The sequence below is a fragment of the Plutella xylostella genome, chromosome Z (assembly GCF_932276165.1).
Source record: "Plutella xylostella chromosome Z, ilPluXylo3.1, whole genome shotgun sequence".
Lineage (NCBI taxonomy): Eukaryota > Metazoa > Arthropoda > Insecta > Lepidoptera > Plutellidae > Plutella > Plutella xylostella.
Window position 1 is genome coordinate 14,088,181 of NC_064012.1, and position 219,084 is coordinate 14,307,264.

The 219,084-nt window shown below is 37.8% G+C and overlaps 6 protein-coding genes across 8 annotated transcripts; 4 read left to right on the forward strand and 2 right to left on the reverse strand.

Annotated features, from left to right (window-relative positions):
• Positions 1–846: 846 nt before the first annotated feature.
• On the forward strand, positions 847–146,343 carry LOC105386472 (neurocalcin homolog). Of its 2 annotated transcripts, none has more exons than XM_011557031.3 (5): positions 847–1,031; positions 144,325–144,476; positions 144,710–144,828; positions 145,312–145,500; positions 145,911–146,343. In XM_011557031.3, the coding sequence occupies exons 2-5, from the start codon at positions 144,407–144,409 to the stop codon at positions 146,103–146,105; spliced, it is 573 nt and encodes a 190-aa protein (XP_011555333.1). In that variant the 5' UTR covers positions 847–1,031; positions 144,325–144,406; the 3' UTR covers positions 146,106–146,343. The 2 variants fall into 2 exon arrangements, with proteins under 2 accessions (XP_011555333.1, XP_037977807.1); XM_038121879.2 differs by lacking the exon at positions 847–1,031 and adding an exon at positions 144,115–144,248.
• Positions 1,038–144,122, forward strand: LOC105386471 (neuronal calcium sensor 2). Of its 2 annotated transcripts, none has more exons than XM_038121880.2 (5): positions 1,038–1,494; positions 122,945–123,063; positions 126,351–126,494; positions 126,958–127,086; positions 137,195–144,122. In XM_038121880.2, exons 2-5 carry the CDS (start codon positions 122,953–122,955, stop codon positions 137,369–137,371), a joined length of 561 nt encoding a protein of 186 aa, XP_037977808.1. In that variant the 5' UTR covers positions 1,038–1,494; positions 122,945–122,952; the 3' UTR covers positions 137,372–144,122. The 2 variants fall into 2 exon arrangements, with proteins under 2 accessions (XP_037977808.1, XP_011555332.1); XM_011557030.3 differs by lacking the exon at positions 1,038–1,494 and adding an exon at positions 63,489–64,431.
• LOC125491311 lies at positions 75,912–76,751 on the reverse strand. The gene has a single exon (XM_048632936.1). It carries the CDS (start codon positions 76,749–76,751, stop codon positions 75,912–75,914), a length of 840 nt encoding a protein of 279 aa, XP_048488893.1.
• A 23,354-nt stretch (positions 146,344–169,697) lies between the features above and the next one.
• On the forward strand, positions 169,698–176,643 carry LOC105386490. The gene has a single exon (XM_038122027.2). It carries the CDS (start codon positions 170,212–170,214, stop codon positions 173,227–173,229), a length of 3,018 nt encoding a protein of 1,005 aa, XP_037977955.2. The 5' UTR covers positions 169,698–170,211; the 3' UTR covers positions 173,230–176,643.
• Positions 176,644–189,203: 12,560 nt separating this feature from the next.
• Positions 189,204–198,658, forward strand: LOC119694877. Its single transcript, XM_038122312.2, has 3 exons — positions 189,204–189,246; positions 197,215–197,401; positions 197,600–198,658. Exons 2-3 carry the CDS (start codon positions 197,229–197,231, stop codon positions 198,459–198,461), a joined length of 1,035 nt encoding a protein of 344 aa, XP_037978240.2. The 5' UTR covers positions 189,204–189,246; positions 197,215–197,228; the 3' UTR covers positions 198,462–198,658.
• An 11,535-nt stretch (positions 198,659–210,193) lies between these two features.
• On the reverse strand, positions 210,194–214,502 carry LOC119692129. The gene is made up of 2 exons (XM_048632938.1): positions 213,613–214,502; positions 210,194–210,302 (listed from the first exon to the last, which is right to left on the reverse strand). Exons 1-2 carry the CDS (start codon positions 214,500–214,502, stop codon positions 210,290–210,292), a joined length of 903 nt encoding a protein of 300 aa, XP_048488895.1. The 3' UTR covers positions 210,194–210,289.
• Positions 214,503–219,084: the final 4,582 nt, after the last annotated feature.

Consider the following 219,084-nt stretch of genomic DNA (forward strand, 5'->3'; position numbering starts at 1 on the left):
TCATTTAAATCCGTTCAGTAGTTTTGGCGTGAAAGAGTAACAGACAGGCACACAGACAGACAGACAGACACAGTTACTTTCGCATTTATAATATTAGTTAGGATTAGTTAGGATAGTTAGGATATATGTAAGTTATTTATTTTGAAGAAATAAATAACGTTACATCTCAACAATCAAATATCTAAAAATAAAATATTTAAGCTGGCCACTGTTAGTCTCTTTATATACCTATGTGCTTGCGCGTTTTATTTAGGCCTTAAGTAGGTAAGGTAGGTACCACTAGGTACTATTTGTTTTAGTACCTTTTCGTTAGAATCTGCTGCTTGGTTAGTCCTCGTTAGAGAAAAGTACCTATTTACTTATGTCCCTAACGATGTCATAATATTATTATTAAGAGGCTTTTCAAAGAAGCTAATGAAGATTGAAAATACTTTTCCTCTTGAGTCGTGCCCAACTGCCTAGCATGGCAAGTTTTCAAGCGGGCATCATTATTTTAAGTAATAAGATGTCACGTCAGTGTCAAATGTTATCTGTGGTACAGAGAAGTCAAACATGACAGCTTATGTCATCCGTCATTATCCAGTGTTACCATCTGATGATGCTATGAAATATATGGTAGAAAAAAATCGTCCTCTAACTAACTTACTAACTAAGTTATCATAAGTAGAAGGTATCTAATGAGTGTTTCTATGGTACTGTTTTGCTTTAAATAATCTAAACAAAAATATTAAAATTATGGAAAATATAATAAGTATCTTTAAGGGTCAAAATCAAAAGACGAGCATTTTAGGCGTGAAATTTTAGTTTTGGTAGAAGTAGAAAGTTTGTACGAGACCAAGCCACACTTTATTCGACTGCTTTGATTGCAAATATGGCGATAGGTTACTATTACAAGATGCAGTGGGGAATAATTTGTTGTGTGTTTGAATTTTGACTCTAATTTATAAAAGACATGTTCAGAGTCTGAGACTTTCCATTCATAAAATAGTGAATTTATAAAGGTTTAAAGTCAAATGTGAATTTTACGCAATGTAGGTATCATTTTTTGAGCCATAAAGTGCAAAGTATTCGTACCTCCTGACTACTTTTTCCCAAGTGTTATTGCAGTATGAGATATTTACCTTGTTTAATTAACTAGTCTGGTATTTCTGAAGCTATGATATTTTACTATCCAAATATAGGAATTCTGATCATTCAGGTTTAAATGATACGAATTTGGTTAAGTTACAAGAGGGTTTTAAAATGTTTGTAAAGGTACAAAACTTGTATTATTATTAAGTTCTTATTAGAATAACAAATACTTTTAGTGGGACTATAATGATTTATAGACTTTATAGTAAATAATATTTATAAGGTAGGGGTTAGTGGATTTTTAATGGTGTTGGTAGTTATTGTTTTGTGATAGTTAAGTTTTAAAAGTTTGTTGGGACTATAAAGTTTGAAGATGAAGCTTCCTGAGTTTTCCTGTTGGGCTTGGAGGCAGAACACATTCAGGTGAGTACTTTTCACTCATTTTAATAACTTTTTTACATGATTTAAAATTTACTGCATTTTATTACTAGGTATCTGTGTCTGACTGCAACTTTTTCGCAAATTTTAATTGTGTGCAGCTGCTTGCGTTTTATGAAGTACACTGTAAATATGGGGCAGATTTTGGTGTCTTAAATTTATATCAAGGTACTTAAAAATAAAAAATAAATATAAAAAGATTATCTATGCTGTTGTTACATAAATTATGGGTATTATTTGCTACTCCTCAATCATTAACTTAAACAACTCAATTAAATGGTATCTACATACACTTTATTGTCTATTATTAGTATTATTACAAAGTAATTGGTGTATTGGTAATGACTTTCTCAAATTAGTATTATTATCAAGTAATTTTGAATACCAAACAATTTGTGATTGAATAATTAACTAGTAACTTTAAATGATATACCAGATATCATTTATTTACAACCACAGGTGTAATTATATAGCTTTAGTTCAATAAATTGATTGTATAATTTTATAACTAAATCTATAACTAATACCATAGCAAACTTTTAATTATAACTATTATAAGTAAGTAATTTACATCTTCTGAACTCAAATTCTAATGAAATTTAAAAATTTACTGAGTGAAACAATCAAGTTAACTAAGGATTAAACCTATGTGTCTTACTATCATTAGCCTAACCTAAAAAGCTTAGTAGATAGTGTTCAAGTTTATGTTAATTGCGGTAAAATCTGTCAAATACCACTCTTAACACTTAATAATATGATTATACACTAATGAATATCATTAATTTAAGAAGACACATTTCCAGAATATATTTTGTAACATAGAACTTTGCAGAAAAAAATACAATAATTTATAAAATAATAATGAAAAATTTGACAACCTTTTGTGCATAAAAATTTAAAAACATTATCAACTAATATTTATTGAATAAAAAGTGTAACTAAACTATGTCCAAAACAACCATAATAGTCCAAAAACTCAAATGTTAAGCCAAATAAAAATGGGAGTCTTTAAAAAAAATATGAGAAAAATCTCATATCAGGAATTATCCGATCCCCAACCTTATTCTAAATTACCATACTCCGATAGCACGTTTGCCGAAAGCACAGTTTGTGTTTGATGACTACGCCGACGGTTCGTTTAAATGAACGAAAGATTTCTAACCCTGGACATTGCATTATTTTGCGCCTTCGACATGCCACATTATTTTATCTCGTATTCTAAAGTGAAATATTGTATGTAAAACTCGAGATATGCAATGTTTACCTGCTAGAGCTTAATTCCGGAGAAAATAATGTCTTCGTTTAAAATCTCCCGAAAGAGCGTTTGTCCACCGCCGCCGCCACCGTCACGTCACCGAGAACGAGATGACGGCGTCGCGTCGGAGTAGCGATACATAGGTACATTATACTTAGCCGCGTGTCCGCCGCACATCCGTCACGTCGTCGTCAAGTTTTAACATGACCGCCTCAAATCTCCAATTTAACGTCAAACTTATAGAAATTTTGTCGATTGACGTTTTACGAGATCACCAAAATAGCACTTCCATTTTGACTAGAGGTGACGTTGGTCATCTCGGCGAAATCTCGGCATTTGAGATGATATTCGCAACTAAAGAATCGGTACTATGGTTCGGTTCCGCGGGTTGACAAAAGCACAGTTTGACGACGTAACGATTAACCAAATAATAACTCTGGATGCCTAAGCCAGACTCACGACGAGAAGTCTCGGCGAGAGGTTCGTGGAGACTTCTCGCGTTCTCGGTAAACCATCCACACTCACGGTGTGGTCTCACTTGTGTTCTCGTCGCTATTCGGTATGGACGGTGCAGCTGCTATATCATTGTGTGAGTGATAATTGATTGAGAGTGTGATGACATTCTCTTTCTCGCCCGAGAAGTCACTTTGTCTCGGGCCAAAAGACTAGAGAACGAGAAGGCGAGAAACTCATCACACTCTCGCGTCTCGAGTGTTCTCGGGTCTTCTCGCGAGAGTCTGGATGAGGCATCCGATAGCATGCACCCGGTCTGTCAAAAGCTCTAATCGACAATGTTTGACGAACCTAAATAACAAAAGTCCAACGAACGAAAGACTATGCGCATTGCATTTACTGATTATTTATCATTAGGTACTTTGTAAAGTGTTACTACACAATGCAAAACATTTAAAAAATAAGTAACTATTAAAAAGGCTTGTTATTTAATCTTTGGTTAAAACCATAAGCGTCAATTCACACGTACCACAAACACACCACGTCGCAGCGACATAATATGGTCAAGCTGTGGTTACGTGTGAATAGTGTGACAGCGGCTTTTTGCAGTTGCGTAGTGGGAGCGACAAAATGTCGATGTGGTTGTGTTGTCGCTGTCGTTGCGATGTGGTAACCACGTGGTCGTATGCATTTAATACGCAGAGGAGGTGGCCGCGGTGCCGCCGCGATGTGGTCGTATTACACAGGTGGTCGATGACAACGGCAAAATGTGGCACGTGTGAATTGGATTATTCATTTTCAATACAAAATATCAGCCCGACCACACGGCGTGGTTGTGGCTGTGGTGTGGTTGTGGTTGTGGTACGTCTGAATTGACCCTTAAAAAAATAAATAAATAAATAAAGCCATTTATTTCCAAATGTTTACAATGTAGTTTACACTTGATTTAAACTAAATAAAACATAAATTTCAAATAATCAATTCACTAATGGTAATAGTAATATAACAATGAGATTAAATAATTATTATCTAATAAAATGTTCTATTAATAATAACTAATTAGATAACATGCATTCTTACATAAATAAATAATGTCCGTGAAAATTGTATTGTGCATGCATAATATAATATCAAATAAAATGAGTGTATAATTAAACTAATGATTATTTTTCATTTGGGCACCCAAAATTGGGTAAAGGCCTCCTCCATGTCAAGCCATTCTTTTCGGTTTTGTGCAAGTCTTGTCCATGTGTGGCCGGCTACAGAGACGATGTCGTCATGCCAGCGTCTCCTTGGGCGACCAGGCATCCTGTGTCCGTCTCTTGGGTACCAGTGTAAGACTCGTTCGCTCCATCTCCCATCAGTTACCCTTGCGATGTGACCGGCCCATTTCCATTTAAGTTTACAGAGCATACCTACTGCATCCGTCACTTTTGTAAACTCTCTAATGTCTGAGTTTTTAACCCTGTCTCTTAGTTTCAGCCCCAGCATGGATCTTTGAATTGACCCTTACTGAATCTTTTACCAATAATACTTAAGTAAATCAATTTAAAATATCATAGAAATGGTTGAGTTTCGGATTAGTCATATAAATTTAAAGGATTACGAATTTCCAATCAACCTGTACATACAGAATAATCATAACTGTGCAGTTCAATATGTGACACAAAATAATAAAAAAATAATCTGAATAGCAACATTTCGAAATCCTATGACAAAAGTGTGCTGCATAAATGCATAATTTGATGCTGGCGTCTCTATTGATTGACATATTTCTATGAATTATACAGACAAACCAATGAATTGTAAATTGAAGTTTCTCAATCTAATCCTAGGCTTTGCAGATGTTGATCTGGATCCATCATATTTATTAACCAACCCATAAATTTTCTAGTAAACTGATTTAATCATGACAGTTTACAGAAATGAACTTATCATATTTTAAATTGTTTTCCAAATATGTTTTTGCTTAGTGTCACAGATTCTTATGCGAATGTTCATTATTGATGCATTATTGCATTACATATAACATACATTTACGCTGGTGGTCGTCTGGACTGGTCCATTAGACTAATATCATATCATGTCATTTCTAAGAGCTTCATCTAGTCTTCTGTATGTAGACAGCGGATGGATACCGTGTCGGTACTGGGTACGCGATATAGAATAGTCGTGATCTATATCGCGTTCGAATGACTAGCACGGGATCGGTACCGCAACAACAGCGACATGTCCACGCGGATTTAAAGCGGTAGAGTAAAATTAAATCACGGTTAGATAAAACTAGCAAACAGTTTACCTACTGGGGACACATACTAATTCTGTAAAATATTCGTCGTCAAGTTACATTACATGAAATTGACTTATTTAAAAAACAACATGACCAATAATCGCCATTGCAGAATTACCTAGTAGGTTCCGTTGCCGACTCCGACTGGCAAAACCAGCCCTTACGACAAATCATTGTCGCTCAGGCGACACGACAAAACCTCTAGTTCCTGGAGGGTCACTATTTACTGACGAAAAACTGACGAACGAGAGTCGTCGTGCGGCACGTTTTATTCAACGAGATAGAGTAATGGCTCCCTCGAAACTTTGTTTTTCGTCTTGGAGAGTGACCCCCCTTGATTCGTTTACGCAACAAAATGCGCAGGCGTCGCGTCGCTCGTTTACTTTGTGTGAGTGACTTCCGACTACGGTTTCCACTTAACTCCATCATTGTGTCAAGTAAGAGGGAAACGAAACAACAACTTGTCCCAGAAGCAACGGTTGTGGATGATTTTGCTCGGCAACAGCAAAGTATACAAAAAAGTAGTAAAATCTACAAATAAATGTGAATGTGACCGCATAACAACCTACTCTCATGAATCAAGATACACAAAATAAAACCCAAAGTGTAAAAAGCCAAGAAATCGTCGGAAAAGCTATTAAGTTGCTGGAGATCATACATGAAACTAGTATGCCGGCACGTATTTTGGCTTAACGTAAGACCCGTCGTGATTGAACAAATATTTGGAGTAAGAGACGAAAAACACAATCGAATAATGAAATAGACATTTTCTTTTCACCAGGGAAAAATAGATAATACCTCTATAAAAGGAGAACAACGAAATAGGCACATAGAGCAGCATTAAAAAACTGCAAAGATAAAACATTTTAATTATCATCCTGACAGCCGCTGGATACAGTGAATAACAGATCGCACCAATAGCTGGAAAGACTCTTTTGTCCACCAATTGAATAGACTATTGATTGTGTGTACAATTGTACAAGGGTAGTTATCTCTTTCAACTCGCAAGGCTGGCGCCAGAACATAATTCACTTATCTATCGAATTATCCCTACATGCGGCTAATTTAACTATTCATATTGTCGTATTACTTGGCCCATGTTTTCATTTAGTTACCAATAGGTAATAGTGAATAATGATGATGGCATTGATATTGTATACATACAGGGGCTATCGAATAATCATTTCGATAGTAAGTGCTGTTCGTGTAATAGATATCCATCTAATGGCATTGACTTTGAATCGAATAAAAAGCATTGACTTTGACTTTGTTTATACATCGTGTCCTCACTTTATGTGTTACACTAATTAGTTTTTTTTGTGTTACCTACTGGAGTTGAAACCATTGAGTTGGAAAATTAGAATCTATGTTCCGTTAGTATTATCGTCATCATTCATTTCATCAGTCAATAATCAACAGATTAAGTAACGTGTCAGACACCTAAACAGTCCACGTTACCGAGGCAGCTCTGTTGTCAAGACGAGGCCATGAATATGCATATAAATAAGTTGAGATCCATGGAACATGACCCATTAGGACTGTAAGGAAAAAAAACATATTAAAATATCAAGAAAGAATTACTCATTGCAGAAGCAATAAAGAATGTTCAAGCGATGCGCAGGCGCTGCCTCTGCGAAGCTCTCAAACTGGCGTTTACCACAAAAACATACGTTTGTCAGCAGGTATCGCTTTATAATTATATTGCTTTATCGTGGGACTCATGGGGTGAAAGCATCTCACAAAATCATATTTTGTACGAATACACGTGTGTCAAAAGTGTTGCGACCGAAATGTAATGTAATAAGTATAAAATAAAGGCATTGAATACTGTAGGTGTTTTCATCTCAAATTAAAAGACTTTGATATTATACTCTTTTTAATCAAATCAAGATACTTAGTCCGAAAAAACCTTTTCTATGGCTTGTATTTTTATTAAGTTGATTGAAATGAAGGACCCCATTTTCCTTTGTAAGCGCCTTAACAATGATTTCAGGGCTTACTTATTTCATTGGAAGGATCTCAGGTACGATACCAGATTTGTTCAGAACTTTTCATAAACGTTTCCACCCGCATTTATGTACTCTCATCAGGGGTAAGAAAATGTGCATTGCTGACATTTCGGATACGCTAGATCTGAATAAGTCTGAGGTCGGAACAGAGCTTAACATTATATGAAAACTTTTTCAAACATAGGTATTGTTTAGGCCTGTGTAAAAAAAATGACGACGATGGTCCATATTATCGGCACTTAATGTTACAGACAAATAGGCTGGGTGTTGCGAGGAAGGGCGCAGTAAAGTGAACTTTACTCTACACTTTCATTGGAAAATTCACAAAGCTGAACCACACGAAATCACATTATGACGCGGAAGCGTGTGATGCATGTAGAAGCAGCCCGCTCACAGAGTAAAGGGTGGCAAAGGCCAGCGACGTAACAAGATCAGCCTTTGTTGGGAAAATAAAGCCGTTTCTGAACTGATTTCTTTCACAAAATTATGCAACAATTTTGTATCTCGTTTTTTCTCTCGCTGCACAGACACTTTTGATAAATAAGGGGATATTTTTGACACGACTGCACCGATTGTCATGCTTTGAATGGCTTTGTAGCTCCGCAAAAAGCTAGTTTTGGTTTGATAGGTGACTTGTTCAGGAGAATCAGGAGTGTTGTAGATCTATTTGATTTGAATCGATTCAGCGGTTGCCAAAATTCACCAGTTTCCTACAGGCACACATGCACTCGTCAACATTATTAACGTTATCCCGGTGAAGATTAAAAAGTATAAAAATCTCTTGACATTTGCCATTTACAGATGCTCATAAGCCAGGCTAGTACACGAGATAACTTAGTGCGAGTATGTGTTAATGAAGTTGCGAACTAATTCAGAAACTGGAGGTAATTAGGGGCTGTCGCAGTCAAACGGCACTGCCATGTAATACGTACAGTCTTGTGGACACTAACACGATTTCTCGGAAAAGCATGAAATTGTGCCGGCTGCAACTGAGGGAGTTTCTACGTATTCATTAGCTCAATATACAAAGTTATATCAAACTTTAATAAACACGGTTATAGTTTTAGAGTTAAATTACCTTTCCGCAATATTACCTATGTGTGTTGTGTACATATGCCATTTGGTGGCAAATAAAATAATCCGTTTTGAATTTATTTGCCCTTTTGCGAATGAATGTGAATCCTCAAAACTGTTCGAAACGCACGTTCAAAACATTTCGACAGCAGCCAGTCCAAATTCACTTGATTTTATAAGTATTCGTTCTGTACAAAATAAAGTTTTTTTTTATGTTATTGTTTATTCTTCGGTCCTAGTTTGATTGAGTTTAATTCTAGTTTTGCGAAATTTTGGCGCACGACCTTATACGACATAGCATGTACCCCGTACAGCCTGAATTCTGTGTTCGACATGGTTTGTTTTGGCGACACAATAGGACATCGTTAGCACGGTATGGATAACTTCGCAATGGAATAGGCATTTTAGTACTGGACTGTTAGGGTGCGAAGTTTGGTCCGTGTTGTTATGGTTAGATAGGGATGCACCAAATGTTTGCTGTGGCGCAGCGGGTGTTAATCCTGCCTGACCTAGAGGGTGGGGGCGAAGGGGGGAGCTGTTAAATGCTGGAAATCCGGTCAAGAGCAAGTTGTTCTCTCACTCAAATCAATTACAAACTTTATCGGTGGGTTTCAATATCCCCGATATCCCATTACAGAGGGGAATGAAGACGCGTCCTACTTACCTATATTGAAGATCGGGAATTGTAAGCACTCAAAGGAAACTACACTTTTATTATGGCACCGCAATAATGGCTGCGGATTTTTCATTCCAGCTTACGCCGGGCGCTTCCGAGAAAATATATCTCGAGCAGTGATTTTAAAATAGTATTGATACTCGTGTCAAAGGGAAAATTCAATAATATATTTATTGGTAGTTATTGGTATCCCTCTGTCGTAGAAACCGCAAAGAAATGAAGTAAAAGATAGTGATGGCTAGTTCAGAAGACTACGTGAATTGTAAAGTAATAAAGTAAAAAAAACATTTATTACCAAAAAAATTGTTGTATAAGAAATTAGTACAAGTCCCACACTAGGCCAACGTGCATCGTGGAACTAAGATAGCAGTTAGCACTTATATCTATATAAAATAAACACAAAATAAAGGCAACCTTGAACTTTAGGATTCAGAGATCAGATAGCTAATAAAACTAAATGGATCTAGACTCTAGAGTCCCGCTTAAAAGGCATTTAGCTTGAATAGGTGCTGCTCCACGACATTTGGGATTTAGGTCAGTCAGGTAAATATCTTTGTGTGAATTTCTTTGGATAATTACGTCCGTTTCGGGAACGTTTTGTCTGATAGGGCCCCGAGGCCATGACCCTCGCAAAAGCGCTGCAATTAAGTACAGTAAATTTGTTAAGAGAATGTGCATCAACTCCATATTCATATTCCATTAAGCAACCGAAATTATAACTATCTCGTATATTGCACACGGCCTGATCATATTTAATAAACCTATTAACTGTTAACTAAGTAGGTGTGAAAAGTTAAATCATTTTCCTGTTTGAAATAAAACAGCTACACATTTCCACCCCAGAATTACTTCAGTCATAATTAAAAAGTGTTTGAGGTTGGCGTTGTAACGTACCTTTTGCTATTTGTAAGATGAAAATGTGGTGCAGAATAGAAAAATCCAGATTTTATTTTATTTCTCGGAAAGGCTTTTCAGGTTTGATATATTTTCTGAAAAGAGAATTTTAGATGTTAAATGCGAAAGAGGATTGCCACTGCCACTCATGTTACTAGCAACTCCCGGTTGTAAAATAGTACCTATATATACTTCATCACGACCTATCACGTCCCCACTGCTGGAGCACGGGTCATCCTCCTATGAAGGAAGGGTTTAAGGCCTAGTTCACCACGCTGGCCTAGTGCGGGTTGGTGGACCTATGAACTTACATAAATGATATTATGTGCAATATGTGTTGGAGATGTCTCACGTGTAGTTTAAGTTACATCGTTCGAAATACAAATAATGAATGCTGTGGCCGACTCTCGACTACACGACTGCTGTTAATTGTATTGTACCCGAGTCCGCGTTGTTCTATGTATTACACACTCACGCCTTGTACTAATGTACTCCCTTGCGGGGTAGGCAGAGGTGCATTGCTGCACCCACTTTTCGCCAGAGTGTTATGTTAGTCCCAATGTAATAGGGGGCGGGCCTGTTGCCATTTTACGGGCACATCCACAATTTATGAATATTGATAAAAAAATATACGTCACTAAAGTCGAACGATTGAGAATGGGCATACAAGTAAGTCGGTTGTTAGTAAAGTGATATAGTGACCATTTTGCTAAAAAATACATACACGATACAGGTGCGTTCCAGAATGGAGCTCTGTCTGTACTATTATTTGTGGGGAAATAATCCTTGCACCTGGTTGCGTCGAATGGAACCTTTGTGCACAATAGTGCACACATATATACCCAAGCCCCTGGTCTTTCTACGCTTTCACAGTTCTTTACAAGGCTTTTCGACTGCGGGTTGGATTGAAACATCGATATATATTTTTTTAGATGTGCAGGCTTCTGATTTTTTATCAACGTACCGGTGACTATGTAATTCATTGCAACGTACACTCACGAGCAATGAAAAAGTTCCAACTGCAAAATTTCGACAGCATGTGACTCCAATTTACGAGTAATTTAGAATTTGAACACAACATTTAGGTACGTTTTTAAGGGTTATTATTCTGATGTAATGTATTCTCTGTTATTGTATTTCAATATTGAAGACGGTGTCCTTACGCTCGTCCTCTCCGTGTAGGATTAATTTTGGTGCTATTGGAACTTTTTCATTGCTCGCGAGTGTTGTAGCATATCTCTTGTGGAAAATCACCCTCACCCATTGATATGCAACCGCCGTGTTTACGCATATGTTATTCGTGCAATTTTGTTATGATAATCATGAATAATAATATAATCCATCTCGCCATGTGATAGATTTTAATTAAGTGAATTAGGGTGTATATTAACTCCATGATTAATTTGAGCCACGCAAATACCTAACAGGATTAATGAGAGAGAATGTTAGATAATATAATATGATTAAATTAACACCAAATTAAACGTAAAGGGAAGAGTTTATTTGCATAGGTATTACTATAAATGTATATTTTGCAAAATATATAAAGCGTATACTGAACTGAAAACTTTACGTGTATTGAATTTACCTTAGATTATCTGTTCATTATTTATATTTATAGGTACTCTTTTTAGTTTAGGTTAATTAGTGTCACATTTTCTGTTTTAGTTAATAATAAATAATAAAATGTTGGTAATTATTTCAAAATTTATGATTAATTTATTTATTTTTTATTATTGTACTTTTATAGAATATTGGTATTTTGTTTATGTTTCGTGTTTATTGGATGTTATGGCATTGTTCTCTATTATCCGGCCCGCATTGCGCTGTGGCTTCATATCTTCGTTTTCGCCCCCAGTTCTCATAAAACGCCACTAACACTATATTTTTGTACTACGTTTTGTACAACAGCTCTTCTGGATTGGTAAGATTTCACTTCAAAAAATAAGACCTAAACATAATATGGGGCTTATACACTCACGAGCAAAGAAACAGGCACCAAATAGTCCCAATTTTTTAAAACATTTTAAGGGAAATTAGAACAAAATGTTTACATTTTTGTTGGTAATATTCTGATGCGCTGTTAAATGCACCTAAATATTGCAAAAGGCGTCATGATTATTTTTTCCATTTATTTATTTAACTCTTGTTAAGAGTATTTTGGTGTTTTTCTCAATAGAACTTGTTCATTGCCTGTGATTGTAGTGGTTGGGGTTACTTTTGGGGAATTCCTTTATGGTCTTTTTCCTTGTACACATGTGTTGATCATGGAACATGATCATAGAGTGATAGAGCATATTAATGATGAATGGGGTGCAATAAAGAAACCTCCTTAACTCATGTATCTTTAATAAGTCCAGCGTATGGGGCAGTCGACGACTGACGAGTGTTAACTGGTTAGCTACTCCTCAAGAAGAAAAAATTGCTGATGTACCTTAAAAATGCATTGAAGTGTAAAGCATACTAAAAACGAAATACATTAGCCATTACTCTAAATTAAAGTGTCTTTCTCCATCTAATTTATTAAAGGCGTGTACAAAAACCGACCTCAAAGTTGAAAAGAAATAGCGAAGATAAACCCCTTTCTACCTATACAACAAACAGAACCCAATCACTATTGATCCAATTCATTTGATATCTTACCCGTTCCGAGATCCCGCTTGTAATATCGAAGTGATAGAGCTGCGCTTCGATCTCGAATAATATTGACACTTCTCGAATATCCAATTCGATAAACACCGGCTTTTGTAACAGATCTTGATTAGCGCTTCTGACGGTAATCTCTGAAATGGTGAACCATCTATCGAATTACCTATCTACAAGTGTCGAAATCATTCGGGCGGGACAGCAGAGGTGCGATCACAGGATTCGATTCTATTTTCGAAACTACACTAAGGGTCACTTTTACCAAACGCTAAACGTATATAAAATAGTAATTAAATTTAAAAAAAAAATTAAATTAATTTTCTACTAACTGACAGACGTATGACAGGCTACTAAAAGGAAAAAACAAATGTCACTTTGGAACTAACAAATGACAATGGTCGTTTTGGGACCTATGTCCAATAAAGATGAGACATAAGTACATCGTTGGATAGCTCTTTTCAAGTGAGCAAAAAATATTATGACGACAAATCCGTATAGGTTGTCCATTTTGAAATATATTCGTCAGAAGGAAGTATTTTTCTATTGCATTGCACTCTCTCTCCTGATGACAGTTAGGGCGTAATAAGAAAGAAAGAAAGAAAGAAAGAAAATTTATTTATTTGTAACACACACAGAAACAACACATACATTTACAAGAAAAAGGTTATAAAGTAAATAAAAATAAGCAGGTAATTAAAAGAATGTTGCTTCTCGGTGCTGAAATGGGTTCTAGTTCAGCTTGATGCTATGGCAGGTACTAAACCACACCATAGCGCTGGTTTTCAACTAGAACCCCTGGGTGAAGTCACGGACTGACTTGACACACAAAAAAAAAAAACATAACACAAATACACGTAAACACGTATTATTAAAATGGGAGAAATTACTTTCAAACTGGTTTTATTGACTGAGATAATAAAAAAATATAATATTATAATGAATGATGATCATTTTGTTATAAAAATTAATAATGAATGTGAAAAAATAACAAAAACATTAAAATTACAGAAATAAAATATAAAAACTTTCAAGGTACAATTATTCTAATTGGACAGTAGATCAGGACTGGCGCGTTCGTTATTCATATTCTGCAAAAAATACCTTTTCAACGACGTATCACTCATTTCTATTGGAGATGGTCCCAGCTTCCATACATTGGTGCCCATCATCATTTGCCTTACATTTTGACAGTGAAGGTTGACGATACGCAACGTAAACTGAGGTTTCGAATCTTATAATCGATGCACTGTAGTGGAAAGTTATGATGAAGCGCTAGTGCTGTTCAAGTCTCGGAAAACTCACATAGCCAATTTGATCTATCACTTTATCATTAGTCGGGACCCTGTGATTGGCAGAATGATTGGTGTAGGAGTTTAAGCGCGTCTTTCTAAGTGGACTGCCGTATGGTAGTCAAGCCTGGTTGCTAGGTTAGTTGAATAGTGTTTGCATATTTTTTTTAATCTATCATACATATCCCCCAATTTACGCCTCTACTTAACACTCGTGAAATGAAATGAAAGTTCCCGCAAGCTTCGCTTCGCCTTAAAAAGTTTCCCCGTGGGAATACCGCGATAAAAAGTTGCCTATGATCTTTCTTAGGGTCTAAACTATCTGTATACCAAATTTCATTCAAATCAGTTCAGTAGTTTTGGCGTGAAAGAGTAACAGACAGACAGACAGACATACAGACACCGTTACTTTCGCATTTTTAATAATTGGTTAGGATTAAGATTATAACGCGCGCGGTAGTAATTCCATGAGGATATGCAGACTCGCGTGATATAGCCATAGTGAATCGGTCCCACCCAGCGATGGATTGCTTTCAGGTGTGCTAGCAATACCGAATCTGTGTTGCTCTTGTTTTTAAGTGATATTAGGAAGAAAGCCGTACACCGCACTCAGGAACAATATTAGCTTTTTCGATTAAAAGTGCAGCATTGCTAGCAATCTTCAAATGCGGGCTGGGTATCCATTTTTTTTAAAGCAAATGGTAGTTTGTAGTTTCTGACTAAAATAGGTAGAGTTATATGGAATAAATACACTGACGGCCAATGAAAAAGTTCCATTGAGAAAATCACCAATTTACTTCTAAACGAAAAAAAACTAACTTATGACAACTTTTGCAATATTTAAGTACATGGGACGGTGCATCAGAATATTAACAACTAAAAATGTAAATAATTTGTTATGATTTTCCATTATATGATTAAAAAAATTGGGATTTTTTGGTGTCTGCTTTTTGTAAGTGGAACTGTTTCTTTGCACGTCAGTGTATATTGTTTCATAAATAATCGAATAATTCGCATCTGTATGATACGGTGTAAATCTTTGACGATTAGGAGAAATTAACTACAAAAATGTTATTAAATAGTGGTTTAATTTTGAATATTTAAAAAAATAAAATGAATTTGACAGACCAAAGGACTTATGCAGAAGAAAGAAACGGATCCGCCGTTTCTGTTTTACCTTTTGATATAAACAAAAAAGAAACTGACTAAAAAGTTGTCAAATTGGGATGGACGATCTTCGATGTGGAACATAGAGTTTTGAACGAGATTTCATTAAAAAAATATGCCAGTTTTAAGGTCGTTGTGAGCTTTAATCGAATTTGAATTTAGATATTCGAGCGGAGAGCTTTTGAAAACTATCTCGCTTCAGTATTATAAAGTTAACTTCTGCTCTCAAAATTTAAAATTTTCATGTGGGAAAGTCTCGCAGCTGGCATTATGAGAACTTTTAAATTTTAATGGCACTAAATGGAAAATATTTCTCTTTAGATGCAGCACTTTTCCTGCCTTGTGTATAAAAATGTATTTCAGCACGCTTACTAATAATAAAAACTTTAAATATCAAAGATTAGAACTATATATAAATCTTGAAAGTTATAACTTAAAGGTATCCAAAACTGAATAATTAATGAAAGTATAAAAATATCGAATTCTTACAACATACATAAATTGCAATGTAATGTAAGCAACAGAGGAGGGGGAAGCAATAAATAATTGAATACGGTTAAATTAAAGCAGGAGATGGTTTACTGTTGTAAAAGCAATCAAGGATTCAGTTACCGATACTGGTGAGCTATTCTTCATATCGTGGTACAGAGAGAAGGGAGAGATATCGAATATTTCAGGACACTTAAAGTTATTAGATTATTGACCATGGTGGTTAACCTCATTGAGATAAGTCATCTGCGCAGGAGCAGATTATAGAGAACAAGTTAGTTGGTAACCCTTGGAAGGAGACCCGTGCCTCAGCAGTGGGGATGTGATGGGTTGTGATGATAATGATGAGTTAATGTGTGTATAAAACATACATACTAGAACAATATGGGTCACATGAATTGAAACGACTGCAAAGTGTAGACTCAGGAGAGCTACTCGTTTTGCTTAGCAAAGAACCTCCTCCTTTTTTCGAAGTCGGTTAATTACGAAGTTTTATAGCGCTGCTGCTGCCTGCTGTACAGACTTTATATTAAACATACAGATTGCATCACAGCTCTGAAATTTCGCATCTTCATCTTTCGCTCTGCATCTGAATTTTCGTATTTTGTGTACCAAAAGTACCATGGGTCATTTCATTTGTGTCATGGGTTAGAACATAGAGGGAATAACTGGTTATTTAACTTGATTGAAATGTGATGATTTATTGTTTTGGAAACGCCGAAGCGTCATGAATACGGCGTCTGTATACGGTACACGAGAGCCGTGTCGCGGTCAGGATCGTTTGAAGTTTGAACCCTGCAGCGTGGTATATTGCTCACGTACACGCTTTCATTACATTTGGCTCAGCCTGTTATCCTGGGTTTCAATCCAGTTAAGTCTTACCGCAGCATAAAGGATCGATATCGGATCGGATATCGGAAATTTCTACCGCCGCGTCTCAATTGAGCCAATTATACGGTAGCTAAGGTGCCGTGAAACGGCGTGAACGGGAATAGTGAGGTAATTTGGATCAACAATATGCATTTCCCAAACGTTATTGTTGGTGTAATTTTGAATTTGTCCTTTCAGTGAAGTAGACCGTTTGCTACTTATCCAGTTAACTTGTCGTTCAGATTTGAATTCTTTATGAGATAGAAGCAATCTTCTCATTACATGTAGAGTTGTAGACTGTACATGAAAAATAAAGGTTGTTGTTCAGTCATTTACATTGTAAATGATATACAGAAGGGTGACACGTGACATGAAAAATACAAGCTATAGATATTGTTTGTCTGTATCGATAAAATATGATTTGATTCATTTATTTTCCACCGGTGAATCTCAGGATCAAACTGTTTGCAAACTGAGGTGACACACATATATCTTTTGCTAACAGTTAGTTCTGATATTTAGATTGTTTAGATCTTTTTTCCTACCCAACGCTATCCACGTGTATCATTTTTCCTCCATCTCATACTACTCTTTACTCTGATAATACATAGAAGACAATCAAATTGATGGTTGGTCCCATCTGGGACATAGCATCAGATAGAGTACTCGATCATGTCTCTGGCCGTTGCGGGTAAGAAACGAATGCAATATTCTGTATCGTAAAAATACGTAACATGTTTTTATAGTTGCCATAAATGGTGAATCACCAAATAAACGTTAAAATTAGAGAAGAGAAGTGACCACGCCAAATAGTGATTAAATTCTTAATAAGAATAAAATTCTATTCAAGATTAACTTTTAATTGAAACAGAACAATATTTTTACTTTATACTCGGGTTTTTGTTTGGTTGTAAGACTGAAAGTGAATTGGTTTTTGCGTATGTATACACATTACACGTTGCACCTACGATAGCAATTCTCACTGGGACCGAAAAAGGTAACACAGTCGTATGCTTTATCTAATTTGATCATTTTTGTGTTTGATGGAGGGGTACGTTAGCCGTAAAAGTTTTCTTATTCTATTCTCTGGGGGGGTGGTGTCTGTATGCACATGGTTCTCTCTCCCTCACCTTTGTATTGTTTGGGCATGTAGCAGTCGGTCTTGCGACTAGCTCTCTCCAGTCGTGTCGGTCAATCCGTCCCATTGGGCTATGAGAGTGATGGAACAGAGAGTGCTCCTGTGCACTGCGCACACACTTGGGCACTATAATCTACTCCTGCGTAGATGGCTGATCTCAATTGAGATTGGCCGCCGTGGTCGGAATTCGGCTAGGAGGACATTATTATTGTGAATATCCCCAAATTTTATGCTGCCTTCTTGGTGGGCTCACACATTAAGATGTGCTAAATCTAGATGTGCGTTTCTTCTCGTTCTCTTAACATAAGAGCACGTTTCCTTTAGTGTAAACCCGTCTTTCTAAAGAATTCATCGGTAAATGGATATTTAGGATTTGAAGCCACGGCCTCGCGAATTAGAGGACGAGATCTTATCTGCTACTCCACCACGACTCTAGCCTTTTACTTATTTATTAATGGCTTTTAACTTCATTTAACCCCTCAGCACAAGTGCACAAGCATACCTACGTTGCAGCGAAGGTTTCTTTCCCCCAAGTTCAAGACCGCAGTTACACCCCCTCGCTAACCTTTACCTTCAAAGGTTATTGATGTGAACGTTTAAAATCGTTTACAGTCATTTGTGTTTGTGGCACACTTCCCACGCCGCCTTTGAACCGTACCGATGCATTTTAAATATGGAAAGGATCGCTTTCAGGGTAATGGGTAATGGTGTATTGTAGCCACCAGGACATAAAAAATGTAAGTAATGCTTTCTTGTTTTCCGAGAGTAGGTATGCAGCTATTGCTTATAGATAAAAGAAAGTAAGTGATCGTTGTTTACAGCTACGAAATTTAACAACGATATCTTAACCTTCAGCAAGATATCGGGCATTCGCGGCCCAAATCCATTTTCATGTCAATTTATGCTGTCTAAACAAAAAGTATTCAATCAATCAATCAATCTCTTTGAAGAAAGCTATTGAACCAAATAAAGTTAAGAGTTTTGGATAGAGGTGTAGTTTATATTAAAACATGTGTCGATTTACCTCAAACATACCTACCTAACTGTTATTATTGTTCAACATCCAGTCCACTCCTCTACGGAGTAGTCACTATACGTCATCACCACCGACAGGATGAAAACCTTTGCCTTCAGACTTAGAGGAATGGCCGATAGGAGTATGTCAAACAAAACTTCCCGTATGCAGCATTACCCGTTCTTATATGCTATGATACGTAGACTACCTAGAATTCCCACATTTCAGTTGGTTCGAGTAATCCTCGATGGCGCGTGACATAATGAAATAGAGCAAATATTTTTCACGACCACTGCGAGCTTTACAAAATGCCGACAAACATTCGCACAATTGACCACCGAAAACGCTTCGTGACATCTGCGGCCACGAATGGCTTTGTCCATTTCCGATATTGAATTTTCAATTCTGATCATTGCACTCGGAAATTGATGGGGTTAACGGTTTCCTGAGAAGGACCACATCAGGTTTGTGGTAATTCGAGGGAACTCAGTTTACTGGTTATAACAGTACTAGCGTTGTCAATAGTATTGCTATTTACCATTGAAATCGATGCTAACAATACACAATTAGGCTCAGTAGGTCTAGTACAGGTTTGATAGATTGACGAAAACTATAAGTTTCAGTTTTCTCGCATACAAAGTGGCGCCTTTAGCGGAAACTATCATGAAACTTTTGGCAGATAATGTATACAGGGTTATTGGTAAGTAGACCGGATCCTTTCAGGAGGTGATAGAGGAAGGCATTTCCAGTCGATTGAACCCAATAATGCATTATCCTAAACTTAACCATTTTTGAGATATTTAATATTTAAGGTTTTTTTAATTTTTTGCCAAAATTTTATGCTCAAAATCGAAAATAAAAAAAACTAGCCACATTTCAATATTTTTTTTTGGTTGTTTTGCATAAGTAACACCTTAATAAACTAATTAAAATAATCAAATGTGCATTATTCGACTTAAATTAGACATAATACCTCAAAATAGTTAAATTTCGATTAAGGTATCACCAAGATATGAACAAAACAACCAGAGAAAGCGGAGAAAACTGAGCAGGGGTTTCCATACTAAAGTTAACAGGACTGAAAACAATCACACTTTTTACCTTTAAATTGGGCTAATTTTGTTAGTTTTCCTGTTGAATTTTGTCCGTCTGTGCTGGTTGTTTTGGCCATATCTTGGTGATACCTTAATCGATTTGGTATTGAATCATCTTGTTTGAAAGCTTATTAGTTGACCATGTTTTTAAGCTAAAGTGCACAAAAAAATGTCATATGAAAATCTTTTTTAATTTAATTTATTTGTTTTTGCGTTTTGAATATTTTTTCTAAATGTTTAACTATTTTGAGGTATTATGTCTAATTTAAGTCGAATAATGCACATTTGATTATTTGAATTAGTTTATTAAGGTGTTACTTATGCAAAACAACCAAAAAAATTATTGAAATGTGGCTAGTTTTTTTTATTTTCGATTTTGAGCATAAAATTTTGGCAAAAAATTAAAAAAACCTTAAATATTAAATATCTCAAAAATGGTTAAGTTTAGGATAATGCATTATTGGGTTCAATCGACTGGAAATGCCTTCCTCTATCACCTCCTGAAAGGATCCGGTCTACTTACCAATAACCCTGTATACAGGTGACAGAAGAAAAACAAAACTTGTAAATTGCAAAACCGAAGTTACCATTACACTTTAATTAGAGGATGTCCTTTCGGTGTACTGCATCACTTTTGCATTGCAACGCCATGTATTTTCAATTCCGATGATTGCACTGCCGAACAGCATTCGTCCCGCGTTTGTCGATGTAATTAAATACTAATGGTGGCGTCGGTTAGTACGGAATGTATGAGCCTAATCGGAACTTATTAATCCAAACACGTGTGCTTCTTGGAACTAACGGGTGTGCTGGCAAGTGCGACCGTTTGATAAAGAAGGCGGTTTTGATACTCATACACTTACGGGCAATGAAAAAGTTCCACTCACAAAATTCCGACGGCAAACGACCCCAAGCCTGAAGCGTCCGTAGTCGAGCGGGCTTCAGTGATCGTAACTGATCACTGAGGTTAAGCAACAACTGGCACGGTCAGCCATTGGATGGGTGACCGATCTCAAGTGGTTCTTTTCTGGACGCTTCCGTGCTTCGGACTGTACGTTAAGCCGTGGGTCCCGGTTGCTGCTTCGGCAGCAGTCGTTAAGCCTAGTCAGAGGCGTTCGGGCGGCTTGAAAACATCTGACAGTCGGGTGGCCCACTTACCCGACAACTCTCTCAGCACAAGCTTGCTTGTGTTGGGGTCCACCAACCCGCAATTGGCCAGAGTGGTGGACTAGGCCTAAACCCCTTCCTTCATTGGAAGGAGACCCGTGCCCTAGCAGTGGGGACGTAATGGGTCGTGATGATCCTGATGCTCTGTTAAATGTACTTCAATGCTGCAAAGGCGTTATTAAGCTAGCCTTTTCCGTTTAGGAGTAATTTGGTGCTTTTCCCAGTGGAACCTTTTCATTGCCCGTGAGTGTAGTATCTGAGTACTTGAGTACTTTAAAGCTAGGATAGGTCTATGAGCAGCAGTAGACGATTTTTGACCGTCGGTAATGGTAATCAGCTTTTAACAATAATTGATAAAAGTGTTTTTTAAATATTTGTAAGTTTATTTTTAACTGGATTCATTTTTAAATAAATATGTAAAGAATAACTACAAAAACGAGTTACTGAAGAAAACTTTCAATTGTTGTTCCGCTGCAATAAAATTGTCCGTTCAATTTGTGGGGACACAGGGAAATAGTTTTCCAAACACACAGTGGTTCTATCTGTATACAGCCAACGGGACTTAGTGAGGCTAAATATTAATAATAATAGTTTATTTATTACACAAAAAAGTTTATAGTAAACTAAATCTAACTTATATAACAAATATTAACAACTACATAATATATATTTTTTATATCCTATCTTATCTATAACTAAAACCATATAAGTTATAAATTCTATACCTGAGTAGAAATCACAAGTACTTTGGCTAGAATTATCAGATTAGAGTTAGGGAATTATTTATTGCCCAGTAAAGAAGTAGAAACTGAAACAATTTCGTTACATCACTCGTTTCGCAATGTTTGGATTAAAATTTGTGTGTGTGATAAAAATCATGCAGACCCTTCTCGTCAATTATGATCTCAGAAATTATGTTTTGGTTACCTTTATCACACATTTTTTTTTACAAAAAACATTTTGAAAATAAAGATAAAATACAAAAAATCGTGTCTAGCGCCAAAAACCAAAAGAACACTTCTTCTTCTATCGTGTAAATGCACTAAGCTAACTTCCTCCAGTGTTTTGCTACTCTTATTGCGAGATCATTGGGCTTAAGAAAGAAACACTTATACCTACTTATATAAAAAAAAAGTTATTTAAATTGAACGCCCCTAAGTCCCGTCCGTTGCAAGGATCGGCCCACTGTGCGGCGTCCGCCTTGAAGCCTGCGGTTGTAGTATTAATTTGTTGGACTTGAGAATGAAGTCGTACGGTGTCCAAGTTAACTTGGAATAGTGGTTGGAATTTAATTCAACTCGTGTTCCTGGAACTGCTAATCAAGGCTTTCATTGGCCTTATTTAGATATCCTTAATTGTTTTTGTAAAGATGGTATAATCCTAACTGTGTCTGTCTGTCTGTTATTCTTTCACGCCAAAACTACTGAACGGATTTGAACGAAATTTGGTATACATATGGTCTAGACCTTGAGAAAGAACATAGGCTACTTTGTATTCCGGAATTCCCACGGGAAAACTTTTTAAGGCGAAGCGAAGCCCGCGGGAACAACTAGTATGGTTATACATCTGGAACTTGACCTTACGCATTTTTAATTTTGGAAATATGACTTGTGTCTGTTACAAATTTTTAAAAGAATATAAAAAAATATTTACGAATGCAGTGTTTGTTGTTGTTTGGGATTTTATTGACAGTGGTTTTTTTTCAATTAAAAGTTGCCGGCGGTTTTGGTACTCCACTTCCGTTCTGTAACGAATATATATACGGAAAGCCCAACATTGGGCCACTTACCACTTGAGCGAGTGGACTGTGGATTAGTGCAAGTGATAATTTAAATAAACACTCACGGGCAATGAAAAGGTTCCACTGAAAAAAGCACCAAATTACTCCTAAATGGAAAAGGCTAGGTTAATGACGCCTTTTGCTACATTGAAGAACATTTAACAGAGCATCGGGATATTACCAACAAAATACGGTAATATTTTGTACAAATTTTTAATTAAATGTTTGAAAAAATTGGGGTCGTGTGGTGTCATTTTGTAAGTGGAACTATTTCAATGCCCGTGAGTGTATATGTTAGTAGCTGATCCCGCAAGCTTCGCTTCGCCTTAAAAAGTTTTCCCGCGGGAATTCCGGGATAAAAGTAGACTATGTTCTTTCTCAGGGCCTAGACCATATGTGTACCAAATTTCATTCAAATCCGTTCAGTAGTTTTGGCGTGAAAGAGTAACAGAGAGACAGACTCAGTTACTTTCGCATTTATAATATTAGTTCGGATTAGGATGATAAGACTTAAAAATGCTACAAACAATCCCATCGAAATACATGAACTTTAATATAAGCTAAGCTACTGAGCCCGTGTAAACTCTACATAATTCTTTACATATCCGTAAGAATGTATTTATTTATACTTTTATTGCACATAATACTACAAAAGCAGATGTACAATCCGGTGAACTTAATGCTAAGAGCATTCACTACCAGTCAACCTGCAGGAGGTTCAGGAATTAGTTTTTTTCTCTTCCAAATTTCCCTCCAATTGCCTTTAATCAGAATCATCATCATCGGTAGGCATATACGTCGGTTGCAGACAATTCATTAACTATCTGTCTGACTGAGCCTCTCATTCTGATGGCTGTGAAGCCCTATTCGCCGGCCCTATTAATTACGTTTGAATGTAATAAGAGAAGTCAATGGTTGAAAGAAATGTTTTCTGTAATTCATAAATTCCTACTCATATTGAAATGCTATTTGGTATGGATTCCTAGAATGGCTTAGCGATATTTTTTGATAAATTAAATTAAAGGTGCCTAATTAACTGTTAAAAGAAATATTTTTTTACCGACTATGGCTGCGTGTTTAGTTATTTTATGTAGTATGTGCTGATAAAATTCACTTATCAAGTCAACAGGTATACTAGACTACTCAGCGTTGCTATAGCGATTCAAATACTTACCCTTTATTTAAAATATACAAATATAGATACATAACACGGGAATTGTAATCGGAGGCCTTGTCGGTGCTAAAAGCAATATATTTCAGACAACCATAACATCGGAAAACACTTAAAAGTAGAAAAAAGTAACGTGTTAAAACAAAAAGACATAGTATGAGGTGAATAGGCAATGCATTTCTGCGAGGCAAAGTTGAGAAATGATATAAGTATCTACTAAGAGTCTCTCTATATCGGTTTGAAGTTTCCACGAAGTGGCAGTGAGTTGGAGTTCCCGAAGTGTTTTATTTTAATTAGTTTCAACGGTACGGTTGCTTAAATAACTTAAATCTCTTTCCGTGCAATTTGTTTCGTAGAAAAGATGATGAAAGAATGAACATTGGGAAAAAATCAAGGTCATAAGTACAATGTAAGAGACAAAAATACTGCTTGGTATGGGTAGGATTATCATCGATTCATCAATTATATTTGCTGCAATGTGTACATGTATATATATAGATCGATTAGTACTTACAATACATCGTACATATTGGTGGATTAGGGACTTATTGCTGTTTTTATTTATCTGGACGGCTCTCAAATAGCAATCAAACCGTCTTTTTACAGATAAATGCTTATTTATTACAAATTTGATTGCCCATTACCGACGTCCGTGCCTCTGGCCGCACTCATCGCTAAAAGTGTTGCTGCTGCGAACAGGAAGCGCGAATGATTTATTGATTGTATCTATCTCGCGGCGCACGAGACAAATCGCACTCATTCAGGCGCCCGCTTGCCAGAAATCAGACGCGCATTATTCTACAGGTCCTGTTACCGTCACTCAAACGCGACCCATATATCAAACGGACAACGTGCTTGTTATTCACCTACTGATTTAACTTTAATATAGGGAAACGACAACCCATACATCGGCATAAATATTTTATGGACGAAGAAAGTTATAAATTCGTATGACACGGGCGGCGCGACGTCACGCGGCATGATGTCATGACGTCGATCATGGAGCGCGACATTAGCCACTACATAGGTGGGTCACGTTCGTGCCCCTCGAAATGGCGGTGTTTTATGAGTGCACGCGATGCGCGTACAACGCACACACGCGCGAAGCCCCACGCCGCGCGGGAATGCGCAGCACCGGCCGGGAGTCGATCCCGCTATCGGTTCCGGGATAATCATAGTCAATAGCTGCGTGCCCCGGCTGGCCCGCCGCCAGCGGCTCAGACGACGCTGGATGTGACTCGATTGTGACGCCGCATATTTTAACGAAGCAGACACTCTCCCAAGTGCCAAATGTAAAGTTCGCTAACATAGTTTTGGCAAGGGCCGCTGTTTTCGCGACGTGTCTACGATTCGCACTAAGACGCGCCGCATACGTACCGGCCACGTTTTGGAAATACCTATAGATAGCAGCTGACACAGTGGAGCGGCGCGAGAGCGTCCCGTGACACGCGCTCCGGTCATCGTAAATTACTCCCAAGCTAAAACCAGGCCGCCCGCCGTTTGATCGCCATAGCTCAAGCGTCATTGTCCCGTGCACCTGTTGTCGTGTCAATCAACCCGTATTCAAATCCCCGCATATTATTCAACTCGTACAACATGTACATAATTTGTAACTCATTTTTACAGCTGAATCAAAGCACTTTTTGATGTGCCATTTTATTGTGTCTTTGTCTTCTTATCCCGGTTGGTTTAATTGTGAATTCTAGGTGGCAAACCTAGCGCGGCTTTACAATTACTTCGCCTATTATCTCAGCAAACAGAATATTCAGTAAATATCGCTGCGCAAACAGCTACTTCAGCCACGTTGCATAATGGCATTGTTTTCGTATTAGCGAGCGGAGAAGTTGGCTGGTTGTCCAGGGGGGTCACTCTCTAAGATGAAAAACTAAGTTTCGGACTCTATCTCGTTGTTTTAAACATGCCGATTGTAAGGCAGCTCTCGTTGGTTAGTTTTTCGTCAATATAGAGGAACCCGGTGGGCCGGGGGCGCTGGCGTCGGCCTGACTCTCGGCTCATCTGCATGGGGCATTGTCGCCGCGTGATCGCTCGTCATCTGTCCTGCCATTGTTTACATTGCTATAATGTACCACCGCTGTGCTATCGATCTTCCTCTATTGATATTACATTCTAAGCCATGCACATCTGCATCCTAATATTAGGTAGGTCTAAACGGGAAAGTTGGTATGGATGTTGGTCCTCTTTCACGGAAACTCCTCATATTTATATTAAATTTACCATGTAGCAAGCTGACAGCCTGGGTGGCAGGACACATTGGCAACTTTTTATCCCGGAAAACCTTTTAAAGCGAAGTGAAGCTCGCGGAAAAAGCTAGTAGAAAACAATATATTGAACGATTAAAAGCTGGTTTGTCGCACGCTAAATGACGAGCCCACATTTGTTTCAGCGTGTGATTAGTCCTGAAGTGAATGCGGCACACAGTTCGGTATGGACGTTTGATTTATTCTAATCAGTGGTGCTATTTCTGTACGCATCGGGACTCGGTTAAAGGTTATCTAGGGCTGAACCGCCGAGTTACAGCCGTGAAAGTTATTCTCTTCCCGCTTTATTAAATGTACTAATTGATGTTTTCAAGTTGTTTGTAGTAATTGAATCGCGAGACTGAGCCGCCATTTCGTCGGCGCCATTATATTCCGTAGTAATTAATCCCTCTGCATAATGAATGTTTTGATATAATATGTTATGTTTGTTTGTCTACAGGTAAACACTGATGGCCTTTCGCGATTTAATGCGCGATGAAAGGAGTTTGTATCGTGTTTTAACATGTGAGCTGAGCTAAGTTTTGATTAGTTGCTGTGAACTATGATTGAGGTTGAAGGTAGGTTGGAGGAATTGAATTCAAGTTTGATAGAGTTGGTAGACCGGTGCAGGCATGTGACGTTGTATGTTTGCGCTGGTGCAATTTGCTAGTGCATTTTAAACTGGTTCCGGACGGACGGATTGGAACACGGGAAACACACAATAAAAGCAAATTAAAATAAAAAAAAATGTTGCCAATACAGCAAAGGGCTTTATCATTAAAATGTCCACTTCGCACCGTGTTATCTTTTAGCTAAAAGCCTAAAACATAGATAATAGCCATGGAGTTTAAGGACACGGATATACGCATTACCCAACCATTTATTTAGATCTACTTATATAACTATATACATAATTATTTTTGATTATCTTCATAGTTCCTGAAAATCCTGAAGGTTGGCGTACAGACCGTTAAGTGTACCTTTTTTTACACCTACCCACTATATTTAAAAAGCATTTTTCCCAAGATACTACACGATCCCTGAAAATCTCAGTTGAAAAGCGAGCTTATATTTGTTTTGTAAAAACCGTTGCTCTTCTGTGCAAGGGGCATACTAACAAAGTTTCCCATAATATAATACCAGAGTATGGATTGAGTTAACATCGCCTTTGATGCTCAGGTCGTGTGTACGTTAGCAACAGCCGTGGATTCCATAATTTTATCTATACCGTAATCATGTTCAGCGGGGTTACTCTATACTGACGAAAAACGAACGAACGAGAACTTTCGTGCAATCGACACGACTAATACAACGAGATAGAGTCGTTGGTCGCGCAGCAGCGCTTCGGACTTAGTTTTTCGCCATATAGAGTGACCCCCCCGTTTCCAAGCAGGCATGTTTCTGTTAAACCGTGTAAGCGTGCCTGAAAGTGCAGGCAATCGGATTATGTGGACGAAACGCCGCCGGAAATGCACTCCGTCTAGGCTTCGAAGGGAAAATCAATTGGAAAGTCTTTTCCGGAAAGTCTAGACCTATTTCCTGCATTCTTGGAAGCGGTTTTGAAGTTTAAAAAACTTATTGCACAGTCTTCGTCATCAGCCAATCGTCGTGCATGGATAAAAATAGATCTCTTTTGATTGGTCGGTTTTCTTAACAACACTCGACCTGCCCCGTCCAACCACTACCAAATAACCACGTTGGGGGGACTGAAGGGTAACGCATACTATCCACAATATATCCGGTATTTATAACGTGGATATCATCTAGTGTGCACATATTATTCACTGCACATAAAGGAATGATTGCACGATGTCATTTAATAATATCAATGTTGCGCCGTCCTTGATTGTAGTCAAGTTCAATAGGAGACTAATGACGTTGTTATAGCTCTGTGTTAGATTTTACTGTACAACTTCTCATATCGCTGGAAAGGAATACACTATTAGCGGCTGTAGGCCTACAAGCTCTACTAGCCTTTGAAAGTTTTCCCCCGGGAATTCCGAGATAAAAAGTATCCTTTGTAGTCCTGGTTTCTAACTACCTCCCTACGAATTTTCAGCCAAATCGGTTTAGCCGATGTTGAGTTATAAATATATCAAATAGATTGGTTTCTCATTCTGAGGAAAGGTATCAACTTTTCCACCGCAGAGTAGTTAACCGTTAATGGGCATGGCTACTGAAGTTATTTCATTGGTTTTTGCCCATTACTCAAGAAGTTAAAGTTTAAAACAAGGCGGTGAAAAAACTGCCATGCCAGGTCATCCATTCATCTCTTAACGCAATCTTACCCTAAAGAAAAACAGATTAGATCGGTCTATCTCTTTCGGAGATAACCCAGACAGATACACGAACACGACGCACGCATAACACCTTTGTTTTTCGCTACGGGTGGATTGTTAAGGCTTATGATTGGCTTTCATAAAGCGTATTTCAGCGGGCTGTCTCTTCGATTACACACGATTCATGCGATCATGAATATTCATGTTTAGGTAACTAACGTGTTACTGATATTGAATTATGTCGTTATTGAGTGGAGGCTACTAACAGGCGAGAATATAGGTGGTTGTAATATAACTATTTATAGGGATAATATGGTAGTTTTCATGAAAGGATACGTTAACATTATTTTTGATATCGACGAAAATGGGTGTTTCAAGTGGTGTTAATGGTTTTTTTTGGGACATAGGTAATGTTACTTCCTATGTTCTTAGCCATATTTGATCAAAATCGGCTTAAACGTTCAAAAGTTATGCCACTTTTTGTGTTGAACGGCGGTGTTTTTAACGTGGGCTCGGTTACGTTAGTAGTCCGGAATCTAAAACCCATTTTTTCAAAATCTACTTCTAGCATCGAAGAAGAGTTGGGTGGCTTTTTATGATTTTTACCAAATCCTTACTCCTTACTAATATTATAAATGTGAAAGTAACTGTGTCTGTATGTCTGTCTGTCTGTCTGTTACTCTTTCACGCAAAAACTACTGAACGGACTTGAATGAAATTTGGTATACAGATCGTCTAGACCCTGAGAAAGAACATAGGATACTGTTTATCGCGAAATTCCGACAGGAAAACTTTTTGAGGCGAAGCGAAGCTCGCGGGAACCGCTAGTGTAATATAAACCATATACCTATGTATTAGTTGTACCTAAATATATTATAGTTAAGATGGAGATACGTTTCATTAGGCGATATTGATTATATCATAGATAGCATAAGTAGACGGTTCGTAACTACGTGAAATACAAGGTGGGTACTTGAGTTCACGTATTAATATAATGTTGCTACGCTGAAATCTTCGTTTATTAATTTGTATTTGTACTTATGATGTTTACGGGTTCTCAAATATTCCACCCTGTCTCAATTTTATGTACCTAGTAGATATTTAAAAATACTGCCTCACGTGTCAACACAAGAAAAAGGCATGCTGTTAGGGGTATTTTTAAATTGGTACAATCTTAAGCAGTTTATTAAAGAGCCAAATTCACAAATAAATATTTAACCTGTTGCAGACGTAATGGAGGAAATGCCAGTTTATGTTTATGCGGGAAATGTGTTCACCACAATATGACACTCGTGTATTTTCACGTACAAATACTTAATTGACCACGTACAGTCGACGACGGCTGTACAATTATCCGTTTCCATTAATCATCGTAATCAGGGTTTTCCATCTAAGTGTACTATTGGATAATATGTATCCATGTTTGTACGCCTGTTGTATGTCCTGGAAATGTTGTACAGCTGTCCTATAGAGATAGATTATATCAATGACAAATTGTTTTCCGACAAACCGAAAGTGTGACAAATATAGTTTAGTGAATGAATATTTTATTTTTGTTGGTGTTTATTTTCGTAGCACTCCGCAGGTGTCTACCATTTTCATAATATAATGTTTGTGTACAGTAAAATGTTTTTGAGGGCCGTACGGTGCAATGGTTTATATAGTGACAAGAGCGCTGAAGGCCTCAAGTTAGATTCTCGGTCAGGACTCATATATGTATATTTGTTCCCGGTTGCGTGACAGTGCAAGATAAATGGAAAAAGCCCACTCACCTCCTACCTATACCTACATAACTAAACAGTACGTAAAATGTTTGTTGCACACACATAGTAGAAAAAGGCGAGACTAATAAATAAATACATATTTCATGATATCAGCCATTTGTAACTACAACTCCAATCTTCGATGTCCCAGACAAAATGAAAACTAATAACTCAGCGACATGTAACTTATGATGCCCATGTGTTACCCATCCATACGGATGACGGCCGCAGTTACATAGACAGTACCCGAGACCTTCACAGTAGCTGTTGACGTCACAAGCGCACAAGTTCACAACCTGACTAATAGTCATCAATTGCTTTCCACTAGCCATCGATTTGTCCAGTGTCCTGAGGACACGGCTACTACACTCTCTCTGTAATAGTTACGTCACTTTGTACGAGAATTAGGGTTAGGACTTGAAGCCTTAGTGCGAAAAGTAGGCTTTTGGTACAGATTTGTGGGTGTGTCTGTGCTACGGTCTTTTTGTGTATCTAGCTGATATAAAGGGATTGGTCCCAATCCGATATTGATCAAGAGAGCTTTTTACAATCGGTCCGGCACTTTGTTTTTCAATTTAGCGTTTGAGATGTCTAATTATAAACAATCGCGTAAATAGTGCCTGTCAGGGCATGTGGAATGCAGAGGTCAATCGAGTGGGGAAGGTCGTACACTCAGCCCGTTGGTCGTGTCAAGAGTCCAACACCACTCTGTCCTTGGCCTTCGTCATCTTCTTACGGCTACCACCCACTGTCTAGCCTTTTATCTGAAGTTCACGCAAGGGGCGTCCCCAAGTGACGTACATATAGTATCAACTGTTGGTACCTTATATCATAATCACAAATCACAACCCATCACGTCCTCACTGTTGAGGCACGGGTCGACTTCCAATGAAGGAAGGGTATAGGGTATAGGCCTAGTCCACCACGCTCTGGCGTAGTGCGGATTGGTGGATCCCAGCACAAGGAAACTTGTGCTTGAGAGTTGTCGGGTTACCACTTAGGGTAGCCCATCAGATGTTTCAGGCTGTCCGAAGGCATTTGACTAGGCTTTCCAAAACAGCAATCGGGTCCCATGGCTTAACGTACTGTCCCAAGCAAGCAACCTTATATGCGTGACGGGAACCCTGGGCACTCAGCGATAGCGATCTGACTGGCTAATCCTTTCACCATGGTGACAAACTATTGGTCAGCTCTAGTATTTGTAACCGACACGCTAATCATAAGATGAATTGGGCCAATATAGCGCATATCTTTTATCGGACCGTATTTTCACGATAATAATGTAAAATGAATATTCCGTAAATGCAAGCCACAATTTTCTATTCAGCCACTGTTATTATGTATCGGTGTACGTATTATTAATGGATGGGAATTTGCACTAGATTACATACATGAAGTAGACAGTTAAATCGATCACGCTTTAATAAAGTGCTAGAATTGCTCTTTATTGTAGCTATTGATTTCTGACCGTTTAATGGTAATACAATGTTGCAAAAATGCTGTAACGGTGTTGTTTAGTTATCGAATAAAACTCTGCAAAACTTTTTTTTTGCATCAATAAGATCCAAAAAAAATTTGGCTTCGGATAGACGACGGATTGGGGAGAAACTTCAGTTTTCCGTTCGAAATTGCCTGGTTACATGACTTATTTTTTCCTGAATACATCGAATGGGAGGTTTACAGTTAAGTCAACTGAGCCTACGGAAGAGCAAAATAAATATTTTTCAGTATTTCTTTTCAGTTTGAAATAGCTTGTTGGTGACAAACGCTTTAAAAATTATTATTATTATTATTAAATACTTTATTGCACAATAATAAATTTATTAGGCGAACTTAATGCTTGTTGAAAATTACCGTAGTTTTACCCCTTTTGCAAGAAGCTGTTAAGCATTGGTGCTTTCACTCGTTTATATTTTAACACAAAAAGACATTAAGAAACCCTTGTTTATAAATATTACTAAATTTCGTCTATTTATTCATTGATAAGTCAATTCTATTACTCGTATAAGTTATTCTGCATTTCTCTCCACGACTGTAGGTGTTATTCTCGTCATTTATTATGCAACGACCATGTTCCGACAAAGAAGGGTTGTTCCGTACCTATAATTTTCCTTGCCTTTAGCTGTCTTATGACGGGATCATTTTTATATTGCGACCGTGAACTTGAGCTCTTGCTAAGTTTTTAATAAAAAGTGGAAATTGCATTTTCTTTTCTCAACCCCTTTTCTATTAATAGCAACACTAATTAATTCAATCGTTAGAACGTCCAAGGCTAATGTTACCGTCACATCAATGTTTTTAGTGCAAAATTATACAGTCATTCCTATTGTTCTAATTAATTGACGCAATCTCGTAGGCATGTCAACACGCAAGATACACATTATACATTTTAATTTATAACTCGCATTTCGCGCCATTTCAACTTATTATGCAGTAACTCTCGAAATCCACCCTGAAAAGTCTGAAAACCCGCAAGCACTAGATACGATATTGGAGTGTGAAAAACAATTGAAGCGGTACGGCCGGAACAATGGGAATTGAAGAGGTGGACTATTGTTTTAAAAAGTTCAAAGTGAACTGGAGCTGGCATATTTGAGAACGCCCGTGAAAAAAATACGTTCTAATTCCGTTTGTGTTCGGAGGTGAAATAAAAATGCTCTTATTAGGCGTAATTTGGCTGAAAAATTTACGTACACGCTCGCGGCCCGTATACAAGCGATTGTAATCACACAACATTATTACAATTTTCTTAAAGCGAGGTCGCCCACGGCTCTTTACCCCTGTTTACGCTAGCCCTTCTAGTTTTGCGCCTCGCAGCGCCATCTAGGTGAAAAGTTAGGAACTACGAGTTTACTACTTGGTTCACGGAGTATACGATAGATGGCGCTACCCGTCTCTTTCAGGCATCATGCAGTGGTTTTAAAGATTCTGCGTTTTTTGCCGTTTTATAGGTTGGGTTTACACTACACCTTGTATTGGTAATATACATTTATTTACGTATAATAGCAATTCATTCTAAATTTATTTTTCTATGATTTCATAATTATATGACACTGTTCAGGTTATGGATATGGGTTGCATTAGATGTGCCGGTTTCGCGATATTTAATAGCTAAGGAGCATCAAAAGTATACCTACTATGAAATCCAGAAACAACATAATTTATTTAGATACTATGCTATATTATTATTGCTACTATTAAATTAAAATAACCAGCAATTCCAATTATTTAGAAACCTCAAAAAAATCAAATCGCCTTGAAATGGCTACAATGTGTATGTGTACCACACTTCTAGTACCAAACTATATATAACGCCATCTATGACTCAGCCTCCGTACCTTCACCATACGTTAGCAATGAACCATCCTAGGAAGTAACGACGTCAAACTAGCGCCGCCAATTAAAAAAAAACTAATAAATAGCGTTTTTAGGGTTCCGTAGCCAAAATGGCAAAAACGGAACCCTTATAGTTTCGTCATGTCCGTCTGTCCGTCTGTCCGTCTGTCACAGCCGATTTACTCGGAAACTATAAGTACTACAGTGATGAAATTTGATGGGAATATGTGTTGTATGAACCGCTACAAAAATATGACACTAAATAGTAAAAAAAAGAATTGGGGGTGGGGCCCCCCATACATGTAACTGAGGGATGAAATTTTTTTTTTCGATGTACATACCCGTGTGGGGTATCAATGGAAAGGTCTTTTAAAATGATATAAAGTTTTCTAAAAATCATTTTTCTTAAGGTGAACGGTTTTTGAGATATCAGCTCTCAAAGTCGTAAAAAGTATGTCCCCCCCCCTCTATTTTTATAACTACGGGGTATAAAATTCTAAAAAAAATAGAGGTGATGCATGCTAATTAACTCTTTCAACGATTTTTGGTTTGATCAAAGTATCTCTTATAGTTTTTGAGATAGGTTGATTTAACTGTAATTTTGGTTAAGTTATTGTGCTACGGAACCCTTTGTGCGCGAGCCCGACTCGCACTTGGCCGGTTTTTTTATTTTAAACTGCTTTTGCAAATCTGTTTTAGATTGTTTTAGGACCTGACTATCCAATACCTAGTACCGGAAGTCTGCCTGGAAGTGAAATTTAAAAACGCTAATATATCCGTTCCTAGCTGTCAAAACTGACAGAATTTGTTTGGATCTGACATATGCGGGTTTTGCAGATAAGCAATGCTGCGTGTTGTAGACTTTAATGTGCCGGTGGCGCTAAGGCAGCAGTTTCTTTTTATAAACTCTCAGAAAATTTCCCATTGAAAATAATACATAGCTAAAGTTAAATCAGAACTACTACTTTTGAAAGCGGTTCTCCAATACTTACAGGCTTCCAATTGACAGCGCTATTTATCGCAACATGTTTTAGCCCAGGCATTAAGAGGAGAGTATAGCTTCGCGATCCTAGCGAAATAGGTATTTAGGAAAAGTATTGCTGTCGCTCGTGCAGTCGCCCGCGCCGGGCACCGCACACACACATGCAAGTAGCGTCACGCACACATCGATGCACGCTGCCGCGCCGCCACCGCGCCGCCCCGCGCCGGTTGGCGAGAAATTGCGACCAAACACGGAGTGTCTTCGTCTTACCTTCATATTATTATTTATTTATTTATTTATTTATACTTTTATTGCACATTATTTCTGTGTTGTGCTTGTGAGTTGTGACTTGTGAGCGAAACTTGAAATTATTGAAGATAAATAGAAAGAAGTATAAGTAATTAGTGATAATTTCATGTGAGTAAGTATTTTATTATGTAGGTAATTACCTACCTAGTAACGAGTTAGTAGGTAAGTACATAAAATGGATTTTTGATTATTGGAAAATAGACCTTTTGCCGGTACTTGGACTATAATTTTGTATGTAAGGTTATTTACATCTATACAGTGAATCTAAAAAACATTATGATAGTTTTGTAAAAATATAAGTTTATGTACCTACTAACAAAGTTTCGGGGCTGTTTATAAATCTTGAGTTGTCTTAGTATTTATTTCTTTTAGCATGAGAAGCAAAAGCAAGCAGTCTAAACTTTCAAGCGAGACACTCGAGCTTATGAGGCAGAGACGCGAATTTCCGTCGGCAGGTGACACTTCGTCAGAACTACGGGTACTCAACAAGCGTATAAAGAAGCTGATACGAAGAGATCTCCGTCGCTCCAACACACGCGCCATAGAAGCAGCAATTGAGCAAAATCGGGGGTCAAAAGTCTTCGTTCAGCAACTTGGGAGAGGCCACTTGACGAAGTTGAGGTCTGCAGATGGTAATATCGTTGCCTCTAAGCCGGAGGTTCTTGCCGAAATCGAAGGTTTTTACGGACAACTTTATGCTTCACAAGCGCAGAAGTCTGTGGCTCAGCTCACCGATTCCAGAGCGCCACTAATACGCCACTACACTGACGACATCCCTGACGTCGACATAGGCGAGATTATGATAGCCCTTGAGCAGCTTCAAAACAACAAGGCTCCGGGTGAAGACGGAATTACTACAGAGCTTCTGAAAGCTGGAGGTATTGCAATCCTCGAACAGCTCCAGAGGCTCTTCAATTCGGTTCTTCACAATGGCATTACACCGGAGGCATGGTCTGAGAGCGTCGTGGTATTGTTCTTTAAGAAGGGTGACAAAACCCTTCTGAAGAACTATAGACCGATCTCGCTTTTAAGCCATGTGTATACAAGCTGTTCTCAAGGGTTATCACGAACCGTCTTGCCCAAAAGTTAGACGAGTTTCAGTTTCGAAAAGGCTTTAGTACAATAGACCACATCCACACAGTAAGGCAGATTATACAGAAGACCGAAGAGTATAATCAGCCTTTGTGGACTATGAAAAAGCCTTCGACTCCATCGAGACCTGGGCAGTTTTGGAATCCTTGCAGAGATGCCAAATCGATTGGCGCTATATCGAGGTGTTGAGATGTCTGTACAACGCCGCTACTATGACTGTCCAAGTACAGGACCACAAGACAAGACCTATCCAACTGCAACGTGGAGTGAGACAGGGGGATGTGATATCTCCGAAACTGTTCACCAATGCATTGGAAGATGTCTTTAAGACGTTGGACTGGAAAGGACATGGCAAATGTATAAATGGCGAGTACATGTCACACCTCCGCTTCGCGGACGACATCGTTATTATGGCAGAATCTATGCAGGAACTCAGCTGGATGCTAAGTGGCCTAAATGCTGATTCCCGACGGGTAGGCCTCGGTATGAACTTGGACAAGACGAAAGTCATGTACAATGCTCACATCAAACCGGAGCCGGTCGCCGTTGGTGAGGCAACAATCGAAGTTGTGCAAGAATATGTCTACCTCGGGCAGACTATTCGGCTAGGCAGAAGTAACTTCGACAAGGAGGCTGCAAGGCGCATCCAACTGGGTTGGGCTGCATTCGGGAAACTTCGTCACATATTCTCCTCGGCCATTCCTCAGAGCCTGAAGACAAAAGTCTTCAACCAGTGCGTCCTGCCAGTGATGACGTATGGTGCAGAGACGTGGACACTGACGGTAGGACTGGTCCACCGATTTAAAGTCGCTCAGCGTGCTATGGAGAGAGCTATGCTTGGGGTTTTATTTATTTATTTATTTATTTAACTCTTTATTGCACAAATATTACAAATAAAAGTACAAAGGGTGGACTTAATGCTAAGAGCATTTTCTGCCAGTCAACCCGCAGGAGGTACAAAGATAAAAAGTACGGGTGTGCAAAAACGGAAAAAAAAAGATCAGTATGATTGTGAAGTGCCTAAATAAAAATAATACCTAACCCTAAAACTAAGTAAATAAATATATATGACCCTATACCTAGTAATACTAAAATACTACCTATACAAAATATATATATAAATATATACATATAAATATACATATATATATATATATATACAAATATATATTAAATATATAAAAACAGGGGGTACAAGAAAAACTGCCTAATTAATCTGTCCCAAATTGCTGAGGTAGTGAGCACGAACCATAGACTTGAAGAGGGTTTCTCTGATGGATCGTATCAGAAATGAGGTTTTCCGTCAGAGGACTAAGGTTACCGACATAGCTGTCAAAATATGCAAGCTGAAGTGGCAGTGGGCTGGTCATATCTGCCGAAGAACCGATAACCGTTGGGGTAGACGAGTTCTCGAGTGGAGACCACGAACAGGCAAACGCAGCGTGGGACGCCCTCCTGCTCGCTGGACTGACGACCTTAGGCGGGTGGCGGGTAGTGGTTGGATGAGGAAGGCCGAGGACCGAGTGTTGTGGCACTCCTTGGGAGAGGCCTATGTCCAGCAGTTGATGATTATTGGCTGATGATGTCTTAGTATACTTACCTAAGTAATTATATCATAAAATACATTTTATAATTCGCTTTTGTGGCCTCAAGTCAATTTATAGTAAGTAAGTAAGTATTATATTTTTATGTAAGTAACTATGTTAGTTTAGATGTAAGTAAATAAAATTTCCTAAGTAACCTAATCCATGTTGAGTGAGGATTAAATATAATAATAGTCACTAGTCATTTTTTTGCTTGAAAACCTACTAGTACTTTAAACTTTTCCTATTCACATCTTTTTATATACAGGGTGTCCCAAATTAAAGTGCACATAAAAATTATAGTGACTTAATTTGTTATTCTAAACAACTTTTGTTTTACGACTTTTGTAAATTCGTGAAAAAAAATCTACTGTCTATAGTAAAAAATCTCATAGCCAACAAAGTTTCTATGAATTAGCAAAAATAAAATTCGCAAAAAATCAAAAGTCTTAAAACAAAAGATGTTTAGAATGACGAGTTGTGTCACTATGATTCGGATGTGCAATTTAACATGGGACACCTGTGTATATCTATAGATATCGATAACGCAGGTGGGATCCCATCTCTACTATCGACTTCACTATGGACATCCCTATCGTACGTGTGCTTTGCTTCCCCCCCCGACCCTCAATCGTGCGATAGAGAGCACTGCAGCTCGCGACTGACAATAGGTACTTTTCTTGATGAAATTCTGGTTTTGGGAGAAAACGTTTTACACTAACTAAATATCAACCAATCTCTTTGATTTTAGTGTCAATCGCTTCAGCTTAATATATTCTAGGTTTATAGGTTTCGCTTTTTTAAAAAAAATACGTTGTTATTGATCTACAAACGGCTTAATTCAACAAAGTCGCAATCACAAAAAAAACATTATTTGAGGTGCCTATAAGTTTGAATCTATAAAAAATTTTGAAAAAAGGAAAACCTATAAACCTAGTTATTCCTTGTGTCAATAACATATTAAAAAATCATGGAGATTGGATAATATTTAGGAGTAGTAAAACGTTTTCTCTTTTTGTATGGACGAGCAAGTGCTATACTCTACTCTTAAAAATAAGTTATCGGGTGGCAAAACTATTTCTCAGTCGTCGTTCGCTTACACGACACGCTGTTGATTCATAAAAGTAAGGGTCCACCTACCAGTAGGGGAGCGGGGGGCTAGTTGTAACAGGGGTAAGTAGTAACAAGCATTTTTTACCTACATAATAGAAGAATATTAATTAAATTTTCAATCCAATGTACTACTTAATACGCAATGTATCATTTAAGCGTGGTAAGTATCCCGTAGGCCGGCGCAGGAAGCGGTGCTGTGCAGGCGCTCCGAAAAAGCCAGGTTTCGGACTTTTTTTTGTTTATACGAAATTGACTAGCATAAAATTCATATTGTTTAGCAGTTTTTGTTTAACAAAAATACATTTAGAATTTGTTTAGTTTCATTATAATTAATTTTAATTTTATAACAATTAAGCGGTTTATTTTTTAAAAATGATATTTTAAAAACTTGTCCTATGGGGTATGTTGTAACAGTTTTACGGGGCTAGTTGTAACATGTTATAACTTACCCCCTTATGTATTGATTATTTATGAAATTTCGCGTCCGTACTTAAATTTATTCTTTTAGTATTTTGAATACTTCTTCGTTTAACTTCCTTAATTTTTATTTTAGAATGAGACACTACTAATGAAAATCTACACGTGCTACCCAAAGTCAAGATGTTTACGAATTGGCCTCTGATGAAGTCTTAGAAAACAAAATCAGTGTACGAAAAGCCGCAAAAACTTTTAATTTATGTCATGCATTGTTATATAGATATGTGAAAAAGAAGAAAAGTAACAATTCTTTATCAATCGGCTATATCAAACCCAGATTGGTTTTTCAAGAGGAAGAAGAAGCTAAAATATCTTAGTACTTGCTTACTTGCTTTAACATTTACTTGGATTGCTTGATTACTTCAACATTTAAAACCGGTTAAGTGTCTGAAGTATTTTTATGTCAAATAAATCTTTAAAAAATGTAAAACTGGTATTCAATTCCTAATGTTACAATTTGCCCCCAGCTCGTTACAACTAGCCCCAATCACGGGGTAAGTTGTAACACCCGCCACTTTTTTTTCAAAAACGTTTTTACAAGAAGCCTTGACCGTTTTGATTATAATTTTCTTTGAAATTGATAGATGCATAATTGTTTATTGGAATAGTATTGCAAGATTTCCTGAATACTAAACAAGTAAGTTTTCATAGCCAAGAAACCAAAAAATGTTACAACTAGCCCCCCGCTCCCCTACCGTACGTATCGGACCAAACGGATCTTACACAAATGGCGGCAATGCTGATGAATATTCGCACTTGTGTGAATTTCTATACAAAGAATACTGAATGCTATGCGTTCGTTGTCGAATGGTGTACGCTTACATTTAGTAGCTATACAATTTAGTACCTTATGAAATTAATAATCCCGGTGTTCATCCAATTGACGGTGTGTTAATTTGACAAGTAACAAAAAAGTATTGCTACTGAAAAGTGACCGTACCGTCATATTGTCCCGTACTGACCGTGATAAATGTTACACCCTGTATTATACAACAAATACAGATACTGACTTGGTAACTGAAAGCCTATTCACATTCTATTAATAAATATAATCAATAGAGTGGGTGTCTGTAGGCAGTCGTCAAAACATGCTGTCAGAAGTACAGGACAGATGAAATTAAATTAAATTTATGTAGGCGGCGTTTCCCAGTAGGTAAACTGTTCGCCTGTTGGTTACTAAGCGCGCATAACGACCTGTTACCTTAGGGTGGCCTCTGGGAAACGTATATCTGTTAATACAGATACAGATACAGTGTGGTCCAAACAACTTGATAGGTCAAACTAACCAACCGTCAATTATTGAAATAATTAATAAGCAGTTTGTTATTTAAACAATGTTATATACAAATTAAATAGGTACAATAAAAACATGGAAAGATTTGAACTTAACTAGAATACAAGGGCGGACTTATCGCCTAAACGCGTCAGTGAACCCTGTTAGTTTGACAAGGTACAAAAGTGAATTCGCCAACTTCAGAACCGTCAAGTTGTTTGAATGGAACGGTACGCCGCGGCCGGTCGCCTGTGAACAGTTAGCCTACTGGAAACACAGCCCTACTCCTTACCTCCTTGCCAGCTCTCCCTGCTTATGTGTACGGTGATCTTCCACCGCTCCCGGCATAGGGGGCACCCACCTGGGCCCATGGTCACGGCACGACTGAATACAGAACAAAACGTCTGAAACGTCGAGAGATATTGTGAAAAGTTGCCCGGATTACTTAAATGATTTACAAAACAAATTCCTACGCATTTTCCGACTCATTAGAGAAATAAAGTTGAAGATTAAGATTGTTTTGTGATTAACGGAATATTTACGTGTTTTTAGAAAAACATGGTAGCTTATTGTAAGACTTTAAAAGCGATCGTGATCGCTTTGATTGTAGTGAGCCTACTACACCTGTGGGCTTACCACCACCGACCGTTATGTGTAAGTGGTGGTTCGGTAGCTGTTACTACTCGGTAGGAGCCCATGACCGCTTCCGGCGATGCAGTATCGGCTGCCCAATTCTGGGTACCAACGTACAGTCACATGAAAGACACCAGACCCCTCAAAGAATTGTTAAGAGAATTTCAACCCGCTAAGAAGCAGTCAGATCAGATAATTTTTCGGAATAGCCTCTTTTTCCCCGAGACTCACTTAAAACACTAGGTACATAGGTTTGTCACATTGATTATCTTGAAGCCTTTTTTATAAAATATCTATCGTGATCAAGTTTAAGATATCAGTATTGAATTTCATAAAATCTTCCTTATGTTTGGTTCATTAAGTGCCATTTTGCCATGATAACTCCCATTATATTGAATGTAATAGATGTAAATACGTGGGTGAGCCCACTCATTCAAATAAATCTAGATAATAAATGTAATAAAGCCTTAAATTGAGGAGGCTTCGTGAAAATGGATGCTAAAAATTATAGCCCGAAATTAATTTACTAAACCCCTGCCTTGTTTGTCAGCAACGATCAGATAATCTCATTTGATCTAACCTCAAATTGAAACTTATCTATTAGAGATTCAAAGAATTACCTACCTATTTAAGTTTATAGACATTATAAATAATATCATGTAATCTCGTTTCTAATCATGGGGTTAAGTTGTTATTCTAAACACTGCTCTTATTCTGATACATAATGCAAAATGCTTGGATAATAATATTAATAATTGAACTGCCAAAACTAGCTGCCCTTAAAATTATCAAATTTTCACAGGTGTGATGAAAAACACACAAACACATTTTAGATTTTAAGGTGGCAGGCAGGACATAAAATACACATACACACCTTTCTTAGGTCAGGGAGTTTAACCATATTTTAGAATTCAAGTCGAGGAAAAGAACTTCATCAATTTATTTAAGTTTTTCGTGTATGCTGTGGTCAAGTATATCCATAATTGGATGAGATAGGGTGACTAGAGTGTTTTATCGTCCAAATTAGTTTGACCAATCAAAACATATTGTCTCATAACTGCCCGTGCAAAAGTATGTAAAAAAATATATATGCTACTGTTAAAGTTAGAAAATGTCCCTTCCACTTTACGCTGAGAACTTACCCGTAGCGGCGCAATACTGAATGCAACGAATATGGAATTATTATTATTAAATACTTTATTGCACAATAATAAAATTATGTACATAGGCGAACTTAATGCTAACAGCATTCTCTTCCAGCTAGGCACTCCAGGAATTCAACTAGGCACGCGGGACTGTGCCGTAAATCGCTCTGTAGGGTAATGTCGAGTGAGTTCTTACGTTATTACCCACTGATGGTGGCGCTTGAAAACTGCTAGAGTGCTCGTATGATGTGTGTGACTGTGTGAGTGAGCACATGTGTACATTGTACCCATGGGGAAATCCATGCTGGCTCCATTTTAAAACATTATCCCGTGCGTACGTGTGCGGAATTACTGATGCGGTCTCCCTCACACGCCGACGTTTGGCGTGTAGATGTAGTGAGCATCGTGACGCGGCCTACGGCGTGACGCTGGACGCGACCTACGGGGTAAATAGGAGACCCAGGCCTAACATGCCAGATGAAAACGCAGACATCTGTCAGTGTATGTTTATATAATTTACACAATGAATATTTGTGTAAATGATTAAAAACATACACTCCAGACACAGAAATAGGTAGTCGGTAAAGTTGCAGTAGTTACTTATCCGATAAAACATGAAGTCTCAATAAAATACTACAATACTCCTTGTGTAGGATATACTTAAAATAATATATTGCATGAGGATTCATACGAGTAAAAATAGAGTCGCCAAAGTGTAAATTTAAGACCAGTCCAATACAATCTATTGCATGATGATTCATACAAATAGAGTCGCCAAAGTGTAAATTTAAGTCCAGACCACTATCGTTGTGGAAACGCTAACTTATCCTAAATAGGCCTCAATAGGAGGGTAAACTTTTGAAGATCAGTATCCTAAACCAGCGCCTTTGCTTAGACCAATGAAAGGGAATTAAGATAAGAAAGCGCTTTGAATTACAGTTAAATGTTTTCCTCATTTTAAACCATCCGACACGTGTAAGCAAACAATCAAATCCAGATCCATTTGTGTATTCAACATCGCTGGCGCTACGAATCTATGTAATCAAGCGAGTTCAATGGAAGTGTATCTATTAGTTGATTACCAATTTCGGCCGTTCATGCAGTATGGAGTTCCAGGAAGCTGGGATGACGTGGGGGGGGGGATTCTGGCAGCTGTCGACAGATGGGGGTGGATAACTGTTGTCTTCATCGCGACATGGTGGTTTATGACAGTAAATTGAAGACCATATTTCAAAGGTTTAGAAAATCTTTTGATTGCCGCAGTATCGTTATCGTGCCCAGAACAGGAAGCTTAAATCCTACTTTAATCTAACCTATACACGCTAAGTAGAAGAACCTGGGAATAAATTGAATAAACTTGCTTATCTTCGAATTCGGACTCCCTATTTTTGGACTACCTTATATAATTTTTTCTCCGATTTAGATAAGTTTTTGATTATAAAATAACTATTTCGGAAATCCGACGACATTTGTGAGTGTGTGTATGTGCACAAACAACATTAGTATCATGCACAAAGTAGAGCTGTTTATCTTCTGTAATGAACGTCCCTTTTCAATTTCAAATGAACTTTTCTGTAGCACATTTCGTTAGTAACTTTTTGCGAAAAACGTATTTCGCTTAAAACTCGTCGCAAACGGTTTCTGTATTATTTACATCGTACAGAGAAATGTTGTTTTTAGTTAGTAGTTGTGTGTGTGTGTGTATCCTAGCATACGGTAAAAGAGTCGTTTGAAAACTTATTTGACATTATTTGCAAAGCCGAGCCTCAGAGGATTCATATGTAAAAATGTAATTGCAGATTTAATATTCTAGGAAGGGACGTATAGGGATAGTAACACAAATATACCAAAAAATATAGCTCAATGTTCCATTTATTACTTTGTAAAAGGTCCACTGAGATTGCAAAGCATAAAGTCAAGTAAATGCCGTCGTAAAATGAAACTATTATTAATTTGCCAACAAAGTAGGAAACTTTGTCATCATCAGCCAATAGTTATCCTTTGTTTGACATATGATTCTTCTAAGAAATGCCTCGTCCACTTTTTGGCATCGTACGCAACGGACGCATCACATTCATTATTATTTGTAATAATTTGTATAGAATTCAGAAAAGTGCGTCCGCTTCATCTGCATTGCTGACGCCGTTCCGCCATACATTTATGAGAATCCGTTTGGTCCTATATGTAGTTAAGATACCGATGGCTGGACGCTTAGCTCAAGGCGTCACAATACTGTGTCGTCTCCCGCGCCCTCCTCACCCAATCATCTCTACTGACTTCCCGTCGGCCCAGCGAACCGAAGGACGTCCCACGCTACGCTTGCTTGATGCTCAATACTGTTGCAATTGTTTCGGGAATCGATCACGACCACTGAATAGCTTCCCATTCATGTGAAACACGTTTGATCAACGCTCTATCATTAATTAAATGGGTAACGAGTCTGCTGATCCAATACAATAATACTGTGCCACGGCAGCAATAATAGAGTTACTAAAATAATGAAGGACGGTTTAAGGGTGCATTTGTATAGGATATAGAGTAAATAAAAATAAACGCTTTTAAAACTCTTACGTATAATATTATAATATACGCACGTGATAGGTCGCGACCCGTATCGGCGATTTTGAATGAGTAAAATGCACTTGACGACAAATCCAGAATCTAGGTTTCCTCACCAGGTTTTCCTTCATCCGACTTCATCGTAAAAGCATGTCCTATAAATTGTGCTTAAATTCATTAGTGCATGCCACGTGATAATACTGATAATATAAATAATGAATAGCGGTTAAATGTTAATTCACCGTTGCTGGTATGCATAGCAATGCTAAGTTCATTACGTAGTAATTGGGCAGATTGCACTACTGCCTGCTAACATCATAAAGGGCCGTGAATACCCTGATCAAAATAATTAGCGGACACCAAATTCGATTTTGGTTATCGGACTAACCGTACGTGATAGGTTGGCTGCCTACTATACATTTACCTATCAGTGTTTAAAATGAAAACATTAGTACCTACATGCCCGGGGGGGTCATAGGACGCCGAGAAGAAGAAGAAGTACCTACATTGTGATTGGAATGCCATCGGGCTGGAAGAGGAAGGCCGAGGACAGAGTGTTATGGTGCTCTCTCCCTGGCCTTCCTCATCCATCCACTGCTGGACATGGGGAGAGATCAATGTTAAGCAGTGGACGATTAAAGGCTGATGTCATCATTAGCCTTAGCGTGATAGAATAGTTATACGACATTGGCACTAGCATGTAATGTAACGACATTTGAAAATCACCATGAGAAAACAGTAAAAAAACACGCAAAATTTTACAAATACCGGCCTACCCACATTGCGTTGGTTGACATTCATTTTTTTCCAAATATTTTTCCAGCAGGCTGACCTTTTGCGAGCTTTCCAAAAATAATCATAAAGCACTGGAATTTTTATAAAAATAAACTTTTGAATCGTAGTAAACCAAATATCCTTTCATATTTTCGTATCAACTGTTTCACAGTTTTTTATCCAAACAAGACGCCCACCAATACACTTTTGTGTAAAAAATAGTAATAATTTATTTCATCTACGTACGAATTTTGAGCGAAATATTCGTTCAGATTAATTTATCGATGTATTTTAAATTAATATTGAATTCGTGTAATTCTACCACAAACGAAGCTTAATTAATATTTTAAAACCTCGATGGTTTAACGCATTTTTCTGCTACTGACAGTGACCACGTAGAGTGTTAAGTAAATTACAGGTGGTTTTCTGTACACCATAGCGATATCATCGTATAAGAATCTTTATAAGTTATACAATATAATATAACTTTATTGAAAAAAACACACACCATACCTACATTAAATAACAAAAGGAGTAAGCACAATAGGCGGCCTTATCGCTAAAAGAGATCTCTTCCAGGCAACGTTTGGGTGAATGAGAGACTTATTGAGTAAAAGATGAATATTATATTTATTGAGTAAAATAGTAATAAAATAACATAACTTTGTGAGAACTCATTCAGTTGTAATGAAAGCTCAGATTAGATTCCCAGATGGGACCAACAATTTGCGATTCTGAATTGAAATTTCAAGATTTGATCATAACATAAAAGGATGGAAGTGATTACTATGATCAAAGCTGTCGAATGAGCATGTCAAACAGTAGGTCCGGGAGGGTTTCTCTATACTGACAAAAAACAAACGAACGTAAGCTGTCGTGCAATCGGCACGTTTAATACAACGAGATAAAGTCGAGTAATACGAGTCGTATTTCGCGCAAACTCTCTGAAACTTAGTTTTTCGTTTTAGAGAGTGCCCCCCTGGACCCTGGTAGACGATTTTCATCTATCACCTTTCGCCTAGTCAGAATTCATTGCAAAATGAAATGGTTACTATTTTTACCACTGACAAGCTTCTTTAAAAGCGAGAATTCCCCGGCTGTATACCTACATAAAGTGCTCCTGTATGTGCAATAAAGTTGTGCACACACTTGGGCACTATAATCGTCTTCTCCGCAGTTGTCTGATCTCATTGGGGTGAAATAAGTACAAATCTTTGTACGAGAATAAGAAAATACTTTATTGCAAATTTGTATATAGGTACTTACCTCTGGTGTTGCAAAAGTATTAAGGCGAAAGGAAGTGACTCAAGGGATTACACTGGTAGAATTTGTTTCAGATAAAAAAAACGGGAAAAAATATCTTCTCTCCATATTAATAATAAATCCTAACTAATATTATAAATGCGAAAGTAACTGTGTCTGTCTGTCTGTCTGTCTGTCTGTTACTCTTTCACGCCAAAACTACTGAACGGATTTTAATGAAATTTGGTATACATACGATGTAGACCCTGGGAAAGAATATAGGCTACTTTTTATCCCGGAATTCCCACGGGAAAACTTTTTAAGGCGAAGCGAAGCGCGCGGGAACAGCTATAATTAATAATTTACGTGACTTTTTTTACACGTATTCCCAAAAGTCCTGTGTCCCGAGTCCCTTTTGACGTACCCACTATACAACTTAGCCATAACCTGTATAAATGTGAATGAACTGAATTTGACGGGAGTTCCTGTAATTTGTGTAAATCTCACGGGCTTCTGAATACATTAGCGGGTACTTCTAGTTGTGAAACTGTCGTCAAATACCCTCGTTTGTAACTTTTCAGTGCTTACTTTTACAATTTACGATAGTTTGAGGAATTAGTTTAGCAAATGCAGCTCGTAAACTACTAATTTTGATGTGGAAGCAATGTGCTTTTCAATAATATCATAATATAATTAATTTAGGTATTTGCTTTGTGATAGTATGTATGAATTTTACTACAACCTTCGGGCTCGGCTACAAATCTCGGCTACTTCACAATTGGTTTACTTCTCATTTTGCCTCCATCTCGGATATGCCAGGATACTAGCGTCGTTTAAAGGCACCTATCGACATCGGGTGCAACGGACGAATCGCGTTTTGTATTCTTTGTATAGAAATTCACACAAGTGCGTCCACTTCATCGGTAATGCCGACGCCGTTTCTGCATACATTTATATTACAATCCGTTTTGGATGATACGTACGATGTCGATAGTTGGACGCTTACCTTAAGTGAATGATAATAATTGATAGATTATTCTAACTCCACCGCGCAAGTTCGGTAACTCGTATATCATACGGCTTCGGCAATTCCCAAACTTCCGGCTTAATGAATGAGTGAGAAGTTTCTAAATCGTGACCGCCGGTTCCGAATGTCGAGTTCAATAAATAAGAGTCGACTCCGTGTCCAGCTTGGATTAACAATATACGGATAAGATGGTGTGTCAAATACAAAACAAAGAAAAAAACTGCCGCATTTTGTTAACTGTCAATCTGTTTTAATTTCAACCTAATCACAACCATTGTATCTACTAATAAAGTCCCTATTCTTCTAACCTAACAAGTTTAAAATAAGAGCTCCGTGGCAGAAGTGGGGTGTTATTTGCGTTTCTTTTGCACTGACACTCCATCTAGTTCGTAATGTAATTTCGTTGGTGTCCAACGCTCGCCGGCGCGCCCAAATTGACTCACTTCCACCTGGCTCACACCAGTTTAACACAACTTCACTTTATTGGCTTTTAGGGATGTGAAAATTCACGTCTGGTAATGGAACCTTACATTGAGTAGAGGGTAAATAGTTGCAGCCTTATCTTTGGTGTATTATGGATACAATTCAGAAGCAATAGGTTCTTTTACATACTTATGTAGGTACCTATTTTATGAATCTACATACATATAGGTATAGTGTATTAGAAATTTGGAATAATTAATGATTGTAAAACAGCGCTCCATTTGTAGAGAATGTATGAATATTGAGTTTATTAATAATAGTTCAATAAGAACTTTAGTTTTGTCAAGTATAGCTCTATAGGTAATAAATTCCTAGTTTTATATACTCACAAGCAATGAATAAGTTTCACGCACAAAATTCCGACACCAAACAAATCATATTTTTCGAACATTTTATTTAAATAATTACAAAATATTTACGGTTTTAGTTGGTAATATTCTGATGCCCTGTTTAATTTAAGCTAGTCGTTTCTGTTTAGGAGTAATTTGGTGCTATTGTCTCTGGAACTTTTTCACTGGTGGTGAATGTACGAGTATAATGCACAGTTTTATCACTCAACTCGTGTTTGTCTAATGAAGGTGGTCAAACTTGGCGAAACAAAGGTGGCGCCCGGAACAAGTTCGTGTATTTCCCATTCTCGTCTCACAACTTGTTTGCTTGTTCTTGTTTAATTACTAATCGGAATCAGAACACTAATCACTGACACAACTTACACCTGAGAACTTACATGATTGCGGTGAATGATGATCTAGTCACTAATTATAACGTATTTAAAGTATTATACCTATAGATATTATTGTAGATGTTCTATTTCTATGGAAAGGTGAATTACCGGGCACGCCAACATGCTTCTGTGCTTTCAAAATGTCCATTGCGCGGTTATTGGTCAGTTCACTGTTTAGTGCCCATTTCTGTTTTTGCCCTTTCTCCGAATAACTCTACTTTTTATTCGATTTTGGCCAGATCTTGACCCACGTAATGAACGCAATGTTCTATAAGGTTATTTACTAAAACTGATGAAACCATTGATAACGTTCAGGTCAAGTCTGCCAAATTTTATAGATGTCAATAGGAAGACAATTGGATTTAAATATGTACGGGAAAATTACATATTTGAGTACCATATAAACTGTCAAATATGAAATTTCCGATGCATGTAACAACACTAACAACAATATGCATCCTATAAATTTTTGCAGACTTCGGGCCCTGTAACTAATGTTTGTCTTCAACTCACTGATTAGTTGGTTGGTTTCCTGACTTGGACTATCGTTTACATCCCTATGTGAGTGTTCCGATCGCTCAAGTGGCGCCAATAGTCGCCGTCATCTACCCACTTGTTGATTAATTGTGCAACGCGTCCGCCGACCAATCGGATTGCCTTCCTTTTTCAGAATCACTGAGAATTGAGCAAAGGTTTCAACGGATTAACTAGACTTTTTTTTATTGAATGAGGTCAGGCTTTTAGAGCTTAAAAATTAAAATGTTCTTTTTATGCCACTCCCCTCTCCTAATGGGGACAAAGTTATATCCTCTTATACGAGGTAAGTCAGAGGTCTGCATTTAGTATATTACACAGGCGATTTTATACAGTGGTTATTTTTGTTAGTTTCATTATTTTACGTCCAGAGTAGGTTGAGACTTGAGAGGCTTTGCAGAGAGTTTCTAAATCGAAGGAAAGACCGAGGAAAAAATGCTACCAGTAATAAAAAATAAATTGTTTTTGGATCAGAATAAATTCAATAGCATCGAGTTCACCGAGAATAGAGTTATTTGCGATATTACAGCGCTGAGGAGTTTATCAATATGGATAGTGATTGGAATTCCGAATGATTTTTTTAAGGTAAAACAAGCATTTTAGTTAAAAGATAATAAAATAATAATTAAAAAAATTAAAAAACCGACTTCAAAAAACCACTAAAATGTAAGAAATAATTTAAGGTTTACACAAATTCTACTCGTATGTGACAGTACAAATATACCTAAGCAGGAACTGTTCTTTTTTGATGTTGGTGCGGTGACAAAATATTCTGAAGAAATATGGCATCAACTTCAAAAAATAACAGTTAGTTTATTTGCAATAATTTTCAATCAAAAGTAAGGTGCAAATGATACCAAAAAGTCCTACTAATCAATACGAATCATTCAAGCCTAAACACGAAGTAGTTGCTATATACCGTTGAGGAGTTCCCCTGACTGCCTTCCGTTTCCATCATCAGATCAGCTCAAGGTCACCATCATATTTTTTGTTATAAGAACTATATTTACGTTCTTAATTTCATTAGAATCGGTTAATAGGTGCCCAAAATGGAAATTCATACCCTGTTTTACCCCTTTAAAAATGGGACCACCTGGAAAAAAAAATGGGACCACCTGGGAGCTCAACCCAATACAACAAAAAAAGAATTTTCAAAATCGGTTCATAAACGGCGGAGTAATCGGTGAACATACATAAAAAATATAAAAAAAAGATCCCGACAAATTGAGAACCTCCTCCTTTTTTTGAAGTCGGTTAAAAAATATAAAGATAAATATTCATTTATTGTAAACATGGGTAGATAAAATGTTGTTACATAAATATTAGTTCTCCATGCTTTGCACTATACAGTACCTACGAACATTTTTTTTGATTATCTACACTATATAATTCATGCAAATTTATATTAATTAAGTTCAAACTGAGATAACACAATAATAGAAATATAATAATCAAATATTCATACAAGAATAGTCATTCATTTATATTATATTAGTTCAGCGGTAAGAAGGTTACAAATCACGGAATATATAATCAGTGAAGTTGCCAAAACCACAATAAAACTCCACATTGCTCCTGGGAATTTTATCACGTGAGCTGTTAGTCCATTAAACATTACCTAAGTTCTCAAACGTGCACTCACATCTCTGGTTTATCCCTTTTAAATTTAAAAGAGTTTAAGTGAAACAAATACGATGTTTTATTCGTCTGAGTCTCGTCTGAATCCCCGATGGCGAGAGGGAGGAGAGTGGTGGTCGCTGATTTCTGTGTAAACGTTAGTCCCTATTTGATGCGAGCATCGCCGTAGCACCAGCCAGGGACTAAGTGGAACAGACAAAGAGCTTTTTTCCTTGTAATCCCGGCCCGTAGCTGCGCGATAAATTAAATTATAAGGAACAAAATGTAGAAGATAGCCGCCTTACCTTTGTTATAGCGGCTACTGTGATGTAGTTGTACGTGTGCATCAGTGGATAGAGTTGTCTCGGACACTTTAATAAAGTCTAAGTGTGCGATATTGCATTTTCCTCGCGCTTTTACCGACGGAGCGTTTTTCGAATTAGTGGTGGTGGCGCTTCACATTCCGAGGCTTTTCTGACGCTATAATAATGTTGGAAGCGATGCAAAATAAAAGGAGTTAATAAGGAAGGTGAAAAGATTGTGGTCGGTTACTTATGTAGGTATATTCTGTCCGAGGGTTTTTGTGTATTTTAATGTCGGTGTTTTTATTTTTGAGTCGTTTTATTTTTAATTTAGATGGTTGAGTTTGTAGTTTTCCAGAAGGGGTAAATTTTTGCAACTAACTTTTCTAAAATAAAACAGTATGCCAGCACACTAACACAATTTTCTAAAGGTTAAAATTGAAACTGCTGTCAAAACGTTCAGTTTTTTCAAGGATTTATCGGAATTTTGGTGCGCAACGTTGCGACTACGAAAATTGAATTGTGTCAGCGTCTACTTTTTTTTGTCGTAACGTCAGGTTAGCGCCTGTCAGTTTAATAACGGGGGCACATTTTTTGCAGTTTTCATGAAAAATTACTTTCACATTTGGCGGTTGTACAGGCTACTTTTTGTATATTTAATAGACTACATACACAGTAATAATAATAGCTCACGACTGTAACCCCTGAAAAGGGTAGTCACAGGTAACTCGCAAGCGAGCCACCCGCTTTCGCTAAACATTTGTATACTCTCGTAAAACAACAAAATATAAAACAACAAAAACGTCACTGCTGCACTTGCAACTTAAAATATAAGAGTTACTTTCAATTTTGAAAATGTTTTTGTTGTACAAGTATCAATCAATATTTCCAATATAGGTACAAAAACAATATTAAATAAAGCGAATCAAATCCAATTAGGAAAAACATAATATTTTCTCTATCAGGCGTATTAAATATCCGGAACTTAAAGAGGATACCTTTGAGTGCCAGTCATCATCGTCATCAGCCTACCTTCACATAAGCCTTAATTTTTCATTCCCACGCCATAATATTCTGATCTAGGCTTTCCCTGTGCAACCACTACCGAACTACCTACCATTATAATATTATTACTATTACCCACGTAAAACAATGCATACAGATTATTCGGAAACCCGTGTTTTTCCGGGATACGCCATAAATTATGACACAAGAGTGACGGAGGATAGCGGGTATCGCGTCATTTACGTCGGTAGCAGGGCGCTTGGTTACGTTATAAAGGCTAGGCCTCGTCCTGCGATCTAAACTACACCAGTTTACACATAACACTTTCCATTTCATCATCCATTTTGTTTTTTTTTTCATAAAATGAAGCTTATTCATTTTCTTCATTTGGGAACGATATTTTTTCAGCTTATCGGTGAAAATTACTATAGCTGTAAGAGGGTAGGTCTGCGACAGTGGTAAAATGATTGGCCAGTCAGATTAGCGTCGGTGACTGACTGTACAGGGTGAGAATAGACTCTCAGGTGCTACGACGATGAGGGTCCTGTAGTCTGCAGAGCAATAGTGCACCCCATTAGAAAACATTATTATTTAATGCAAATACACTAGACAGGATGCACTCCCGTGCGTAGACAGTCCAGCTTACGTGTGGTCCGGGTATTAGTCCATATTCCATTAGACATAATCCTTGCACTCGTCTCTCTGGTTCCGTATGGAGGGTGGACCGTTGACGCTGTGTACATAGGGTGTTATACAGAGTGTTTCTGCTTAAAGTACACACCCGAATTATAGTTACACAACTCGTCATGAACCAAACACAAATGCTATCTCTGTCCAAAATATGTTTTAGTGAGTTACCCTTCATGAAGTTATTATTACACTAGCTGTTCCCGCGCGCTTCGCTTCGCCTTAAAAAGTTTTCCCGTGGGAATTCCGGGATAAAAAGTAGCCTATGTTCTTTCCCAGGGTCTAGACCGTATGTATACCAAATTTTATTTAAATTCGTTCAGTAGTTATGGAGTGAAAGAGTAACAGACAGACAGACAGACAGACACAGTTACTTTCGCATTTATAATATTAGTTAGGATACACCTAGTCATGTAGTTATTTGTTCTTAGACCAAATTCCATACGTTTTCCGTTTATTCTATCTTATTGTTAAAAACACACAACATACCTACATTAAATAACAAAAGGAGTAAGCACAATAGGCGGCCTTATAGCTAAAAGCGATCTCTTCCAGGCAACCTTTGGGTGAATGAGAGGCTTATTGAGTAAAAGAGGAATATTATATTTATTGAGTAAAATAACTTTGTGAGAACTGATTCAGTTGTAATGAAAGCTCAGATTAGATTCCCAGATGGGACCAACAATTTGCGATTCTGAATTGAAATTTCAAAATTTGATCACAATAACATAAAAGGATGGAAGTGATTACTATGATCAAAGCTGTCGAATGAGCTTGTCAAACAGTCTGTCCGGGAGGGTTACTCTATACTGACGAAAAACTAACGAACGTAAGCTGTCGTGCAATCGGCACGTTTAATACAACGAGATAAAGTCATCACCAAAGGTTAACTGGTAGAGAATGCTACTAGCATTAAGTTCGCCATTGTACAATGTTTTTTTTATGTGCAATAAAGAATTTATAATATCCTAACTAATATTATAAATGCGAAAGTAACTGTGTCTGTCTGTCTGTCTGTCTGTCTGTTACTCTTTCACGCCAAAACTACTGAACGGATTTGAATGAAATTTGGTATACATACGGTCTAGACCCTGGGACAGAATATAGGCTACTTTTTATCCCGGAATTCCCACGGGAAAACTTTTTAAGGCGAAGCGAAGCGCGCGGGAACAGCTAGTTTATAATATAAATAATAAGGTCGAGTTATACGAGTCGTATTTCGCGCAAACTCTCCGAACCTTAGTTTTTCGTTTTAGAGAGTGCCCCTCTGGATCCTGGTAGACGATTTTCATCTATCACCTTTCGTCTAGTCAGAATTCATTGCAAAATGAAATGGTCACTATTTTTACCACTGACAGGCTTCTTTAAAAGCGAGAATTCCCCGGCTGTATACCTACATAAAGTGCTCCTGTGTGTGCAATAAAGTTGTACACACACTTGGGCACTATAATAGTCTTCTCCGCAGTTGCCTGATCTCATTGGGGTGAAATAAGTACAAATCTTTGTACGAGATTAAGAAAATACTTATTGCAAATATTTATATGTATGCAGGGTGTTGCAAAAAGGGTATACTAAGCAGAAACCAGCATGTGTAGCATATTTACTCTCCATAGTAAATAGTCACGTGACCAACTAAGTTTCTATAGGAAATTAATATTTTTTTTCGCGAATTTTGAAATTCTGTTTTCAGTTGCGGGCTTAGATATAACATGCTGCACATGCTGGTATCCGCTTATTATGCCCTTTTTGCAACACCCTGTATAGGTAAGTACTTACCACTGGTGTTGCAATAGTAGGTATTAAGCCGAAAGGAAGTGACTCAAGGGATTACACTGGTCAAATTTGTTTCACATAAAAAAACGTGATAAAAATATCTTCTCTCCGTATTAATAATAAATAATTAATTATTTACGTAACTTACAAAGTTTTCATGGAGACGAATCCCAAAAGTCCTGTGTCCTGACTCCCTTTTGACGTACCCACTACACAACTTAGCCATAACCTGTATAAATGTGAATGAACTGAATTTGACGGGAGTTCCTGTAATTTGTGTAAATCTCACGGGCTTCTGAATACATTAGCGGGTACTTCTAGTTGTGAAACTGTCGTCAAATACCCTCGTTTGTAACTTTTCAGTGCTTACTTTTACAATTTACGATAGTTTGAGGAATTAGTTTAGCAAATGCAGCTCGTAAACTACTAATTTTGATGTGGAAGCAATGTGATTTTCAATAATATCGTAATATAATTAATTTAGGTATTTGCTTTGTGATAGTATGTATGAATTTTACTACAACCTTCGGGCTCGGCTACAAATCTCGGCTACTTCACAATTGGTTTACTTCTCATTTTGCCTCCATCTCGGATATGCCAGGATACTAGCGTCGTTTAAAGGCACCTATCGACATCGGGTGCAACGGACGAATCGCGTTTTGTATTCTTTGTATAGAAATTCACACAAGTGCGTCCACTTCATTGGTATTGCCGACGCCGTTTCTGCATACATTTATATTACAATCCGTTTTGGCTGATACGTACGATTTCGATAGTTGGACGCTTACCTTAAGTGAATGATAATAATTGATAGATTATTCTAACTCCACCGCGCAAGTTCAGTAACTCGTTTATCATACGGTTTCGGCAATTCCCAAACTTCCGGCTTAATGAATGAGTGAGAATTTCCTAAATCGTGACCGCCGGTTCCGAATGTGGAGTTCAATAAATAAGAGTCGACTCCGTGTCCAGCTTGGATTAACAATATACGGATAAGATTGTGTGTCAAATACAAAACAAAGAAAAAACTGCCGCATTTTGTTTACTGTCAATCTGTTTTAATTTCAACCTAATCACAACCATTGTATCAACTAATAAAGTCACTAATCTTCTAACCTAACATGTTTAAAATAAGAGCTCAGTGGTAGAAGTGGGGTGTTATTTGCGTTTCTTTTGCACTGACACTCCATCTAGTTCGTAATGTAATATCGTTGGTGTCCAACGCTCGCCGGCGCGCCCAAATTGACTCACTTCCACCTGGCTCACACCAGTTTAACACAACTTCACTTTATTGGCTTTTAGGGATGTGAAAATTCACGTCTGGTAATGGAACCTTACATTGAGTAGAGGGTAAATAGTTGCAGCCTTATCTTTGGTGTATTATGGATACAATTCAGAAGCAATAGGTTCTTTTACATACTTATGTAGGTACCTATTTTATGAATCTACATATAGGTATAGTGTATTAGAAAATTGGAATAATTAATGATTGTAAAACAGCGCTCCATTTGTAGAGAATGAATGAATATTGAGTTTAATAATAATAGTTCAATAAGAACTTTAGTTTTGTCAAGTATAGTATACCTAGCTCTATAGGTAATAAATTAGTTTTATATACTCACAAGCAATGAATAAGTTTCACGCACAAAATTCCGACACCAAACAAATCATATTTTTCGAACATTTTATTTAAATAATTACAAAAAATTTACGGTTTTAGTTGGTAATATTCTGATGCCCTGTTTAATTTAAGCTAGTCGTTTCTGTTTAGGAGTAATTAGGTGCTATTGTCACTGGAACTTTTTCACTGGTGGTGAATGTATAATGCACAGTTTTATCACTCAACTCGTGTTTGTCTAATGAAGGTGGTCAAACTTGGCGAAACAAAGGTGGCGCCCGGAACAAGTTCGTGTATTTCCCATTCTCGTCTCACAACTTGTTTGCTTGTTCTTGTTTAATTACTAATCGGAATCAGAACACTAATCACTGACACAACTTACACCTGAGAACTTACATGATTTCGGTGAATGAAGATCTAGTCACTAATTATAACGTATTTAAAGTATTATACCTATAGATATTATTGTAGATGTTCTATTTCTATGGAAAGGTGAATTACCGGGCACGCCAACATGCTTGTGTGCTTTCAAAATGTCCATTACGCGGTTATTGGTCAGTTCACTGTTTAGTGCCCATTTCTGTTTTTGCCCCTTCTCCGAATAACTCTACTTTTTATTCGATTTTGGCCAGATCTTGACCCACGTAATGAACGCAATGTTCTGTAAGGTTATTTACTAAAACTGATGAAACCATTGATATCGTTCAGGTCAAGTCTGCCAAATTTTATAGATGTCAATAGGAAGACAATTCGGTATGTTAAGTAAAAATTTTTGATGCTAATTCCAAAACCGTTTCGAGATATTATCTTCTTAATAAGTGTCTCATTCTTAAAAATATAAAATATTCAAGGATTCCGATTATTTTATCAAAAATGAAAATATAATTTGTCCTTCAAGACGCTGCGCAAGGTTAAAGTTTCAACCAAAGAGAATATAAATGTTCAATTGTTAAATGTCACTTCTGTCAATCTAAAGTGTAAATATTCACAGAGTTACGATATTATCTTGATGACGTCAGCGGCTGCATGGTAGCGAATGACCTCATAAAATCGTCGAAGAGCCGATCTTTAATTATTTTTTATTAAATTAACGAGAGCAGTAAAATAAAAAATATTCAAATTAGTGTCTCAAATTCCAACATACTTCAATTTAAAATTATAAAAACAATCACCATAAAATTACTTAACATACCGAATTGGATTTAAATATGTACGGGAAAATTACATATTTGAGTACCATATAAACTGTCAAATATGAAATTTCCGATGCATGTAACAACACTAACAACAATATGCATCCCATAAATTTTTGCAGACTTCGGGCCCTGTAACTAATGTTTGTCTTCAACTCACTGATTAGTTGGTTGGTTTCCTGACTTGGACTATCGTTTACATCCCTATGTGAGTGTTCCGATCGCTCAAGTGGCGCCAATAGTCGCCGTCATCTACCCACTTGTTGATTAATTGTGCAACGCGTCCGCAGACCAATCGGATTGCCTTCCTTTTTCAAAATCACTGAGAATTGATTAAACATTTCAACGGATTAACTGGTCTTTTACCTTTGAACCTTAGGTCTCAACGGATTAACTAGACTTTTTTTTATTGAATGAGGTCAGGTTTTTAGAGCTTAAAAATTAACATGTTCTTTTTGTGTCACTCCCATCTCCTAATGGGGACAAAGTTATATCCTCCTATACGAGGTAAGTCAGAGGTCTGCATTTGGTATATTACACAGGCGATTTTATACAGTGGTTATTTTTGTTAGTTTCATTATTTTACGTCCAGAGTAGGTTGAGACTTGAGAGGCTTTGCAGAGAGTTTCTAAATCGAAGGAAAGACCGAGGAAAAAATGCTACCAGTAATAAAAAATAAATTGTTTTTGGATCAGAATAAATTCAATAGCATCGAGTTCACCGAGAATAGAGTTATTTGCGATATTACAGCGCTGAGGAGTTTATCAATATGGATAGTGATTGGAATTCCGAATTGATTTTTTTAAGGTAAAACAAGCATTTTAGTTAAAAGATAATAAAATAATAATTTAAAAAATTAAAAAAACGACTTCAAAAAACCACTAAAATGTAAGAAATAATTTAATGTGGTTTTTTGAAGTCGGTTTTTGATTTTTTTAAATTATTATTTTATTTTATAGTTTTTAGTTTATTTGCAATAATTTTCCATCAAAAGTAAGGTGCAAATGATACCAAAAAGTCCTACTAATCAATACGAATCATTCAAGCCTAAACACGAAGTAGTTGCTATACACCGTTGAGAAGTTCCCCTGACTGCCTTCCGTTTCCATCATCAGGTCAGCTCAAGGTCACCATCATATTTTTTTGTTATACGAACTATATTTACGTTCTTTGTTTCATTAGAATCGGTTAATATGTGCCCAAAATGGAAATTCATACCCTTTTTTTACCCCTTTAGCCACACTTGGGAGTGAGACAAAATTCTAAAAAAAATGGGACCACCTGGGAGCTCAACCCAATACAACAAAAAAAGAATTTTCAAAATCGGTTCATAAACGGCGGAGTTATCGATGAACATACATAAAAAAATAAAAAAAAAGATCCCGACGAATTAAGAACCTCCTCCTTTTTTTGAAGTCGGTAAAAAAATATAAAGATAAAAATTCATTTATTGTAAACATGGGTAGATTAAATGTTGTTACATAAATATTAGTTCTCCATGCTTTGCACTATACAGTCCTACGTACAATTTTTTTGATTATCTACACTATATAATTTATGCAAATTTATATAAATTAAGTTCAAACTGAGATAACACAATAATAGAAATATAATAATCAAATATTCATACAAGAATAGTCATTCATTTATATTATATTAGTTCAGCGGTAAGAAGGTTACAAATCAAGGAATATATAATCAGTGAAGTTGCCAAAACCACAATAAAACTCCACATTGCTCCTGGGAATTTTATCACGTGAGCTGTTAGTCCATTAAACATTACCTAAGTTCTCAAACGTGCACTCACATCTCTGGTTTATCCCTTTTAAATTTAAAAGAGTTTAAGTGAAACAAATACGATGTTTTATTCGTCTGCGTCTCGCCTGGATCCCCGATGGCCAGAGGGAGGAGAGTGGTGGTCGCTGATTTCTGTGTAAACGTTAGTCCCTATTTGATGCGAGCATCGCCGTAGCCCCAGCCAGGGACTAAGTGGAACAGACAAAGAGCTTTTTTCCTTGTAATCCCGGCCCGTAGCTGCGCGATAAATTAAATTATAAGGAACAAAATGTAGAAGATAGCCGCCTTACCTTTGTTATAGCGGCTACTGTGATGTAGTTGTACGTGTGCATCAGTGGATAGAGTTGTCTCGGACACTTTAATAAAGTCTAAGTGTGCGATATTGCATTTTCCTCGCGCTTTTACCGACGGAGCGTTTTTCGAATTAGTGGTGGTGGCGCTTCACATTCCGAGGCTTTTCTGACGCTATAATAATGTTGGAAGCGATGCTAAACAAAAGGAGTTATAAAGGAAGGTGAAAAGATTGTGGTCGGTTACTTATGTAGGTATATTCTGTCCGAGGGTTTTTGTGTATTTTAATGTCGGTGTTTTTATTTTTTTGTCGTTTTATTTTTAATTTAGGGGTAAATTGTTGTAGCTAGCGTAACTTTTCTAAAATAAAACAGTATGCCACACTAACACAATTTTCTAAAGGTTAAAATTGAAACTGCTGTCAAAACGTTCAGTTTTTTCAAGGATTTATCGGAATTTTGGTGCGCAACGTTGCGACTACGAAAATTGAATTGTGTCAGCGTCTACTTTTTTTTGTCGTAACGTCAGGTTAGCGCCTGTCAGTTTAATAACGGGGGCACATTTTTTGCAGTTTTCATTTAAAAATCACTTTCACATTTGGCGGTTATACAGGCTACTTTTTGTATATTTAATAGACTACATACACAGTAATAATAATAGCTCACGACTGTAACCCCCGAAAAGGGTAGTCAGAGGTAACTAACAACAAAAACGTCACTGCTGCACTTGCAACTTAAAATATAAGAGTTACTTTCAATTTTGAAAATGTTTTTGTTGTACAAGTATCAATCAATATTTCCAATATAGGTACAAAAAAAATATTAAATAAAGCCAATCAAATCCAATTAGGAAAAACATAATATTTTCTCTATCAGGCGTATTAAATATCCGGAACTTAAAGAGGATACCTTTGAGTGCCAGTCATCATCGTCATCAGCCTACCTCCACATAAGCCTTAATTTTTCATTACCGCGCCATAATATTCTGATCTAGGCTTTCCCTGTGCAACCACTACCGAACTACCTACCATTATAATATTATTACTATTACCCACGTAAAACAATGCATACAGATTATTCGGAAACCCGTGTTTTTCCGGGATACGCCATAAATTATGACACAAGAGTGACGGAGGATAGCGGGTATCGCGTCATTTACGTCGGTAGCAGGGCGCTTGGTTACGTTACAAAGGCTAGGCTTCGTCCTGCGATCTAAACTACACCAGTTTACATATAACACTTTCCATTTCACCATCCATTTTGTTTTTTTTTTTTTCATAAAATGAAGCTTATTCATTTTCTTCATTTGGGAACGATATTTTTTTCAGCTTATCGTTGAAAATTACTATAGCTGTAAGAGGGTAGGTCTGCCACAGTGGTAAAATGATTGGCCAGTCAGATTAGCGTCGGTCACTGACTGTACAGGGTGAGAAGACTCTCAGGTGCTACGACGATGAGGGTCCTGTAGTCTGCAGAGCAATAGTGCACCCCATTAGAAAACATTATTATTTAATGCAAATACACTAGACAGGATGCACTCCCGTGCGTAGACAGTCCAGCTTACGTGTGGTCCGGGTATTAGTCCATATTCCATTAGACATAATCCTTGCACTCGTCTCTCTGGTTCCGTATGGAGGGTGCACCGTTGACGCTGTGTACATAGGGTGTTATACAGGGTGTTTCTGCTTAAAGTACACACCTGAATTATAGTTACACAACTCGTCATGAACCAAACACAAATGCTATCTCTGTCCAAAATATGTTTTAGTGAGTTACCCTTCATGAAGTTATTATTACACTAGCTGTTCCCGCGCGCTTCGCTTCGCCTTAAAAAGTTTTCCCGTGGGAATTCCGGGATAAAAAGTAGCCTATGTTCTTTCCCAGGGTCTAGACCGTATGTATACCAAATTTTATTTAAATCCGTTCAGTAGTTTTGGAGTGAAAGAGTAACAGACAGACAGACTCAGTTACTTTCGCATTTATAATATTAGTTAGGATACACCTAGTCATGTAGTTATTTGTTCTTAGACCAAATTCCATACGTTTTCCGTTTATTCTATCTTATTGTTTGATACAATTCCATGTCAATGATCCTTAGGTTGGTAGGTAGTCAGGGGAGAAACCTGACCCCTCTCAGAAGCATTGTTACTATGAGAGGCGGGTCAGGTTTCTCTGCCCCCGACAATACTGATAACGCCTTTACTGTATAAAATAAATACCTACCTATATTATAGGTAGGTACATTTTGAAAATTTATTGTATTAAAATTTAAATATTGAATTAACGTCGGAATGAACTCCATTTTTCAACAAAACTTATCAGCATTACCTTACAACACTCGACCACCCGTAAATATGAATGAGTTGTCCAGTCGTTGCAGAGTCATCCATGGGGCCATCCATCATTGATATGAATTATAACAGAATTAAAAACGTATGAAAATATTAACATCTGTCGTACTATAAATAAATGACCCGTAAATTCATCACTTCAGGACATCCATAATATTATTATGGGCCGCTGGACTAGACTGGAGGTTTATTGACACTACTGTATCAACTGTTAATAACGTGCTGAAACAGGGCAATGCTAAGTACCTAGATTATGAAATTCGCCAGAACCTCTCCACTCAATCCTATGTAAGCCTAGATATGTGTGTAGGTTCTAAACCTATTATTATTGATCGAAATTAATAGAGGCTTTGAGGGTGAGGGAAAACATTATACAACTATACATTGCTAATACAAAATATAGCATTTCAAAAGGGTTTGATTGAGGCTATTGTTAATGACCCCTCTGTATTTGTCGAATCTAGATCGAAGTGCTTAGGCTAAGCTTTAACGTTCGACTCTCAGTTTTATGCGTGTTTCCTAAGAGTTTAGTTTGGATTGCTTGTTAGATTTGTTTAGTAATTAAGGGTGCCTGTTGTATTACAAATTAGATCTTATACTTCATTTAATACAGACATGTTTGTCGTTAATATTTTTTATGTCGAGAGTTTCTCGTATATTTTTTAGTTTCCAATACTTAAACCGTAATAACTTTATTTGACAACTTTAAGAGTGACTTGCACCAAACATTTATACGTATTGTTTAATCTATTGCTCGCTTGCTTATACTTGCACTATAGTTTCAGAGCAAGCCAGCATTATTTTTTAAAATAAACCTATTTAAATGGTGTTGAGCATGTCAGCCTAAATGACACTTTATGATTTAGGCTGAAGCTCTCGGTCGAGTGTACACTTAAAGTTGACCGTTTCAAGACATTTCTCGTAAGTTGTGAACCTACCGGCGGAACATGTGCCATTACAGAGCAATTCTATTTCCCCGGCCAGCCCGGGTGGGATCTAAAAATTGGATTTCAGATGGGTAATATTTTCCGGGGGCAACTAAATTCTTCACTCCTTTGTACAGTGTCGTGCGAAGGGGTCATATTCTTCAGAGAAGAGAAGAAATTATGAGTATTATAAAGGTTTGTGTTTTAGTGAGCTTTTCACTTGTCCGAAAATAAATTGTGTATCTCATAAGTTGGACTAACGCGAAGGAGGCTCATAACGTCACCGTTGTGAGCCTCCTTCGAGTGCTCTGTTGCATCATATTCGGTTCAGCCGTAAAATTGTATGATGTAATTATTTAAAATAATGCGAACGTTTTAGCAAGTATTTTTTAATATTTACCAACGCTAACTCATTTCACAAAAATTTGCTTTGTAATTTACTTTGAACTGACGAAAACCCAAAACCATATTCAAAGAAGATAATCCGTTCAAACAACGACGTCAGAAAATGGCTAACGAGCCTGTCGTATCGACACCATTGTTCGTTCAATCACAGGTCCTAATGGCTGAAAGTTGAAAGAATTCCGAGAAACTCGTGCGAATATTAATTAAATTCCGCAGCTACACGGATTCTTGCCAACTCGGAGTAAAATGTTCAGCTACAGCGGGACAAAACTTGTCAGGTAAACAGATTACAAGTTCTAGAAGCTAGACAACCTATCAAGACAATCTGCAATCTATAATGCAAACTACACAGACGCTTTCAATCCGGCAACAATGCCGCCGTAAGCCGGCAGCTTCGCAGCTAATCCTGAAACTTAATAATCGTGTAAGAGTGTGACGTCTCGCCGGCAATCGATACGCAAAGTAGGTTTTCGGCAATGTAGCAAATATTGTAGATGTCGGTCGCGAGGTGGGCCCGCGTGAGGCGTGCGTGAGACGGCGAGCGGCTTGTTCCCGCCCTCCGCGCATGCCCGCGCACCCTCCGCGTCATCATTTAAAATAATACTGGCTGCATCGGAGGCTCCACTCGGACGTATCGTTGTCATTGTCGCGGTATCGGTGGACGCGTCCAGTCCTGGGCAGCAGCCAGTAGCGAGCTCGATAGTGGGAGCGCGGTATCGATCGCGCCGAGGCGTGCGGGTGGGTATTCTCGTGTCGGTCCCCGGCGGCGCCGCCAGTGCCCCGCGTCGCTCCGCCATGCTCGCCGCCCGCTGAGCCACTCCGAGCCGCACTACGTCGCCGCCGCTCGCGCTTCACTGAACGCTCTCCGATCGATCCCGAACACGCAAACTTTCAGGTGAGCCGATGTCCCACTCTCGCTTTCACTATTTTCTTCCTGCCTCGTTTGTTGCGGGCCCCGTTCGAGACTTCTGTTCCTGTTTTTTTTTTGGCGCTTTTAAATTGCGGCGGATGTTTTTTTTATTTTTTCATCTTCTTGTATTTTTTCTTTGGTGTTTGTACTTTAACTGTGATATTTCAGATGTAGCTTGGTTCTTTTACAAGATTTACCTGTGTCGGCCGTGTTCCGTATATAAGCGCAACTGATTCCATATTTCCATTGGGAACGCCAGCCAGCCATCTGGTTTATATATTTCTAAAGTTAGATTGTACTCGTAAAATCGTAAACCGTAAGGAATCATCGCGATCGGTATTTATGGGCGACGTCTCTCTTTATCCCGGGTGAGACTATCCGTGTTTCTTGCGGTTTCGCCCAAAACCTTTTTTATCTTTATCCGTGTGGTTTTAATGCGGTATAATTAGGGGCTTAAGGGCTTTTGTGGCACGTGTGAAGTGACGGGGTTCTGCGCATGTCTTGCTCTGTCCGCGAGCTTCACTTGGGGGCTGAAATCGGTAACTGTTGATTCGAGCCTCGAAAGAAATGGAAAACTAATGTATGCATAAATTGCTGACCGAAGCTCGCCCGAGGGGATTATGCCATCCGCATCCGGGACCGGGACATTGCAGGGAAATACGAGTATTTTATTGGAGCGCATATTTTATGTATTTGTTGTCTGAGGTCAACCGTCAACCGATCGTTGGCGACCTGACGACAGGGCGACGGGGAGACATAATGATGTGTGTCGTTTGTTTGCCGTCGGTTAGTTGTCGACACTGCGGTCCATTCTGCTTGCTCACGGCAAATAAATCATTACAAATAAAAGCACTTACAGCTCTGAAAAGAGTTAAATTATAGTATACATTATCTTTGAAATGTTATATTAAGCGCTGAGCGTGAAAAGCGACTGTAATCGAAATATTCAACTCAAATCAGGTGCAAATCGTATTGTGCAAAAAATATGCGTTTTCTCTCACGGCATTGCTTTGAATTGGGGCGTATATTTTTAGCTTCTGCACATCTGCATTGCTTAAAAGTACGCTCGATCTTTCTGTTTATTTACCTAATTTGTGTCTTATGAATCGAATTTATAAATAATCTTGCAAAAATTTATACTGTGACCGCATCTTTTAAACCGCTGGACAATCTGTTCAGGTGGTACGTATTCAGAATTATTCCATGAATATCCAGCCGGCCATTCGCTAGAGCTTCTTATCAGAAAATAGAAAAACCTACATAAAATTACGTTTATCACGAACGGCCCGCAATAAATATGCAATGGAAAAAAGTTAATTTCGGTAAAAGAAAGAAAAGAGTGTTTAGTAAGCTACGGTAGCCTTGAAACTGTAGTTTTGACCTATAAAAAGCGTAGTGGAAAAAGCGACCTAGAAAGGCTGAATATTATAGTAATGTAAGGTCTATTTTCCGAGTCTCTGCAGCTAAAATTTTGATACTCAAATAGCTGTTTCACTAAATGTACATAAATGTGGCCGCGCGCACGGTTCAGGTGGAGGCCACTGTGCGAATTTCTCTACATTTCGACTACTCCTGTGCTACATAATTTATAATATTCCCTCCCCGTTATTGCGCAACGTATTTTATAGTATTTCATTGTCAGAATATTTAAAGCGAATCAAATTTGAACATGGGATTTCACCTTACTGTGTGGCTGAAGTTTCGATGTGGTTGATTTATGAGCTTTAATTATCTTGACCTCAGAAAAATAGGCGGTTGTGACTGAATGAGGAAGGCCGAGGACACATTCTTTCTGATCTACTTGGTAGAAGCCCTTGTAAAGCAGTAGACGATGGTTGGTTTTGATCACTTTTGCTGCATGATCAATTATGCTAATGATCAAAAGTGTGCCTTGTAATCGTTAACAAGTTAAAATAGTTATTTAAAAACATTTTCATCAGCTATTATGGGTACATATACGTTCAATGATTGACACGAACCTCTCTGAAGGAGAAAAAATGCATATATTTAAATAAAATATCGTACACTCCAATATTCCTCGAAGGAAAGATTTTTCTTAGTTAAATAAGCCGTGCCTTCGGAAGACCTAGAATCTAGATGCTCTTAATTACTTTAGATATGGGAGCAGTCAGTAAAGCCTCACTTTATGAGTTCCGTGAATAGAAGCCTATCATCATCATAAAACTCTTTGATCTAGGAAGAAATTGTTTTAACGGTCACAGATTCGAAACAATACATATTTATTACGAACTATATTTTTCTTCAATAGGTATACAAGTGACTTGTGCTATAAATATAACTGCCTAAGTATAAGTGCCTAGACTCCAGCTGCTTATATGCTCTGAAATAAATTAACAATTATTACACGTCGCCATTTTATTTTTAACTTAATACTTTAATAAATATTATTTTTCGGTGGCGAATAAAGTATCGAGAGGCGGCGGTGGAAACGTATCTTCTCACGGGCCGAGGCAGTTGATAGATGCCTTCATTTTATCATCTCCCCTTCTTACATTTATAATCTTTGTAACATAAAAACTGTTTCTAAACAATTGCAACATTTCTCAAATGTAATTGGGGGTGAATTAATTTTGATGAATTGGGTACGCGACAGCCATAAATAGGTGTACAAGTGGAACTGGGATCAGAGGATCAAATAGGAAAATTATGTAATAGGATTACGGAAGGGGCGGAACCCCAATTTTGAGCCCTAATCGTTCAATTTTAATATTTCCTTTGGGTTTATAGTTTGAACCCTAAACAAATTGCTTCGAGATTAGCTCCTGTATGATTCTATAGGTGCTGTATAGAAGTATTGTGTTTCGTATCAACGTAAGTATAGTATACCTGCACTAAAATTGCAATTCAATCGACTTCCGAAGCGTAGTGTGAAATTTTATATATAGATAAATTATTATTATTAGGTAAGTGTATTATTCGCTTTGACCACTCGCTGCGAAATGTAATTTATTCTTGCGTCGGTGAAATTAACTGGACGGATGAAAATTTCAGCCCGACACAGAGCGCTTTGTCGAACGATATTTTAGAACAATACCGCCCGCCCGCCGTGGAAACGATTTTCATTTATATTTCAGGTATTGTGAAATTTAATTTGTTGGAATTCACAAGTATATTTATGGATACCAACATTTCCCACGACATTTATGTAGTTTTCTCGGGAAATAATTGGATCTAAATTCGTAGCTCTTCTATCTACCTACATACGAGTTTTAAGACTATTAAGTATCATACTTTTATCTATGCATATGAAAGAAGTCTCCGCGAGTAACATACCTATTAACTGTACGTACGGCTATGTTATCGACTACGATAAACTCGTGTAACCGCCAAGCTAAATAAATATGTGGGGACATCTCACACACGGCCATCCGACCCCAAGCTAGGCAGAACCTGTGTTATGGGTGTCGGACTGCTGATACACAAATACATAGATAGATATATATTAAATATATAAACGACAACCAGACACAAGGGAAACACCAATGCTCATCCCACAAATGTTTGCCCTGAGCGGGATTCGAACCCGCGGCCCCCAGCTTCGGAAGCAGCTTCACTACCGCCTTAGCCTAGCGCCGTATTTACGGCGAAGTGCGAAATCGTTACGTTTATCTACGTCGATAACAAAACCGTGCAGCGAGTGGCAACTGGGCATTCAGGGACTGAAAATACTGACTCCTTTCACCACCATGACAACTCTAGTTCCGCTCTGGTGAATGTATCGTAATCCGCTGTCAAACAAAAATGTAATGTATATATGCCTGTTTTTATAAATAAATAAATAGTAATAAGAATGCATTGAGCATATATTCTCTCGAATGTAATACTTGAAGAGGTAATCAGAGGTTAACCCGCTTTTCGCAGTACATTTGTAGGTACTTACGTGATTTTATCTCTTAGATATATTAATGTACTTACAGATATAGAGAAGTGGCTGAATATTGTAACGGAATAACAGATTCCAAAGTTAAAGTTTAGCTAACTTAATAAAATCTCTGTCGCCAGCCTATAATTTTATTATGTCAGTCGTCTGGATATAGACCTGACCGAAGTCACACCCCTGAATGTGATGTCATGGTTTCCACAACCGACTCCTAGAAGGCAGTTTTTGGAAACAGGCCAATTAGTGTAAAAGCTGTATAAACACAAATTGAAGCCGGCATTATACATCATTAGGAAAAGCTTTGTTTGTTTGTACCGAGGAGCTAAGCCCCAATTAATTCATAAAAAATACCTGATGAAAATTATGAAAGAAAACAATATAATGAGATTTTATTCCTGTACTGTATTCCGCTCGCTTCCAATCGATCAAAATGTTATTCTGGTCTCGCGCGAGAGTACTTTTGTATTCCCGAAGATTGCCTCTAATGCGCGGCCGTGTTCTAGGAAACGGGGAAAATTATGAAATCACCAGATTTACCTCTAGATATGAAAAATTTAAATAAATGTCAGCTCTAGAAATTATTAGAATATCCATTTCTAGCAGGTTGACGTCTATATTTTGATAATCAAAGTTTTTTGATGATGATGGTGATGATTATGATAGCGAACACATATCAATCAAACCGAAGAAATTCAGTTAAATGTTGCATTAATAATTACGAATCGAGTTTCAGTGGAAGTTCCGAAATATCGACTCTTATACGACCGCGATTGCGGGCATTTTCGCCTCGTTACTGGGGGGTCACTGCACCTTCCGAAAACGGACCGCTGCTGTGCTAACCACGACTCTTATCACGTTGAGTTAAACGTATCGTTCGCGAGACAGTTCTCGTTTCTTCCATGTCTAGAGTAACCCTCCAGCTGCCGAGTGTGTGTTTATAATTTAGTGTAAGTCTTTATGACGCGGCGGTTCCCACGCATCACTATACCGCAAAGCTATTTAAAGACAAAGCTCGGCTTCCATTCGTAGAGGAATTAAGCTCTCCTGGACAAGTGCCTTTCAATAGCCCTCCAATTAGTACAGGCTCGTTGCCGCGCGGTATTCGGACATCATTAACGGACTCATTCAACCCTACCACGACGATGGCGGCGTCCCCAACAACTATTCACTTCCCCAATAATTCTGTATTCCGAGCGCTAACAGTGAGAAACTTCCATCTCCTGATTATGCCGCGCAAATGAATAATGTAGAAGGTTTAAATATTCCACGGAGACTTGCTAGGACTCGCAGGTCCTTCTTGGGGTGTTTCTAGAACAGTTGTAACACGCTTAGTCAGTGGGGTAAGTGCGTGTCGAATGCCCGGTGATCGGTGAGCCCTAAGGTCTATTAATTGCTTCGCTTGCGGAGGTCTCGGCGACTTGGCCGCAAATTGTTGGCTGTAGTTGGAGTAATCCCATGAGTTTGTGAAGGTCATCCAAGAGCTATGTGGTTCTTGAGGATCCGAGTTAATAGGCGACTGAATAACACAAAATAAAGCGCCGTTCAACATTTTTCACTGCGTTCATTTTGTATTTTTTTATGAAATCGGTTTAAAGTTTAGCCGCAGCGGGGTTAGAAATTCAATGTTGGATTTAAGCCGCTTTAAAATATCGAGTCTGCCAGCAGTGGAAGCGTCCAGTTCCTGTGTAAAGTTTGCTCGTAACAATAGGACTAAAAGTCTATATGTAAGAGCTGGCTTCGCCGTGGCTACATGATATATTTTCCGTCGTCCCGCCCCATTTTCGCACGGCACTCGACCTAAAGTTTTAATGGTTTAGTGTGACAATGGCGTTAAAGTTGTATGTCATTATAAGTGCTGGGAAGTCTGTCGCACTCATTTAGGACTTTCGCGCCGTTATAGACCTCCCCGTGGACTGTGAAAGCTGTAGATTTCAAACAGAATACATTAAAACCTTCTTAAAATTTTGCTTTACGATGTCGCCGCAAAGAGCTCCTCATACGAAACACGAAGCCCTTAGTAACCCGTGTACTTCTCAGAATTATATACCTGAGTATTAATATTAATAATAATAAACTACGCCTGAATAAAACAAAAGCCTTTTAGCAATTGAAAAATGAAAGTTGAATGAATCGTGGGTTTAGTTTATCAGCAAATCGTAATGTTTCAAGAAAAGCCTTTTTTGTAAAACTGCTATAGTAACTACAAGTGGTTTATACTTCAAACTTGAACATTACTTTTTTGAGTGATTAATTCATTTAGACTTCGGAAGTCCGGAAATCTACGCGAAAACATAGCTAATAACATATAGCATTATATAACGTACACAAGTACTGTGTTACTCCAAATAAAAACTTGTTTAATGGGCATTTGACAGCCAACTGACAGCGTTCAGCATGTGTCTATGTTTTGATGGTAAGGCCCACATTATTCCTACATAAGTCCTTGCCGGTACACCACATTGACGTTGACCGACAGACGTTCTAATCCACGTCTGAATACAGCATAATATATGATGTTATCCCGAGTCACCTCTGACGGCCCTCTCGAGTATTAGCTCCGTACATTATTGAATGGCTACTGCATAAATAAATGATGGTCTCTCCGCTGACCGAATACAGAGGCCCGGCTGATAAATTACTTCATTTAACAGGCTGTAAAGCGGGACAGTTTAGCACTGAGCCAGTGACAGTACGATTATGAATCGGTGTTTAGTTTTCGTCTCAATGTCTACGTGTATAGGTGTATGTAGGTACTTAGATTAACAATATGCAGTGTGTCAGTGGCAAAAGAAACTTGCATAAACCAGAACTATCTTCTGTTCGTCTTCGTTTTATAAGAGGGAATGAATCTATTTTTTGTATTTTATCGCTAATTATGTTAAGTGCGATCCCATTTAACTTGCAATACAGAGATTAATATCAAATTAATATCTATATCAAACTTTGTAACTTTATAGCTATCTAACTAGATTCACAAAAATGCCTTCAGATTTTGCAATTATTATCCCAAATTCTAACGGCACAAGGGTAAAAATAAAAAACCAACTGCGGGATAAACCGATGCAGCCCGGATTGTCTGAGCATTTCACTTATCAGATAAAAGTCTGCAGCCGATATTGCTTTTGTCCGCAACGGAAATCGAACCCAGACGTTTGAAGTGAACCGCTCAGCAAATATGCTACAAAACCGTATTTTAATATCCAAACTTTCAACATTATAATTGACGGCTTCAGAGAGAAAGCGAGCTTTATAAATTCTGACTTTGGGCAGGTATATTTTTTTTTGGGTGTGGGTGGGTGGGTATTTTGTGGAGGGTGAATAAGAAAATAAATAATACCTACTAGCTTTTCCAGCAAGATCTGCTTTTTTCTTTAAAAGTTTTATCGTGAGGGTTCCGGGATAAAAGTTTTTTATAGTGTCTTAATACTGTGGCAGCTTTGATATCAAATATAATTTTCATTTAATCATTCATTTACCAAGCGTAAATATCATAGGCATTTGAAACCTATTCATTTCACTCATCAATAATATTAATTAATTTAATTTATAATGAGAGTGGATCTGACCGCAAGTACGATGTGAAAGTGCCCACATTTCACATCATTATAATAAATAATATTATTCGCACAATCATGACCCATTTATTGTGATTTGAGTACACAGTTTAATTTTCATATAATTGTATTAGTATAGTGGATTGGCGACGACTTGATTGTTTATTTATCCATACACATATCAAGTTCACAAAAAACACATGATGTTAAAACTTAAGACATGTAGATAACTATTAAACTATTTCTATGAACATCCGTCGAACTTAAGTTTAATAATTATTTATGCCACTTCATTAGTCGAGCCTTATAATTTACGGCGCCCTCTGCCACCACAACCCAGCATCATTACACCATAAAATCAATTGACTGTAACAAAACATGAATGATGGCCAAATCTGGACATCCAAACTTAGCCAAAACTACAAAGTGCATTGCACGAGTAAAATAATACAAAACATTGGGCATATTCAAATCGCCAAAGTTAGATTTGGATGTATGTTGAAAATGAGCTCACTAAAACTGTCAATGAATTCACTTTGGAATAGAAAGCAAAATAAACGGTAAACAAACGCCAGCCATTTTTGTCCCTGTAGTAAAACGTCAAAAACCCATTTCCGAAGCTATAAGTGGTAGCTTGCTAAAAATGTAACTTCAAACTTCGTAATATTGAAACGTTGGGAAACTTTTAACGAAGCTTAATCGGAACTGTAGTAGGTAGAGTGAAAAAAATAGAGCAGATTAAACGGTTACGTAACCCGGGTTGTACCATAGAAATTAATTTAAAAAAATTCTGGAGGTAGTCAAAAAATATCTCAGAAAAAAACGATAACTAGAAAATTTTCTAACTCGCGAATACAGTCGAATTTCGAACAAAGAATTTAAGGTTTTGACAGTAGTATTTTATTTGTAATTACTTTGACCTGGTTAGTAAAGTGCTTTAACTAGGGGATATCCATGCCATGTATTATAATCCCAGTATTGAATACGTATTAATTGCGTTAGAAACGTATTTTTATGCATATAAATTTCATTATTAAGACGCCATTCTTTAAAGCGGTAATTAGGTGTACTGAAATAAAGTTATATAATGTAATCACGAAGGGCTAATGTAATTAACCAGATATTGTAGAACGTGATAGGTTACTAGTTCAAACATTTTAAAAATAGGTGGTTGTTTTATGTAGTACTGGGATAAAAAGTAGCCTAAGTTCCTTCACAGGGTCTAGACCATATGTATACCAAATTTCATTCAAATCCATTCAGTAGTTTTGGCCTGAAAGAGTAACAGACAGACAGACAGACAGACAGACACAGTTACTTTCGCATTTATATTATTAGTTAGGATACCTAGTTCAACGTTGTTTTATTACAATAACTCCCTACACGTGTCTAGGAAACTTATCATATATGGAATAAAAGTTGTTATTACTTTTAAGGACTGTCTTTTCTAATAATACACTTACAATACGTGTCGGTTGTGGTGGACTATATTTTTTCAGTTCCACTTCTACCTACTACAGTAGTTATGAAGTTGTGATTAAGTGCCAATAAAAAAAACTACTTACTTATTTTTAAATAATTGAAACGGCTATAAAGATTGCAATAAATATGAACAATTATTATTGAACAAAGTTAAGGCACATATGATGAGATCTAACTTTGGTAGGTATATCGCGGCCGGCGATGGGTGAATCATGATGGCTCAAATTGGGCCCTCAATTAATTATGATTAAAAGTGCTTTCACGCGTTTAAATATTGCGTATCCTTTTATGACGGAATCTGATCCAATCTTTGGCAAATTAATGGAATAACGGCTTTATTAATGTTTTTTTTTATTATTTATATTCAAAGAAGAGCGAAGTCCTTTCCCTGGAATCAAAACTTGTACTTTCATTCAATGTCATTATTGGGTGTCAAAATTATATAGGTACATATGTAGATAACCGTAATAGTTAACTTCTGTTTATGATACCCACACGAGCAATGAAAAAATTCCACCAGTCACTTTCCAGTCATTGCCGTTCCATATTTCACTGGAACTTCTTAATTGCTTGTGAGTGTATTTTGTCTGGTGTTTCAGTAATGGATCTTACAGGAGCTCCAGGAACTTGTAAATGAAATCAATACTCTTTGTGTCAATAAAGTTAGTTTCCGAAGAACAATCCCAACACATAAATAGCTGAAGAATACACAAGAACAAGCTTTCAAAGTACTCGTAAAGGAAAACTACCCCGAATAAGACAGTTCTAAGAAACTCTTCCCGCTCTGCAACGGTGTTGGAAACAATACAGAACGAATTTTCCTCCATTCAAACTACATTACATATTCCTTGAATTTTATTGACAGTACTTCAAGTGAGGGGCAAATATTGGATTGCATGTAAATCGCCTCCTTGTTTGAAACCTCGTGCCCTCTTTTTTGCATTTTAAAATAGGAACGCTTGAATGTCGATAATGGCTTCATGCATGCAATGCTTTTAAAAAATACTGGCCAGTAACAATCGTTAGTGGCGGCATTAGCTTTTTTTGTTGGGTGCTCTTGTGTAGGTAATGGAAAAAACACCTTTTTGGTTTTTATAGCTGTGTATTCGCGAACAGAAACTACGTACAGGCAAGCGTAGCTTATCATAGTCCAACTGTTAATTTATGGATTCCAACCGTATTATTTTAATTCCAAACCTCATTATCTCCGAAAGAAAGGCTACTGCGCTTCGCGGTTCAACACAAAGGCTCCAATCACTAAAGTTTTTTTTCTTTTCACAGGTAAGTCGTTCGGGAGAGTACATCGGGTGGTGGCTAGCTGCGCAGTAAGTACAATCAACGGCGAAGTTTAACACTGTCAAAACTTGAAATTGGGATGTAGAAATTTAGATTTAAACATATCCAATCATGGCGGTTTTTTTTTTAAGGTTTTGAGAGTGTTAAATTTAAATTTTGTGTCTTCTTTGAGTTTCTACTGATGAGTGACTTTGAATTTTCTAGGAGGTACTTTAATTACTGAAACTTCTGTTCTTCAAAAGCGAAGAGCTTTTTCATCCATCCATCATCATAAGGTTTTAAAATCTGTCAACTGGCCATAGCAATTGATGAGTTTGACAATAGATAAAGGTCAGTAGCATAGTTTATCTGTTAAACATTTTTTCATAAAACTAATATTTTATGAAAATGGATAAAAACAGTTATACCTACATTAAAACTTCAGGTAAAATCTTACATAAATATATGTTACATGAAACAATTCTTGTAGGAAGTTCGTGGGCGTTTGTAAAACTTGAGTTCCAGAAACCTACACACGGTACAACTTGCGCGGAAAAGAACATTTCCAAGAAAAATGCTTTTATCTGCCACCTTTTGTGATCTTTTGTGTAGGTTCACTATTTTCATCAGCATTTCACTCTGGGTATTGGAAGAACTGAGTAATTTTTAAACCACTATTTTCGAAGTTCCGAAACGTTTCATCAGCATTTCACTATGGGTATTGGAAGAACTATGAGTAATTTTTAAACCACTATTTTCGAAGTTCCGAAACCTTTCATCAGCATTTCACTATGGGTATTGGAAGAACTGAGTAATTTTTTCTCCAATGTTGTAGCACAATGTGTACGTAACCTAAAGTTCCGAGATTCAGTCTTGGCCAATTATCTGTTTTGTTTGCGTACACTTGGAAATGGCGGGCGGAGGAGAGTTTCCAGAACTTACCAACTCCAACACGAAACATTTTTGAAACAATGTAGACATTGCTTTGTTCATGTTTATTATAATCCGTAAGTACTCGTGTGTAGGTATGTTTGTGGATGTGAGTTTGGGAAAAAAAAAGTATTAATATGTCGTTATTATGTTGATGCTTCTTCTTCTATCGTGTAAATGCACTAAGCTAACTTCCTCCAGTGTTTTGCTACTCTTATTGCGAAATAATTGGCCCGGCATGTTGATGCTGATGTCGTTATAGCATTTGATGTGACATCGATAAGAAAAGTATCATCATCATCATCAGGTCCTGGGATCCCTAATCAGGGACATAGGGCTCGAAGTGTAGATTTCCACTTTGACCGGTCCTGTGCCACGCCTTCGACTTCGTGCCAGCTCATGCCGAGGGCGGCTGCCTCCTGCACGACAGTGCGACGCCACGTGGTTTTTGGCCGTCCCCTCTTTCGCTTGCCAGATGCAGCCCACTTTGTCAGGGCGATTTTGGGTGGATGGTCTTCGGATCTCCGCAGCGTATGGCCAATCCAGCTCCACTTCTTAAGCCGGATTTCCGAGTCAATTCTCCTCTGGTTGGTCAGTCTCCATAACTCCGTATTCGAGATGGTTCGCGGCCAGAATACCTTTAGTATCTGTCTCAGGCATTTGTTGACAAACACTTGTAGCCTTCTTGTTAGGTCATCTCTTACGAACCACGTTTCGCAACCATATAAGAGTACTGACTTGACGTTTGACTCGAAAATCCGAACTTTAGTGCGGCGAGCGATGACGGAGGAGTCCCAGACGGGCTTGAGCTGCGCAAAGGCTGAACGGGCCTTGTTGATGCGGGCGTCGATGTCGGCCTCGGTTCCGCCGTGTGGGTCCACGACGCTGCCGAGGTACGTGAATTTGTTCACTCTCTCCACGGCCTCCCCGTTTACATGCACGGCGCAATCATCCGACGTGTTGAGACGCATCTCTTTAGTTTTGGAGCAGTTTATGCGTAGTCCATCCTTTTCTGCTTCTCTGGCGAGGTCGTCAATTTTGGACTGCAGGTGTTGGCGTTTAGTCGATAGCAGACAAAGATCGTCTGCAAAGTCGATGTCCTCTAATTGCTGTTCCTGTGTCCATGGCAGACCTCTCTGCGATTCGCATGTGGCTCTACGCATTACGTCGTCTAGAACCGTTATAAAGAGGAGGGGTGATAGTAAACAGCCTTGTTTGACGCCCGCGGTGACAGGTATAGGTTCAGTGAGCTCGCCACAGTGCAGAACTCTGCATGAGGAACCTGTGTATAGGCATCGTATCATCGATATGATTTTCTCCGGGATACCTTTCCTCTTTAAGATTTTCCAGATGCTAGACCACCTCACTCTGTCGAACGCTTTTTCAAAGTCTACGAAGAGAGTAAACACTTCGCACTGCATTTCGCTGCACTGTTCCAGAACTGTACGTAACAGGTTTATTTGGTCAGTACACGATCGACCTGCCCTGAAACCAGCTTGCTCCTTGCGCAGTCCTTAGATCTCCCACTCGGTCCTCCCCAAACTCCTTTTTTCTCGCTTCCGATATACCCAATATGTCTAGCCCATATTTGTCCATGTATTGTGCAACTTGGTTAACTCGGCTGTCTTCACGCATGGTTCGCACGTTCCAACAGCCTATCAATGTCCGTGTTTTCGCGCCAAAGGTCGTTTTTCTTTGATCGGTCCGTTTTGCTATACTTCGAGTTTCTGTAATAGTTTTTGTTTCAAGCATACAGGTTATTAGCCCATAGTACCCTAGTCTGATGGTAGGGCTGCTACCAAAACGTTCAGACACGCCGGTTTAGTCTCAGAGTGCCTTCTCCTTTCAATCCTTTCTAGGGATATTTAGTCCCTAAGGCTGTTGAGAGCCTCTTCTAGCCGAAGCTAGGTGTATGGTTATCCCGCCATCGCTCGGGCGCCAGAGCCTCGTCAGTTGTCTAGCAGGGAGCACCACGGCTGTGCAGCGTGAGCTACAGAGCCGCCGCCGGCTATTCGTACGAACCACCGGCGCGTGCAGGTGAGGGTGACTGTAGGGTCGGCTAGATGTTGTTACCGTTCTCCCCTTACTCCCCATCAGGATAAGAAAAGTATACTTACTTGTATCCATTATAGTACATATACCTCGTGGACACATTAACTTATGACACGATTGCTCTCATGGTGGTAGCTCCGCTATGAAAATGTTACTGTATGGATGCGCCGGCGCCCCAGTCCATCTCAGAGGGCTACACGTCACGCCATTGGTGCGTTTAATGCTAGATAGAGTTGTAGTTACCGCATCAGGGCTCCCAAAAACCCTGCAGGTCTCGTTTCGTGATGGTTCGGTGGACGCCGATGGCTGAAGAACCGCGGCCGATTGATAAATAGCGAAGTTTTTGCCTGGAGTGTGTGTACTTGTGTAGACACTGAAATAAAATATATATGTAGGTATATTAATATTTTGTCTCCAAGTTTGTTACAACTATTACTATTGCAAACATTGCGATCTCGCGTGTGCACTATCGATCGGCTGATGCTTTCCCCCGTGGCGTTATAATACTCTTTCAATATAAAACACTCAAGTGGTCGCTCGGTTGATTGTAAAAGTGGTAATTGCGTCTCTAGGGAGGAAAATAACGTATAGTCGATATATTAGTACGTATGATACCGCGATAAGATATAAAACCGTTATTTCGATCATTACTAAAATAATGGCGTCACACCCAAATATATGATGTTCAGAGGACTCTGATTGGAGAATACAACAGTATAAGACGCAATATGGATCTAATAACTATTATGACGGCATAATACAGTTATAATATTTCGTTAATATACATTTTACCAATAAGTAGGAAAACAACGTCCATAGATTTTCATGGTAATACTTTATGGGAATATTACAATTCGCCATAGCAACGAAATACTCACAATGCGTTACAAATTTCTCATTTTCACTTTTTTAACCCTAGAAACTTGATTAAAAATAGGGAAAGAAGTATTAAATCATTTTAGACGGACACAACCAAAAACCTTTTTGCTTTATTCATAAAATAGTGAGCATTATCTGGATTTCTCCCGACAACTTCCCAACGAACAAAAGATTTTAAATAAGGTGCCGTATTACGCTGACAGAATCTGTAGAAGCAGCTTTAGTTTCAGTAAACGGCTTTACTTGTTCCCCAAGGTACCAGGGTACCATAGATACAGAGGCAAGTGGCATTCTATTTTCCTTTCTATCTCGATTTCCACAATCACTACGGCCGTGTAAGCCTATGTTTGATGTAGTACTGTTTATCAATACACTGGCCAATCTTGGTAGTGCTTTGTGGATCGGTTTGATATTAGTATGCATATGCATAAGGTACATTGAGAACATTTCATCTAACTATCGAATTGAATCATATGCAAACATCTGTTATTTCTTTATTATGATTCGATGTAGTCCTTTTAGTTATAAAAAGTATATTAATAATTTAATGTGGTAAGCGCTAATACATTAAATGTTGTTAAAAATATGTGTTACATTATGATTTGGCAAATCCAAAAAGGTTTAAGCGGTTACAGAAAAACTATTATGGTATACTCCATGATTGTTCGTAAAACAGGGAACATTTTCTAGAATTAATCAGAAGGTATTTCGCTTGAACAATGGAGACGAGAGCCGTGTCGTCTTAAAAGTAGCTTTCGAACGTAGCTGTAAAGCAGCTTATGCAAAGCGCCGAATTCAGTTCAAGTTATTTGCTCTAGTTACTAGGGAGACCTGTGCTGTATAAGACCTGAGATGCGGCTAGCTAGACCTAGAACATACATACATATGCTCACGACTGTAATCCCCGAAGGGGTAGTCGAGGATGACTCGCAATCTAGAACAAACAGCGCCTTGAGTTGGTCTTGGGCCTGTTACATATTATTGAAATTGCTTGCACCAGGTGAAGCGATTAAATGCCTTCTGCTGTTGAAGTTTCATATTTTTTTAATGTAGGCAAACAAGGCTGTGTTAAAGATTTAAAGTACACTTTTAGGTATTTATTTAAAAAAAAAATAACTGTACCTAACTTGTAAATTTGATACTTCGTCGACGAACACTAGAAACTAAACTATTAGGTACCAACCTTTATCTATTTTATAAAATATTAAACAGATTTTACTCAGGTAATTTGAAAATATCCCTCTGCTTTCGGAAAGTTATGTATCTGCCTATGTAGGAACATATTATTTTGAAGCCCCTTATTTATTGAATTATACTGAACTACAAATAATAATAATATGAACCAAAATCTTACAGTAAATAAGTAGCTTTATTTCGTAGAAATAGTCATTTATCATATTATAAAGAATAGAGGGAAAATATATTTCGTGGTATTATACTTTAAGCTTCTGTGAAAATGTTACAAAGGAGTCTTTATAACACGCTTATATCACTAGTTTTCCCAAGGGACATTATTTCTCAGCGCAAATAGTGAAAAGTAATGCAGAATATATTTTTCTGTTTCCTTTCAATTAATGAGAAGTTATAAACATAAAAAGTAAGAAATAGGAGCATACTTAACAATTTTATGTGTAGTTTATATACCTACTTAATAATATTATAAGAATATAATTATAAAATATTGTATGAATAGATATATACCTACATATATTTTAAGCAGACAGAAGATGAACATCTTCTCGGTTTTCAATTTCCGTTAGTAGATTCACTACTGTATCTGTAGCCATCACAAGTTTATAAAATTCAAATCCTTCCGTGTATCCTGATTCCCGCGATGTAATCTCCTGTTTACTTCCAAAGTCGAAGAGCCAAATACAAATAGAGTAAGTTTTTTTACAATAAATAAACAAATCACATATTTTGGTACTTACTCTAATATAGGCACTATAGGTAATAGATACATACACAATTACACATGCTCACGACTGTTATCCCCGAAGTAAGAAATGACTCGCGAGTGAGTCATAGGGAATAGGCATATTATATATAATTTAAATAAATGAGTAACTATAACTATAAGAAAATAAGTACTCAAGAAGTGAATCGATAAATTATACCACAAAATAAAATTCAACGCTTGAGATCTATAAAATAAAAACCTATACAACAGTAAAACGATGGAAATATATTTTCGTTGAATCCACCGCTGCGTACCCAGATATCCTATCTGGAAATATTTATCGGATACGCAGCTGTAGCCCCTTAGCTGTTTAGTAGGGGGAAGCCAGGTGAAAGAAAATCCACCAATAGAGACGCTTCCTTTTGGAGCCTCCGTGCAACGCCTTGATTTTATTGGCAGATGTGTCGACAGGAATAGACAGAAATAGGAATAGCTGATTTAAGGTGTAGCTCTAGCATGAAATAGACCTTTGAGGCTCTATCCTACGACAATCCTTGGGGGCTCTACCGTAAATTTCTTAAAAAATAAATTAAATTAGTTTTTTTGGAGGCTATATTAAGTTAAATTAGTTAGAGACGTGAAGAAAAATATTCAACGATTTTAAAAACATGATTTTATATGCTATTTTTGATTTGTTTAAAAAAAAATTAAGACAAATTAATTAGATATAATTAAAATAGTCCTTGATACACCTCATTATTTCTTCCAAACGTAATTATTTTCAGATCGAACACCCACTTGGTAGGAAAAAGATTCGTTACCATTTCAAATACAAAACATTTTCGTTTAATGATTAGTTTAAATAACAGCCTAATGAAGCTTGGATGGAAAAAACAACTAATTCTTTTAGTATCTATGTAATTACGTGATATTTTTAAACTTTTGAATAAGTAATTAATTAATTCGACTGAATTATTTCGGATAATTAGCAGTATAAGATAAATAATCAAATGTCAAATAAAAATAACATGATTAAAAAAAAAATACGTACCGATGCTTATTTTTGTAGAATCCTTTTTTTAAGGTTCCTTAAAAAATTGGCCTCATCATGATAGGCTTATCTTATTCAGCTAGGTACTCTTTCTTTCCTTAAATGCATCTCAGCACAAATAGTGGCTATTAAACGACCATACCAGTTGCATAATATAAAGCTATAGCACTCAGTCAGGCCACCTATCTACTCATACGTACATAATTACAGTACACGCTTTGATGTTAACTGGATATACTGAAACAATTCGAACCCGTGTTATTATGTTATGGAAAGCAGACATTTACATGTCAATCTTGCTTCTAATCAAAGTGCCTTTGTTGGGCTTTGAATACACCTAAACATGTAATTTATCGAATGTCTCTGTAATTTTTCCATTATCACCATTATAACTCACGTAATTGTGTTGTATTTTCTTCTTTCATTAGCAAAGTGCATGTTTTTTGTTTTCTGTTGTGAATTATGTACTGAGTAATTAAATTATGCCCACTCTTCAGACAATTTTGTGCCTTATGTATTTAGGGCAGATTTTTCTACAGTCAAAAAATAATTATTTGAGTAATTATTTTGTTCGTGCCTTTTTTTAACACAAATATTCATACGTGACAGTATCAGAACTATTCGGGAGGAAACTTTTACCCGACCATTAAAAAAAATCCGCCCTTTGTATATTCCCGATTATATACTCCGGATTCACTTCACATAAGTCACATCACTTATGTGAAGTGAATCCGGGGGGCTTGTCGCTCACGTCCGTAGGTACAAACCCTAGTTACCCTACACGTGCCCCCTGGGTGGTGCTAACGAGTGACAACGCCGAATGTCGGGCGGCGGTAAATCGACCCGACCTCCTCTCCTAGCAGAGGCGGCGATCTCCCGCCGTAAAAAAGGAGAATCACCAACACGCCTGCCAAGCGCGGTGATTATGGCAAATACACCTCCTAATGATGGAAAAAACAAAGCCCCGGCCCCCAGTCCCCGGCAGCCCCGCTATCCCGGACTCCGGTAGCGGTCACGGTAACGGCGGGGCAGGGGGTGCGAAGAATCTCCGGCAGAGAGTCGGCTACCAGCCCAACCGACCCTTGCACCTGGCAACATATAACGCACGGACACTGAGGGAAGACGTGAAGATAGAGGAGCTGGAAGAGGAAATCAGCAAGTTAAAATGGGACATTATAGGGTTATCCGAAGTCCGACGAGAGGGAGAGGATACGGAAATTCTCCAGTCCGGAAACTTGCTGTACCACCGGGAGGGCGACCAACTGTCCCAAGGGGGTGTCGGGTTCATCGTCAACAAGTCCCTCGTCAACAACATCGTTGAAATCGGAAGTGTGTCGACACGGGTTGCGTACCTCATCCTGAGAATATCTAAACGATACTCAATGAAGGTCATACAGGTTTACGCACCCACATCTAAGCACACCGATGATGAGGTCGAACTTGCGTATGAAGACGTATCGTCTGCCCTGCGTAAGTTCACTACTCATTTCACGGTGGTGATGGGAGACTTTAACGCGAAACTCGGAAAACAAGAAGGCGGCGAGACGAAAGTGGGGTCACATGGATTTGGAGTCAGGAACCATCGTGGGCAAATGCTGGCTGACTTCTTGGAGAAGGAGGGCCTCTATATGATGAACTCCTTCTACAAGAAGAAGCCACAAAGGAAGTGGACGTGGATTAGCCCCGATGGGAAGACTAAAAACGAGATCGACTTCATATTGACGGATAAGAAGCACATATTCAATGATGTCTCAGTGATCAGTAGGGTTAAGACCGGCAGCGATCACCGACTCGTAAGAGGCACTTTGAATATAAACTGCAAAATAGAACGCTCCCGTCTAATGAAGTCCACGCTCCGTCCTACTCCTGCTCAAATCCAGGATCCCGAAAGCTTTCAGTCTGAGCTTTGCGACCGCCTGATATGTTTAGAGAATTGCGTTACAGTTGACGATTTAAATAATAGGTTTGTGGAAACTGTCCGAGAGGTAGGATCGAAATATTTTTCGTCCCGAACCAACCGAGGACCTCAAAAACTCTCAGATGGGACTCTGAGTCTCATAAGAGAACGGAGAGAAATGAGGTTGCAGTCTTCAGTTGATATGGTCGAATACAGACGTCTAAACAGACAGTTAGCCAAAGCAAGACGTTGCGATATGAGACGCTACAATTGCAAGCGCATTCAAGACGCAATAGAGCAAAACAAGGGCTCCAAAGTCTTTGCTAGAGATCGATCTGTTCGGCAGACTCTGTTGACCCAACTGAAGACCGACACTGGCAACACCGTTTCATCAGTGCCCGAAATTCTGGGAGAAATTGAGAGATTCTACGGACAGTTATACACCACAACACAAAACCCTATTACCAGCGGTGCTCACGACAGCCGAGCGCCACTCACCCGACACTATACCGAAGATATTCCGGACGTCAGTCTAGACGAGATTAGTATAGCTCTCAAACAGCTAAAAAACAACAAAGCTCCGGGAGATGATGGAATAACGACAGAACTTCTGAAAGCCGGCGGTAGACCGATTTTAATAGCACTTCGGAGGCTGTTTAATTCCGTCATACTCGAAGGCACAAGCCCGGAGGCATGGAGCAGAAGTGTAGTGACTTTGTTCTTCAAGAAAGGCAACAAAGCCCTATTGAAGAATTATAGACCCATTGCACTTCTGAGCCATGTGTACAAGCTGTTTTCGAGAGTTATTACGAATCGTCTCGAGCAAAGACTCGACGACTTCCAGCCACCCGAACAAGCCGGGTTCCGAAAAGGCTATAGTACCATAGATCACATACACACGCTTCGGCAGGTTATACAGAAGACCGAGGAGTATAATCTACCTTTATGTCTAGCGTTTGTGGACTATGAGAAAGCCTTTGATTCTATTGAGCTCTGGGCGATGCTTCAATCCCTTCAGCGGTGCCATATAGACTATCGCTATATCGAGGTGTTGAGATGTATGTACAATGCTGCCACAATGTCAGTTCGATTACACGAACATAGCACAAAACCGATCCAGTTGCAAAGGGGCGTGAGACAGGGAGATGTTATTTCTCCGAAACTGTTCACCTGTGCACTGGAAGATGTTTTTAAGCTTGTAGAGTGGAAAAGACTGGGCATTAACGTCAATGGCGAATATATCTCTCATCTACGATTTGCTGATGACATAGTTATTATGGCGGAAACGCTGGAGGAGTTAGGCGAAATGCTCACAGACCTCAATGATGCCTCTAAACAAGTTGGGCTGAAAATGAACATGGACAAGACAAAGGTCATGTCGAACGAACATGTTTCATCATCGCCCGTAACTGTAGGAGGTGTCACCATCGAAGTTGTTGATCAGTATCCCTACCTAGGACAAGTGATCCGATTAGGAAAATCCAACTTCGATAAAGAGGTAGCTCGTAGAATCCAACTCGGATGGGCAGCGTTCGGGAAATTACGACACATCTTCACTGAAAACATACCTCAGTGTCTGAAAACAAAAGTTTTCAATCAGTGCGTGTTGCCAGTGATGACTTACGGAGCCGAGACGTGGTGCTTCACCAAAGGGCTTATCCACAAGCTCAGAGTTGCTCAGCGTGCTATGGAAAGGGCTATGTTAGGCGTGTCCCTGCGAGATAGGATTCGTAATGAAGAAATCCGCAGGAGAACTAAAGTTACCGACATAGCCAAAAGGATTAGCACGCTGAAGTGGCAATGGGCTGGCCACGTAGCCCGCAGAGCCGACGACCGCTGGAGTAGAAAGGTTCTGGAGTGGAGACCCCGTGTCGGCAAACGGCGTGTCGGTCGCCCCCCAACCCGTTGGTCTGATGATCTGCGGAAGGTAGCGGGAAGCCGCTGGATGCAGATGGCGGGTGACCGTTTGGGGTGGCGATCGTTAGGAGAGGCCTATGTCCAACAGTGGACTACGGAAGGCTGAGAGAGAGAAGTCACATCAGAATCACACTCACATATCTTGTTATACGATTTACAATAGTCGTATAACGAGACCCGTCATTGGCAAGTTCACGCAACACTACTTATTCACAGCAATTGCAAGGCAAAAGTTTCATGAAAAGGTAATAGGGATTTATGACGAGGCGTTGAGTACAGTGCAAGGCAGGTTGTTAGACGCAACTATGATTTATAAAATGTGTTCGTCTCATTTTTGTAATTAATAACTACGTTCTACAGTTTTCTATTCGGATTGTTTTAATAGCTATCTTAATAGATTCCTTCTTTTACCCACATTTCCCCGAAAACACTCTCACCTTAAATTTCTACCTAAGGCAACGATTTACATTTTCTACAAGATACATATCTGTGCAGGTTGCTTAGTTACATCAAAATATCTAACGCCTTATTTTTTCTAAAATAAACCTCAATCAAGGTTTAAAATTGAATGATGAATACTGTGAAGCTCCGGAAATCCTAACCGAGAGCGCGACACATCTCTGTGCGTACTCAACGTTGATTACACTGACACAGTTGGCGGCTACTCACAGTACTCACGTTGCATGCACTCAAGTGTGACGCCGATTCCGATCGACTTTGCGCCTCTACTCAGCCGAGGCGCGGCGAAAAGTTTCTTGATAAATCGAGTGCAAATGTGGCCTCTTTGGTATGTTCTCGATGGAGGTAGGTATGTTTAAGAAGAAAAAGATTCCGAATTCGAAATATAAAGTTTTATAACTTTTGAAGAGCGCAACACGATCAAGAGAGCTGTTACCATGTTACCTTTGATCGGAACTCATAAAATACTGTGTATATTTTTCACCCGAAACGGCTGAATTCTATATTTTAATTTGTATCCGTTTATCGAATGTTATTATCATGAATTCTCCAACATTCGAACTAAAAATAAAGCCGTAGCCATCGGCCTTAATTGTTGATTTAATATTTCATCGCTCATTTGTTTGTTTGTTCATTTCGTGAATGCCAATGTATTTGATTAAACGTATAATGATATTGTTTTCACGGCTCACGGCATTCACCATAATTCACTGGTCATGTGGAGGGTATAGGTTAAACGGTGTATCTAGGAAGATACAAAACTACAACTATTCGTCACATCTGTCGAAGAACCGATGACCGATGGGGTAAACGTGTTCTGGAGTGGAGGCCGCGACTAGGCAAACGTAGTGTGGGACGCCCCCCGGATAGATGGGGTGACGACTTGCGAAACGTGGCTGGTTATGATTGGATGCGGAAAGCTAAAAATCGCGTGCTTTGGGAGAGGCCTACGTCCAGAAGTGGACTGCTATAGGCTAATGATGATAATGATGATGAACTATTCGTAGGTAGGTAACTACTTACTGGTGATTCCACTATGATCCGTGGGTGGGTGGTGATGACTCACAAGTGGCTCAACACATCACCAGAACGTTGATAATCGTTGGCCAACCGTTTCCCTGAAATATTCATACTCACGTGAAAGGTAGAGAACATAAGTAGGTACTATGCATGTATGTTGTTAACAATAATTGGCTAGGCACTTGCTTTTTAGTATGAGCCGTTGTTTTTATGGCACGTTTCCAAAACTTGTTCAAAGTTGTAAACGTAGTACGACTTTTATTCGATTGCAGTATCTATATTTTGGGAGTATTCTCTCCAACACATACGTATTTTATAAGATACTTACTTAAAAATAAATGTAGGTATCAGTTGTGTATTTAAAATATTTCAATATGAGGATGCCGTGGCTTTTTCAATTTTATTTTCCCTTTGAAAATACATAAAAAGCAATAATAATCATATTGTTTTCAGTGAACGATGATATGTGATGTGGAGCACGAAATCGTTTTAAAATATACCGCACGCATTTTTACTAATGTGGTAGAATGGCTGCCTTTTATGTTGTTTTATTGAGGTAAATTATATTTTTAATGCGACAATTTGAGTTGTAATGGTTGTAGTGATGACTTGTGACTGTCATGTTTGTACAGAGTCGTACAGGGTTTTAAAAAATAATACATTTTTAAATAGCTTCCCATTTAAAGTTTTTTGTTATTTACTCTTAATTTGAAGTATACGTTTTGTTATTCTGATGTTAAGTGTATCATATATATCATAAACGAGAGAACCATTCTATTCCGCCGTAAACCTGCGTGGTAGGCAAAAACAATAATAGAGTATGTTATTATCGACACAAAAAGTTTCATAAAGCAAGTATTCCGCTTATACAGAATTTCATTAAGCTGATCCAAAAATGTCTCTTCATCGGATAAACTCGAGCCGTTTTTACCGAAGTTATTCTTGGTTCCAAATTGAATCGGCCCGGTCTTTTGTCAACTCATACAATTACGTTGTCGTAGGTCAGGGGTCGGGCGCACCATTCAGCTGACTCGACTCTGAACAGCGACGTCAATATAAAACATGCTTGTCAAGAAACAAGTATCGAACCCCTCGTGCTCACGCTCGGAAATCCCACGGGACGGAAAGCGCTTCCGTTTTTCTCGGATATTCATCGATAAACAGCGACTGTTGAACAATGGCGCGGTAATGGAAATGTCGTGCTACGGCACAATGCTCCGCCGTGGCAACTACGCATTCTCAAATTAACAGCAGCGGTGCACGCGAGCCTTTGTGCTACCCACCCGAGGGCTCGCGAGAGGGGGACGCATTACCGCAACTGTCGCTTTGAGCGAACAGGATGCAGGATGCAGGTTCGTGAAATGTCAGGGCACAATCAGGGTTGCTTGCGCTTCAGCAGCGCCGTCTGTCACGGCTCGCTAGCCACGTATTTCGGTCGTCTTCAAACCCGTGTACGTATTGATTCGAACACGTCGCGTCTGCGGCGGGCCTAACTTTTTAACTGTTTCGTTTGTCTCGCGGGCGGCAGACGCGAGCATCACTGGTATTGTTCGGATGCCGGCACATTTTTCTGATTGAAATTTCTCGGGCGGACTGCCGAGATTTATGTAATCCTGGTATATTTTTGTAGCAGCATGTTTTTATTCTCTTTAACGATCGTTTCCGTACTTGATGCATACAGCAAACATAAGTTCAATTGCGATTGACAGAATCAATCAGTCGATTGGATTAGTGTTAGCAACCGTTGGCTCCTAACTACACCATGATACGATTTACGATCCGATCGGATTATCAGTGCACAACTGCACAGTTACTGATCTTCCGCATTCAGGCACGAACTCCACAACCGATCTCGGCGCATCCGTTTCTAACCTGCGATATAGCAAATAACAACACACGAAACTTGCAACTTGTTAACATTTAAAAACAGAAACATGTACATGTACCATATACGAGCTTCTGTCGACGAACAGTCCTGGTTTCTCAGTGCATATTAATTTAAGTACGTAGGTAGCTTAGAACAAGTTCAATGGGGGCATGAGGGCTCTTTGAAGGCGGCAAGCTCAGTTCGAGGGAATGTGTGCGCAATGAAACGTGGCTCACATGTGAATATTCGCTGGAGAGGGCGGTGTAATATTCTCCGAGGGAGCGTTGAGCAGCCACATAGATGCATTGATTGAGTAGCTTCTGAGGTATATGGAGTTTTGAGGGACGGGTTCAGTTTTTGTCGCTTAAAAATGTGTTTGTGATATCTGAAGTAATGTAATTATGTACGAGTATTTGAATTTTACAGTAGGTACCTATGTGATACATTACGGTAATAAATTGACTATATTTTTGGACGACTTCGAAGAAGCAAGAGTATAACCGGTATATGTATGCGTTTGTATATTCAGATGTTCAAATGATGGAAAGTATTTGATCCTTTAACTTCTATTTCTAACCAAATTGCCAATTCGCTATAAAGCGAATGAATAAATAAATAAAACCTGGCAAGTACGAACTTACTACTTACATACATAAAATCTTCTATACTACGACGCGGTGCTAAGACGTAAAGCTATCGATACAATGGTTGTAGTTAGTAAGCACTATAATTAACTATATTGGACGGAACTAACCTAAAACACCGTCCACCGATTTGACAATAAACTACCTATGAAGTTTCGCCAAATATTCATGTTGCAAATGCCCCAGTATTGAAACTGAGCTGTCTGAACTTGCACTCCAATAAATCCAGTATAGCCCCAAAATAACCACTTCCTAAAAGGGTGGTCATATCCGCGGCATCAAACGCTGTGCTTCCGACTAACTTGTATTCGGTTGTCCGGAAGCGATGTTGCAATGAAAGGTTTATTTCTGAATTTTATTTGAGTGAACCAGAAATACATGATGTTTAAAAAGGCTAAGCCAAAAGGGGGACTCGGGCGTCACTCAGCCTGGCCTAACAGTTTATTTTACTCTACGACGTAGTTTTTTTTAACCAAAATTTGATCACAATGACTTTTTATTTCATGTAATTTTGCACAAAACACAACTTTTACAACAGCCTGTAAGTTACCTAGAAAAGCTGAAGTAACGTGTAATTTGAATAACGACCCATTGTACAACATCTAAGATAATAGCTAATACCTACTCGCAATTTTACACTCAAGTGAGATGTTTATAGCCCGTATAAACGTGGGCAATATGAGTGTGGAAGTGAATTTTATGTAAATTGTTCTGTGTAATATTTTAAAAGGGTTCAAGGAAATTTCATTTCCATAAGTACTCGTCTCTTAGGAGTATCTGGGTAGGTAGGTACATGATTTGAATAAGTTTATAAGGACTGATTTTTTGTATGATAAGTAACAGTGATTGGCGGGGTGTCGTTAAAATATGATAGTCAACATTTCATTTCACAACAGTTTTGGTAGGTAGGTAGTTTGCCAATATTTTTCCAAATTTTTGTAGTTTTTTTTACAATGACCTCTTGATGAACTCTTTATGATATATTGATGTTTCTAAACTTTGGGAAACAAATATATCTCTGGAGAAAAACAGAGTTGACAACGAAAGAGCATATTATTAAGTAATCTGTGACATAGTTTGTTTTTAAAACTGTGTGTGTAACACCAACACACGCAAGATCTATATCAGTAACAAATATTCAATATTTTGCTGCGCGTATTTTAGTAAATTGCTATTTAAATCGGCCATCAGCTAAGTCTGTTATTTTGTGCGCTTTGTTATAAATTTCTATTCTAATTTAGCATTATATGGCTTCCTATTTGAATTGTGGTCGAAATAGAAACTCTTTGATGCGGATAAATGCACCAATAATACAATTATAATATCATGTGTTCGATATTTGATTTCGTATGTAACATTTTCCGACAATATGCAGGAAATCTAATATTGCAATAACTGATCGAATATAACTATATTTCTCCTTATTGGTATAATATATGCTGCTCGTTTATAACTAGGATCGGTATCGCAACAAATCAAATTTCGGAGTACCTAATTGAAATTGCAAATTTTACACGGAAGTGCGCTGCCTCGCAGCCGTGAAGAACACAAAGAAGACCCACGAATTAGGTAATTGGCTTATATAGGTTGTTGCAAAAAGGGTATACTAAGTACTTTTTGCAACAATCTGTTTAATAAGACGTGCCAAGCACCAGAAGCGGTCGCCTGCAGCAGGACTGGAAACTTGCCTTCAGCTGTCCCGCAAACTTCATATTCATGTAAGTTGCCGGCTGCCGTGCCAAACAACTTCAATGCGACAAGGCTCTCATACTCATAAATGCTAGGATGGATCGTTTCCGGCCCGTTTTAATAAAAAGGCTTTCACTGCTCGTGCCTAAAACGTATTTTTATTACGGCCTTTATTATTTTAATACGCGTACAGTCAACAAAAGGAATAAGTATCCGTCGCGGGGGTAAACACTTCGTAATAAGATCCACTGACAAGTGATAGATGACACGAAGAATACTTCATCAATATGTGTGTGTGTTGATTTAATATTCTTCAATCTTGTATTCACTTTGACTGTTGCGATCGAACTGTTTGCATTGGGGGTGGATACTTATTTCCTTTGCTGTCCGTATGTATGTACCTAATTAAGTAAATTACAGTTGTTTGTTTTTGTAATAAAAAATGAGAAAAACTTTAATGAGGTAGGTCCTGTAGGTACTTTTGTAACTACCTATCTCGTAAAAATCCTTACTAATATTATAAATGCGAAAGTAACTGTGTCTGTCTGTCTGTCTGTTACTCTTTCACGCAAAAACTACTGAACGGATTTGAATGAAATTTGGTATTCATATGGTATAGACCCTGGGAAAGAACATGGGCTACTTTTTATCCCGGAATTCCCACGGGAAAACTTTTTAAGGCGAAGCGAAGCTCGCGGGGACAGCTAGTAACTTATATATTTAAATGTTGCCTCAATTCCAAGCTTAAAAGCTTTAAAGCAACCACTTTCTCGACATCACCAAAGGTTAACTGGTAGAGAATGCTACTAGCATTAAGTTCGCCTTTGTACAATGTTTTTATGTGCAATAAAGAATTTATAATAATAATAAAAGCTATAAATAAATAAATAAAAGCTGTTATAATCTTCTATAGCATCAAAAGTAACACATATTAAATAATATATACGTATTTTATCTTAACTTTGAGTGCTAAACACTTTATTATTCACGATGTACGAAGTTCTGATAAAATTAAATAATATTGTAAATTTATTTTAGAAATTTTTCATTATTTTTCAATGTTTGATATAATTGTGTAATAAATAAATAAATAAAATTGTGGGTATGTACGATCCTGAAGCTTTCATTCTACACGAGAGAGAAACTTGGAAATTCTACCGTGGATATCGTTACCGAAACTAGTTATTTTCGGCAGGTACTGTAACTTTTAATTAGAGACCTACTTTTCGCCATATTATGACGGGAACTTTTACATGTAAAGTTCATTAAGTTCTTAATTAATGCAATGTTAATTATCTAAGTTTCGCACTTGACTTGACATTTTTGGAAAGTGACTAAGCTACGCTACGGTGGTAATAAAGTCACCGGTAGGAATACAAGGCTGTTTTTCTTTATTTTCAATTATGAGTATTCAGTCTATAGAAAGTAAATTGAGGTTTTTGTTGTTGTAGGTATGTGTACTATTATTTTTTGATGTTGCTGCGGTGAAAATCTTATCCAAAGCATTATGACACCAACAAAAAAAGAATAGTTTCTGCTCAGGTATTTTGTGCTGTCACATAGAATTGGTCTCAAAATTAAATTATTTATTACTTTTTAGTGGTTCCGATTTTATGAAGTTCGTTTATTTTTATTATACTGTAGCCATAACTAAAATAAAAAATAAATTACTGTAGCAGTAGACCACCAGCACTTTCAATTAAACTGAAACTGAAGTCGTTATAATTGAAAGTAAATGAAAAAAGATTAAAATATTATAACCAAGGTTCCGTTGTCCGAGTGAGAAGTCACGCTCCTAACTAATAACTAAGTCTTGGTATAATTGAAATTAAATTGAAATGCATTAAAGTTGCAATCTTTCAGAGCAAGAAACGAACCAGTAAGCGACTTGTAATGTTTACTGGTTTTGTTCGAGTTTTTATTTTTGCCGCATAACTAATTGTTTAATAACTTATATACTAACTTGTTTTACTAAGCCCTATCAATGCGTATTGGAAAATTATGACTAAAAGCAATTAAAGTTTAAGTCGGGGAAATATTAGATGATGCTCATGATTACAATTAAACAGTATCACCTACTACTAGTTGTCTACAATTATAAAAGTACTTCATTAAACCACGTTAGCCATAGATCAGACGGGGCGTCCCAAAACGCGAAGAGGTCGAACTTCTCCCAAGACTGAAAAAAATTCTTACAGTTTCATCGACCCACGGGCTAAGGTCGCGTAGCACCCGACCATCAACTCCGACCTCAGTTGTGAATTAAAACAACCTTTATGCTTAACACCGCAGAGCTTATAGCGCTGTTTCAAGTGTCTTGGTGTGCTGGTTCCACCGTCTTACAGAATCTGCAAACGCTGGCCGAAATATAAATAAAAGTGTGTGTACATGTGTGTGTGTGTGTGTGTGTGTGTGTGAGGGTGCCGGGAGTAAGTCGCAGAGGCACACGCGGCGGTTTCGTGACTCATTCGCGCATTTTGTAGTCTGTTCTGCGGCCCTTTACTCTTGTTTAAATAGATAAATTGTAACCCCCAAATTCATAGAACTTTTTGACACTTTACAATAGGCTTAAAATTGAATACGAATCTGAAAACTCGTGTGTTTCAAAGTCAATTTTAACCTTGCTGTAAATTTACAATACGTTCTATGAATTTGAGGGTAAGAATAATTGTCTTCTTCATCATCAGTACTGTTACATTTGGTCTTTTTTTTGCAAGCAAATTTTTACAGAGTATTTAGGCTAAATACTGTATCTAATTATAGTAGGTACCATTGTATTTTAAAGTAGTGTAGTTTAGTTCGCACCCTCGTTAAATCTCAGAACGTAATAGAAATGAACGTATTTGAAAGTAATAAGCATTTATTAGCGTTACTTGCCGTGTGTGGAAAGAGCTTTTCAACAGAACAGCTCGTGTTTAATAGATTAAATACATTATTGAACCGGGGATTTCCCGACATTCTAAACACATTTCAGCACGACGGTCTGTGTTCAATTGGAAAAAAGGAAGCAATTACACAGGTATTTAGCAAATTGCTAGTGTCGCCCCCTATACCTCGTTGTCAGCGATAGCCGTGCCATGCAATTGCGACTGTGCACTATAATTTAATAAATTACTCAAAATGTTCTTTCCAATAATTTAAAGTCGTTATTGGGTAGTTACTGTAACAATATCATTATTGGAAAAGTGGCGGCGATCAGTATTCATACTATTCATGAAAGATTGGGTTCAATAGAGTGTAGTGTTGCGACATAGCAATATGCCTTTATTAGGTTGCACGTGTAATGTCCGTCACGTTATGCTTAGTGAGTAAGTTATACTTGTAGTACTTTTATTCAGTTTTTGGTTATTCAATAAACGACCACCAACAATCAAGCATGTCTTTGACTTGACTTCTCGCCTTCCAACCTGATCACCAACACCACACACTTCATGGCGACCTTGCAGTAAGAACCCAAAGAAGACCCCGCTGCCTATCAGAAAATAAACCAATGAAGACCCGGCGACCTGCACTAAAATGAAGACCAGCAGCTAATTATTCAAGGAGACTTCGGCTACCAAAATGAAAAAGATGACCCCAGCGACCAAATCATGAACATAGAAACGAACACGGTAATGAAACAAGTGTGATCACGTTTGATCAAAATTGAATATCTTCGTTCTACCTATAGGTCATATGATTAAAATAAAAAGAGAGAAATAAGAGTTTATGGGCTGTTTAGATACATATAATATGTATATGATAGCTTTTATATACTTACTCGGACCGGTCAGTTGGGAATCGTTCTTGAAAGTGGTTCACGTGTCACAAAATGTTGTCTCCTGTCGATCTAGAAATCTAGATCTACACTAACGTTTGGTCCTGTTTATTGGTATTCAACACATTACTAGCTTTAATAGGCATAAGATATGTCGTTTGAGAAATATCCAACGTGTTTTATTACTGATATTAAAACGTGATACATAAATAAGTAATTTTTCTTATGTGCAGTAAAGTTACGATAAAAATATGTGCTTAACTATAAAATGCTATTTTATTTACCGTACCTGATATTTCGAAAGCTGCACAAACAAAATACCTAACCAAGTCAATTGGCACGTTCAATAACTAACATAGTTTAGTGAGTATTGGGTACGCGTCTGCTTAGTGACGCCTTGTCGGGACGCCACACACAATGGACGCTCGTCTCCTTGACAGGTTTTGTTCTCACTAACTTGGACACCTAAAGCGTAGTAGATCGTACGCCTATGAAGTGTTTGTTCCACTAAATTCCCAACCATACTATTGGCATATATTCGCCGACCAATCAGCTTCGAGCTTGTAACAGCGAAATTAGACCACACAGTGCCGGCCAATAGATGTTACAAACTAACTTATATTAGCCAATCACGTCGCAGTTCGCTGCTGTTATTGAAAGCTCTTGTGTGATTGGTCCAGCGTAGCAGCAGACGATTAGTTTCAGTTTGAGCTTGATGATCATTGGGTGGTTGAACTGGGGAATAAGTCCAGTAAAAAAGCTGCGAAGCAATGCAAATTGTTTTATTGGGATGTGGGATGTCGGGCGTGACTGTCCGAAATTGGAATAATTCGGAAATTTTATTTTGACTTGTACCGTCGAGTCGGATATTGGATTGCGGATGGCGGGTGCACAACTGATAGCCGATATACGAGTTGCTTAATACTATTAAATCCACATTAAGCCACTAACAATTCCAACGAACACACATTTATTTAAATTTAAAGTTGTCTAACAATATTTTATTACACCGCGCACTGTTATTAAGACTCCGTCTCCACACACCCCGGGAGCGTTCGTCATTCCTTCTAGTCTATCTTTAAATTCGCCCCCTCTAATTTTCAGTGGCGCGCATAATTGTATGAATTTCTCTAAACCTCACACAATATACATAAGTACCATAACCGTATCTAGGTTCGTATGGGAATGTGCATAACGACGCAGTTTGCCACATCAAAGGGGCAGGATCCGCCGGGGACAGGACCTCGGGAATTCCAAAGACATTAATGAGCAGCCATTTATGCTTTCCTGGTACGCGAAAGCCTCAAAGGCATTAAATCAGGTCGCGAACTGTGCAATTCCTCTAATAACACGTCTTCTATCGGCAACCTTAATTGGATATAAGACACCAACGGTAATTAATGAAAACATGATTTATGATATTCAACGATTGAGCATATTTGATTACAAAATTACTGTCTAGTATCCCGTTTCGTTGTAATAACCGGATACGTTACACTCGGTGTTGGCTTGTGATGATAATTACGGTTCTTACAGCAAGTGTGAGTGTGAAATTGTTATAATTTTACAATAACGTTAACAATACTGTACCTCTATGTATACCTTTTATGTCGGGATATCCATTTCACCCAATCCGGGCGTACCTGTTTCCCCGTGGCCTAACTCCTAAGTCCCTCTTATTTGGGGATTACACCCCCTTCAGGTTCCATGCTCGGAGCTTGACATTGGCTGCTTTACATCCGGCCCCTTTCAAAGTTCGACGCAGAATAACTGAACTGTACACATCGAACGCCTGTCTTTGCTCGAGTATTGATTAATGTATTATGGATAGGTAAGGTTTTAGCCTTTGAAGGAAATATTAACCCTTCGTAAAGGATTTCATAGGGTAATTTATTGAATCATGTCATGGAGGCTAGACGCCGCCACCGCCGCCGACGCCGCCGCCCGCCCGAGAAATTATAGCTAACCGACCCGACTGTGACACGGCTAGGAAACTCGACTAGAAAATAAGATTTACTATTTCATAAATCCCCTCACTTATTGTTTCCAGCGTCCGTTTAAACGATGCCCAAAGGGATCGGACTTTTATTGGACGCTTTAAAGTTATATTGGACAAGATATTTTTTCACAGTTTACTCATGTTTCCGCGCCACCTCCGGTCGCCGTTCCAAATTGCGGAGTCCTCCGCGTTTCGCTCTTACGACTCTTGTTGTAGAGCTGCTTCTCGTTTGGCAGAAGGTTTAATAGGCGACAAGCTGCGAATTTTAACGAATAGTAGGCTGGGGCGGATCTCATTATACAAACAATCAGGCTGTGTGCCGACACGGCTGCCGAGTGTGAGGTGCGAGCATGTGTTGGGGGGGTTACTCTAGGCTGTCGAAAAAGCTGTCGCACGTTTAATACAACGAGATAGAGTCATGGCTCGCATAGAAACTTAGTTTTTCGTTATATAGATTGACCCCGCAGTGTCGCCGTGGCGCCCAGCTCAAGTGCCGTATTCAATGTTGCGTCGACACTCCTTGTCGTGTCAATCATGGCGCCTCATTATGCCGTGATGGGGTCAAGTAGATTCTATTTTACATATATGTTGGTACATGGCTTATTAGTTTCATTAGGTACTACATGCTATATGGTATAATCTAAGGGAAGCGTCAAGATTGTGCTCCAGTTCTATGTCTGACGAACTGAGAATGTGGTTGAATATCCTGCAAAAATAACGTCAATACAGTTCACGACGAAAGCAATAAAAATGGAAGCCATAGCTAAATTGATACAATAAAATACACGCAGCCTATTGATGAAATATTAATGCTGTCTTGTCCTACCTATAAACTAATCTATATTGTCGTATTTTATAAAGGTTGTTTCAAAAAGGGTATCATAAGCCGGAACGGGGTCGCACTACTCGCCATTTTGATAGCCTTTTTTATTACACCTGTTCGACGTTCGTGATAAAGAAGAACTTCGCATTAAAATCACATGGCCTAAAATCTTTGTATAAAACATTTAATACAAATAGATATAATGTATTTCAGAAAACGATAGTTGTTCAGAATGACGGGTCTGGTGACCCGCTAACAATCTAATGTTTCCATCAGCCTGTATAAAGGTACATAATATAATACAGCAGTATTTGCCCGTGACCTATATAAATGAGTACTGTTACGAATGATACGCGGAGAGAACGGGAAACGTGTGTGTGTGCGCGTTAGCGATAGACGTCTGTGTCTACACCCCTACTGGGGGTTACTCTATATCACGAAAAACGAAGTCTCTAAGCGCTGCTGTGCGAGCCACATTTTATGTCTCTGTATGAAACGTGCCGATTGCAAGAGAGCTCTCGTTCGTCCGTTTTTCGTCAGTACAGATAGATAGAGTAACCCCCAGCCTCCATTATTTGCACATCTCGGGACTTCTACCCCGTTTATTTGCCGGGAGTATTCTTGCATTTCTCTCGCTAAATATGCATAGATCGGCGAGCTCGGTGCGGTCCATTATTGTGTCTAAGTGTATCGCACGAGGCGAACTAAAGTGGGGTGAGATGCGAGTGAAATTATGGAATATGGGTATAAAAAATGCCTCTAATATTCTCAGAAATTGGGAAGTTGGAAGATATGACAAGGATTGGAAAATTTGAATCTGATGAAATGGACTTGACATACTGTACCTACCTAAAAATACTAAATACTACGCGGTATTTTAACCGGAACGTATACATGCGAATTTTTTTAAATAATAATGAACGTTTCCTCCTCTGCGCAAAAACGATATATGCCAATCATTTTGGAGCCTGTGAGGAATATATTTACAAATAATCGACATTATATTTCATAGACAGACAAATTCAGATGCCATAAACGTAGGTAGATATTATTCTGTTTTATTAAATTTTAAATAAACCAGGCGTGTCGGTTGCACGCGAATGAATTCTAAACTTGGTATTAAATTCCCCGTGCGGAAAATCAATCTTGTGTTCTCATTCTCAACAAATAATCCTAGTTATTATAAGTTTTAATATGACAAGAAGTTCATTTTTCCTTTGTGAGTTTCTGCATGAATTGTAATTTCAATCGAAGTTTAATCGAAGCTATTCAGTGATCGGCTGCGCGATTTGCACCTGCCATTTGTAAGGGAAATAATAAATGAATATTGATTTAAATTGTGAATAATGACTATCTAGGAAATAAAAAAGCACGTATTCGTCATCGGTTTTACTTGAGCTTTAAAGCTGAACCTTTGTAAAAAAGTTTGAAACAGCATATGATTCACCATGTTGGGATTCGTCCGTTCTCCAAACGATCTGTGGACGGTTCGACGATACGACGATTCATTTATCATCATGTCCGTATCCTAATAATATATGTGGACATCTCACACACGACCATCCGACCCCAAGCTAGGCAGAGCCTGAACATATGATCGACAGAATCTTTCTCAGTCCTTATAGAACTTTTCGTCGATACAATAATTCGTTTGTTATTATCATAGGTATGTGTTTTGACAAAAACTTTCATCTGCGGACAATACTTTTCGTCGGTACAATGATTCGTTTCTTATTATCATAAGGTATTTTGACAAAAACTTTAATCTGCGGACAATACAACGAGACATGTTTTACTCTTTTAAAGACGTTCGTTCCATGTTACGGCAAAAAAATTAAAACCAATAAAATAAATCTAAGTGTTCCATCAGTGTTGGAACACGGGCAGTGGATGGATAGCAAAGTATAGTAATAGGAATAGGGTCCCGTTTTAGACATTTTAATAACTTTATAAATTGAAACGTCCAAGTTCCCGTTTACCCGCCCGCTTAGCTCTGAAACGCGGACTGATTGAAATCAGTTTTTTTCTAATATTTGAGAGGGGATTTGCCATTTTAACAATATCCAGATATTGTCAAAATAATTTCGTGTTTAACAATGGTAATTTACCAAACCGCCGCCCTGTTAATGATGGTTTGGCCAGAGCTGTTAATGTTTACTGTAGTTATAATGTCATGTGGTCTGAGGTCTGGTCACTGGGCGTGTCGGCCGATGTCCGTGGTTTGTGCATCGGCTGCGGTGCGTGTGGTGAGTGTGTGACTAATGTTGGTTGGGAGCTTGACGTGGAAGACACGTCGGAATCCAAGTTCTTGACAGACGTGTGGATATCATTTTCTTAGATGTTCGGCCAACTCTAGAGACATACCTGAAATCTAGTCCAACAGGTTGTAATTTAAAAAAATATATATTTAATGTTTTTTTTTAATCACTTACCGCAAGGGATATTTAAAAAAAAAATCTAGTGATCCTTGAAACCTGAAAAAAATTACCTTCATTTATATTAAAATAAATACTGTACTAAAATATGTATCAATGAATACTACCTCACCTACTTATGGTTATTATACCGTATGTATGTATTATTGTATTTGTATTTATTTTGAAGCACCTGCATCTTTCCTAAAAACGTAAATGAAAACCAAAAACTGATATAAATAATCTGCCTACTCCCTATTCACCTATTATGCCCGCATCCTGCAATCATCCGTTCGCTGAAAAACAGGCAAAAATAAAAAATTGCCGTCGGCTCACAAAGACACGGTTACCTGAAAATTGCACGCACAGCCTTTGTGCCGACCCCTTGCCCCTGAAATGTCACTTAAATATCCAAAGAGACTAAGCGCTGTGTTCCTAATCCGGGGTTCGGTCGCTTTATTTTCTCTTCCCTTCTAATTTAAAACTGTCCCTGGATGCGCGGCGCTTTCCACCGCCAATTTAACATGAGCCGCAACACGGCGGCACTTCGGCTTTACGACTACTGTATTTCCACGTGAAATTCGACTCTGCCGCGGACACAGGTAGCCGTGGCAGCGCTCAGATGGACAGCATTTGCGGAGCCGCAGTAACCCCCCCGGGTTTTGCGTGTTTTGTAAGCGACTTGTGCCAAGCGAAATCTGTGTGCTTTTTTTCCGAACACAATGGGTTGGAGTTTTGTAAAGTAAAGTAGCATTTTGTTAATAGTTGACAATGATGGCTGCCCGCCGCTTTGTGATTTGTGCTCGGTGGAAAAAGATAAAAGTTCCGTTTTTGGCTTGTTTTCGTTCAATTTTACTAAGAAGTGACGGCGGACGAGAGTTTGGTTGTTGCATTTTTAGTAGTGTTTTTTATATTTACAGAAACTCTTAAGTTTTTAATTTAATTCCTTTTTGCGCATTATCCTCGTGTTTAGTATTATTAAATTTAATAACGCTTGTCATTTTGCGTGTTCAAAATTTAGGACCAAGTTAAGTAATGCTAAAATTGCTGTTAGATTTTACTCAGAGATATGACTATACCAGTCTGCTACACTGTTTTTAGTACCGATTCCATTTTCGATATTTTCCATTCATACCTACAAATAATAGAGGTAAAGTTGCGAAGCGATGAAAAACATAATTCTGGAATAGCAATTTATTTTATCAATTCCACCAAGCACGCTCTATTAACTTCCTTGATTTTAAAGAACAGTAAAGGTTTGTATTTTGATATTTGAGATTTTTACGCCGATACACCCTTTTCCGTAAAAAAATGGCGGTCTACAGAATTTTACTGGCGTGGAGCATAGATTCGTAAATTAAAAACACCGCCGGTTCTATAACAAGAACACCAACAGTAACATAAAGTTACATCGTCATCGTTGATAATCTCATCAAAATTCTGTATCCACTCCGGGAAAGGTCTTTTTATAAATAAATATGCCGCCGCTGCCTCACGGTTCACCGCTGACCTCATCCAATTTTCGCTGGCCACTTTCCTCATTACATACCCTTGGATGTCATGATTAGATCTACGCAGGACACAGTCCCCAGGAGATGCTAAGAAGCACATTTTAAAGACAATAAATTGTGAGCCTCTTATGTCGTTACCTAGTGCATTGGTTGGGAAAATGTATATCGGATTTCTTTGTGGCACTTCTTTCCAATCTTTGGCGTAGTGTCAGTAGTAAGGTTTTCTCGGAATAAAAGTATCTTTCGCATATTTCATGTGGCATATTCCATGCATTCCTTTGAGGCAGGGGATTGGGTCTCCTCAAAGAGATGGCACGAGGCTGCTATCTGCTTGCATATTGACAGTAATGCTAGTAATGCTGCCGTTATACAAGTGGGGAATAAGTTCAAGATTTGTGCCAAATCTATATAACTAGTTTTAGGTGTAGAAATAGGCTGGTTTATATCATTATTCATTGACAGGGTATTACAACAAACGCAAAATGTTAGAGCCGATTCTTCTTCTTCTTCTAGTGCCTCTCCACTACTGGAGGTTGGCGGTCAGCTCTGCATACTCCTCTCTATTCTTCGCCAAGCGCATCAGCTGTTCCACGCTGGCCACTCCCGTCCATTCTCTTATATTGCAGAGCCACGACTTTCTCCTTCTGCCCACACGTCTTTTCCCCTCTACCTTGCCCATCATAATGACCTAGAGCCCATTGGTCAGTTTTAAAGTTTTATAAGGGAAAGGTACCCTCAGAAAGTTAATAATACAAAATTTACGGCTCGAAAGAATGTCTTCACAGTAGTGCCTAGGTACTTGTGCATCCAACTGTTTTTTTTTTCTCTCCGTTTTCGGGGATCGGAATGAAATAATAAAGGAGGCAGAACGCGTATTTTTACTGCCACTTTGACTATTCGCTCGAATATTGGCCGTTATGTGAATTCGTACCTTTGACTCGACATTCACTGTTTCAACAGTCTGTCTGTGGACATACGGCTCACTGCACGTGCACACACACACACATGTTTTATACTCGTCTACCTATACATGTAAATATTGTCATTGAAAACCAATTTCACATTTTCACGACTGTAGTGAAGACTCTATTTTAGCCGTGATTATGATCACACAGTCCAACGTTGTACGGAGTTATGAATTATAAGTTGTGATAATGAAATCCATTTTTTCACTACATTTAATATTTTACAATTTACATAATTATGACACAGATTAAGTTCCTATTACTTTCCGCCTGTTACAGTAGGTACACATTTTATAAGTTACTGAGAAAAAATTCGCTGCTGTCTACAGGTTGCGGCATATTATATGGTATATTAAGCCAAAAGGGGGTGATACAGGGAGTCATTCTTATCAACTTTAGTTGTAAAAATCATTGTAATCAGTCAACCCCTTTCGGCACACCACTTTTGCAACACCCTGTATAATCAACTCCCATTGGTGGTTGCAGCGACGCCCTTGATTTTGTGCTGGTTCTAGACTTCTAGACTCTCATCTCATTAGTACTAAACTGGGGGCGCTAACTCACTAACTACGAAGCAGCTCGGCCCAACTTTGACAACTTTTAGATTAGAGGCGGGATTGGATATCAGACCTCTGGAGCTACCTGCTAGTACTAGTAGGTACTAGTACACTTAATGTTGCTTAGGTAGAGATGATCCTGCGATAAAAAAAATCTTTATTCATAGTAAAAGTAGCAAAGTGTGCAAAAGTAGTGTAAGCTGAAAATGGGTGACTAAGAGGGTCATTCTGAGGTAGCGTTGGTTCTACGACTTTTTACAATTGCGAAAAAAAAATCTTCTGACACAACTCACAGAAACTTTGTCGATCGTGCAATTTTTACTCGGAGTAGGTACTTAGATTTAGTCTTTTTAAAACACTTTTCAATAATAAGTTTAAATTATAAAGCTGTGTAGATTATTGAATAAATAGTAGATTAACTATTAAATCTTACCTTCTCTGAAACTGTCTGTGAAAGTCTTTGTCTGCTAATAGAGTGAGTGCTACTTAATAAAATGAGCAGCCCGTGTTATATTCAATTAATTCGGCTCTCTACCTCAGTGAAGCTGGGTAATAAACAACGATATTTTAATACCAACTAGATGGAGTGTCAGTGCAAAAGAAACGTCTTGACTAATAACACCCCACTTCTGCCACTGAGCTCTTATTTTGAACTATGTAGTTCGGTTAGAAGAAAAAAAAACACGCACTCCCACCTTGTACTAATATACTCCCTTGCGGGGTAGGCAGAGGTGCATTGCTGCACCCACTTTTCGCCAGAGTGTTATGTTAGTCCCAATGTAATAGGGGGCGGGGCTATTGCCATTTTACGGGCACATCCAAGACCCGAGAACAAATATCTGCCCCAGCCGGGAATCGAACCCGGGACCATCGGCTCAGTAGTCAGGGTCACTAACCACTACGCCATTCGGTTAGAAGATTTGTCACTTTATTCGTTAGTACAATGGTCGTCATTTGGTTGAACCTAAAAAGGTTTGACTGCAAACAAAATGAGGAAAAGTTTTGCTTTGTTTCTCTATGTGACACACCATCTTGTTATACATTGTTAATCTACGGTAATAAGAATGATCTACACAGTACGTACAACTACACATGTTCTAGTTCAGTGAACTAACTGAACTAATGAGCTTCGCCGCCGGCCTTGCATTTAGTGATGCAATTGATTGACAATCCGGTCACGTCTGCCTTTGCCTTGCTTGGCGCAGTGGCCGCTACATTACGCGCTAATCGGAATACTCAAATGGGGTAATTTCTCGGAAATATATTATTTCTTGGGGACAAAGTCCGCTTGTTTCTGTATAAAACGATTTTTTACATAACGATGGGTTTTAGACTCACAGTCTAAAACTTTTGATGTAAGCAAAAATATAGTTAAGTTTTGAAAACCACCATAGGTTCGGTCACTAAACTGCAACTGAAAAATAGATAGACAGATAGCAATTTTATGATTTTGACAATGCTAAATTTAAATTCATGTCTACAGCTTCGCTACCCATTATCTAGGCATGTTCAAAAGTGTATTGCCAGTAACTTAACTTACAAAGGTTTCGTATTAGAGATTCAGGTGAGTGATGTTGGTTGTTTGTGTTATAACTTTGTGTTAGCGCTAAAACTGCTATTAACCTTAACCTAACATGGAGGTGACTCTTGTTATGTACTGAATTATTAGTTATGGGTTGCCAGGAGAAATATCGATTCACCTTGATTGCAATAAGAATGTTAAATGGATATTTTTGACGAAATAACGAGAGAATATTTATTTAACTCTTTACTGCACAACTATCGGATATAAGTGTAAGTACAAAAAGGTGGGCTTAGTGATAAAAGCATTTTCTACCAGCCAACCTACTGGCGGTGCAGAAAAACTAGTAAAATTGCTATAAAAAAGGAATACTTCTCACGGTACTTTCTTAACCAAGTAGGTATAACCCTGCATAGAATCAGGTGACGCAGTAGAACACAGTGTGAATGTGTGATTGTATGTCCATGTCCATCTACTATAGAAACAAGATGTCTATTCGCGATTGGCTGCTCAAGTTTGCACGGGGACTGAGCTGGCTGAGCTGAGAACAAGGGTTGCCCTCGAAGGATCCACATACAGGAACTTAACCGCCTCCCAGAATACATATAATAGAAAAGTCTGTAGTTGTAGGCAACGAATTTTTGTCACCATTGTCGGTCGTTGAATATCGATCAACAGAAGCGATAGAGGTCAGTGTTTGTATTGTGTTAGCGAGACGAGTGGCCGTGGCAGTGTACCTCTAGTGTAGGTGTGCCCGGGAAAGAGTGCTTTCCACAGTTTGCAGTATTGTTGCTTCGGTGGACTTGTTACCGATTTTGAAGGCAACTATTTTTAATTTTGCGCTGTTGTTAACGAATTTTGGTTTCGAAATTTGACTGTGATATTAATGACTGGGTAATTCTTAGTGGCTGTTCCCACTCGACAGTATATCATCATCATTATCACAACCTTTGTATCATGTTCTCACTGCTGGCAGGGGTCTCCTTCCAATGAAGGAAGGGTTTAGGCCTTGTCCACCACGTGGGACCAGTGCGGATTGGTGGACAAGTATATCAGCCATAAATGAAATCATTCTACCCGAAAACCCTTACTCTCACATTAAAAGCCACTCGTATAATGCTTATATTATCACGACGACAAATCGTTATAATTAAGTGGAACAAACACGTAACAGCTTTCCCAATAATCTATGTTTCTCCGCAAGTTGCCAACTCAGCCGGAACATATGCTCAAACAATGTAAATTATTGTACAAACTTGTTTAATACCAGTTCGCGGTATCCCGGAGGATATCTGTGAGTTTGCAATGGAGCATGCAGGCTTTACTCTGACATCGACCGGGGCTGGAGTAATACACTGGACTCTGTGTTGTAAGCTTGTGTAATCTGTATACGTAATATATCTGTTCGATTTGTTGAAATATGTCGCTGAGCGTGTGTGGTAGTTGGTTTGGTAGTAGCGTGTTAAATTCTTTTTTATTATAAAACTAATTCACAATCGTAGATTTTGTTTCTAATAGCTGGATAAACTATTTGCTTGTTTCAATCAAGCAGAATCGGTTCCACTCGTGGGAAAGAGGAAATGGTTCATGCCTGCGTGAAAGCGAAAATAAATAAAAGGCAATATTATTTCATTCGCATTTTAAACGCTAGTGTAAATTTTCATATTCAATTTGAATAAATACATTGATTGCCACTCTCGCTATTTGCATTGATTTCCAGAAATCCTCTCGTATTCCAATTGGCTGCGCTCGTATCCTGATACTTTTTCCTAAATTGATTAAAGAGTTATTGGAAAAATTTAATATTTTCCAGCTGGATGGCGACCTGGACGGAATAAATTGAAGTTTTTTTTTTATTGAATCATTGATATTGCCGCGATGTCACGATAGTTATAGTTACAATAGTAAGCTAGAACGCTGCATTAAATTCAATGAGGCTACACGTGTGTTGGTGCAAGATTATTTCTATAAACTTCTTTTTTTGTTTCAAAAGTAACATTAGTTTATTAACAAGTTTCATTAAAAAACTGACCGAGACGAATATTTAACAGAAATGTGAACATTACCTGCATTACGAGGCGGCTCATTCGTTGCAAATTGCATGCAGTAGCTTGCTAATATGTATATTTTGCTCAAGGAAAAATTTTGTCCTTCAGAGCCGTGTAATTTGAACTACTTTTTTATGGTTACTGGATATTAATCTAAGCAGGGATATTAGGTAGTAAAGAGTAGCTCGAATAGCTTACCCTTAACATTATTGCACTCGCTCAGCAAATGTTAGTTCCCACTTGCTTTGAGGTTAAGAAAATACGCAATTGAATTTAAAATTTATATAATTTCCCAGCACAATTCTTTTATTTACTTCTAGCTACGGTTTCTTGTTATTTTCCCGCCGCGTTGTGTGTTTTGGTGTCGCAATTGGAAATATAGAAGCAGTGGGTTTTATAAGTGGATTGTGCTTTCAAGGACGGCAGTGCCTTTACCTTGAAGTCTAGAGCTTGCGAGAGCTTTGTGCTTAGACGTAACTAAATTGGCTTGACTTTTTCTACCGCATTTTGTAAAGTGAAAAGTGGATCTTCCTCGGTCGTCCGCGTGTAAAAAGAACAGCTTTAGGTTTAATTTTTAACCTTGAGATGAAAAACTCTGTTCTTTTCTAGGTTCAAAAGGCGGATGGGGTGTTACGTATTATTAAATGCGGTTCTCTCTAGATACATAGTAGATATTTGATAAAAATCTATGTCAGCTTTTCAAAAGTTAACTTTTATATTGAATTCAAATTCAAATTCAAATTCAATTCGGAATAATTATTTATTCATCGTAAAATTTTACAATTATTTGTTATCGTTACAAATAATTGTTATTATTACAACCATTTAACAAAAGCTCGGTCAGTAAGGAAAACAAATGGAGAAAAAAAGAAACTCTACGAAAATCTTTTTCCTTATCACAGTACAATTTAAATATTTCCAATAGCGTTACTAAAATATGTATTTTAACATTGATTTAACATCACTCAAAACTTTCCCATGTTACAATATTGTTGTTTTCCAGTTGTAACGTTTTCGTAGCAAATATGTGCATAAACACACATCGTTTTAGCAATTAACAATCTGTACGCTGCAGCGCTCCCAATCTGTCAAATATCTGCCTGAACCATGCAGAGTTTTGTCAGATATCGTTCGGCGATTGCCACTATTCGATGGCGGCATGATATTAAGTTCAACGTATCGCCCTCCCATTTTACTTGCGTTGGTTTGCTATTCTAGAGGCAATAGGGTAAAACAAATGATCAAAAGTAAACTCAAGATAATATTCTCAAGACGCATTATTAATAAAAAGTATAATATTTTTGTTTATGTTTGTCTTGCATTAGCGGCGAGTCGGAGCCACTGCAGACTCGCATTAAGAGTCTGATTACGGTTCGTCGTTTTAATGCCACTCTGTATGCAAGAGAAAGGAAAACACAATTTTCTAGCTTCAACTATTTGCATTTCACGACGTTATTTCAATCACCGTTGAAATTGTTCACTGTAGCTGTCTTTTATGGCTCAATCTTGGCTAGTGGGCAGAGAACCCACCCAGACACTTCATTCGCTGTTTTCTCAAATAAAAGAGTAATTTATTTCGGGCCATTTCATGTCCAGAATGTATAATGAAGCGTTTGCCGTATTGTTAATGGGTTTTGGAGAGAATTTTTATTTTTCTCTCGTAAAACAGTAAAACAAAAGTAATCAAGCACAGTCTTACAATTTTAACCAGTTGCCCGGTGTTTTTCAGCAATTTTTCTGTTTATTTAATTGTTAATGTTTAATAAGCCGATCCGGAAAAACAGAGGTTAGAATATTTATTTTAAAAAAAGTTTATTAGCTTGGGTTGATAAGTTTATTTTCATTGACTTTTGAAGAAACAAAGAATATAAGTATACAAATTAATTATAAAAAATATTCCTCTAACTTATACTCTTACAACTAAAGCCGTTGATGATTCCGTCCTGATCATGACGATTATAACGGCTTGACAATTTTGATGAAAATAATGCACCACTTTGCTAAACAATTTTTCGTGTAAAAGCGAGAACCGGCTCCAGGGTCACAGAATATCAATCGAGTGAACGTGCCAGCGTGAAAGTGAAGTATCAGGGTCGACACTCGCACAGCAAAGGGTAAAAGAGTGGCCTTTGTCCACAAGCCAGGGGTTCACTCTAGATTACGACAAATGGAGATTCGGAGCCCTGCCTTCTATGCTATGGGGCCGTCTCCAGATCGGAGACCACTCCGCTCTTCTATTGACACGTAGTCTCCACGGTTGAGCGATGATACCGCCAAGGTATTGAATTGCAACGTACCTACATATATCTGTGCAGCGATTATAAGATTCGAAACCTCCGTTTACTTTGCGTATCGTCAACTGTCACTGTCAAAATGTAAGGCAAATTTGTTAGTTCCAAAAGTGACATTAGTGTAGTTTCGAAAATAGTATCGAATCCTGGTGATCGCACCTCAGTGCAGCGAGCACAGAATTAGATACTATATTCGAATCTACACGAAGGGTCACTTTTACCAAACGCTAAACGTATTTAAATCTAATTTTAAATACATTTTGTACTAACTGACAGACGTATGACAGGCTACTAAATACGTTTAGCGTTTGGTGAAATGCCACCTAACATATGGAAAAAACAAATGTCACTTTTAGAACTAACTTTGCCTTACATTTTGACAGTGACAGTTGACGATACGCAACGTTAACAGAGGATCGAAACTTGTGCTCACGACTTTGTTTTGTCCCCTTCTACGAAACTTACCGATTTGGTTCGTTCTTCATCTGTTAAACTATGAAAGCTAATGCTTGTAGCATTAAGTCCACCCTTTGTACACTTATTTTTATATTTGTGCAATAAAGGATTAAATAAATAAATAAATAAATAAACTAGATTAACCCCCCTAAGCCTACACGGCATCCGGTGGCGGCTTTAATAAAAATGAAATGTTTAGTTCAAACACCAACGGCTTTCAGACCACATTTCTACTCTCCGTTTTACTTTCTCGCTCAGATAAATATTTTACTGCAAACACTCGGTTTGATTTATTATTTTTTATTTGTGGCCTGCAGTGATCTTGCCTATTTGCGAATGGAAAATATCAATATGAAAACTAACGAAGCGTTTGCTTCCATCGTTTATATTGTAAATATTGAACTAATAATTTATTACAGCTATTATAATATGAATATGCAGCAGGTTTAGATGTGCGAACTTAAGCAAAATTAAAGTTAAAAGTGCCAATTGTCAACAATGTCTGATATTTCGGTTCGTGGTACTTCATTTCGCGCAAGATTCATTGTTTATGGCGGCTCCACCTTAACATTAATTATGAAAGTTTATGCCACAGTCGTAATTTGCAATTAACGGTGGCATCACGTGGTGCGCTGCACTCTGGAATGGAAACTAGTTGCAGTTCCTAGCGCAAGTAAGCCCCAACCTAATTAAATTGCGGGATCGTTGACGGAAACTCGCCTTTGTTGCGGCCCGCCTTTGCCACGGAGCTCCAAGAAGAGTTGTCTTGTCATTATGACCTGTTTTAGCATTCATAGTTCATAGAAGCTTCTAGATTGACATTTGACAATCTACCAGGCATGCAATGCGGCGCAAGGATTGGCCGCTTTTGAACTGACTTCGAGAAAAGGAGGTTCTCAATTCGTCTTGTGTATGTATTTTGTGTATTTTTGGGTTAACATGTTATAAAAGTTACACCTAATTTAAAAAAAAAAATCTATCACGAGTTTCCTTAGGACATGCATAAATCACTTCACCTTATTCTAAGCTTTAGAGGTAAAAGATAAGTCCAAGATGAACCCACGACCGTGGCATCGCTACCCCTACTGCGCCGCAATAGAGTCTCGCTTAGAGTAACCTTGACCCGGCTGGAGGTGTGTAAATCGGGAGTGCGCCCCAGATCCGGGTCTCACCTCGCCCGGGCCGAGAATGTACTGGGGGCCACTCTCTAAGAGAAAAACGAATGAGCGGGAATTGTCACGAAATCGGCAAGTTTAACTAGCTAACTAAATAATCTAAACGGTTCGTATGCTTATATAATTAATAAGCAGTACATGGAGTGTACCTACTCATATTTGTATAACATATGAATTTACATGTATACACGAATAAAAAAATGGTTTTGAGTACCCACTTATTGCTACTGATCCTTTAAAACAACACAAGTGTCAAAAAATGTTATATAAATATAGGTTTACTGACAAGTAGTTTAAATTAATATTTCATTGGCTGTTTTTGCATTTTTTATTTTTCTCGTAATAAGTGGCGCAACGAATTAAAGTCGTGGTAGGCGCTTCAGTTTCGTTTTTCCGAAGCTTCGGAGCGCTGCGCGAGTCACCGTGCCATTTGCGTGAAAATTTTGTTTCATTCGTTCGTCGATTTAGAGAGTGACCCCACTGCACTGGGTCAGTCACAGGGAGTGAATAATTAAATATACCAAGTGCACAGTCAATACTGGTCGTTTGTAATTAATCGATGCAGGCCACAGTTTTCACGGACGAGGCCAGTAGCAGGCCGCTAGTTGGAGGTTGTTGCTCGTGGTCGTTATACACTCAATGAAAAAGTTCCAGCGAGAAAATTACCAAATTAATTACTCCTAAACGGAAAAAACCTAAGTTAATGGCGCCTCCTGCAATATTTAAGTACATAAAAAATTAATATTTTGTTAAAATTTCCGATTACATTTTTTTTAAATGGGTTCATTTAGTGTCTGCATTTTGTATATTTATCAGTTGAATTTTTAGCGTAATAATTGTCTTACGTGAGCTTTGAAATTGAAATTATTATAGGGTAATAATAATAATAATACCTTCAATATATTGGGGCATCTCACACACGGCTATACGCCCCCAAGCTAGGCAGTGCCAGTAATATGGGTATCAGACAGCTGATATGTTTACACAGATACATATTAATGCCCATGACTCGAGGGCATTATCTATCATTAAATGAATATCTGCCCCACTCGAGGGCATTATCTATCATTAAATGAATATCTGCCCCAGCCGACAATGTGAAATTATAATTTAGGAACAAGGTTAGCTAGGTTTCAACCCATACATAACAAAATATACCTAGTTAGACTACATATTATTTAGAAAAACGAAAACCAGACAAAAACACAAGTGCTCACCACACGAATTTTTGCCCTGGGTGGGATTCGAACCCGCGGTCCAAAGCTTCGGAAGCAGGGTCACTACTGCAATAGCTAAGGTGCCGATAATTATAGCTGTTATAATTTCTGCACGTGTGCTTGTTTGTGTAAATTATTCACCCAAAGTTGGGTCAGGTCAGGGCAACAGGTTTGACACTGGACTGGACGCAGCAAAAATACCAAACTACGACTCTGTAACGAGCACCGAAATATACCTGGTAACAGGTGTTTGCATCAGCACAGTAAACATTTGAATTGAGCTTATAAACGAAATCCTTCAAATAACTAAAGAAGATCGTAGAATTCCGTCTATCCGTGTAATATGACGACTCATACAGAACTACAAAACCCGTTCATTGTACCTCTTTTTTGGTCAGAAATAAGACAAAGTACGGATGGAATGATAACGTTAAAGTATGTTAATTTCGAAGCCCCCGTCCGGAGTATAATTCCAAAACACATGAAGTAAGGCGCGGCAAGTGCGAAAGACATAAACACACCATAATTTGTCGCCAAGTAACTACTCACATAAATTGCCCGGTTTTCCTACCCCGCTGCTTGCACAGTGGAAGTGGAATATGTGTATTTGAAATTGACAACAGTCTCTGACGAAGAATGGAGTTTGGATAGTCTACTTGACCGGGCGGCGCAATTGTTTGGATATCGGAATTTCTTGGCGTAGAATATCCCGGGATAAGAGAGCGATTTTAAACATGGTCTGTTGGTTTTATTTATTGGAAAACATAGAACAACGTACACTTGAGTGAACGAGTACCACCATTCCACGGGTCTGTCTTTCTTTCTCAATGTTGGAAAACAATATCTTTGTTTTTAAATATGAATAAGAGTGTGTGTTAGCTGTGTGTGTATGTCTTTGCCATGAAGCATTAAAAAAAGAAGCTGAAGTAACTGATTCGGTCTAAAGAACCAGTTTTGTAACTATATAGGAGAACGTAGCGTGGGACGCCCTAACTTGGTACACGCTGTAGGATCTCTGTTTCTTTTTATATAGCCTTCTTGTTTTTCCACTGCTGGGCAAAGGCCTCCCCTTTTAGAATAGAATTAAGAATAGAATAGAATTCATTTATTCACCAGAAACAAGGTATACAGTAGTTCTTAAAGTACAGTTTATAGAGACAATCATGTTTCACCGAGCAGACGGTATGTGAAATACAATTTTAATGTAATTATAGGTACAATTTTAATTCATGCAATTTATTTATATTGATTTAATATGCTATTAAGTCAACAACAATAATAATTTATAATACTTTATGTCTATTTATAAAAGCTTAAAATACAATTTATATAATTTAATTTCATTCTCATTTCTACTAATTAATAATACAATTTAATAACACTTAATATTAGTTAATAACTATTATCAAAAAAATCTTTAATTGCATAAAACATTTTTTCAGTCAACCACTGTTTTAGTTTTTGCTTAAAATGATTGAGTGGCAACTGCTTTATATCGTTTGGAATACGATTATAAATCTTTATGGTCATGATATGACAGTTTTTGCTGTATAATGCACTTTTATTTTTAGGTAACACAAGTCGTTCTTGGTTCCTGGTGTTAAAATTTACAACATTACCTACTTTTGTATAAAGGTTTGGGTTACTTTTGACATGTATGCCAACCTCTAGTATGTACATACAAACAAGTGTTTTATCTTCCACACCTTTCGATCCTGTGTACAGCTGAGTAAAGTGCATAGTTTAAATGTATACAAATTAATCTGAATTTATGCCGCTGCTCATTAGCTTGTTATTAAATTTAAATAATTATATTAACATTTTCTTATGAAACGAATGCGCTAGCAAAGTTTTTCGTTTTCTAGTAAACATTGCGGGCGCTTGATAAATAAACCGCAAGTATAAAATAAATAATAAAAACCCTTTCCATTAGTTGTGTTCTGCGAAATGGAAGTTAAAAATAAATCGTTTAATTGAAGTTTCTAGTTAAATTGAGTAAAGTATTTTCTATATTTTTCTTCACCATTGAATTCATGATAAATGTTTCATTGAAAAATGATTTTATTTTAAAGGCGTGTTTTATAAAACATGTGGGCAGAGCTACATAAAGCAATTACGATGTTACGATGAATTTGGTAATACTTACATGCCTTCTATCGACTTAATAATATATTTTTTTATGTACAAACTTCTGTTTCTTTTAGTTGAGCCCCTATAATTACTAAGGGAGCGAACTATACCTACATAAAATTATGTACATAATGATGTTCTTGCTTTACTTAAAATTCTCAAACGAGAAATCGATTTTAACTCCCACAGGTTAGCAATGGATGAAATTCACCTCTAGAATGATGAATAATTCATTAATACTTACATTGTACACACATGCGCACTGTTGGTTATTTTAATTTAATGTTAATTTAATTACAATAATGATGTTGCTGTAGAACGTAGAACTACGTCGTACAATCACAACCTTTTTGCTTGGCTTTTGTTAATTAAAATTTGTTAGTTTTGATTAATTAATTAATAATTATTATTATTTCATTGGGATTTTTTCTTACATCTTTTGTCTATCTTCTGATCTGTATCGTCTAAGTTTCTTTTTATTTCAGTAATCTACCTAAACTTGTACATTGTACAGCGACAATGCAGCGAAACGTAGCGCCTCATTCCATAATTATGTAAGTTAAGTTTAACTTGCCATTCTCAAGTGTGAAACAAAGCATTATCATCATAACGTTTTCGTTTGCGGCAATCACATATACAGAGAGATTATAGAGGTTCAGTTCTCTATCAAGTTATCATTCACCGAAGTGCTAGCCAGTCAGTTTGCGGTGTAATAGTCACTGTGTTGGACACTGTCCGTTTGTGGTGTAGACCCATCTTGCGAGTAATTCCTTAACGGGTCCGACAGAGGACTTCGTACAATCGAGATCTAATCGCAGCCCGACACTCTCATTGGCTGGTCAAACCTCTGTGGCTGACTGAGCCCAAATGGATTCAGACGCATCATAATGTATTAGTGTTCCTGTCCTGTTGTCGACGTGTGTATTGTTATGTCCCAGTGTCCCTTTCAATATTACTTGCTAGTTAGTACATAGGTACATGCACATTACATAGTGATTATAAGACAACTTACGTGATTAAGAGCTGATTTTTATCATACAGTAAAAAGTATTTACTATTTAGGGGTTATAGGGTTACAGCCCTAATGAACAGCAGTAGATGTTATGTTGGGTCAGAATTAAAAATAATTTCACCAAAATGGTCAAAGAATTTGAAAGAAGACTTTGAACTGCCGAGCTTAGCTATGTTATTTCACATGAGTTCTAGTGTATTTGATGTTCCATGAAGTATCATAAAATTTCTTGGTGTACAAATAAAGAGTACTCTATCTATCTATCTATATTGTTACTTTTACCTTTTCACTACTAACTTCGCATCGCCTTTTAAGTAAAAGTAGTCAAAGGGTTTCAATCGGGTTTCCAGTAAAATTATATATAGAGGTATATTTAAAACCGATAATAATAATAAAATCTTTCTTATTTATAAGAAAAATGTTGTTTCAGACCAATTTCAATAACATCGTAGATATCCTATTCTACATCAGCAGTGTGGATGAAGAAGCAGAATTTAGGAACTGAAGTCCGTGCGACTGACCAACGAGCAACTTGTTAGAATCTTATCTGATGCTAATTCATACAAAAGGCAAGAAGCTTTAAACGGTATGTCACTGACACGGAAGGGGCAGAACTTTTCTATTTAGTATGTGCATTAATTTGCAAACGTTTACAATAACTTTATCCTATGCAACATGTTTGTAAACTCTGTACGCTAACTGAAAACAAACTGAAACAAACACAAGCCAGTGCGGGAAAGTTTAACAAAAATACCAGCTTACATTATTAAATTGACACCAAAAGGAAACAGTTTACCGTGAAATGCATTCAATATTTCAATTAATTTTCGTTCAAGCAAAGTGACAAAGTTTTAAATGTTTTGTAAATTGGATTGACTAAAATGGAGCGTTCGAATTAAGTGATTGTTTTTATTTGTTATGCGTCGTGATTGCAATTTGGGATATTACCTTTTGGAATGGACTGGGCTTTTCTGGCATTTCGTCTATTTTTCATTATAAAATCGCTGATGTAGTGGGATTAACAAAAGTAAATTTAATTAAAGTCTGTATTTTATCAGAAAAAGGTTTTAGCTATTATTAGTTTTATATTCTTTTGTTAACATGATCTTTGACATGGCGGTTTCCACGAATTTCTCTTTGAAAGAGAGCTTATCGTCCATTTGCAAAAGAAATCCGCTGAAGTTTTATTTGAAACTACTTTCCCTTTCACTCTCTTTCCGTCTCCCTCTCACTCATGATCACTATAATATGTAGTATAAAGCAAAGTCGCTTTAGGTATCCGTCTGTACATATGTATGTATGAAAGCCGGAAATGAAATCAGAATTTCAAAATAAAAAAAACTAAAAAGTTATTATTTTCCATAGAAACTTTGTTGGTCACGTGACTTTTTTACTATGGAGAATGTCATATTTTTTCGCGAATTCTGAAATTCTGATGACATTTTCGGGCTTCGTAATACCATGCTGCATATGTAAGTTTAGGCTTAGTATACCCTTTTTGCAACACCTGTATAAGAGGATGGTTAATGTTATGTATTTAGGAATTCCCACGGGAAACCTTTTAACGCATAGCCAAGCTCGTGGGAAAAAGTGACAGCAACAATTTTATTCTTCAGATAACACTTATCTGACCATTGAAAAATCAGCCCTTAATTGAATGAATATGCGGTTTGTAAAGGTACAAAAGTGTACCTACCTATGTATGTATCTGAAATTATAAGTTAAATATGTACCTATCTATGTGGGTGGTTCTCAAAGTATGTATTATGTTACTCAGAATGTATCAAACACGTAAATTCTAACTTAAATCAAAGGCTATAAATACCGGCCTGTGTACCGATCGCGTAACAACTTAATACACTCACGGGCAAGGAAATAGTTCCACTCACAAAATGCCGACACCAAACGACCCTAATTTTTTCAAACATTTGATTTAAAATATGTACTTACAAAATAATACCGTATTTTTGGTAATATCGTGATGCTCTCTTAAATGTTCTTCAATATTGCAGAAGGCATCATTAAGCTAGCCTTTTCCGTTTAGGAGTAATTTGGTCATTTTCTCAGTGGAACCTTTTCATTGCCCGTGAGTGTATTTATGTCTTTCCTATTCCGTTCGTCTTGAGGACCAACTTGGCTTGTCTTCAGAAGCTTGAAACTCATATGAAATTTCTCTGCAAATAATACCGAGGGTTGATGTACTCCGAAACAGTTTCTTGCTCCATTCACTTGTGTTCAGAGGAATTTGAGTCTTATTGACTGTACTCAAATAAAATGAACGTATTTTATTTTTGTAACTTCACGCTTACTGTTTGCGTATTTTCCTTCTGCTTTGGATCTTTTTCTTTCTTAACATATTAGTTGAGTTCATTCGTTCCGTCAGTAATACAAGGAACTTATACGTTATTCAATACTATTAGGGTGAGGCGCATTGGTGCGTTGCATCGCATCGACTCAAAGAGACAATCATAAAGAAAATTGGCAGTAACGACGACGCTGCGATATCGTAACGCGCCAATAAAACCTCCACCTTACGTACTGCGTAACTTACCACGTACCTTACGGCTGGCGGCCCTTAACGCGAAGTCAAAACGAAGTAACAATTTCGAAGTAATTAGTGTCAAATTCAATACTATTTGAATCCGAAAATCATTGTCAAAACAAGTTTGCGATAGGTACACATGATCGTTTTGATATTCGAACATTCGCTCAAGTTCATCGAGGGCAAACAACATCGCTTATTTACCGTGCACCGACTGTTTGTGACTTTGACACACAGAATACCAATCAGATCGACATGATCGCCTGTCGGAGGCGCACCCCGAACGTTCCAATCATAGCACATAATTAAACGGTTGAAATTTTGCCCAGAGCCTGTGTTTGCGTCAACCCCTCTATCAATTTTACAACCCTTTGACATTTACGGGATTACGGGTGATCCTGTATTTTCATATATCCATGAGAGCTCTACATTATCTGTGTGTATTTGCATGCGTTTATTGTAACCGCATAAGTGTAGCCTAAGCCGTAATAGAGTGTTTACCCGATAAGATTATGTTATTATTAGGAGTAAGATATACGAATTAATTATATAAGTGCTCGATTAGTTTTCGAGTGAAAATTTAAGAAGCAAACGGTTCAGACTTAGGTAAGTATAGAATACTTTAGTGCTTTGATAATTGTATAGATATAGATAGTTAGATAACTGAACACTTGGCTACGTCGTACAATTTAATCATTTATCTATCTAGCATTCAGGCAGTGCATTGTGAAACATAGAGGCACATCGCCGCATAGAAACTGTGGCACTTCTTGACAATTATCTCCTAGAAATGCTTATGTAATCAGTGAAATAGTTAAACACGCGAGTGTAATGAAAAAGTTTCAGTGACAATAGCAACACATTACTCCAAAACGGAAAAATAGCACATTTAACAGTGCATGGCTATACTCGTATTACCAACTCATAACTGAAACACTGTACCTATACAAATTTTAATTAAATGTTTTAATAAATTGAGGCTATTTGGTTTCTGGCATTTTACTTATGTTATCAGTGAAATAGTCAAATGCAATGAAGCAAGTGATAATAACCAGTGTGTCTCTACATGTTATACAACATAGATAATGGTGAAGCTGGACTTGGTTGAAAGCGTTCAATTTCGAAGTAAACTATTTCGATAAAAGGTACGTTACAACACGCCAGTCCAGTAGCCCGATCCGGAAAAAACAGAGGTAACGTTTAGAATCGTTTCGAATCGTTTACATCGCTGGTTTCTATCGGATCGCGAATAAAACTGGACAGTCAATGACATGTGTTTACTGTGCGGACATTATTGAGACGTTTTATGTTCGTAGCATTTTATTTCCCGGAATACGACGATATTGGCTTTGTGGTTTAAACCAGCGTAGGTACATCTGTCGATGCAGAGGTGGCTACCACAGACTGAGGTATCTGTTTTGTGGCTGGACATACATGTTAGGTAGTGTATGTATAGGTTTCTTCAGATCGGGCGCGGTGCAGTGGTTATAGGAGTCTGCCTGAAGTGGCGAAGATCCCAGGTTTGCAGCTCGGGATATTTGTTGAGAATACACAATTATTGATTATCGTGGTTGTTTTTGTAAATGAAAATAGTCTTGTATATTATCATTAAAACCAATAATACATATACATAGTGTTGTTTTACAAAGACGATAAATTATGGAGTAGGTATGTTAAACATATTTAGACTTAATAGCGCATTCTGTGATTTTCCACCCAAAAATCATTTCTTAAACCTTTGTAAGTACTACTCTAATCTCATGCTTTGTTTATTTAAGAGCCGTAGTATGCTAGAGTATTATCTCGGCGCAGTAAATCTACTTCGCATTCGTCAGTCGTACAAACATACATACAGCTATCTTACACTCGTATATATTCTCCTTGTTAGTGTACCTTGAGATAATTGGCTGTGGCCACAGTGCACATCGTTTGCAGTAGCAGAGCTCGGGCTAGACTGTTATATTTTACTGCTATGTATCGGAATAATCGAATACAATAGCAAGAAAAGATATGAAGGGAGCTTGGTAATATGGAGTTCCTCGTATAAAATAAATTATAGAGGTTTTATAAAATATTTAATTCATAAACTACATAGTTAATACGCATATATTTAATTTAAATAGAATAATAGTTTCCTACTTCTAAACGAATACTTACTACGTTAAACTCTGGCCCGTCCGGTTGTCACATTGGTGAACTAGTTAGCTGGGCAACTGTAGGACCGTAGTTAACACGAAGGAAGGAAAGGACATTCAACGAAACTTTGACAAGTGAGATTACAGCACTCGTGTAACACGGCCTCGTTTCCAAGTTTCATCTCTACACTGTTACGTAACTGTTACGAGTCGAGACCAAGTTGTTGTATTCACTAGGGTGAAAATACCCAGGTTACAGCTCTTTCTAAAAAGGATTTTGTTAACGTCCATGTCTTTGTATTATTATTTTTTTTTGTAAATAATAATTCGTATTGTCGTTAGTTCCTATTTTGAAATATCTGCATATGGGTATGTTACTCGGGCTTGACTTCACCACATTGTCATATTATTATTATGAGAACTTATTATGATGGTGACGATGTTTACAGTCACACATTAGTTTTAATTGGACTATAACACATTTTTGCACTTTCACGGTAAGCTATTCCGCTTATTTATAGCATTAGCATAGCTCACGTCGTACTGGTCTATTCTATAACTTTTATTTTTAATTAATAAAGTCAGTCACTGAGTGAAGTCAAATGAGTCTTGGATATTGGCAATCTTGACTAGAAACATAGACACATTGCTACATCTGTGATCTTTGTATTCAAAAAAACAAAGTAAGATTCGATGCCAAAAATATTTTAATAATACTAAATGCTCCCGTTTGTGTTTTTATTAGTGTAAGGGCAGATTTTTCAATAGTCAGATAAAAGTTCTCTGCGGAATAATTCTGATGCTGACGCATCTGAATGTTTGCATTAGACAATGACAGCAACAATTTGCTTCCTCAGATAACATTTATCAGACCATTGATAAATCAGCCCTAAATATGAGCAAGCAATATAATTTACGGATCATATTCAATACATAATAATTTTCACTAAATAGTTTAACTAAAATCCTCAATTCATTGAGTACGTTAACAAAACTTTTCCGGTCGCGGTTTTGTTTGAAATTGAATCCACATGAAAATTTAACTCGTAAGGTAAATACCTATACTCATATTTAAGCTCTTTACATAACAATTTCAGATTAAATACAGTTTCGTATTAAAATTTGCAATGCAAATATAATATTTTGTTCATATAATTTTGTAACTGAATACTGTAGAGAGTATACAGGATGGAATGTTATCAGCGAAGTTCCCGTTTTGAGCAACTTTTATAACACGGTATCTGGCAAAGGAAACATGACTGATGAAGTTCCACCTGTAGAGACTACCTTTACCTACATGCATACATACGCTCATTAAGACTAGAATGTACTTGTAAGAAAATTTACGTTTTGGGTCACCGAAACCAAAAAAAAGTTGCTTTATGTACGTGAAAATCCTCGAGATATTTCTCTAATATACAACATCCTTTAACTATACAAACACGCGCGCGTTGGCGTAGAGTTTAATAAAATATTACTTTATTTATTTACCTTTTCATGATAAACGATCATGAAAAGGTAAATAAATAAAGTAATATTTTATGCAAATTGAGGCGTGAGTCGTGAGCACCTTTTGTCGCGAAATTAATGGTGACGTCTCCCCCTCGTGCTTTGAACATTTCACGTCTAATCATGTGGGTTGGTGCTAAGGACGTTTATAGATCTAGACTAGTACTCACCTTGACACTCGTCTGTCTGTGTGGCTACAGTCGACAAAAGCAAAAGGTTTTCTGGTAGAGATTGCTATTAGCAATAACGTTGCCTCTTTGTGCTGTTAAGTTTTTGTTATTTGATATTTGTTCTTGGTGCAAATAAAGAGTATTACGTATTGTAAAAGCAACCCTTTATTTATAATTTGAATGTAAATAATATACCAATTTGCTTGCGGAAAATTATGTATTTGATTTGTAACGTTTGCTCATTGTATGCTCGTTTGCGGTGTACATGAATGTTTGTTTTCATATTTGAAACAAATGGCCGCTTTTAAAGTACGTAAAAATTCAGTGGTCAGTGAAAGTATAAAAAACATATACCTTATATGTATTATGGAAACCCGAAAATTATGTACAACAATGACCTTCGTCCAACCAGCAGGCTTGTGGCAATGTCTTGGCGTGAGGCTGTCATTTGAACAAGTTGACACAGTTTACTTATCTCCTTTGTCAACTGTACCCACCTATAGTTAACTATATAGCCTACACCTATATACTGTGGTGTAGATAGGACGCAACGGCTGCTCCCGTTCATTATATCGAGAGCAGACGTCGATAAGACACTTTATCTTTATACCGGCAGTGTCCGTGACATTTGACGGCCGTTCCTTGTCCCGTCCGCTACGTCGATACATTCTCGTATATACTGTCGAGGTTGTCTTTTATTAGTTTAGCGCTGAAGGGCTTTTTTATGGTAATATTGTTGTGTTCCTTTACGGTATAGAGGTGTCTAGTTTGTTTGTAGCTCAGAATCAAAGGGGAATGTTTGGGGTGTTTCTATAAAGAAAGCTAGCCGTAAACTAAACTTTTCCTTTAAACTGCATAGCGTTGAAATAAAACATGGTTTATAAAATCGTCTCGATTTAGCAACAAACAACATTCGATTCGTCACACCTATACCTGAGCCGTGTGATCACTGATCAACCCGTAAACTCTAATCTAAAACACCCCTTATTTGTTCGTTTAGGACTTTAAAAGTCTAGTATTTATAATAAAAGAGCTATATCGGGATACACAGACATGTAAATTCGTCGATTATATCACTACGCCGATCGTAAAATAGAACACTCTAAATGCTCTCACATTTTTATCAGTTTTGCGAGTCAGTTACGTCAGTAAAGGGCAAGCTGCTCTCAAACGAGACCTATTCTTAACAAACCAGGCGTTGCAAAGTTTCCGTATTCTAGAGTTTGGGGCGCGGGCGGCGCTCTAGAGTTTGCATAATCTTTAGGCGAAGTTTAATGAAAATGAATCTTGATCGGCTCTCTGCTCGCCGAAGCACCGGATTGTATTTGTGTACAGAATGAGTTCTCTGATGAATGTATGTAAGGGAATGTTAGAGAGAAGTATGAAAGTGAGTCATTGTATGTTATTGTAACGATTTGGATTTTTATGTACCTGTTATGTGACAATGTTTGTTATAATCCTACTAACATTATAAACGCGAAAGTTTTAGAGTATGTGTATATGTTGTCAAAACGGCTGTACCGGTTTTAACGAAATTTGGCATGGAGTTAGCTGACACCATGGATTAACACATAGGCTACTTTTAATCGCTGTTTTCCCACTGGAAAACTTTTTAAGGCGAACCAAAGCTCGCGGGAACTGCTTGTATGTTATAATTATTGTAACGATTGGAGTTTTTGTGTACCTGCTATGTGACAATGTGTCTGTATAATAAACAAATAAATGAATGATCTTTTCTATTGTTGCAGTCGACAAAATGGGCTGCTTCGTGAGCAAGGACAAGCTCACCAAGGAGGACATGGACTTCCTGAAGACGAACACCTCGTACGACGAAACCACCATCAAGGAGTGGTACAAGGGGTTCAAGGTGAGCGCCTATTTCTATTCTATTCTCTGTGGGGGCGTAAGTACCAGTGCAGCGATCACAGGATTCGACACTATTTTCGAATCTACATGTCACTTTTGGAACTGACAAATTCGCCTTACATTTTTGACAGTGACAGTTGACTATAATCTTCTTTTTCCATATGTTTGTGTAGATACGAATATAGTATCGAATCCTGTGATCATGCTTCTGCACCTGGCTCAGAGAGGTAGGTACATAGATTTAATAGCGTGCGGATTAAATTTCGCACGCGGGATTACCCCGTACGGCGCACACGTGACACCCGCAAGTGTTCCTTTCGCCACAACACAAGGGCCAGCTGAAAACCAGCGCTGTGGCCTCACTGTCCATAGCATATGCTGAGCTGGTGCCGTTTTGACACTCTGGACAGTAACCTTTATTTGTTTTGTTTGTTCTATATTAAGTTTTCTTTTTATTTTGTTGTTGTTTCTTTTTATTTATTTTTTGTCTTATTATTCTGTCTCAGTGTGTCAAATAAATGTATCTTTCTTTCTTTCTTTTCTTTCTTTCTTTCGTACAAGTATTTATTGTAATGCGTGGAAAATGCACGCGGGTCGCGGGAAAATGGCGCGTGTTTTCTGCGTGCGGGATCAAATCCGCACGCTATTAAAATACTCTATGTACCTGGCTATTACTGGTGAGTGAGAGGTGAGTGCCTTCTAGTAGCAACAATGTAGCAGCCAGAGTTATTGTCATAATTTCCAGTCATCGCTCTCGTAATGAATCTGACTGGAGTTTATTTATTTATTCTTTCATTGCACAATATACACAAGAAATTATGTACAATCAGGTGAACTTAATGCTAAAAGCATTTTCTACCAGTCAACCTGCAAGAGGTACAGGAGTTGTCGATTTTATTTTAGTGAAACGAATTAACAAATTATAACCTCTGTTATAATAAACGTGATTTTCTCATAATGAGTAAAAGAAAACATTCAGTCAGCTCGATTTGATTCTATAACGGTTCAACAAGAAGTGCCGTTCCGTGTCTTTTCATTGAATTGTCACTTCATTTTTAAATATAGCATTTATCGGTATATTTGAAACTCCATTTGCGGACAAAGGTTCTGTTGGTTCTGTTTCGATGTTGATCGTTTACAACTGCAACAAATAGCACACATAGAGAAGTTAGAGTTGACAATTCGGACGCTTCAGTAGGGTTACTTTATGCTGACGAAAAACGGAATAACAAGAGCTGTCGTGCAATCGGCACGTTTAATACAACGAGATAGATTCGTGACTCGCGCAATTAAGTTTTTCGCCGTATAGAGTGACCCCCCCCCCTGTACTGAAACGACAAAAGTTGAAATTTTAAATTGGATGGTTGAAAAGCGGGTGGGGCGTGCTATCATTTTTCAACTTTATAGCGCAGCATTAAAAATAAACGTATGAGTTAACAGCTTCCAAAAATATTCATTCCTTTTGTAGCTGAACAGTACATCGACGAGTTTGGAACAAATAAATCCATTCGGTTTTAATTTACCTACCGTTTATAACTTTAATTGGTATGGTAAATAAATCTATTAACGTGAAATGTGCAAAATTTTGTAGTGAGATGTAATTATATCAATGTGATGCAGTTATATAGTCAGTGTAACGGGCATCGAATTTACTTTATATATAAAGCCGTATTTGGATGATTAATTTGACTATAAAATATTTAGTACAATATTTTCCAATTCATCTGTAAATAATGCAACCAACATTGGCGGGTCCATAATAAAGCACATTATAAACAAATTGTCCCTTTTACGTGTTATTAAATGCCACTATTCAGTCATTTTGTAGCGGTAAATACTTGATAATGTGCCATTTGTGCCATAATATGTGAACTACGGCGACAGACACCGGTAGTTTGTCGCGACGACCGACTACATATCGATCGGTACGGGGGGTTACCCTATACTGACGAAAAACGAACGAACGAGAGCTGTGCAGCTTAAGTTGTGTATCGCAACAATAAATTGAGGCTATTTTGTGTCTGGCATTTTACTTATGTTATCAGTGAAATAGTCAAATGCGATGAAGCAAGTGATGATAACTAGTGTGGCTCTACATGTTATACAACATAGACAATGGTGAAGCTGGACTTGGTCGAAAGCGTTAAATTTCGAAGTGAACTATTTCGATAAAAAGTACGTTACAACACGCCAGTCCAGAGCCGCGAGCACAGGATTCGAAACCTCCGTTTACGTTGCGTATCGTCAACTGTCACTGTCACAATGTAAGGCAAAATTGTTAGTTCCAAAAGTGACTACGTTGACGCTGTTCTTTTTCCATAAGTTTGTGTAGTATCGAAAGTAGTATCGAATTGACACGTTAGCCCGTGATAGGCCGTCTGTCGTGCAATCGTCCCGTTAAATACAACGAGATGTATTCGCGGCACCCGCAGCAGCGATCCGTAATTAAATTTTTGTCATATAGAGTGGCCCTCCAGCCACGACTAAAATTCCTTTGATTAATCATTCATTTATAGGTATGTCCAGATACGTTAATTCCGTTCCCCACCCCTGTACTCGTGTGTACCTACGGGCCGCGTCACCCCTGTAATTATCACGGTATGCCGTGATTGCCCGACTCTATGACGACTGGCTCAGCCTCTAATGTGCGAAACAATCCAATTTCCGCACCCATTTTTCATATCCTGCCACTGTGAGGGTGGTATGACTGCATCCTTGTTGGCTGTTCACTATGTGTTATTCAGTGGCCGCACCGCAAAGATTTTGATTTGTCATTATGTCAATAAAAAACTATGATTTTGCTGAATCATAGGGCGAAGTAACTTGTGCTTCCGCACTTAGGTAACCTTACTGGCGTACAAACGCTTCAGCTACTGTATCTCCACTGATACATTAGCAATCGAGAATTCTTGAGCAGCATCGCTTATCTGTCAAACATCTGTCCGATACATACAAGTTACTATAGATTTAACAGATGGGTAATGCTGCTGAAAAGAGCGTCCACAGCTGATGTTCGCTGGTGGTAACTGGTAATCTCGCCGTGCCGCGACTTTAGACAAAACTAGCTATTCGCGCGAGCTTCGCTTCCCGTCAAAAAGTTTTCCCGTGGGAATTTCGCGTTAAAAAGTAGCCAATATGTTAGTCCAGGGTGTCAGCTAACCCCATACCAAATTTCATTCAAATAGCTTCAGCCGTTTAGACGTGAAGAGGTAACAATCATACACAAACTTTCGCCTTTATAATATTATAGTAGTATTTAGAATTAACATTCCCCGTTTCCGTCCACAGCAAGACTGCCCCAACGGGCGTCTCACCCCGGCCAAGTTCGTCGACATGTACAAGATGTTCTTCCCGTCCGGGAACGCCGTCGAGTTCTGCGACCACGTGTTCCGCACCTTCGACATGGACAAGAACGGATACATTGACTTCAAGGTATCATTGACATGCTAGGGTTGTCACATCGATAGTTTTACTAATGATATAAACTGGGTTTTTAATGAATTGGTTGGTGATTTGTTAATACCCTGATGTCTCTGCCGAGGTGAAGAGACAGTATCCTCGGCCAATGAACGGCTAGCAATTGCGGCTGATGCTACTGTCTCGTCCAATCTACTCGGAAGGTGTTATCAGGGTATAACGGTAGTAGTAAAACTGTCGGTGGTTGTGCTCGTAAAGATTGCTGTTTTTAAAGATATTTATAATCCACTATCGAATTTTAATGTCTGTTTTAATATGTATATGTATACTATGCGATTGTTATATTTGCCGCGACGTATTTAAGCTTGGCGCGATCTCGGCGAGTTCCCAAATGCTTGCGTCTTCAACGTAGCGTTTTGACGTTCAACAGATCAGTGTCTAGGGCTGTGTATCCGAAGTTCCGTTTGAATTGTTGTAGGAGTTTCTACAGGCGATTCATGTGACGTCTAGCGGAACCCCAGAAGAGAAGCTCAAGTGGGCGTTCCGTATGTACGATGTGGACGGCAACGGGGTCATTGACATCCAGGAGATGACCAAGATTGTGCAGGTTTGTTCACTTGTTTTGTTGTTCTTTTGTTTTTCTTGCGAAAGGAGCCACGAGTGACGTGTCAACTGTACCTTATGTATGGCCATTCCTGGGCAGTTACCGACTGACTAGCTAATCCTATAACTATGGTGACATATCCTGGCTCAGCTCAGAAGGTTTACATGGACACTCTGAAAAAGAAAAGAAGGTACCTAGCTCTTTAATGGTGTCCGAATTGGTTCTGTTGCTATGTTGTATAGTTTTCTTTAGCACGGAACTAATGGGAACTAACCTTTTTTGTGTCTATGATAGCTGATAAATGATGGATCGTATTAAGAATGAGGTCAGCAGTCTGAGAACTGGGTCGGTCATACTTGTGTTGTATCGAACCGGCAGGGTACACGGGTTCTCGAGTGGAGACCGCGAGACAGTCTTATAGGCATTAAACAATGGCCGATATTTACTGAATAAATATGGGCCAGGAAAGAGCTTAAATGCGTGCGCAAAATGATTATAATGTTGTAATGTCAGTAGCGAAAACTCAAACTTTCGTATTGCTACCTAAATATTTATATTTTTATGAACTTCAATATGCTACTTAGCGTGTGCACAGGAAAGAAACTCGTAAGCCGTATATGTATTTGCAAAATATAACTTAAAATTAGTTTCGTAAGTTACCAATGTGATCAACTGGCTCAATTAAAATAGTCTGGACACGCTGATTTGGTTATCTGGTTTATAACCGAGTTACCGTCGTGTCCAGTACCTACCGCGTGACAAACAATAGAGGCTGGCCGAACAAGTGAACTCTAACAAGAGTTGCAAATTCAAGTTCTCTTATTGCAGTGTTGTGAGTTATGCGACACGCGCCCTTCGCTAGTCACCCTAGACCAATGGTTCTCAATGTGTTCTGTGAAACCCAGGGGTTCCGTCCGAGGCCCTCAGGGGTTGTTCTGAAACTCTAGAGACAGAAATCGAGCAGTTCTAGCTCAATCACTTTACGGTTATAGCCCCAAGCTAGCCGACAAAAACAGCCAAACAAAAAAGAGTTCCATAGCGAATAGTGTTTGGGAACCGCTGTTCTCTAGACCAATGACAGGCGCGCTCGGCAGCTAATTTGAATATGGAATTCACGATATAGGGACGGGCCACCGGTAATCGAGTTAGTCCCGTCGGAGCGTGTAAATTCGCATTTGTAGGACTAGTGGACTGCGAATCTGTTTTGCTTGTAATTGGACAGAATGAGGGGATTGCGGGATTGATAACTCTGTATGCAAGTCGCGTGTGGAATTCATTAGACGGAGTGCGTTGGTGCATGCGTTTCGTTCGGCCATGTTTTTGTTAGGTTACCGAATAGGCGGTGAAAACCATTTTACGGTCAAAGATTATTCGTTCGTTCTAAGCTTGACAGCGTAAATTTCCTACTACTTCTATAATGCCCGTACGCGTTGAAGTATCAAAAGGTGTCTTCATCAAAAAAATAGTTAAATACCTACCTTCGTACTTCGGCCCTGCCTGAGTTTATAGGGTCATGTATGCAATGTACTTCAATCGTTAGAATATTAACTAAAATTTATTGCTATAATAACAATCTCTGGTTAGCGGATACCTGTAACATAAAATACATGCTGTCACTCTCTGTTATAATTTTTTTGACAGTGACAGCATGTATTTCACCTCACAGGTAGCCACTAACCAGACATTGTGAAACAGGACCTAATTCTAATAATCAGCCGATAAAGCGCCAGTTTCCCTCATACCTGTCCATCGCGGTACTCACATTCCCGCTCACGCTTAACAAACACGTTCTCTGTCGGAGCATAATGGTCTGTGTACATTCCGCCTGCATATTGCACCGGTGTAAACTGGACATCATACAACACCTGAGGTTTATTCGTTTCGGTAGCCCGATCACAACGAAAAGCGGCACTTTCGGTTCGATACTCGATCCGCTACAATTTGTCTTTTTTTCGAAAGCTTGAACAAGCACGTCGTTGTATTTATAATGGTCACCGCACATATAAGCGTAACGTAAAGGGATCGCTTCTTTTTCTTCTCTCAACCAGTAGAACGCGGGATAGCGAACGCCTGGTTGACCGAAAAAATGGCGATCCGTTTAAGTTACGCTTATATGTGCTGAGACCATAAAACGTACATACGAATTCAAGCTAAACCTCGTTCAGCTGAGATGATTCCTGCAGTGACGTTATGGAGACGTTTTGAGTTTTATGGTTTTAGATATTATTATTTATGAGGTAATGAATTTCTATAGATTTTCTTTATGGACGATTTCCGAATAGCGTAATTCAGAAAATTTCGAACTGTCACAGGAATTATCTTAGCTGAAACGATGTATAGAGTACCCTGATGTACTTGTCTTTATGCCATTTAGAGGAGAAAGGAGACACGTGCACTTTAAAAGCCACATATATATCCACATAATATTGTGGTTGTATTGTGACACCGTAAACGAGGTCTGACAAGGAATAAACTTGACAGTGCCACTGCGTGTAGTAAGTGGTAGCAACGAATACAGTTTATGTTTTCATCTTACATCAGGCTCCATATTGCGAACTTCTATTCTATTCTCATTGGGGGTGTATGTAAGTACCTGCACCTATCTCGATGTTGTTTTGACAATGATTTTCGGATTCAAATGTTTTTGGATTTGACACTAATTACTTCGTAAATGTTACTTGGCTTTGACTTGGTGATAGGGCCCCAGCAGTCTAGTGTTTCTTGTTTGACTACAATACTTTTGTAAAGTTAACAATAAATACAATAGGTAGATTATTTGGTTATGATTGTAGATGCATAATAATGAAATAAAAATATATTCTTATTCTTATTCTTTATTCATCAAAATTACAATTCAAAATGAATCGCACCAGTAGGAACCTACATTCGTCTAGTTTTATTTATAAAATTAAACCTATTATGGTATATATAACAGTGGATTTCTCCTTTCCATCTAAAGCCAACTTTAACATTTTCATTGCTTTTAAGCTTTCGTTTGTTTGCATAAAGTTTCTTACTAAACTTAATATTTTTACCTTAATTTTCTTTTTTTCGAAGAACAACAAATTATAAATAAATTACAACAAATTCGTTAGCAACAGCTTGATATAGGATGTTTAAAATAAACTAAAAACGAAAAGAGGTGGCTCAGCTTATTACGCAAGGTCGAATAATGAAATCGCGACTCAAGTTGCCAAAATTTGCAACATTCTATAAAGTTTTTGTGAAACCAATGTTTCTGTTGCTATAAAAACTAGAAAGTTTTGAAAAACTAAGTAAAATTTAAAATAGTATACAAGTTTAGGCAGATTGTAAGATAAATTTGATAAATTAATTAAAGTAAAATAAAATCATTTTCTAGGGATTAATTCCTAAATCCTACCACTCATGATATCAATAAATAAATAATATAAGAAAACATGAACTGTAAACTTAGTTGTTAAACTGAAAAGTTTTCCCCAAGAAACATACAGTCGATGCCTTTTAAAGAACTCTACAATAATTGTTATCAAAGTTTTAATGGGATATGAAAAAAAACTTCTAGCTTTTTAGTTGTCGGGTAAAGTTTACTTTAACAAGTTATTTACGTCGAGTTCCGAAGCAGACGTGCATTAGAAATAATATTTATTTTACACTCAATAATATCTCAGACAGTTCCAGTCACAAATGCTCGAGTAATATAATAAGTTGTTCGTATCGAGACATAAAGGTTTGCTTTTACCTCCAGCAGTACGTGTGACAGGAGTCATTCGAGCAAAATGCGCGCCGCTTTTATAACTGCTTCGACTTGGCTAAATAATTATTGAAGCGAGGAAGTTGCTGGGAAATTTAATAGCGGAAAATGAGAAAGACGAGCTGTCTCGTTTGCTTATTTAATATTTATCTATTCTAGATACAGTTACGGTCACTTTTACAAAACGCTTAACGTACTTTGTACTCTGACAGACGTTTAGCAGGCGACTAGTTGAATACATTTAGACCCAATTTCGCCATACTCGGTTAGAGCATAACCTTTTGGCTTTTGACACATCTGTCAAGAATTTAATATGTGTAAATATAATTGATGAAATAATCCCTGATTATGATCTAACCGATTATGGCAAAATTAGGACTTAGCGTTTGGTGAAATTCCACCTTAGAGGACTCCTGTCATTTGATGTATCTTAAACTTCTTCTTTTCTTACCGAATGTCAATTTATGACATAGACAGGTCTAGCTTCGCTAGCAGCATAGCCCCTCTATCGGAAGTAAGAGAATCTATTTTTTCTCTCTACAAATGTCATCCTGAAAAGACCTAATTAAAAAGCATGTGAATAGACAATGGGAAGTCCTATAAACTTAAATATGTTAGGTTTCTATACAATTTTCAAGTCAGTTTAGTGTGGTTTGTGAATGTTTTACCTACACGAAATAAATAACACAATATAACAAACATAAGTGATTAGTTATGTGTAGATAGTTCGACCACAATATCTGCGATTCGAGGATATTTGAAAAAGTTAGATAATTTACTTTTCTTATTTACGAAATTATTCGTTTTCTGTGTCGACCAGTCTGGTAGAATCTTGATCTAACAAATTTTGTTCCTTCCTCTTCTCGTTGCAAACTTAAATAATATTATCTGATTTGATAAACTTCAGAGTGCCACGGCAACGACTGACTCAATTTATTTTTTAGATCTTAAAAGGTTTTTTTTTCAATGTCTACAATAACAAATGGAATTTTTACTTTTGTAGATATTCTAATTTAATATTAATTCGCTGTGCCATTCGATTAGGTAAAAATACCATTACCGATTTGTGATCGTGAAAAGGCCATCAGCAAAAATTCTATTATTGGTAAAGAAATTACGCAAAGAACTATTACTTCTCTAATAATTACTTATGTAGGTAATAAGAAGTACATATGTACCTACTCCTATCTCTTAGGAATGTGTTTTATCGCCTATATATGCTTGACAAGTACCCAAACTTTTTACCGTTTACAAATCTACGTATGCGAATATTTATGTAATAAAGGTTTTCCTAAAAATAAAACTTTTGATAAAGTTCATAATGTCACGTTTACTTGGAGAATTACAACGAGAAAAGTATAATTTCCAAAGAGATTGGCGAAAGTTATTGAAAAATTCTTACGGAAAAATGTATCCATAACAAAAATTATATAATTTTTCCCTATTACAAGATTCTTAGTGGTACTTGTTACCAACTTTTATATACGGAGACGGCTTTAATATAACGTAGCTATCTACCTACAGGTATTTAAAAAAATCACTATTGAAAGATTCTTACGGAAAAATGTATCCATAACAAAAGTTATATAATTTTTCCCTTTTACAAGATTCTTATTGGTACTTGTTACCAACTTTTATATACAGAGACGGCTTTAATATAACGTAGCTATCTACCTACTGATATTTAAAAAAAAATCACTTTGGCCTGACATATTATTATCACGTGCTTAATTCTGAAATTCAAAATTGTGAGCATAAAACCAACTGTGCGATTTATATAAGCTCAGCTAATAATATTCAATAACAATTGTTTATCATATTTTTAAAAAACATCATGAAGGTACATTAGATACATTCCCTGCACGCACTTGAAAAAAGATCTCGAAACGTTTTAGGGATAATCATCATCACGACCCATTACGTCCCCACTGCTGGGGCACGGGCCTCCTTCCAATGAAGGAAGGGTTTAGGCCTAGTCCACCACGCTGGCCAAGTGCGGTGGTTTAGGGATAAGATTCACTTAAATTCTACTTGCTCACGAAATAGTTAGCTTCACAAAGTGCCTACTATTTAAGTTGCAAAGCGAGCAATAGAAACGCTCGTGCTAGGAATTCCTCTCAGTGATTGACTTCGTACCCAATAGTGATTCCCACCGACAGAGCTACTGACTAGACTCAGCTCGGGGCTCGAAGTCTGCTAAATTTTATACATGTCACACCAGGAAATTACATATTTCATTTTATTTATTCACACTGAAACACAACTAGACACGACATAATATTCAAAATAAATAATTAAATTAATAACTGTCAGTTATTTGGTAGAAAAACATGTTATTTTAATTTCCTCGTATTTAAATTAAAATCCTATTGCCCTGCTATAGATATCAATAAAATTTAGCAGACTCTGGACTCACTGAGTTTGCTGAAATGGCAGTGGGGCGGCCACTTCTGTTGAAATCCGGTATCTGTAAACTATCTATTGCTTTACCTCCGCTCTCTACCGTTTAGCTTGTTTGAGGATTGCACAGTTCTGTTCTGAATAACGTTCGAACTAGAGATACGTTACGAAAGCTTTGAAAATACTTTTTAATAGTTTGTTTGTAAACTTTTTTCAGGAAGCTCGCAAACTCTGTGACACTAGATTTTTCTGTGTTTACAAAAGGAAATGTGTACTGTTTTATTTTCATTGTGTAGCGTTTAGCTTGTTTTCAAACCAACCTCTCGGATACCTTAAAAATGAAATACGTTCATGTATCATCATCAAAAGTTCGGAAAATAATGAAAATAAATTGTGGTTGTTAGTATGAATGCACGATACCTATAACCTTAGAAATAACCTTTCTATTCAATACAATTCGGATTCGCTGTTAAATGTACCTCGATATTGCAGACGGCGTCATTAAGCTAGTTTTTTTCTAGGAGTAATTTCGTGCTAGTGTCACTGGAACTTTTTCATTGATAAGTCATAAGTCATAAGTCATTGCTCGCGATCCTATAATTGGTAGTTCATGCACCAACTCTTCGCAGGTGTTCTATGAAAATGTCGGTGAAACTTTCAGGTGACATACCGGCGAAAACTTTTCATAACAGCAAGCAAAACTAGGAAAACTCTGAGGTCGAAATTAACTTGAACGAAATACCTAATTTATAACGAGATTGCTCAGGAACTTCTTGCTCCGTCTTTTCTCCATCAGGAATATAATATTGGAGAGAAAAGGAAGTTTAGTAAAATAAGCCGCCTTTACAACCAATAATATCGCCAATTTTTTAAAATGCTACCTAGAATCTACAGTCCAACTTTAAAGTCATGACAATAAGGATTGCGATTTTGCTAAGAATTTTTATCATTATCAGTCATTTACTTACATTTACATTTTAAAAATAAAATACCGTTTGAGTATAGCTCTTTAACGGATTTGTCCTTTAATAAATATAATACATCGATTATATACGGTCTGTAACAATTAGTTAGAATCCACTTCCGTTTTCAGGACTTTATAATTTTACTAAAGCGCTGCACAAAATCGGTGTCAAACCAAAATCTATTAACTTGTTGATGCGTCATCAATAATGAATAATACCCCCGGATAAAAGAAAAGGGGTTACAAAACCTTGCCCTTTAATCATCCTTATTTAAAAAAACCGTATAGGTACATTACTTATTATGTGAGGTGAACTGTACCACACTGTAACTAGTCCTAATAGATAATAATGAATGAGACATCATAACGACACGACATCTATAAATTAACACCTATCAACTGGTCGACAGTTTGTCATTTGACTCGGGTAAATTGCACCATTCATTATTATGCTGTATGCTCTCTAATATTACTAACTTTCGAAGCACGAGTTATGAGGGCTGACGTCATAGTTATACGCTTTCAATTTAATTTGTAGCCAGGGTTGTACACTCTACTTTTTCAATAGAATCTTAGATTAAAAATATACGAATAAGATGTTAGAGAAAATTAAAGCTAAATACTATTTGCGACTGTCAAACAGAGATAATAGTTTTAAGTTAAACCTAATGACAACCATTTTACCTATGAATAAAGTCACAACCTAACTGATTCAAAATAAGAGCTGGCTTGAAAAGTGAGGTGTTCTTTGTCGAGACGTTTTTTACTCACCGACATTCCAGTTTGCTCGTATTGTTTATCAAACGATAGTTTCATCTAAATAAAGTTTGTTTGCGGCAAAATGACAACTTTAAGGACGTTACAATGCGTTTTTAAAAGTTTTATTTCCTACCCCAGTTTTGGTCTAGAAATTAATTTTATAACGTCAATTTCGGTAATTTTCTTGTGAAAAGAAATTATGTTTTAGATGTAATGTACTAGGTATTTTTAGAAAAGTTTCTAAAATTGGAATTAACATGACGAACAAAATAAGTTACTTTTTTATTGCCTGCGCTATTTTCCCTTGTTACAGGCTTAACAGACTGTAGTATAACCCTCCTACCGGTACTAAAGTGTATACATACTTATTTAAAACATACACACGTATACATCCTCACATGTTGCAGTCTTGCAGTGACATGTGACTACAAAGCGGGCTTGCCAGGGATGCGACTACTCAACGTCACGTCGCTCGCTCGGCAGAATTCTGATATTGAGGGCGCCCTGATAGGTTGATGAATGTGCGCCATTACTTGGATCCAAGTGGCTCCCGTATATCACAGGTTTCTGTGCAACAAGGTGATGCAATGGTTCGTTGCAGCGTGTAGGTACAGACGTTATTAACGTGTTATACTCGCTGGCCCTGTAGCACAGGGCGCTATTAAGACGTGACAAGAGTTCTCCGTCACGCTCGCTCTTGAGGCTGCGCGATGTGAGTGAGAGCGATGCAAAACTCTTGTCACGTCATAAATGCGCCCCGTACTAGCCCTTCTGAATTGCACAAATAAACTTTAAGCTAATGTCGACTGTGATAATGATTAAATGTGTGTATGCCTTGCTTGGCCAGTTTACGGACAGAAAGAGACTTAGATTTAATGCCGATCTTAGCTTAAGCTTCTTTGTGCAACTCACCAATACTTCTCTAACTTTTCAAAGTATATATTAGGTAGTTTTACCCATATGTACATGCTCTGGTACACAATGTAGAAGAAGTTGTGACTAATAAATCGAGCGATTATGTGCTGATCATGATAGTTAAGACACCTAACTTAAGTGAAACTATAATTTTTGAATTGTAAAATTTTACGTCGAATAAAAAATAATTCATTTCATTACTAAAAGTACGTCCCCGGCTACGGCTGTATCTGCGACGGTGGCGGTAATAAATAATAAGTAAACAGCGGATCGCACACTCTGTTGACAATTTGACAGCATTGAAAACAATGCTTTCAAAACACACATGTTGAAAACTCATTTGTAAACCTAGGGTGGCAAATGCAATCAGATCAGAAATACAATTAAAACTATCCTTTACACGTGACGCGCAAAGTCTAATTTCGTTTGTATTCAGTTCAAAAACTATAAATCATTTTCATAGAGTATGGGGTGGACAGCATGGTTCATTTTAGTGTTAATGTTTGAGGACTAATTCGTGTAATTTGTATGGAAATAAGTATACGTAACATTGTGGAACTTCGGACTTAATACTAGGACACGTATTTGCAACACAACGGCAGAGCTTTATTTATTCAACGGCCGTGATTATAACTTTCAGTTACAGTATGCTAGTATTATCGCGGTATTACACGGTAGGGTGTACCGTGTAATGATCACCTGCTATGTCCGATGCCTTATAATTACCACCGCAATTAAAGTGCTGTTATTTGCGGTGCGATACATGTTAAACAATCGTACAACGCCATCTGTGTAACAATAGATGAAGCTGGTGATCCGTTAAGCCGCCACACGTGCCTCGGACGCTATCGAGGTCCGATGCAGCAATATTTGCTACTGTGTTTGTCTTCATTTGTTTCTGTACACGGAAAGAATTGCCAATACGGTTCCACACTGCACGTATGCATGCAAATGTAGCGCAGGATATATTACCGGTCACTGATGGTAGATGGCGAGAGACTAGGTATATAAGAACATGGCATAGCTATAGCTACATGCTTATAGGGATTCGATAGTGTATTATTTGCTTTCTCCACTCGACAACTCATCTGCGACTCTCTAACATGACATAGCTATAGCTACAGACTTATAGTGAACCGATTGAGTCTTGTTTGCGGTCTCCAATCCCAACTCTAGTGCCCCTGGCCATCCCTGGTTCTATCGATTAGATCCATCCATTCAACACCGTGTTTCTTTTCTGGGGCTGACACCAGGCGCTTCCATCCTTCTCTGTCGCTGGCCAGGAAGTTGAGCTCTTGCAAGCAACACCGTCAACTAATGTGATTGGTTGTTTATTCCAGGCGATCTACGACATGCTGGGCGCTTGCTCGAGCAACCGGCCCGCCGACTCGGCCGAGGAGCGAGCCAAGAACATCTTCGCCAAGATGGACGAGAACAATGACGGCCAGCTCACGCAGGACGAGTTCCTCAAGGGATGTCTCCAGGACGAGGAGTTGTCCAAGATGCTCGCACCCTAAGCTGGGGAAACCCACTTTCAACCCCCACACCCACACCCCCCCGTAACTCAAACAAACGTGCTCGCGGCTTTTGGTAACTCGTAATGTGTGTCACTAGTGCACCCCTCCGCACTGTGACACGGCTTAGTGTCGACTAGAAACAATGTTCTCCTGTTCTGTATCTGCATTCCTCCTGTGTAATCCTACTCGTTCGTGTTAGTGAGAGACTGAATGTTTGTTGTTGTTGTTGAACATCTGGGTAATGCTGTGAACGGTTCTCAACGAGCGGAATATTTGGTTTGTATCGCTTGAGATTTCTAGTTGAGACTCGCTTCGGGCGTCTCGGCACACGTGTTGGGTATGTTTGGATTGTTGTCGGATTTGGCCGCTTACACACTTGGGTGTAGCGATGTGTGTGTGAACACTCGGGGTAGGTCGCACGGAGCACGCCGCGAGCTCGCTTGCTCAGCCACATTCACCCACAGGAAGACACGGTAACTTACAGAGCTCCCCCCTTCTCATTTTAAATCGTTTTGTACAAATAAATATTATGTATAAGTGATTATGATTATATTTATCGGTGTAACGAACTTAGGCCTCGATAACTTTCTCTGAAATGTTCATTCCTATTTAAGAAATTTTCTCATGCCTTTGAACAATTAAGTCCGTACCATCCGCAACTTTTAGATAACTCTATTATATTATTATATATTTATGGATATTGACTAGTCTGTCTCACTCGTCCCCCCAGCCACTATTGGACTGTTTCAGCACGACATTAAGTCAATCTTTATATTTTAGTGTAAGGTAGCTTTTAAGGGTAGAAATTGTATCAAATAGATCAGATTTAACTGAGCACGCAGCCCTCTCCGGGTCAGCCTTTGTAACGCGATAGTAGCTGAGCGTCTCCATTTGAAGCCATCAAAGCTAGACATTGAGATGCTACGAATATTCGCTTGAAGAAAGATGAGTTACCATGAATAGGGTGCCTAGCTTTTCACATATAGTTGGCGCATTCGCGTCTCGCTTTGAGTCCACCGGTCAGCACGGCGCGACGCATGACTGGCTTCATATAATTCACTCCAATTGCCTCTCAATGGGAATTGCTACCAACTAATCAATTCCAGTGGACAATTCCATCAAGTGGCGAGAATCTGATCCATTCGGTTCAACTTAAGTCAAACTATAGCGTCACAAACTTATCTGGCCGCTGACAGCTACCGTGGTCGTATACATTCCTGTCAGGCTTGTCTACCACCCGATAGTTGTCAGGCGGTCAGAAATGTTTCTGGAACTATGTACCTTTAAGTCATAAACAGTCATTACACGATAGTTTACTAGTTCTTAGTTAGAATATCTAAGCATACTTTGGGAGTGGTCAATTTTATTTTTACTCTTAGACAGGGATCTTATAGAATTTGGCGATACCCTATCCCGGTATGGGGTTGTTCACACTAGCGAATCATTTTGCTAATACACTTCGGTAACAAACTTAGGGCGGTTTTAACAGATCATTTGTGGTTGATCACATGCAGTACCCTTATTATCCAGTGATCAGATAAAATAACAAACCTTTATATCCACTTATGGCCCTGTGAAGTGTTGTAGATTTGGCACTCAGTCCCTTTCTAACACACTCTAGAAAGATCATCCAAAATCAATACAAAGGTCAACAGTTGGGGCCACTTTGGCCTTACGCAGTATTCGTAGGATTAAAGTTCCCTGGGTTCTTTGACTAATCAGCTACTTTGGCTTGTTGTTTTTGCAGAAGGGAGGAGGTTGCCAAGCCAAAGGGCTCAGTAGCTTCAGAGGACTCCGACTTTTCTATAATTTTGGGTTATATATCCATCTTTACCTTACTTTGTGTGTCAGAAAGAGAATATCGGGAAGTCGGCCATTACCGAAAGCCTGAATTTAGAAGTTTCCGACCAGGACGTCCTACCGGCTTATCGTATGGTCCCAAAACGTTGAAACTGACAGCTGAACTAGCCCATCGATTTAAAGGGATAAGTTAACTTATAGTTGGTACCTCATCAGAAATCAGTTCACCCATCTTAAAACTAAGATAACCGATAGAGCTGTCAAAGTTGCCTTTGTGGTCCGGTTATATCAGTCAACGAACTGATGACCGCTAAGATAGATGAAGACCAAGGTCCTCCACAAACAGCCAAGCGTGGGACACCCTTTGAGCAGGACGACGACTTGCCACAGGATTTCTTCACTAGTGTGGACAACCCCTTACATTATGTATCTATTTATTCTTGCATTTCATTTAAGCTATCAGATTTTTACTACTTCTCTATCATCCCCTACCTTTTACTACTTACTGTGCCTTCTAATCTGTATGTACATAAATCATTTCATTATGTTACATCCTCTTTCTGCTGTTAGGAGTGTGCAGCAAAGCTGGTCTTTTATTTTATATATTTTGGTCGAATTGGCAGTCTTTATTCCAAATTACGCTTGGCCCAATAGAATCTTGATACGTTCAAGTCCTTCTTACATACCCTAGAAAATTTACCCGATATTTATACAATTGTATTTGGGGGCATTTTGGGTCTGTACATTCGTAGGATTAAAATGCCCCCTGGGTTCTTTGTCTAATCAGCTACTTTGGCTTGTTGTTTTTGCAGAAGGGAGGAGGTTCCAAGTCAAAGGGCTCAGTAGCATAAGAGGACTCATACTTCTATAAATTGGGGGAAATTCGAATCTTATCATCTTTGTCTAACTGTATATGTAAGAAGGAATAGAGATGTTGATACAAGTCTATTGGGAGAAGTATTTAAGAAATTGGCATTTAAATCATGTTATTTTAAAATTTATCTGCGTATACGTTTTTGGCGCTGTATTAGAACTAATTTCATTTGGAAACGATGATGTTAAGCCTATGTAGGTGCCATGTTAGATTAAGCGGACGAACGCAGAAGTTAAAATTTAAATTACAATTAGATTTTATTTTAAACCAAATGCACAAACTATGCACAATTTCGAAGGAACCAACGCTTATAGTTTAGAGTTTTGTGTATTTATAAATTGAAGAGCTGTTGTGACGTCGATCATTGAAGACTGCGTAAAATCATCATTTTAATAGACCCTATTTAAATTTTATCAAAATTTCGTTTCGACTCATCAAAGCGTATACATTGGAAATAGAACCTTAATACTCATGACAGACAAATACATTCCACATTAAGTATTCTTAAATTAAGTTTGTTAATTTGTATACTCACATAGCTTATCTAATTTCGCGCATTGTTTTAATTAACTCGGTTAGAATTTAGTCTATTAAACGCATTACGAAAGTACGGTCATAGTCACAGCAAGACGCAGCCATAATAAATGTAATTTTGAAACAATTATTGTAAAGAAAGTCCAAGTTTACCAGAGTGATTGACTGAATTTTAAATATAATAACTTTTCGCTTAGGGAACAGGGATCAAAGTGATGTACTTCGGAGTTATCATGTCGCTATCGATTGACCGTGGACAGGGTCTCTAGGAAACATATCACATCACATAAACGATACAAAACTGTAGAAACATTTAATTTTAAAATCAAAAGTCTAAAGACTTGAAGCTTATTTTAAAATATAAAATCTATGGTATAAGTGCATCGCAACAGGGTGTTAAGGTAAGAGCGGTCTAGTCGGTTGGAAATATACGAAAACAAAAGTGAGAAAGTAAATTTATAGTAGGTGCGAGTACTTATTCCATTGATGCACAGATTCGATTCAAAACTTGAAAAATACAGCTGCGCAAACCTACTTTTTGTTTACGTAAATGTGAAAAAATCGTCTGCGGAAACGCTAACGAATAGGGAAGCGATCGGCGGACATTTAGAAAGTTTTGGCAAATGTAATGATGGATATTATATTTACATTAATCCATTATACTTTCAGAGTGATTTTGCATCTCCGATACGACATGGATACCAGACTAGTGCAGTATCATTATGAGTAAAGTAAAATGATAAAATTCATTTATATTTTACTTGTTTTGAAATCGCAATCGGGTGCGTTATCGATGTCTTATCAAGCGATGTATAAACACTCATACTCCTTGGACCTTCACAAAACGGCGTCAATTAAATTTTAAAAATATACAATGCTTCATCTACGCTAATAATTTATTCTGATAGTTATCTTTTCCACACTGATTTTTCTTCCTATCTGTATTTCCATAGAAATTAGAGTCTAATTAATTTTTACAAAAATCTGACACTCCCTTCAATCAAACAGCATACAGAAGATTTATATAAAATCGGAGGTAGGCTCGGGCAGGTTTACACTCATCTGTGACAACGCCAATGGGCGTCAAGGGCGCCCAGAGGCCTATGGCGGCCGTAGTTCGAAATTGGTTGCTCAAAAAATATTCGGTAACCTGTGACGGGCATTGTCCTGGCGAATCTTGACGACGTACTTTTGTAGCATAATTCATCATTAAAATATCTGTTGTGATAATTACATCAATGAGAAAATGTATATGATATACAAGAAAAAGAAGTTCTATTAATCAGGGAATGATAAATTATGCGAATAAATCGCTGTTGTTATATTCTCCTGGAGACAACAAGTATTCGTCAATTAACATCACCCAATCCCACGCCAGCATTTTACAGTCAAAACTCTAAAAGCTGCCGTATGATTGGTCCACCGGCGCATACGCTGTTGTAGTTGCAACTGTCACAGGCGGTTAATCAGCATGCGAACGCTGGTAAACCTTGTGCAGGAAGCATCTCGGAGTTTATAAGCTATGCGTCGTGCGCAAGCTAGCCAGTTGCGTGATCGTCGTCGGACGCCGGCGGTGACCGCGGCCGCCGTCCGGAAGCGTGTAAGCCCGCCCTAAGCTGCGTCCACTTGCCTGCTACTCAGTAGGCAATGGCATTTGCCGCGTCAGCCTAATAAATGTTTTCCGGCTTGGATAAGCCGGAGCCACTTCTATATCTAGTGATTGTATGTTCGCGATGAATGTTATATTATATTTAAAGTAATATTGACGGAGGGGAGTGTTACGGGTTTTCCTCGACGCTTGTGTGTGGACATGCACAATTGAGCACTAGTTTTAGGTATATTTATATGTGTTATAGGGAATAGTTTGAGCTGGTATAGGCTGTATATGTTGTGTTGCTTTTTCTGTAAAAAAGCGCTACTACTGTGTTGATGTATGTGCCATAAGGTTTGTCACTCACTTGGATTCGTTCGTTTCGGTTGCTAGTCCAATTTCCACATCTACCTACGCTGATTTGAAATCTGACTCTTTATTTCGAAATCTATCTCTCACCCTTTGTCATAGGTGTTGTACGGAGGAGTTTGTAGTAGAATCACGAATCTAAATGTTAGTGTTAGTATAAAGTCCCTAGTATTAATGTCCGCTTTTGAAATAATGTATTTACCTAATGCATTGTAACTTTTTGTAATCTTTTTTAACGTTGGAAACGTTATCTATTTGGCGTAAACTGTGCTAATGAAGTGTAGATTATTATGATTGATTCTCGTGTGATATTCAAACAAATGATATTCTGATGTGTTACGAAGATTCAAATTTAAATTTATGAAACATAAAAAATTATTCATTGGAATTGTAAACGTTACTTTACCATACCTGTGTACCAAATACATAATAGATACTAAATTCATACGTAACTGCAAACAGTGGTAGATAACGCTGTTTGAATAGGCGAAGATGACCTAATTCTAATGCGTCATGAAAATTTAATATATTTTGAAACTTTTGTCCTGTCCATGTTCGCTCTTCATCTCATTATAATGATTATGTATTGGTATTGCAAACATTTGTATAAAAGTAACGTAAGTTTTATTTTAAACGTTTCCAACGTGCTTAGTTTACGGCAAATTGCCACATTTTGTATTTATGACAAGTATTATATTATACTACAAGACCTGTTAGCTAGTCGACCGTTTTGTTTGTTTTAAACCTAGTTTGTAAAATTATAAAAGTGATAGTTCGTTAATTTTTATTTCTTTAAAAAAGATATTTATGAAACAGATTACTAGTAAAGTCTTTTACGTTGCGGTTCGAAAATGGTGCATATATTTTCTCTTTCTCGTAATCGTATTTGCTATGGACAGTTCGATATTACCAAAGAGCCATTAAATGGCAAAGGTAAAAACATGCGCCATTTACTTATCTCAATTATAACGATTTTATTAGCACTTATTATGGATGTACTTATTGAGAAGTTGTTTGTGATAATTTTTAGTTACCAATTGTATTGTATTGTCGGTCGACTCATGTATGTATTTAGCTGCATTGAAGCACAATTATTAGATGTAGCTGATTCTATTGAATGTCTAGATATTAACACATTCTATATGTTTACTAAAACGAAGTATGTAATGTATTTGTCAGGCGTATGTACATTGTACCTATGTATCCGTTTCCTCAACACATTTTGGCATAGTTATAAGTACATAGTTAATCGATAATTTATTGGCATTTAAAGCATTTTAAAACGAGGTCTCTGTCAAAGAACTAATTCAGTTTTAGCAAAACTGTTATGTGTATTTTAACCATTTCACTTTTGGAGAATCTTTAAGTCTGAATGTATTCAAAAGGCATTTATTAAACGTATTATTTACCGGAATCTAAAGTAAATTTTATCCTCAATTCTGATTGTGTTGATAAATTAAACATACCCTGGTCCTATTGTACTAGGGACATTGTAATTCTGTCATATTATAAGAGTACGTATTTTTAATGATTCACTTTTGCCTATTCATGTATGATATACAAAATACAAAAATAGTTCTTAATTAGTCTCTTCATTTAAAGTATCCTCTCTGGATAAGGAATATCATTGCTTCCAGACTTACTGCGTAATTTCAATTATAACCACCGATCATTTTAAATATTTAGCTAGTTATTAGATTAGAAACAAGGTAAATTCATGCTTTTTAACATTTTCTAGTCGGAAATGTATGTAATGTGTATTTCACCGTGTGTATTTTCTTCTAGGGGTCAAAATCACTAAAGTGAACTACCTGATTGTGGTTTGATATAATTGTTTACGGAGGAATATAATAACAATACAACAAAAATGGGTAAACAGAATAGTAAACTGAAACCAGAGGTCCTGGAGGATCTGAAGCAGAACACGGAATTTTCAGGTACGTATCTTGGGTAATACAGTAATTTCAGTGGACCGAAAATCTCAATTATACTAGTACCGTTATGAAGAGAAAAAAATATCTTACACTATACACACTATACAGTCAAGAACGATTTTTTACATTTTGGACTAGACTAAAACAGGACTATATTAAAACCCGAAACAGGATTATTTATTGGTATAAAAAACCCAATAATATGTTTAGTAATGGATTCATCCTGTAATTTTCAGACGCCGAGATTCAAGAGTGGTACAAGGGATTCCTGAAAGACTGCCCGAGTGGTCATCTTTCAGTTGAGGAGTTCAAGAAAATATATGGAAATTTCTTTCCATACGGGGATGCTAGTAAGGTAAATATCCAAACAAGTTAAGGATATTCGTAAATGTTGTAGTCCATATAATTTTTGGCAAATCAGACTTAGCAAAGTTTTTTCATTTGAATACAAATGGCGACATAATATTGTATAGCACACGGAGTTTTACGGCGCTCCACTTAATTATTTTTTTTTCCAGTTAAAAAGCACTCCTTGTATTCATTCCAACAGCACGTCTTTATTATTGAAAAATGTACAAAATAGTCGCTTATGAAAAATTTACCCGGAAAAGTGCTAAGTTATTTGAATCGAGATCAAGATCAAGCTATTTACTCTTCATAGACACCTCTAGTTTATGAAAGCGTTCAAAAACCTACAACACTTGCCTCAAACTCCAAACTCCAATTTACAAACTGCGTTCATAAACCCCCACCTCTCCCCCAGTTCTAACAAACTGCCTATATAAGAATGTGATGTAATATGATTTTAGTGAAATAAATAAATTCTTATTATTATTAGTTCGCCGAGCACGTGTTCCGAACGTTCGACGCGAACGGTGACGGCACCATCGACTTCCGGGAGTTCCTGTGCGCTCTCAGTGTGACGTCACGCGGCAAGCTCGAGCAGAAGCTCAAGTGGGCCTTCTCCATGTACGACCTGGACGGCAACGGATATATATCGCGCCAGGAGATGCTGGAGATTGTCACGGTGAGTGGTGCACGGAGAAAAACGGTCATTGCCCTTTATTGTCCTTATGAAGCGCGCCCAGAAATAGTGACCTCACGCTGGCACAGTGACCTTGTGTCAGTGCTTAGCGACCGTGCTTTAGAAAGGAAGGCATTGATAAACTCGTAGAGCAAAAGATGTTCAGAATTACCCCCTGAGTCCTACTTTCGGTTTACTATAGCACTTTTGCAACACCCTGTACAATTTGGCCACTCTATTCTATCCTCCGCGGTGTGTTATTGCCTGCACCTGGCTCAATCAGAACCTCCGTGAATATCCTGTTAAGGTCATTGATTTGGGAAAGTTCAGCATCACAACCCTCATTACATGCGCAATAACCCACTTCCAATATACCTACGCTTTATCTTACAAGAACTTTTCCATCGTTCCAGGCCATATACAAGATGGTCGGGTCAGTCATGAAGATGCCAGAAGACGAGTCCACTCCGGAGAAACGGACCGACAAGATATTCCGCCAAATGGACCGAAACAAGGACGGGAAACTTTCCCTGGAAGAGTTCATAGAGGGCGCCAAAAGCGACCCCTCGATCGTCAGGCTTCTGCAGTGCGATCCACAGTCCCAGTAGGGCATCAATTACCTTCTCTTGTCCCATAAATGTCCCCCCCTTTTTGTAAAAAGTCACCCCCTATATTTCCCGCTTGTTGAAGCTAGTGCGCGGTGCTGACCGCTTATGCACACCTTGTGGCCGAATGTTTGGATGATTGCGTTTGTTTTTGGAAATGTTGAAATTTATGTGAAATCAGCTAAGATGTTTATGTTCCCCCCCTTAACGCAATCACTATGATATGAAGATGCTTAGGCGAATAATTCGGTATGTTAAGTAAAAATTTTTGATGCTAATTCCAAAACCGTTTCGAGATATTATCTTCTTAATAAGTGCCTCATTCTTAAAAATATAAAATATTCAAGGATTCCGATTATTTTATCAAAAATGAAAATATAATTTGTCCTTCAAGACGCTGCGCAAGGTTAAAGTTTCAACCAAAGAGAATAAAAATTTTCAATTGTTAAATGTTTTCTATCAATTCTTCTGTCAATCTAAAGTGTAAATATTCACAGAGTTACGATCTTGATGACGTCAGCGGCTGCATGGTAGCGAATGACGTCATCAAATCTTCAAAGAGCCGATCTTTAATTATTTTTTATTAAATTAACGAGAGCAGTAAAATAAAAAATATTCAAATTAGTGTCTCAAATTCCAAGATACTTCAATTTAAAATTATAAAAACAATCACCATAAAATTACTTAACATACCGAATTATACATTTCTATAACTGAGTCATAAATAGATAGATTTTATGCGACCAATGCCCAGGTGTCCCCATTGGAGGAGCGGGTGCAATGTGTCAAAATCGCGCAACGTCATTGGTGCGCTCTATACCCGCTCGGCCGCTATTCGTCCATTGATGACGTTATCATAAAAGTCTCTCATCATTCTTCCAGAAATGGAACAGACGCAATATTGTATAAAATACACGAAATTGAAACATTTCTAAATTAATGACACAAATATGAAAATATCCCATCTTATCCTTCAACATTTAGGATTGTGGTTATTTTAAACTTTGAAAGTGAGATAACAAACGCAGCATCGAAACATAAGGACAAAACTAACAATTCATTAAGTATAGAGTTCTTTTTTTAATCTCCCTTAAATATTAATTACGATATAGGACTGTTTTCTAATTGAAATACTGTCGTGTGACACTCACAACATAAAATTAGTTTATTTGTGAATATTTACAAAACGATCTATCACAACATAACTGTTGCTTCAGTAACTTAAAGGTGGCAATTGGCTGCCTGCGACATAAGGTGCTGCAGGCGACTTTTCGCAATGTCGCTACTGGTTTGTTTGTATTTCTATTGGTGTGTCGTTGAGTTAAATGTCGCAGCGCAATAAATCTCATAGAAATTCGTAGAAACCACAAGGCCTAGCACAGGGCGCAAGACGCGCAAGCCAAGACGTGTCATAAGTTTGGTGTCGCGCCAACTCAAATCGCGCGAGATCGAGAGCGAGTGCGACGGAACACATTTCTCATGTCTTGTTGAGCGCGTCTTGCGCCCCGTGCTAAGACTCGAGTAGGGACAAACTGACACGTCGCCTGCAGCCAATTGGCCCCTTTAAGCGAAAATTATGTGCATCATTAGCGATACTCGTGGCTATAAGTAACTCAACTATCTACTTTATTTGGTGGACTTACTTTGGCTTTCTATTTATTGGACAGAATTGAAAAAAAACATAAAAAATATTCGCACAAATTGAAGACACGCAACATATTAAGTAATATCGACTTACTTTTACTTTAATTAAGGTTTAGTTTTAATTGCGTGAAATTCCTGAGTCAGCCTAAGTATTATTGTAATTTGATTGTGTTGCTATATGACGTTAGATATATGTTTGTATATTATATATAAAATATAGATAGTGTAGTGTTAAAAATTAACGCTTTTGGTAATGTCTAATATCAGCAAATAGATATGGTTTATTTTGGTAATATCAAATGTAATCATAGTTGAAATTATACCTATAAGTTTAAAATATGTTTTCGCTAACATACCTAAATTAAAATAATACCCTCAGACCTGTTATGGCCAGGATATATTATGAAAAACATTCTAAATTATTGTATAATTAAAATTATGGCTTTTAGTATTCTAAAACGTAACTAATAACAAAAAAATATACAAATAGTAAAATATAACATCACATGCAAGTAATAAATGGAAATTATGTTACATTATTATGATATAAGCACATTATTAAATGTAATAATTTGATCTTGATGTTCTAGTGCAAAAATAAACAATAAAAATTCAAAAAAGTATTTAGAAATGTTTCACAGCAATGTCTGGTTACAAGTTATCTGTGTGATAAATTTCATGGTGTCACTGTGTAAAACATGATATGATTTTTAAAGAAATATAAATTTTTGAATAAAAAATCACAATGCAATATAATACTTACCGAGAAGTAATACGGTGCACAATAGAAGTCGCATCGATAGCTAAAATGTTAAAAATAAGAAACCAATATACACTTTAATATTTTGCTTTGAGAAAACTAAGCATGAATAATTAATCATTATTTGGGGTTTTAGAAATTGATGTGTAGACAAATAATTACTACGCTGTGTTTTTTGTATTTGAATATAAGTAAATGTAATTATTATACCAACTTAAATTTAGAACAAACACAACATGTAACATAATATTATTATCATATCTGATAGTCATATAGAATTATTTTACAAATAACAAAACAGTTACAAGTACCTAATGGTTAAACTATAAGCAATAGATCTTATCGTAGTGGATTCAGGGCTGTGCTTTATCATTGCGACTTCTAATATGACTCGTGATGGCAACAAATTTATTTATTGACAATAAAATATATTATATTATCATCGTATTAACCGTGCCTAGAAATATTATACCGAGTGTAACATCGGTCCGTATGGGACAGAGTCAAAATATAGGACATTTAGATCTATATGCTGAGAACAGATGTTCATATTCTGACATATATACCTGTATTCTAGGTATCCTACGGGCAACTTACACCAAAATCTTTAATCTAGATTTAGTGTTAAGTTCTGTTTCTTAAATCCAGATTACGCACTAAATCTAGATTAAAGATTTTGGTGCAAGTCGCCCTAGTTTCAGGTTCTCCCATATTGACGTTACACCCTGTATATTCCAATTAGTACAAATGGAAACTTGTTCTTCGCAAACCACTTTGTTAATTAAAGCACTGTGTGTGGTAACATTGGTAAAATATTCTAAATATTAATGGTAAATTTATAGTATGTATGCACTAGATGTGTATTCGGAAAAAATAAAAAAATGCTAATAATCATTGACAAAATCAAGTACGGCTTTAAAAGATTTTTTTTTTCAATTTACCCATAATTTTTCCTGCTACGTACCAAATAGTGGAACAAAAACATAAATCAGCATAGAAAAATAAATAATAAACGAACCTTAATGAATATTTTTTTTAATAAAAACAAAAGTATTTCAGAAACATATTATGCATTATATTGACACGATAATTTGAGGCTAAAGGTGCAAAGTGGCGTATTTTTTTAGACAAATGAACTTCAAATGAAAAATAACTCTTAAAAAAATGTGAGCCCTTCATATTATTATGAATTTTAAAATACTTTTATAGAATAATAATTATTAGCCTTCATACATTCTTTCATCATGATAAAGCTAATTAGTACAGCTTATTTACAATGTGACTCTTTGACTTGCATGTTTTGTGTGAACAATAAATCTGATTATAACTTGCTTTAATTATTTGTCCCCGAAACTCGACAATCCAATATATTTTACATTCAAACCTTAATGATTTCTCCCTACTATTTACATGCCTATAACGTGACACAAGGTTTAAATAAAGATTACCTACATAATAACTGAATGAGTGGTGGACAGTCACGACATCTACACACAAACATCATGCAACAACCCAGTTTTTAACACTGCTATAAAGTGGCCGTCCTGTATATGAAATTTGATTTAGTTTATAATACACATACATATTTTTAGACAATATAATGATATACATAGATACAATAATATTTTATTCATCCAGACAATAGTTTATTAGAATAATTAAAATCAGTGTTCATGGTATTTGTATAACAAAACATATAAGTAGTTATGAAAAATAATTTCTATAATATTAGTCATTCAAACTGGATATGAATAATTTGTTTGTAGCATGAAATTTAAGCACAAGTTCTTTATCTTAGCTTCGAGGTGCCTCCCTACCAACAAAATGTTAGGCTAATATGTAATTGCACTAATAACGAGCTAAAATAAATGCGTCAAGGAGTTATAACAGGCTCAAATGGCGGCCATAGACAGTATACCACGCAGATGTGGGAATAGACCTATGCAGATTTTTGAACCTGCGCAGGCGACCGGCGCAGAATCTAAAATCAATTACTTAGGGCCACTTGCAGAAATTGACGTTTCTTAAATCGAGATTTAACACTAAATCTAGATTTAATATGTTGGTGCAAGTGGCCCTTAACATTTTGGTTGAACCCTTAGTGCCTGTTACTACCAGAGGCCTTATACACGCCTATTTGCCTGGCAGACCTCTTCGCTAAACTATAGCGTGTATGACCTACTTAATGCTATACTCCTAGATTGTGCTATTCTTATGATCTTTGGTTCTACTATGGTGATATACCTAGTAGATTACAGAATGCCTGTAAGACAGAAATATGTGAGGTACAAAAACGGAAACGAAACTCTTTTGTTCCCACAAACTGTAGGTAGTTGCTGCTACATATTGGGCGTATTAGGTAAGCCATAATATAGTTGCTACCGTAATGTTTGTTGGGGTGTGGTGTACCTAAAACATCACATATTAAACCATATAACGGGGCAAAGAGAACAAACATACCTACATACCTTATTAACCAACTATGTATTCCATACATATCGTAAAGTGCCAGACATTATTTTATCTGTAACTAAAAACGTAACAGGATTTTTGTCTCCGACGGCATATGATTGTGCTAGCCGTGAAGCGTAGAAAATGAAATGGAAGGAAAGAAAATGGCCATGCCTTTCTTAGGAAATATAGGTACTTACCTACTCTACCGATACGTAATCCTTGTTTCTGAGTACTTATGCCTATATTTAATATTTTTTTATTATGTTGGCTAGTAGGTAGATACTTTGAAAATACAAACGGGCGTAGGGTAACGTAACGTACCTTGGGACGCTTGTACCTCGGGACATTGATTGTATTTTAAAAACCGGCTAAATAAACACATTAAAATTCTACCCTAGGCATAGTATTTTACTCGCTTGGCAAAACTAGTGAGTCTCGTGATCATATCAGCATCGAGTGTGTGGTGAAGACAATATAAAGTTTTTTGGAGTCAAAAGTAGCTTCTGTATAGTTTTTTGTGTTGCTTTATCTCATTGAGGCATGCTCAAAATAAAGATATGGATGTCACGTATAACTTTTCAGTTATTTAATTTTATGACATGGCAATTATCTGAAAGATTTCTATTAATTAAAAATAAAGATATTTAAATTTTGGTTAAATATTGCTTTTTTGTACCTTGGGACACGATTAAATTTGTACCTTGGGACACTGTTTTCTATGGATTTGTACTATGGAAAATGCAAACATCTACATAACGCCTTATATCTCTGTTCTTATTAGTGCCAGAGTGAAACTAGACAGAAGAGAGATGCAGTAAATCAATAAGAACAGAGATATAAGGCGTTATTTAGAAGTTTGCATTTTCCATAGTACAAAGCTAAAGGAAACAGTGTCCCAAGGTACAAACGTGTAACGTACCTTGGGTCAAAACAAGCATTTTTACTTTTATCTTAATTAAATAAAATCTGGCAACACTAAAGCTTTAGCACAAATACTAGTGATAATAGATTATATATCCTACCGAATAAAGAAAATTTCACATTAATATCTTAGTTGTACGCTGCGATAGCTTCATTCAAAGTTGGGGTAGTCGAAAATGTCCCTAGGTACGTTACGTTACCCTACGTCTCTTTATAATTTGTAAATATTCACGAATGGTCTTGATGCTTAGCAAAAGCATGCGGAAATGCGTTCATCTAATTGAGTGTTTTATTACTTTTAATTCTAACATTTACTTGTGTCGTTTATTTGCTGTTTTATTAACTAATTGCACGCTTCTATAAAAAAACACGAAATTTTACATTACGTATAATACCTTAACTTAGTAGGTCTAACTTTTTTGTTAATCAAAGATATACCTACTTACTGACTTTGATATACGGCGCATGAGATTACCTATTAATGTTGAATGTGGTGCACAATTAATGACTATATTCGCACAATTCGATATCGCAGAAAAATAACTAGGTAGATCGTACTAATTTAATGATCTCGTGAAAATTAAGACGTCACTACATACTATCTACTAATTACTATCTATGTTTAAAAGAAAAAGAAATATGGATAACCCACATCGTATATCAATAATTATTTTTCACGCTTGCACTATTCTCATATTCAAATTTACACTTAATAATACGTACTAAACAGGTTGAAACACTTTGGTAGTTTCTGATTATCTGGCTAGGATGGCATCAGATAGAAAATATATGTTCCTAGCTAAAATGTGGTAGCTTCCAAAGTGTAAATCAGACGTGCTACTTTCATTTTGTCAGTAGGTATGAATAGGCTTTCAAATTAAGCAAAGTATTAGGTAGTATCGTTACAAATAACACATACTTTATCACAACATCTTATAAACTAATGGTTAAATATAATATAAATAGTTATATGTGAAACATTGTAGAATTATATTTAATAGAACTATAGGTACATTAATTTACGTGTTTGAGAATATTACAATTATAAATATGAATAAAGTCATCGATGGCTTTTGTCTAAGTACAAAACTGTGGTGGGCTTGGTAATCGAATGTGTATTCTAAATTATACTAAAATCGACTTCATTTATTACTGAGCTGTCTGTTTATTGCCTTAACCCTGAGAATCCATTAACTAAGCAGCCTGTTTGCAGCACTTTTCAAGTACAAGTTTTAGGGCCTTCACTGCGTTGAGCGGACGTCCGCGCTAGGCAAGCAATTTAATACGCGGACTCGTGCTATAATATAATCCCTCCGCGCCGCGCGGAAACATCTCAGCTCCGGGAATCCGCCCGGATTGATCGGACGATCAAAGCAGCGGAAGCCCTTATGGACATCTGACGTCCCAGTAAGTCAAGATCGTATCTGTAATAAATAAATAAAAGACAGTACATGCTGATTTCTAGGAAAATATTGTGTTTGTCACACAGTTTTTAATTAATGGCAGTTTATTAGTCCATATGTTGGCGGATTCTTTGGAATAGCGCGCCTCTTTACAAAGATACGTACGTATTATTGTTTTATTTCAAATCAAAACATGCTCCTAAAGGCCTTAGTTATGGTAACCAAACCAATCATATTTACCAAATAACTTTTGGATAATTATCGCCAACTATAATTCAACAGTTTCATGTGAAAAAAAACGCAATTCCGATTTGTTTTTGTGTATCAATTGCAGAAACATATCCGATCAGACAAACAACTTATTAAATTTAGTTTTAAGAAACCCTTGAGTCATTCGCTTTAGCCCCTTATCTAGTTATTTTACAAGCTTTGATCGACAGTGAGTAATTTTGTTACGGTCTTCCACTATAAATTAAGCCGTAGACGACAAATTAAATACTATGTAATTTGACTTTTGAATAGACGTATTTAAAAGACACCATTATGGAAAGAAAATATAATAAAGAGTTAGATGATTTATGAAACTTATTTTATCTAGTTGATTGCTAGCATTATGTGGGTGCTAATAAGTAATTACAAAATGTAGAACGATTGATCTATTTATTTAAACTTATTGAGAAGAAATCACTATGTAGATGTCGGGATGAGGATCATCCAATCACATGTTGCTTGTAGACAACGCAAGCCAATGAACGTGGGACATTCCCACAGCACCACTGCACGACATCACAATCCTACTCTTTCTTAACTTACTATCCATAGCAATATTTCCCACAATTATCCCTCACTTTTACTATTACCCTCTATTTGTACTACGCCACATGTTACTTTAATGACAACTTTAAATAACTAAATGCTTAAGAGAATAATCATCGAACAAAATAATATAGATAGTTACGTAGCTACATAAAAAGTATCGAAAACTAATCAATCACAATCTAAATATACCTATCTACTTTAATTTACATATAAAAGATTGCTGTTTTGTCTAAGTCCAATAAACACATAGCGAGATTTCTATCACTTTAACGACCGAACAAAATTCTCTCAATTAGGTACCAAGGTACTAAAATAAGTCACGCTAACTTCTCTCCTAATGCTTATAGCCTACTTACCTACTTCCTCTAATCTCCTTCACGTACCTACTAACTATAAACAATAAATACTTATAACTATTTAAAGTTTTGGTGCATATGATGTCCTATGAGATTAAAGGATAATTAGCTAATAAATAATTTGGTTATTATTATTATTAAATGTTTCTTGTAAGTATCAATAAAAATAAAATGTCCTAAGATTCATGCGTAGTTGAAATTTGTAATGTTAACGTTTAGATGTCGAAAATGGAGACAAGATATAGCGGGAATTTTGCGCGATTTAATACGAAAAAATGAAATAATGTTACGGTAATATAATAAGCCAATGAAAGGGCTACGTTTATTGGAAGTGTAGCATTGTGTGCTGCGCACGAGCGCGCTATAGCTTGTCTCAGAGAAGGTCTGTAGATACCAATATTCAGGGTGCTACGAGAATATCGCTTCAGTGGGAACCTATGGATATATAATGCAAACATAATAATATAATTATGTAATACAGTATTTTAATTTAGCATGAGCAATTAAAAAAAATACTTTACGTCCCGTGTAACAAATCTAAAGTCAATCTAATATTGAGATGTGTAGGTACGGTCAGCTGCATACTCGTAAGTCGCTATACACTTTTGTACCATGTCATACTACCTTATTAAGAAACTGTCAATGTTTGAATGAATGAATTGTCAGGTGGTGAGTTTGACAAGGTACAAAAGTGTATAGCTATTTATGCAGCTGACTGTATGTTAAGTATTTTTTTAATACACGCAATGCTATATTAATAAAAAAAACCACTGAGTGACGCGATGCTAACTGGACATAGGCCCCAATGATGGACCAATTCGAGCACTTATACTATTCGATAATAATCACTAAATGTTGTGTATTACATATCAAACTCGCTTGATGTCACTTATGTGTATCGGTGTTGCCCTATCAAGGGATAATTTAGTCTGCTTGGCTTTAAAATTTAACGTCACCATTGAATATTGACCTCTTAGCACCCTGCCCTATCAATAAATTCTGATGGTGCAGACTCAAACTTAAGCGTCATTCTAAAATAGCTACGTATTTATTTTAGTTACGCAGGCCTGAACAACTGTTTTAAGGGTTGAAATGAAACACAATTAAGAATTGACATAGTATTTAGATAATGAAATCTAATCATGATGTTGTACGTCAGAAAGCAAACTACTTCATTGATGTTTGTATTTAATAAAATACATTGTCGTGTCAGCAAATTTCTTGTAGTCAATTTGTGATTTCACCGTTATAATTATAATTCTTTGAAATTGAACTTTGAATTCCAATACACACCTGTTTTAGATTATAATTATACAATTCTATTTATTAAATCTTTCTTCTCTCATTATTGGCTTTTTATCTTACTTACCCAATCGTTCCTATCCTATAAACTTAAGGCGTAGATATACTTCTTAGAGATGCAACAATTCGCTCATTACGATTAAGTATTTAGTAGAGAGATAAATCACGATTATAAAAAAAAGTTTCAGATAATCAGTAAGTGCTTTTATAGTATTTTCTTACCAATAATAGAATAATAAATTTAAATTAACGTAAAACCGATCTAAAACTTAGCAATAGAGTAAAAACTGCTGCGTTGAGCGGACGTCCGCGCCCGTATTTGAAGTTCATCGTGGACGTATGGAGATGTTTTGGCACATAAACATCTTAGGTGCAAAAACAAAAATGCTCCGATGGCTGTCCGCTTAACTTAGTGTAAGGTAATCCGTGGTGGCCTTAAAAATAGCATAGGCATTACTAAACGACGATAGACAAAGCTAAAATTTCTTACAGCTCTCAGCGTTTTAATATACCTAAGTATTATAATAATACTGAATTGTATGATTCAATTTAAATAAAAATTCATTTCCACCGTTACCGAAACCGATATAATGCTCAATAAAACTTACTCCGTGATAAAATGTGTACACCTATAAAGTTTTCATTACAGCGCCACCTAGTGGCAGTACTATGAACAAACTAACCAGCTACTTGGTAAACGAAATTTTGAATGTGTAGCGTATTAGTGAGTAGGTGAGCTACCGTAATAGTTCCACAAGAATTCACTAGAACTCTCTAAGATCATGTTTTCTTTATTGGAAAGACATCTTCGGCAATTCAGTCATTCATGTAACAATAAGAACAAGCCCTAGGGTAGGTACGTAGGCACACTAATACTACTTATCTAGGAATGAATTCTAATTTTAAAATGTAGGTGGTACATAGATGGAAAATCCATTTTTTTATTGTAACGAATCTATCCTGGATTTATTACTCTCTTGAAATCATCTCGTGTTCTAAATACAATATCCATTTAGAATTTCAGGTAGGTATATATGTCGTGTGCCAGGGAATCTCGAGTGTTCAAAATTGCCACCCTGTAAGTTTTCAAATGAAACTAGTCATAGGGCTTATGATAATAGGTATATTTTTAAAATTAGGTATCTACAGTCCTACTATGAAGTCCTGACAATAAAGAGTGCGATTTTGCTAAGACTTTTTATCATTATCAGTTTTTTACTTATATTTACATACATTTTAAAAATTAAATATCGTTCGGTTATAGCTTTTTAACGGATTTGTCCTTAAATAAGTGTAATACAGCGATTAAATACGGTCTGTAACAATTAGTTAGAATCCACTTCCGTTTTCAGGACTTTATAGTTTTACTGAGGTGTAGGTTTTTATTACCGGTCAAGCTGTGAATATCAACCCATATTTGCATGGTCCGTGTTCTAATTTAGCGCGAGTGCCGCTAGGTGGCGCCTCTCCCGCGCTTTACAAATTCGCGTTTACTCGCCACTACTCGACCGGTGTAAAAACTCCGCATATGGTAGTCATATTTGTCAAGGAACCGATAGTAGTTAAGAAACTGATAATGGTTGGACGAGAAAGCCGAGGAAAGCGTGTTGTGGCACTTATGAGAAGGCTATGTCCAGCAGTAAACGATTCATACCCGATTTTCACCAAGAATTCCAAATTAAACTAAACCAAACACGCCATACAACACAAACTCAACATCAATAACCTTCAGCCAAGTAATCTAATTCCATACACACATAATACCTACCTAGCAGGTGGCATGTTCCGTTCAAATATTCGGAGAGCACAGATGCAAATAACTAGCCAAATGTATAGATGTACGCTCACTTTACAGCGAGGTACCCTGTTAGTTCCATCAGTGCGGAGTGTGCACGTGAGGGCCGCCGCCCCCTAGGGGGGTAAGGGGGGCGTCCAGAGAAAGTGAACTCGGTGTGAGGAGGGCTAGTATTGTCAAGCCGGTAGGTATATAAGCATAGCTTCTGACTACATACGCCGTTATATATCGGAGTACTTATTTACATATGTTTATCTATAGAGCCGGTCGGGTTGGATTGTGAATTTGTTGGAGGAGGAAATCTTGCGTTCCTAATGACTCGATGGCGATCCCACTTACCGGCCGGGCGTGTATGATTCATTGATTATGGCTGTGAGTTTTAGCACTTACTTACTTACGGCGGTGTTATACGTTTGCCTGTGTAGTGAGGAACATAATAATATAATATTCCGTGTGAGTACTAAAAAGATTTAACGTGTGTTTAAGAATTCCGTTTGGAAGATAAAATAAAGAAACTACTCACATAGGAACTTGTATTAACAATGTTTAATCTACACACATCATAGGTAAAAAAATGTTGTAGCATTTAATAAAATGTCGAAATCCCACATATCTACAGGGTGTTGCAAAATTGGTATACTAAGCCGAAACCTACATGTGCAGCATGGTATATCTAAGCCCGAAACTGAAATCAGAATTTGAAAATTCGCGAAAAAAAAAATTCATTTTCCACAGAAACTTTGTTGGTCACGTGACTTTTACTATGGGAAAAAAATATTTTTTTTCGCGAATTTCCAAATTCTGATTTCAGTTTCGGGCTTAGATATACCATGCTGCACATGTAGGTTTCGGCTTAGTATACCAATTTTGCAACACCCTGTATAATGATTAATAATATGTTTTTCTATCTACCTACCATACATAATAATATAATAAGCATTTTGAATGAGGTAATAACTAACATTTCGTCTAATAATAACTTTACTACGCGGCTACGAACTTTCGTAGCCGCTACGCTGTGCTACGCCGGCCGTAGTAAAATATTGCGTAGGCTTCATGAAACGACCAATAATACTTGATAATGACCAATTTTATTAATAAAAATGAGTCGTTCGTCAAGTCGCGCGCCTTAGACTCGCGTGCCACGCGAGTTGGTATCTTCTGTTTTTTTATATCGTCAACTCGCGTGCCCATGTAAAGTACGGTCAGATGCAAATGAATTGAAACTAAAAAATATAGTTAAATATTGTCACCCTCGCTGATTAGCATAAGAAGGTACCGACTAGACAGTCGCCATTAAAGTAGATGCTTTGATTTCGGGATAAAGATACAATAAAGCGTATGTGGGAAGTGCGGAATGAGGCAAAAGGGGATGTTACGTATGACGCATGATACCCAAATTTGCTATCTCTCTCATCCCGTGAGCAAATTTTACCTGTCATAGCTATGTCCTTCAAGTTTTTCTTGCAAAAACCGATTTAAAGGGTTAAAACGTCATTGTTTTAGTGACGTCGTTTTAGTGTTACCCCTAATTCTAAGCAGAAATATACAGTGCATTACTTACAGTCTACAGTACAGCGCAAAAATATTAAAATGTGGCAGTTTTTACTGATTTTGATGTATTGTGGGGGTTAGCCTATAATAAATTAACTTTACTATATTGCCAAGTCTACTTTGCCGTAATATAAACACAGTGTTACGTTTTCGTTGTGTTACCGTTATATTAAATATCGAATTAGCACTAAAATTTAAAACAAATTTCGTTTATTTCATTGTTCAAAGAGACAGACCTAACTGTAACAATTACTTCCAGGAAGTTCATCGCAAGCCATCCAGTAATAAAACTGCACATGAAATCATAACATCCCAGCAAGGAAAGTCGGTACTGCTTCGTGCAGGTTATAAATATAACAAAGACCGAACAAATAAAAATGGTTCCTGTGTTTGGAGGTGTTCGAAGAGAACAGTTTGCCAAGCGAGATTAATTACTGATTTTATTTTAAAGTAAAGTCCTATAAAATACCCTATACATTTTAAGTAGTTACCTTAAGCATAATAAATTATAACTTTTGTGGCTGACTCTACATATTTTCACAGTCGAGCGAGTTGACGACAAAAAAAGTAGGTAAATACAGGAGGGGCAACTCGCGCGTGGCGCGCGAGACTAAGGCGCGCGACTTGACGAAGGACTCATAAAAATTGTTAAACTAATTTCGTCACTAGTGTAGGTGTGTTTTATACCTCGTATGGCTTTATAATTAAATTAAACAAATTCGTAAGTATTGAATATATTAAATTCCGCAACTTTAAAACTTCAAAAAAACTTTTAGTTATATTTATGTTGTTATGTAATATTAATTAAACTACCTTCAAACCCAGATAAAAACCCACAACCTGAAATTGAAATTCATTTCTTAACTGCAACATCAACGACATTTCTTCCTGTTTAATTTCACTTTTAAAAAGCGAGAATCTCTGCGGTAAATAAATATACTTAACCCGGGCAGAGCGGACTGAGAGGGAGCGAAAAAATATTAAAAATTAACAAAATATTTGTTTTACAGTTCTGTAAACACCTCTAATTACGGCCTGTTCAAATTATATTTTTTCCCCGTGTACAGGGATGGGCTCTAATTAACATCTATTACAAGTATTCCTGGAACAGAGGAGCATCATTTGAGAGGGCGCAGGGTGTACTCAATTAAACGCCCGCCCCCGCGCCCCGCGCCCGCCCCTGCCGCGCCCGGGCCTCGGCCGGCGGCGCCCGGGCCCCGGACACACGGCACTGCAAGCGATATCAGACCCTCCGCACCGCACACAAGAGCGTCCATGATATACCAACAGGAAGACAAGTTAAAATGAACAGTGAACGCTGTGAATTTTTAAAGCCGCTTTCTTTTCTACAATTTTTAACTTTCAACTTTCATCTGCGATTTTATTTTTAGCAGATTTTTGCATGGAACATGTCAGTCTTAGGGCTAGAAAGTAGGTTTCGAACTGGTGACCTGTTGCGGGAGAAACGGCAGATCGTTAGGCCGGCCACGCCGAGCCGGTCAGCTAACTCGTTCCCCGCCCCGCGCCCCGCGCCGCCCCCGCCACCCGCCACCCCCTTTAAAAGCCACTGGCGACTGGGCTTCAAGAGAAACAGCTCGTATGTACCAACACACACAATCTTCGGGGCCCACCGTCTCGGATTAGGTACCACCCCCCTGTATGCGTAAGTGCGTATACACAAAGCCTACCTACATATATTTGCATAGTGACATTGTACGGTAATAATGTATGTGGCCGGCCGGGCGTCCGGGCGACACGGCGTATCGGGCCGGATCGGACGCTGTCTCGGAGAGGAAGCGCTAGATCGACATCAGGACTCAGGAGAGGCTGCTGATAATGAACTTTTGTCTGCGTGTACGATACGTCTAATGAAGGCGACATTATCGGAGCTTTGTTATAATATAATATAATATATCTGGCGGAATTGAATGTTGAATATAGATTTACATAGTGTGGGGGGGCGGGCGAGGTCCGCGCGGGCGTCGTGCGCGGCCGTGTGTGTCTCAGGACGCTACGCAGATTTCTCTAACGATTTTCCTGAAGTGTGAAATGTAAAATAAGGGGTTAGTAGGGGCCGGCGCAGGGCCGCCCCTGCCCCCGCGTTGACCACCCCTGCTACGAGATATGTCCAAATTTACGCACACATTCCACTACCTATATCGAATTTTAAACACAAGAAAGTGCTCATTAGTATGTAGCTACCGCTCCGCTCGTGTTGTAGGTGTTCTTGAAGCTTCGTTAGGTGTTGTCCGAACATGTTATATGAAGGTATATCACACAAGTACTTAGTCGACTAGTTTATGTTTGGAGTCTATAGGTAATAAATTGTAGAATACGCGGGTAGGTGTTTGTTATTATGAATTTTGCTTCATCTTAGCATTTTGGAGACAAACGCTAGTTCAATTCTCGACAGAAAAGATTTGCCAGATGTATAGATAGCTGTAGCTGTAGTTACAACTTATGGGTACCTATGGATAGAGGCGAAAACTTACTTACATGTCGTAGCGTGAAAGTCACTGACTGCCCAAGATGTACTTTTTAGTATCGGTCATTAAAACAACCACGCATTAATCATAACGATCGTTTAAGCATTTTAGAGGGTATAAGAATCAGGACTCAGGACATTGTAATCTGAAAGCCGATGACTTAGGTGGTGAAGATGAATGTAATCTAGGAACAATCTTGAACAAAACAAAAAAAAAATAAGTACCTACTTACTGTCGTGTTGGTCATGTCACCTTCTTAATCCTTACTACTGACAATGGTTATTAAAATTTGTCCCGAATGAGGCGCTAAGTTTTTGCTTCACTATACCATTGCATTGCAATCCCCTGTAGACTTTGTTTGGATCCAAAAAGTATACCTACCTAGTAGGTATCTTAAACGTACACATACTTTAATTCTTCCCAATAATGTGTATGATTAAGACTGTGACAAAATATGTATGTAAAAATCTCTGGTTTTGTCAAAACTTTCAGCAATAACTTATTTACTAGACTTTTTAAAAGTAAGTATAAAATTTTGTGGTCATGAATTTAAACCCGACCCTACGTTTACCATACATGCCCAAAATAAATCTAAACTTTAAACCATTTTAAACTTACAATACCCATTTTTCGGACGAGAAGGTGATTTTAATTTTAACCTATTCAAGTACGAACTACCGCATTCACATTCCAATAAGAAATTATATTTTAGTTTCAGTTTCACCAACAGATGGCAGGACCAACTTATAGAAATGTAGAAATTGGATTCAAATCCAAGTATTTTATAGATTTATCCACTGTTTGAATTCCCTAAACTAACAAGTGAGTTTTTAGTTTTATAAAAAAAGTTGAAATCATGTTTTTCTAAAATTGTTTTAAATGATACTTAAATCTTTGTGATTTACGATAACTAACATGGTACTTATAATAATATAAGACCATGGATAACTAATAACTTTCAGCAATTTAGGCAAGTAGCCACGTACCTACTCGAAGAAGTAGGTGTCTCTTGTTGTCTCGCTTTGCTCAATAATTATTGCACATGATACTGATACTGTATCGTTGGTTCTAGTACCAGGTAGGTCCTAGAGGGGTTGTATAACTCTATCTAAGTACCTACATATGTAATACCCTGTCCTCTGTTAATAATGAATAAATTTTAAACAATAAATGCTTCAGTTTTCTTCGTAGTCAAACTGAACATAATTTCCTGAAGAATCGTTCACTCGCAAACTTACAATCCACCAGCATTGTATAGGACATCGAGAAACCAGCAACCTAACTAACCTAACTTCTATGCAACCTCTCGATTGACCTACATACCTCGTGAAGATGCCTCAAATGCAAACTCACTACCAAAATTCCTAAACCACGACGCGCTGCGCAGGCGCAACAGTCTCGACGCGGAAATGCGTCTCCACGTGGCTGCGCTAGTGTGCGTGAGAATAAATAGGAAGGCCACTCCATCTTGACAAAAATCCAACGAAAGCTGGCACACAAACCGTACGCTTAACACAACGAGTTGGAGCCGTGGTTACCACAGCAGCGTTTTCAAACTTTGTTATTCGAAAGATAGGGCGACCTCCAGAGATTTTTTCACATCGCCATGATACATCTCATCCCCGTGGTATGTGTGTGTGCGCGTGCTTCTAGGAATCTATTTCGTGCGGAATACTTAAGCTGGCTATGTGTGCGTGCGTCTTAACACGTAAGCCGGGCGCTGATTGGTCGCTTACGTTGTGTGAATGCAGAGTTTCTGACTGCGATGTTGCTACATTTTAAGTTTTTTTTTCTATCTAAAACGCAGTTAGAAATTTGACAACGTAGCGTTGCATTCAACCTTGAAGATGGGGTGGATTCTTGATGATAATAATGAGTTAAGCAGCAGTTTCTACGGGCTTAAGTTAATTCTCAATGGGTAGGCTGTATGGCTGCCTCAGTAGGTGTTAGAATGAAACCTACGCGTAGATATGATGGCAACATAGATTCAGGAAAACATAGGATACCTAATCATTATTTAAAGAAACTAAATTAACAATATCCAAATGCAATGATGCTTCAAGAGTTTTTAAATTAAAATGATTTATAATTATAGGTTATTATCACTCAATGTATAATTTATTTTTTAGCATAAAGTGCGCGTAGGTCATTGCAGTCAGTGGTGTTGTTTCTTTAGGTCTTAGATTGGTTGACCCAAAATAGTCGTTTGAATATTTCGGTGATTTCTTTGAAAAATAACTTCTTCTTTTATCATTATACTTAACTGCTTTTAAAATGTACCGTACCACACGTTCAGTCAAACTCACAAACTGCCTAATAAAACATTGACAGTTTGTTATGTACCTAGCTAGTTTGACAAGGAGCAAAAGTGTATATAGCTACTTATGCAGCTGACCGTACTTTATTTATGATTATTCACTCATTCAGTAAACGGTAATTATTAATTCGGTAATTAGACTAATTAGATATGTACCTACCTACTTATAATATGTTTTGCCATTTTTTCCCGTCTTTATGTGTGTACAAATAAAGAATATTCTATCTATTTATTTCAATCTAGATGAAGCGGAAGCGAATAAAAACTCAAGGTCCAAAACGCGGTCTAACGGGACCCACACCGTTCAAAATTAATAAAAATAATTTGGCAATAGCAAAGTAATAATAACGTTGCAGTTTTGACTTTAAAGTTACCGTTCGCAGAACTTGGTCTGGCTTCAAGGGTGACCTTTGAATATGGCGGTGATGTATCATACATCGAACGAAACGGGAGCAAAAAAACTAAGCTAAGTCTGGTCACTGGTCTGACTAGTTTATTCGTTAGGCTTTCGGTATCGGAACTAAGTGTGTTTGTGATACTGATACGTTTTTATAGTGTCTGCTTAATATGCCTATATTTTTTCTCAATATCATTAAGATATTGAGAAAAAATATAGGTAGATGCATACGGCCAAAAGTTTATTATAAATGTTCATTTCGGATGCACAGTTTTACTGTTCACACTGCATATAGGTATAAAGTACCTGAACTGGCTTCCGCTAGTTAATTATAATATAACATTAGGTACACAATAAGACATAGCTACATACCTTACCTTCCCTTTAATATAAGGATGTACACTGCACACTGCACCCAATCTCAATCTCTCAGTCCACCCATCTAAAGGTTGTGTGGCAGAGATCGCTTTAAGTGATAAGACCACCTTTTGTAGCCTAATTAAGTTGTGAATTTTATTATTTTTTGGTTTAAAAATAAAGTGAATTATATCTATCTATTTACGACTACCTATCTGGATGGAAGTAGAACCTACATCTTTGAATCAGTAGACTGGCCTATGCAGCTTATGGCAGAGTACTCACAATGCCGTTGAAGTGCCGCCATAGCTCGCCCATACTAACCTAATCAAAGTTAAAGTTAAAGTAACTAGTTAAACCCTAGACATACAACACCAAAAATCGCATAACTTTTGAACGGTTGAACTGATTTTTAAGAAACATTAATAAGAACACTCGGGGTAACATTACCTATCGAAAATCGGCTCTGCCGTTTGGGAGCTTCGCCACCACACACAGATACACAGACACGTTAAACTTATAACACAGGGGTTATTAAAAATAGCAGAAATGACTCCCTAAAAGTTATCAACGTTGAAACTTGGCCAAATTATTGGGTTATACAATAAATAGCTACTAAAGTAAACAAAATGTAAAAACATCGAAAAGGTCGCATAACCCGAACACAACGAGCATCTTTTTGGATAATAAAAAGGGATAAAGTGCATTTTCATTCATTCAGACTGTTCTGTGGGGTACCTTCTACCTTTAAACTTCCATTGTGGATTTGATACGATTTGGGACCTATAGCTGTTAACTCAATCGTCCTAAGGTTCAAATTAGCACTAATTTCAGAGAAATTTTAGCGATTGGATTTTTGATGCCTTGTTTATAAGGTCTGATGAGTCTCCAGCGTTATAATAAGTAGTAAAGTATGTATTTAAGTAAAAATAAGGATATAGTGTAATTATAATATGTAATATGCTCGGCTATGTTTGAAACAAATTAATCTTTTTTTTTACTTGTAATTTTAAATTGTGGCATGGGCGTGGCTGAAAATCAGCGCTATTCTTATATTTATAATATTTGAGTAGCCTTATGCTGAGTCCACGTCCATTTTCGAGTTTATATTTTTTTTGTTCTTTTAACTATGTACCTATGTGACTATTGTTATTGTTTAAGTCAATAGATTTTTAGCATGTTAGTATTAAGATTAACTCGAAATAAACTTTCTTTTATCTTTATCTTTATTTTAGGACATCAAATTAAAATTTATAAGGTAGGCGATATATATTACAATAATTATTTAATAGTATGCCTTAAAATACGTTCCAAAATGCCGGTCAACTTAACTTATAAAATAATTTATACCTACATAGTATTAGGTATCTACTATTATTTGAGGCGGGATTTCTTCAAAGAGCTGCGAAACGTGAATTTAAAACAATACCATAATCTACAAGTAAAACTAAACTGTTAACTTTTTAACTATTCTATTATCACTGGCTGCAGACAAAAGACTTCCCTTTGTGTTTGCCGCTCTCTTCGCACATTTGGGTATTTAAGCTTCAATAGGGCTGTAAAAAGGGTATTTAATATCGCCCTTTGTTTTACCCATACCTGAGAACCGACCTTCAAAGACCTAGTTCGCGTTAAAAAATATATCTACGAAATTTCTTATCTCGTGCTGTTTTAATAATTATACTTATTAGATATTTTTTTCTTACAAATATACCTACTAAGGCTTAGTTTCCTACTTAGGACAGCCAATCACAGCGCTGCATTCCATATTCAAATTCTGGTTAACTTGAAAGTTTTCAGGTTGGAATCTCCCGAATACCACACACCTATTTTAAAATACCTAATCTTACGTACTGCGAATTGACTGTTACAAAAACTCACAGCATTAAGTTCACATCTTGTACTAGCACTTATAAATGTTTGGATGTGAAATTTGAATATTAATGTCATAAAATTAAGTACTGAAGTCATCATCATCAGCCAACGATGGGATACTTACTGTGACTGTCGCGAGTGTCTTTTCATTCTCATACAATTATCAGTCTCAGGTCCAGAGTCCAGACGACAGCATAATGCTTTTAGCGTTAAGTCCACCCTTTGTACTTTTATTTGTAATATTTGTACAATAAAGAGTTAAATAATAATAATTAATTGTTGTCTCAATTCTCAATTTTCCGAATTACGCACAAATATACTATTGTGAAATGAGTGTGCATTCATTACATTTCTACTCATACAATAAGTCGATTGACAAAATCTATACAATTTAATTAAGTATGCGATATCTCTAAAACCACGAAAGTCAAATTGTCTTCATAACATCACAGAACTAATCTTAGCTGAAAGTTGAAACGAAGTATAGGTAAGTAAATAGTTACTTAGATCTATGCAAAATTCCTACATAACGCAGTGTAGTGTACTGTTTTATAGAGGTTGTGATTCATTGAATTCTGACTAATTATTGTTATTTTTTCCACCAAATAGGTATTATACCTATTATTACCTATTGTATGACCAAAAGCTTTAACTAAGTACATATTTCAGCAAAAGCTGGCGAAAGTTAATAATCCCCGTTCGGCCCATTGTCTTATTTTTATGTTCTCTGAACAGATCCTTTGTTTTCTTTTTAAAATGTTCTGTCTTCGCCGTGGAAAGTTGTAACATGGCTTATTTATCCAGGATTTATTTACTTCACAATGCGAATTAGGAATTCCTACTAAAATTTACTTAATATCTATCTATACTTAGGTACTTACTTACATTGATCGCTGATGGTAAAGCTGATCGCAATAATACGTTAGTAAATATGTAGGTAGGTGCTTATTTATTTACCTATACAATAGATAACTTATTTAAGTGTTTTGTCATTCTCACGAGTACTTAGGAACCTAGGAAAATGATAATAACCAACTATAAATTCATGACAATAAAGAGTGCAATTTTGCAAAGACTTTTTATAATTTCGAGTTATTTACCTACTTACGTTTTAAAAATGAAATACCGATTGATAATGGCTATTTAACGGATTTATGCTTAAATATTTATTTATCTTATAATAGATCGATTAAATACGGCCTTTAACAATAAGTTAGGACCCACTTCCGTTTTCAGGACTTTATAGTTGACCTGTAGTACTAATTTATAAGTCAAATCGAACCACAATTAAATATGGAACAGTTGTCAGCTACGCTTCCCGCCAAAACTTTTCCAGCCAGTTACGCTCCGGATCAAATAGGGATCGTGCATTATGATTATGACGTCACGACTCACAACTGTCAAACGAAAGAAAACCGCCGTGCAAAACAACCCCGCTCCAGTCCTTATTCTGAGAACTTGGCGATCGTCACTTGTCACTTTCCCAGTTTTCCACATCAGTTCCGCATTGGCTGAATGTTGAAAAGTTACTGAATTCCCTTGTGAGGTGAAAGTACCTCTGGCGTAATGCTTAAATGATCAGGTGTATTTTAATATTTTCTGAGTTAAGTTGTGTTATCAAATTGAGTTTGGATTGAAGGTAAGAAAACTTTCTAAATAGATTTTTATTGCTGGCATCCTCATAATTATTAAATTTCCTAATTAATTATACCTATGTGCATAATAATTCCCTGTAATTAATTAAACTACCCTTTCAGCAGCATTTCCGTACACAAAAACCGGTCCACCTCAACTCATTGATCCCTGCACTGCGATAATCATCCAAACATCCATACCCTTTCCATCATTGAACAGGTAAAGCGAACGGGTAAAGCAAGAAGACGCCTGCACACGGAGTCGAAAATAGTCGCCCCAACTCGCCTGTCCGAAGGAAGGCGTTCGATCGTTCTAGCTCCTAATAAAATCGATTCGGGGGTGGCATAGTTTGCATGAGGACTGTGTCCAGCGGGGTACCAGAGAAACGCTGGATGTGTTTAGAAAAAATTGAAGGAACCACTTCGTGAGGGTGCCCGCCCCCCCGCGCCCCTCGCTCGTTCACGATGCAAAATTTTCAGAGCACTGCGCCGGTTTTAGACGTGTTTTCGCGCTTGGCTTTTGGTTGGTTGGGGAGAGTGGTCAAGCGTATTGATTTGTTGGATTATGAGAATTTTAGATGTGGTTTAAGCAGATGTAGATAAAACTACTTATTTATTTATTTACTTGTATGTGCTATTGCTAAGCTAACCCTAAACTGTAAAAGATTACGAATTTGACGGCCTTTTATTTACTTATGTGCAAAATCCTAGCAGAGAAAAGATTAATTTCAGCTTAGTGTTTATTGCTGCAGTTATAACAAGTAATATGACTCAAATCGATTCCTGAGAAGTATCTTTGGAAAGCGCTAAGCTATAATTATATTCGTCATAGTAACGCGCTATTACACAATATCGTCGGTAGAATATTATAATATTCAATTAAGAATTAAGTTACTCTTTATACTCGTTTGATAAACATATAAAAAGTATTGGACTATCAAGTCTACGTTAGTAAATAAACTTGAACGAATTATAAGTGACGTCAAGATTGTCAAGCTTTGCCGTGATAAATTTATGGTAGTTACCTATATTCGATTTCTGAAAAAACCTAATTTAATATGGATATGGGTTAGGCTTATTTTAAATTCAGTATTTCAATAAAACCGTGTCTTCAGTTGGCGCTGCATAAATAATCTCAAGGTGAACTGTTATCCTGTTCTTGAGTTTTGCATCGGTAAAAAATCCATGAATTTTTCAGTGGAATATTTCGATTTAAAGGTCGGAATAAATATATTTAATGTTTGAGATTGAGGATGTAATTTCGTCGCAGGGCTCCAGCCGCCCGCATTGTAAGGGTGGGTGCTATCGCTGTCCCACTCGGACGCAGCATCACCGGACACTTCGACCGGGCATTTCAATTTTGAGAAAGAGTAGGACCATCCCCGTCCCGCGCGCCCCCGCCCTGCAGCCGTCCCGCTCGCACCCGCGGCGGCCGCGGCCACTAGCCCGCGATAACTTCATCACGCCGCCGCTCTCTCGCTCGCGCGCGGCCACGGTGGGGGTCGACGTTGCGAATTGTTATTGAAGTCATGCCCCCGAAGGCGACTTTGGGAAGGCTGTCAGTCGGTACTAAACGTTCGCAGCGTCCGTACCCCGGCGGATGACCGCTCGCGACGCACTCGGCCGCCGCTCTCTGCAACACAACTACAACCAACTGTGATCGACGTCGTTAAAAACTTTTACTTTGTTTTCAAACTTTTAATGTTGAGTGACTTCAGTTGTAGTGGACTCGTAAAACAAACTTTGAAGACTTAAAGAGTGCATTTCGTGTTGTGGGAATTAATCGCAATAATAGCGGCAACAGCGACGAGACTTGTCGGGGGTGTTTACAGCGAGCACGTGGCGCCGCGCCGCCCGCGCCCCGCGCCCGCCCCCGCCATGGCCGCGCGAACTTAGTTCCGAAACAAGCGGAGCCCGCGGCCATGTCCTCGCCGCGTCCACTCCACTAGCCACATGTCCGCCTCCGGGGAGCGACGCATTTTTTATTTTTTTTTCGTTGGAAAGCACGGTCCGCTTCACTGGATCAATGATTTAAATGGCTAACAGCAACGCCGTGTCGTCCACTCTGCCGTCGAGCTACCACTGCAAGATCTGCGAGCTGTCGCTGGACACGGTGGAGTCGCTGGAGGTGCACCTGCAGTACCACAAGGAGAACCTGTACGTGAAGTGGGGCTCGGGGGGCGGCGGCGGGGGGGGAGCGGGGGGGCAGCATGACGCCGACAACAACAACAGCGCCAAGCTGAAGAGCGAGAGCACCGTGTCGGCGCCGGCCGACTCCAGCGACGCCATGATCACCAAGCCCAGCCCCGAGTTCCAGCGCGCCACGCCGGAGACGTCCTCGTTCCCGCACCCGGCCACGCCGCAGAGCTACCACAGCGCGCCCTCGCCCTACCAGAACCCGGACCAGACCACGTTCTCGCCCGGCCCGCAGTTCCCGGGGCAGTTCCCACACGGCTTCCCGCCCGCCCACGAGCAGCTGTGGGAGCAGCAGCAGCAGCAGTACCCGGACTACCACAAGGCGGGCCGCTTCCACCCGTACGCCGAGCGCGCGCAGGTCAGCTCCTCGTCGCCGCTGTACCCGCCGCCGCTGAGCCAGCCCACGCCGTCGCCCTCGCCCAACCAGTGCGACAAGTGCGGCTTCGTGTGCGACTCCGCGCTGCAGCTCAGCGAGCACTGCAGCTCCGCGCACGCGCCGCACTTCCAGCAGTTCCCGCCCAAGAACTACTCCTCGCCCTTCAACAACGACGCGCCAAAGATCAAGGAGGAGCACGAGGAGTCCTCCGACATTCTCGACCTCGACTCGCAGAAGGTGGTGTACCAGGGCAACGAGGGCGACCCGCCGGCCGCGCCCTACGACCAGCCGGCGCCCGGCCGCGAGGTCAACTCGCGCACCGTGCCCATGATGCCCTGGGAGGCGCAGAAGCTCTACTCCAACCCGCAGATGAACGGCGACGTGTCGCTCTTCAAGGACCAGAAGCTGTTCTCCGAACAGAAGAACTTCCACTCCGAACAGAAGTTCTCGTACGGGAATGAGAAATTCCTCTCCGTTCACCACGAGCAGAAGCCGTTCATGCACGGCGACCAGAAGCTGTACCCGGTGCAGATGGCGCCGCTGAGCGACTACGCGGGCGGCGCGGCCGACATGAAGCCGCCCTACCGGCCCTACGACTCGCCCACGGCACCGCAGATCACCAGCACGCAGCCCGCCAACTCCACCTCCACGGCGCTGCCGCCCATCGGGGGCAAGGGCGCCAACTGGAAGTCCAACGAGGCGCGCCGGCCCAAGACCTACAACTGCACCGCCTGTAACAAGTGGTTCACGAGCTCCGGCCACCTGAAGCGGCACTACAACACGACGCTGCACAAGAACGCGGTGCGGTCGTCGGGGCAGCCGGACCCGGCCAGCATGCCCATCAGCAGCCACCACCACCCGGCGCGCGAGGCGCTGTCCCGCGCGCCGCCCCCGGACTCCAACACGCAGTCCCCCGCGCCCCCCGACGACCCCCGCGACGACGCGCCGCCCTACGCCGCGCAGACCTTCGACCGCTCGCACCGCGCCGCCGCCGCCGCCGCCATGCACGCCAAGTCGCCGTACTCACATCTACAACAGGGTAATATAGATAATAATTTTATGAGTAATAATCCGTTAGCTAACCACCCTTTACCGCATCAAGTGGGCTCGCACCCGCTAAATATAGGTAGTCAACCGCCCGGCATAGGCAATTTGAACGATAGCAATCAGAGTTCGAAGGGCGCGGCAATCACATCGAGCGGGAATCCCCCAAACGGGGAAGCAGGTCCCTCTGTTACACAAAACCATCATTTGAGGGGCCTGCTATCAGTGTCAACCAGCAATATTACCAGTCCGGCGTTAGCGCAGAGTACGCCGATGCTTGCGGCGCACACGCTGCCGCCGTTCAGTCACTTGGCGGCCAACCCGTACAGTCCGAGGTCTACGGAGCCTTTGGCACCTTCGCACACGGACCACACGCACACCCCGCTATATTTGGGTCAGAATTTTCAGCAGACTATAGCTCAGAACTACCCAAACGGGATGGCCCCCCACGTTATGGATATGGCTATCAGCAACCTGCATATAGCCAATCCGGCTACTTTTGGTGAATCGATGCCGGAAGAAGTCGTAATGGAATGTGAGACGTCGAGCGACTCGTCCGGCAGCCGCCTGCCGAGCTTCTCTCAGCTGCAGGCGCAGCGCTTCGGCGTCTACGTTCCCAACTACCTACCATCGCCTAACGTGGGGGGGCCCAGCGAGGAGCTGGCGCAGGGCTACATCATCATCGACCCCGCCAGCGCCTCTGTGCAGTACAACAATGACCTGCAGCCGAAGGTCGACTTCGAGTACGACTTCGCCCCCAAGCAGATCAAAGAGGAGGTCTCGTACGACACGGACATGATCAAGGTGTACCGCGACGGCGGCGTGGTGGCGTGCTACGCGCCCGAGGAGCTGCCGCGCGCCGACTCCTCCGCCTACAAGATCCTCAAGATAGAGAACATCATGGACTATGCGAATAAAGAGAACTACGAGAGCGAGATGCAGTCGCCGGCGAGCCCGGAGAGCGCGAAGGAGGCAAAGGACGGGTACGAGGGGGGCGCGGGGGGCTCGCCCTCCATCTCGTCCACGGTGCCCGCGCCGCTCGCGGAGAGCAACCACATCGCGGCCGCCGCGGCGCTGCTGCACAAGTGCTTCGAGTGTGACAAGATGTTCACGAAGGCGTGCTACCTCACGCAGCACAACAAGACGTTCCACTCGGGCGCCAAGCCGTTCAAGTGCGACCGCTGCGGCAAGCGCTTCTCCGACGACGCCTCCTACGAGGAACACTTCTCGAAGCACGCGGAGAATAAGCCGTTCAAGTGCCTGCAGTGCCCCAAGTCCTTCAACCACAAGACGGACCTGCGGCGGCACATGTGCCTGCACTCGGGCACCAAGCCCTTCGCCTGCCACCACTGCGGCAAGGGCTTCATCCGTAAAGACCACATGCTGAAGCACTGCGAGACCCATCGCAAGAAGAACGTCCGGCCGGCCGCCTCGTGAACTGACGCGGCAGACCTCTGTCGAGTAGGATCGTAAGTTCCGCACATATCATTTGCAATAACAATACGCGAGATGCGCGTGGCTGAGTGACCTCGACGGCGCTGCAGTGCGCTGCGCAGACGCATATATATATATCTATATATTTATTTTTTCGCCCACTCGCGAGTCGCGGCGGTTTTTTTGTTCCTCGAGTCTAACCTTGCTTTCGGCGCAAGGTGACTGTGCCCGGCTGTTAGGCGCTAAACATATAATTACAAGACGCTCAACAAACATTCCACGATATTTCATATCAAACGAACCGTATACATTATATGTATATGAGTCATATATCATTTTACATATTCGGAGAATTAGTAATTGAGTGCAGTCAAGACGTGAACCACTCGTTATCAATAATAACATGACATATCTTACTTTAGTTATAAATATGGACCATATATTTTATTATATTTCAGTTGATTTGAACGTCTAATTCTGTTAGCGTTAATTACTACGAGATAGTATTCTATATACTAGCGAGATGTTTGTAAATATTGATGCTGGGACTTGAATGCCAGATATTTGATTTAAGTATACTGAAGTATTTTAGGTTGAAAGATGAGTTGTGACAAGTTGATATCAACTTTATGCGAATAAGCATTGGTACAAATTAGAGCTAAAAGCCAATTTATACAAGTAAATTATATATAATATGTAATAATAACGGAACAAAATATGAACTTGAACGTACAAAATGTCTCGACAAAAGTACAATTTTATTGAAATCTACAGAATAATTAATTTATATATACTTACCTATAGTCTAGGTAGTACGTGAAGTAAGGGAGCCTGTAGACATAGACAAACTTAAATTATAAAGAAGTTTATTGTCTTGCCATTGAGTAACCGTCGTCGGTCCAGTGAATAGACCGACACGAGGAAACGTCGTACTTTTTATCGTTTTATTTTATACCCGTTGTTTCAACGCTTGAAATCTTATTAATAATATTATATATTGATAATAATTTCCCGGTGCTTCCCAATATATTTTTATCTGTTAACATTTAATATAAGGTAGTTGACTTGATTGTTTTACCGAAGTTTTCGTACTTTTCGTAGTTATTTTATCCAAGAATGAGTTACCAGTGCGTTGTGTGAATAATTTTAGTTATTATTATTATGTATGAACATTCCTGTTTCGTTTTTGTTAGTACTTGTAGGATGTCGTCTTCCTGAACGTTGCCAAATTAGTGCCGCCATAACACTGCGATCGACTTACTTAGTTGTAATGATTATTTTTTCTAGACTAAATATAAAATTAAATAATAATGAAATTTTCTAGCAATAATTTAAAATAATAATGTAAATGTTTTTGTATAGTATTAATAAAATGTCCCAAGAGTCAAATGTTAGAAGTCATGGATTTGTATATAACAAAGAGGGAGTATTGTTTCAGAGGAAGAGAGAGACGGGTTGAGGACGCGGCTCGTATTCGAGTGTTCCTCCTGTTATTTAACTTCGCCTTTGCCAATCTGAACTCTTTGACTTTCAGTAAATAAAACCCGTGGACATCGCTGTCTAATAGTAAGGTCTTAAAAAACGACAAAAGATCTAGTTAGTTCCCAAAACATACTGTCTACTAGTCTTCAGTGTTCATGGAACAACCATCTCCCTCACTCGTTCCTACAAAGAGCAGGACGGACGAACACTCCCATACGACCCGCGTCTCAAAGACATTACCATTTTTGTTAACACTGCTTGGTTGAATAATGATAACGTACAGTGCAATATCAAACATGAAATCGACTTAATTTTTGATAAAGTTTGTATTCTAATGTTAATCACATGCAGAAGTATTTTTATATATACAATTACAATCGCATCTACCTCATCAGTGTGACTTTAAAATGTAATCATATCTAAATATATATCATATTGTATTATACACATATCTGTATTATATATCAGATCGTTCAAGAATAATATTTGTAACAATTAACAGCCAACAGCAAAGGCCTACCTCCTAGCTACGAATTAATTATATACAAACTAATAATACAAGACAGTTTACAGAAAATTTATATTCAATATTTAATGTTTAAAGCAGAACTAAATGATAATATGTATCTATATGTTATATTGTTGAGAAACTTTGTATAACAGAAGTATTTTCTTGATAGCAATAATAATTAAACAGTTACATATAATATTATGGAAATTGACTACCTCAAGTTATGTGTTAGATTAGAGTATTGAGCGGGGTCTTTCTCATGTCCGCTCGTCATACGCAATTCGATATACCTCAACTTGCCTTGTAAATGATCAGTTCCAGAGTATAGTATTAGCGTAGCAATATACCCGTCGTGGGGCGAAAAGCTCCACAACTGAATGTCAAAGCTATCTCGATAAGCACCGTAGCTAAACAATACACTCAATTGTAAATATGAAACCTTCAAAGAATCCGTTATTTATACTGTTTTTTTGAATCAATAGACAATTTGGAATAAGTAATGTAGGTATTTCAAGTTAACGCCATAGTATGTAAGAGTTTAATGTTCTAAGTTCTTTTGTGATAATTCTGTTTGTGTATTATTAAGTGTATTTAAAACTAATTAGTTACCAGATTTTTCTGTTAAGAATTGATTTTTAACGAGTAAAGTACGAAGAGTTACATGTGATAGGTGTAGTTTTCTTTAATATCGTTCCCTCTCCAGTGAGTATTTTTTGCGAAGTTTTTATTTTTGAGGCAATGTTTCGAAGAGTGCCTGTGTACGCACCAGCTCACATAGACAACTGAAAGCAATATTACCAACATCACACACCTTTTGAACCTTGCCTATTTATGACTAGATTAGATTATAAGTTTTAGTGGTATTCTATTGAATAAGGCGAAACTGTGTGAGCTAAGGCGAAATATCCGCTGTGCGAGGGCAAAATCATGTTTTTGTTATTTTAAACTGTGTAAAAATCTCCTCAAATTTGCGTTTCTATGTGCACTCACGTTATTCAAACGTTAGTGTGGAGATCGGATCTAGATTATCAAATTTTTCGTTGAAAAAACAAAACATGATTGAGCCTATCTGAGTCCTTGCGATTGTTACCTTTGTGTTAAGCTTGCGTTGTACCTGGGACACTCTGTTAAAAAAATACCACGATGGCGTATCTGAGTTTTTCTGGTTTCAGGTTGAAATATTTACCAAGATATTACCACGCACCACTACCTACCACTAGTGAAAGTATTTCGAAACATTTTGCAGTTATTAATCTCACAAAATAGTAGAATCTGTTGATATGCCATTGTGAGTCATTGATTAGCAGAATACAGGCCGTTTAGGTCATCAAGGACATAGGTAAGACATAGACTTTAGGCTAATGAACGATGTAGATGAATGTTCCAAAAGGTTTTACGATTATCCAATAAATTTCATGTGAGAATTATTGTTTTATTCCTAACCTGGCTTATTGCGATTTGATTTTCTTACATTTAACTGTCTTGGTTGTTAGGTTTAACTTTAACGAGTGAAAGATAGGCGTAACAACCAAAAATTATTATAATAATTTGCATTTAAGACTTCTGCTATGCGATGCTTTTTGCAGTTTTTGTTTTGTTATGATATGAATTTATTATGTTTTTTTAAACTACCCCCAATATTTTATCATTACGTTTGTGTTGACACTAATACTTAATATTAATACGATGTGTGCAAAAAGCATCGTATAATGTTTGTCTCATTTAGATTAGAAGGTAAATACAGTCAACAGACAAAATTCGTACACTATGTTTTCTTAGGGGTTATACAATCATATTAAGTTGAAGTATTTGAGCCAAATAAGATCTTAATCAATATCTTATTGAATAATTAATACCATTATACATACGTGTGATGTTGACTGTACAATCAATCACTTACCCTTATAAAATAAGAATATTTTAAGTAAGCCAATACCACAATTATTCGAGTACCTATAATTTTTCCAGTATTACAAGTTACAAAGGGGTCACTTTAAATCAACGAACGAACAATTTATAATTGTTATACAATTGATACAGTTAATGCAATGGGATGAGTGGTGGTTAGCACAGCAGTTTTGTTGTTCCTAAGCTTCGGAGCGCAGTCCACGACCCTACCGCGTTGTTTTAGCGTTTCAATTGCATGACAGCTCTCGTAGTTCATTCGTTAAACTTTGGTAGTAACTATCCAGGAGGCAAAATATATTCTTGGTACTTATATCAGCAAAATAATACACGTAAAAAGATATTGTATGTAATAATACAAGAAAATAAATTGAATTATTATTAAAAAAACGAGTCAACGAATCGAGTGCACTCAACGATGACAAGATGATCTTTGGGACTACTGCGGGTACAACTACTCTATAGTAAGTATTGTTTAAGTAAGTATAATTGTTATTATAATAAAATAAGATATCTATGAAATCAGGTTTACTGGTTTTTACTATTTACTTCGAGTCACGGGGATCCTAATTCCCAAATATACTTATTCAGGATAAGAGAAAACTATACTATAAGATAGTATACAATAGTGTCCAGCAGATTCTTATATCATGAATAGGGTTCGAATCCTTAATTGAATTACTTTTATTTATAACAGAAAAAATATATCAACAAACAAAAAAAATACAATCCTAAGTACCTAAATAGATCATTTTGCATTAGGAACTGCGTATAATATTGATAAAATAACATTGTTCTCCAGATTTCAAAATATTTCAAGGAAAGGTAAGTATAAGTAAGTTTTAAAAGTAATGCTTCACATTTTTCATATAAAAGACATCAACGGGTTCAAAAAAAGAAAGTGCAACTATCACGTGGGAGAGAGAATTACAATTAATTTCATTTTTTTTTAAATATAATTATTACATTATAATCAATTAAATCTACAAATGGTAGACTTTATGCTAAAAGCAATTTCTGCTCACAGAAAAAATAAGTAATAAGGTGAACAAAACAATTTTTATACAATATTATTTATTGAGCCTCTGTGCTCTTTTCTTTTTTTAATAATTTGTGAGGACATCTCAACCACGGCCATCCAACCCCAAGATAGAAACCTATATTATAGCCTGTAGTATGGGTATCGGATAGCTGATATAATATATCTATATAGATACATACATAGATAGACACATACTAACGCCCAAGACCCGAGTACAAATATCTGTATTTAAGCAAATATCTACCCGGCCAGGATTCGAACCCAGGACATTCAGCGTAGCAATTTGGATCACTAACCACTATACGTCATATATCTGCATCCTACGCTTTGATGACAGCAGAAAATGCATACGTTTACAAGTGTAAGTACATAAGGTAAGCACTAAGGCAGGCATATCGATATACATATTATGTAGATAGACTCATATTCAGGCCTCAGAATGTCAAGTAAAAAAGAAGCTTTAGTATGGAAACGATGGAGTGAAACGTTGTATGACCTAAATCAATCGCGGTAGCGTGTCAAATAGTTCTGTTTGTCACATGACTTTTTAGTATGAAAAATACATTTCTTTTCACGAATTTTAATTTCCGCAGAACAAAAGTTGTTTAGAATGTCTATTTGAGTCACGACTTTCGTTCGGTTATTCCATAGTTTCAGCAGGATTTCTATGAGGTGGTCCTGATAAGCGCTCCTGTCGTATCAGTGACGTTCATCGAAACTACTACTTATTGTAAAAATTATTCGTGATACAGCTACAGTAGACAAACTGTGTCAACGGCAAGTTGGCCAAATTATTCGTGATACGGGCACTGGAGCAGCCTAAGCGAAGTACAGTGCGAGTCGAGAGCGAATGTGGTTGGCAGGCGTTGACCTACACTCGCCATACCGGTTTCCTTTTCATGCGAAGGTCATGGCTGCAGCACGGATTCACCGACAGCGATTGTTCTAAGGATGCTGTCGGTCGTATGGAGTATCGATAGTTAAGTATGGAATATCGATAGATGTATCGACGTTGGACAGCTATTTTTTTTTTCAACAATGAGTTGTTTTATACTTACTGTAAGTATATGGGTAAATCATCTATCAAAACTGTTGACAACAGAAAATATTATGATTATGAAAAAATGACGCTTAGTTATTTTTGCTTTTTTAGCGATAGGTATAGTTTTTGGAGGACGGTAAGAGAATTTAAATTAGGGTAAGTAAAGGGGTTAAGGGTAAATATTAATAGCCATTAAGATACGTGTCATTGAAATGAAGTTTATTTCTGTAGCAGAAATCAAGCTATTTTGTACAGATTGATAGATAATTTGTCTATATTCTTACCTATACCTAATATAGCACAAATGGATGTTGAAATAATATATAGGTACGGTATTTTTAAAATTTTAAAAGCTCATTATCACAAACGTAAATCTTTGTTTTCCCAACACTATTGTCAGTACGAAAATCGAAAGTCAAACAAAGTTAGACGACCGTAAGACGAATAACACCGTTTTGCATTTTTTACAACATTTTTTAAGTTTTCCTTCTAATTCTGACAACATGGTTAGTAAAAACTAAGAAGCAAATTATTTATTAAAAGCATTTAAATTGGCTCGATTATGTTTTGACTCAAAACAAAAAAGTACTACTTGCAAAAAAGACATAGCAAAATGAACAATTACGTCGCTAGAAATGAACAATAAAGTTAAAAGACCACCACGATACCACTACGGTAAGTAAATATGAAAGTTTACAAAACGAAGATGTTCCGGTTTAATTCTGACTTCTGACGCTTTGTATTAGTGATGACGATAGATCATGTGAGGACTAAGTGTTGAGGCGGTCCTTGGGAGACGGTTATCAAGCTGTAGAATATTGCTTACTAAACAAAAAAAAATATCAATCACAAAACTTCCAACAATCTTTTCGCTAACCTATTTTACGTAGTCTCTCATGGTATGTACGAGTACAGTCATACACCCAAAAAGAAGAAAAAACGTAACCGGTCATTTCATAGGCATTCGATAACTTTCCGGTATACCACACTGCTTTATGTTCGTTTTTTAAATTTAATGTTAAATTGATTTCATAAATCAAGTGTCTTCTTTGTAGTTTGCTAAAATACCGAAACTGAATAATTAAGTGGTTTTATGTGGGTTTGTTTAGATCTCTTTATAGATTTTTATTATATTAATTAGAGGAATTTTAAACTGGTGGCTATATCATTTTCTATTTCATGTTATTTGTAATCATAAGATTCTGAAAAACTTTTGTGGAAATGCACTTGATTTAGCCACAAGTACAAACCTGACTAGAGCTACGAAGGTCCCGGGTTCTATTCCTCCAGATTTTCTGGTGTTGAATGTGCCCGAAAAGTGCCAATTAGTCCCTAAAACATTTGAATTGAAAAAGGTTACTGTGGCCAAGAGCGGTCCTTTCCCTATGCCCTGAATTATGTTTTCTTTGAATATTTTAGTATAGCTTGTTGTCTTATATTTATCTGTTTAAATATATTTAAAACATTTTTATTATATTAGTTTTCAACTTTATATTATTGTTTTGTCGCTTAAAACTTAAAGAAGTCCGCGACATTCCTGTTAGTTTTTTCTTATTTTTAATTCTCGATTACTAGTCTTGTTTTCGAGTGATGTAGCGTTCGAATGCGATAGGTGAATGACTTGTTGTCTCCGCAGGGTCATGACGTCATGAGTCATGCAACCAAAGTCATGGCCTGTGCAATCACTTTATCACTGGTGTGGCATAAAATAGTTTACATTTGAAAATCAATGAGAAGCCCCTACGTGTAGAAGTCTCGGGAAATTAGTAACTGGTGACATAAATGATAATGATAATATTAGTAGGATTAGCCAAATCGCTAATGATAATATTAGTAGGATTAGGCAAAAAGGTGCCCAAAAGACTCGCTGCGTTTTCTCGCTGAATGGCGAGGCTTATGGCTGATTCACACACTGTTTAGTGCGAGTGTGAGTAGTCTGCCAGTAGACGTACATCACTGAGTATGTATGGCAGATTCAAAGGTTTTGCAAATACTATACAACTGTATACAACTAGCAGTAGCCAGCAATGTACGTTTACTAGACACTCGCACTAAACAGTGTGTGCATTGGCCTTTAACCTTTGCCCGAAGTACGAACCAGCCCTTCGATCAGCCCCCAGTGTCGATCAGTTTCATGCCGCCGTGATCAGTTCGCCTAACACCACCTTCCATCAAAGCATGAAAGTTGCAGCTATACAGGTCTACACACACGAGCAATGAAAAAGATCCAGTGACATACTGGAACTTCGCAGGTGGAACTTTTGGATTGCTCGTGAGTGTAGTATAATGTGATACGCCCCAAAATTTCCACCAGCTTATCCAAAATGTCCAATTAAACTACATCATAAATTGATTCTAATTAATTATTAGTTCAACAAGTCTCAATGAATTCGTTGCTTAAAGTTATTTATCGATGTCACACCTACTAGCCGGCGCGGCGGTCGGTACATATAAATAGTTTATTAACATTTTCACACGCAAACAAATTTATAATGAGGAAAATAAAAAAGTGATTTGTCCTTGTCGATGCCCTGATAACTCGATTGAAGGGCAATCCTCCAATTTTAATTACAAATTGTGGAACCAAAATAACAAACACACTTGGAAATTAAATGTGTTTATTTAACTCAGAAATATTTTTTAGCATTACAGCTTTACTATAGCAAAGAATTAAAAGTTCAAAACTGAGTCACAGAGCGAAGAATCCCGCGCAATACAAATCGTATAACCCCGTACCACAGAGCAGAAATCCGAACAGAATTGCAGAATACCACTGGCCGCAAAGCATGCGATACATAAATAAAATTATACGGAAGAAAAAAAAGAGTGGTGGTGATTGGCCTCAAGCTCCAAGGAGGCTGCAAGGAGACGTGGTTCCTTCACCCACATTGGCATGACGCTTTGTCTTGTGTCTCTACTGACCTCCTTGCGAAACAAGTGGACACGAATCCAAAATGCCAACTCTTTAATATTAGGTATGATAATGTTGTTATAACGTACCAAACGTTGCAGAATTTCGTTATGAGTTTTTGATAGGTTGATGAGATTAACTAATAGATAAATATGTACGTGTATATATATTCCATACTTATGTTATGCTGTACGGTTTCACCTTTGATTAGCGCTTTGGGGATGACAGTCGTGAGCATAATTTAGAAAAATAAAGAACACTCAAAGCCACACGAACTCCTCACACCACAATCATCTGCCAACCATCCCCCACTGTAGGGGAAATTAGTCCAAAACCCCCATTTTTCCCTATTCATCACGACCCATCACGTCCCCACTACTGGGGTACAGGTCTCCGTCCGATGAAGGAAGGGTTTTAGGCCTAGTCCACCACGCTGGCCTAGTTTCTCCCTATTAGGTATTCAAAATTTCCTCGGATGTTTAAAGGAACAGTTAACGAAATTTAATCATGCTGATTACCAAAAAAATAACCTATTCAGAAAAGATTCGAACAATATTTTGAATTTTGAATTTTGAATTATATGAAACAGACCAGAAACCACTTTCGATTTTCAAAGTCCTAACATGACCTAAATACTTTCTTGCTCAGACGCAAAACAACCTAATAGAAAAGGGAAAGTTCTTCACTATTGCCTAAGTTAGAGCTTGGATTAAAAAACGAATAGAAAATCGATAATCGGGATCAAGGAATGCCCGTCTCGCCTTCGGATGTATTCGTCGATGTGACGTCACCACGCAACCGGTTTGTAACCACAGAGGTCTAAATCTCTGAGTTATCCTGCAAGGAGTCTTACTGACCACAAACTTTTTACGCCGCTTCTTTGGTCGTTTCCTGTGAATGAAGTGACGATTTTGGCGCGCAACGAAACCGGAAGAAGACGAATACTTTTCGAGTTAAACTAATCATATTGTAAGGCATTTTATAGACCCTTAGAACAAAGTTTAGTATACTTATAGACACATAAAATATATATTGTATACTCTTGCTTTATTACTCAAGTAACAAATATGACACCGAACAGTGCATAATATGGAAATAGTCCGGTTTCTTTTGAACCTAAGACTAAACCGTAAACATGTCTAATAAAAAGCTGAAATAAGCACTTAAAAACTGTCAACTAAATCCTTTTTGAAAACCCGACTTCCTGCAAAACGTAAGACATCGCTAAACGACTTAAGGGTGCCAATTGGCCGGCGACGACATGTTGTTGCAGAAAACGATTATCGCAAACCAAAGATATTTTAAGACGATAAAGATGGAGTGTCAGAGCAAAATAAACGTCTCGACAAATAACACCATACTTCTACCACTGAGGTCTTATTTTATTCTACTAGTTCGGTTAGAAGATTCGGGTCTTTATGTACATTGGTACAATAGTTTCCATTAGGTTGAGCTTCAAATAATTTGTCACTAAACAAAATGCCGACCATTTTGTGGTTTGTTTTCGTATTTGCCACACCACCCGGTTCGTATATCGTCAATCTAAGGACATGGCGCTAGGCGTAAAATGAATCCCATTGAAAATAGTAGTGAAATTGTGACCTGCTGCCACCTCATGTCGCACGCAGCCAATTAGCATCTTTAATTTATAAAATCAAATACGGTCAAGCCTTTCAGTCGCAGGCCACCCAGGCGACCGCGACGACCTTGACTTGACCTTATCTGGCAGATCTGGCTACACCTAGCAACCAGAGACAATGAGCTAACAGTTCGTGCAATTAGTTACCATCAATCAAAATTTCATCTAACGTGTAATTTGGTTGAGTCGTCCTTGATACAGTCTGTGCAAAAAAACTAGAATAATGTCTGAAGGTGGCTGAGAGCAACTGCAAGGCGCATGGAGGGAGGAGTGAGGTTAGTGGTATGTGGAGTCCGTATATTGCAGTGTTTTGGTTTTTTTTGGTGGTTTGCGAAAACGTAATATACTCGTGAGCAATGAAAATGTTCCAGTGACATGAAACAGCATTGGCAGGTGGAACTTTAGTGTATAACTATGACATATGAAAAGACTAGACTTCTGCCAGAGCCTGACTAAAATGGTATTTATGCCGCGCTTTGTACGATATACGAGTATTTAGTTTACTTATATAGTTCCTGGAGATGCCCTGTAGCAATCATTTAAAACATTTTGAGCTGACAAACGTAAAGTAAATTATAAATTAACATGAATTTGGAAAAAAAAGTATTTCTTAAGATAATCAGTTTAATGCGCCCTGTAGTAGGGCCTCTATCGCGAAATCAAAACGAAGTAATTTGTGTAAAATCCTAACTTAATATTATAAATGCAAAAGTAACTGTGTCTGTCTGTATGTCTTTTACTCTTTCACGCCAAAACTACTGAACGGATTTGGTCTAGACACTGAGAAAGATACCTTTTATCCCGGAATTCCCACGGGAAAACTTTTTAAGGCGAAGCGAAGCTCGCCAGAACAGCTTGTTCAATATGAATCCGAAACAATCCAAAACAAGTTTGCAATAAATACACTCACACTGATTCGTACCTGCATGGCGTTTAGCCTACGGCAATGCAGCATATAAAGAAAAAACATAATCTATAAATAACAAATATGGACGTCAAAGTCATTAAAAGTTTTAAGGAATATTATATCGTGTGCAGCAGCCATAGTTTATCGATACTTAGAAACGCATACTAAATGTCAGTTGGTTTTTTTCTTAATTAAACGGTGTTGCACGCTAGTGGCTACGCCTCCGTCTAGGTTTTTTAATTTACAACACAAAACCCACAGATTTATTGGCCGAATGCATTTAATGTTATTTGCATGTTTTATACGTTCCGGTAATTTATATTTGATTAAAATTTAAATATCGTGAATTATCTATAATAGAAGTTAAGAATGGAATGTCTGAATTGACACTAAGTAAGACGGTTCCGAAGCGTCCATAGTCGAGCTAGCTTCAGCGATTGTAACTGATCATAGTAGTTCAGCTACACATGGCACGGCCAGCCATTGGATGGGTCACCGATTTCAAGTGGTTATTTTCTGGTGCTTCCGTGCTTCGGACGGCACGTTAAGTCGTAAAGCTTAGACAGAGGCCTTCGGGCAGCTTGGAAACATCGGACAGTCGGGTTGCCCACTTACCCGGCAACTCTCTCAGCTCAAGCTTGCTTGAGTTGGGGTGCCATCCACACTGGATCCGCGTGGTAGAATAGGCTTTAATCCTTCCTTCATTGCAAGGAGACCCGTGTCCCCAGCAGTGAGGACGTGATGGGTTGTGTTGTGACGGAGACTAGGTTCATAGTTAGTCATATTTACTCAACTGAAAACTGGTCATCTCGCGAGCAGCAGCAGCGAGCGGTTGTAGCTCAGTCGGGTAAGCGCCCACTTCTCACGCAAGAGATGCGGGTTTGAATATCGTCGCTGACATGTACCAATGAGTTCTTTGAATTTAAGTACAATGTAGGTATACCATCGCTCTTACGATGAAGGAAAACATCGTGAGGAAACCTGCATATCTAGATTTAGCACATCTTGATATGTAAACCTACCAACCCACAGTGACCATTTCCCACCACGCTGGTCAGTGGACCAGCGTGGTGGGAAATGGTTCAAGCTTAGGAAGGCAGTTTAGACCTTGGGGGTATGCACAAAGTTTCCACTCGAGAGAGCCAGGTGCAGGTACTTACACCCCCACAGAGAATAGAATAGAACAGGGTCATGTCTTTACTTTCATCTTTTACTAAATTAAAAAACAGCGAAAGAGACATTTCTCAAAATGGCGGGAAAAGAAGTTTCCAAACGTTATTAAGCCAACGGGGTAATTAAATTTACTTAGTTATCTGCTGACGTGAAACTTCATGCTTCAGCGGAATAGTTCCATAATAGCTCCGAATAATTACTCTTCAGGCACTGACTTCTGCACGGCACTGGCGCCTTATTCTGAGTACTTGGGGCGCTATCGCTAAACGGAACGAAGTAAGTACCTAATTACCTAGTATCAAATTAAATATATATTGAATCCGAAAATCGTTGTCAAAGCAGGTTCGCGTACATGTACACTGTTTTCAGGAGGTATCAACAAAGGTGTATTGAATAACGTCTTTTGATACTGGTAAGGATGGTTAATAATAATATAGTCTCGTATCCTTCCACTACTCAACTGTAATAACCCACGAACTACGCGGACGCGGCTTACGGACGTGGCTGTCAGTCGCGACTTTAAGATACCTAGGTAAGGAATGTAAACTACGCTGTTCAAACTATCAGACGTAAGTCGCGGACGTAACCTTGAACTTTATATATATCTTTATTAAGTAGTAGTAGTCGCTAGTATGTCGGCACCTTTAGCGTCGTTTCAGAATCCAATGACATGAACGGAATAGGGCCATAGTAATGGTGAACTCACGCGATTTTCCCGCTCGGCACTGTACACTAGTTGGCTTTTGTTCATTTCCTTTTTAACGTCGACGGCGAAAAGAAAACAGACGGATGTTTGACCTGCTGATATGTAGGCTCGTATAATTACGAGAATGTTCAATCTACAGGGTGTTGCAAAATTGGTACCACTTTTAAGGCAGTAGTTAAGGTGGTAGGCAAAGTTTCTATAGAGACAAAATGTTTTTTCAAGATTTTTAAGTCGAAAACGAATTTTGTTAAAAATGACCCCGAGAATCAAACAGTTTAGGACACCACTTTTGCAATACTCTGCATACAGGTGGAAATTTTTCAGTGATCTTCTGGGTGGCAGGTACTGTATGTAACTATTATTTTGAAGAATAATTTATTTATAACACTTTAATAATATAGGTAGGTATATTAATTTAACAACACTTGATAACTTTCGACAATGCCCTTGGCTTCTAAACATAAAATGAAATACATCTAAACAATATAAACATTAATAGGTGGGTAAATAAATTGCAACTCGGAGCTTACAAAGAAAAAAAAACAACGAGAGAAAAAAACTCGACCACCCAAATTGTTGTCGCGACATTACGATTTCTAGTCGACGATCTTCCTTCTCTTTCTCTCCTAGTACAAACAGACAAAGACGGCGATAGAAGCGAGACATAGAATTCTCTATGGGGTGGTCTTTTTTTTCTAACGTTGCACATTTCTTTATTGTGGTCAAAAATCATTTGATTTCGATACTGTAACTAAATCTTTTATCTCTAACGCTACTTAAATGACAGGTTTCATTATTTTGCGATCTTTAATATTGTATTTTTTTGTAATATTGTATGGATTAGGCTTTCGCATTCATAATTTTATTATTTTAACTAAAATTAACTTTCAATAAGTCATGTTCATTATAGACTCCCCCTTATTCATAAAAAGTTACAAAACGTTTTAGCTGTTGAACTGTTTTGTCCCTGTCTGTGAAAAAACAATTTGTTCTTTGACAGAGAGGGACCAAACAGTTAAATAGCTAAAACATTCTGTAACTTTTCTATGAATAAGGGAGTGAACCCGTGGTAGGTACTTTAAAATAGCCAATCGTGACTATTTTATTATTATTAGGTATTTTAACAATCTACTCAGAAGCTCTTGGATAATATTTTTTATTCACATTATTGCTAAATAAACGTGGATTATTCCTTGAAAATTAGTATCTAACACAATCGTATGAGGCTAGTACACTCACGGGCAAAGAAAAGCTTCCACTAAGAAAAACAAACCAAATTACTCCTAAACAGAAAAGGCTAGATTAATGACGCCTTCTGCAACAATGAAGTACATTTAACAGAGGATCTGGATATTAGGAGTATTTTGTTTAAATTTTAAATTAAATGTGTAAAAAAATTGGCGTCGTTTGGTGCTGGTATTTTGTGAGTGGAACTATTTCATTGCCCGTCAGTGTTTAAACGTGAATTTTAACTAGACTGGCGCGGTTTCATAGCAAAGCATGCGAAAAGCTAGATAGCATCTAGAACGATGAACATAAATCAAAACTAGCTACAAACCTAATGATACCTAGCTCTTGGTACCTAGCTAGTTACAGGAACATTGAAAACATTTGATACAATGTTGTTTATTCAGGTTGTTTCATCATTATATTTTTATAATCTTCAGCTTAACATTAACTTATTTATTTATTTAATATGGATCATCAACAGTACATGTTATAATACACTTACAAAATAGGTTAGATGGGTACTTTTCTGTAACATGTACCAATTACAGATATGCTCAGCACTTATTAGGCACATAACAAAATATAAAAACAATAACAAATTAACAGAGTTTAAAAATTCAGAAAGGTAATGGTAACTGAAAATAACACTACACCTAAGTTTACACATGCTTCAAACTTCAAAAAAAAAAACAGATATGAAAACAGAAATAAAACTACTTTTTTACTTATCAACAATATACGAACTAGATGGTGCGTTACATACAAAAACAAAGCAAAAACTATCCGCATTTTGTTTTATTTTCAACGTAATGACAACCATAGTACAGTGCCACAAACTTATCTGTTCCGGTGACAGCTCACATAAATGTCTAATATTTCTTATTTCTATAAGATTTTAAGTTTGCTCGTATTGTTAATTCGCTCTTGCGGTGTTAATAAGCCCATCTAATCTTTTACAATATACAATTCAATAGTAAGTAATGAGATATGGATCAATTTAGTTCGCTCTCACCGGAACAGATAAGTTTGTCGCACTGTACCTATTAAAGGGCACACCAATGTTCTTAGCGAACTAACTCAAAATAATTAAGTGCTCAGTAGTAAAAGTGGGGTGTTATTAAACGAGACGTTTCTTTTGCACTGACACTCCATCAAGTTCTTCTTGGGTTCTTAGGGTTGCCTGGAAGAGATCGCTTTTAGCGATAAGGCCGCCCTTATAGTATTATAGATGTTAAGTCTTAAATGTTATTTTAAGTGTTTTATGTAATAATAAAGTTATACTACTACTACTACTTTTCTTGCTTCCCTTAAATATTTCCCCGGGTTCACACTTGACCGTTCAGCGATTAGCCTAGCGTGTCAAAGACCCACCCGTTACTGTGATAAACTTGCTAAGTCGAGGTGAGCAGTCAAATGGTAGCCTCGAAACGCTACGGTGCCTTCGGTCGGGGCTGAACCGCACGGGGGAAATTGTAAGCTTATACGTTTATATGTCACACTTCGTAGTTGTAGTTTTATGAGTTTTTAGATTAGGTTTTCTTTATGGTTATTATTAGTATTTGTGGCTCATTTTACCGTAGGCATTTACATCAAATAGTAGAAGTTTAAGATTTTGAAATATCTTAGTTTGTTTTTCTATAGATAAACTGATACTGATACTTAGGTACATGAGTAACATGTAGTGTAGTTCATACAAAATGTCATATATTATCAATATTCACGTTATCCTAGTAGACCGTAGTATATTATGGTTTATTATATTTGGTTATTTTATTTTCGTTTTGCAGTCAATATTAGTATAAATATAAGTCTTACCCTCAAATTCATAGACCGTATTGTAAATTTACAAAAAGGTTAAAATGGACTTCGAAACACACGAGTTTCAATTCTTTATGACAGTCAAAAAGTTGATTTCGTATATCTATATAGTGCCACAAACTTATCTGTTCCGGTGACAGCTCACGTAAATGTGTAATATTTCTTCATTCCATAAGATTTTAAGTTTGCCAGTAGTGGTAATTCGCTCTTGTGGTTTCAATAAACCCATCTAATCTATATCAATATATAATTCATTAGTAAATAAAGAGATATGGATCAATTTAGTTCGCTCTCACCGGAACAGATAAGTTTGTGGCACTGTACGTCAATTTTAACCCTATTGTAAAGTGTCAAAAAGCTCTATGAATTTGGGGGTTCGTTTATACTTGCAATAACTGGTTGTTTATAAAAGTTACAGCATAATTATTATTAAAAAAAAATACTTAAGATTTATAAGATCTAAGTAGTAATATAACATGGAAAGCGTCATACCACATTCAATAACAACTATTAATAAGACAAGGATGGCCGGAACACGTGACAGTTTCGCAATCATAAATTAACATTTATTAAAAATTTCTTCTGAAACTTTCGCAAGAAAGTTCGCCGAAGCACAATTTTCCGAGTAATAGCAATTGCGGAACTTTTTTGAACTTTATGAAATAGTTAGCTTTCCGCTTACGTGCAACTTTTCTTACGCCGATCGATTTTAGAGCCTCCAGCTAGCGGCGCCTTTGATGTGCACAAAGGGACCGCCAAGTCAGGTACCCTATTGTACCATTTGTACCATGCACCATAAGCCCATTTAGATGTCTAATGACTGAGAGAAGTGAGCTTTTTACTATGTGTTATTTAGGCTATTTGCACATCTTTACTATTTAAATTGTTTTGTTTACAGTTAATAGTTCAATAGTAGAAAACGTAAAGTTTTATAGGTTTTGACAAACTATGAAACTAGGTAAGTACTAGAGTAACTAGGTAACTGAAACTAGGTAAGTATAGGTACTAGACGTACAGTAGTCACGTTGCAACACAAATTAATGAAAGTTTACACATAATTTTTTTGTAGGCATTTCATAATTCATTGTGTTGCTAACTTTGATTTTTGTCAGTAAAATCATCAAAATACGAGGATCATTAGTAGGTATAGGAGCCAGTGGCGGGGGGATTTTTAGCATTAATATTTATTAATAACTAAAATTATTAATAAAAAATAATATACATCTCACAATATTTCATGACAGGTACCAAAACAGGTAGGTAATATACTTTAAGAATATTTTTTCACATTATCGTCCCCTACAAAGAAATTAACTCTTCGCCACTGATTCCTTCTGACTACGCTATTGAGGAAACCTCAGCGAATGTTCACCATAAAAGCAAGCGATTGTTGTCCATATTCCTTCGTAAATATGGTTAAAAATAGAATAACGAATTATTGTAGTGAGCTGGAGAACTGACGAAAAGTTTTAAATATACAGGCTAAAAGCTATATGTGCAGCATGGTATATCTAAGCCCGAAAATGAAATCAGAATTTCAAAATTCGCGAAAAAAATAATATTTCCATACCCTTTTTGCAACACCCTGTACATAAACACTAAGAAAATGCGTGTCTATGGTTTCTCATTGCTTAAGAATAAATAGGTTACCGCGACTGTTTTGCGTCAATGCTTCAATATTTTTAAAATTAACTGGAAAAACGTCACGTGGCCAAAAAAGTTTGTACGGAGAAGAACAAGGAGAAGCTAAACAAAAATATTTTTACGTATTTTGGAAAATCGTTGAAGAAACGTTGTTTTAGAAGTGAAAGTTTTATAAGTTTATAGATAATACATACATACCTACATACCATTATCGTAAGTAAAAATATAAGTATGTAAATATATTTCCCCCGACCCGAATGAAACCCGGGACTTTAGGCACAGTAAGTTTACCATTCACTGCACTGCTAGGTGGTTAACCTTATTCAAAATGAGAAATAGGATTTCGAATTATACCTACTAACTTTACAGTTAGTATAATTCGTACTTACGTACCTACATATTATTATAGAAGTTCTTAGTAATTATCTGGATACAATTGGTAAAATATATTTTAAAATTTTGGAGCAGGAAGAGACAGTGAGGTGAGATAGAATGATAGAATATAAATGGTTCCCATAACGATTAAAGTCCTTTCAAACACAACTAGGGATGCCATCTAAGACAAGTATGCCATTTGGTAGTCGATACTTTTTAAATACTGAAGTATTTATATTTGAAAAAAATAGTAAAGTAAGTAAGTAAAAAAGTAAAAAAAAAATGTTTATATGCACATAAAACACATAATACCAGTATTTATTGTTACTTATCTGTTAAGTGGGTGCTTGTGTTTGTTAATGTGTAGGTACTTATCATAAACCTACTGTTATAAAATTAATAAAATAGCAGTTAGACAGTCAGACATAAATATAATTATGTAGTATAGTATACCTAATATAAATAAATAATATAAAATGTCACTATAAACTCTTCCTTATTAAACACTTTTATTCAAACGTTTTAAGTTACTTCCATATATATCCTGTCTTCTAGCACAGTATCATAATACTATGGTATACCACATATCAGTGAGAACTTTTGCAAATTCTACTGTCGAAATAAAAGCACGCACCCTACCCCATCACTAACAAAAATGCACCTTGATAGTTCTAAGGGAAATAGATTTTTTTCTATCACAGTCCTTATTATGTGATGTATTTACTTTCTGAACCATCTATGCAGCTTGCCATGTCTGCTAGTTTTTGCAAGGGGATCTTATAAAGGGGGATGTCTTTGATAACCGAATTCCCGAACACCCCTTATCATCGCAACTCGTTCATTCTTCCGAGTACCTATGGGAACTCTTTTGATTAATAACACTAGTTGAGTGATCCTTTGTATATCGTTACTCTGATTCCCACTTCATAGTTGCAGTAAATGACAGTTGATTTATATGCTTCCTGGACTTAAAAAATAAACTGTATAACTAAATAATATTGCTAATTAGCTCTAGGCATGCTAATAAATCTGTCGGCTGGATATTACAAAAGAAATTTTAAAAAAACCTTCTATGGCTATCTTTCTGGGCGTGGCTTAAACTGCATTTGGCATGTTTGAAGTTGGCATCGCTCCGTAGGGGTCATTCTTTTGTTATGTTAACGTTTTCCTATGCTTTTTTTCAAATTTGGAACTGGTAATCGATATGGTGACCTGCATGGAGGTAGGTTGACAGGTCTGTTATTGTTATAAACTTGCTACTGGGGTCAGTTTGGCAAGTGGATTAACTAGTGTATGGTGTTGTATTGTCCGAACCTACGATACATGTGTAGGTATAACTGGTTTATGGAAGTCTTTGGATATCCGCATACCACAAAAATACTAAAACTTAAGTTACAGAGGGTTACTTTACTGAGCAAAAACATTATCAAAATAATCTTCAAATCAACTGATCTACTACTTCTTTATAATTAAATATTAAATAATGTAATTCTCCTATTGTTTCTTTGGAAGTTCTTTCTAACCAGGTTAAATATAATAAATACCTGGACCGCCATTGTTAAAAGTACTGAGCCTTTTTCCAATGAACTGATTTCTTCATTGTTTGTTTTATTATAAATACGATTAATAACTTTACGGGAGTTCATTATAATTTAAGATGAGTACGAGCTTTAAACGGCATTTACACTATAAGAGATGCCTGTAAGAGATCGCTCTTTGCGATAAGGCCGCCTATTGTCCATTGTTTCTAGTCTTTTAAGTATGTTTTTTGTCTGATTTATGTGATAAAGTAATATTCTATTCTATTCTAATAGGGTCAAAATTACTTGAAAAGCATGTCAAGCACGTACATGCTTTTCAAGTAATTTTGACCCTATTAGAATAGAATAGAATATTACTTTATTCGACAAGCATGCTTGACGAGGCCACGACGTCAAAAATCAGGAGTACCAGGACTGTCTAGGGTAGTAAGAGTATGCTCGGCCCATATGTAAGTAGAACTTGCAGATTTCCTAGTTCCCCTGACACCATTTTGGAAGCCGAATTTGGACTCTTTTATGTGAAGTGACATAAACTTTTATCATATCATGTAATGCGTGCCAAAGTTTCTAATTAAATAGTTATGTAACAAATAGTTAAAAAATACTTTACTTTATCATATTTTTTTCTCTTTTCCTTACTCAAAAATATACCTACTTTGTAATGGAATTATAATGTAACAACATTAAATTGTAGTGTAGCCTGCCAGTAGATAGTAAAATTTCACTTAGCCTGCCGTATAGAACAGGCTCAATAATTTCAATCCTAATCCCACATTCCATATTCAACTATGTATTTTACTACAGCTTTGACATGCAAAACTACTATCAACGAGGTTAGGTAACTGCCTAGGTATACTATATTTTGACTAGACTGACACGTGCAGTGTTTATAGGTTTTTAGAACAAATAATAAATAGGTGATAAATCATATCACTCGATATAGTGAATATACTCACGCTAGCTCGACTTTTGGCTTAAGTCTCTTTCTACACCAAACCCTAGTCACAATTTTTTCAAAATAAATGTAAAGGGACCCTAACTTAAAAGGTTTTTTAACTATAAGATTTCTTGCGGTAGTTTTAATTCGCTAGGTGTTGACTAAAAGCATCTAAAACAGCAAAAGTTCTACTAGAAACCATCTATAACGTGTTATTGCACTCCTAAAGTTGCTTAGTTTCGTATCAAAACATAGAAAAGTCACGTTCTCAAACATTTCTCAAACGTTCGTAGGCGCAGCGCATCATGCATTTGGCGCCTGTCGAGATATACACCGTTTTTTTCCTACAATTATTAAACTTAAATTCCTTTTAACACATCCATACGACTACCCACTGTCTTCTTCAGAACCCAAGGTCGATAATCCTCTGATGAAACCGATCTCAAAGGTGAAATCTGACTTAATCGCCTTACAGATTTGCGGCAGCAGAAACACTCCCTCTGGTTTAGGAAACAAGGTTGATTTTAGCTTCAAAATGCCGGTGTCCAGGATAATAATAATGTTTTCTTTTGTTACACAGACTGTATTCGATGCATTCTTTATCTGTGTGCGTTTACTTCCACACTCATGAGACAGCTGTGTCTATTCTGTGTACGAGCCTCTTAAACTTGAGCGACAAATCTTGATACTTTTATCTAATGGATAAATTTAGACATAGTTAAATAAAATAAATAAATAAATATGTGGGGACATTTCACACACGGTCATCCGACCCCAAGCTATCGTCAATACAGTTGATAATAAATGTAAACAAACAAAAATACAATGATATTAATTATTTTTAAGAAACGTTATTCTATTCAGAAGACTAAAGAAAAGAAAAAAGCACTCTGTTTCATAATTTTGGTAATGTAGCATGCTGAATGAATAGAAGGTATTGTTACTGTTTTCCATACTTTTTGTGTAACTTCAGTACTTTTTCAGCACTGTCAATTATTATGAAGTCGTAATCGGGCTAGCGTGCCGACCGCTCGTTTAGCTACTAAAGTATTTTGTGCGCGACGATGCTCGCTACTACCCAATAATTATGTAAATTCGTTCTTCCTCATTAACCTATATCTTTTGTTAATTTTTATCTAGGCGAAAAAAGAGTGTAAGGGTGATTTTGTGTCATATTTATTTAAAACACACACACACACTCACGCCTTGTACTAATGTACTCCCTTGCGGGGTAGGCAGAGGTGCATTGCTGCACCCACTTTTCGCCAGAGTGTTATCATGTTATGTTAGTCCCAATATTATAGGAGGCGGGCGTATTGCCATTTTACGGGCACATCCAAGACCCGAGAACAAATATCTGTGTTTAAACAAATATCTGCCCTAGCCGGGAATCGAACCCGGGACCTTCGGCTCAGTAGTCAGGGTCAGTAACCACTACGCCATTCGGTCGTAGTCATTTAAAACTTACTTCAAATAATGAAAGTAGTAGCAGGGAAGACCAAGAAGAAGATAGAAGGACGACCTCGATGGCTTTTGTAGAAGCTGGAATGAGGAAGCCATTGATTGGGATAGGTGGAAGACCCAAAAAGAGACCTTTGCCTAGAAGCAAACAAAATGGTGGATGGATACACAAGATGGAAATAACGTAGGTTGTTAGGTTTACTACTGTAATTTAGTAATATACTTACTTAGTTATGATTTTATTGCAGAACATCATGTTATTCAACAAACTATAGAATTTAAATCCGAGTCCCCTACTCTCAAGACCATGGCGTCCAAGCACAGAATAATAGAAAAAGTTTTTTTGCATCTTTGCCGATGCTGTTCCCAAGAACATGTGGAGTCGCTACGTTGCCGTACTATGCTCAAATATCGCTAGGAAGAAATCCATTGTATTATTATCAATGCTTAAAAAAAACATCCTGCTCCCTCTTACATGCCTTGCTGGCGTGAGATAGAAAGAGACAAATAGGACATCTTCGCCGAGGATAATTGCTCCGAAATTTCCAAAATGAATAGATTTTAGATAATAAACACGAAAGACAAATAGTAAGGCTATTCAAGGGTAACGACAATGAATAGAATTAAAATAGCAAGTTTGTAGCCGAATTTGTGGGCTTTACTGCGGCTTCAAAGTTTTGTTTTGACAATTTTAGTTTTAGATAGTTTATTGGTATTGTTTAAACGGTATGAACTAAAAGGACACTAGACTTGACTTTACGAATTAAACAAAATTTTATTTTATTATAAAGTTTTGCCCATAAGCTCTGTATCACCTCAAAAAGTTAACCTACCTCCGTTAAACCTATATCCGTAAAAGTTTCAAAAAAACTTAATTTCATGATTAGCTTCACCTACCAGAATTGATTTTTCTGTTGTATAAGCCAATCAGAAACCTACAAAGTCATACAAACGTAACACCCCTCTTTTTCCGTCGGGGGTTACAAATACCTACTGCCAACCACTTTGTATACTGTATTCCTAGAATTTACCGTGATATCAAATAGCAAATGATCCTATGCTATAGAATGTTATCACATTAGAAAGCTCAAAATGCACCCAGCTACAAACAGTTTAAAGTATGATTGCATGATTAGATTACTTGTTATAAAGTCGATCGTCTACCTGCCCTACCCCACTACTAGTTTTTTGGGGTGGTGGGAGTTTTTTTGATGAAAAATAACGGGACCAACTACCTTTTGGGGAAGGCATTTGATTACACCGGCCGTCTTTACGTTTCCGTACCTATAGGAATGTTGGTAATTAACTATGTTTCTGATAAAACAGTGTTCTGGCTTGGAAGCCGAAGAAAATTCTCATGACTGAAACACAGTTTTACCACTATCATGGAATCATAAAACCGGCATCGCCTATGTTTTAAGCACTTTAGATTTCCTATCACAAAATTTTGTCTAACTGTACAACAGTACTCAGCTTTAAAATCCATCTTACCCTCATACTCAGTAGACGCATTTAAAAAATCTTTATTTAAGCTAATGAATGTTTACGCCATTCTTAGCGTACTAAGATTGGCTTAAACGTTTACACAGTAAACTACACTAGTCCCAATACAAATCTTGATACTTCATGAATGCATCATCTACATCTGTAGTTTCTTCAACCAGGGTCTCAAACCACCATGAAATGCGCGCGGGTGCCGCTGCAGCAACGCTTGAAGCCTGGCCGCACCCCCCGCGCCCCCGCGGCCCCCGCGGCCCCCGGTGCCTCCGACCGGGTCCGCAGGTTCTGTCAGCAGAGGCTGGTGGACCCAGCGCATGAGGATGGCCGCTGGTGTAGTGAGCTGATGCAGAGGTTTGATTGAGATGGTTTCTTGATTTAAGATAGGTTATATCGGACCTGTTTTTATTACAGTTTGCAAAATTTTTGTCATGTTATGTTGCAAGATCAAACGGATTTGTCATTTCACTCTCCTCTTCGTAGGTAATCCTCAGCGATTAATGTTTGTTTAAAATAAACAAATCATAAAACTTACTTACCTTATTTTTTCAGATTTCACTGCAATATTATAAACGAAGAGGAATGTAGTGAACCGGATGTCTACCAACATTACGAGAAAAACACCGATGGAGTGTTCCTTTCGGTGCAAACCCTCAAATTTCAGGGCGACGTAGAAGAAAGAAAAAGACCTCGAACATGCTTCAAATACAAGTCAGTTAATAACGAAATTAAACATAGAATGTTTGTGAAACAAGTAGTGGAGGATAACAAAGAAACGGAACTACAAGAAGACGCATCTTCACAGATTACCAATCATTACTTCGATGATTACATCAACTACATACTTAATGACAAATCCAGACCTTCCACTGTAGAATCTGACACAAAAACCACTGATAAACATAAAGAAACAAACGTTAATAGCGACAAAAAAGATAATATCAAATCGAAAGATACAAATAAGAAGAAATTTGTAAAAATAGACGGAGACTTGATAAATGACTATGGAAAAACAACAATCTCATACCAAAATACTGGCAATAAGAAGAATCTAACAATTTCAAGAGTTCAGAGCCCTGAAACTGTGCAAGTAATTAGAGTCGATGTGGTGTGCAACTACTCTCGACCAGAATCAACTGTTGAATCTGAGAATGAAGAAAAAGCCAAGAAAATCGTTGCTGTTAAAGAAGTGAAACCCACACCTGTATTGGATATGAAAAGCAATCATTTTGCTAATAAGTACTTTTTGACTAAAACAATAAAATCATTGGATGAGAATCTGTCCGGTGGCGCTAAAGTGACGCTTCTGTGTAAAACATTCAGACTGACTGATCGGTCGAACTTGACTGCTAGATGCAATGCTCGTACTGAGGGGAATAGACCCACTAAAACGAAAACTTACTACAGATCTTAATGATCCGTGTGAGAAAATATCGAACTCCTAAACTTAATAAGGGAAAGGTGCATGATTTTAGTATCGAATGTTTTAACAAAACTCAAAATTGTTAGATGGACAATAATATAAAAAAAGAATTTGGAAATACTTAAATATTATAATTGTTGGTAAATAACTTAGATAGATTATGTATACTTAGATGAAATACATTATTAGGTACCTTCTTAATAATGTGTTGCATAATTTGAATTATTACTAGTGAAAACTTTAATTGTGTACAATATTCATAAATATGACTTCATAACTTTAATAATAAGTAGATGAAATATGAATATATTGTGATTTCTTTCCAATAATATAATTATCCTGTTGTCAATCAATCACTGGAATCTCACGCCCGAACAAAAGTAACGAGGCTGATCGTTCTACTTAAGTACGTTCATCCTTGAGATGGTCAGTATCGCCACCGCTATTTATATCGAGACCCGAAAATTTCATTATGAATTTATCTTTTTAAACGAACCTACCTGAAATCCTGTATTCGACCTTAAAAATAAAGTCGACTCGTGTTAAAATGACGTAACATACTCGTAACTTTATTTTCGATCTTGCGTAATTCTGTCACATATTTAAACAAGGGGTCTAATCTTGAGCTTGTTAATCTGAGGCTATAAGCGTCGCCCTATGACGAACGATCGAAGCATTTGTGAATATTAATTTGTAGTGAAACTAGTGTGACACGGCCGAGCGAAAGGATTGCTGCCCCCCCCAAGGGTGGATGTGTGTTCAGAATTTATAGGTGTGAGAGATGGAACTTGGGGTGGAAGGGGTGGTTTTCGGACCCTTAGGGGGGCGCCAGCCTCGGCCGCCCCTACCCCCCTGTCCGATAAGAGGGGGACCTTCGAATGGACGTTTTACGCATAATTTAGACTCCTAAATGGATTCAAACAGTCTCCACAGCAGCACATCTATGTTGAGAAAATTAACTCTATCGATTTCGTCCGTTTAATATGTTGGTGTGTACGCAGGTTCTAGTTTCCTAGTCGGTGATTGAGAACTGGGTTGATAAGGGTGAAATACCTACTTTAGATGGAAATTTTGTTCAGGTAAAAAAATTGAACATTTCTTACTTCTTTCCAAGATAATAACAGTATTCGTCTATATAGGTAATCTAGAAACACTAAAGTACTCCCGCAGTTTCTTCAATTACCTACATCAAAACTCTTAAGGATATTCAAGAATTACTTTAGAAAGCAGCGTTTTCATATATTTTTTGTATTTGAAAATCACAGAAAAAATATATTTTGGTTTACTCATATAACACTTTACGATTTAACTAGGAAGTTACATGCTCATAAATTGCACCTTATACGTACCCACGCTAACTCTTTAATAGTAGGTAAGTACATATAACTATATTATAGTCAAGCAAAACTCCCTAACAGAAATATCTTTTGCAGCTATCATTTACACGTTGATGCCCGCTTAGAGAACAAAGGACCTTGAATTGTGTCCAACTTTGGAACTAAGTTATTCAGTTTTTGTTTCTGCCGAAAATATTCTCCAACTTCGCAAGCCATGTTTCGGTAATCCAACTTTACTAGCTAATGTGTCGGAGAAGCTAAACTTATGTTCTACTTAGTTCTTTTTCAGTTTTAAGTTCATATTTTCGATTTACCTAACTATAATTCCAAATTAAATTAGTAAAATAATGTAAAGTAGGTACCTACCTTAACTTTGTAAATCTATTTCAAATGGTCATGTAAAATTAATTTATTCATAGCAGGTTTAGGTTTTAAAGTTTGGGTCCACTTTATTATTTATCTACTAGCACGGCCCGCGAGCTTCGCTTCGCCTTAAAAAGATTTTCCCGTGGGAATTCCGGGATAAAAAGTAGCCTATGTTCTTTCTCAGGGTCTCTAGACCATATGTATACCAAATTATATTCAATCCATTAGTTAGGATTTGCTAGTTGAATTGATAAAAGCGTAATGTTGAAAAACTCCCAAAAGTTTAAAGATGTCCGAGCAGCGCCATCTATAAAATGAGGTTGGAACTTTTATGAACGTAGGTGAGATGTGTCGTGGTTTACCTAGGTAAATGTGTTGAGAGCTTTTTCTGGCTTTTTGGGGCTTTTTGCAGATAGGGTCTTGTATGAGTTGTCCCAGCTTGATTTCCTGACTGTAGCCAATATTGGTGTGAACTAGAAAGTTATCCATATTTTATTATGAAAATTAAAAATTTATTTGCGTAATTGTTTTGTCCATAGACACCCATTGATAAGCTTTAGCGGGAACTTCCAGAACTAATAAAGCTCTGAATACACGTTATACCAGGTCAGCTACTAAAACCCTATCATTCTGAATTTTATTACAAAATGTATGAAATTGATAGCACTCATTTAATATTTATTAATTTGCTTACTCATCAGCATTATCTTTGACATTGAAGTTACGGTTAAATGATACTCATCGTTTCTTTGATTTGTGGGTGGGTACTTTGAATTAGTTTAGTACCGAAAGAAATGATCTAAGCCGTAAGTATTATTTTGAATATCACCAACGAACAAACAGAGGTCTCATAAGTGTGTCCGTGTTTTCGTGTCGCTACCAGCAATTTTTTGTAGTATAATTTTCTGATGAAAGTCAATTTTTACTCTCCGTTAAAAAGAAGAAATATAGTTAAAGTTGCACTTGCTTTCTACCATACACCCAAAAAATAACAACAAAAATTCAAACCGCGCCTTTTTAAAATGCCGTCGAAAAACTAGGCCGATTGTTAATTCATCGTGCTCTTTCATCGCTCTCGCAGAATGGCCCACGTCACGATTTCTGCACTCCGCTCCAAATTAAGCAATTACTGTTAATTATTTATCAGCATAAAAGGGTTGTCAACTAGGCTTGGACAGCCGTCCTATCCGCATTTACAGAAGGTAATTGAAAAGGGTAGCGACTCGTTAAAAATTCACCAGGCCGTTATCCACGAGCCTCATAGGCATATGGCGGAGTGTGCCGCTTCCGCAAGCCACACTTAGGGCCTGTTTCACAATGTCTGGTTAGTGGCTACCCGTGAGATAAAATACATGCTGTCACTCTCAGTTATTATTTTTTTGACAGTGACAGCATGTATTTTATCCCACAGGTAGCCACTAACCAGACATTGTGGTCTAAGTGTCAATTTCTCCATTGTTGGTAATCTAACCGATAGGGATTGATTTATAAATTAAACGTCGTATCCATATAAAATTCATGACAGATGTGTCAAAAGTTAACCACTACTCCCTGGTTATGCTCTAACCGAGAATGGAGAAATTGGCACTAGCCTGCAGGTTTACTCTAGGTCACAAAAGGTTCGAATCTCGGCACTTACATGTACCAATGAGTTGTTTGGGATTTAAATACAATTTAAACCATCGCTCTTTTTGTGAAATAAAATATCGTGAGGAAACCTGCAAATATTTAGATTTATGTGAGCCCACCAACATGCAGTGGGGCTTAGTGGGAAATGGTCCAAGCTTAGGAAGACAGTTTAGACCTTCTGGATATGCAAAAAGGTTCCATTCGATAGAGCCTGGTACCAGGTACTTACACCCCCACAGAGAATAGAAGACAATAGAATAGATGTGGTTAGCACAGCAGCGCTTCGAAACCCCATAAGTTACAGTTTCTATCTATCTAGAGTGACCCTCACAAACCCGTGAGTGGGTGAGAGTTTTGTCTCTGATCAAGCGAAAACACTAAAAAAAAACATCTAAAATTACTGAAAACGATACTAAACACAAGGTCTTTGTAAACAGTTTCCAGAATTACTCAAGATTGTTTTGTCTACACCTCGCCTGAAACACGAGATTGCCAGCTCACTAACACTAGCATCGAAGATAGATTTAATACTTAATTTAAGAAATAAAACAAAGTGGGAATGAAAATATACGAAAATTCGTTCAGTAATGTTTACGTAATTAGGATTTACATTTCAGTTTCAGATTTATTACAGTAGATAAATTAGTGACAATAGCAAAAAAATATTACGGAAAGTTCGACAGATTTAGGCAGTATTCTTTACAACGTCAGTAAGGGATTTATGAAACAAATTATACCTCGAATAATGTTATTCATAAAACTAAAAAAAACCTACTTAAATTATAAACTTTTCATAAATGTAATTGCTTATAGATTTAAGTATGTTTAACTTACTCCTCCTTTTTCAACAGGATAAACAAAATGTTCTGAATCCTAGAATATCATTCTACAACAGATCTGGCTACGAAGGAATCTGCTACGCGCTACGGATTTTCGTAGCACTTTCTTTCGTAGCTACAACGGATTTTCTTGCTGGCTGTCTAATAAAAAACAGAAGTTAAGAACTTCCAACGTTTGTTCGAATTTCAAATTTAATGAACTCATAATACATCCAACTTCGTCATAAATAAACAATAAAACACGCAAGACAATAAACAAACTGCGGTCAACGTCCCTTTGTTCCAAACACAAAAGATTTCCACGCGTTATCAAAAGTAACGGCGTTACCCCGTTAGCCGGTTGTATTTTTCATAACGGTTTTCAGGCTGGCCACAGAATATTACGAAGAGCTCCAAAATCCTTGTGCAAAGGAGATACATATTAATGTGAGAATTTGGGGGGGTGGACGGCCCCGATCGCCTCATCATAGGTCCAGTAGTGTGCGTGTGTGTGTGTTAGTGTGTGTGTGTGTGTGTGTTCATAATAGGCGGGCGCCCTGAGCCGCTCAAATTTAACTCAACTACAGCATGTCCAATTTTTCGAAGTACTTTCGGATATATAGATAAGTAAGTTTGTTCTTTATTCCAAGAATATTGCGTAGGTATTAAACGTTGTGCTTAGGTGATTCTGAAGAAATTTATCGTTGGATCCCCGTTAAATAAGAATATGAATTTTTGATGTTTACATTGACACTGATGGACATTATCATCCATAAACCTGCGATAAATTTAGCTTATTGAGGTAGTTTTCTCTTGATATTGAAGTGAAAGAGTCGATTACTAAACGATACTCTTATAATATCAAATACGTGCTACTACCTGGGATACGAGTATATTTTGTACTTTGTTGTTATATAACTGTTGCTAAATTCTTATTTGAAATTTTAAATAAAACTTCCACCCACACAGTCATACAACTTACTTAGTAAGTACAATACATTTAAGTACAATAAAAAATCAAATATCAAAACTACAACAATTACGATCAGAGCGCTCTCATACCCGAAAACGAAACTACGCTCATTAGTCACCAAAAACCAAACACCCTGGCACCTCCGAGTACTTAGACTCAAACATCCTATACCCACTTCTTCTCACATGTATACTTTTGTATAAATATACATACATACGCACCCGTTATTAATTTACGTAGTTGAACACTGGAAGGCCGAAGCGGGCCGAATCTTGGACCCGGTTTAAACATTTCTAAATGATTGCAGAGCATCTAACACATAGGCTCGCGTATGGGAGCCTCCCACCCCCCTTGGGGGGTTGTTACCCCTAAATTACTTTAGCTTTAATTAAAACCGGGGTAATTCTGCACATGACAAGCGTTTTGAGAGGCTCTATAGTGGATAGTGTTACTCTATTGTTGGATGGAACTATGTCCATGGTAGGTACCTAAAGTACCTGCCGACAAGGTACCTTATGTAAAATAAAATACAGTTGTACATTATTTTTTATAATTATGTTTGTACATATAGGTACATAATATTGTAATTCGGTAATTGATAAATAATAGTAAGATACATGTACAAGTCAGCATATTAAAAATTAAAAGCCATGGCTTAAATTAAAAAGTTCGTACAAAAATATGATTTTGTTTGTTTTTTATTGGAATTAGAATATCTGTATTTAATTAAGTAAGTAGTTATCTTATATTCTTTACAGGTTATAGAAAATCGTCACTAAAATACGAATAGACATGGGGAAAGTTCTTTAAATATAAAACATGCTGGATCATGTATTCAGTAAGACCGTATCTTTCACTTGGCAGCTAAATGTAACCCAACCGATATCATCAAAGTCGCCAACACATAATTAACTAAACAGAACATATTTTCAATCCTGAAATTCTAAATTCAAATAAAGAAGAAAAAAGTAGAAAACCAAATTCTAAAACAGCCAGTATTCCACAAGGAGGCTGGACAAGAGATAGAAAATCAATATTCCACTGGACGGCTCTCGGCTGTAAATAACAAGACATGTGTTTCAAATACAGGGTGCTGCCGAGTACGCATACAGGGTGCCCGGTCGAAAGGAAAGGGAAAGCTAGTGAAAGTAAGGCTGTATTCTGGCCATCGAACGGAGCTGACGCGTAGTGAGAATGGATTTGATGCGAATTTGATACGATCGAATGGTAGGTAGAAACCTTTTTGTTTTGTACTTCTAAACAAATTGGAATGATTGGTTTAAGAGAAAAAAAAGTGAATATATGGGCTAGCACGATTATATAACAAAAAAAATGCTTAAATAATATTAAATTTTGCGTATTAAAGCAAAAACTGTGAGCCGAAATATGAAAGAAAACCTTGGTCACACATCATGACACCACGTCACAATAGATTGCAAAGAAAATGAAAAAGGGTTTTTTACAACATTCTGTGACAGAAACCAAAATAACTACTATTGTACATTAACAAAATGAGAAGCTATGCACACTTCCTTCTATGTGTAAAACTTGCATTTTCATCTTATGATTCTTATTACGGTGCCTTTAGTGTCATTTGGTAACAAATCACACGGATAAAATGGGTCAGAAAATAAATCTTACTCCATCATAATTTGGCCCTTTACAGCGAAAGTTTTGTATAACCGCTTCATATCACAGTTCCAACACCTTTTGGACAACCTTTTTGACCTTCGAAGTTATATTGTACCTACTTTGTTCCTAGTCTGTAAGAATTTTTGGTCTATTATACTTGTGCTGGTGTATTTAATTTTAAGTTTGTCGATAGACCGATTTTAGATAAGCATTATTTTTGGTATGGAAATGTCGCTCAAGACAAGATGCCTCTGAATAATTATCTTATGTATATATATTTTTTTTTTATTTTTTTTTTTTTATTTAATTATAGGTAAAATACATAAGAAAAAACAAGCTTAAAGATACTACAATAATCCTCGCAGGATTGTGCGCAGCACCCTCATTCAATAAATTGTATTGAGTGTTTAAATAATATTATTTATGAAAGATTCTTGCTAAAAGGTCAACTTTATGACTTTTATAAAACAAAGTTTGAATTACAAACTTTTAATGGCATCATACATACATACATACATACACTCACACCTTGTACTAATGTACTCATAATGCCATCATATAAAATACTATTAGGTACGCAATTTTATCTTCGTATCAAAAGCCATCAAATTAAAAAGTGTTGAAGTTCTGTGAAAACTAAACTGTTTAGATAATGATCACCCTTATGATGCATTGTAGAAAAGAAGTAGGTACCTAAGTAAGTATATAAACATTACTGAAATAAATAATTCTTATTTATTATTATTATACTTCATAACTGAATGTGTTCATAGTGATCGCCATTCAAATTAGATAAACGAAAAGGCTGCGGGTCAGTCAGTTATAAACTAAACTGATACCAAACTTTTAATAGTATAGGTATATAGCACCTAACAGTAAATTTTTCCATAAAAGTATCGCTTAGAACAAAATTCTCTTGGGACTATTTTCCTACTGTCCGGAGGAAAATTCGTATGAAATTTAAAAGTCAGTAGGGTTACTTAAGCCTCCATACTCCATATATGCCCAGCAGGAGTATTGATTTTAGCCCCTTTTGTCTCTGACCATCGGACCCGAATTTTCACTCGCCCTTTCCGTGTTAAAATCAAGATTTCAACGCTTCGTTTTACACTGAAAACTTCTTTGCATTAACAGTTGTCTGAGATTTAAGTAAATTTTAATTGTATTTAGAAACTATTTTCTATTCTTAAATAACATGTAACATAATAGTTGTTGGAAAGACCCGTCTTCTGCCGGGCTCAGCGGTGGCCATGGCAACGTCAAATTAAGCAACTCACTATAATAGATATGCGTAGAATTTGGACTAGAAATTGTACAAAATGTGGCCGAACACATTTCCATCGTCAGGGGAATTTGCACAAGGAGGAACAAGGAAGAACACCCCTTTCTCTGGGGGGGGCGGTCCATCCGGCCTACATACAGAGGTAGGCAGGGGCACTGTTTACAAGGCACGCACGACGCTCCACAGATTCAGAAAACGGACACGCAGGGCTGCCAACTATACGCAATTTAAATTTTAAATTTAGAACGCTTTTTGTTTTTTGAAACAGCCGTTGTTTAAAGCGTGAAGGTCTTTTGTTAGTGTGTGTGTGTTGGTAATGCTTGCATGAATTTTTTGCGTTGCTTTTGTGTGGGAACTTTTTGAAGACATTCCGAAAAAGGAAGAAAACCTCCATATTAAGCACTTTTAAGTACATTTACTTATCAATTTAAGCAATCCAAAACCTAAACCACACCACTAACTCCACTCACCCTTCACCCAAGAGGACAAAACACAAATCCGCAAAAACCCCAAAAACAAAAGAACCTCCACTTTAAAATATTCAAATAGTAGTTGGAATTAACCCTAGCGGTAGTCGCCACTAGACGGGGTGTGAGTGCGGGTGGGGGGTGGCTCGCCCCCCTCCCCCGGCCCCCACCCTGTCCAGGTCGCGGCCGGTAATACGAGTGCGCCTATGCGAGGCATGTATCTTGGACCGGCAGATATAACAGAGAAGTAGCCCCCAGTACCAAGCTTGTAGTTGACGCGGTGGGGCAGATGCTCTACTTGGTTGGGTTAAAATTGAGGGTTTTTGCTTAGGGTTGTTTGAGGTTGTGGTTGTATGATGTATTAAGTTGCATATGATGTAGTTGGGTGAATTTCCCGCAGCCAAAAATTGCGTGGCATCAATGAAATCGGTACTAAAAAACCAAGTTATAATTTTCTAATATTTTTTTCCGATTAACTGAAATAGTTATCTATGTGTAGCACTAAATATTTTATCAATAGGATTAATGGATATTTTTAAAAAAAATATTAAACCTCCAAATCTTTCATTGCCGTGTCTGTCCCCACGTCACCACGTTTTGTATTATTCTTCATTAATGAAAAAATATTGAGTATTGATAGTTAAACTTAGTTTCATTTGATACATTAATAGTTAAAGTATTGTCACGGAATACATTTATTCAAATATATAAAGAATATAACGAACGGTAAGTGAAAATTCATGTGTCCCAGAACTTCTGTTCATCGCCGTGTCCTAAACATGATCAAGGATATTGTTTTACCTATGAACTTGGGTGCCCCCCTCAGTGCGCTAATCGTTTCTTACAAGTGTCGCCTAACTGCTCGACGTGGAAGGAGGTACACGGTGCCCGCGTTTTTGCGCTATAGTAAAAATCAGTAAAAATTTTGGGGACTGGACATTTTTTCTTTCATTGCCGTGGATAGATATAACTTCTTTAAAATTAAGTTTGTCTTCTAGAGTAAGCATTCAAAAGAAAGCTTTTTGAAAATATTTACCTTATAAAGTGTTTATTTCTTCAAATAGTTAATACTTTTTTAGTTATTTATATTTAATTCCTTGATTTTCATCGCCATGCTTTCATTTCCGTGGCTTCCGTGGCCAATATTTGCTATGGCAATGAAAAAAAAGCCACGGCAATGAAAAAAATTTCATTGCCATGTCTTGTAAAATAATTTGTATTCATTGCCGTGGTTAGGTTATTCATTTCCGTGGCCAGGTTATTCATTTCCGTGACTTATGTTTTCATTGCCGTGGTATGTATGATTAGGCAAAGTAACATATCTTTACCATCTTTTACCTGTAATACAGGTAATACCGATCACTGACATATTATCTACAGGACTAGTCAAATTACCTCTTTTTGCAGTGCGTTAAAACGGGTGCGTATCGCGATGTATAAAAACGAAATATATAATATTACATTAATAATAACAATCACAACATAATTATAATGAACGTTATGTATAAATAAGATCGGTGGTAGCTCAGTCGGGTAAGCGCCCGCTTCCCACGCCAGTAATGCGGGTGCGAATTCCGGCGCTGACATGTACCAATGTGTTCCTTTGAATTTAAATACAATGTATACCATCGCTCTTACGGTGAAGGAAAACATCGTGACGAATCCTGCATATGTACCTATTGATTTAGCACATCTAGATAATATGTGAACCCACCAACCCCCTGTGGACCAGCGTGGTGGGAAATGGTCCAAGCTTAGAAAGGCAGCTTAGACCTTGGAATAGAATATTCACATTGCACAAAGGTCCCATTCGGGAGAGCCAGGTGCAGGTACTTACACCTCCCACAGATAGTAGAACAGAATATAATAGAACATACATCTCTGCAGGAACTCAGCTGGATGCTAAGTGGCCTTAATGCTGCTTGCAACGTGTAGGCCTCCGTACGAACTTGGGCAAGACAAAAGTCATGTAGAATGTTCACATAAAACCGGAGCCGGTGATCGTTCGTGATTCGTGAGACAACTATCGAAGTTGTGCAATAATATGACTAACGGAGGCAGACTATTCGGCTAGGCAGAAGCAACTTCGACAAGGAGGCTGAAAGGCGCATCCAACAGTCTTCAACCATTGCGCCCTGCCAGTTATGAAATATGGTGCAGAGACACTGATGGTGGGACTGGTCCACTGATTTAAAGTCACTCAGCGTGCTATGGAGAGCTATGCTTGGGGTTTCTCTAATGGATGGTATCAGAAAAGAGGTTATTTATACGTCAGAGGACTAAGGTTACCAACATAGCTGTCAAAATATGCAAGCTTAGGCAGGTAGCCGGTAGTGGCTGGATTCGGAAGACCGAGGACCGAGTGTTGTGGCGCTCTTTGGGCTTCACTCCTATGTCCAGCATTGGATGATTATAGGCTGATGATGATAACATGTACATTTCATATTATTATACCAATTAAAATATACTATGATTTAGCATAAAGTTCATAAAATATTCTATCATATCACATAATCTGTGTTAAATTACACAACACCATCAAAACCTCTAGCACCACAACCTAAAGATAGGTGCGATGACGAGAAAAGCGCGGAGGAGCGGTTAAGTGCACATGTTCATCAAAAGCGAAGCGGGCCTACATGGGGAGACGCTCTATGTTTAGATTTTGGTGCAAGGAGTTTTGACTGCGTTATTATTATTGGGGCTATGTAGGGGGACGCTTAGCTGACCAACATGTGCACCTAACCGCACCTATCTTTATATTTTGGTGCTAGGTGTTTTGCCGGTGTTGTGTAATTCTGCACAGATTATGTCATATTATAGTATATTTTATGAACTTTATGCTAAATCATAGTATATTTTAATTGGTATAATAATATGAAATGTACATGTGTATATTTTAGACGACCGAATGGCGTAGTGGTTAGTGACCCTGACTACTGAGCCGATGGTCCCGGGTTCGATTCCCGGCTGGGGCAGATATTTGTTTAAACACAGATATTTGTTCTCGGGTCTTGGATGTGCCCGTAAAATGGCAATAGGCCCGCCCCCTATTACATTGGGACTAACATACACTCTGGCGAAAAGTGGGTGCAGCAATGCACCTCTGCCTACCCCACAAGGGAGTACATTAGTACAAGGCGTGAGTGCGTGTTTTTTTTTATTTATTTTTTTATAGTATATTTTATGAGTTTTTGAGGTATTTAATAAAAACAACCGTTCCGGATCAAAGCTGGTTTATTACTGCCCACACAAGTGTATGAAGGTAGGTGCGTATACAATGACGAATGCACATACATATCATCTCCTACGGCCTTATTTCGAAAACCTGGAGGACAAGGAAAATAAGTTTGTTTAGGTACATCTAAAGAACTTTCTACAACTATCAATTAAACAATTAAATCTTATAATTAACAATCTTATTTCTAGGTCTTAATCTACTTGAATAGGATTCAGGCTCAGTGGGCGCGAGCTCATTGTCAGCAGCCGCCGGTGCCCCAGCCGGCGGTGACGTCACCGCGGCGCTGGTCCCGCTATCGGGCACGCTCGGCTCTGCGCTCGACGTCACAATGTGCTCGGGCTGTCCTTCCTCCTCCCTACTATTATTTTCTACCTCTAAAATAGTCTCCGCTCTATTTCCACTAGGGAAGAATGATGTTCCAGTTGGGTAAGATAGTTGCTGGTGAGAGTGCGGGGACTCAGTAACAGGTGCAAGTTCACCGTTGGAACGTTTAATCAGCTGATCAATATGCCGTCTTTCACACTCGTTGAAATCAATGAAATATACAGAAAACATTCTGTTACCAAGCCTGTCTTTGATTACTCCCTTACACCACATTGGCTTTCTGTTGATGAACCATCTAGCCCAAACTAAATCACCAATATTAAAACTACGCTTACAAATATGTTTATTCGGTTCCTGACTTACAGAAGATTCCACCTTATTCGGTGGTAAAATAAGGTCGAGTTTAGTTCGCAAATTTCGCCCAAACATTAAATAGGCCGGCGTGTAACCGGTTGTACAGTGCATTGTGTTTCGAAATTCAAACAAATAATCATTCAGTTTTTCATTCAAGGTCTTAGAATTTACAATATTGTTTATTATAATTGATTTGATCATTTTCTTGCATGTTTTTACTGAATTTTCAGCTAAACCGTTACTGCACGGGTGGTATATCGGTGATGTTACGTGCTCCACCCCATTGTTTTTGCAAAATGCCTTAAATTCATCAGAATTTATTTTAACATCGTTATCTGATACGATTATTTTTGGCAGGCCAAAAGTTGTGAATAGATATTTTAATTTAACTATTAAGGCATTACTGCTAGTGCTATTTTCCATTAGTATACATTCTACCCATTTACTGTAGGCGTCCACCACGATCAGATAGTTCTTTTGCGTAACTGTCATATAGTCTATATGAATTCGCTCCCAGGGAGCGGCGGGTCTCGGCCAGGGCGCCGGCGGGGCGCGCGGGGGGGCGGGGCGCAGCGCACAGCACGAGGCGCACGCGCTGATCAGCTGTTCGATGTCGGTGTCAATGCCCGGCCACCACATTTTTGCCCTAGCTAAGGCTTTTGTCTTAACCATGCCCATGTGACCTTTGTGCAATTCGTTCAATAATTGATTCCTATGTTCTGAAGGTACAACAACCCGGTGCCCGCGCAATAAACATCCCTGCACTATCTCCAATTCAGATTTACAATGAAAATAGGGTCTAATTAAATTACAGTTTATTTTCCTCGGCCAACCTAATTTCATATACCTACACACTGTTTTTAAGACCGAGTCGGACTCCGTTGCTTTCTGAATTGCCGAGAACGTAACTGGCGCAACGTTTACGTTAAATAATTGAATAAATCGTAAGTCACTAACTTCGTCTTTATTTTTCATTTCCGAACCGGAAATTGGAGCTCGTGAAAAGTAATCAGCTACACTATTATTTTCGCTCGAGATGTATTGTATCGTATAATTGTATGCAGACAGGAATACTGCGTACCGTTGCAGTCGAGATGCTGCCATCACCGAAATGCCGTTTTTCTTGCCGAATATCGATAACAACGGCTTGTGATCGGTTTTTAAAATAAAAGGTTCCTGTCTACCGTACAAGTACTGATGAAAACGTTTAATGCCGAATATTATTGCCGTAGCCTCTTTTTGTATTTGGCTGTAATTTCTTTCATTAGATGACAAGGACCTAGAACCAAAGGCCAAGGGTCGTTCTACTCCGTCCTTACAGAGCTGTGACAACACGGCCCCGAGCCCTTCCGGCCCTGCGTCTACCGACAGTAGCACCTGCGCCTCCGGATCGAAATGAGCTAACACCCTATCTGATGCTAACTCTCGTTTAGCTAACTCGAACGCTTGTTGTTGTCGCGCGCCCCACTCCCAGGCCGCGCCGGCCCGCAGCAACTCATGCAGCGGGCTCAACACCATTGATGCATTAGGTATAAAGGTACGGTAATAATTTACCATTCCTAGAAACCTCTTAACTTCGGTGACATCTTTAGGTTTTGGAGCATTAATAACGGCCTGTACTTTTGTGGGACACTTATGTAAGCCGTATTTATCTATTACATAGCCCAAGTACGTTATACTGTCCTGGAAAAATTCGCACTTATTCTTTTTCAACTTAAGACCGGCCTCCTGTAACCTTTTTAATACCAATTCGAGCCGTTCTAAATGAATTTGCCTTGTTGGCCCCGTGACTGCGATATCGTCGATGAAAACGCAAACCCCGTCGATGCCCGCGAGGACAGATTCTATGGTACGTTGGAATATCGCCGGCGCGTTGGCCAGCCCGTACACTAGGCGCGAATATTTATACAACCCTTTCGTTGTACTGATCGTGGTGAGCTCCTGAGAGTCCTCGGACAGCTCCAGTTGGCTATAGGCTTGTTTTAAATCAAGTTTTGTGTATTGTTGCCCACCTCCCAGTATAGCGAATATTTCCTCAATTCGAGGCAGTGGGTATTTATCTATATACAAATCGTTATTGATAGTTAATGCGAAATCGCCGCATATTCTTATCTCCCCGTTGGATTTTACCACTGGCACTATAGGAGTACCGTATTTGGAGTACCTTAACGGTATCAGTATACCATTATCTACTAGTCTTTTCAATTCCGATTCCACTTTATCTTTCAACGCGAAAGGCAACGGTCGAGGCTTGAAAAATTTTGGAATTGAACCTTCTTTCATGTGTAGGTCTACCTTAAATTGATTAAATTTACCCAGCTCGTCTTCCCATAAGGCGCTGAATGAATTTAATAAACCGTCGACATCTGTAGATAATGGTATCACACTATTATGATTCAAGGAGGTGAGCACAACACCAAATTCAGACATGAAATCTCGGCCTAACAATGGAGGGCCCCCATTCTTGATTACAAAAAATTTAATCAACTTATCTTGTCCATTGTATGTAACCCTCACTTCTAGAAAACCTAGTGGTGTTATTTTATGCCCATCATACAAACACATTCTAATATTACACTTTTTTATAGGTAGCCTTGAAAATCGCTCGAGATATAACTTCTCAGACATAACTGACATTCCCGACCCCGAATCTAGCTCCATATCTAATGTAACAGAATTAATACAAACAGATACTAACAATGGTTTATGATGTACATACCGTAAATTAAATAATTTACATTCCTCGCATTCCGAGTCACTGTTACTCAGATCACTTGCCGTCGGCACAGATTCATCTGCAATATTATTTAACCGCACTTTATTTTTGCACATTTTTTTTAAATGGCCTTTTAGCCCACATCCTTGGCACTTGTACGATTTGAAACGACACTTTTCGGTTGCATGATTTTTCATGCCACATACCGCACAACGAGATACACCGCTGACGTCCCCGTGCGCGTGCGCGTGGTCGCCGCGCCCGGGGGCCCGCGCCGCGTGGCGCCGGTGCTCGCCAGACCCGCCGGCCTGGCCTCCTCTGCTGCCGTAGTACAGTGCCTCCTCCTTCAGAGGCATGTCGCTCAACCCTGCGCCCACACTCCTCGCGAGCCGCGCGCCGCCCGCCTGCTCCGCCAAGTCTATCGCCTTTGACAAGGTCAACGTGGCTGGGTCCTGCTCGAAAAGCTTGTCCCGCTCAGGCCCTATGCCCAAGCCCAGAACAAATCGATCCAGCAATATTGTGTCCAAGGCAGTCAAAAAGTTGCAATTTGCGGCCAACCCTCTAAGCCGCGCCGCCCATTCGTTCAACTTTTCGCCTGGACTTCTTGTAGCCGAGTAGAATTTCGCCTTGTCAGCATACGATGGTTTACTTGGGGCGAAGTGTTTGTCGAGTAATAAAACCACATCTTTGTAAGCCAACGTTTCAAGCTCACTCGGGTACGCGAGGTTACGCGCCAAACGGAATGACTCCTCCGAAAGATAGGTTAGAAGAACTGCACTTTGTTCACTTTCCGTTATCTTATTAACTTTAAATAACTGCTTCAAACGTCCGTTGAAAATAGTCCAATCATCACATTTATGATCAAAAGGGCTAATGTTCACTTGAAAAGCCATGATAATTTGAAAGTAGGGTACTTTGAACTGCTCCTCGGCGCCACTGAGGTATTTAATAAAAACAACCGTTCCGGATCAAAGCTGGTTTATTACTGCCCACACAAGTGTATGAAGGTAGGTGCGTATACAATGACGAATGCACATACATATCAGTTTTACATAAAATGAACAGTATACAAATTGGATATACCTTGTGAAAATATAGATGTTATATCAAGGTTTATGATCAAGGTTTGTGAACGTTATTAGTGTGAAATGAAGCATTTTGTTTTATACGTCGCAATACGGACCCCACAATGCTACTTAGAGAATTCCATACTATATTCTTATTTTTTATACATACTGTCGTTCTTTCTTTCGTTCTAATATCTATCCAAATATTTCTGCCATACATTCATACATACCTGTCTAAGTTTGCATTTCCTCACAGTCTTTTTAAAAAATTGCAGTGAATTGATCCTTTCATTTCCATTGTATACAGTTCTTTCATTGCCGTGGAAGTTTGTTTCATTGCCGTGGGCCTTTGTTTCATTGCCGTGGACGCTTGTTTCATTGCCGTGAACGCATGTTTCATCGCCGTGGCACGAAATTTTTAATCATCCGTATCTCGTTAAGTTTTTAACTTATCTGCTACCCATTTAGTAAGAACACTAACATTAACAAAAACTTTAATAAAAGCGTTTTTCTAATATAAAAAACCTTAAGATAAAAAAGTCCACGGAAATGAAGATTTTTTAGGACTTGTTGAAATCCACCCAGTTACTCTTGCGGAGCGATTGGTTTACACGTGGATTAGAAGGAGGTTGATTAGGACTAAAACCCTTCCTGCATTGGAAGGAGACCCGTGCCCCAGCATTGGGGACGTGATGATTTGTTTACGAATTGTAGGTTATTTTTAGTTTGCTATGAGCATTTAAGTACATTAAATACACAAAAAGAAAAGTTTCAAGTAGTGTTTATAGATAATACTTGAATGAAATATAAGTAGTTTTCTTGGTTCTGGTTGATGCCGGATACATTTTTATTTACGACCTATCCTTAGTATCTGTAAGTAATAACCAGGTCTGACTCTTCGGGCCTTAGGGTAACCGTAGTATAACTATAAAATTTTGATAAATATCTCAGCTTTTGCAACATCCAGGCTTGCTACTCCTATTTATACGGGAGCTAGGTTGTCTGATCTAAAATAAGGGGATATTTACAAAAGTTCCACTCGAGAGAGCCACGTACAGGAGCTTCAGCACCCCCTTTCAGTATAGAATAGAATAGAACAGAACATACGGCTATACAGCTACCTATTACGTAAGTACAAATGTACAGCGGACAGCGGGTTACACGCTTGCGAATCACCCCTGACTACCCCATCGGGGATTACAGTCCGAAACATAATATGTATAAATATATGTAATTATGTAGAATAGAACATAAATAAATAACGAAGTAGAGCATCCTCCCACCACAACTGTACCTATTTTACATGTGCGTGGACTATAGCTGCCCTACGTATCGGTATATAGGACCATCGAAATAGGTTCCGCAGAGCCGAAAACATTTTCAAGTCGGGGCTCGTGGCTTGGTTGCGAAATAGGGCGCCTCTGGTGTAGGACATTGAGTTTTTTTTTTAAATAAATCACATTCTATTCGATTCGATTTCGGCTTTTGCCTGTAGGTATTACGGGAGATTTTTTCGGCTAGATGTTTGGTAGTATAGTGTGTATGTAGGTATATGCTTAACTTTATGTAGGTATACATAATTAAATAAGAAAGTAATATTGAATTTTAGAGCTAGTCAGTAGTACCTAACTATACGGCGGCCGTATTGCTAAAAATATCTTAACTTTTGGTAAGTGTTCCTAAGCGTATACTTATTTATATTGAGTTATAATGTATTTTTGTGAACCAATTATTGCAGTAAATGTAGTTACCTACTATACTTTGTAGAAAACATGGAACTTTATAAACACTTTTAGTCGTAATCTTAATAAAACTTGTTTAAAATCCAAAAAATGCAGTGATATGCGTTGAAAAAAATAATTCTATTAGGCATTTCTGTAACCCCGCACCCTACATCAATTTAAAATCACATAGCCAGACAAGTGTTACCTCTATTACATTGTAATAGAGTCTAAATTAAAGGATCAATCGTATGAACATACTTGCCCGAAAGGGTTTCAAAGTTGGAAAAGGTCAGAGTGCCGAAGAGGCGATAATAAGTACTGCTAAAAGAAAAAGCAGGAAAATTTAAAAATAAAGTAAGTATTGTCTATGGGGTAACTGTTTAATTCATAGCCGTGGGCTGTGCGTAGGCTACTCTATTTTAAAAAATAATGAGCGTTAAATTTTTAAGTCTCTTTTATTAGTACCTAAGATTCTGAAGATGTTTTAGGTGATGAAGCGACAGATACATACATAAATAAATATAAGTCTATTGTTTTTAGCCTAGGATATGTGAAATAACGCAGGTAGGTATATACACCTACCTACATACATTTGATCGAAATTCAAAACTACTACAAAAACGTGATTACGCGTAACAGCGCTTAACCCTAAACCGGCGGTGCGCTCCAAAACTCATCTAGACGCAAAAAAGCACACAAGCAGCTCATCAAGCCGGACGCAAATCTACAAAATTCAATTAAGCGCTCGCGGCTCGGACACGTCCCCTCCGCGCGAGGGCATTGGAAAATTCCCTCCAAAATTGAAGATATTCCTCGCCTCCCTTGGGGCATCTCGACACTTATGGTAGTCAGGGTACAGGGAGCCTTTTTACATAAAAGTCCACACGTAGTATCGATCGAGGAGCAGGCTCCCGCCGGGTATACGCAGATGACGGGAGGGGGCAACTGGCCCCTGCTTCCCCCTTCATTATGTAAGTGGGTAACGTGTGCCTCGACTGGACATGATTAGGTCTCTTTTAACTGGCCCCCAGAATTTGACGCTTTGCATTTTGGCCGCGATAGTGTTGAAGCCTGTTTTGTGCAAGATTCGGTTACTGATGGGCTAAGATGGGACAAATTTAAGGTCATGTATGGATGGGTTAAAATAATGAATCTGTAAGGAGAATATAGTTGGCCCTTTCAAATTTGCTTTGACCGTAACATTAGAGTCTAAGTAAGCCTTTGGTTCTTGGAACCTTTCGATGTTATAAAACTAAAAGGGGAATCAAAGAAAACATCACATATAATATGATATTAAGATCTCCGGTCTAAAGCTAAAAAAAACGACTTTGGTTGACCGAATTCATCAATTCCTCACAATACATTTGTAGCAATAAAAGGTGCCTCAACATTAAAACAAATTTTATTTAAAGGACAAGTACTTACATCATAAAAAGGGTAGGCCCCATTAAGTATTCCGAAAGAAGAATTGTTTGAAGAAAAGCATAGTCGTGTAAAAGGGGTTGCTATAACATAGATACACCTATACTTAGGTAATAATAAAACTTTTGGCGACCGAACGGATGGACAAGCTGAAATTTTTCAATATTGATGTTTGGCGAGATATCCTCGTCATTTATATTTCACGATTGAAGCATGACACGGAACAGAGAATGGCGTGGAGTCGTATTTTTTTACAATAAATAAATTATAAAATATATGGGATGGAAATAGCAAGTGTCTTAAATACTTAAAGCAAAATGTGCATGGAACGATCCTCTTTGAGTGTCGTATCGACTGTTCATTGTACGACATGTACCTATTCAGTAAGCCCAGCGCAGTATAATAGTCAAATTTTATTCTGCTCTGGCTAATTTTTTCACCACCGGATATGCCTAGTATTCAAGATTACTCCAAGAACAATGAAAAGTTATGCTTATCTTTGGTAAGTGACAGATATATACATAACATATATGAATATACATATAATGACATTGAAATTAATATATAATTATACTTAAAAAGTACTTAGAGTAAATAAATTTAAATATTAAATTTAGCTACTTAAAATTCTTCTAAAATGTTCTTCTTCGCTGTATTCCGCCATCTTTGTCCGAGCGGTGTCGTGTTCAAGGCGACATCGGTAATTATTTATTTGTAATAACTATTTTTTATTGGAAAAACGAACTTGAAAACTCATTTAAAAAGCGATTTGAAAATAGATTCTTGTACGTACCTACTTACGAAGTATTCAAACCGTACATGGTTGGTTTTATATCTAAGTAACTAAGTTCTTAAAGAACTGCTTACTAGTTAGGTACTTATATTTACCATTTTAAAATATTTCAAATACCTACATTAAGTCATATTATGTACGTAAAATGGCCGTTACTTATGCGGTGGCTTAAGAGATGAAGAATAAGAAATTATTTCAAACCTTTTTGATTTCAGGAAAAACACCTATCAACCTGAAGAGAAAAATATAAATTACTCTGAGATATAGTTGGGCATCGCATTAGCATGTTAAAAAGAGAAATAATCCATTAAACTCAATTTATAAATGAATAAAATATATTTTTTGCATATTGCACACAGTTTTGAGTGTAAGTCACTAAAGAGTCCTAATTTCACCACTTTTGATACAACACTTTCTCTTCATAATCCTTTCATAAAACGAAGCTGTCAAAGACGGATCTTCGATACTT

Excerpts from the sequence above, each read along its gene's own strand:
- LOC125491311 (XM_048632936.1), bottom strand. The coding sequence starts at position 76,751 with ATGCGTAGAGCCACATGCGAATCGCAGAGAGGTCTGCCATGGACACAG.
- LOC105386471 (XM_038121880.2), top strand. The coding sequence starts at position 122,953 with ATGGGCTGCTTCGTGAGCAAGGACAAGCTCACCAAGGAGGACATGGAC. Across the intron at positions 126,495-126,957 it reads ACGGATACATTGACTTCAAG|GAGTTTCTACAGGCGATTCA; the intron begins GTATCATTGACA and ends GAATTGTTGTAG. Across the intron at positions 127,087-137,194 it reads AGATGACCAAGATTGTGCAG|GCGATCTACGACATGCTGGG; the intron begins GTTTGTTCACTT and ends TGTTTATTCCAG.
- LOC105386472 (XM_011557031.3), top strand. The coding sequence starts at position 144,407 with ATGGGTAAACAGAATAGTAAACTGAAACCAGAGGTCCTGGAGGATCTG. Across the intron at positions 144,477-144,709 it reads GCAGAACACGGAATTTTCAG|ACGCCGAGATTCAAGAGTGG; the intron begins GTACGTATCTTG and ends TGTAATTTTCAG. Across the intron at positions 144,829-145,311 it reads CATACGGGGATGCTAGTAAG|TTCGCCGAGCACGTGTTCCG; the intron begins GTAAATATCCAA and ends TATTATTATTAG.
- LOC105386490 (XM_038122027.2), top strand. The coding sequence starts at position 170,212 with ATGGCTAACAGCAACGCCGTGTCGTCCACTCTGCCGTCGAGCTACCAC.
- LOC119694877 (XM_038122312.2), top strand. The coding sequence starts at position 197,229 with ATGAAATGCGCGCGGGTGCCGCTGCAGCAACGCTTGAAGCCTGGCCGC. Across the intron at positions 197,402-197,599 it reads TGTAGTGAGCTGATGCAGAG|ATTTCACTGCAATATTATAA; the intron begins GTTTGATTGAGA and ends TTATTTTTTCAG.
- LOC119692129 (XM_048632938.1), bottom strand. The coding sequence starts at position 214,502 with ATGGCTTTTCAAGTGAACATTAGCCCTTTTGATCATAAATGTGATGAT.